This window comes from Zonotrichia leucophrys, chromosome 3 (genome assembly GCF_028769735.1).
Source record: "Zonotrichia leucophrys gambelii isolate GWCS_2022_RI chromosome 3, RI_Zleu_2.0, whole genome shotgun sequence".
Classification (NCBI taxonomy): Eukaryota; Metazoa; Chordata; class Aves; order Passeriformes; family Passerellidae; genus Zonotrichia; species Zonotrichia leucophrys.
Genome location: NC_088172.1, coordinates 85,270,766 through 85,557,130, shown reverse-complemented (window position 1 = coordinate 85,557,130; position 286,365 = coordinate 85,270,766). Strand labels below are relative to the sequence as shown.

The 286,365-nt window shown below is 39.6% G+C and overlaps 3 protein-coding genes across 5 annotated transcripts in view; 1 reads left to right on the top strand and 2 right to left on the bottom strand.

Moving 5' to 3' along the window:
• Window positions 1–44,345, top strand: part of USH2A (usherin) — a 374,998-nt gene extending 330,653 nt beyond the window's left edge. The window contains exons 62-73 of the mRNA XM_064709111.1: window positions 11,968–12,195; window positions 13,034–14,550; window positions 15,526–15,844; window positions 27,451–27,660; window positions 28,841–29,079; window positions 29,667–29,884; window positions 31,840–32,016; window positions 33,672–33,755; window positions 35,193–35,437; window positions 37,044–37,115; window positions 37,595–37,825; window positions 43,974–44,345. Of these exons, the coding sequence (XP_064565181.1) occupies window positions 11,968–12,195; window positions 13,034–14,550; window positions 15,526–15,844; window positions 27,451–27,660; window positions 28,841–29,079; window positions 29,667–29,884; window positions 31,840–32,016; window positions 33,672–33,755; window positions 35,193–35,437; window positions 37,044–37,115; window positions 37,595–37,825; window positions 43,974–44,063 (3,630 nt within the window). The 3' untranslated portion in view covers window positions 44,064–44,345. The remainder of the gene's footprint in view (window positions 1–11,967; window positions 12,196–13,033; window positions 14,551–15,525; window positions 15,845–27,450; window positions 27,661–28,840; window positions 29,080–29,666; window positions 29,885–31,839; window positions 32,017–33,671; window positions 33,756–35,192; window positions 35,438–37,043; window positions 37,116–37,594; window positions 37,826–43,973) is intronic.
• Window positions 44,346–44,833: 488 nt separating this feature from the next.
• KCTD3 (potassium channel tetramerization domain containing 3) lies at window positions 44,834–70,255 on the bottom strand. The gene is made up of 18 exons (XM_064709112.1): window positions 69,890–70,255; window positions 66,331–66,384; window positions 64,935–64,980; window positions 63,959–64,032; window positions 63,468–63,526; window positions 63,196–63,276; window positions 62,497–62,631; window positions 61,541–61,631; window positions 59,276–59,466; window positions 55,326–55,441; window positions 52,054–52,141; window positions 51,814–51,930; window positions 50,666–50,836; window positions 49,325–49,480; window positions 48,258–48,354; window positions 46,801–46,985; window positions 46,557–46,695; window positions 44,834–46,217 (listed from the first exon to the last, which is right to left on the bottom strand). The coding sequence occupies exons 1-18, from the start codon at window positions 69,961–69,963 to the stop codon at window positions 45,635–45,637; spliced, it is 2,457 nt and encodes an 818-aa protein (XP_064565182.1). The 5' UTR covers window positions 69,964–70,255; the 3' UTR covers window positions 44,834–45,634.
• Window positions 70,256–153,046: 82,791 nt separating this feature from the next.
• On the bottom strand, window positions 153,047–285,202 carry KCNK2 (potassium two pore domain channel subfamily K member 2). Of its 3 annotated transcripts, none has more exons than XM_064709108.1 (9): window positions 285,099–285,202; window positions 262,159–262,233; window positions 261,325–261,506; window positions 227,273–227,583; window positions 213,823–213,940; window positions 180,477–180,637; window positions 177,923–178,109; window positions 169,473–169,612; window positions 153,047–155,427 (listed from the first exon to the last, which is right to left on the bottom strand). In XM_064709108.1, the coding sequence occupies exons 3-9, from the start codon at window positions 261,356–261,358 to the stop codon at window positions 155,110–155,112; spliced, it is 1,269 nt and encodes a 422-aa protein (XP_064565178.1). In that variant the 5' UTR covers window positions 261,359–261,506; window positions 262,159–262,233; window positions 285,099–285,202; the 3' UTR covers window positions 153,047–155,109. The 3 variants fall into 3 exon arrangements, with proteins under 3 accessions (XP_064565178.1, XP_064565179.1, XP_064565180.1); XM_064709109.1 differs by lacking the exon at window positions 285,099–285,202 and adding an exon at window positions 274,996–275,013; XM_064709110.1 differs by lacking the exons at window positions 261,325–261,506; window positions 262,159–262,233; window positions 285,099–285,202 and adding an exon at window positions 229,308–230,244.
• Between the last annotated feature and the right edge of the window lie 1,163 nt (window positions 285,203–286,365).

Genomic DNA, 286,365 nt, shown 5'->3' with positions numbered 1-286,365 from the left:
GATGAAGTATTATTCTTGTCATTATGGTATAATAAAATTATTTTTTATTGTTTTCTCTTCAGGGGTTCAAGACAGATGATAATTTAGATTTTCTCTAATACTAGTCTGTGCTAGAAATACTAGACCCATGATGTACCAATAGATCATGAGATTTACACTATAGTTGTAGCTTAAGACAGTGACATATTTAAGTGCGGTGCTTAATGTTACTGGGAAGTCCAGGACTAAAAAGACTGAATTGAGACCCTGAGAGCAAATGGGAAAGAAAACACCACCTTTTTCCACCAGGTAAAAAAATAGTTTGAGTTCTAGTTGCCCTGATGTCAAATACAGTACTGCCTTTGAGCAAAAACAGAGTTGAGAACATGTGACTTTTAAAATAAGATATTTTTTAAACAAAAATTTTCAATAGATTTTTATCATGCTGCAGTTTTTCTCTTTTTTTGGTCCTGCATAGAAGCATCACAACAGCTTGACTTCCTTTTTAAAGAAACCACTGTATTGCTATTTGGTTTGAGGGTATTAATGGCAATTTTAAGCCACTTGAGTAACACTTTGTTCTCGACTAACATGATCTCATACTGAAGATCACGTCCAGCATGCTCTCCTGTGCATGGAAATCAGGAAGACATTTGCTTCAGTATTAACTAAATAGTCATTTGCTTCAGATTAACTAAAGCAAATCCCTGTTCTGGTTGGATGCCCTCTACATTCACCATGTAGTTTTGTTCTTCTGCTTACGAAGACCCTGATCCAGCATCCTTGAAAAGGCAAATGGAAGCTTACATTGATTTAAAAGTCTTTTGAAATTGCTGCAGTTCAACTTCTGAAGCTGTGAATGGTTTCGTGTTGTATTTTAAGAAACAAGAAAGAGCAGACCTGTATGGTCTGTTGCTGTGTGCTGATTGAAAATGCTGTTACTGCCTTTATTTCTCTTCGAGTCTTAAGTGAATTTAAGAAAAAAAAATCACAGCTGTGAATTCTGTGCACTTTGGATGGCACATGTAGGCTAATCTGTCTAATCTGTCATGAGAGAGAGTGTGAAAGGCTTCTCCTACAGGCCATTCAAAACAGAGGTTAAGCTTAAGCATCAGACTTTTCCTTCGGAGAGGCCTCCTTCCTTCTGTGCAGAGTGTAGGGAGGAATTGAGGACAGTAGCTACACAAGGTTTGGGTCAGAATGTAGGAGAGCATTGTGGCTCTTTCCCAGAGTGCCTATCCTCATATTTGGGCACATAATATATTTGCAAGTCTGCCCAAAATGACTAAATTGTAGTAATTTCTCTTCGGATTGCTCATTTATAACATGCATACATGCAGCTAATCAATAGGTGAGACAGTGAAACTGGTGGATTTACAACTTAATATGCTGGAGTCGATAATGGGCTGAAAAGACATTTTCAATTCAGAAATCAGCACAGTATGCTCTTCACTAAGCTTACGTGATCTATTTTAATTCCTCAAGTAACTTAAATATCCAAGAAAAATACAGAATCCAAACTAAACTTGTTATGCTTCAGTTTTCAAGTAATATTTGAGTATTTACATATTTCATCTCTTCCCTAACTGATCCATCTGGCTGGTGAAAGCCACAAGCAGCTCAGACTCTTTTGGCAGGAGCTTTGCACTGAGAAGCCCAACCCACACTAGGAGGGACTAATGAAAGGACATGATGAAAGTCTCTGTTTTATTTAGGCATTAGTGTTTAAAGTGAAGCTTAGGCAGCTGCTTTCCTTGCTCCCACTGCAGCAGACATGGCTGTCTGCCGTTCTGTGTATGTATATGAATTCAGTGTTCACCTGACAGCACAGAAAATGGGAATGGGCAGTCTGCAGACACAGCTTCATATGCTGTGTCAAGGTGAGTTTCTTTCCAAGAGTGTGCCCTGTAAGCTGGAAGTGGAGGGAATTGTACCCATGTGATCCTAGGAGGATCTGGATGTTCATCCATCCACTTTCATTTTGGCTTACTTGGTTTCAAGACTTTAAACCTGGAAGCAGATTCTTTTCCAGTTACTCTGCCAAACTCCATTGCCACTCTTTATTCTTGTCTTCTTTTCAGGCCTCTCCTCAGTGTGGAGTTGATTCTGAGCTTTCATGTGGCAAGACACAGCTGCTAAGGGACATGGAAATACAGAATTTGTTCTTTATTGGACATCCTTATTTTCATCAACAGAGCAGTCCACGGCAGCTGGAGTGGAAAAACAGGATCTGTGTTCCTTTTTACCATCCTTTTCACCATGGAGGCTTTTCAGGCTACTCACTGAGGCTCTCCAGTAGCTCATACAACCACCAGGGGCAGGGATCCCCTGCAGCAATCCCTACTCCAAAACTAGGGGAACATCCCAGAAAGATCTGTAAGGAAAGTCTCAGATCTCTGCTCAACCTCTCAGTATTTTGATGGGAATCTGTGCTTTGCTGAGGAATATGTCCCTGAATGTGCACCTAAATGTGTGTCTGATCAATATCCCTGCTAATATTCAGAAAATAGGTTGAGCTTCCCTCCAGGCACAGGAAAGAGAGAAGTCATCCCTCCCTGCATAAACACTGTGTGCTTCTGGCCTTCTGCTGGTGCCTGCTGTGTACAAAAAGGTGCAGAGCAAGTCCCTTTTTCCTGGTTTATACTGGCATAATTGGACTGCACCTTTCCCAAATGGCTGCCTGCATACTTTACTTTCAGCCAGTCTCTGCTTGGAGTGCAGGTATCTTCATGCAGGAAGTGTAGAGCATTGAGGAAAGGAATGGAAAACCTGGTGAAGAAAAAAAGCCTTTTCAGAGATTGGAGTTTGTACTTTTTGGCCCTTCATTTTTTTAAAATACCCAGTTCATTTTAAGGGTGACTTTTTAAGTTCAGTCACATACTCAGACTACAACTTGGCCTTTATAATGTAGCTCCAAGTAAATTGTTTGTGCTTACCTTTTAATGTCTCTCAGAAGTGATTACATACAGAGCAGGCAACGTTTGAATGAAGAGCTAGGACTGCTCAGTACAGGGCAGAGAAAAAGGAATAAAAAATAGGAAGTAAAACCCTTTTAGTCTCCTTTAAAATGCTGCTTTTATTTCCCATTGTGTTGGCAGAAAACAGGGATTTAAAGCTGTGAATTGCCTGGAGGCTGTGCTATCTTCCTCTACTTAGCAGCAGTTAGAACTGCTCTTTTTTTGCATGTATTGGGTGAGAGAGACAAGGACTCAGAATGATTGAGAAAAGGGAATAAACTAAGCTTGCATTTAACAATATTTTGACACATCTATTGTACCTGTGTAAAATGGGATCTACACCAATAACTATAGTTTCCTGAAGCTGCACACAGGAACACAGGGGGATATCCTGAGACTTAATTAATTAATGTTTGTGTGATATGAGATCCTATGATGAAAAGTCATGTATAACTGCAAAGTCCTGATTTTATGGAGCACAACTGACATTCAGTGGCATTTTCAAGGAAACTGATGTGGGAGTTCACCTGCAATCTGTGTTAAAATTCAAACTGCTCTTGTACAAGTCCCCTTAAAGATTTTCTTCAAACTCTTTTTTTCTCTTTACTTTTCTCTTTTGCTGTTATGGCTGTTTGTGCAAAGGCAAAAACTGAAAATAATTGCTTCCATAGAGGAAAACCAAGGAGCCTTTCCTGCCTGACTTCAATTCACCAAAACTACAGCCAAAGTCTCTTTTTCAAATTTTACAGAAAAGCGAAATTTTGAGATATTGCACGCAGGTAATTTTAAGATCAGGTGGAAAAGGTTTTACAGTGTTTAGAGCTACTTCTCCTCACATTATCATACATTATGTTATTTGGAATGAGATGAAGAAGATCTGTCTCATGGCCCACATATCTGAAGTCAAAAATGTAATAGGGACAATGTGAATTCATGTAAAACAAAACTCAGATGAAACCAAAAGCCACGATATTTGGTCATGAGAAAAGCACATTCTTTCTGCAACAAAGTAAAACTGTGTGCCATACAATACCTTGAGTTGGGAAGTTCATGGACATAAATAACCCATTTTATGGATAACAAAAACATTCATGGTTTCATTACATAGTTTTATAAAGCTTATACCACTCTGGACAGTATTAGGGGAAAAAAAAAAAAAAGAGAGAGACTAAGAAGACTGATGTGGCAGTCCAGATTTTGTTTGTTCTGATTCTGGCCATCAGCCAAAAGATCAAATGGAAAATACGGTTTATGGCATTAGGAAAAAATATAACATTAACCCCCTAATGCTCCATATTAAGGATGTACCCCCTACCATTTGCAGGTTTGAGCCCTTAGGCTCTAGCTGCTGTTTGACAGCAGCAGTGGGTTGTTTTTTTTCTCTTGCCATGTCTACAGACTATGGAGTAAATCCATGAGAGAAACCCCACTCCTAAATGTTAGCAAATAGTGGATGGAAAGTCATTGCTCATCAGGAACACTGCATGTGGTACTTATGTTAAACATGATCTTGGAGTTCAGCTGGATGAGTGCACCTAGTAATGGAGAGGCACAAACTCCAACCAGGCTTTGTGTGCTTGACTTCCCTGCTTTTTACCTTCCCTGAAGATGCGTTTCTGCCCCAGATTATAAAGCTCCACCTGAAAGATGCTTCATTCCTATTCCCCTTGTGATCAAGGCAAATTGCAAGTTCTGCACTCCCTGATGTGTTGATGCAGATTCCCCATTATGTGGTGGGTGAGTTTGGAATGGCACACAAATCTCCCAGCTCAATTCTGTAGGGTTTGACATTGCTTTAATATCCTGCTACACTTTACATGCCATGAAGTCTTTGCTGATGAAGCTGCTCCCTCCTCTCTCAATCCCACCAGCTCTCCACAAAGCACGCCCCACTCAGCCAAAGATCAGGATATACAAGCTATGCACATTTTTCCAAGGGTGACACATAACTGATTTTTGTTGTGATTCAAGTATCTTATGTTATGCTTTATTTTGTCTCAAATAGTACTATTTCCTTTCTTTCAGATGTAGCCCATCCTGTTTTGAAGAGAAGCTTAGTCTAGTTGTTCATGTTCAACATGATTATTGAACTCAAAAGTACCATTTGGGATAAGTAGTGATGTCAGCTTTGAACTGAGTAAACCCAAAGTTTATGGGAAACTGTCCCATCATCTATCCAGTTTATAAAAAGAGCTGCTTCTTTCCTTCTACCTCACTTTCTAGCTGTGTGGAGTAATAAACATGGTTTAAAGTGGAAAAATATGGGGGAAAAATAAGGTGAAAAACTGGTTTATTATACAGTAGGTCTTGTGAGTATTGTTAGAGATAAAATATTAATGTTAGGAAAACATGTTGACATCGTCCTCTAGATGGTGCCTATAGTGGAATGTCATGTCATTGATATTTTGGTTTATTTGATTTATTTAGTCATGCAGAAAGAGAAATCTTTTTTGGGATTTCAATATTTCTTAGTAGAAATTAGACAAATACAGACGGAAATAAATTTTTGAGAAGGTGCCATTCGGTGACGTTTGATGAATTTTAAAGAAATAATTATGAATAAAAAGAGAAAATGAGAGAAAATAAAAAGGAGAGGAGAGGAGAGGAGAGGAGAGGAGAGGAGAGGAGAGGAGAGGAGAGGAGAGGAGAGGAGAGGAGAGGAGAGGAGAGGAGAGGAGAGGAGAGGAGAGGAGAGGAGAGGAGAGGAGAGGAGAGGAGAGGAGAGGAGAGGAAGGAGAGGAGAGGAGAGGAGAGGAGAGGAGAGGAGAGGAGAGGAGAGGAGAGGAGAGGAGAGGAGAGGAGAGGAGAGGAGAATCTCACTAAAATAGCAATGTTGACTTTGCCCAAAGAGGTTTTTTTAAGGTTTTACCATCAAAAGTGCAACATCATTGGTGTTTTAAAAGTGTACTGCTACCCAAAGGCCAACTTGATTTTATTTGATTTCTATTTAATGTGCAATGCATCCTAGTTTTCTTTGTGTTGCTTTGCTTTCAAGTCAGAGCTGGGGATTCAGATGCCTGGTGAGACTGCAGCAGGTCCCAGGTGTGCCAGGAAAGAAAACTGTCTCCTGTGAAAATAGGCAACAACTCCAGCAGACAGATTCAGCTACATGCAATTGCAATGTAGTAATTTTCTATCAGGTATTAATTGCTGTTACTTGCAGGTTATTTTGAATTTAGATTTAAAAAAAACCTGCTGTTTTTAAAGGTTTCTTCCTGGTACAGTCCACAAGCCCATGCCGGACAGTTGGCACAGGAAATGATTCAGTTATGTGGCAAGTGAAACAGGGTGTGCAGATCAGGGTTTTTATTAACAATGCTGCCAGAATGGTGCTGTTAGGAAAGCATGAGAGCACTGGGTCACAGAAGAGAGAAAAGTTGTGTTCTCTGGTGTTGATGGCAAAACTACAGTTTGTCTCAAAAATAAAGCACAAGAATATTCTTAAAGTATAAAAAAATGAAAGCATTTTGCCAGGAATCTCAAGGAAGGAATATTGTTATGATCATGTAATCAATGTTTATGTTTTAATAAGAAGCCATTTTATGTGCTGTACTTTGTGGGCTGACTTTATTCTAATCCATTTTTAAACTAAAATTCCCTATATTTATTTATAGAAAAGCAGACTCAAATATAATGAATTTTTGAATGTCATGTCCTAGCCACTGTAGAAGAAAAGACTGCATTGATCCATCTCAGGGCTGGGAAGGGAAGAGTGTCCTTTCATCCCAACAAAAGACAATTTAGATTAAAATGCCCTGGGCAAAATGTTTAAAAATTATTTCAGGTTTAATAAAGGACTATCTAGATTTATGAACTTAAAAATTTTATTTAAATATTTGTCTAGTTTTATTCTTTGGGTTTTTATTTGCCATAAAAATTATTACCTGTGTACATTTACTGCTATTGAAAGCCTGTTGGATCATATCAAATAATCAAGTCATTATTTAAAATTAAATATAAGTGTTGAAAGGCAATTTTAAGATTCTTAAATGAGATGCAAAGTTCTTAAAATATGAAATTTGAAGAGTGAAATTTACCAAATAAATTTATTGAAAATTCTAAAATTATTTTTTTATACAAATTGGAAGGAAAATAACTAGTGCAACATCAATTTCTTGTAAAAAAAGAAATTCTGGTTACCTGTAGGCAAGATAATTTCTGGTTAAATGAATAACATGTTGGTTTCTGTTTGACTAACCTTTAAGATTTTTCAGTACTACCATGGGAATAATTTATATTCCAGTCCGCACTGCTACAGGAATAGACTCATAGATTACCTGTGTATCCATAAGTTATATCCTTGTGAATCTGAGCATAAGGCTTTAGGAATAGAGTAGATTTTTTAAATGGAAAAGACACAGTGTGCATGATATAAGCCTGAGGAGGAAGGCAGCCCAAAGGACAAGTTAGTGTTTGCATGTGAATTTGAGCTCATGCAATTGTTTAGAGTGAAGGCTGGGGAATAAGAGTGAACATCAGAGTCAAAGCAGAAGTGCTCCCAGTGCTTTGCAGAAAATGGCAGAGTCTAGATTAGACAGGGAGCTGGATAAGACAATAATGACAAAGGTGAGGATAAACTGAGTATCTTTATAAACTCCCAAGCATTCCCCCTTGCTTCTGTCACATGTGGAGGAATCTATTTGACTTCCTTGATGGAGAATTTGGAAATTTTAGTCAGACAATGGTTGGATTGATGTTCTGGCTGTCAGGAGACCATAGTTTTCACTTCCCTTGTCCAGGGGAAGTTCCCCACTCTGCCTCTAGATAAGGGGATGTTCTACTGAACTGCCTTCCCATTGTTGATGTCCAGGGGTTATGCAAGAGCTGGTTTGGATGCCTGTGCCACTACTAGAATTAGCAGTGTGATAGTTTCTGATGCCACTGGTTTAGTGAGAGGCTACAGAAAGAATGGGCTAGCTTTTCATTCAGCTGGTCAAGATACCTGCCAAGCAGAGATTATGGTACAAAGAGAAGATAGGGAGGGAGAAGAAACCAGAGCATAACCTTAACATGACTGGTGATGACTTACTGAGCTTTGATGATTACCCCTGAAGAAGGGACAGATACTCACACTGCCTGTTGGGCAGCTCTTCAGTGGTTCAGAGATCTTCTGATGTGTCTGTCACAGCTTGACCTCATTCCCTGAGACCTAGGCAACTGGGTAAGCTGGCCTGCCTTGAAAGAAGAGGAAAAGCCCAGAGTGACACCCCTGGAAGTGCTGCTTCATCAGATCAATAGATTCAAAGATGACTAGGTTGTGTAGTTGTATGCAGTTTAAACATTTGTGCAGGGAGTCCACCCGTGCAGAGTATTATTGACAGCTACAGATCAATGCCAATTTTTAATCATTTTCAACCTACAAAGACCTCTTGACCCTGTTGCCACCTTAGGGGCACTTCAAGTAGTCAAAAGCAATCACAGTAGGCAGTGTAAAATCATCAGACCCTTGAAGGCTGCACAGCCTTGCCTGTGCCTGGGAGGAGGACCAAGAGGTAGTGAGGAAGGCAGGCACCTTGCATTATGGATGCCACTGCCTTTGAACGGCATGAAAGACTATGCTAATTTGTTTCCAGACTTTAAGTGACTTCTGTGTTCATGAATTAAAAAATAAACAAACAAAAAAGGCAATCTGAAGCAAATCTTGACGAATGCATTATTCATGATTCATGTTCTCTCATTTTATGTTTGGAAAAATGTGCTAAAACAAGGTTTTATTTTAAATAACTTTTATCCTAATTTAGAGTGAGAAGAGTGGAATTAGTGGAGGAGTGTATTTGTTGCTGTTAACAGCTTGGGCTGCCACCGGCAGCATGTGAAGCACTTTACATAGAAAAACCAAGGATCCTGCCTGGAGTCGTGGTGGTGCTGCTGGAGCTGTACCAGGGGAGCAGACCAGGCTACCAAAAGAAAGGATTGTGCCAAAGGCTGGGCTCTGGGCTGCAGGGTGTGACCAGGTCACAGTGGCCTGTCACAACCTCCCTCCTCTGTCAGGTGTCCATCTCTGTAGTGTTTACAAGGAAAGAATGAGAGGGCCACAGAGGAGGAATGTGGGACTGTACACACTTAAATGTTTGCTGGAATATTCTCAATTTAATGACTGATGCTCCACAGTTGGGGACAGGGAAAGGAGGGCATGGGCTTGAAGTCCATTGGATTTCATGGTCAGCCAGACTACGAACATCCTAATGTTCACATTAAAATTTTATTTTGTTGGCTTTCTTTTAATGGTGAATGAAATCTGGACTGTTAGCACTTGTAAACATGGGAAATATGAGTTTATGGTGTTGCAGAGGAAGACTGGGAGAATATTCCAGACAATGATTTTGTTCCTGCGCCTGTTTAAGGCTGTGTCGTTGCCCACTGGGGCCAAAGTTACAGTGCCATCAGTGCAAGGTATATTTTACAATTTATATTTTACCATTCCAGCAGGACAGTATTTCTAGGCTGAAAATGTCATGGGAGGACATAAAGTGATTCTTGAAATGAATCACTGAGTCTGCCATCCATACTCTTTTCAGCATCTGCCTTTGAGCTGAGCAAATTCATGGCTGGCAATGGCAGCAGGGCAGGGGGAGAAAGTGTGGCCCTGTATTCTGGGAGTACGTCCCCTGAGCTTACTTCAAAACCAAACAAAACAAAAATACATGTAAACCGTTTTCTCTTCAAGAAGTATCTGTAGGAGCCAGGGATAAAAGTCATCCCTGGAAGGAATGGTTTAGCAGTCTCCAGAGAACATGATGAACTGCAGGCAAGGAAATCCCTCCATCCTTGTTTCATTTCAAAGTGTAGTGAGGATTGTAAATAATTAAATCTTGGGGTTTAGTGGGAAAATGGTAGAGAATGATGAAAAATATGCCAGTTTTCTGTTTAAAGATAGAAATCTAGTGTTTTGTAGCATTGCTGTCACAAAAACCCACCCAATGATGCAGCTCATTAAAAAGCAGAGCAATTGCTTTTTGTCTGATGTTTTTAATAATGTGTTTGTACCTTCAGAGAGCCTCTGTGTAGCAGTTCAGGGGCAGTAATTTAATGCTGTGTGCTCCCTTCCTCCCATCCCCACCCCCGAACCATGGAATGTAAATTTTAGGCTTTTAAAAGTTCTGTTTTGAAAACCTAATAGATAACTGTCCTCATAAAAACTATTAATACAGACTACATCCAATTGTAAAGCTAATTTTAATCATGTTTTGTGCCAACATAATTTCTGATGCCAGATTTTTATGCTAAGCATGAGCCTCGATTTAAACGTGGTTCTTTAACCTGCAGTTCATAATTTTGCAGTCGGCTGTATAGGTTTTTTGGCTATGGCAGTTTAAACGCTTCCACTTTCAAGGATCTAAGCCATAAATGTTTATTAAAAGAATCTATAATGAAATCAGGTTTGTTATTTTTTTAATGGCTGCCTTGAGTATGTTGGATGACTGAACGCACGTTGTTAATCATTAAGTACTCATGTTACAAAAAGTGTTTGATAGTATTGCCATCTAGGGGCTGAATGAAATTCTCCATACCAAAATAAACTGTAATTGAACAGGTGCTGCTATTGACAATATACATATGTTTTTGCTTTATAGCCCACATGCTTTCCATGTTTCTTATGACAAAAGATATCTCTAAATGTCCCACAGCAGCCAGAGGTTTTTTATATATAATCTGTTCGAGGTGATTGCTATTTGCATTTCAGCTTATGCTTTTTTGGCAGTGATGACTGGGAATTCCTAACAAAGAATTATACTTTTTTGCATTATTAATCTTGCTAGTGTTTGCCCTGTTTAACAGAAAAAAGGAATCATTTATCAGAAAAGTATGTTTATAATCTGTACTTGTGGCATCTTCAGATTTAATATTCATAATGGTCATTCAAATGCTGTGCTATATTTATCTAAAAGACTAACTCATTGTTTTGAGGAAATAACTATTTAAATATTTATGATCTAACTTTTAATATTTTAAAAAAAGAAATTAATATTTCTTTAAAATTTGTTTCTGATTCTGATAGCTTAACAAATGTTTAAATATTAAACAATTGGAAGTGTTAGCATTTAGCAACTTAATATGACTTACTGACACAGGGAAATTGACTCCAGCTCTTTCTATCACATGAAGGCAACTGAATTCCTGCACTGCCTTTCTTGTGGTCTATATAATTCATGCTAAAGTACAGCTGAAAAAGAGATTAAATATATCAGTGATCAGCTGAACTCCTTTTTTCTTTGTTCCTCTGATCCGACACGTCTGCACAGTCTCCTACTGGAACATGTTACTCCTGTTCTTTGTTGGTTGCTGTGCCTTTTGTGACTGTTCAGAGTAATTCCATGCCTGTTTTGCCTTCCTGCCTAGGTCAGATTTTGGGCTGAGTCTCTCCTTGACCGAGCAGTGTCAGGTCTGTGTCAGAAGCTCTTTGGGGTGAGCTGGGATGCCAGTGGCCCCTCCTGGCCATGGATGATGCCCATCAGGCTGCTTCCCCACCATGCCCCTCTGCTGAGCTGTGCCCTGGTGTGGCAGCAGGTCAGCCCCAGTCCTTGCAGCCCTGGCTGAGCCCAGTGGGATTCACAAATGGTTTATCCAGATTGCCATGGTCTGAGTAGCTAGAGCAGGCCACCATGCCTATGAAATGTCCCATGTACGCACAAGACATGTAAGATTTCTGTGGAGGCAGGCATCACTCATGTACCACAGATTTCTCAATGCTTGAGTCCAGCTCCAGCAAGCTTCATCCTCACTGACCATGCTCAGACACGTGCTGAATGAACTGTAAGTTGTGTCCTAGCTGAGATTCAGACTGTGGAGGACTCCCAAGGACTTCACTACAAAGGCTCCATCATAATCATATATAATTTTTTTAACTGTAAGAATTTTTTTTTGAGGCTCAGTCATAAAATACCACCAGAAGAAATCCTAGTAACCAGATGGGGTATTGTGCAAAGCAGTCAGAAGTGACCCAGAGCTGAGGCCTCATTTTCCAAGTGACATAAACCACAGATGCTGATTACTTTTTTAACTAACTCAAACATCTGTATTCTTGCTTCAGGGAACAAAGCATCAGGCTCATTTATTTGGATTGAAACCTTTCACAACATATCATATTCATGTCGTAGCTGTAAACAACGCCGGGCAGGTTTCAAGCCCCTGGACATCTGTGCGCACTTTGGAAGCTTCACCCAGTGGCCTGAGCAACTTCACTGTGGAAAAGAAAGAAAATGGCAGGGCTCTGCTGCTAAAATGGTCAGAGCCCTCCCAACCCAATGGTGTGATTAAGGTAATTTCATCTTGAAAGTTCGCTTTTGCTGGATTAAAAAACAGAAGGGAAAAGCTGAATATCAAATTAAAACATTTTTTGCTGAAAAAGACTCGATCTAGTGCATTATAGTTTAAAAAAAGATGGAAGTCCTATATAACCCCAAGACACTCTGTGAGTTCTCTATGCTTGCCATTATATGAAAATGAATAATAACATTCTTGTGCTACTCTGTGACTGTAAATTTTCATGTACACTGAACCAAATTGTTCACTTAATGCATAGAAAGCTGGACATGAAAGCTTGTAATCTTACTCATCGTGAAATTGGACATGACCAAAATGTGTTTGTAGAAAACCTGTGTTTAATAGAATGTTGTTCTGAAATTTGGGATGTCTTTTAGCTCGATGGTTTCAGCTGAGTGTAAACCTTTACCTGCAAGGTTTGCAACTAGATGGGTTTATTTGGAGGTTTTTCCCTTAAGTGATATTCTTTAGGGCTAGTCTCTGAGAAGCTTTCTGCTGGCCTGTGAGAGCCCTGCAATGAAACTTGATAACAATCAAATAAAATGAAAACTGTCACTAAGTGATTTATTACTGCATTCAAAATGAAAAAAATCATGAAAATTGGATCAAAACATTCCTTTTGTATCCATGATCTGTTTGTGAACTGATTGTTACTAGCAAGAATAAGTTTCTGCATCATTGGTTAATAGCCCTTACACTATTGCAAAGTTTAAGGGTCTCATGTGCTGATTATTGACAAAAAATGTTTTGTTTACCTTCCTTCCTTCCTTCCTTCCTGCCTTCCTGCCTTCCTGCCTTCCTGCCTTTCTTTCTTTTTCTCCCTTAATGGGCAGACCTACAATGTTTTCAGTGATGACCACCTGGAGTACAGTGGTTTATCTCGCCAGTTCCTGTTCCGGCGCCTCGAGCCGTACACGCTGTACACACTCGTGCTGGAGGCATGCAATGCAGCAGGCTGCACTCGCTCTCCACCCCAGCCAGTGTGGACAGATGAAGCTCCCCCAGTGTCCCAGATGGCACCTGTAATCCAGGCAGTGAATGCCACCAATGTCGAACTGAGCTGGCTGCAGCCGATTAATCCGAATGGAAAAATAATTCGCTACGAAGTTATTCACAGACACACAGAAGAGACTGTTGCAGGGCACGGAGCAACAACAGAAGATGAGAAAATTGTTTTCACAGAATATAACACTGAAAGCAATACATTCACCTATAATGATAAAAGTTTACAGCCATGGACAAGGTATGAATACAAAATACGCACCTGGAATGCAGCAGGCTACACTGACAGCTCCTGGACAGTGGCAGAGACTAGTCAAACTGCCCCAAGGGGTCTTGCTGTCCCCACTTTATCCGTGGTCTCAGCCAACCCCCATAAAGTGCTCATATCCTGGACGCCCCCAGCACAGCCCAACGGCATTCTCCAGTCATACAGGCTGCTGAAGAACGATGTGCTCTATCCCTTCAGCTTTGACTCTGCTACTCTCAGCTACGTGGATGAGGACTTGCTGCCCTACACGGTGTACAGCTACGCAGTGGTTGCCTGCACCATGGGGGGCTGCTCCACCAGTGAGCCAGCTGCAATACGGACACTGGAAGCAGCTCCTGCCTTGGTGGAGCCCCCATCTCTGCAGGCTGTCAGTGCCACTCAAATCAGAGCATCCTGGGCACCTCCTCAAATACAAAATGGAGATATCACCAAGTACATATTGAAATTGGGCAATGAAGAGTATTATCCTGGCAACAGTTTGCAAATGCTGGTCTCTAACCTGCAGCCTTACACGCAGTACGATTTTGCATTGGTTGCCTGTACTGCTGGGGGCTGCACCTCTAGCACATCCCAGTCTGTGATGACCATGGAGGCTCCACCATTAAATATGGAAGCTCCCAGGCTGCTGGTCATGGGCTCGGAGTCCATTGAAATCACATGGAAACTCCCAGATAAGCCAAATGGCAAAATCACGAGCTACGACCTAAGGAGGGATGGTGTGCTTGTTTACTCCGGTCTGGAAACTCGGTATCTCGATTTCACCCTGATGCCAGGCATGGAGTACAGCTACACTGTCACAGCAAACAACAGCCAGGGCAGCGTCACCAGTCCCTCAGCTCAGATAAAAACCAACCCCTCTGCTCCATCTGGGATGTTGCCTCCTAGGTTGCAGGCATGGTCTTCCAGTGAGATTTTGGTGGCCTGGGATCCTCCTATCAAAGTAAATGGTGACATTAAAAACTATACAATCTCGCTCCACAAGCCTGGTGAAACAGGAAAGAAGACTTTTGACTTTGATGCTTCTCATGTTTCCTTTCTGAGACGGTCATACATAGTGGCACAGCTACAGCCCTACAGCAGGTAAGTCTGGAAGAACCCAGTTGTTGAATAAATGCTGTGGAGTGGTGCAGCGGGCTGGCAGGCAGCTCAGACATCTTGCTTAAACAGATAGTCAGACCCATGGGATTGTTTGCTAAAAAGTAAATAATAAAACAGGGATTTTTTCCTTTGAATTTATAGTAACACCAACTTTATATCATCTTGATGAAGGACATAGTGTTCACTTAGATTGTAATTTATAGAAGGGATAATTCAGCACTCTGGTATAGACTCCAAAACCTGCAATCTTGTACTGGTGTATCATTCACATGATGTCTGCTATAGAGAATAAATTGGGCTTTAGTTGACAAAATTCAGGGTGGGGAGACCAAAGTCGTGGTCATAGACCATTCACAGGGTAGCTGAGCTGAAATTAATGGACCACGTTTGAACCCTCAAGCTGGAAACAAGTGATTTGTGATTAAGTGAAAGCTAAAACTTAAGAAAGGGTACCAGACTCTCCTACAGAAATGCACTTGATACTGAAGTAATATCTTCCCCACTAATTCTTGATTATTTACCTGACCTTTCCTTATATATTTGTGTAGGCATAATTTGTGTGTGTTACATGGTTGATAAGTTTGTCTACTATTTACATATAACTAATCTAAATCCAAAGAGAGTAATAGAGGAGCTCTGCAGTTCTCAAATGACATCCAAATCATCTCTTACAATGAATCATCATTTTGGTTTATATCATCAAAATCAAAATGATTTTGATCACTTGACTCCTGCAGATGTGTATTACTCTGAAAAAAACCAAGCCACACCCAAATTAAGAAGACAGTGTTCTTCCTCTTTTCCACACAAGGCACAGCACATAACCCATGTGTTAAGGAAAATTGCGTGCCTGTAAAAAATTCCAAAGGAGAAATGAAGAGATCCGCCGGATCTCACGCAGGGTTTGTATTTGTATGTGCAGCGTTTTAATCACCCGCTGCCCTGTGTGTTTCCCAGGTACGAGGTGCAGCTGCAGGCCTGCACGGAGCTGGGCTGTGCCTCCAGCGAGTGGGCATCGGCGCGGACGCTGGAGGCGCCGCCGGCAGCACAGCCAGCCCCTCTCATTGAGGTACACACGGCCCCCGGCTTCCAGTCCACGGCTTCCATCCTCTGGAGCGGCCCCAAGCACCCAAACGGGAAGATTTTGTACTATGAGCTTTACAGGAGGAGAACAGCTCAAGCCCATGTAAATTTAGACCTCTCGCTGGTTTACAATGGTTCCTCAACCTCCTTCAAAGATGACCAGTTGCTGCCTTACACAGAGTACGAATATCAGGTGGGAATTGAAGCTATTTAGCAGCTCTGGTTATGATTTCAGTGCACTTTGGGAACCTTACTTTACACTTGCAATGAACATACACATCTCAATTCCAATGTTCATATCATTGTGAAACCCACATGATTATTGTGAATGTATTTTAAAGAATAGAGAAGCTGGAAATAATTCTATACAAGCAATATATTCATTCAGCATTTGTTTACCTTAGCAGTAGGTGCCCATGTATCTTATATGTTAAATGCTTGTGTCCCATCCAGAGCCTCTGCAAGTCTCTGTTGTGAGAAATTCTAGTTCTTAAAAGGCAGGTTTTTTCCCCTTATTTTTTCTTTCTTTTTCCATCCTCCCCAATCTATTATGAATTAGTTTTTAATTTAGATCTTAGATTAATTTTAGATCTTAGAGCAGTTTACATCCAAACGGACTGTTTTCTCTTTAAATTAGTCATTAGAATGACAAGTACATCTTTTTGGTGGTTCAAAAGGGAATTTGCTGCTGATGGTTGGTGTTCTCATTTTGTTTAATATATACCTGAAACAGTGTATTCCACCTCTTGAGCAAGGTGGAGCAATCTTTCTTTTACAGGTTCATTGGCTTTATAGGATCACAAGATAATTCCGGTTGGAAGGGCTCTCAGGAGGCCATCCAGCCTAAATTTCTGCCCAAAGCAGGGTCAGTAAAGAGGTCAGATGAGGTTTTGCAGGGCTTTATCAAGTTGCATCTTTAAAACCTTTGGGGAGAAGACTGTAACCTTACAGTCTGCTCCACTGCCTGACTGTCATTGCATGAAAGTTTTTTTGTGATGTTCAGTCTGAACCTTTTTTGCTTGAGCTTACACCTATTTTCTCTTCTCCCTTCCAACAAATACCATAGTAAAGAAGCAGGCTCCACCCCCCATTAGCCTGCAGGACAGCTGCAATCAAGTCCTTCCAAGGCCATCTCTTGCCCAGGCTGAACATGACAAGTCCCTCAGCTTCTCTTTACAGGCCCTTTTCCAACCCCCTGATTACCTTGGTGGCCTTCCACTGAACTCATGCTCCCATTTATCAATATCTTTCTGTTATTTGGGGGTCTAAACAAAAGAGACACTAAATAAAGGCAGGTAATCACTTCCTTTAATTGTCTGGCTGTGCTCTTCTGGAACAGCTCAGGATGCTGGCCATCTTTGCTGCCAGATTACTCTGCTGGCTCATGTTCAGCTTTCTGCCTTTAGGTTTTTTGAAGCAGAGGTGCTCCCTAGTTGGTCAGTAATGCTGACCCTATGATGCTGCAAGAAGTTATTCCTCCCCAAAAGCAGGACTTTGCATCTGTCTTGCTGAAATTCCCATTCTCTAGGGCCTCCTGACTGGCAGGTCTGTCCTTCAGCATACCAACTGGTCCCTCCAGTTTGGTGTCATCTGCAGGTTTAATGAGAGCACACTGTATAGATCAGGTTCTTTGGTAGCTCTGCTCCACTGCTATTGCTTTATTCTTTTGAGTAGCCAGAAACCACGGAGAGTTAAACCTAAAAATTTGCTTTATCACATCAGTCTATCCAGCTGCTGCATGCACACGTGTCGTAGACTCATCAAGTCATGCAGTTTGGAAGGGACATCCAGAAGGCATCCAGCCTAACTCCCTGCTTAGGTCCAGATAGACCAGGCTCTCAGGGCTGCGTCCAGCTGAGTTTTGGATGAAGTTCTCTATCCTTGCAGATGCAAGGATGGAGACTGTACGGCTTGTGTCAGCAGAGCTATTGTTAGACCAGATTTCCTTGCTGCTTTAGGCAGGATCTGTGGGGAATGTGAATGCAAGTGCAGATGGGGCTGAGTAGACAGTAAGCATTGGTAGCAGACCCAAACCATACTTGTTAGGAATCTTTCTTAGATGGAGAAAATCTCTCCAGGCTGGATGTTGTAGATATTGGCTATAGGATGTTCTCAGCTGGGCTAACTTTTAATTATCTCAGTCAGAAGCTGTGTTTTGGGAAGTGGATACCACAGAGACTTTTTTCAGCCAACATTTTTAATGACTTATCAGTGACAGATTAAAAAAAAAAAAGAAACTTCTTAATCAGATTCCTGTGCTTTATTGTGCTGTATTCAAGACTTAGCTTTTTATCTTGGTTCTTCTCCATAACTAGGCTGAGCTTTTGATTGGAACTCTAAATAATTTTTGGTTTTTTTCACCAGTGGCCATTTATTTCACCATGAGAAGTTTTTCAATGCATGCATTTTTCTTCCATTTAAGTCACTTGCAGCCGTCCTCTGGGATGTATTCTGAGCTTCTCCATTGTTGACAATTTATATCTTGCCTGTGAGACAAGTTATTCATAAGTATAGGGCTTGGCTTTTGCTATTATGCTGATGAAACCCAGATTTATATTTCACTTAAACTGGATATTGATTCTCCTGTCTCTGTATTTGAGGCTTGTTTGCTGGACATAAAACTTTAAATGCAACTGAATTTCCTCCAGCAGAATGCAGTTAAAATCAAAGTGCTGTGCTGGGACTCTCTCCAGCATTTTTGGAGATATTGAGATTTAGTTCAATGCTCTAATAGCTTCTTTGGACCTGAAATCAGGACTTTTGAATCTGGGCTTTTGGGGAATTTTTTCATTGGGTTTTGTTGGTTTGTTTTGTTGTTTTTTAATTTGTTTTCCTGGAAACTTCAGCTGAATATTAGGTTTTCTAAAACCAGGTGCAGAAGCTGCAGTTCCAGAAATGATGACATGAGTTTAGAAGCTCATGCTGACAGAAGAGACTATGCCCCAAAAATGCTTAGGTCACTGTTCTTCAAGGAAGCACATTTAGACTTGAAAAGGCCAGTTCTGCATATTAGCACCTGCTGGTTTGCAGTGGGGTTTTAAGTGGCATACAGTGCCTATTTCCATACTTCAAACAAAACACTAACATCTTGAAACTCCCTCTGTTGGTCTAGTTGTATGTTTGGATACTTTTATCTTCTAGAGCATCTTTTAGGTATTTGTTGGAATTCTGCTTGATATCCCCAACTCTATTAACCATGTACTACTGTGTGATCTCCTGAAAATCTCCCTGATTAAAAGAAACATTATCACTCATGAGGCCCAATGAGTTTGCAAGTGCAATCCTTTGTTTCCTGGAATATTTCTGAAACAGGAGTGTGTAGGCCCTCCTTGTGAATCATTGGAAGTGGTGTGCAGTGTTACCATACAGCAGCCTATAGAGTCAAACCTATTTTTCTCAGCTAAAGAAAAGCTCTTCTGAGCAGAGGCTTGTGGCATTTAGTGCAAAGCAGAGCTCTCACAGTGTGGTGTGATTTCCATGCAAATGCAGTATCACTCCTCCACAATTACACTTAATTGTGTTCTTAAAACTGCTTCTTTAGATTAATGGCTTAATGTCTTTCTGGTTTAGGACACATCCTTATTTCTATTTGGCAGGCACAAAACATGTAAAAGACAGAAAATTACAATTGTCCCTCTTCAGAAAGGTTTATGGCTCCCTGCAAGGTTTATTCTCCAAGAGGTCTATGCAATGCACCAAGACAGGGCTGCAGTGCTGGAGGTGTCTGCCTCTGACCACTGCAAGAGGCACAGCATCCCTCCTGTGTGTGCAGAGTCCTTCTCACCCTCCTGTTACTGCAGCCACCTGAAGGGTCTAGGAAATACCCTGAGACACACCAGGGGAAATATGTGCTGGGTCCTCTCCAAGAGAAAACAAATGATATTCTGACTTTGGAGGGATAAAGAAAAAAAAAAAAGATGCAAAGTCATGAAGACTAAGGACCAATTACATGGGGTGTGGAATAGGTTGGCCCCATTGGTCATTTTCCAATGCTAGGAAGGACATTTGGTTTACCAGCCTGTCTGTCACATTGTTGGCTGAGCTCCAGCTTGTGTTGATTAGTTACTGACAAACAGGTCAGTGACTTCTGCAGTTTAAAATCAGGTAAAACTGGTTTTCTGGTTGACCAGTGATGGATAGTTCCCCATTTGTAATATCCCTCATAACTGATTCCTCTTCATCTTTAAATGCCCCATTTCTTCCCATCTCTCTGACAGAAAGATGCACTGCAAGACAGTGACATTAAAAAAGTAGTTCTTTCTTCCATTCCCTTCTTGTTATTTTGTTTGTGAGACTGTTTTTTCTTACAAGGTTTCTGTTTCCAGTTAAAGAGAATTTCTCGTACTACATCTGCATTAGACTACCACGCCTGACCTCAGCTTCTGAAGAGTAAAGCAGACATAATTGTTGTTTCACTGATGCTATGATGATACCTACTCTAGATATCCTCTTGCAGAATGAGACACTTCCTTTCCCCTAGTAGAAAAGGGCCATTTGAAACCATGTAATTTTGTTCAATAAGCCCCACCTCAGGCAGTTTGTTTCTCTTGTCAACATAATCTTAAATTCAAGTGTGTTGATGCAATAAAACCTTGATTTTTTTTTCCTTAAATTAAATATGGATATTGGACTGGATTTGTTGGCATCCAGGTTTACTAATGAGTCTCTTACTGTGCCGCTCATGCAGGACCCTTCTCAGTAAATTTTGGTTCCGACATATTCAAAACCATGGCAGGCTATCCTTTAAAAAGACATTAGTGTGAGTACCAGGGGAAAATATACTCCAGGGCTGTAGATATTTCCTTGATATGATTTCCTTGATTGTATCTTTTTATTTATGAGGCATAATTTATGACTGCTGAAAAGCAAACTAAAATGAGTGATGACTAACTGCAGCCAAAGTAATAAATCAGAAGCAAAGAAAGAAGTGGTGATTTTGATCGAATCTATTGAATTAGCTGTTGCCCTTAGCCATTACAGGTATTGGAAAGACCTTTTAATATCTGCTTATCTCTCTCATGGGAACTTGGTAACTATCTCATTATATACCCATAGGAAACAAATTATTTAATTTTCTATCTTTTAGAGTTAAACCTTTTTACATCTCTCATTAATTACTGGCATTATACTATGTTATATGGAATGAGCTTTCTTTAAAATTTGGTAATTTTGTTTAAGTCCCAAAGTTTTTGCCTATTGTCTTTCCCTTTTCCAGAATGGGTTTAGTAGTTCTGTTATTAGCATTTGAGCAGTGGAGATGAATAGCAATGTTAAGAGGCTCTAATTAACACAGTGCTAGAAATGGGGATCTGAAATCTATCTCATTATATGTTTATGACCTCCATAAGGAGAGTAACAATGTTGAAGAGGGAAAAGTATGGGGCAATCTGAGAAGGGGCAATCAGGAAGCATACACGTGATTACTACCTTCTTGTTCCCCTGCTCATGAATGAATGTGATACTTTATTTTACCTTTGCTCTGTCCACCATAAACTGCACCCACTTTTTAAACTTTCTGCTTTGCTAATACCTGCCTGATACTGAAGTGCCCAGATGTGAATACATTATCCTAATGCTGAATGCTAGATTTTGATAGATAAGCTTTGTGCTCTGAGCTCTGCTGACATCACATAAGTAACTCCAAATTGGCCAGCCAGTGCGCTAATCAGTTCACTAAGACTTGTTAAGGATGCTGCAATTGATGGTGAGATGGAGGTTTTTTGGTTTTCTTTGATTTCAACCAGCCAAGACTGTGGTCTCTTCAATTGTCTTGAAAGTTGCTGTTGGAACATAACCAAAAATTGAGGGATATGTTTCTGACTTTGCTGATGTCAGATCTTATACGACCCTATAGTATCTTACTATATTGGAAAATAATTACACTGTAAAAACTGTGCATTTATGTAAATGTAAGGCTAGAAATTGAACAAATCTAAGTCAAGAAATTGAAAGCAAAGTCTCAAAATGGTGCTGGGTCTTTGAGGTCTCCATGAAACAGCTTTAGAAAGAGAGGAGCAGTACAAACAGCTCCGCTACCATTTGTCACTCATGGCAAGCAGTGCCAGCATTGAGTTCTTTTTGGAAAGACGAGCAGTCACAGGTGTGTAGAGTCTTTGCTTACCATAAGAGCAGAGATCCAAGTTGTACCTGACTCTTACACACAGAAGTAGAGTTACATGCACGTGTAAAAGGGCTGGCTTGGTCTGACCTTGTGGTTCCCAGAAACTACAGCCCTCCGTTACCTCCCTACAGCTCTGAGCAGTGCTCAAAGCCAGGGAGAGGTGGTGACTTACTAATGAGACTTTTTCTAAGGCAAAAGGTGTTTTCTGAGTGTCTGAAGGAACTTGGTGCAAGCTGCTGATACATTCTGAGCTGAGATCCTGTCCCATCACAGACACACCTGTGATGGACCATAGACTAAGCACAGTGCAAAATGGCACAAGGCACGGTGCCTGTTGGACATGCAGGGAGCCAGAAGCCACTGCTGGTTGGTATTCAGCTCTTTGGCTTGCTCCCTTGTAAGCAGGAAGGATGGGAAGCATCTGGCCTCTGTGCTATGCACGGTATCCCAGCTCTTGCTGGCCTGGGAAGTCAGGAGCAGCTCAGGACTGCTGCCTTCATTGGGGCGAGCTGCCCTCAGCACCCTTCTGCCTGCTGAGATCTCTGCAGCAAGGGACAGTTTCACCTTCTCCACAGGCTGTTCACTGCCTGAGGGTCCCCTTTGCAGGAGTTTAGTTCAAAACAAAGTTTCCTTGATACAGATAAGGGCCTTCAAGAGTGTTATAGCAGATGAATCTGTGTGGTTCAGGGATGGAAGTCATCTCATGGGCTTCTTCCACTGTCAGCATCTACAGTAATAACATCATTATTCTGTATCTATGCTCAAATGATTTTGATGCCCTTGTTTCTGCCCATATTGCAGAAGCTGTTAGCTCTACTAGGCCTGAACAGGCTCACTGTGGTAACATGACTCTTCTCAGAACGTCCTGTCCTGCTTCTCATAAGTTTTTCCCCTTCTTGCTATGCCAATGAACCTTCAGGTTGTACTGTGATCATTTGGAGCAACTGATCACAGGTTTCTTCCAGGAACAGGGATCTATGAAGGCTCTATTTATGACCAGAAAAACCCAAGCTTAGCTACCTGTAACTGGAATTCTTCAGTTCTCTGAATTTATGCTCTCTAGAGAGTTTTCTCCCATCTCTTCTCTCTCTGGCTCCACTTCAAAGTGCAGTCTGAGCCAGGGGCCAGCAGATTGATAAAACATTAATTAGTAACCTTTGGTAGCTGATTTCAGAGCCCTCTCCTGGTTTTTAGGGACAGTGCAGCCTTTAACAGCAACACATATTTTGGCAGGGTGCTGAGCCATGCACCATGATGTCAGACTTAATTTTTGAGGCAGAATATTCAAAAAGTCAAGATATAAGAAACTTTTCTTGGCTCTCTGCTCTTTGTGTTTTGCCACTTAATACATCCCTAAGATGTGATTGCTTCTTGTTTGCTCCATGTTCCCATGTGGTCTTTCATAATTGTGAGAAGGTAATACTGCTGCCTGTTAGGCTCTTTATATTTCTGTATGAATGTGATTAAATATTTGTGATGCTGATTATACCACAATTTATAAAGATTATTTGTGACCCCAAAAAGCTTTTTACTAAAGCCTAAATATGAAATTTCAGGTTAACCAGACTAGCCAGGCAACATCTTCCATCCATGACTGTTCAGTGGTGACTTCTTGAGTAGCCATTACCTCTGATTTTAAAGACACTGCTCATTGTGGTTTCTGTTGCCATGCTGCCCCATTTTTTTCCTACAAAGAAGTAGCTAAACACCAGCTTTTCCATCTGCAGTCAGTTCTGTGGATTTACTGCCCCAGGTTTCCAAACACTAACCAGGTTTTACTTGGACAGCGATTCTCACAGGGAAATATTTTTATAACCATCCATCCTTTTACAAATGGTTGAGCAGAAGCAAAGGGAGTTAAAGGACTCGAGCTTAGGTCAGTGTAAATCTGGAATTCAGATCCTCAGAAGTCCTGTCTAGCTGTCACAGCTGTCTCAGAAGCTGGCGTTACAGACTCTCAGACACCAAGGGGGTTTCTGCTGGACACATGTCTTGGCAGGGCTGAGTAGCTGGTGTCTGTCTAGAAGGCATGCTCAGACCCTGTCTGTCTGTCAGGCCCACACAAACATGGCCATGACCTTGGCCTTTTTTATCGGAGAGTCGAGCAAAGCATCCCAAGAACAGAGGGGTCATCCACCTGGGCAGCAGGCCTGACTGCCTCTGGTGGAGCATGTGATTGAACCTCAATTACCTGACTCTTGAAGGAGTCCTGTAACCACTTAGCTGCAGTATGGAAGAGGATGAGCACAGATTCACAGAATCTCCTATGGAAGGGAACCCACAAGCATCATTGAGTCCAACTCCTGGCCCTGCACAGGTCACCCCAAGAGTCTGGCTTGGCGTTGTGACCACTTTCCTGGACAGCCTATTCCAGTGCCCAGCCACCCTCTGGGTGAAGAACCTTTCCTGATATCCAACCTAAAGCTCCCCTGACACCACTTTGTTCCCTTGGGTAACATCACTGGTCACCAGAAGGCAGATATTGGTGCCTGCCCTTTTGCTGCCCCTCACAAGGAAGCTGCAGGCCGCAGTTAGGCGTCCCCTCAGTCTCTTCGGAGCTGCACTGGGTTGGGATTGTTCTTACAAAATTATTATTAAAGCCCCAGGCCACACTAATGACCCCAGACCTGGCAATGGGGTGACAATAAACTGCTGTGTGTGAGGACAGCACCATCAGCTCAGGAAGGGTGCTTGGAGGGGTGCTCAAGTACAAGAGGCCTTGTCACATTGTTCTCAGCTAAAAAGGAGATGAAAATGCATCAGAAGCCAGGTAAGGAGTATCTGCATGTCACTGTCACCCCCTGCTCACCCAAGCAGGACATTCCTTCCTCAGCTGGGCTCCCAACCCATAACTGTGGTGTCTGATACAGGCCGCTGCAGGGGTGAGGAGGGAAGGCAGCAGTGCTTTTCCAACAACATTGCTGTTGCTTTTCTGGTTTCAGCCCTTTCCCAGGCTCAAGGGAATCAGAGACTTGTATGCACATCATGTTTCCATTATTCTGTGCACAGTTTTCAGGGAAGGATGTGTCTTTGTCTCTATTTAAGCAATTCAAAGCTGCTGGCATCCAGTAATGAATGCAGCTGTGGAAGCAGAAGTCAGTACTGGGACAAGAGATGGCATCCCCACTGTCATTATCCTACTTTTCTCTCTTTCCCAGAGGTGACTGTTCTGACAGTAGAAACATTCAGGAATTCCAAGCCTTCTGTTTTGTCTTTTACTTCCTCCGAAATGCACATCAGTCCTGCACAAAATACAAGACCAAACAAGATAATGGGGAACAGAGTATCCCAGGGTCAGGGGGACCCCTCTCTGCTATAAATCTCCTAGTTCTGTGGCACAAGAGGACCACACACTGCTTGAGATGGGGAAGAAATCCTCACTCTGTTCAGTGACCATGGCCATTTCTGGCTCCTGGCCCTTTCCTAGTAATAGGAAGAGGCTCCTTGGGGACGTGATCATGGCACCAAGCCTGAAAGAGTTCAAGAAGCATTTGAACAACACTCTTGGGTACACAGTGTGACTCTTGGGAATGGTCCTGGGCAGGGCCAGGAGTTGGACTCGATAATTCTCGATGTGGATGCCTTCCAGCTCAGCTTATTCTGTGATTCTGTGAATTAAAGCTTCTTTCTGAAAAAGAAGGTGTGGGACCTACAGTAGATGAGGGATTCATGAAGGGAGGAGTCTCCATCCAACCCTCGGTGAAGTGTTTGCTTCCCAAATGAGTTGCATCCCTCTCTCCTCCAAAATTCCTTGGCAATTCCCTTCTGAAGCTGAATTCCTGTGCTACACAGGAAGGCTCTGTTCCTAGCTCATCACCTGCACTCTAGCAGTGGCAGCTTGCTCAGCAGGTCAGGCCCGGCGCTGTTACGCTCCGTGCTCATCAAGGCCACGGCCTGGATGAAACTGGAGCACTGAGCCCAGGTAAGCACTGAGCCAGTGCCACACTCAGAGCTGCTCTTTCCATGTGAGTTTTATTCTTTCCACAAAGAAATATGACCCTTGAAATGAATGACTGTGGGTAAATCTTTGTAGCAGCTGGAACTGAACTGAGATACAGGGTTTGACCTACTGCAGTAAAGTGAACAGTTTGACTTTATGAATAGTTCACAACAGAGATGTATTACTGATTCCACTGAAATGAAAGTGCTTTGGCTGAGCATTTATTGCAGGGCATCATCTCTACTTAGGATGGTTCTGTACGTTACTGATGGAATCAGGCAGGATCTTTGGGTTTGTGATCAGCAGACCACAACCTTCAAAGCCACTTTAGTTGTTTTTATTCCTTCTCCTTCCCCAGGCTCCTTGTAAAGTGTCCTGTGGAAGTTATTATTGCAATCTGGAAGGATTCAGAGTCAATTTTGAACACCTCTTACTTCTAAAACTCCTGTTTTATTTCAAGACCCATAGTCCCACCATTCCCTTCCCCAGGACCAGTGCCCAAAGTAGATCACATAAGAATGTGTTTTACTGTAGTTAGAGCTGTTCAACATGAAAGCTTACTAAGGAATACTTACACTAAAAATCACTCAGACAGTCCTCTTGTATTGCCATTTAGATCTATCATTCTGATTGATCACTATGTGGTTGGCTAATATTGAGTCTAATTTAACCCTATATGCTCATGCATCCATCTATTCTGTCTATTGTTCCTGACATTCTACAAATTACTTACTCATGCAAATGATGACCTAAGGCAACCTTTTATGATATTCGTGTTTAATTATACAAATGCTTTTTGATAAATAAGATTATACATCCTTCCATATGTTTATTCAGTCCTTGATGAAAGCAAAATTTAATTTTCATGCAGATTTGTTGGAGAGTGTGTTTAATAAGTGCTGAGTTTTATGTAGTCTGCAGATCACTCTGGTTTTGGGTAGCTGACAAAATCAGTAGGCATAGTTCACAGAGACATGTGGGTTTTAATCAGGCCTAATTCAAGCTGCTAATTTTTGAAATTTTGGAACTGAAGTCATTGCCTTTGTGCTCATGCAATAAAGCAAATGTTGTTGTGAAAATAAATGAGAGATGCCGAATTAACTACACACTTCAGTGGGCTTTATTTATATTACAAGTTACTGAAAATATTGCCAAATAACTGATACATTAATATTTTTAGGAGAGGGATGTTCCTGTAAAGCTCACTGGTTCTAATGAGTAACTTGAGCTTGGCTTGTGTGATTCAGTCAAGGTGAACGCAATTTTTAAGTGTCACCCAAGGCCAGGCTTCATCAGGGCTACCTGCATACATGAAGAAAATGTGCAGAAGGGAGAAATTGTCAGGACCAGATATGAGTATCTTTGTTCAGATGTCTTTGAAAACACTGTTCTTGTTGATTGCAGCTCCTCCGAGTCCTCTTGGCATGGTGTGACACAGACAGGGGTCGGAATTCAGAGTGTGGGGATCAGGTATGAAGAAGACACAGGAGCACACACTGCCTGACACATGACTTTTGCTTCTTTTCCCTAAGTGTGGCAGTGGGAAATATTCCACCCTTCTGTTAAGAAATTACTGCATCAGCACAGGTGCTGACTGGCCGTCAAGGGGCATTTTCCAGGAGTGCCATTGTGCCATGTTTCACCCAGTGTCAGTGGAGCTGCAGTAGCCCCTCTGGCTAACAGCAGGTGTTCTGTAGGCCCGAGCTCTTTGCTGACAGTTTCTTTGTTGTGTTGCAAGGTGTGGTCAGTGAACTCGGTGGGCCGGACGCCCAGCAGCTGGTCCCGCTGCCGGACAGGCCCAGCCCCTCCCGAGGGCCTGGGAGCTCCCCTCTTCAGCACCGTGGCGTCCACTGTGGCTGTGGTGAACATCAGCCCCCCTCTGAAGCCTAACGGGGTGGTCAGTATCTACAGGCTGTTTTCTAATGGTACCAGAGGGACTGATGTGGTGGTGAGTATTGTCAGCACTTTTTCTGTACTTCACTTGTGTTTACTGGCTTTAACAATTTTGTCATTACAAGCTGCTGCTGTTGGTCACAGACTGCCTTCCTCTCCTGGCCTCCCATGGTTAGCTGCTCTGCACTGCACTGTCCTGTCCGTGAGCTTAAGCTGTCTACTGATGGCACATTACCCATTTATTCCTTCCAGTGCACTTGGCTGTGGCTGTGTCTGATTCAGCCAGCTCATCCCATTGGTGCCTGCATGGCCTTCCTTTTCCATTCCCTCACACCTGCCATGCTGCTGGCTTGGCTCTGCCTCTGCCTCTGCCTCTGGCATCAAGGAGTACCAAGTGCTTCCCTTTGCTTGCTTGACTCTCTTCTTCTTATTTTTTGCTGAACTCTGCTGAATCACATGCTGCCAAATGAGAGCAGATGTTGCCCCTTGTTGGTGTTTTCTGCATATTTTTATTTCTTTGGCTTCAAAAAAGCTATACCAACAAATGACTACAGCAGAAAGGTGAAGTGGCAGTTCCTGTGAGCAGTTTCAGAGCAGGGCACTGATTCCTTTGCCAGAACTGCCAGGTCTCCGTTGCTGAGCTTAGGAAAGTTTCCTAACAGGCTCACCCAGCACAATGTCTGTTTGAATGCAGAAGAGCATCGTGTTGGCTCTTGACTCAGATGCTTCTACCAGAGAGCACATTCTCCTGTCTGGGAGTCACCTGACCCACCAGACACATTGGTGTCATGCTGCCCAGCACTGTTTCTTGCATCCACATGGAGGAAGCTTGTGAGATATGCATGATTATTTGCTAGCACATTTATCATGGAACTATTTTCCACATTAATTTATTTTCTGCTTCAGTACCACTTATCCCAGAGTCTTCCTTTAATGGCTTTCAGCTTCTCTATTGCTGAGAATGACATTTGCAGCTGACATACAGTGGTCACAGCTCAACTAAAGATGTCCTGAGGCCACTGATGGCATGGTCTTTTCCTTTGAAGAGCATCCTTTAACTTCATAATGAGAGAAAAACACAGAGTTCCCATTACACAACAGCTGCATTAGTGTCACACTTAAAGAACATGCAGAATCTTCTGCTTGTCTTCTTCAGGGGTTAATTCACCTCCATAACTCTTATTTAGTACTTGTGCTGCTTGAAGCTGTGACAAGTTCCCTCTTCATTTTCACAGCTGTCAGAAGGGACTGCCACCCAGCAGACAATACACGGGCTAAAGCCTTTCACCACGTACTCCATTGGCGTGGAGGCCTGCACCTGTTTCAACTGCTGCAGCAAAGGGCCCATGGCTGAGTTCACCACGCAGCCGGCTCCGCCCTCGGAGCAGCCTCCGCCGCAGATCCGCACCGTGACCTCCAGGAACGCCTCTTTCCAGTGGAGCGCCCCGCAGTCACCCAATGGCATTGTCACCAGGTAGGAGCTGCCCCCCAGCTGAACTGCGCACCACCTGGGCTGGAGATAGTGCCAGAACAGTGTGAGCTGGAATGCCATGGCTGAGGGCACTGAACAGGTGTGGCAGTCACACTCCTTCCTTGTCATGGTGGTGGTGACATTGCCTGGAGCCTGAACACTTTCTGGGAAGTTTTTACATACAGTGATTGCTTTTCTCCTGAGCAGGATACTGGGGAGGATAAAGGTGAAAAGGATGAGGTGTTGTGAGTGGAGGTGATTGTCAGACAGCTGTGGTTGTGCAATGAAATAGTTGTGAGTTCAGCTGGCAGTGATGAGACAGCTGCAATCTGGAGTTTCTTAGGCAAAAATCCTGACTTGCAGAAGAGGGCAGCAAGGTAACGGGCATCAACAGTGAGTGTGACTTACCACCACAATTGCCCAGTTATCTGAGGGTTAGGACCAAAATCTCCAAGAGAAAAACTGAGATCAGATCTATTTTCTTCTCCAGTAGCCAGACAGACAGCAGTTAGGACAAAATGTGGGATTGGCTTTTATGTTTTAGGGCCCTAAATACAATTCCTTCATCACAATCTCAACTCTGTTCTCAGCTATGAGCTCCACGTGTACATGGCGTGTCCTCTGAACCTACAGCCAGCAGTGAAGGCTTGCAGTCCTGGCCCAACTGAGGTGAAGTACACAGGGAAAGGACAGAGTGCCAATGTGTCCAACCTGGAGCCTTACACAACCTACAACCTGCGAGTTGTGTCCTACAACTCCGTTGGCAGTAGCGCCTCCGAATGGATCGGATTCACAACGGAAAAGGAGCGTGAGTATGAGAAATGCACCACTGACCACTCATGCCTGTTGCTGAGAGCCAAATTACTTCCTCACCTCATCCTCTGAAACCTCTTCTTCCCCATCCCTGGTCACTGCGTCTCTGCTGAACATTCATTGAAATTCTGCTCTGGGGCTTAACTGCTCATTCCTTCAAAAATATTTCTTTGCTCATCATCTGATGTCACATCCTCTATTGTGGGAGCCTGGAAGCCTTTTATTTTACTGAAAATGGGCAGCAAAGCTGCAGAACATAAAATGTTTTAAGTATTACCAGAAGGCTGATGTGTAGTAATAAAAATAATGCTATAAATAATCCCTTGGAAAAGTGGAGATCTTGAAAGAGACTTGGTGATTGTTTTCAGGAACAATCTTCTTGTCCTAATTCATGCCACACTTCAGCTAGGATTCATAAAAGTTTTCCTTGGATACCATCTGAATGACTGTATGCTTGTGAACACTGAAGAATTTGTTGCTGTCCAACCACTGCAGGCAGTGCTTTAAGGCCATGTGGTGGTATGCATGGAAATTAAACATGCAGGACCTGTGCCTACAGGCAGAATAGATTTTGCCATCAAAACTGAATTTGTAGTAGTCTAACATCAGCTTTTATTAAAAAGATCTATAGTGCTATAGCCAGAGTCATTCCATAACAGATGAGATGGGCATTTCATCTCAGTCTGTCAGGTCAGGGCAAAGACAATGTTCACTTTTTATCTCATGTCAGGATTTCAGAATCACCTTTCTAAAAATCCCTTTTGCATCATTTGATAGATCTGCCAAGTACTTACTCAAAATCTGTAATCTGATACATCCTTAGCTGAAAGTTTTAGGTGGAACAGGCCCAGATTTTTTTAATGTTACCACTGAAAAAAAACCCCACACCAAAAACAAAGGAAAAAAAAACACAAAAAGACAACCAGCCAACCAAAAAACAAACAAACAAAAGAAAGATCCCTTATGTCCAAAGCTGTATTTTATTAAATTGCAAGTTAAAAGGCTGGAAAATTATTATGAACTTTTAAATGGAGAAAATTCATAAGGAACTGGTGAGACACATAGAACAAAAGGATTTGAAAGCAATTTTTAATCCCCCACCCGCTAGGTCCAAAGTCCTCTTCTTTCAGTCTTGCTTTTCTTGCCTTGCTGACCTCTTCACACCAGGTTTGCAGAGTCCCTCTGACTGCCTCCTTCCTTGAGTCTCTCTGACTGCTTCCTCTTGCCTCGAAGGCTTGCTTTAGCGACAGTGGGCAATTAGCAGCAAAGTGCAGCTGGACAAGCAGCTTTCTTGTGAGCAAAACAGCAAATACCAAATACGGGGCAGATGGCTTAATGGCAGCACCACAAGAAAGGACCACCTCCAACTTAAATGAAGTTTTTTGTCAGCAAGCTGTTGAGCTCAACTGATGAACTCTTCCTCCCTGTAGTGAGTTCTGGGTTTCTTTTCTGTTTGCCTGCCATATGTTCTCATTTTTCTGAAACCCCATGTTTTCATGTATGCGGACTTGTTTAAAATGATCTCAGCAATTTCTTGGGGCTTACAAAAGAGCCCTCTTCACAGCAGCTCCTACAGCCCAGCCTGCTGCAGTCAGGCTTTCACAACCTCCTCTGTCTCCCTGTCCTCTGCCTTAAGCTGGAACTTAATTTATAGAGTTTTAGTGTCAGTACCACATACACAAAGGCAAAGGGAGGGAGTCCAATATTTGATTTCAGGATATATCTCTGCTTTCTCAGTGCAGAGGCTGGCATGCTACAGCAGCTTTTTCTTTTCTCCTTGTATCTTCCCTAATCATACACATGGATATGAGAGAGAGGGGGAGTGCATGTGACAGAGAGCTTGTAATCTGGAGAATCTCTTTCTCTTCACCGTATAACTCAGTCACCAAATCACTTCTAGCCTATTGGCTAGAAATTCACAGAATTGAGCTCTTTTTCCTTGTTCTGCAGCACCTCGGTACATGGCTCCATTCTCCGTGGTCAGCAATTTATCTGTCATCCACATTGACTGGAGCCGCACCTTCGTGCTGAACGGGCGCCTGAAGGAGTACGCGCTGACGGAGAGTGGGCAGCGCATCTACAGCGGCTTCGACACCGAGCTCTACTTGCCAAGGACATCTGACAAAAGTCAGTTTCCCACAGCTTCCTCTCCAGGAGAGTTTGCTGAGTCTGAAATTAATAGTATTGTATGCTGAACTTTAAAAAAAAATTCTCCATTGCAATCCCAAGATAAGACCAAAGGAGCGTACAGCCACACCAAAAAGTATCTAAAAAAATCTTTAAAAAAAATTCCATAGAGCTGAGCTTTCTCTTTGTCTTGGTTTGGAAAAGACAGGAGTCTACTAAGGAAGGCAGGAACCTCTTCTGAAATGGAGAATGTAAACCCTCCCCACCCCTCCAAATTGCTATAAATTTTAAATTAGGGGCTCTCAGGCAAAAATATTGGAGCAAGAATAACAGTTCTTTAATAGGGAAGAAAAAATAAAAGGATAAAATAAACAATGCAGTGCACTAGAACAACACTGGCAGAGTCAGAACTCAAACCTGACACCCTGTGGGTCAGGGTGTTGGTAGCAGTCCAATTGGATATGTGGCTGCAGCCCTCCTGGAATGTCAGGTATGGCTCTGTTGGAGCAGGGATCCTGTAGAAAAGGGTGTATTCTTCCTCTGAAGGTGCAGTGGAAGAAGAGGCAGCTGCTATTCCTCTGGGGAATCCAGTGGAGAAGCCGTGCTGGTGTTCCAGAACCTCCAGATTATATCTGGGTAGGAATGCTTGGCCCCTCCCTCTGGGTGGAGCATCTCCCAATGGGATGTTACAGTTCTTATCAGTCATGCAGTGACATTCAATAGCCTGTTATCAGCAGATGTCCCCTCCCGAGGGAGGAGTGATTGTGGTCACTCAGAGAGAGAGATAAGGCAAACTGCCCACTTGACAAAAGACAACTGCCATCCAGATGGTAACAGAATACATCTTGCCTTGCAATCTGGAACACTCTTAAACATTACACCTGACTGAGTGAGACTTTTGATTCACAATGACAGTTGTTTTCCCAAATCCTGAAGATGCGTTGCAATTCCATCCTTCAGGGCTACAGTCAGGGAAATGTATAGAAGTCTTCAGTTTCAGGAAAGACTGGAGCTTGAATTTTTATTTGAATCAAATCAAGTCAGTAGCTCTTGGAACCAGCCATGTTTTGAAGTACAGTTTCATTTTAGAAATTTTCAGTCTTTAAAATAAAAGGAAATTATCAACAGAGGGAAAATAGGGGAAGAAAAAGCAGTAAGAAAAATGTTCTCTTTTTTTCTGTTTTGATGACGTTGGAATGTCATATGTCAAAGAATTTTGTAATTTATTTTTTGTCTTACTGATTACTGCAATGGTACTAATGCTTTATTTGTTTTAAATCAAATGTTCTTAATATGTTTGTTTTAGCCATGAATGAAGTATGAGGGATTTAGGGCAAAGTGGTGAAAAAACTGAAAGTTGCCAGAAATATTGGAAAAGGAAGAATTTAGTAGTGAAAGAGGAACATAATTTGTAGCAACATCGTAGTGATGATTGCTTATGATCTGCCATGATTCATAGTTTAGAATTTCAATACCAATGTGTAAAGAATTGTGAAGCTATGATATGGGATTCAGGTGGATTATGATGGGTTATGTGCTATTCCTGCCTTGTTTTTTTAGACCTGGCTGTTTGCTGGTAAATAATGGTGAAAAGCAGCACCTAAATAATTTTTATTTCTGCTGCTGACAGAATTTTCTAATTTTTTTTTGCTCAGCCTTTTTGTTTCAAGTGACCTGCATCACTGATGAAGGGAGTGCCATGACACCAGTCATCAAGTACAACGCTGGAGAGGGAGTTGGTAAATACATGAAGAAATTACCTAGCACCTGTTCATTTGATGGGTTTGTGCTTGAAATTTGGTATTAGTGCAAGCCAGGCAGGATGGCATCTCACTGCAGGAGCTTCCTTAGTGCCTTGTTTATGAGGTATGCAGGTAATGTGCTTTTTTTGGCCATATATGGATTTCTGTTCTTTACATCACAGCATTATTGAGTCCTTTAGGTTGCAAAGGACCTTTAAGATCACTGAGTCCAACTATCATAGAATCATAAAATGGTTGGGTTGGAGCTTCCAGCCCCCTGCCATGCAGGACAACTTCCACTAGACCAGGTTTCTTAAAGCCCCATTCTGCCTGGCCTTGAACACTTCCAGGGGTAGGACAATTCTCATTATTATCTTCAGATTTTCTCCTCAGATATGTAATATTCTTTCTTTTATTTTTACCTAAGTATATTGCTCCAAAATGCTATGCATTTTTCTGCTAAGTTCCTCGTTTGAGCTATTTCTAACTGAATCAATTACCTGGTTTAATTAAGTTCTTTTTTATGTGGCATCTTTTTCAGCCTTTTAAAATAAATCTGCCTTATATTTGCAATTAGTCTTTACTCTGCATTTCCCTTATATCCCTTTTCATGCTTTCACTCCATTATCCTGAAGAATTTCAGGCAAGGCTGCCTTAAAGGCATTATAAAATGTTCCCAGTTGCTCTGCATCCGTCACCTTCCACACTCTGTCCCTTTGTTCTTTTGATTGCTGCTTTTACTAAGAGTCTATTGAAAACTTGAATGGCACTGTGGGCAACTTGCAGAGGAGGCTTGCAAGCAAAGTATTGAAAATTCCTTGGCCAAGAGTTTGGTTGTACATGTAGGATTCCAAATAACCAGGAAATACTGTCACTGAGATTTCTTACGCTTTTGTTGCGTATAAGCAAAGCCATCCAAGTGACTGGTTTGTTTTCTAGCAGGTGGGGGAAAGGACTAGTAAATTTTTTCATGTTGCTTGCATTTGTATTAATGTATTAAAGCCTTCCTCCCTCTCTTTTGTTAACTGCACAGGCCTGTAACTGTACAGTTGTTCTGGAAAGAATGTCCTCTATCTGTACTGCTCTGAAATTACTGTAGTAATTTCCACTCTTCAAGGTTACTTGGAGAACCCTTTTTTCCTCACATTCCACCACCACCACCTCCTTTCGGAAGAGCTGCTGATGCAGTGGTGATTTCCAGCCTAAGCAGCAATGCCAGAGCTTTAAGCAGGGTCTCTTGAGGGCAGTAAGTTTTTTATTGCAGCCCGCTAGCATATTGAACCATTATGCCACCTTGAACATAAGTGCAAATAAGCACATGACGACAAAATTACTTAAATTTCTGCCTAATTTATTAGCGAGGAAAGGGATGGCATATTGTTAAATGCTTCTTGAAATAACTGTCCCTTTCTCCCCTAATCCCTCTTTTTACAGGTCTGATCTTGACAACACCTGGAGAGAAGGACAAAGCAGAGTCCAAACGTGCAAAATTCTACAACGAGTTGTGGTTTGCAGTGCTGATGGTACTTCTAGGTTTGATCCTCTTGGCTATTCTTCTCTCCTTGATTCTTCAGAGGAAGGTCCACAAGCAGCCCTATGCACGAGACAGGCCTCCTTTAGTTCCACTCCAGAAAAGAACATCACCAATGAGTGTGTATTCATCAGGTGAAACCCATCCGGTATGTTTGGAAAAATGCAACCAGTGTATATCCATGATACCTGCCCTGTCAAACACACACACACACACAGACTTTTTCTTCCTCCTTCCAACAGTTTGTTGCACATTTGGTTACCAAATGGAGGCTGTTTAGTGTAGGGAAGGGGCTGTCTGGTCCCATATGTTCCATGTGGGCACACCGAGCAGGGTTACAAGAGCTTAGTCCAAACAGAGCCCTTGGACACCTGGTCTGCAGGCCCTGAAATGCTTCTGATGCCCAAGACAAACTTTGGATCTGGAGTCACAGGAAATGCAAAGCCATTGCTGTCACCTCACGTTAGCTGACATCTGCAGTAGAGCTGAGAAGTCTTTGGCATGCTGTGAGAAAGTAGATGATAAAATGTGCTTTTCAGGGGAACCTTTCATGTGTTCCCAGCTGCCTGCTGTGGATGGCTAACCAGGATCAATCTGACAGTCTTTGTCAGGTATCCAGGAGATATGCCTGCAAAGAACAAGACTTAGGGAGAGGCTTTATTTCTTGCCAGTATCCATCTACCACCCAGCTGGACTGCTCTAGGACAAGCTGCGTGCCAGGAAGGTTTGGAGTAGAGTGAGAGTAATCAGGGAAAAAGCTTGAGAACTTCACAAAATGCATGTGTGTTTTTGCAATGGACCCACAGTGGGGCCATCAGAGTGGTGGGAGGAGGGCTGCTGGGAAGTGATAAAGAGGAAGGCTCTTTTGATCCTGAGAAGTTATAACTCTGAAAAAGAACATATAAAAAACATGTTCTATCATGTAGCAGAGTAGTAGTGCTGTCCTACCCCTTGAAAAAGCAAAACAAAAGGAATATGGCAGTTGTTATGGGATTGAGAATGGGAGCAGCCATGCCTTCCATTTTCATGCTTCTTCCAGGCACAGGCCATGAAATGATTCTTCTTGTCACTTCTCAGCTTCTTTTTCCTGTGAGCACCATCAAGCAGCATAGTGACTCCTGCATCCTTCACGCATTCTGTTCCTTCTTGTCTTGGTGCCAAGACACTGCATCTGTGCCTCAACCAAGAAGCTCTTGGAAACAATGGGATTTCCAGTGTGCCCCTTCTCCTGGCAAAGGCTAAGAGCATAAGAAACTTTTTTTTTTGGTCTCATGGTTTTGATTCCTTTTCCTCTGCAGTCTGTCATCTTGTGTTATTCTTCTTGACTTTAAAATGTCTTTGCTGTTGGCATGCCTGCACAATTCCTTTCCATGTTCCTGCTCTTTCTTTTATTTTCTTTTTTTTTTCTTTATTTTTCTTTATCCAGCAGCTCATGGGCTTAATAGAAAGAAAGATTTTTAGTGCAGCAGTTGAAGGACTGATCTGAGAAGTTAGGATAGAGCTACTATGGAGTGGCAAAATTGCTTATTTTACAATTGTTATTGAGGTCATGGCAAGCAATGCTGGCTACACACACAGTACTTGACCACTTAAAAATTAAATGGTGCCTGGTCTTTGCCAGTTCCCCTGCTCCCCCACATCCTGCTGCACTGCTCTCCCTCACAGAGCTGCAGCTAATTCACACCCTCTGTCAGGTACCCCTACACTGCAGCTTGCCCTGCCCTAATGCTTTCCCTCCCTCTCTTTGCTCTCAGTTTGAAACTATTGCTGACACGTCCGATTCATCAAGCAGCGTCACTCTCAAAAGATACACGACGCACTTTGAGGTAGAGTCCTCAGCTTGCAGAGTGGCCAGACGTGTGGTGTGTCAGATGACCCAAGCATGCACAAAGGCATCTGACACTGCATGTTTCTCCTGGTGGGTGATGATTTTTCCCCTGGTGATGAAAAGATCTGCAAACATCCTCTTGCTGTGCAAGTCTAGACTATCACAAAAATCTTTGGACTTCTGCTTGTTGGTACTTTAAAAAAAATTAGGAAGAAGAAAAGAGAAAAAATGGAGAAAATTCTGGTTTAGCGTTGGTGGGTTTTTTGTTTTGTTGATTTTTTGTTTGTTTGTTTTTAATGATATGATTGTTCTACAGTAGTGAAAGGTCTGGGCTTTTTTTCTTCTTTATAACTGCATGATTTTGAGGCATGGTTTTCTCTGTTCTCTTCCACTCCTGCTTTCATTTTGTTCAGCTAAATTATTTAAAACCATGCCCTTTATTATTTTTTTATTTATTACTTTGTGTCTACCTCACAGGGACTGGCAGATACGAAAATCCCAGGGGCAGGTTCTCCCACGAGCAACCGCAGTTTCCGTCTGGGAGCCGGGGGCAGGAGGCCGAGCCAGGGCCAGTTGAGCCGCACGTACTCCCCCGCCTCTCTGCACCGCAGTGTCAGCCAGCTGCTCAACCTCTACGACAAGAAGACTTTTGATGAATCACCTTGGGATGCCATCCTTCACAACCACCGCACTACTGGCCGTGGCTTGGTAAGGGCTCCTGCCCCCCTGGGATGCTGCTGTGTGTCACCTGCCAGAGATTTGTCTGTTCTGTTGGAATCATGAGACAGTCTAAATGTCATGACTGCCTGGAGATGCCGCCAAAAGGCCTAGAAGGACGTGGCCATAGCTTAGATCCTCAAAATTCTAGAGTTGCAGGTGATCACACACTGCTCTTACAGGATACAAGTGCTCCATGTGAATCTATGGTTTCCGTTGAACTATTAACTCTGTGGTTATCAAGGAAATGTACCTTGAAGAATTCCCTTCAATTTGGTGGGTTTTTTTCTCTCCATGCAATTTAGCAAATGTACATGTCTGAATGGGATGTCTTGGCATCCTTTGCACATTTAGAGCCAGAGGCAGGAGGTTGTGTTCTAGTGACTCCTGTTCTGTTAACTGGGACTCAGGTGCTGATGAGATCTGCTCTCTGTCCTCTGCTCAGTTGCAATGCAGAGATTATGTGAATGCTCAGATCTCCTGGCATGTGTGACAAATTAATTCAAACTCTGCCCACATGGGACTAGAATAAGGTTAGGGGGGCAGGCAAAGTATTTCTCTTTTAATACAGGGCAGAACTAGACAGTGTCATCAACAGGGATCTGAACACACAGATACAGGACATGATTTCCAAGCCAAGGACAGTGATGACCTCCCTTCCTCCTTGTCACCAGGAAACAGGCTTTTTAACTTCCAACTTTCCCTGACCAAATGCATGAGAAGGGCTGCAGTGATCAGTGAGACATGAATTTCCTTCCTAAAAAATATGAAAATTGAGGTTCCTAAAAAGAACCCAGAATGGGAGTGAAGGACCTATGAGGTAGTAACAGAATTAGATGGTTAGTGAGTGCAAGTTAGTGAGTGAGTCTTGTCCAAAATGCAGATGAACTGGAGGATAGTCTGGCACATAAATCCAAGCAGTTTCCTCAGACTTTCACCTTCAGTTCACCAAACACCTGGAAGGGCTGGAACATATGGGCTTACCACAGAACAGGGGTGTTGGTTCAATCACTGTCAAACCCACTTAGACCCCAAGAGCAGGACCAAGGAGGCCAACAAGGTGGTGATAACTGTAGGCAAAATCCCCCTAGGTACAGCTTAACCTCCAGCCTCCACTCTGCAGCTCATGGACTTCCCAATCCAGGGGTACGTGAGTCAGCCTTCCTTTTTTCTCAGAGCTATCAAATCCTTGTGATTTAATTCCCTGGGGACTAACAGCTCACCAGGGTGCCCCTTTGTGTGCTCTCATTAGCCAAAAGAACAGCTCCTGCTGCTCAGAGGGAGCTCTTGCTCCAGCCACTTACCTTGGGCTGACACCAGGACTTGGTTGAGGTTGCAAAACCCCCCATGTGCACATTAGAATGAGTTTAAAAATACAACAGTGAGTCAGGAGTGGCAGAAGCAAGAAAACAAAAATTTTCATTTCCTTTTGGTGGCAGACAATCCTCACAGCATGAGCTCAGCTGCTTTAGCAAGTCAGCAGCTTTTCTGTCCATCAACCTCACATTAGACATGTGGACAAAACTAATACAAAAAATGTATTTGTTTTGGTTTAGGATAAATTTGAGAAAAAAAATTTAAAGAGGATTTTTTAGAAAGTAGATTTAAGTTTTTGGGTTTTTTAATTAGTTTAGGAAAAGATATTTTGGAGAAAAGTGGAAGAATTGTTTGTTTACTAGGTATTTATTAGTATAAAAATGAATAAAAATAATAATAATTTTTTTTGTAGCTTTAAAAGAGATGATAAATTTTGAAAGTTTTTTATTGTTTGTAGTTTGGTTTATTTAGTTTTTTATTATTTTTTGTTTTGGAAATGTGGTTTAGGTTTAGTTGGGTGAGTTAGTGGTTTTTTGGGTGTTTAGTTTAGAGTAGGTTTAAATAGTTTTAAGAAAAGGAAAAAAATTATAATTTAGGAAATTTTTTTATTGAATTAGTTAAAATGTAGTTAAAAGTAAAGGAGAGTTTTGTTTTGTTGTTTGTGCTGTAGATAATATAATTTAGGAGTTGGAATGTGGAAGAGTGAGTGCAGTTTTTGAAAATAAATTGTGTGGGGTATTTTTTGTTTTGTTTTTAGAATTAGTTTAAAAGGTGTAACATTTATTTTTGGGTTAAATAGATGAATGGGATATAATTTAGTATTATAAACTTATTTTAAAATATTTTTTATTTTTATACTGTTAATTATTAAAATTAATATATTTAAAATTTTATAAATATCTATTATATACTATACAGAATATATAGCTATAGATAGATAATGGTAGTAATATTTAGTAAATAGTAATATTTATGTATAATTTTCATTTAATAATTAGATTTTTTTGGGGTATATATGGTATAGGGTTTTTTTTTGTATTAGGTATAATGTGTAATTTGGTTTTTGAGTAATCATAATTTTACTAATGGGTCTGTTTGTATTTGAGGTAGAATTGATTTAAACTTTTTAAAATAAATTTTTGATATGTGTTATTGGGATTTTGATTTTGTTTATTGTATATAGGGGTTTAGATTGGGTAGGTTTGTTTTGTTGGTGAAATTTTGGGTGTTAATTAGATGTTTTTTGTTAATATTTTTAAATTTTAAAATATTTTTATTTAATGCTTTTAAGGTGGTTTTTAATAGTTTAATATATTTTTTAAATTTTGTTTGTAGTTGGTATATGGTAGGGGATATGGTATATTTAATGTTATGGTTTTTAGTTTAGGTGTTGATAAGACTGTTTTTGAAATCAGTTTTGTTCTTTAATTTAATTTTTTAGGGGTATTATATTTTTAATTTACTTTTTTTAAAGGTTTAGGATGGTGTTATGGGTGCAATGTGAGGTATATGGTAGGTCTTTAGTCATTTTGTGGTGGTTTTTATTATTGTTAGTATATAGTGTTTATTGTGGGGTGTTTGGCTTAGTGTGATGGAGTTAATTTGTTAGGATTTTTATATTTATATTTGGATTGTTGTTTATATTGTAGAGGTTTTATTTCTTTGGTTTGTTTGATGGTAGTATATGTTTTATAGATAATTTGAGAAATATTGTTTATGATTAAATTTAGTTTTTGGTTTTGTATTTATTTACAGGTGGTACTTTTTTAGGATTTGAAGTGTTATGGGTTTATTGAGCTAAGAATAATTATTTGTGTTTTTAATTTAAGTTTTTTATTATTTTGTAATTTATTTCTTGTTTTGGTGTTTTTTATTAGTTTGATTTTTGGGGATATGGGTATTTATATGGTGGATTTTTATAGATAGTTTTTTATTTTGGTAGTGATTTTTTTTATTTTTTAGTAGTTTGAATTGGGGTTTTTTAATGTTAATTAGGGTTTCTTTAGTTATTTTTACAGAGTATTGGTTATTACTTATGAATTAGTGAAGAGGTAATGTTTTGGGATTTTTTGATAATGTTTAGGCTTAGTTGAAAGGTTTTCAGTTTAGTAAGTTGGTTTGATTTATTTTTTTTAGTAGCTGTTGTAAGTTCTTGTGTGGAGTTTTATATGGTTGTTTTTAATTTTTGTTTTATTTTTATAATGTGATTAGAATTATTAGCTTTATTTTTATAATGTGATAAGAACTATTATATCAATAAGAATTCACTATTTTTATAATGTGATAGGAATTATTTACACATTTTTAGTAAAAAGAGTGTAAAGTAATTTTTTTGTTGGTGGTTGGTTGGATGGTGTTTTTTTAGTTTGTGTTATTTCTTTTTCATTTTTTTGTTTATGAGATGAAAGTTTTTATATTTAGGTTAAATTGAAATTATTTTTAGAAGTTTAGAGTGATTTAGTGTTTTTAATATGGGAGTGTTGTGTGATGAGTGTAATTTATTTGTTTCATGTGGTATTGGTGATATGGTGGGTAGAGGGAATTTTTGTTTTGAATATTTATTTTAGTATTGGCATTTGGGATGTTGGGATGTTGTATTTTGATGTTGATTATTTTTGAGGTGGCTTGGATCTTTTTATAGGTTGTAAATTTTTTTTTTTTTGAGTGTATTTGGTTTTACATTTTTTGTAATTTTGGTTTTGGAATTTTATTCGTTGATTCTGAGTTTTATTAGGTATTTTTTTGGTAAAGGCTTCAGGATAGATTATGGGTCTTATTTGTAAAGTAGAGCATGTTTTTTATATTTGGTTTTGATTTGATTGGGTTAAGGGTTATTGTATGAGTGGTTTTTTGTTTGATTTGGGTAAAGGCTTGTTGTTTAGGGTTTAATTGGAAAGTAGTTTTTTGTGGGTGATTAGGTAGAGAGGGTTTATAATTTGGTTGTATTCATAAATATGTATTTTTTAAAAGTTTATAGTGTTTAGGAAAGTTTGTGGGTTGTTTTTGTTGGTTGGTGGAAATGTGAGTTTGATGATGTTGGTGGGAATTTGATGTTGTTTATCTTGTTTTTTATTTTTAGGAGCTTGATTTTTTTAAGTTTTTAAATGTTATTTTTTGATGGTGAAATTGTTTTTTTTGAGAACTTGGATGATTTTTAAAATATTTTTTTGATTTATTTATTATATAATGATCTTATTGATGTATTGTGGATGGTTTAGAGTTTTAATTTTTTTTGTGTAGTTTGGATAAGTTTATGGTAGATGGTGGGATTGTGTTTTTATTTTTGGGGTAGTTAGGTGTATTGTATATTTTTTATTGTAAAAATTGTGTTAGGGATAAAATTTATTTTTGGATAAGAGAATAAGTTTAGGGATTAAAAAGGCATTAAACTGTTTTAAAAGTTTAGGGATTAAAAATATATGAAGGTTTTTGTTTTGAGAGATTATGATTTAATGTTATTGATTGCTTTAGTTTATTATAGAGGAAGTATAATTAAAATGTAATTAGTATAGGTTTTTTTATTTTTTGATTATGTGTTAGATGTTAAAAAATGCCTTGGCGATGTTATTACTGGTATAATACTTTGTTGTTTTGGATTTTTTGTTTGTGTTGGAGTTTTAGTTTGGTATGTTTGGTAGGGTAGTGCTTAGCCGTGGAGTTACTTTATTTAAGGTATGATAGTCTACAATAAATTTTTAGGTTTTTAGATTTGTGTATGTTAAATTGGGTTGTTGAAGGGTGAGTGGGTTTTATTGAGTATTTTTTTGGCTTTTAGTTTATGGATTATTTTGTGGATGGGGATTATAGCATTTTGAGCTGTTTTGTACTGTTGGCAGTGCACTGTTGAGGTGGCAACTGGTATTTGTTGCTTTTTATTTTTAGGAGTTTTATTGTAGATGGGTTTTTTGATAGTTTAGGTAAGGTGTTTAATTGCTTAATGCTCTTTGTTTTTATAGCCACTATCTCAAACACTTACTTGAGGTTTTTTGGGTTTTTGAAATACTTACTTTGGAGGAAGTCCATGCCTAAAATGCATGGGGCTTCTGGGCTAATTACAATATGGTGTTTCTTTTATTCATTTTTAGTTAGTCTTATCAGTGCATTGTTTTACATTGCCCTGAACAAACCCAAAACAAGACTCTGCTCCTGTGTTGCTCAGTTACTCTCTTGCAAAAAAACCTCCTGCGATGTTTTTGAGTCAGTTCTTTGTCTTTATTACACACAGTAGCTTAGGAATGGTGGTTTCAAGTTTGGTTTGTCCAGCCTGCAAATCAGTCTAGTCAATAGCTGCAGTGGCCCAGGACACAAACCTGCACTAACACTGCTAGTGCCCTCTTTATGCTGTGGAAATGGTTTATTTCTCTCCTGCTTTCAACTTTCTCCTAATGCAGGAGTGCAAGTGGAAAGTCAGGCACTCCCTTGGAAGCTTGAAGAACAAAATTTTACCTAAATCATATGTGAGGAGGTTGTTACACAAAACAAAAATGTAAACATGTATTTTTTCTTTTCATGGCTCCAAGTTCCCCAGTACACTGTAACAAACACTATATTATTGACCATTCATCAGATATATAGAGTAATTAAAGGGATTGATTGTGAGTTTTTTTAACTTACTGCTTATTGTGAAAATCTAATTGCCATGGATTCAAGTGCTTGAATGCTTTAGGTTCTTATCTTATCCTGGGAGGAAAAGTAGGACATAAGAAACTTATTTATCTATTTTAGAACCAGTTTTAGTGGGGAGGAGGAAAGAGAAATGAAGGAATCACCTTTAGTCTGGTATAGCTTTGGCTGATATTCTTCTCTTTTCCCGTCCTTACAGTATGTAGATGAAGAAGATCTTGTCAATGTCATCAAAGGCTTCAGCACTGTCACCAAAGAGCACACCACATTCACTGACACCCACCTCTGAAGAACAAAACCAGCTTTTCTAGAAAGTGGAAGTGGGTAACTTGCCAAAAGCAGCCTGCATGGCCTTTGCAGGCAGGGATAGGGCTGCTGTTTCCCCACCCCTTGCCCTGAAGGTAATAGATAAAACTGGTTTTTGGGAGGGGACTGGGGAGGGAGGGTAAGTTGGCCTTTTTTTCAACATCCCTTTCACTGTGTAGTAAAATCTGTGAGCTAGCACTGACACCTCAGAAAGGTAAGAGAGTAGTTTGACAATCCCCCAGTCATACAGTAGTAAAAGACTGAAGGTAGAGGCTCCCATCTTTGTCTCTCATCCAGCTTTCCCAGCTGAGGAGGGTTGTAGGGGCAGGGGAGGGAGGGAGGGGGGCAGGGCAGCGTGTTTGGTATGGAAAAGTCTTTTACATGTCCAAAAACCAGCATGTGGCTAAAAGGGGCCTGCATGGCCAAATGTCCATGTTTTCTCCGGGCCTGACAGAGCTCCACCACAAAATTTTGTTCATGTACAGGTGAATAAACAGCACTAAAGGAATTCTTATGAAGTTCTTGTAACCTTTGTGTTCTCTCACTCCCTCTTCCCCTCCCTCTCAGTTCAAGTTAAAAAACCCAACAAAACAGGTCATTAATAAATGCTGAACTCCAAGCATGCTTTTTCATTTGCTGTCACGTCGTTCCTTTCTCCTTATGTATTACTAATCCACAGACAATAAAACTTGTTCACCATTCACAGTAAACTAGGTGCAAACAGCAAGTAGCCAGTGTGACACAGGTATGAAATATCATGTCAAGGCACTTGTAATTGAGAATTATTACACCATGACAGTAAACCTACTCCCATATTCATCTCTGTCCTTTTGCCAGAGAAAGTGACAAGGAAGCCCTCAAGAGACTGCCAGCTGTGTGTATTCTGCCAAGCATATTTTTATGCATTCTCTCAGTCACAATCAGCAAAATCCATCATCTGATACCACACATTTTCAGAAAGTACAAGCAACACTCCTCTGGCAATTTATTTGGACTAAGAGGCAAAATCATATGCTATTTTGGATAGCTTCCTCCTTAACCTGCACAAAACATTTCAGGTATCAGACAGCAGCACAAAGAGCAAGGATCCCATTCATTAAACAAGACTACAGAGGCAGCTCTGTGAATTAGGCAAAATCCACCCAAGACAGCAGCAGTGCTCTAGAGCAACGTGCAGCTGCATCTAAAGGGCATCCTCTGCTCAGCAACCAAGTTTTCCTTTAGCACTGTCCCTCTCCCCAAAACAAAAATAATGACAACATATCACATGCCTGACCACATTTACGCAAGAACACACAACAATATTTTGGACCAAGTACCGTACTACATTTTGGAGCATTACATAAAGCCACACATGGATGTGGACAACCCTTCAAAGCTTTGGCAGCAGCTAGGAACTTTCTCATAACTTTACAAGTTTTATTCTGAACAGAATAAAACAGAATATTTATACGAGAACAAAATCTCACTCAGGAAACAACCCACACCATGTAACATCATGCCTACTACCAGCCAGAGGGCACCTGCACCTTGTTTTAGCCACCAGACACATTTTCACAAGCCATAGTCTTGGCAGGATGAGTCGTTCTTCCGGTGCCGTGGTGAAGCAGCTGTTTTTGTAGGTGATGGAGAAGCTGCACCAGGTAATTCAGGCCCACCTTCAGCAAGGACTGGTGCCGAGGCCAGGAGAGGCACTTTCTTTCTTCCCAGGAAACCAGCTCCTTCAAATCCCATTTTCTTTTTGCTTTCTGCTTTGGTTTCATTCTCTTCTTCTGGTCCTCTTCTTCTGAGATCCAGAGAATTCTCTGGCAGGCGGTGAACCTCTGTACTGCAACACCCGCTGGCATCTGTCACGCCTGTGCCTCGCACTTCAAGTGCTGTTGACTGGACTGCCTTCCTGTCAGCTGCACTGCCCTCAGCTGTCGCCTTCCTGGCCTCTGTCTGGCTTGAATTCCCATTTGCAGCAGCTGCCCTTTCTGTTGGGCTTTTGCTGGATAAGTTAAAAGCCTGGAAGTCCCGGTAGCTGTGAAAGCTCTCTGTCCGCCTTGCTCTTGCCAAGAGGGGGCTTTCTCTGTATGGCCTCACAGAGCCATACGTGGCTGTTTCGTGGATTGTTTCATGGTGCTGCAATTGGAGGCTTCAGAAAACACAAGAAGAGCAGATGTTAGGCTGAGAACAGCAGCCAGTGCTTCTGCACACCATTGCTCCCACCTACCACTGCAATTACCACTACAATAGCAATACACTCATCACAGCCACCACACAAAGGCTTCCAGATCTCTTCAGATTCTCAGAGAATACTTCAGTCTGCATGCATACAAACCAGTAGAAACCAAGGAGTATGTGTGTGCAGTTTAAGCTACTTAGGGCATGAATTCAGAGGCTTAGCTAGAGCCTTCAATTCACCAAACCTGTTTGCCTACCTGAAAAGCAAAACCTTTGGTGTCTGTGGCCGGTGCCACCCTTGGTGACTTACCTGGAATTAGATTCCCGAAGCCGGTTTGGCTGAACAACTGAGGTGGCAGGACTGATGTTGGGTGTGGCACAGCGAGATGTACTCAAGTCACACTGGTCAAGCAGCTTGAGCAGCTCTTCCTCTGTGGGGCCACCAACATCTGCAAGAGAGAGAGCTCTTAGAGGCCAAGTCCATTTACTGCAGTCGGGTACATCTGAGGACACGAAAAAGAACCACACCACAGTCCTGGCATAACACAACTTACCTCTGTCTTCACTCTTATTAACCATGTCCATAGCTGTGGTCAGGTCCCACATCTGGATGCTGCCATTGGAATGTCCAGTGAAGAGGTAGCGGCGTGGCCGGGAGCCCATCCTGCTGGATCCTTCACATTCTCGCACAGTAAACGACGAGATGGTAGTGCAGTCAACTGCCTGGATCTCACAGATCCTACAGGAAGAGAAATCCCAAATTACCTGAACAATTGCACCTGGCAGAATTTGGAAACTGAAGTCAGTGCTGGTCTGAGAAGGCACCAAACTCGCTATCAGAAAAAGACCTTTTCTCCAGATGAAATTCCTTCCCTTCCCCTGCATGACTGGCACACTGCTCAGCTGCAGACAATCCCTTCCCACCCACAGTCCATGTTACTGCTTGTTTATTAGGCAGCCCCCATATGTTCTATGTCTGTTTGCTATTTGCAATGATAAGAAAGCTAAAGCTCTCTCAATAATGACAGAAACCAGCCCCTTCATATGCTAGACACTCTAGGAGAACCTGCAGAAACAGTCCATTTAACCACAACAGTTATACAAAAAGATATACAAAAAAGTCCAAAGATGATATATCTGTAATGTAGATGTTATCTATAAAGATAACTTTTGTCATATCACAATTGCAATTTCAGTTGCGATGGCAGACCTCTATTGCTTTTTTCCCCTTTATTTTAGAAGCTTATGAGGAGTGATGAGAAGAAAAGGACTCCCAAAACTAAGCTGCTTATGCTCTGGGTAGTTTGTTTTACTGGCCCTTTGTAGTGAACTTTTCACCCAAGCAGTGCCAAAATAAGTCATAGTGTTGAGGCATTAATGTTTTCATCCAGATTCAAAGTTATTAGGCAAGATTTGCAAAAATGAAGCATAGAACTGAGATGCATTGTCATTTTCTGATCTCTTGTCATCTTCCTAGCCTAACAGGAAGAAAAGCAGCTGTGGATTTGACATTTTTTTTACTATGTTGGCAGCAATGTTAGTAGAATATTATGAAGTCAAGCCTAAGAGAATAATTGAATAGATGACCTAGAAAACAGGACCTCCATTGTAAAGGCTTTAATATCTTCAAGGCCAAGTGCAAAAAAAGAGAGAAGCCCATTTGTGAGCAGCATAATCCCTGCCACCAGCAATTTCAGTATTAGTTTTGAAATCAAATGTTAGCATGGTACCATGGCTGAGAGTCACATATTCTGTAGAGGCACAGAAATGTTTGTTTTGTGAGCTCCATCATGAAGTGAGTCTCTGATATCAGACTTCTCAAAAAGCCTTTGAGGTTATAGTAATCATTAAGGAACAAGTCTGTTACTGGCACACACACAGAGCTCAGCCAGAGCTGTCAGGCATAGTAGAAGACTGTTATGTGCAACTGCACACACTCAGCATGGAGCAGGGAGACATCACCACCTGAACAGGCCTAGTCTTGACTTTCCCACTTAAAACGTGGATGTACCTTTTCCCAGTTGAAGAAAGCCTTACAAACAGCTTATTTGTAATGGGAACAACTTTTTGGATAAACACCTGCTGGTCATCACGTTCACCAAAGGGTCCTAGAGGAAAAAAAAGGAAAGATCGCTTGTTTGTTCCAGTCCCCTCAACTTTTTCCCCAAACAGTTCTGAAGACCCAGACTCATATGAGTATGACCGCTGCAATTTTAAAGTATCAAGAGCAGGAAGCCAAAGATGACCAGTAGCTAGCAAAAGCCATCCAATGGTTAGCAGTCTCTACAGATCCAAATCAGTTTTTGTTCTTCTAAGGGACACACATTCTTAAGTTTGCTGTGTGTTCCTGGAGGAATTACTATGTTAGCACAAACCCTACATTAGGTCTCTATATTAAAAGTAAGTAATTTGTTATTTCGCAGCTCCTACATGTCTAAAGGCTTAATCAGATTTCTTGCAACTGATCCCAGCCTGTGTTCAGAGGGCACCCTCTTCATCAAAGGTTCATTTCCAAGGCTCAGACCACCAAGGAATCTAAACTACCTGTCTACCCATATTTACCAACACACATTCCTTCAGTATACCTTGCTACAGCAATATGCTAGCACCCTTTGCCTCTGCAGTTGCAAGGCTTCAGTGAACTTTGTCACCACTTCAAAGTCATTTAAGAATTTTTTCCATGCTTTGTTTAACTCCAGCTGAACAGTGAACTAGAATTTGCAGTAGACCAAATGTTTGCTATGCTCATCTGCTTAATACAGTCTCCTGTGCTTTCTCTCATTTTCTAGTTAAATCAGAACTGAAAAATGCTACATCGGTTTGTTCAAGGGAGAGGTATAGTATCTGTGTTCCAAAGACTTTTTTGTCTCTTTTTCTGTCATTCAGAGTAAGTACTCACTCTCTACAGCCTAAATAATAACTCCAAGTGAATTTTACAGATCCTTGCCATCATTTCAAAGGGAGAGCAGTGTATGAGAGCTTACACCCATCATCTTGCATGTTATAGGGCTGAGGGTCTGTTAAACCATTATATGACTAGTGAAGGTACAGGCACAGCACAAACCAGAGACATCCTACCAATGTCATTTCCAGAGCAGTAACTGCCATGACTCTCTGCTTCCTCCAGGGATAAGATTTTGAATGATGCAAGAGGGGTTGAGCCTGGCTGAGTGGAAATCATACCCCGGAACCGAGTCACAGTCCATGTCCGGACATGGTTGTTATCAGCACAAACTAGAAAGGAAAAGATGGGCATTTACAAGGGATGACAAAACATTCAGATAAACTTCTCTAATGATCACCTATATGGATAGTATTTCAAGACTGAGTGATCAACAATTTAGTAAATGTGAGGTCACACAGCATCTCCAGACAATTTTCTAACAGTCTACAAATTCTTGCTGATGTCCTGTTTTCTAATAGTTTTGTTTCTTCACTCAGAAATTCAAAAAACTGAGATAGGTGCAACACCAGACTAAGGTCTGGTCTAGCACCCTACAGCCCCTTTCAGTCCCCTGTGTGCAGGTGCTAGGACAAGATGTCATGACAGCATCCTGGCAGCAGAACCCTCCTCACACAACAGCCCTATTCCCTTGAATTAATTCATTAGCTCAGTTTTGTCCTAGAGGCATGCCCTCTCCTGGTACTGAGGGTTTAGCAGCAACTTGCAGGGGAGCAGATGACCTCTGGGCTGTTTATTTGCAGTATAATCAGATACCATGCTCCTGATCCTTTTTTTAAAATAACGGGATAGCAGCAAGATGTAAACCAGTTCTCTGCCACGCCCTGGCTGCTGGATTCTAGATGAAATAGATTTTTACAAAGGAAGGATTGAGTATGCTCAGGAACGTGTCTTACTTGCATCATCTCTGGAAGTAAGACACGTTCCTAAGCATAAGACCAGGACAAGAAGAATAGCACAACAGACACTGGGAGACTGCAGAGAAAAGAAACAGAGTCAACAACAGAGCCCTTTGAAGTCACAGGAAGGCTTTTTCTAGGGCCCAGGAGGAGATGGTGCATATTTTGCTGCAGACCAGAAAGCTCCTTAAAGGCTGTTAAAAAAAAACCTAGTGCTGAAGGACCTGCACACAAACAATAAAACTTGACATAAATACATTTGTTTACAAGCCCTTTTATTTCTACAAATGGCAACCTTGGAATAAGACACAAATGAAAGAGTGAGTTGTTCTAGTATGTGGTCAAATAAAACTTGGTCCTTTCACCTGCTAAAAGCTTTGAAGGAAGCTTACTTTAAGAAAGAGGATCCAAGCAAATCTAGCCGTTGCCTTATCCCCAGATCTGTCCAACTCATTTCTGTCACATGTGGGAATGATGCAGGTTATAGAGCACAGCATACAAACACTGCATTGCTCAGGAGGAGGGAGAAGCACCAGTACCCATCTGTGCACACGTTACCTGACACGAGGTGTTTCTCTGAGAGCATGATCTTCGTGACAGGGCTTCGATGAACCGTGAAGGTCTGAAAGAGCTGAGGGCCAGACCCGACTGTCTCAGGGTGCTGCACAATCACCCTCACTGCTCCAGAGCTGGTGCCATATGCAATCTCAATCCAATTGCCACTTACACCTACAACAAGCAAGAGCACAGTTGTTCCCCCAGGAATAAAAGCTAGGCTTATTGGGGGCCAGGGAAGGAGACAGCAGAAAACAGTATTTCCAAGCTTCCACAGAAAGAAAGCTATGTTTTTTAAACACTGTTTACTCATTATTTTCCCATAAACACTTTGCCACTAAAATGACCTCAGGTTTGTTTGATTCCATACTACATGCTTCAACAGTGTCTTAACAAAGCTTCTTTTCCCATTCTCTCCTCCCTCGTGAAAGAAGAAATGAATGAAGTCATATAGTCAGATGTTTTGGCACTCCTCACAGTGATATGGTCTATAGGTGCCATGTAACATTTATTTTTCTGCTTTAGTTGGCGGCAAATGGGAAAGCAAAGCAAAACAGAAAGAATTACAATTTAAAAAGTCACAGTGGTATCAATATTATTATGTGAAAGTAACCACTTTCTCCCAGTCAGGGCTCTTTTGAGTTTTACTTTGCTTTGGGTTTTTGTTGTTGCTATTGTTTCTCTTTTTAATTTATAAGATAACTGCACCATAATTAGAAAAGCATCATCAAGATGCATATGGAAATGTTTCTTAGCTTATTGGTTATAAAGTCAGACACAACAGCAGGGTTGTGTCTCTCCTTTGCCCAGTCCAGCACAAACTATTTCAGCAAATACAATTCGTAACCTAAGTGCCTCTCTGGTGCAAAAAGCTTAAAACCTACCAAGATACATTAGGCACAAGCATTAATGTAGGAATACATGTAATTATATGTACCTATTTATACAGGTTACAGGTGTAAGGGAAAACAGCTATGCCTAGTGTTCATCATTCATTTGGAGATGATAAACGAAGAAAAATTCTTTGTTAATGTCAAGGCCTACCTTTAACCCTGCTAAGCATCAAGGAAAAGGAAATAGGAAAAGTCCATTTAGAAAAGAAAAGCACGTTTCTAACAAACTCTCAGTGAAGAGACTGGTAGAATACTGACTTGTTTTGGGTGTGAGGTAGACACTGAGAGCTGTTATAGCATCATTGGAGGGATCATGGTACAATTCTGTCACAAGAAGATCATTGTCTTTCATTCGAAGTGGGAACTTCTGCATGTCTGTGGGGAGGAGACATTTACTCTCATTAGACTGAGTTGTTCTGATGCAACTTAAGTCAACTAAAGAGTGTGACAAAAAACAGTAGCACCTCCTTTTTATTCCACCTTGCTCCCATTTCTTACCTATATAGTAGATAGAACCATTGTTACAGCCCAGCAGCAGGAAAGACCCAGCAGTATCATAGCTTGTGATAGGAACAACATCCTGAACCTAACACAAATAGAAAGGAAAAAAATAATAAATCAAGACTTTATGTTGTTACTTCCTCAGTTTTCAGACATTTTTGGTGTATTTTGTTGAACATCATCTGAATTTGGAACTGGACTTAAGCCCTTGTGCACACATTTGCATGCACAATGGCATTCTTGAAGTATTCCTCTACCAAACTGGATCTGAAATCCTGGAGCTCAGCAGACAAATCAGCACAACTGCTCTGGAAGATCCTTCTCTGCGTGAAGGAACACAGTTTCAAGAGCTGCACCTACACCATGTCTTCAAAAGTAGATTTTTTTTCCCATATGTTAGTGAGTGTGTTTCACTCTTTCTGTCCTCTCCCTTCTTCGTTTCTGGCAAGTCCTTAAGAGATTTTTGGACCAAGGAACTAGATGTTACCACTCTATGCCTTCTTTTATCCCAAGTTTTATCCCTCTGCCAAACTATGGAAATCTCTGCCTCTAGCAGATATATGAGGGGTAAAAATTCTTGTTCCGTTACAGTTTCTCACTTCCAACACACAATGACACCAAGCAAATTGGAAGACAGCCCTGCCATATTTTACCTACTGATCTACAACTGAAGGTAGGGATTACATGTGCCCTTTCTTTACCCTCTAGAATTAAAAGGAGTGCTTATTCCTCCAAGTGGGACAGAGATTTCAAGCAAAGAAAGAGTTTAGCTTCTCCTAGGTCAAGTGTCCTATTTCAAACAATTATTTTTTTGCTTCAGCCCTGAGGAGGAAAAATCCAAAAGCCATTTTATCCAGAGCAGTCAAACATGCACCATGTCATGGTACTTGTTCTGTACTCTATGTTTCACTCAGTTAACTTAATAGACCTTGAATTCTAATTAATGGACATTTCAGCCCAAGTTTTCATTTCTCTATGACCAGCATCAGCCTTCCAATTTCTATAGAGACTTGAAAAATAATTTGCAAAATATTTACAATGAATCAGCCAGATAAAAGCAAAATAAACCAACCAACCAAAAAAACTTCCTCACATCTCAAAGAGCTTGGACTCTATAACAGTACCCATTCCTAACTTAAGGATGGTCTGTAAGCCCCTAGAACATTTTATCTTCTTTCCTTCTGCAGCAGAAAGAATTGCTTAGTGTTCCTAGATAGGAACACTAGAGATGATTCAGCAGCTGCCATCTGCCAAGATGTGAACTTTCATTAGGAAACAACATGAGAGCAATCCTGTACAACAGTCACTGGTAGAGCATGGCCAGTGAGAATCATCACTTAGCCTAGTAGGATTTTCTGTGCCTCTCTACCGCTTTACGTTACCTCTTACTCTATAACACTTTATATTCTGCTTCCTTTAAGCTCTCCTTTGCTAAGAATTCCATTACTAATGTATCTAACACCCACACCCTCCTCCTCCTCCTTTTAGCATGCAACTGAACACTGCCAGAGCAATAAGTATTAGGGAAGCCACCCCAGTAGTCTGGTAAAATCTCCGAGAAGGGAAGAAGATGCAAGAACCAATAAGATGCAGAGATCAGAATTACATCTTCAGGGTGTAATACATCAGAGATCACCACATAAGGAAGAATAGATTTGCACAAATAAAAGTAGAACTTAAAAAGACATCAGCCTGAAAGAAGATGAAGTTGTTGTTCTGAAATGGAGCATCAGCACACTGTTCTACAAAAACCTCTCTCACTGAAGGGAGTATGATTGCATCCTAGTCCAGAGCTGTGGACAACTCATGGAAAGCAGTCAGTTAAATATCAGATATTCTTATTAGGAATTTCAAGATTAACCCTGCCACTTTACATCTTTATGGGGTTCCTCAAGAAAAAATGTGTTCTAAAGGGATATTAAAATCTACAGGAAGACATTTGTGGGTTGGGGGTTTTTTTTACTAGCAAAAGGGCCCAAGATACAGAAAGCACCTTGAAATGGTATTGTTTTGGGTTTTTTGTTTGTTGGTTTGGTTTTGTGTGGGTGGGTTTTGTTAGTTTTGTGTTTGGTAGACTTTGTTTGTTTGTTTAAAAAAGGAGCTATTCTCACCCTCTTGGAAAAAAAAACATCCAAAATGTTTTATAGACAATATAAGCTGGTATATATAGACAATATAGACTGGTATATAAGCCTGTCAAAGATTTCCTACTCTTCAATAAGAAATGCTTTCACCAAAGGAATAGTCAGTCAAACTAAGAAACTATTCAGGTGATCAGAAAGATTTCTCTGGCTCCCCCAGAAACAAAGATGATGAATGGGACAGCAGGTTTTTTTTCTTACGACTTGCTTCTTTAGAAAATCCGGTTAAACACCAGCTTGCCACATAGCATTAAGTTGTTCCTTAACAGAAGATTTCAAAGGCATCAGTAGAACTTTAAATAATGTTTTGTTTGATTCAAGGCCATACTAACCTGTCTGTCTCTGATGCAGAAGCAGAGTTATCCCACACCTATTATCTATGTTATTTGTTACCAGTACTGTCACTTAAGGGTCAAATCAGAACTCAGTCAGCAAACAGTGCAGCAGCCTCAGGCCAGTTTTGCCTCTCGAGATTTGCAAGACACCTTTGGGATTTTCAGTGCATCCAGGTTTTGTGCCATAAAGGTATACATCCAGCTGCATTACAAGTTTTGTTATTTGCATGCTGGACTGTTTCTCAAACTCGTACTGACTCCATGGATCTCTCTATTTAATGTGCATTCTGACAACAGGAATCAGTGCAGCCAGAAGCATCCACACACAAGACAGGCCTCATTAAGTACAGTCATGTATTTCTGTTGACAAAGAGCCTCCTATTGTAAAGCACTTTGAAGATCCCCAGATACCAAAGTGCCTTCTTGTTTTCTTTCAGATGGTCCAGAAATTGCTGTCACACATTGCCACAATTTTATTTCCTATGATGCTAATGAACTTTTTACAAAGTTAGTAATCCACAAAGAAGTTTAAATACACTAGTACTTGACATTTATTACCCCAAACCACACCACATCCTTTCATTTGAAAGCCTAAAAAGCATGCTTCTTAGCAGCACCAAACAAGGCAACATTCTGCTCACAGGCACAATACCCAGGTGATAAACTCCATAACACAAGCTTGGGCTGAAACCCCTGTGATTAGTATTTCCCACACGCTTTTAAATTATTTTATTCTCCTTTTACTAGAGAAGCATTCCAGCTTGTAAAAAGTGATGTGGAACATTGAACAGACCTGCCAGTGCTGAGTCACAGCGTTCCACACTCCAACTTTCCCTGTATGGCTTGTAGCCACCAACTGGTTGCCAATGAAGAAGAGAGCATCTACAGGCACTCCAAGACTGAACACTCCTGAAAAAAAATGAAGAGGCTGTGAAGCTCATCTAAAATAAAGAGAAAAGCACAGTAACAATGGAATCTTTCCATTATTATCAAATCACATTTATTCCACTAGCAAGTAAAGTACAGCCAGAACTGGGTTTGCAGTGTGCTAGGTGAGGCACCATGCATGCAGCAAACTGGGTTCCAATGAATGGTATTGTGATGTCATCTCTGCTAATACCATCATTGTTTGGAAAGGAGAAAAGAGGCAAGAGAAGCTAAAAAGCCCTTATAAAATATACAAACATTTTTCTACGGCCATCAAGTTCTCCAATGGCTTTAAAATAAATTAAAAAACTATATTACAGCAAACAGAAATTTTTGTTGTTTTGTGGGTTTTAATTTAGCTGTGACTATGAAGCATCATTTAAGAAGCAGTAATTTCACAGGTTTTGCAAATTTGTGACATACTAGTTTGCAATTACCTGTTAAAATGTTACAAATTCTTGATGATGGTTTTTTTGGTAAGTCCAGTCAAGTAAAAATATTTTGAAAATGGATTTCAGGAATTAAATAGGACTACAAGGCTTCAGCCTTATTCTTTGGAAAAGATTGAACAACTCAAATGTGACCATATTTGAATACATTCTAATTTCTCTTTCAGTAGAAACACTTGAACTCAGAAAAATAAGCAGCCTGCAGAAGCCTACGTTTTTTTCATTCTGAGATCCATTATTTGGTTGCAGTCCATAAGCAGAGAGTACAGGCTAACAGGCTCTTAAAACTTGAAGCTGTACAGGGAAGAAGTTTCCAATCATCATATACTATTCAAATTTGGAAGATAAAACTTACCAGCAAATAAATGCTGGCCTTCCAAGTAAGGGAAATGTGTCATCAAGAACATTTCACTTAATAAAAATCAGCACAGTGCAGCTCTTGACAGGCATTGATGGCTGTGGTTGTAGTTGACCCTGACATCTGAGGCCTTCCACAAAATTGATCCTTTCTTTAGAGCTTCCAAGTCTCATCATAGATCCCACATGAATAACTTTAACTGAACTGTGAACTTGGATAGCATACCACATTTTGTACTACTTATTGGCCATGCATTTAAAAGTTACAGCATACTCAAAAGGTCTGAGGTAATTTCCAAGTTTGCCAGCTATGAAGTCCAGCAAACTGGCCCTATAATTAACTAGGTTTGTAAATACTTCTAGGCTATGTTTTTCTGCCTAGTAAGTACAAAATACTGGGGATACATTACAACACCAAAGTGTCAAGCTTCACTCACAGATTTCCTATTGCATCTTGCTCACTCTTTATATTATATTACTTCTCACTGATATACGTTAACTGCAGCAGATAGATGCTGTCCAAACAAGAGTATCCAATAGCTGGAAAATTCCTCAACATTATTTAGGAGAAATTCAAATGAACAGACTGTCATTCCCACACAAGAATCAGCCCTCTGTAACATCCAAGAAGGAATCTGAGGAAGTTGTTTTAATTATGGTGCTAAACCATTTTCCAGGGCACGGTACAATCATTCAATGCAGATAAGATTCAGCAGTACAGGGCACATGAAAAAGGCAGTAATAAAAAATCCACAGAAACAACTAGAATTGATTACTCCAGAGAAGGACGAGGTTCAAGGAAATCAAGGAAGACAGCTTGAATGGTCTGGAGGAATTTGAAGTGTCAGTCCTGCTTAGGCTCAACAATCTTGAGACTTGTCCACAGGGGAGACAACACTATGTGTAATGACAGGCTCTTGTCCTAAGGGTCCCTCTCAGTAAAATAGTGCTTACAGCAGCAAGCCAGCAGCAGTGTCTTATGTAAGTAATATGGAAAGGGAAGAAAGCGCTCTGGGAGAGCTCTATCACAGAGCTGCCAGCCCACACAATTTGCTGGGGATGGTGTTGCCAGGCTCCAGCAACTGTTTGGAACAAGTAGTTTCTTTCACAAGATGACAGCAATGCACTGTATCTCTAACACAAACCAGCACTGCAAGCATTTGTCTCCACAAGGAAACAAAACAGCTACGTTCAATTTACAACTATTAAACACAAGCATTTTTTTAAACCAATCAACATGACCTATTATCCAAAAGAACAGCAGTACATTTTGGTCAATGTCAGTCTGACCGGGAATTTCATCCTGCAGGCACTTTCTGTCTGCTTCCCCCCTCCTCCAGCCCCAAGTGGAATTACTCTGTTTCACAGTGTCACTTGAATGCAGTACAGCCTGGTTAGCAAAAGTCCTTGCTTCAGTTTTGCTGCGGTTTTCAGTCATAGGTGAAGCTATCAGAACTTTATGATACTGGCATATTTTAGAGTTTTTATCTGAACTAAAAATCCACTTATGGTTTTTTGTGTCTCTTTGCACTTGATTTTAAAAAAATCCAAGGTGCTGCTTCTTGTATCTTACTGCAAATCCCAAGGTACCACAAGCAGCTAATGAAACCAGAAAATGCAGGAGGAATGTAATGGCAGAGTGCTTAAAGCAATGCCTGTTACAGAAGTACAGCTGTCGCACCAACTCTTCCCTATCCTTAAGATTCAGTCAATGGGAGCCAAGGTAAAGAAAAGTCTTCTCAGATCTGATAATTACTCACTGCATTTATTAGAGATAATTTCATATTCAAGTCTTAGACACACCTTTTGTATTTTTTAAAAAAATACAACGGAATCTCCTTTTCCATTTTGCTGACCATGATTATATATAAGAACTCTAAGAGTCACAAGTAAAAGAGCAGTACACAACTGATACAAGACTTTTGCCTTTCCCCATCTTCAAATGTGACTTAGTGTTTTCACACATTCATGCAGGGAAAAAAAATGCAACATCCATTAACATAGCTGGAAATTGCCGGAGAATCTGTCAAATGAGCTCTTCTTTAAAGGCACATGGGTCAAAACTTGAAATTGGCAATTTTGACTTTAATTTATGGCTACTATTAATTCTCAAGGCTTCAACTCTGGAAATACATCTAATAATAAATTAGCTCAGCATTAAGTTTCAGAGAAAAGTGCTCACATAACCAGACTGCTGTCACACTTTGTTATCAGTATCCAGTGCCAGAGGAAACAGACATTACTGGCATATCAATGGTTATTCAAACACCAGGGATTAGGCTAGAGGAAGTTCCAAATACTGTTCCCTTCAGTGCCTCCCAAATTTGCCCTATATTTGAACAGCAATGACTCAGACAAGCCTTCAGATAATACCAGGGAATATTTACATCAGGAAATGTCTTCTTGCTGTTTCTAAAGCGTACAATTGCGTGTCTTTCAGTGCCAAGGTGCATAGGCAGTAATTCCTGTATGCTTAAAGGAATAGTGTGGGATTTTTTTCCTATTCTGACACCCAAGTTATAAACTCAAGAAATTTTCATCTTCCACACTCCATTTATGAGCCACATTTGACAGAGAACTAAGTATTTTTGTCATCTCTATGCAAAAATGTGGCTTTAATAACACAAAGGAAAGAGCAGAATTACTTTGTAGCTATGGGTTTCCACCTCCAAAGCTTAGTTCCTTTGTGCTACAGCCTAGATTCAAATGCAAGTCTAGGAAAAACTTAAACTATTAATTTGAATTTATACACAAATCTTCAAACAGAACTGTAAGTATTGGTTACTCAGTGCTCTTTTATTCTCTATCTCTGACTTTGAGACAGGATTCCTGGTGCAGAACTGAAGGAAGTTAAAACACTAACAGGTTGCTGCACTATAGCTTGTTTTGTCAATCTGTGAAAGTGAATACTGAACACCAGAAATCACACATACCTCAGAACAAGGTCTCAGACTTCCTTCTAGTTAGACACACACACAAAAGAAAAAACAAACCAGGTAATGATAGGTACCAATTTCACTGCCACTACCACCATCTTGAATGCTCCACAAGATAATGCTACTCTCCGAGGCAACTGCAACCATCTTGTCCTTGTCTCCATGAGGTCCTCCAACCACCTTGGCATTGAGAGCCACCCGCTCAATGGTCCAGTCCAGATAGGGACTGGTGAACACCTGCTGCCACCCAGATGACTCTTTGATTCTGGAAGGGCAAAGGGGAGAACAGGGAGCAGACATCAGAGACTCAGGAACAGATAGCCCAGGCTAATCCTGAACCAGTATGGATGACTCAGTCTTACAGTCTAAGCCACAAACTTCAAGTTCTAGTGAAGAACTACTGTCTACAAGAGCTGCATTTTCCCCCATTTTGAAGTCTGATATTGCATATTATTTCAGTGCTTTGCAGCTACTGGGCTTTTTCTTGATATAAGCACATCTGATGTGAAACTTACAAGATGAAGCCAAAAGCTTGGGTTAACAAACACTAGATAATGACGTTCAGTGTAAGACTTTAGAAGAAAACTCTGTTAATCTCCTTATACATCATGCAAGAAATCAAATCGTGCTTTAGCATAAAACTCTCCTCTCCAGACACATTTTCTATTTATGGTGTACTGTAAGCAGATAATACTGAATTGACTGCAAGCTTTATTTTTAGAGAATAACTTCCCTGTGCATTTTTAAGACTTACATAGTGTAGGCACAATTTATCTTACTTAAATTCAGGCAATAATTTAGATACTTTGCAATGGAGCTAAAGCAGACTAGATCTCTGCAGTCAAGTTATAGAAAATTAAAAGCAAAAAGATATGTGTACTTTTTAGCAGTGTTGCCATTATTTCACTTCAGTGTTTCATCCTGCCTGGAGCTGAAGCATCCACCATGCAACATGCAGAAGTTGTAATGAATAGATTTAAGAGCACAATTGCAGTAACAAGACTTTGAATTCAAGACTTTGAATAACCAAGACATTATTGCAAACCTTATGATCAAATTTTAAGACTTTTTTCATACTTCAAAATTAAAAAAAAAAATCTTTAAGATGCCCTGTGCTTTGATCTAGAAGAACGAAGAAGGGAAAATTCCACCATTGTATTCCTAGAGCTCCTTCAAGTTTTGGAAGACAAAAAGAATACAAGACTGCTACCTTGAGTCTCTGAGAAGAAAAGCAGCACATTAAACTGGCATGTTGACCTGCACCCTCTCTCACCAGCCATTCAAGTCTGACATGGTTCATCAAAAGTATCACTAATGACATAATTTCAATGGCAAAAAGTCTTGTTAAGTAGTTTACCTGGCAGGAAAGAGGCAGAATCTTTCAAAAGGGAGCTAGCAACCAAGGAAAACAGTCAGAGATAAAATCCTAAAAAGGGGACAATTAGCGCAAAACCAATTGCCAATAATTGCCTCTTTCTCTGTCAGAATAAAAAACATTAAGCAGAGCAAGGAATACACATTTAATACAAATTAAAGCCAAAAAGAATTGCAGTGGTGCATGTAAGTTAGATGTGATTAAAGTTACAAAGTTTAAGGAACAGAGTTAATATTCTAGAGAGTGAATAAGCAGCAAATATGGCTTTAGCTTGGCAGTGAGCAGAAAGAAGCTGTTCATATTACAGTCTTCTCCCCTCTTTTTCTGAACAACAGTATGACAGCCATGTTAGATTGGTCTGGGCAACAGTTCTTGTTAAAACATTACTTTCCATTCAAAAGACAGCCATCAATTAAATCAAGACTATGAGATGTGAACTAAAGAGAGCTTCCGTAATGTGGAGGTGCTGCTTATCTTCACCTATCTTAAAAAAAATCAGTTTGCTTTCTAGACATTGACAAAATTTTTCAGCCATCCAAGTGAAGTAGCAAGTGTTTAACACATCTGCTCAGCTAAAAAAAGCTAAAGACAAGGTAGCAAAATTATGTAGCAAAAATTCATTAACTGTTTCAGCTTCCTTGACAGTGTAACATCACAGACTGTTTCCAAACTCACAGCAGGAAAACTTTTAAAATTAATTTTCAACTGAAAGGCCTGCTTTAAAACAGTTGTATCGGAGTCAATTTGCAACTTTTCCAACAGTATCAATACTGACATCAAAGCAAACTTTGAGTTCCTATCAAGCTTTTTATTTTCACCAAAAAACAAGCAGCAACTCATATTTGTAGGATGAGACTGAATGCATTTATCTACTGCTTTTTCAGAGTAAGCATTTTACTTTGCTCTTAGCCAATAATAATGATTTTTTAGCTTCCTGTAAAGTGACAGGCAACTCTATTCCTACCTGTAGCAAACAGCAAAATGGGCATAGGCAGCTACTATCCAATTGTGGTGGCCAGCTACTATTAGGACTTTGCGTGGGTCCACAGGAAATCCTGAAAACAACAAAGCTGAAGTTAGGCAAGTGATGAGTATTAGATGAGCAGAGACATCTCTAACAGGATAGAGTTCTCTGCTAGGATGTGAAACAGAAACTTTGATAATTAAGTTTTCAAGAATCATTTTCAGCAAGATTCTAGTTCGCAGTATTGCTCCTCACAGCCTTGGTATGCTACAGAACTAATGCTTGAGGAATGCACCTTATACCTCCTTTTACCCAGGGCTGCCTGCTTGCAAACCTCTAGCAGCTCACTAAGAATCAGCAATTCATATCCTTTTATATTACATAGATTTGCCTTTAACATAGTGTAGATTTTCCTAACACTGCTATGATTTACAGGATTATGACAGAAATACAGCACTTCTAACAGTATCATTTTGCTTGCAAAGTCAAAAGCTGGAAAATGACAGAATTCAGGTCTGTCTCACTTACAATTTTTCTGTGCAGACTACCTTTACTCTAAAAACTTGACTCTTTCAGGGCAAGTGAGGCACCAAGAACAGGGAAGAGGTAGAAGAGCAGGAATTAGGCCCTGAAAAAAGACCAAAGAGACAGTGGCCACTCTGGTTTTTATTATGGTTTTAGTACAGTATAAGGCATTTGTCTAAGGGCCATGCTAAGGCTGCATGAAGAACTTTGATTTGCCTTTCTCTCAAGCCTTGCACCTGGACTTTGAAGCAGTGAGCCTTCAATGCTGTATAGGGAGTAATCTTTAACTACATATTCAGCAATTTTAACCAGGCAAACACAGAATAACAGATTTAAACCAGATACAGCTACACAGCTACAGCTACAGTTCTTATTTCCCAGAGAGAAGCATCTTTGCAATTTGCTTTGGTTTTAAAACTGACACTCCTCACCTAGTCGGACTGTGCCTTCCCCCGTACCAGCAAGCGTAGGCTGGACACCACCTCCATGCATCTCACTCTCACTCTGACCCGTTCTGATGTCAGTCGGTGGCCCAGTAGTATTATTTATCTTACGGCTGGGAATGCCTATCAAAAAAAAAAAAAGGTTTGTGTTCCTCTTTAAACTTCAGCATTATAACAGATATTATTTCACTTTAGAAATACAGGGTTAACACGTGTGCATTTTGATGAAAATTTAATTTAACTGCTACAAGAAACAGGCAATACTGTAACACTGAAACAGGAAATTATTTTGCTATTTATGTTGACATTCACCATCTAAGGAATTATCTTCAGAAAACTTGTCAATAATTGGCAAGATATCCTTTAGACTTCTGTTTAATACATGAAATGTGTTCATCTCTACAGAGAATTTAAAAAGTCTAACAGGTACTCATGTTGGTAAAGGAAAGCTCAGTAGTGGTGATTTGTCACTGGGCAACAGGACACCCAAGATAACGACATTCAGAAAGAAGAAAGCACCTCATGCTGACGACATTAAACTGAAAGGCTCCTGAAGAACCTCTGCTGTGGCCTACAACCAAACACAGCCTGCCACACCCCCTGCCCAGTATTCTAAACATGCTGTTTGTTACAGCACAGAGATCACAAGTGACAGCAAGCAACATCAGACCATGACTACGAGAATACCTGGAGGAGGTAGGTAGCCATGAAAAAGGACACTGCCACATGATGAGCGTTCCAGTTCTTCACATAGTAGCAATCTTCTCACTAAGGAAGAAACCCAGATATGATCACAGCTTTCACTCCCTTGAAAACATTACATTATCTCAAATATCCTTCCATCTTTAAAAACTTTTACTCTGAAAATCTTCAGGGTCACAACTGCCCAGGATTTGTCAGTAGACAATTACTACAATAATAATTATAAGATGAGCCCAAATTGAGAAAAAAAAAGTTACCTAAAGGAGTGATTCCATAGAATTCAGCTTCATGCCTGAGAACATTAATACTCACTCCCCTACAGAAATAGGAAAAAAACCAAAAACCAACATGAACAAAGTGAGCCAATACTTTGAATATAAATGCCTGCATACAACTGGATATTACAAATCTAAATATCAAGCTACCTAACAGTTTATAGAATTACCACAAAATGCATTCATCATGTTGATGTTTAAGATTTTAAAGTGATTTTAATTTGACTCAATTTTCATTAAAATAAAGATAAAGAAACAATAAAGAAATACACTGCAAGAAGTGGTCCACATTACAAGAATCTACTAACAAAACAGAATGTCACCATTTCTGCTTCCACCACAACATGCATATATTCTAGGCCTGGCCCAACATCTGTGAGGGAGCTGAACCACATACCAGGCACCCAACCAGATGAGCAAGATGAAGTATTCATCACTTGAAGACACACTTTGGATTGAAATGCACTTCTTACCGTAAGTCTAACTCCTTTGTGCGAAGAAAATTTAAAATGGGTGCAAATGCTGCTGGATCTCGATCAATAAATATCTGCAAAGAAAAATTTCTGTCCTTGAGTACTGTTATGGAGCAACCATCAGCTAAAGGGCTATTTTATGCTCAATGTGGGAAAGAGGAGTTGAAGATGAGGAAGTGAGCAGACAAACAAAACTCAAAGTTTTTGAGCATCTTCTTTGTTCTCATTATTCTACTGTTGACTTATTAAACACTCCTATAGGACATCTATACAAACACTGTTGCATATATATATATATATATACACACACATATATATATGTATACATATACACACACAAATAGATGGCACTTAATAAATCTGCCCTTTAGATTCTAGTATCCAGAAACGACAATGGATGCTTTCACTTTCTAGCATGTGTTCAATATGCAGTAACTGTAATAAGATCTCAAGACAGGTTTTGGCTTTTTAAAATTAAATTACCATCAAAACTCTACAATTTTAGCAAAGTACTTGTGTGCCTTACTATCCCTCATCAAGATTACTGTAACTATAGTTTCCTGTTTAGGAATATCATACCACAGACTGAAATGGCAATGGCTACATGTTTTTACCAAGAAAAAAAGTGACATTTCCATGTTGCACTACTCAACTACACATGCAATGCCTGTCTAATGAAAATCACACCTCACTGCAATACAGCAATTGGCATTTGCTCTGTTTAAGAAAAGCAGAGTTGCTGTTTCTGCATTACCTGTATAATGCATAATTAGAAGTATGAACATTTTTCAGTTTCCCTTAGCTTGAAACAAAGATGAGAAGCAAGAACGCCAGAGGTGTCACTCATTTTCAATGAAAGTTTAGCCTGACTCAGGCAGTGTAATTCCATTAGCACCCACAGAGAAAATGCTTTAGGAGAGAACCTAACCAAAAGCATAACACTGAATTAATGAGTTACAGCATGTTAATTACTCACAGCACCAGTTTCATCCTTTAGTGTTGAAATTCTTCCACTCAGCAAACTGAAAAACAGGAAACCTTCATTAGATGTCCCCCAGAAATGTACTGACACAATCATAGGGTAGGAACACTCTGGGTCAGTTAGCTCTCCTTGGTTAGTTTTTGGTAACAGAGTTTATCAGAGCAACAAAACAGCCAGAATGCTGGAGGAGTGAAATATCTCTCCTGGACAAAGGAGAAGTGTATGCACACCTAAGGAAAGTCTCAAAGCTGCATCATAATGACCTTCAGATCTCCAAAGAAAATAGACACAAGCCTGAAAGGATGAAAAATTTTCCCAGGCCCTTAGAGGGCTGTGTAATTTGTTAAAATCTAGTTAAATTGGTAAAAGCTGCTGAAGCAAAAATGATGAGTAAACAGCCCAGTCTGTAAGGACTTACTGGACAAAAGTGGCATGGGTTCATTTTTACACAATTCTACTTCAAAGTTATTCTCCCATCAGATCAAAGTACTTTTTTTCCAGACCCATATAAAACACAATGTCAAAATCTCATTTTACAGGTAAGATGGGCATCAAGACCAACATCTGGATGACAATTATCTGAGATTTTTCAGTATTGGATAACTTTCAGAACAACCTCCTTAGCATATTTGGTGTTGAGACTGAGGAGTAGCATGAGACTTCCTCCTTGTTCCCTTCCTTGCATGCCTCAAAGAAGGTGACATTTCCCTGGCATTTCATTTATCTGAACATTTCAGTAAAAAAGAAAGAGGAAATGCTGCATATGTCAGCTGCTAGGCTTTTATTGGGAAAGACATCTAGAATATAAAAATTAAACGTAAGGAAGAAAAATTGCCAGCATTTAGGTCTTCCTCTGTGGCTTTAGGATTAACTGGGGTGATAGAGGTACAGCAGCTGCAGAACAAAATGCAAACTTGCAGAACTAGTAATGGCACTGATGTAAATAGAGGATGTTCAATAATTCAACAGCTTCTGCATCACAAGTTAAAACCCTCAAAACTCTGAGGTAACTCAGAGTAGAGCAATAACTCAAAAAAACCCCAAACCAAACCAAAAATGTTAAAGGCACTGCTAATGCATATGGCCAGTAAGATCACAATTAGAAACAGAGTCACAGCCAGTGGCATGTCTCTTTCCTGCAGAACTGGAAGTTATTTCCACAATACTTTATCTGAAAATGACAGCTCATCAGCACATAAGCTGCCATGGCTACATTCAAGCAAGAAGATGCCTCTTGGGTAACAGCTTACTTCAAATTAATCTGTCCCATTGCTTGAGATGGGAGAAAAGCACTAATACTATTTACAACATAAACTAAGAACTGAGAACATAATTTTTTTAAATGACTGTTAATTTGTGTTTGCTGAAGACGATGATATATTACAAATACCTGGAAAAAAATGAGTCTGGAATCCACATCAGTGTTTGTCTTGATGTGCTGAACCTATGAAAACAAAGTTACAAGTTCAGAATCAACTTCAAAATTGGAAGCAAGACTGCTTTATCTAAAATTCCTTGATTTGTCCTACAAAGCTAATATCAAACAGGTTTGGGAAGTTTGAGATGTTTAAAATACCTGCAACAAGTCAGAAGTTGCAGATTCTTTGCACAGATTATCCTTAAGCATGAAGCAGGACCATCTGGAGACCACAAAAGTAACATTCCTTATATGTTTGTAACACACTGTCCCAAACATCCTGTATTTCCTGGTTCCCACACTTCAACATTTATGCTTGCAAAAAACCTTCCACAAAACCCAAACACTGCTTCACACACAAAACCCTAACAGTAAAATATATATTTATCATCAGTGTGCTTTATTTGTCAAAAACTGCTCGCTACTCTGGTGCTCTTACTTAGGACTGAAAGGGTGCTACTTTATGCACTGCAAAAGACTACAGTGAGCTTCAATTTAATATTTTATAGGAACATGAATTATTTGCCATTTTGGTATTTGGGCCCCTCTTGGGGAGGAGGGAGGGGCAATAACAATAAAAGTTAAAAGAAAAAAAATTTTGACTCTGAATCATATTGTGAAATAATACAAATGACAATATTACTTATGATGCCAGACAATACTTTACATAATAAATAACTATGGATTATTTTATACTACTTCTGGGTCTGGATTTAACATGAAGGAAGACAACTGAACTGGCAGCTTGGACAATGAGCTCATGCTCTGCATCACTCTCTGGCTGTACATATCCTCTTACTAGTGCTGTGACTAAGAAACCTATGGTGACCTCTTCATTAATGGAAAACAAAAAGGATATGCAAAAGTAAAATTCCATTGCAACTTGCCATTTAGTACAGGATTACAAAATACAAAATATTTTTTGAATGAAAATACTTAGTCATAATTTATATAATTTTCACTGCTAGTATTTTCCAGGTTTATTGGAGGGGGGGAAGTAAACAAACCCCATCCCCATTACTTTATGCCCCAGAAGAGGCAGAAACACAGAGGCTATGTGGAAGTATATAAAACATGGATTGTGCATTTGCTCACTGCAAACATAACAATGGCAAATCTGTTCTTTACAGAAAAGCTACAGTGTCAGTGTTCTAAGCACAAACATGCACAAAGCCTTTTCTGAAAAAAAAGTAAAAAGCACTTCTCTGATATACTTCTAATAGTTTTGCTCAGCTTTTCTTATCGGTAATACAGGTGACTACCTCTGCCTAAGAGGAAGGGATGATTCATTTAGCTCTATTATAGCATGTGAAAACAATGAATTACATTCATTTTATCCAGAGTTAATCCAGATACTGCTTGTTAATATAGGGATTGATGCAGCCTCACCATCATACTCTTTCAATGTTATCAGTGTGTTCAGACAGCCCCAGGATTTCCTGTCTGTAATTTAGCACTATGGTACCAGTTTAGTAAGCAATAGCTCATACTAACATATACTTTAGAACTTTTATTCCATAGGCATTAATCTATGTAAACAACCAGAGTCCTCCTTCCAGATGCAGAAAGAAGCTCAGCTAGCAACATTTACATGCATCAGTGTATTTTCAGCTCCATGCAGCGGTCAGACAGGCCTCTTATAAGGAAAACTAGGCAAACCCAGGGCAAAATCCTCAAAAAACCCTCAGCATATGACAGCTTAAAGTTATTTGAAAGAAAATATAGGCAACTGGAAACAGACGTGACAAGTGAAAGCTACAAAACCATTTTCAAAGTTTATTTTCCTTGTAGGGTTACATTATAACCAGAGGGAGATACAGAGTCAAAATAATTCACCCAAATTGATACAGTAATTTCTGTGAACATTAACTTGCAAGAGACTTTTGTTCGCAGCAAAGGAATTCACTGAAGTTGTGACCAGGAAGTGACGGAGCCATCACACACACGAGAGAAGTCCTGACCGTCCCAGGGAGCAGCGGGGACCTTGTGTCTGAGCATGGAAAAGCTGCTCCACAGTATAACTTGTGTCAGAAATAGAGGGGAGTGCTCATTTCCTCCTCTCATACAATTCTACAAACAACACTAAGAGTTTCAGGTTTCCAGTGGGAGGAATGAGAGCTACTGAAGAGGAGGAGGAAACGTGTACAGTACCCTGCTCTCACCCACTTGCTGTGCACATCTTCCACTCCACTATCAGCTAAGAGTCACCTGCCTTTGCAAACTGAAAAACACGGCTCAGGTGTAGTGCCCAAAGGACATGGGCACTACAAGGGAAGCTGAACTTGCAAAAGACCAAAATTTCTCACACAGGAGTACTACAGTACAGTCTCTCTGTTAAAGGGGGAATATCCATGCACACATTTCCTACAGCTTACATCCAAATGTTGACTAATTTGCCTCATTCTTCCCACCTCTCTGTGTAGGCAAGCCCTCTGAGGGTGTGCATTTCTTTCCTGATTAGTGCCCTTTCCATAATTCTGTCTTCTCTGCAGAAGCATTTAATAAGGAAAGCAGCTTTAAGATTTCACAGGTACTAAAATCCTAAAAGTTAAACTGGCCTGTAATTTCAGATACAGAGTTCACTGAAGAACCTTATGCAGCATAACATGAAATCTGGTCCAAGCCTACATCAAAGTTATCCTGAAAGAATCATTACAGGTGAGTTTCGCCTGTGCAAGTTACAAGGAGTTTCTCTGGGCTGAACCAGGTTCTTAATGTCTTACTAAAGCAGAGAAATTCTGCATGGGTATCTATGGCATTCCGGTTTAAGAAAGGCTGCAGCACACAATTTAGTTAAAAGATCGAGTCCATGCTCTGAGTAATGCAAGAAAATTCTTATAATAGCAGTAGTTCTTCTTACTACTTATAGCTGTCTCCACGTGGTGCACGTTACTTGGGAAAACACATAACTTCAGTTTCCACGAGCTACGGTGATCTGAATGATTTCATGCCTGAGCATTTTGACAGGAATGTTTGCACTGTTTATCACGCAGATCCTGACTACAGCTGTCCCACAATTCTCTGCCTCAGCCTGCCAAAACCTCTACATCTGCCAGCTTCCACACTTCCAGCGTACATTTGAAAACAATACAGCTCTTTATTCTCATTGATGCCAGCGACATCGTATCAGCGATTTTAATATTTTAGTCTTTGAGGCTGCTACACTAGCAGCCTACGCATGTGACAGCAGGGCAAAGCTTCTGTCCCTGAAGAAGCAGGATTCCCGGAGTCTCTAAGGTGTTTGTAGAGCAGGCTGCCCTGGCACCGCGGGCAGACACCGTGCGGAGCTGCCAACCCCGTGTCCGCCTGGGGTACCCCCGGCCCCGCAGAGTGCTGGGGGAAGGCTCATCCCGGCCGTCCCGGGGCAGCACCAGCGCGCAGAGCCCCGCGGGGCAGTCCCAGGTGGGCCGGCACTGACCCCTGCCGGGCCGGGGCGGCCGAACCCCGCCAGGGCCGGGCGGGCCCAGCAGGGCCGCTGGGCGCTGCCCCTCGCTCGCCCCTCGCCCGCCACCGGTCCGGCCCGGCCGCTCACCTGGTGCCGCCCACGTTGAGCTGGATGATCTCCCCGCTCCCGGCGCCGGCGAAGCCGCCGCCGTTCCCCGCCATCTTCCCCACCGCCTGCTCCAGCCGGCGCCCGCCGCCGCCTCCCGCCGGGACCTCGCGGTCGGGGGAAGGAGCCGCGGAGCCCGGCGAAGGCGGCGGGGAAGGAGGCGGCGGGGGATCGCCAAGCGGCGGCCGGAGCAGGGTCGGCGGCCGGGCGGGCTGCGGCCACACGGGCTCCCGGCGCTCAGGCCCGGCCGGGGGCAGAAGAGGCCATGGCAGCAGCGGCGGGTGGAGCGGGCCGGCGCGGGCCCACAGGCCGCGGAGCCGTGTCGGAACGCAGCCGGTGCGGGAGGCGGGGCCGGGCCGGCTGCGGCGGGAGGAGCCGGCAGCGCCCGCGGGCAGACGCGCCCGGAAGGGGCCGGCGGGGCCCGCCCGCCCCGGGAGCCGCGTCACGCCCGGGGCGCGGGAGCCGCGGCAGCGGCGTTGCCGTCTGGTGCGGTTCTAAAGGAACGGGGAGCCGCCAGCGACCCCCGCCTAAAACAGAGAGAAGGGCAACGGGGCTGGTGAAGGATCTGGGAGCGCAAGTCCTGTGAGGAGCAGCTGAGGGAGAGGGAGGTTTAGCCTGGAGAAAAGGAGGCTCAGGGGTGACCTTATGGCTCCGGGCAAGTCCCTGAGTGGAGAGCGCAGCCAGGTGCGGGTCGGTCTCACAACGAGTGACAGGACAAGAGGCCACAGCCTCAGGCTGCAGCAGGGGAAGTTTTGGTTGGACCTTAGGATGAATTCCATCACAGAAAGGGTAATCAGACATTGGAATGGACTGTTCAGGGAGGTGGTGGAGTCACCATCCCCAAAGGTGTTTAAGGAAAGACTGGATCTGGCACTTGGTGCCTTGCTTTAGTTGATGGGGTGGTGCTCAGTCATGAGTTGGACTTTAGAGGTCTTTTCCAGCCTAATTCTGTGAAAGCCATGACTAGAGTGAGGTCTTACTCGGCCTTGCATCCTCCCACCCACAGGCACCCCAGGCCTAGGAGCTCAGGCCCCTGGTAAATGTCAATTCTGTATGAGAGAGGCATGGAAAATGAAAGTTCCTAGAAAACTCAATGAGAAGGCATTGAGCAGACTGTGGAGTTTAGAGCCTGGGTTGCTGCTTGCAATCATTAATCAAATTCATCAATTAAAGGACAAAAATATTAGACAAGTCCACAATGCAGGCTTTTCAGGAAAAAAATCCATCACATCACCACATAAAGAAAAATTGAGGTGGAAATAAATGATGGTGCGGTTAGTAAAGGAAGTCATAAAATCATGGTTTATATTTTGGAGGGCAGGCTTTATGATCAATTCCTACACTCAAACAAGGAAAAGAATAAGCAAACATGAGCCTAAATTTTCAGTGAAATTGCCCTAGACTTGAAAACCCACAGGGGGGATCCAGGCTCTGTTTAAACCTAGTGTTTTTCCGTGGGACTGAATGGAGAGACTTCAAACATGCTCAAAAATCGTGTTTTGAAAACACTGTGAGCCTAGGAGTAAACTGCTTGAAGTTACCTGGCTACTTCCTCACTTGCATACCTTGGAAATTAAAGGTTTGTTCCTCTACTCATTGTAGAACCAAATTGGCAAAGGCTGTGAAGATGCCCTTGTCAGACCCTGAAGTTTTTTGGAGGAATGACTTCTCTTTCACAAGACTCTATGCTGTCATAGAGAAACAACCTGTGCTGGCTGTCTGGAGCTCAGTGTCTCACCAGCATAGTGTGTAAAAGTCAAATATTTCTGTAATGTGTTCTGAATATGTTAGCCCAGCTACCTCTGTGGTGTGTTTTGCCCTACGGCCCAAGAGAAGAGGAAAATTAAAAAGCAGCTGAACGTGTCACCAAGCCCTAGGCCTTCATGCTTTCTGTATTATTTGGAGTCTGCCTGTAGCTTGCATTTCTTCTTGAGCTCAAGAAGAGACATGCTTTCAGATTTCTGCTGAGTTGTCCTCTTCTTTCTTGGAAATTATAATAATAGGAATAATATTCTGGTGTGCTATCAGGCACAGAAGGAGATTGAACTTCTCTTATGTCCTGGTGGAGTCCTCTAACCATTAAAACGCTGGATAAAAGAGTGGGATGGGATATTTCTTTCCTTGTTGTTGAGAGGAAGACTGACACTCCCTACTTCAAGCCCTCATCTTGGCTCCTGAACTATGTTTGGCCTCACAATGTTTAAATACCATGAAATTTTAGTTTTGCTTATTCTTAAATAAAACTTAACCATCACTGACATTTGTCACTCAATTAATGAAAGTCCATCTGGGGAGAAGTAATGCAAGAAAATCAGCTGTGCATTGATGCATTCCCTGAGAGCTGCAGTCCTCCAACGCTTCCACTAGATGCCTCTATTGTTATTAAACTTCCAAAATGTAATTCCTGTTTAGTCTAACCATTCAAGGCATGTTATCAAGACCTTTTCTCTTGATATTGCAGCTCAAGTGCATGATTTGCAATCACTAAAAAATCCCCAAACCCATTTTAAAGCACACATCACATCAGCTTTATGCAATATTAATATACAAAGCAATTGTGGCCTTCTAATTAATTCATAACCCTCTCCCAGCAACCAGACATAGAAGGGTCACACATGGACCCATATGCAAAAAGTAGACATCAGAATAAAATATATGTACTTCTGAGTAATGATTGTACAGTTTTGGAAATAAGGAGGCCCATGCCATGGATTATTGGCTCTGTGGTGGTGCACACTGAAATTCAATTTCTTTAATTGCAATAATTCAAGCTAAGAGTACAAGGAAGGATTTCTTACCCTCTTTTTTCCACTTGGGTGTTAGTGCAGTTTTCTTGTGGAACACCCCGTATCTTGGCTAAGAAGCTAGTTATTCTCTTCAAAAGAAAGCAAATTCTGATGTATAAATTGTATCAAGACACACCTCCCCCAGGGATACCCATGCCCTTAAAGCTCCTTAAAATAAAAGGCTAGGGAGGAATTGATACTCTTTGGCAAATACCTGTTTTGCTTAGTTATTAACTGAGAAGCAGTGTGGCTCCCCAAGAAGCCAAGGGAGATTTGGTAGTAAGTTCCTTCTCTGCCTCCTAAGAAGGTCCATAGAGTGGGAGATTTTCTCACGAAACCTGAGACCTTTGTGACAGGAATCTTGTCTCTATAGCTTCCTGTAAAAAGTCAGTCTTGATTGCTGGTGTTACACAATAACAATGCCAAATAAAAACATTTCTACCATCTGCTCTAAAGGGAGGTGCCTTGGAACCTCCCTAGGAGAGTCACTCTGGAAAATGATGCCATGAGTCATTAGGAACAATGGTTCATGCATGCTCAGTTTTTCCTCAGCTTTGCTTACAATCACTTTTCTTGAAGGCCCCGAAGTTTGAAGGTAATTCACTTAGTAGCTGCATCCAGTAAGGAGTGCTAGAATAACTTTAAATAGGCCACAGGGGAGAGAGGAAGCTCATGGGATTAGGTGGAGTATGCATTTCTTCATTCCTGAACATATGGTTGCTGTTGCAAATTAGGAAACAACCTTTATTTTCAGCGTGCAGATGCAGTGCTGCCCAGTGGGAGGCTCCCTTTGCCGGGAGCAGCTCCACCCCACAGCTGAATAAAAGGGGTGTTAGCAGAAATGTCTATAGAGGCCTCTTTTTTCCCATCTTAAAATAGAATGAAAGGAAGGAGATGATCCAGAATCAGGTCAGAAGCAGCTTCCTAGAAGGGGAAGAAAGGTTCATCAATGTTCTGTAAAGAGCTATGTGAGTGGCTGAATCCCTGGATAATTATTAAAACCTTCATTTTCAGAAAAAAAAATTAAAAAGACTTAATATATTTGTCTTCAGAAATTCTAGGGGAGATTTTTATTTTGGCCCCAGACAGCATTTGTTCTCAGTTACCAAGTGTGGGATGCCCAATACTCCTGCTACACAGCACTACTGAGTTCTGCTCCCCATCTGACTGCCAGGACCACATGCCACTCAACAGCTTTTTGGCATTTGATATGTTCCTCTGCTAAATCAAAAAATAAAAAATAAAATTCAAGTCTACCATCTTTTTGAAAAGTTCCTCTTCTTTATAGTAGTTTACACAAATTTAGTATGCAAGTAAGTGTTAAATTAATCACAACCTAATAATTTTCAGTATATTCTGGTGGGGCTGGGTGAGCTGAGACAGCTCAAGTACGGTAAATTCACAAATGATTTTGCTAGTACATGCAGTGTCCACAGCGTGGGGCTGTTCGCTAGTACATGTCTATTGTGGAAGCCCAGGTGTTTTTGCTTTCAGGGCAGTGGAAGAACACCTCTGCTGCAGATTCTGGTTTGATTTGAAAACCCCTTGAAGTTTGTGAGCAATGGATGCATTTGTGTTGATCATTTAAGTCATTCAGCTTAAGTTTTCTACATTTCTGTATGGAGCTGTCTTCTGTTTATGATCTGGATGTAGTTAGTAATCAATTATCTTCCCCAGGACTGCAATCTATCCTACACAAACAGGGTTAGATTGCAGTAAAGGAGCAGAGCTTCATTTATGTTGGTCTGCTGTGCATTAAGCATCCTGGTTCTTCAGTCTGAGTTTGTAAAAGCCACAGAGAGGATTGAACAACATGAGACTTTCTAAAGAGCAAAACACAAATCTTGAATATATATATGTATCACACATATCTGTGAAAAACTTTGATAAACTGAGTTATGTTGTTCTTTTCATGCTCCTTCTGTCATTTTTCAGCCCATCAAGGTCGATCATGCTCAAGCATTTTAACACTTGTTTTGTGGTTCCTTGTTTCAATTGCAACAGTTGAAGTGTTAGAGACAGACACTTCATATTCTGTATGTGAAGTTGATGCTGGAACACCAAAAAGATTTTTGCCTTCTGTGAGCTAAAAGAACTGCTGTCATTTGATCTAAACTACCAGCAAAATAACTCTATGTAACACCTTCTTCCTCAGTGTGACTCTTACCCCATGTTGGTAATAGATCTGGATGTCCTTCTGAAAGGCTGATGGCAGCCATTGGAATGCAAGCCTCTGCATCAGCAGGTGACCTGTCTAGCATTTAATTACCTCTCCATGTGAAATTCATGCCATCTCTGCAATACCTTCTTGTCCACATTCATTTTACAGCCATCAGATTGCCTCCTAATGAAGAAATGTTGAAGTGGGTGTTCATCTGGGTATTTGGTGGATGATCTACTCACTGCTATTTAAAAACCAAAGTCTCATACCATACACCAGCACAAGGGAGCAAGGGTTTTCAAAATATTTTCTTGTTGTTTGGTTTTCATTGCTGGCTTTGCCTGAAGGAAGAGATACCTGCTAATTCCTAGAAGTCCTTCCAGCTTGATCCTCTGTATACTCATTGAGTTGATGTATACTTAAACCCAGACATCCAGAAAGCTCACCTGTGAGCAAGGTGCCCTGAACTTACCTTGCCTCATTTACTGCAAAGAGTTCAAAACTGTGCTTCTTCCATTTTTACTCACTGGTTTTTTGAAATGACACATATCTGTGTGAACACCTTGGTGAATCTTTTGTAGGTTCAAAGTACAAATTTAAACATCAATACCAATCTATTCTTCATCACCGTTAACATTTTAAATGGTAACACCTATAATGTCAGCATCTTGCCTAAGTGGCTGTCAACCAACACCTGGCAAAACATATGTGAGTGTATGTATATATGTATACACTTCATACACTTCATGCTTCTTTCTAGACGGGTAAGAAAAAGTAATTTTACTAAATATTTTATTTACAATAATTTTAATAGCTAAGTTAGTGTGTGAAATTTTTGGCTCTAGAGTGGAAGACTGCTCTTGCTTGTTCTGCCCAAAATTGTGGGAGGAAGAGAATTTTCTGTACTCCCTGTACATCTCTTCATGAGAACTTTTTAATTATGTTGGCTGCCACCTGCATATTCTGCTTTCCCTTGAGTGAGTGAACAAATATAACTTAATTTCCTTTTTCAAAGGTGTGTTCAGTGACAGGTTCTTTGATTTACATCACTAGCAGAATAAACTTCTGAAAAAAAGCAAATTAAGCCATGCTTATGGTTGTTATACCAAAAAGAGTTTGAGTAGTCATTTGAGCAGAGCAGTGGAGGTGGAGCACACCAATGAGCTCACACAGCAAGACCATCCTTGCTGTTGCAGCATGAGCAGACAGGGAGGTGGACTGACGAGTGGCTGAATAGCCAAGCCCAGGGGATGGCATCAGTGGCATGAAGTCTAGTTGAAGACCAATTCAAAAGATGTTTGGGTATGTCCCAGGGCAACCAGCCATAGCTGGCCCTGAACAGGGGGGCTGGACCAGATGATCTCCAGAGGTCACTTCCAACCTAAATCACTCTGTGATTCTCTGAATATGGCTGTGTATTTTAAGAATGGCTTGGCTTTTCAAACCACAGAGAAGTGTGGTTTCTGAGCTTCCTTTGGTGGCTAGTGGACTTCCTTACCATTCTTTATGACAATGCATCTTCCTAACACACATTTTTAAATAATTTATCTTAAATAATGAGGTTTAGGTAATGTTGAAACTCATAAAACCTTCTATGCAATTAAAATGAGGATGTGACTTTTTCTGTAGTAGCCAGGGCAGGTACAGCATCCCTAATTTTACCTTACCAGATTCTGTTCCTTGCAGGATGATGTTCTCTAGTTGCTTATCATATTGCTGATCTTCAGGCATTTAGGCTGAAATTTTCCAGGGTGTGTTTCTTCCATGGTCTGTGTTTGGAAACTAAGAACACTGGAAATTTTTCTGGTTATCTAAAATAGGGAGGCAAGATCTCATTTTAGAGAAGCTAACAATTCTTGGGTTTACTTGAAATATTTGAGCATGACTTCAAATTTGGCAAGATAATCTTCTTATAATATGAGGGAATATTATCTAATGAACAGCCACTGAAATTTGGCCAAGGTAAAAACCTAAATCCAAGCTGTTCAAAAACCACCCTAAACTTCTAAAGCATACTCTGAGAAAGATCACTTGGAAAGACTTGTCAAATTTAAAAACATCCTTTGCACATTATTATTGGACCAATAGGTATTTTAATGCATTTTAAACAAATTTTCATTCATGAAGCAGCTATCCCTTTCTTCCTCCTGAAATAAAGTATAATTAAGAGTCTTCCAGGGAGGAAATGGGAAGCAGTGATAATGCCTATACATGCAGGTAGAGAGAACCTTCATCCCCAGCTGCTTCTTCCAAACTGGCCTGGGTGGTGCATAAGTAGAAAGACCCAGAGTAAAAAGGGGGGGAAGCCAAACTTTTGCAGGTCACCTGGAAGACTATTGACAATTTTACCTTTCCTTTATGTGTTCTCCCTATTCTCACCTTCACTGATGATGATTTCCGATGGTGGGGTGATTTTGTTGTGCAATGTGATTTCCTTTGTCTCTCGCATCTCAGAGTTGCATGGCAGAAACCTCTGTTATTTTGGAATGGTTCATCAGCAGTATGTCAGACAACTAGAATGTAAAATACAAAATCCACTTCTAACAATATATAAAATAAAAGGCAAAACTGCATTATTTTCACACCTTGCCAGAACAATTTTTTCTTACCACAGAAGCAATTAGTGTTGCATCATCTTTCTTTTCATATTACAGTCACAGTGCTTGACTCAGGAAAGGTAATTTTCTGCTTTCTGTGTTACCATTACATACACACATGAAGTCGTATTCATGGAAAAAAAAAATCTAATTTTGAATAAAACTTCTGAAATCTCTTGAGAAGTTAGAAATGAATAATAAAGAAACCATTCAGGGCTTCTTGAAATGGACTCGTTGCAATGAAGATTGCCAATGTTTTTTTCTTTTCATGTTTCTGGAAAAAATAAATCCCTAGAAATGCTGCAAAGATAAAAAGAGTCTTCCATAGTGTATCTCAACTTTGCACAGAAGAACGAAGACTTCTGTTCAAAAATCTATTAAAACATTATCTTAGCTAATATTACTAGAGGGACAAAAATATTAACTATGGAAGGTTTTTCATTACACAGAAGTCTCCAGCCATGGCTCAGACAGAGACCATTACTGTCATTTCACATTTATATCAATTAGTGTTCTATCCTTACCTTGCACACTGCTTTTCAACTTGTCATCAGATATTGAAATAGAAATGTGGAAGATTTCCTTGGGGGTATGGTTTAGGGAGGCAGAGAAAGTAATTTAGAGAAGATGTTTGAGGGAATGAGTTGTGAAAGAGTGGAAGCCACATTTGAGAGAAAGTATAATAGTTAATATTGAAAGCTCCATGGTTTAAGTCAGTATTAAAAACAAAACAACTGAGAGGATCTCTCAAACTTTGGTGACAGCAACAAGAATACAAAGACACAAATTAACAAATAGAAGAAAAGATGACTGTCCTCATTTGCAGTCAATGACCCAAGTAAACAGAAGAAAATGCATCTGAAATATAACAAAAAATATAACATTCTTTTTAATGTTAGATTAATATAGCCTGCTTTTATACAAAATTAGCCATGCATGTGCATGATGAAAATGCCCATAGTTACACTACATGTTTATTATATCCAAAATATCACCTCATGGTACTGAAGAAATACATAATTCTGTTCAATAGATTTCTGATACAGGATTTCTGAATTCTTCTATGATAGATTTAGACATTGGAAATCATTGGACTGGCTTGAAAGGGACTCACTTTAAACAGGTGGGAACCTTGCTGTTTCTAATTTGGCTTGAAAATATCTTCATCTGAAAATCCAAATATTTAGTTATGCAAATTGGTATGTTATTTTCAAAATCATTACCATAAAGTCCAATATCCTTTAGCAGTGCCCCAATTCAGAGTTAATAAAATTCCTGCAATGGATTTTTCAGCCCCAGGTTGGCAGAGAAATGCTTTATAATTACAGGTTACAAGCTGGTGGATGGTGACTTCATGAGTCACACAAAAGGATAATGAGACATTTCTTTTATAAAATGCATTTAACGAGTAATGTTTTTACTTATTCCTTCCTCATTTAAATGGATACTTTAGCTTTATTTCTCTGATTTCCTACATCTCCAGAAAAATGCTTCACATACTACAATATACATGCCAGTTTATGAATCATGGGCTTTTCTGATTTTTGTTAAATTGTCAGTTTAATAACATAAGATGTGAAAAGACAGTCAACACTATATCAGATAAAATGCCAGTAGCAGCTTACTGGGAATAATAGCAGCAGTGTGATTTCACTCTAAACTTCTTCATAGAACTGTGTTCCTTAGTGCCATTCAGTAATCTATTCCTGTTTAAATTAAATTCATGCCTGATATGGAAAATATTTAAATTTAAAATGCTTTAATGTAATCATATATAAATAAATTATACATAAACTATATCTTCACCTAATATTATCTGTATTTTTGTCTATTTTTTTCATTCTTAATTCAGAGGATTAAGAAATGTACTTTTGTTTTCAAACAGCTGGGATGACATTTCTGGTTTGTAAATCTTCAAACTGATCAATTAAGCACTTAATATATTACCATATTTATAATATCAGAAACACTATATTTTAAACAACAACAAAAAATGTTCATTGCATTTCTCCAGGCTTGCACCTCTCCATTTGCCCCATGCTAGCCTATTTGTCAGACCACCTCTTTTCTCCAGCCACCCATACAGCACTGGCTTCCCTCTCAGTCAGCAACTACTCCAAACCTCTTACTGGCATATGCCACACACACAAACATTCAAGTTACTGTTTCTCTTGGCCACCAGGTTGTGTTCCAGAGAAAGAATCCAGTTTCCTACCAATAAAATAATAATTTCTTGTCTATTCAGGATCACAGAGCTGAACTGGGAGCCCAAACTGGAGAAGAGGAATACTTAAGTTTGATCTGGATTTAATGTCATGGTTACAGTGGGCTTGCTAACAGCACAGTGCATGTGCTTTAATAATTTTCAGGCTTTCTTAAAGACCACAGTATCTCCTTGTCACCCTGCTGATGACAATGGTCATTGTCATGGTCCTTCTTTACATCCAGGCTGTAGTGACCACAGTTAAACAACAAAAATGTGTCTTCCTAAAGCTTGTCACTGACTGGATATCTTATGCCTGGAAGCACAACCATACTTTATCCTATGTAAAGTAAATGTGCTGGTTTGGGTTTTTTTTCTTCATGTCTAATTCCTGTGGAGCTTCCTTTCCCATGAGTTATATAATTTAGTGGCTTCAGGTTTTTTCCTCTCTTTCAGTCAAGCCCAATGAAATGCATGCCAATTATTAAGGGAAGATGTAAAATGCTTCATCCTGTGTGTGGCAAATGCATGATAAATTGCTTCATGATAGAAGCAATATAACCCCTGAGATATTGTTTGTTTTTTAGTAAAGATCTGAACTTGATGGCTACTTAAAATACATTGTTTTAATTTCATTAACAATATTTTGTGGTGATGAATCATCTTACAGAAAACTCACAGCTATTTCTCATTGTGTTAAAGTCTCTTAAAAATGAAAAGAAACATAAAATTGGGAATTTTTTTAAACCACAGGACATTAAAGCTTTTACAGATTTAGTAATATGTGAAAAAGGAAATTTATAATATGTTTAAGTTTTTATATATTTATAGTAATATTTTTCTTTATTGAAAATACAGCAAAAAAAGTGAAAGCTACCTAACAATATTGAAATGCTGCATACTTGCTGAATACTGACATTACTTAAACCAAATCTTTTAAATTCATCATTGACTTTTTTTACACCATGACCAATATATTGTTATGTAAGAGCTACTCTGTTCGAATTAAAAAGGATATATACATAAAAACAAAAAGGATGATCAACTTAAACCAGTCGAAAAATAAACCTATTTTAATGGACCAGCTGTAACATGAAAATAGGCAGCATTTATGATCCATCTAAATGGATATGGAGAGAAAGATTAAGTATTCATCTGAGAGCCATCTGACATTGAGGTGGGTTTTCTTTTTAGTCCCTAGGAAAAAAATTAAATCTAATGGAAAGTAAAAGCTCTACATGCTTTGAATGCACATTTTGGAAACCTGGAAAACAAAAGTGTTTAAGTCAAGAGGGTGATAAAAGAGGATATGGGGAGTTGAGTGCACTTTTCTTCTATCTCATTAGTTATATTGAGACTAGTCAAAAACTGAATAACAGTTTTGCTTAAATTCTGTGATTTTCAGGGGCTTTGAGCATTTGGCTATAGCATTAACTGTAACATTTTTAATGTACTTCACTCTAAATAATAAAATATTAATACTGTTCTTTCCTTCTTTTAAAAAGGAGAAAATGTCCTCATTAAGACATTGTATAAGACTGTAAACAAAATTATTGTTTGTTGGGTTTCCAAGAAAACTGCATACATTCTATTTAAATTGGTTTTTCTATCTACTTTTCAGGCATTTACCCTATTATTCTCTCATTAAACTGACAAATCATAAAGCTGTTTTCAAAGTTTAAAAAGGACTATTTTGCTTCTGTTTATATGGCATTTCATATCATTCTCCCTTAAAAAAATTAATTAAAAGTGCTTGAGAATTGGTACTTTAATATCCTGAGACCATGGAAACGAAGTCTCTATAGGAGTATCTGAAGGAAAAGATAGCTTCTCATTCTTTTTCTGTATATAGATTAATATTTCCAGATTCCTAACACTGCTCCTTATCTAAGTCTTCATCAGGTGCCTGTAGTGATTTATGTAAACATATTGCAGGTAGCAAGAGATATTACAGAGTTATGTATTCAAACAAAAAAAAAGCCCCCCACAACTAAACCCCAGAGACTGATAAGAATACAATAAATGTAAATTTCAGGGGGTTTCCTTATTATTAGGTAGTATTTAGCCTATAATCTTAAATGCTTTTTTAAGGTATGTGTAATCCTAAAGGGATGATCATGCTTGCTTCTCTCTGATGCCCTTCAAGTGCAAATCCAAAGAGATGCCAATTTTCAGCTAACCTTTAATTTACAAACCTTTCTTCAAAGTTCACCAGAAAGTGAGATCCTTTCATGAGCATAATCCAGAGTAAATGAGAAAGCATTTTACAATAAGGGATACTCAACTGTGCTTGTCCTGGAGATTAGTGCAAATCATAGAACTAGACAGTTCTAATTCACTCAGCTTGTGATTCCTCCTTTTCTTTCTCTTGTAGTGAAAGTCAGCTGTGATTCTTTATAAAATGTTAGGACAGTCTTAGAGAAGCCTCCCTTTATAGTTCTGGTGGCCAACAAGCAGTGAAATGCCCCCTCCATGAGGAGGAGCAGAGAAACAGATCTCCTCTTTCAGTTTTTTCACTACTGAGGAAAAATTATTGGCTTTGACTTCCAAATATTGCCAAAGTTTATGTTCTTATACTAGCAATGATTAGACCTTTGGGCCATCAGCCTCAAACTGAGGGAGAAGCAAGCAGTTTAAGGTATTCCCCCTAAAAAATAGGGAAGAAACTCTACATTCTATTTCACTGGTTTAGGATATTAATAAATTTGGAATATTCAAAGATGTGTTTCCCCAGAAAGTGCTCTTTAAAAGCAAAAACATAAAACATTATGTTTCTTTAAAAAAAATAAAAGTCAGCTTGTAGGATTGAGCTCTCCAGGATCGATTAAGGTATCTATTCACAGGGAAAACTTTCCCCACTATTATCTATCCAGCATGGATTGTGGTTTACCTTTTAAAGGTCCAAAAACTACCACTGTAAATCAAGCAAGGGTCACAGTATTTGATTTCTGTTAGAACAGCTCTTCAAGCTCAATGCAGATAGAAAGCAAAATGTGGACAAAAAGACTGTAGTATTTCTATATGGATTCAGAGATAATACTATTTAAAGCATTGTATAAAAATAACCCTGTGTTTTAGAAGTGTTGGTCCCCATTCCCTACCTTTGCTTCAAGTAAACCATAACTTCAAACTTTGAATTTCATGCAACTTAGGATAAAATGTCTGAATCGTTTACCTCTGAGTCACCTGAGTATCAGTATTACTGAAAGTGATGCTGAACACATACCCCTGAGAGCGCCCCACTGAGTTTTAAAATAGTCTTTTACTTGTCCAACAATTGATTGAGTTTTCAGATCTTTTCTAGGGTTTTTAAATGAGTTAAAAGCATGGCCCTTTCCTACCATTCTTTTCTTTTAGAAGTATTACTGTGTATCCTCCATAATGTTGATCCTAAGCAGGACAAACAATAACACAAAAAACATTAATAAAACCATAACCAAGCTTTATGAGAACATGTATTTAGTAATGGGGTAACCTCAAGAGAAACCACATGTATTCTGAAACACTGACAAGGAAATGGTAACCTGTAATGATCTTACACATCAAAGTTCTATTTGTATTTACTATCCCAGCATCTATAGGCAGGATGTCCTTTATACTCAATAGTCACAGCTCCATCGGCATTTAGATTAACAGCCTTGAGAAAAGGCCCTGAAGCTAAAGCATTTTTGATTTAGACTGTTACTCTTTGGAAGCACAATCAATTTTATTCCTCCATATAGACACCTACTCCGAGTTCTTATGGCCAAAATGATTAATTTTAAACCTCCTTTATGTAACATAAAATTCAGTAGAAAACTTCTGTGTTTGCTAAATTTTAGAGGCTTGCATTAATCGAACAAAACATGAACAAAAATATCCTTTTTTTTCGTTGCTATAAGACAAAAACTTGCTAATTTTAAACTCATTAACAATTTGGGGGTTTTGTTCTGTTCAGATGAGCACACAAACTTCTGGAGAAAATAATTATGAAAGCAAAATATTTTTGGCTTTGGGAAGGATTTTATGAAGAAATAAATCCTTTGAAGTCTGCTGGTCATGGGCATTATAAAAGATGCTAAGAGAAACAGAGTACAGACAGACCTCTTGAAACAAAATGGTATAAAATAGCTGTGCTGCCAGGCCCCATCAGCAGGTTGCTACTGAGTCACTAAAACCACTGCTGTAATGTTGTGTGTTTCTTGGCACTCTTCTAGCCACATGATGAGGTCAGTTTGTAAAAACTGATTTGATTATTGGCTCAAAATAGTAAAGACCCAGCTGGACCATACCTTGCTTTTCATTCTGGGCTGTCCATGCCATGCTACATGGGTAAAGATCAGGAAGAAACCTATGTGGGAAGAGAGGCCATTAGAGAGCAGAATCACTATAGAAGGTGGAAGTTGTACAACATCTTTTTTGTCTAGGAGAGGCTGGAAAATGTCCAGAGAAGGCAATGAAGCTGTTGAAGGGTCTGGAGTTCAAGTCCTGTGAGGAATGAGGGAGCTGGGGATGTTCAGCCTGGAGAAAAGGAGGCTCAGGGCTGACCTCTGATTGATCACTCCCTACAACTCCCTGAAAGGAGGCTGTATCCAGATGGGGATCTTTCTCTTCTCCCAGGAAACAAGCAATGGCCTCAGGCTGCACCAGGGGAGGTTTAGATTGGATAAAGTGTTGGCAAGCACTGAAACTGGCAGAAGTTGTTGAGACACCATCCCTGGAGGCATTTAAAAGATATGCAGGTGTTGTACTTAGGGACATGGTTTAGTGGCGGACTTGAGTGTTAGGTTAATGGTTGGACATGATGATCCTAAAGGTCTTTTCCAACCTAATGATTCTACAAGAAAATGTTCCAAAAGTGTTTTACCTGTTCTGAAGTTTCACAAGTTCTGTTTTACAGTTTTTCCTGCACCAAATTACCATTCCCTTGTTTCTCAGAGTCAAGTGCTGCTAAATTCCCAGAATTAGTTTAGCTTCTGTGCTATTGTTCTCAATGTTAGACATGTATTTTTGCTTTGGTTGCAGGAACTTGCAACTTGTAGAAACTTTCTTAAATTGTCTGTTCAACTACAGAATATTTAAAATTTGCCTTTAGCAAAGATATAAATTAGGGCAGTGATACTTGATTACTCACATAAGTACTGTAACAGTTGAATATTGACTTTGGGTGAATAACTTCAAAAGCAATATTGTTGTCCCAGGCAACTGGAGCCGAAGGTCTCTTTAACATTTGTATCCTTGGCTTATGGAAATAATTTCAGAAAACTTTTGTTCAGTGCTCTCCTTGGAAAGATGGAACAGGAAACACCATCTGTTCTGAACAAACACAGGCAATTCATATACTGCCTTCTCACATAGTTGAATAACCATTTAAACAAAACATTCCCCTTTTGAAAGCCTTAATCACATATCTATGCACTTCTAACTAGAGTGTAAATTACTTACAATAAATTCAAATATGCTGAATCAAATATCAAATCCACCATAGCCAAAATTAGTGATGCATTTGTAAGATTAATCCTGTTACTTCAGGGATACCTGTACTCAAAGTGTTTTGGCCCAGCCTTGATATCTGAAAATGCAAAGTGGCAAGTAATATCAGGGGGAAAAACCCAACCACTCTAATGCTTAATAATTTGGGATCTTTTTTTAGTTAAAATATTTATTTCTAATGTACATTTAGAATAATTTCTGCACTTTTCTATGTTCCTAACTTTCACAAGGACCTCAATGTAGTATTATAATACATTTATATTTTTAATTAAAATAGGAGAAAAAAGCAGCCCATGCAGAGAAGACCCCAAAATATAGTACAGCTTCACAGCTCTTGGTGTTGAAGCAGTATAAAATTCTAGTAATCAACATTATACCTGTCTGTGCTGCAGCTTAAACAAAGCTGAAAGTTAAGGACAAAAATGTGAAAAGAAAAAGGAAAGCATACCAGCATAGTATAGATTATGATGAGAGAATAGCCATTCTCTTATCCAAAGGGATTCATGACTTAGATCATTAAAATAATATCAATTTTTCAACATTATAAAATTTATGAAGTATATATACAAGGGCATTTAAAACAAAAATCTTATAATTTTATAAGCAAGAAATAAAGTTTCCTCTAGGTCTTTTACAACACAGGCTTGAAAAGAGCAAGATGACAGTGACATTTGAGTGCACTGTGCATTGCCTTTTACTGTGTCAGATTTATTGAAAGGTGAAGTAAGTAAAAGATTGGAAAATTCCAATAACCAACAGAAAGCAGAAGAATAAGAAGAATCTCATGTAATCTACTTCTCACTTCAGAGTTGTTTTCAGAAAAGAGCTGACAAGAGTGAAACTTCTGCATGGTGTCTGTAAATCCAAGCCATAAGGAACCAGATCAAATTTTTCTTAATTAGCAAAAATCCTTCACCAGAAATGCCAACTGTTCATATCCCCGTCAAGAATATTCTGTTACACAATCAAAGGAAGCATTTTATTAAACACAGAGCAGTCAAAGTTTGTACTTTGTTTCAGTTTCTAAATTTGAGATTGTAACCAATATGTATTAAAACAGATTGATAACCAAGACAAAATCACACTAAGGAAAAGTAGAAGTTTTATTTTAAATTGTTGTTAAACTATGAAAACATGATTGAATCGACTGTTGCTTTAATATCTAAAGCTCAGACCTTTCTGATATATAATGCAGCTCTTCTTTATACTGAGTGCTCACTATTAATGATGTCTGTCACATAAAATGCTAGATTTATAGATCAGTATAGATAGATATTAATAATTCATCTGTTAGGAAAACAAGGATGTAACAACGAGTGGTTTTATTGAGTACATCATACAGCATTAGAAACCATAAGACAAAAACAGATTCCTGTTCTGTGACAGGATAAGGTATCATTGTCAGCACAGATACTACCCTGCCTGCATACTTTGCCCTGAATGATTGCTTTGAAATAAATTTATTATTTTCAATAGCTGTATATCAGTAGCTAGAAAACACATCATTGCAAGTGTCATGCCAGCTGTGAAGCAAATTGTGGCAGGTGCAGGAGGGCAGCCAATGCCATGAGCTACACAATGCCTCTTGATGACAAACAGTTGTCTCTTCAGTGCTAAAAAGGTGGAATGCTCCTACATCCATGCTGTTCAGAAGGTCAGGTATATTTAGTCTCACATTCAATCTTGTCCAGACATTCTGGATCCTCAAATCGGTGGTGGAAGTTTGTGAAAAATATTTTTATATGTGTATAAATGGGGAATGTCTTGAAAATCCTTACTGGGGTGAGTAGCTCTTATTTATGAAGGACACCATGGAAATCCAGTCCTCTGTTAATTGTAGACTGAGTTTGTATGTGGCATACAGAAAAATGCTCTTTTGCTTTAAGTTGTTTCCTAGTTTTACAATGCTGGCACAGAATGGCAAAATTGCAGGAGAAAAACCTGCTGGTTATAAACTCCTGACTACAGCTTATGGAGGAAGACAAGGAACATTGTGACAAAGCACAAAACTTAACTGAGGAAAATAAAGCAAAACGGTAAAGCACAAAAGGGTATTAAAGCTAAATTAATATAAACACCTCACCCTGAGGTCTTATTTCGTCAGCAAACCATGGATCACAGTAGTGCACACTAAAACATGCCAGCTATGTTTTATTATTTTGTTTTCCATCCCTTCATGTAATTTAAAACATACATCACAACGGCATTGTAATGCAGCCATATATCAAAGAAATAACTTTAAAACATTCTGCCTTCTTCCATCTCTTTCTGGAGAGAGATTATTGTGGAAAGAGGGGAGAAACTTATAACATACATTTCTTCTCCCAAGGAGCAGCAGAAGCAGGGCTGCTCCATGATGGAGGATGAGGCAGGAGTGAGGGTGACCCTAGCAGGGCAGTGTCCTCACCAGCCCCATGGGTGTACTGTCCCACCGGGGCTCAGCTGGACAAACAAAGCCGTGTGCTGCACACCCAGGCACATCCAGGGATGAATCAAATCCAGGGATCATTCAGGGAGCCCAGGCACCCTAGGACTCAGCCAGCCAGAGGCAGCAGGACTCAAAACAAGTGTAGCAATGGCCTTAACCAAGAGACAGGTCAGCAGCTCAGGGCTGGGCTCAGGCAGAGGTGCTGGAGCCCATGGGCTCCAGGAGTGAAGGGTCCCTAACAATAAATTCTGATAGGCATCAAAATAAGCATCAACCAAACATGCAGTCACAAGTGGCATGATGGAGAGGCCCCAAAGCTTCAGAATCTTGCTGAACAAAATGGCTTTTATTGAAGTATTGCTCTAGATTAAGTGTGTCCCCAGCTCTGTGTGGTCAATTAATTCAGGACATCCTAGATTGGCTGACCTGTGGTGTGTGGCAGGTGAGGTCTCTGAAAAGAGCCTCCACACTGAATGTGCAGAGTGAGAGCACCAGTCCTGTGGTGGAGGTCTTAGAGATTTGTTCTAAGAATGGAAAACGCTATCTCCACTGAGATGGAGAAGGTATAACAACAAAACTAATTGAAAAACAGTGCAGAGAAGTCTGATGCCTTTTTTGTTCAAAATCTGTGCCTTCAGTGACATGGATATTGCAGCACAGGCATTTCCAAAGTGCAAAAACAACTCTCAATTTGCTCTTGCACAGACCTCTAAAAGGTACATTCTTTCCATGAGTATGTTAACTTTCAAGGTATTAATCTCAATTTATATGAATATGAAGACTGATAAGTTTAGGTCCTTAAATTTAATTTTCAGTTGTCTTGAGATTACTTATGATTAATTCCTGTTTCAATCTAAGTAAGCCCAGTATTGCACAAGCACATGCAATTAAATATGCAGGGCGCAGTGAGAGCTTCTTTGGCAGAGTGATAACTAACACAGAACAGCACTTGAGCTTTTTATAAGATCCAGTGACACTCCAGCTCCCATTAATATGGTGACCATAACATTAACAGAGAACCAATCACTAATGTCTATTTTCTCCTCTGTGAAGCTGACAAATAGAACAAATTTGCCTTTTCCAGATGCCATCATTTTGCTACTAAACATGATGACCAAAAAATTTCTCATGAACGTGAACCTAGTTTGATTTTGTCCAATATTATTTGTGTGTAAACACCATAGATATTTGACTAATGCAAATATGTGTACAACAGTGCAAATGCATAATTTCTACATTATAAAACCACAGTGATGCTCTTTATCTTACATAAAAATTTCTGACTTGCTTACGACCTGAAAATGCCTTGGCTTTATCCTTTAGACAAGGTGAAGTATAAATTGTACTTCTTGTGCTGTCATTTCACATCTGAGGCTTTTCTCTTCCATTATCACTTTTGTTGTAGCTCTTCACCCACTTTTTTGAAGATATTATGAGCAGTATGGTGGGAGGAATGTTACATAAATGATTCAGGTGACACTTTGTACTAACTAGATGTCACGTTTTTTCAAAGTTGCCTTTTGGGTAGAAGATACTCAGAGAACTGCTGATCTGTTAAACTATCAGGTTTATCCTACTGTAAAAAAAAAGAGAGATTTTAAAAAATTATGAAAAGCTTCAGCTCTATCCTGAAAGCTGTATCAGTCTTGATGACTGGAGTACAGGATTTACTGAATGTGGTTGAATCTGATTGCTAATGAATGGTCTTTTGACTCATCAAAGAAATCTTGGTTCTTTCTTGTGACACCAGTGCAAAACAATAATTAAAAGCTAAATACAAAATTAGCATGTAGATGAAACTGCCTTTTTTTTTTTTTAAGACATGGTCTGCTCAATACAGACTTGCTGCCACAGCACAGCTATGACAAGAACTGAATTTCTCCTCAATGCTTTTCTAAGTCTTCTGTAAACATGTAAAGGGCTTCTGGCCAAATTCTCCAACATCCCTGCCTACTTTCTTCCTTAGAAATCAATGAGAATGAGGTGCTCAAATACCTTTCATTTAAAGTATTGTCTTTGGGAAAAGAAGTGTAAAACCAAATAAAAATTAAAGCAAATTACAGCAAAAGAGAATGACACTTGAAACATGAATATTTAAATGAAAGTCAAGATTCTACTTAGATACAACACATAAAGCTGACTATATTCTTAAAGACTTCTGTCAGTGAATTCTGGTAGGAAATAATGAGATTACAAAATGAAACAATAATGCTACAGTAATAAATAACTTACCCTGTATTGAATACCCAGTCAAGTCTTGATCATCCCACACAGATTGCTGGGTTGCTCTTTGGTTCATTCTGGCTTGAGTTTATGGGCAAGATTTGGGCCATCCAAACCTATGGGTACCTTTTGATTTTTGAATCATGAGTTGCAATCTGCTGCAGCTTTGTGATTACAGAGAAAATGAGTTATTCATACATGATCAACTTCTTCTTTCTTGATGGTAATGAGGAAACACCTATCAATTCGAACATAAACAGGAAATTAGGAACCAAAGTAATGACTCTTTTGCTAGCAAACATTTTCCTTTCCAATTACACAGGCAAATGAAGGATTACCTCTTAAAGGAATATAAAAGCATAAAAGCATAGGCAATATTTCTATAGAAGTATATAAATAAAAGCTCTAATAAAAATAAAATATGTAGTTTAAAACACCTGAGATTTTATTTTTACATTCAAAACCTTCCTTCCCTCCAAATGAGTTAACTCCTAAATGGTTCAAGTCCCCATGTCAAAGATACATGCATTCTTACATATTTTGGAGCCAGATTCCTCAACAAGTTACATTATAAAAATTTTCATTCAAAAGGGGATGAGGAGTAAAACTTAAACATTTATTCATCTGAGCCAAGTAAGAATATGCCTATAAATACAATGAAGAGCATACATTAATATTTGATGATCTAACTTTGTTACATTTAGTAACTATTTTCCAGCAAGATGAAACCGCTGTTGCAATAAGGCAGCTGCAGAATGCAAAGGAAGGAGAAAGAAGAGGCGCAAATCTCTGTTTGCAGTAGAAGAATGAAATGCTGTGTCTCTTCTGAAGTGCCTCCACCATGGGCAGCTTCAGCAGATACTGAAGGCATGGGACTGCTGTTTTTGGTGACTTTAGCACATTCAGAAAGAGCTCTTATTTTCATGTATTCATCTGTCCATCCAAAAAGGCATTATTTTTACAAGAAGATATTCTGAAACATCTGCTTGAGCCTACAGGACTGTCAGTAGTTGTCAATCACTGACTATTTTTAACAATTTTGCACTCATTGCTGGGTCCTGAATTTCTGTCTGAGCTTTTTCCTTTTAAAGTAGCCATTCCACCAAAAAGATCTCATGCAATGTAGCATAAATGGTGAATTCATAACTCAAAACATGAGAACATACTCTCCAAATATCACAATTAATAAAATGAAAGTAATGTTTCTTTTTTATTGTGGCTGTTATTAGATTTATATCTACATAAATTCAGAAAATGGGAAACAGTTCTTTATGAATTTACCATGAGCTTTTCAGTGTGAGTGAAGATTTGTAACAAAAAAAACCCCAACATTATTCAAGATATTTGGGGAATCTAGAGGGAGTCTTTCATTATATATGAAGTGTTTTCAGTGTCATAACAAATGCATGCCCCACACCCTCAAAATGAAATGACCTGAGCTCCAGCAGAATAAATAAAACTTGTTTAGAAAAGAATAGGGAGCTGAATAGCAGAAATTTCTCCTTCCCTGACAGCTTTCCCCATTTTAGCACTCCAGTCTAGAATATAATTTTTAGAAGCAATGAAACTAAACTTGACAGAAGCTTAGACTGTGAAAAGTTATAAATAATTTGAACCAATCTAGGAGTTTGCATGCTCATAATTTTTATCACACTTCCATCCTCAAAAATATCATTATACTAGCTACTCTGTATTAAAGTACTTCATCAGTTGAAGAAGCTGAGTTTAAGTAATATGTATGACATTCATGAGAAGCCATCTGGCTTTTGTAACATCAAGGCAGGATGCCTTTTTGCTGCCTGATCTTCTGAGTGACAGCCCATGTCCTCCTGGCTTCTCAGGGTATCTGCTGGATGTTATTTTAGATCCCGACTCTTCAATCCTCCCCTTCCCAGTTCCAAGCGATTCTTAGTGTTTTTGAGTATACTGCCACAGAAATTATCTTTCAAAACTCTATATTTCCTTATTCTCTCTCACAGCTCTAGTGAAGGGACACCTGCTACAGCAGACATTTCTTACGCTTTGAAATGAAAAGGCTTGAGGAGAGGAAACACCAAACCTGGGGGCACAGCAGGGATTTACACCCAGCCAGGCCAGAATTTGCCATGAACAGCACACCTAAGAGCCACCATGCACACAAAAATCACATCTGTGCTGGCCACTGAGGAGCAGGGATCAGTGCACAGCTGCACAGATTGAAAGCAATGGAAGAAGGCAGGAAAGATAACATTTCTGGTGTGGCTTTGAAGTCCTCTACTCACCAAAAATTATCTGAATTCTTCAGGAATTTTTTCTCATAACACCACATTGAGGCAAGAACAAAAAATCTGTACTTCTGGTTGAAAGCTCACATCTCACCCTTGAGGCTGCTGACCACTACACACACAACCAAGGATCAGATGTCATCTGACATGATATTATGACTATTGTGATGGATTCTACCTTTGGGACAGCAGGAATGAGCGTACCTACTGCACTGGGCAGGGTTAAGAATCCCTTCCTTCCAGTCTGCTACCTTGGCATAGCCAACTCCACCAGATAGCAGCACAAGCCTGGAAATCTCCTTGGCTTTAGCTTACACTCCTTTTAAACCTGCTTGCTATGTCTACACAGACATGCCTTTTAGGAATTGAACACAAAGTCTGTTTTGGCTTGGGGATAAAGAAATTTATGTCTGCATCCATAGCTGGTCATGGGTTAAACTGCCCAAATGTCAGCTGACAACATACATTATCAGTGTGCAAAAAAGTGCTCCCACTTTTCTCTCCACAGTGTGCTGGTCTGTAAAAATTCCAGTAGAATTTAAACATATACCAGATATTTTGATAAGATACATCCTTAGAAAATAATGAAGGATTGCTGGCATTACTGCAGAGGGTGGATTCACACTGTGAGAATTTGTTATTTACAAGTATTTTTACTTTTACTTGCCTCTGGGCTTCAGGAAGGAGAAGGGGAACTGAGGGGGAATTGTAGCCAAGAGGACATGCTGTTTGCAAGCCTTTATTGTCTCTGAAAAATGTATTAAATACTTTGCTTGATAAGTTTCTCCCAGGCACGGAATTACAACAAATGAAAAATGCAATTAATCCTGCCTTTGCCTCCTCCTTCCTTCACCTTTCTTTCTTGGCATTTAGGAAAAGCACATGAACTGAAGCTAATTTTGGTCTTCAGATCTCGCCCAGTAGTTTCAGAATGTCAAAACAAGACTTTATGTTTAGACACAAGAACAAAGATTAAGGGTTTGTCCATGAACTTTCACTTAGGGTGGACTGGAATCCTTGTCTCTTTATCCTGGGTGGGGAGGGGGGGTTACACTTGGGAAAATATAGGGACTCAAAAAATTGTAACTCTGGCCATGCTGCCTCTTGTCCCACAGGGTAAATTAGCTACAGCAGCCACTCCACAGCCTTTCTGCGCCTCTCGCCAAGCCCATACTGAAAGCCAAACTCCTATTTCATGCATTAGAAATCAAGTATTGTCACAAGAAATGCAGACAGGTGAACTGATGGTTTTGATCCTCTTACAGGGGACCCAGTTCCTAATAAAATACTTGCTTTGGACAGGAGATTTAAAAAAAGAAATCCACTTCCAGACCTACAGAATGCATCATCAGTACTTACTTTGCTAAGACCCTCTCTACAATTTTCAGCAATTGACTAGGCTTTAGACATGATGGAAAATGATGGAATTAAGGAATATTACTGTGGTGAGTGCTTCTCTGTAAACCAATTTATACGAATTGAGAAGTGACAGGCCCTTCAATAACTTTTGAAATTTCTATTTACTATCACTTCTCTTCCTCCTGACTCCACACACAGAACTAGACTGGTGCAACTTAAGACTTTATATTTTATTGAAAATAGTTTTATAAATTTTTCAACTATATAGATGGGGAATACCACAGAACACCATGTACCTAAGTTATGAAAATTAAAGGGCCTTTGGTCACTTTTTACTGTAGGTTTCATTATTTAATATTTCAGTTCCAGAAAGAAATATCCTATTTTGCAATATCCATATTTTTTTCTCTCCTCTAGAATCTTCCAGCTTGATAAAAACAAGAACTGAAAAATATGTTTTCAACTATTGGAGTACTTATGTTATTTTCTAAAAAACCCAAACCCAAAAAAACAAAAAAACCAAAACAAAACCCAAAAATAAAACAAACAAAAAAAAACCCCCAAACACACAAAAGAAATCACAACAACAAAAAAGAAAAGTTAACCCAGCAAACCAAACCTAACCAAAACAGAAAAGATAAAAACCCAACTAAATACCAACTAACCAAACCCATATAATAGTAAATTTCTACATTTCCCCACCAATTTAAATAATTATTATTTTAAGCACTCTCTTGGTAGGTACATATTACAGACATACGGCCCAGCAATGATGCATTGGAATTATGGGGAGAACTCTGGCATCTCCACGCTACCTGAAACTCTCAACTTTGCCCTTGCTCTAACTTCAAACCCTCACAAACACTCTTGGCCTTGGCTTATCTCAGAACATCCAGCCCTGGTGCCCATGAGCAGCTCCTGAGGGAAATCCTTCTGTCACCCAAGCATTCTTTGGCAGCCCCTAGCGCAGCCCAGCTCCCACAGCAGCCTGGGCCATCCCTGCACCCCAGGCACAGCACAGCCCAAGCTCTAGGCTGTGTCAGAGGCTTTGCCAAGGCCACACCTAGGGCACAAACAAGGCCTCAGTGAGCAAACCTTGCAGCTTTCTCTCTTTCAGCAGCCCCAAGTGCTCAGTGTCTCTTGGACAGCCTTGCCCCAGGACCCACAGCAGTGACAAGCAGAGGCCAGTGTCAGGGGAGAGCTCTTACAGGAGCCTGTGCTCTCCTCTGCCAGGCTCCTTCCAGCCCCACACCGAAGCTCTTGACTTTGCAGTAACCCAATTATTTCCTCAGAAACAGGGGCTAGGCTTTGACCAAGCCTTAGCCAAGGAGCAGCACTGTGGTCTGCGCCAACAAGCTGTCTGAGGAGCATGGTTTTTGCAGTCCACAGCTATAGTCGGAGTCATGAGTAAAATCTATGTATTGTATAAGTGGCCTTGCCCCGATCCTAGTTGTTCTAGATGGGCTGCAGCTGTGATGTCCTTAATTGGGTGGCAGCTGCGGCTAATGAAGATAACTGGGATAAAAGGGGGTGGGCTGGCTGGTTAGGGGGAGTTTTGGAGGAGCCCTTACAAAGAAGGAGGAAGATCACTGCTGTGAAGAGCTGTATGTGAGAAAACCACCCAGAAGGTATGGGACTCTAGAAATATGATAACAACAATAAGGGAACAACACACAGTGTCCTTTGGCGTTCCTGTTAATCCAGCACCACTTGGAGCTCTAGGTTTGCTCTCTCTCCCTGCCTTAACCCTGATCCTGTGCTTCAGCAGTGTCTCCCTGAAATTCTCATCCATGGACCAAGTTCTAAGAGGAGCAGGAGTGGTGCTTGTGAAAGCAGTGGTGTTTGTTTTCATTAACAATATGTTTCATTTAATGCACAGTGCTATAGATAAGTTATAACTGCATATTTTTAATCTAGGAAACTACCCTGGAAGAATATTTTAGCAGGTTTTTTTTTTTTTCTGGAGTGGCTTAAATTACAGGAGCTGCTTTGCCTTGGGGATGCTAATATTTCATACTTGTATTAAAATATGGATAAGGTGAAATAGTATTTCATTGTTAAAACTGTATTTAATTTAGATTAAATTTAATAATTGGTGGAAAATGTTAATTATTCTCATTTTATGTGTGGTTGCTTTATGGCATATTAATATACCAGAAGTACATCTACAGCCTACAACTGAAATCTAAGGTCATACAAATACAAAATTACATAAAGAATTTACACTATGAAATAGATGTAGAAAAGAATCCCTGTTACACTTATTTCTCTAGTGGGGAAAGTAAGCAAAAAATATCAAAGTCAGAGCTTAAAAAAGGAGAGGTAGGTGTCTAAACAGGGCCTGAAGCAAATTTTGCACAAAGCTGGAGTTACTGTCCTGCAGTCTCCAGTCCACCTGGATATCTAACCCAGAATCATTCTGATCCTGCTGTTCCAGATATCTGGCCATAAAATATCCTTAACACCTAAAAGTTTTTCTTTCAGACACACAAAGAAGAATCATACTTTTAAGAGTCCTGTGGTGCCAGATGATCACTGCATGTCCAAATTAAGGCACAGAAAGTAGAAACCCCTCATGAAGAAAACAGCCTTCAAGCTCCCATCTGGTCATTCATTAGGCATTAGACCCTGCTCAAAGGACCACTCTTTTACTCTGTCCCATGGATAATAGAACAGAATTGAATTTCTGGCACCTTCCACACACTGAAGTGCTATTCTTCTTTCAAATCTGTTCCAAGGCTTGATGTTAGTAATGAAATTACTCTTTCAAGGCTGATTTAAATATACAATTCTGAGGCTGAGCTGCCAACATTTGATCGCCTTCGGAAATAAAGGTTTTATGCAGAAGTTTTTGTGTGATTTGCTGTAATTATTGTCAGCAGAAAATGCCACAGATGTCTCAGTGTTACATGTTTGGAAAAGAATTGTTGGAGAAAGAAAGTTTGGGATGAAGCTGTACACAGATCCAAAAGGTTTTTAGCAAAGTTATAGACTTGAGACTATAAAAATATGTTCTTGAGAAGGGTTTATTCTTTTGAAATTTGTGTAGGAGACAATAGACAAGTTCTTTGTAGCAGGCATCAAGGCAAATAAGGGGATGACAGTCTTCTGCTCTTCTCTTTCCCACCATGAGGACACCTTTGTTAAAGAAAGTATTACTCCCTCAGTTCTGGTTCTTTTTTCTTTTTTAACACAAAGGCTGACATGCCTAATACAAAAGACATGTTTCTCCAGATTAAATTATCAGTGCTCTGCCTCTATCCTCTTGTTTGCTAGTGCAGCTTTTGATGCCCTGTGGTCAGGGTCAGAGCCATCCAAACCCCCAGCTCTCTGCTCAGATCTCAGTTCTGCTTGTGAGATCTTGGCAAGGCTTGGTTTTCTGCCATGAAGTAGAAGATGCACAAAATAGGATCTGACAGATCAATGTGTTTGGAGCTCAAAGTAATACACAGAGCTTGAAACAAACTATTTGTTTGTTTGAAAGAAAAGATTGTTATAGAAATTGTTAAAATGCACATTTCTGAATAAAACTCTATCTGGCATTGTTTAGTTGCAGTCAAAATTTCCCCATTAAGTGAGGAACATGCTTCACTTAATCAGCAATAAAATCTTCCAAAACCATGGTCCCCACAAGGAACATGCATGCTTCATTTTGTGACATCAGAGAACTTTATTTAGGACTAAAACATTACTGCTGGTGAGCCCACATGCAGGCTTTTAACCAAGGAGAGATAAAGCCAGCAGCCACTAAGCTTTGTAAGGATCACTACACTCAGCCAAATCATCGATGAAATGTCAAACCACGATGCAGGTCAGACCTGTGACTGGGTGCTCCCTCTTGGTTTTATTCCTTTCTGGAGAAGGGAGGTTGTGGTGACAAAAACAGCAAATGGGGCAGAAAAGAAGGGTCAATATTGGATCTGCATATACAAAACAAAAAGGAAGGCAATATTAGCAAAAGAAGTCAGTAATGAAAAGCAGAAGGAGCAGTCATTTCCTGATAGGCAAGTGGTATTTTAAGTGGTGGAAGATACATTTTACTTAAGTGATTTCTTTTGATTAGTTTAGGTGGTTACTGAGCATCCTGACTTTTAAAAAATAATGGTTTTGTTGCTTAATTGTCTTAATGAACCACGCAGGGACCCAAATACTGAGCTCAAAGGTGCTGGTCCAACCTGAGGGTGAGGGAATCAGGTGTTGACAGCTTCAGCTCATTTCAAACCCTTGCAGGAACTGGTAATGGAGGACAGTCTCCAGAGATGTTTCAGCACATGGTCCTAAAGAAATCTAGTGAGAATGTTGGTGCCTGTTATGTATTTTTATATGTTGAGTTCTAAGTGACTCAGTGTCCTGGTTGTGGAGGTGTGGGAGAAGCTTAGTGTGGTGCAGGTGCATCTAAATTGTTATTCCATCCCACCCACAGCACCACTGGGGGCTGTGGTTTTGGGATAAAGCTAAGGAAACCACACAAAAAAAATTTGGGGTGGGGAAAATTCAGAGGTAACCACAACTTGGCATTGAAAAAAAGAACCCTTTTCTCCTTTTCTTCACCCACCAGAAAAATTCTCTGAAAATTTTCAATTTTATCATAAAATGCATGCCTTATGAAATAGTTTTTTCTTCCTTTCTCCAATAAAATGTTAGTATTCAATTTTCAGCATATAAATTCTCAAAGAAAATTTTGAATGCCTATTTTTCTATTAGACAAAATGTGTCACTTTCCATTTGGATAATTCACTTGGGCATATCAGAATGATGGAGGAAAAGAGAAACTGTCTTATATGTGGATAACAAAGGGGAAGAGAGAATAGCTATAGATGCAAAAATTTGGAGTCATGTAAATCATCAGGAATTTGGATTGTTACATAAACTGACAATATATGCTTTCTCTTGGCATAGATAATCATTAATTGTTATTATTCATGCAAGATGAAAAGTCTGCAATAGAGTTGGTGCATGATACCAGCCGTGGGATTTTTTTCCACACTTAGCCAGTCAATACATCTTATCTGTTAAGCCAATCTTGACCATGATATTATCAAAATATATGAAAATTCTTTGAAATATAATGTTTTAGAACTAAAGTGGCACAGGAAATTGAAGGATGCTTATGTGAAACAAGAAAATTGCATCAGGGGATCTTCATAAACTATATATTTGAGCCATTATTCATATCTTCTGAGAAACAAGATTGTCTTGCTTGCTCAATCTAACTGGCCTTCTCCAATACTATTGGATATGCCATATATTTAAGGCAGAGATACAAATTTTGATACACTAATACTGATAAAACTAATTTATATTCCCATTTCCTCCATCAGCCCCTCCAAAAATAAAGAAGATAATTCTCATCCTCTATCTGCCTTTTCATCCTCTCTGCTCAGCTGCAGTAATGGAGCTAATCCTCATGTCTGCATTGGGGCAGGGATTTTGAATTGGCAGTTAATTCCTACTCTTTAAGTCAATTTATGGTTGGTTTCCTATTATTCTACATATCATGTGAGAGATGCCTATCAAGATTAAAGTCTTACTTTTTCTGGTTTACCTCATTATACTGGTGCTATGGCATCTGCATTTTTGCCGGAGCATCATGAAAAGACAGGATTAAATTGCATATTATAAAGAGAGAAATTACAGAAAATTTGTAAATGAACTCTAAAGCACTCAAGAAAGGATGCTGCTTAGTATTATTCATGAGAAGATCAGTTTCTCTGCCAGAAGGATGCCTCATTCTTAGCCCATTCTCAGAACTCATTTTGTCTAAAGGTTGCTATTATACCCTTGCATAGTAAATACAACATTCCTATGTGACTGAAAAGCATAATATCAATTCCTATAAAAATAAGCAGTCAATTTGAAAGAAATATTAACTCAAGATTTGCAGCATTTCCATTTCAGAAGTATTTTAGATTTTCTGGAAAAACGTCAGAAACATATTTCTGTGTTTTTACAGATCTACTTTATTCAATGCATTTTTGCTGAGGTATTGGCAAAGCAGCAGCCTGATTTTAGGCCAGGCTGGTCCAGAGAATGTTCCCAGTCTTGTATCTAAATCCCCTAAACCACAATCTCCCTCTGCAGGACAATCCTACATCTTACAGAGCCAAATTCATATTTATAAATAAACAGGAGTTTTAGAGGGTTTGCATACAGTGAAGATGACATAATCAATCAAGATTTAAATCCAAGCAGTAACACAGTTACCATGAATCTAAAACTGGCAGAAATTTGCAAATGAGTTTTTTAAAAGAAATTTTAAAAATCAATAATCATCTAGTGGACCTGAGAGAAGCTTATTTTTGCTTTACAGCAGATGTATAAACCATTCTGCTCATTACAAAGAAGTTAATCTTATTCTATTAGGTGGTAAGTGGGGTGTTAAAATTTATGTCAAAATATGCAGCAGCGTTCTATCTTTGAAACACAAGCCAAATTTACTCTGATTTAAGCTAATGCACATCCCTGAAAATCCATTGGCTGCAAATAAGGCTAGAACTTGGCTTAGCACATTCCCTCTGCATTGATTACAATTTTTATTGGTTAATTTCTTCCATTTTTTTAATAGTGTTTGACTATTATTGCTACAGTTGTTGACTTCAAAGTCCCAGAGAGTAAAATTATTTGTTTACTCCAGACTTCCTTCTGCCTGTTATCCTAACAATGTCTGTTAACTTTTATTGATTAGTGAGACACTAGTAACTGGGTCTGCTAAAATAGCACAGGGAGCTTGGATTCTCCTGTTTCTCTTTCCAGAGTGTTGCACACCCCCAGAAATTTTTACTCAGTTCGTGATCTCTTTCCTTTAATTTTACCAGAGATTTTTGTGTCACCTCTACTTATATTAATAACCTACTGAAAATTAGAAAATATAGTAAACCCTCATCCCAGAAAACCCTAACCCAATACAGCACCTGACACCAAGAGCCAAATCCGTGAGCAGCCTTAGGCCACCAGCTGGCCTTTCTTATGACCACCTTCACCTTGGTCTTCCTCCCAACCAACTTCTCATGGTTTATTGGAGCTCAGGCCCCAGAACTGTGCTGTAGGTGACCCACACCTGGCCTTGTCCTTCGCTGTCCTGACTTGCTGACTGGATTTCCTGGATTAACCTCAAGCCCTATGTTGTGTGTCCAGCCCCATCTCCTGTTGCCCCTGATTGACTTCCAACAATGGAGTTATTTTGCCCACCATAACTGGAACCCTTAATTGACCCTAAGAGCAACCCATCCAGGTCCCCTGATCTTTTGGGACTGCCCTCTTGTGCCCCCCTTGGCTCCCACATCATTCTCTCTCTTGAAGCTCTTGCTGACGTTTGGTATCCTTACATCTAAATCTTGAGCTTTGACCCAGGAACTGGGCCCTTAAAGGAGAGCATTTACAGAGGGCAGCATGTTTGGGTAGAAGCTATCCCATGCTGACCACAGGGAATTATTAGGAAAAGTGACATAGAAAACTGGTAGGTACTCCTGTAGTTCTTACTGCTTATGCCATGTAGGAGGCAAACTGGGACAGATCAGAGTCATCCCAGGCCATTATTTTGTCTCCTTCGGTGCCAAAAAATAGATGTTCAGAAAAACATTCCAAAACCAGCACATATCAAAAGATTCCTTCTTTCTTCTGCAAGTATACAGGTGTAGAAACATCTGAGATAAGGATACATCAAGTTTCTGCATATAATCACCCCAAGTGGACATGCCCTCTGTAACCTTTTGAATCCATTTATAGGGTAGATCTCTACAACATCCCACAGTAATGAGTGCCACTATGACATTCTCCATAGTGTGGAAAAGTGCATCCCTTCATGGCAGGCCCATTGCATGGATATTTTCTGCTTCTTGCACCAGCAGATCAGAAACCAAAACTCAAGCGAAGCCACAAGAAAACTCAAGGCAAAGCAGATCAAGGGGAAAAAAGAAGCAGCAAGCACAGGTGGCAATTCTCAAGCTGCAAAGTAGACAAACAGCATAATGTGTGTCCTCTTCCACTTTTTATATCTGAGACAACCTGACAACGCCTTCCAGAAAATAAACTGCACACAGCTCCTGAGCCTAAATAAGCCACAGCTCTGGGCACGTGCAGGCCCAAGCCCCTTGTTTTTTTCCTTTTCGGCTGAATCCAAGTGACAAGAGTTCAAATCTGGATGTGCTTTATTTGGGCACGAGGTAAACACTGGAGCCAGGGAGGGTTCCTGGGTGAAGTCAGCATAAATGCAAGGCATGCCTTCCCACGGAGCACGCTTTTTTGTCAGAGCAGTAAAACAACAAACAGCGCCGCGAGAAATAACAAGAAATAAAATACTTTGTGTTCTAATCTACCACAAATGTTTATCTAGCAAATACATAGTTCAAGTGCCTGAACTATCCAGATTGATTTAATTTTTTTTTTTTTAAATCTGCTGTGCTGACCATGTTCTGGGTGGAGGGGGGGTGGGGGCAGGTTTATTACAATCCCTGGCACGTCGCTTCCCTGGCTGCACAGCAGAGCTTTCAAAGAGAGCTCTAAAGACCCTGCTTCACTGGGAGGAGCAGCCTGCTCACAGTGCCCAGGCTGCAGAGCTCACATCACGAAGCAAACAGGAGCGCCTGTCCTTCATGCAGGGCTTTAGTATTTATTTCTTTGGAGGTCTAGTCACGAAGGTTGCTGGAAAATGCTCACTCTGATGAAAAATATTTTCCCTGTTCAGCCATTTTCACTTCAGTTCACAGTCACGATGTGACAGGCTCAGTTAGCTTTAGAGAGTAGCTGGTGGCATTTCAGCAACTGCTGGCTGTCAGTCCACGCTCACCTATTGACACCTGCTTGCAGATTTACTTTGAAGTGAGCAGACAGGTTAAAATGACTATCAAACAGAAATCAAAAATTCTGCACTCTTAATTATCAGGTTTTTCAGTGAAGACTTCTCAAGGGTGCGAACAATATTTCTTCTTTAATCTAAAATATACCATTTTTTTCTCTAATCTGAAGAATAGTCTCCCTGATGCTAAATGTCATTTAGCACATTAGTAATGGATTTTATCTGCACATATCTCATGTTTAACTATTTTTCTCTTAGTAAATATTACCTAGTTAGCCAGAAGCCTTGAAGACAGTCTGTCGTCAAAAAATGCTTTACTAAAACCAATGGAATATAAACGATTATAAAAGTATGAAGACATACTTCTCCCCACTTACAGCAAATTTTTTAGTTAAATAATTAATTCAAAAATACATTTGCCTCCATTTCCTCTTAAAAACTTAGCTATTTTCCCTTACAGGAGGAGAACTAAATCCTTCATAATAACCCTGTGAATTGCTTACTCAGAATGCTGATGTTTTTATGTTCTGCATTTTATAGGCCAAATTCCTGCTTTAGCTCTCTGTTCCTGTGGCATTCTGTACAGTCAGGGCTGTTGAATTATTTCAAGTCTGCAAGGAATAATAATGTCTTGGATTAGTGTTCTGCTGATATTTAACCTTAAAGGCTGTGTTTCTGAGAAAACACTGATATCATCCTCCTCCCCCTCAATACAGGGTGCTTCTTTTATTGGCATAACAAAGCAGTAGAAGATAAAACAACAGACAAAATCTGCAGTTTTTATATCTGACTTCTCTGCCTCAGCTCTGATTTCACCCACACAAGTCTACTGTCAGCACTATTTTGTCCTCTGATAAGGCCTAACAGCACCCAGTTTTTTCCTACAGACTTGGGAAAAAAAAAAACAGACTGTTGATTCAGTGTATATTATTATTTAAATGTTTTTGTCACTAAAAAAAAAGAAGCCATAGAAAATGGTAGCTTATAGTTTTATCAATTTTTTAAAATTCTACTTGCCATTTTCTTCAGAGGTCAACAACATAAACTAAAACACCTTAACGTATTTCATCATTGTAATCTCCAGATCAACAGGTAAGCCAGAATGATTTTATTTATTTCTCTGCTAGATTAAAAAGGCAACATCCTACCTTGAAATGCTAAAAGTTATGCAATAAATCAAAGACCAAAATTATAATAATCGTAATTCAACTTCTCTGAAGATGAGAGGCATGAGCTGTCTGAAGTTCCTGACTGAAAGAATGGGATTCCTCTGTAACTTTGTGCTGTAGTGCAAGCACAGATGGCAAATAACTACCACACAGCTGCTCCCTCACCTCCCCTCACCCCCATGTAGGATGTGAAGAAGAATTGGGGGAAAAAAAGGTAAACAAGGTAAAAGAACAACTAAATTATGGAAATAAACTAAAATAAACTCCTACTCATAGCAACAACAACATGAATAACTGCAATGACAGGAGACAGAGAGAGGGAGAGAATTCACCCCAAGACAAACAAGTGATGCACAGCACAGTTGTGCACACAACTCCCCCCAGTTTAGATACTGGGCACGATGCTCTGTGGTTTGGAATATCCCTTTGTTCAGATCAAACAGATTTAGATCAGCTGTCCTGGCTGTGTGCCCTCCCAGCTTCTTGTGCACCTCTGCACTGGCAGAGCATGGGAAACTGAAAGGCCCTTGACACAGAGCAAGCACTACTCAGCAAGAACCAAAACATCAGGGTGTTATCAACACTGTTCTCATACTAAATCCAAAACACAGCAATGTACCAGCTTCTAAGAGCAAAATTGTCCCAGCTAAAATCAGGACACCTAGTTTAATGCAATTCTAAATCTGGTCTTTCTCTGATTTTGCCCTATCTGAATGGTTTTATTTATGCTGAGAGTCCACTTATATGTGAAATGAAGCAGCCTTATTACAAATAAGTCTCAGTTTCAGCAGCCTTTGAGAGACAAAATCGTGTATCAGCCATAACCCAGGTATGTCTGCAGAGCCATCAGGAAACATCCATCTGCATTCAGTTCAAACACACACCTCCATGAAGGACTTTATTTGCAGGGCTTCAGACCCCCATGCATGTTTATTCTTGGCCATTCCTGAAACCATTTCCCGGAATGTCCAAAAGATCACAGTAATTTGCTAATCCTGGCAGAAATTTGCACCCAGAGAGCTCCACAGGGTCCTGAATTTTAATACTGATGTCTATCTGCAGTACCAGCAGGCACTCAGGAAAGCCTATGGAATCTGCAAAGCTCCTGATTTTTTTTTTTGGCCAACTTTGTCAGATTTACATATTAGCGTAGCAATTCTTGAGATAAAAAGTTTGCATGTACCACTCAACTGGTAGTAAAAACAGGGCAGATGGCCTGATGGACTTTGGAGCATCTCATGCTCAGGAGACACAGATTTGATGCTACAAGCATCAAACTGGATTCTACATGCAGGACAAGCACTCTGGCCTGGAGTATTTTCTAGTAGTCCTAAAGAATTAAAGCTGGATACACACTTGAAGAGAACAAAGGATTTTCTTCACGTTAACAGCTGAAAATAAGAAAAGTGTTCTAGAGCTGAAGAGCTGGTAAATCTGCCATAAGTTATGGGTTTCACCTCACTCAAGACAAGCACAGAAGCCACACCATTAAATCCTTATGATAAGTCATAATTTAGGCTAGTTTCTGCATGTTGGCTCTTAGCAGATGCTATAAAACTTTCAAATACTAGCTAGCATGAAAGTTAATTTCAAGAATAATCCATGTTGAACAAGTTATTTTCATTGGTTGTTTTATCTTCGCATTTCATCAGCTGAGATAGCTAAGACATGCAAAGTAATACAGCCTCCGTTTCTAGAGACCTGAAAATTCCAATAATGTTTAAACTGCAGCCCCTAAATGATAAAATTATGGAATGGTTTGTGTTGGGAGGAACCTTAAAGATCATCTAGATCCAAGCCCCCTGGCATGGGCAGGAGCACCTTTCACCAGATTCAAAGCTTCATCCAGACTGGTCTTGAACCAGGGACGTTTCTATGGGCACCACCATTTCTATGGGCAACCTGTTCCTGTGCCTCCCCACCCTTCTCTACATCTAAACCTACTCTAGTCCAGTTTGAAGCCATTCCCCCTGGTCCTGTCACTGCATGCCCTTACAGAAAGTCCCTCTCCAGCTCAGTTGTAGCCCCCTTTAGGCACTGGAAGGTGCTGTAAGGTGTCCCCAGAGCCTTCACTTCTCCAGGCTCGGGAGTCTCAGCCTGTCTCCATAGGAGAGGTGCTCCAGTTCTTGCATCGTGAAGACCAGGTAATATCACAGAGGAATTAATCTTAGATCAGAAGTATCAGCCCTTTGAGGCGTCATGAAAGAGAAGTGTTGAATTTTGACAGAACTCTGCAAGCACTGGAGAGGCAGAGCTGCTCTCCAGGCAGGTGTTTGAGCTGCCCAGCTCTAGGGCACCCCAGGCTCACAGTGCTCCCTGCCATGTCAGTCTCCCATCACTGACCACCTCAGATTTGTTTTTCAGCATAAACACCACCAAAATCAGATCTCCTGATCTGAGCAGCAAAACTGGAGTTCTGCTAATTCTTCCTTTTCACATTTGTACATTTTCTGTGAGAATGTATGTAAAGCAACATTAAAAGTGTAGATATTTTCTTTTATGTTTTAGAATGGATCAGAGTCCATCAAAATAAAGTCTATTTCCTCATGTTTTGTTAGAACTTCAATAAATTTTCATTAGTTCAATATCACTTCGATATGTCTGAAATGCCAAAAAACCCAAGATATTTGCAAATTGTCAGGGTAATCGAGATTATTATTAAAGATTATGGGGGGTTTATGTAAACTATGTTTTATCACCTCAAAAAGATGATATGTATGTCTTCTGAATCTCCCAGATTTATAGAATAAGGTGATTAGAGCTGCCTAGATTCCAGACTAGTGAGAGGCTGGGAACTGAATCACAGAGAAAAAACACACATTGTGCATTGACAGCTATTCACGATTGTTGTTATTTCCAGCTGGAAATAACTCTTGAAAAATCAGCATAGCATTCCCTTATAGGAATTGTTTGTGCCCAAATTATATTTGATCACACAGACCAAAGAAGAGCAGATTTTTGTTTCTTTTCTCAGGCATTGAACACAAATAAGTGTTGATGAATAGTTTTGTTTGTATTCCTAATAAATCTATACTTCAGGGCTGAAAAAAAATGCTGCAAACCACATTATATGGACACAAATGAAATAAAAATGCAGAGGGGTGACAGAAATAAATTCTTTGCTGTAAGAATTTAAATATTCATTGGAAAGAGAAAGCAACAGATTTACCTTGTGTGCTTGTCCAGCTGTGGGTTCCCCAGGACACTGGATGGAGGGTGACAGAAAGGGCCACCAAGACAGGCTGGGGCCTCTGGGGCTCCAGAAGAGTCTGCAGGAGTTGGGTTTTATTTATACAAGGTGAATCATCTCCACAAGAAGAGAGACAGTGTATGTTTGGATTTTCATGCTGTGCCCCAGCTTCTGCCTAAACTCTTGTTTCTGTCCTCTAGAACCAGCTGCACTTTTTCCAGCCAGGTCTCTGAGGCACCCACCTGGCTTCAGATAGAAAAATCCAGGCACAATCCTTTATTGCATTTCCACCTGAAAATAATTAAAAGCTCAAGGGTGTTTTAATAAGAATGTGCATTTTTTAGGCCCTCAGAGACAGCCTTAATTAGTCTGATCTTTTGCAGACACTTTCAGTTAAAGCAAATTGAGCAACAACATCGTCTTAGCTTGCAGTTCACGCTAAGATTTTTCTATAGCTTCAGCAGATACAAAACTCAGCCCACAAACTTATCCTCATAGTCAGCACAATCTGTTTGCAAGGGTCTGGGTTTGCTAAACTGTTTCCACTTCAGTTAAAATATAAATCAATTTAAAAAAACAAAACAAACAAACAAAAGACCCAACTAAAACAGTGCTAAACTCAGGGTCTGTTCACAGAATGGAACAAAATGCTGTTTTAAATATCCTGGATCTAGATCTAAACAAGCTTACACACTTACATACACGACCATACTGTCACACAGAGCTGCTGCACCCTCCTCAAAAGTAACAGAGCTGAAAGTGGCACAGTTTGTGCCTTGGAGCTTTTCTCAATATACAGCACCTTCCCAGCACATTTTACCAAACGCTTTAACTGCAGAAAGTCATCTGCTACAACCATGTCAAGGGCACTGCCACACTTCAGACTCCTTCAGATTTCCTAAGCAGAGTTCCAGGAGGACCTTGGGAACAGATGGCACCATGGCATCTAAAGAAGTGTTAAAAACAAGCAAAAACCTTCTCAACAATCTTTGCTTGGCTCTTAGGGGTGTCTGGGGAGACAGCTTGATCTTGGCCCTAAATCAGTTTAACCATGAACATATAAGCAAAAATGTAGCATGTGGTGCCACAAGAATGTGGGAACACCTTTTCTTGTTTTATCTGCGGTGGGCCTGCAGTAGTTCACAAAAAGTGAGCTGAATGTTGGATCAAGAGGAGAATGTTCCTCATGCACAACCATTCTCCCCCTACCTCCAAACAGGACCAGCTGTAAACAGAGGATTAGAATAATAAAAATATATTAAAACAGAGTAATCTAGTGTAGTTCCAATGAGAAAAGCTAATTTTTTGGACACAATATTCCTATGTTGTTGCTACTTCCAAAATAATTTCATCTAACACTAGGTTTGGGATTGGTTTATCTACAAGTAACCCATAAAGCAGGGGTTTGCATAATTTTCTTGAGCCCTCTTAAAGTCTTCTACAGGATGAACACTCATGCAGAAGGTAGTGCTAGGGCAATTCACATGTGAAAAACCTTTCCAGGCCAAATTTAAGATCAAAAATCTCCCCTTTTTTCATGGTTCCTGTATTAACAACTACCCGGGGACTTATTTCCTGGCTGACACAAGATGCATTTTGCATGTTGTAGAGTTTAGCACATGTTAAGCTGGAAATTCCAATTTCTAAAGAAATAGCAAAAATGAAAAGCAGTTCTTAACTCACAAAGCCACTGGGGAGACTTTTTGGTTTTGCAAGCTAATGTCTTTCAGCACCCAGACTCTTGTGCGTGTGCACGCACTTCCCAATACATAATTTGTTTTTTGAAGAAAAAAGAAAAGAAGAAGAAAACCCCAAAATTTCTGCTTTCTTCCCTTATTTTGCATCTGTGCAATGTACAAGCCACAGCCATGATCAGCATCACACTGTACTATGAACGGCACTAATGGAATGAAAAATATTTTCTCTACCTTAAATAATTCATAATTTAAGCTTGTAGGGCAAATGATAGTGAATGTTGGAGTATCTGGCTAGACAAAAACATAAACAACTGCAAATATGTTCAGTTCCAAATCATCTTATGTTTTCACTCATTCCTCATTTGATGAGAAAAACACTCCTGTTGCCATCGCTGAGAACCCTTAACTAAATGAGGAGAGAGTTAATTTGCCTTCCCTCAAATCCCATACAGCTTGTGAACAAAATCAGGGCCATTTGTCTTGCTTGTCTCTCATGTCTGCCTGCTTTTCAAGGCTCTTTGCCTCTTTCCACCAGCTTTCCTGTTAGAAGGAACTTTTCTTTAGGCTCTAGAAACCAGTTTAACTAATTTTCACAGAAAATAAGTTGTTTATGTGCACCAAATCATAATCGGCTCTATAATAAGAGGCAAGGTAGAAAATACTCCAGGAGACTAGGAAATAACTTGGAGTGAGTGATGGAGGAGAAAGGGCCCTTTATACAAAATAAAAAAAAATAAATAAATAAAAGGAAAAAAGGGGAGACAAAATGAGGTCAATGAGAAGTCAAGACTTGCTAGGAAACAATGGTGTAAATATGCCTTCGTGCAACGTGTCAAGGGAAAACAAAGAGCTGCAGAGCAGGGGAGCTAATGAAGGCAGCTTTCTTATTGATTTCTGCCTCCTGCTTGCTGTCTTAGCTACAAGTTCTGACTGAACCTATCACTACCAGGGGGGTTTTTGTGAGGTCTCTCCTGTCTGGACTCCCTAATGAAGCAGGAGCTCCAACTAAGCAGTGAGAGAACCACAGTTAGTCTGCATCTTTATCTGCCCACCTGTTTTCATGGGCCTCAGAGAAACCTTACTATTAAATTGTACTGAAAGTAACTGATGTACTGAAATTGCAACGGAATTGTACTGAAAGAAGCTAAAAAAGCTTCTCAGAAAGGAATGGAGGCACAGAGAAGCCTATCAGTCCTGCACAGCATGGTTAAGGCATAGATAAGCCTCCTACCTCTCAGAGTGGGGAAGATAAAAAAGAAAAAGGAAAGGAAAGAAAAAACCCTCAAGACTGGTAGAATAAAAATAACACAACATCAAATGAATTAGGTCATCTCATCATATCATGTAGAAAAGCACCCAGAATTTTTTAAATGCACAGACATCCTCTGCTGCCCTGTGTCACACTTCACATCCCTTTGCTTCTGCCCCTGGTTATACCCATCAGGACTTCACTGCAGGATTCCCTAAGATCATATAACAGTTTGCTTCTGGTGGCAATATGAGCTATCAAGCCTAAGCATTTGCTATGTAGATTATTTGAACTAAGCATTTTTACACAAATAAGCATTTTGTCTTCTTTAAAACATAGCATGGTAAATCAATAAGTGCACAATGTTATTACATTATAACAGCAGAAGGTATATGTAGAGCACTGTCTGGACTCTATTAGAAAGTTTAAATTGTCATATACTGGACATTATTAAAAGGATCTACTTGCAAAGAGTCCTTCTGCTAATATGCTGAATTAAACAGCCCTGTGAACTGGCATTAGTCCTGTACCAGAAGCAGCACTTTTTTGCAAGCAGGAGTCTCCCCTCAACCCCCTTCTGCTGTCCCTGCCTCCTGCCACACTGCTTGCTCTAACCATGGTAGAAATGACAGGGACAAGAAACATACACACATTCCCCTACATTTTATTTTAAAGGTACTGCTTTCTTTGTGTTTTGTCCTTTGCAATCACATAAATCTATCTCCTTGCACTGCTACAGTATATATGCCTCTGCTTAGCCTGGGAAAGACATTCTGGATTTCCTGCTCTCCAAGGGAAGGACAGAGCAAGCCAGCTGCCAGACTCCTGCAGGGACAGCAGTGTTTATTTTGACACCATACTGGAGCAGCAGACACAGGGATGAGCTAATGCACACTCACTATTTCTGTCCATCCCACCTAAAATAAAGAAGGACAGGCTGGCAGCTGCCCTCGGGATGTGCCCTGGTAAGCTCTGCAGTGCAAGGGGGTCAGCAGCAAGCTGGAGGCACCCCAGCATTGAAGAGACCTGGCACAGCTGCTGCCAGCATGCAGGAAAGCACCACCTCTCCAAATGTTCACTGCGATCAGAAACAGCCACACACAGAAATTCCTGAGTCAGAATAATGGAGTTCAAATAACTCAGAGTTTGTTTAGTTTTGTGGGGATTTTTGTTCAGTTTTTTTTCCTTTTTTGAAGGACTTTGATCTAGCACCTCAACCTCTCTCCACTCTATACCACCTTGAAGTTCTGTCATCTCCCCTTTGCCAAATGGACAGCTGAACAGTAGCACAGAAGGATCTTCAGAAGAGGCAATTTCTTCTCAGATTGTTTATGGATCTTTATTGAGACTTTCTCAAACATATGCTACGAGAAGAATATGCAGACTAGCATTCTAGCAACACAGCTGATGCATTTGAGGCAGAAAAGAAATATGTGGAAAATGTGAAATCAGCCCTGCAGCAGATCCATTCATAGAGAAGATTTTTTTTCCAGATTAAATAAATTTTAAAGTTATTATGTAACAAATATCTGAAATGCAGTGTGTTACCACTCAATTTTTGCAGCCAACTACCTGGCTCCCGTGCTTGGGTTTAGGGGTAAGAATTTAGGCATTTTGTTTCAGGGTCAAGAGGACGAGCTGGGAACTGGTTTATAGCACTAAGCAACAGCCCTGTGTCTGCTTGCCCCAGCTGGTTCTCTCCTCTGGCACAGGCTTACAAGCATGTTTGAGAAGCTATTCAAGCTTCAAACTCTGTACAATCATTGCTGGGGAAAGCTGTTTGTCACCTCCTTTACTGTGAGTTGTAAGCAAGTTGGTAGCATAAAGCACCTAGACAATTTTGAGTAGTTACAGACTCTGATCTCTGGCTCCTTTCCCAAGACATGTATCAGTCACAATATTTTGTATAAGCTTGTAGTGATTTTTTTCCACAACCTGTCAAATTCAGTCTCTGTAAGAACAAAATCAGGAGAACGAAGAGATCGCCTTCTTTTGTTTTCAATTTAAGATAGTGCTGCATGATGGACACCTCATTTACATTGCTGCCCATTGGCAAATTGTTATTACACTATTTAGACAAAATTGTCTTTTTGGCAGCTGTTCATTAGTGGTAACTGCATTATGAACAAAATAATTTGGTTTAGAGCTTCTCATTTTATTTTTGAAGGAATTAAGGAACAGAAATGGTTCCAAATGAATCAGAGTATGGATACCTAATTAGCAGTAATCGAAGTTCAGCAGATTATCCAGTACTTCTTTGTCAGTAACCAAGAGTGTGAGGCCTCCTGGTAGCACACAAGGTGCTTACATCTATCAAAGCCATGCAAGGCAGCTTCACCACCTGTCTGCTGCCTGGTCCTTTTCTCATTCCTTGCTCACAGGAAACAACATCCAACACAACCACAGAGCTGCCAGCTTTATGGACTGAGCAGAAAGGAAGGGGGTGAGAGCCCTCTGACTCTCCCCTCTGCCACAAATCATCAGTGGAAACTGCCTTCAGCAGCCTGGGGCTGCTCATTCTGTGGGCAGACTCTGCAGCATGTCCTACCCTCACCTTCTTCTGCCTCTGCCATTCCCAGCCCGCCAGGAAGTCCTGGTCTGCAGCTGTGGTCACCAAAAGGTGCTGCCAGGCATGTAGGCAGGCCCTTACTGCTGCCCTTCCACCCTTCTTAAATATGAAATAGGATGGACTTATCCAGCTTTTACCTTCTGGAGAGGGAAATGCAGCAACCAGAGAAAACCTCACCTTACCCAAAAAAGCGACCAAACAAAACCTCACTTCTCCATTTACATCGAGGCCTCATGTCACCATCATGGTTTCAGGAACTCACAGTACTAAAGGCTGGATTTTCCCCTGGATACTTTCCACACATCTCTCAGGAACTCTTTTTTCCCTCTTTTCATCCACTTTTGACCAACAGTTCTCAGTAACCAGCTGAGGGAAACTTCTTTGGGAGGTTTGTTTTAGTTTTATTTTTTATATTAGTTTTTTCTTTTATTTTTTTTGTTTTCCAGAGCTGCTTGCCTTGGTGACAAAGTGCTAGATTTTGTCACACCTGATTTAAATCTCCATCAATTTCTCTTGCACTTGTTTGGACAAAGTTTCCCCACTAGTGTTTTCAGTTTTCTAGACTAGCCCAAGCTATATCTAACCACTTTGAACTTCTGTCTAAAAAGTCCATGGCCCAAATTAAAGTAAAAGTAATTAAAATAAAAGTAAATTTTACCATAGAGAAGGTAGAAGCTGACAGAGTGGCAAATTTATATTAGACATTGTATTAGACAGAGCTGCAATGCCAAAGGGGACTATTTGTAAAAGTATGATAAATTCTTGCCTCCAGGATGATCGATAGGTAAAAATATTGTTTTAGCATACTGTTTCTAATCTAGGACATCTGAAAGGGGGCATTATTAATGACATCTCTTGTGGTTCATTACTTCTGCAAGGAACAAAATTACTTTGTAATTTAAAGACAAGAAGATTCAGCACATATAGTGTAAGCCTGTTTAAAATGATAAATCTTATACATCTGCTCACACAGGAGCACAGTTTCAGTCAATGAAGGGCTTTCTGCAGCTCTGTCCCTACAGTAAAGCTGAACATTCCTTAACTAAAAAAACCCTGATATATTGTGTGTGTATGTACCACATGTGCTTCTTTCACAGAATATATAGAAATGTGGGATAATAAAGGGTCCTCTGTAAATCATCTGGTCCAACCCCTGCTCCCCAGGGTTTCCTCCAGAGTTTGATTAGATTGCTTAGATCCTCAAACACACAAGTTCTGAGCATGTCCAGGTTCTGAGTCTCCTTGCCCTGCTCCCCGACTTTGTGTCATTGGTGAGCTTGTGAAAGCTGGCTCTGTCCCATCATCTAGAAACAAAGACAATGCACATTACTGCTGCTTCTGCTAAAACCTAGAGTATCACTTGTATCCAGGCAACAGCTGCAGACCATTCCTTCTGAAGCCCAGCAATCCAGCCATTTGTCACTGGCCTGGTTGTTCACCCATCCAGTCTGAGTACACTGAAACCATGGGAGATCATGCTGGAAGCGGGATTAAGGTGGAGCTTTGCCCACTGCTTCCACCTCATCCACTGGAACAGACACTTCATGGTAGAAGGCATTGGGGTTTGACAAGCAACATTTTCCTTAGCAAATCCACAGAGGTTGTTCCCATACATATTCTCCCTTAAAGAAAGGAGAGTTTGCTCTGTGATCTTCCCAGGGATCAGCTGATAGTTCCACAGTTTTTCCTTCCTCCTCTTTTTTTGAACAAGGCTGTTCTTTTCCAGTGATGGGAAACCTCTCCTGACTGCTACAACCCATCTGGGACAATGGCAGTGGCCTCACAGTGACATTGCCCATTTCCCATGGGCTTTTCCCCACTTGTGCATTCTGCCTGCTCCCATGGCACTGAGTGTGGCCACTGCCTCAGTGCTCCCTGCCTGACCTTCCTGTCCTGCATCCCTCACCCAGCACTGCCCCTGGCAAAGGGAGCAGAAAGAACAGGGCACAGACAAAAGCAGGGAGGATCCTTTCTGTCCCCTTTTATGTCTCCCATGTGATCCAGCAGCAGGGCCACCCACACAGAGCAGTTTCACATGCCCCAAATGATCAGGCATGTCAATGTAAGGATATAATCTCGTGGTGTTGGGCATCCTCCAGCAGATTTCTGCTGACTGGCTGCAGCAGCTTGCTCACTAAATCACAGGGCCCCATAAAGCACAGGGAACAGTGCAGCCCCTGCCTCTGTTTGCCAGTGCTGCACAAGAAATCCCAAAAACTTCAATGAAATATAGGCTTGAAGTGTAGCTTTATATAATATTTCATTTTGAGTGAAAGGAAAGATGATTTTTTTTTTCTCATTTTGATGTGATTTCTTCATAATTTGGAACTCACACTTTTGATGGAAGTCTTAAGGTCTAGATGACTAAAAACAACTGCAATCACAGATTACACAGAGGTCAGAATCTATCAAAAATTGGAGTGATAGAGCATGGAACAATTTTACTGCTAATTTTTACCACTTACTGATACTTATTGCAGACTTTCATCTCAATGGAGTGCAAACACTACATTTGCAAAAGATACTAGTACTTTGTATGCAATAGTATGTCTTTCTTGGAGACGCTTGTGGATTTAAAGACAAAAATAATGAAAATCACTTTGAACAGGTAATCTGGCACAACTCTTCTTTGTACCCAGTTTATACTAGCCTGCTTTACAATACACAAAATTTGTGCAAAATTATTTCATAAATTAATCAATTTTTTTCTGCAGATAAAGAGACACTAAGTAAGTGTCTAAATCATTACATAATTTGGACTTTGCCTTAGTAGAGAGGTTTAGGAGAAATCTGCTGCTGAATGGGAGCTATCAAGAAGGCAGAACTCCACTTGGTGGCACGAAGAGAAAGAATGAGAGGCAATTTTTGAACAGTGCAGCAAGAGAAATTCCAGGTGGACATAAGAAGAAAAGGTTTTGGTTCAGCCTTGAAACAAAGTGCCTTATGGAGACTGAGAATGCCCATCCTTGCAGACAACCATTTAAAGTTTATGGTTGTCTCTTGAGGACCATTTTATGGACAGTATTGTTGTCTGCTCTATCTTTTCCTCAGCTCTGAGATACTGCATTCTTGAACCTGGACCTGTATAAAACTTCAAGGGGCACCATCACATCCAAATGGAATTTCACTCTAAATTATCCCCTGTTATCTGGGGAGAGATAGAAGCATCCATTTGCAAACTGAGCAAATGAAACACTGGAATTTGAAGGAGATTGATGTCAAGAGACATTCAAGGAGAGCCTGTCTGACTCCCTTTAGGGTGGTGTTATCTTTCTGTGCTGAGGGAAAGCGCTCTTTGCTTTCTCAACGGGAAAGTTCCCGGGAGTGAGACAATAAAAACATTTATATCAGTGTTATGCTTAAAAATCTGAATTTAAGCATATGAGTGTTAACCGGACTGATCCTCATTTACACTTGGACCCCACTTTTATTTCACTCTCAAATAAAGATGATCAAGCATTAAGAGTTGGAATTTATACATTTTTGATACATACTGGTACAGAAGGCCAGAAAAGGCCAAATGAGGTATTCAGAACATCCCTTCCCTCTCACAGTACCTCTGCCAGGATTAATCAGACTTTGGCCCTCTAAACATAGAATAGCAGCTAGCCTAAGGCTCAGGAAAGGGGCTAATTCTTCCTTTTACTGAGATTGCAACTTGGTCAGTGCTTTAAATTGTATTGCTCTTCTTTTGCCTTCCATTTGGAATAGCTAAACTGAAAAGACACCACTCATCCATATTCCATGCTTCAAGGTTCTCCCAGCAATCAGGAGGATCGAAACTTGAAAGCAGCAAATTTAAGGACATGGCTAAGGGTCCTGGATTTATTGCATTAAAACGCTCACATCCTGCATGTTCTATTACCTCTTGTGCTGTCATTACTGCTATTTTCAGGTTGTAGGGGTTTGGGGATTTTTTGGTTGTATTTTAATTATAGTTAGTCTCCTCCCTTCAAATAAATTATCATTATGTCTTGAAGTTCCTTCTAGCACATGGTCAGCCTCTCACACATCATTTTCTGTGAGACAAAATGCATCAACAATGCAAATTGCTGCTGACAATTTATGGACAAACTTGCCTCTAAAGATCTTACTCCTTTTTCTTTTAAACCTGTGAGAAAGAAGACTAATTAATCACTGTGGATAAAAAAGTCCTTTTCATTTCCAGGAAAGAATTAAAGAACAAGTGAAATATACTTTTCACCTTGTGCCTCAGCCTGGTACAGGCTTCTCCCAGTTTGATTTTATTCAGCCTCCCTGGTAAGAGAACTGCTAAAACCTTTCTGTTGTTTGTCAAAGGTACAGTCACTCACTAAAAACTGGCTAAATATCAGCTTGTTTCCTATGTATCTGTACAATAGGAAGTCCCAATACTATCCTAATTACACATTTGTAAACACAGAATAGAAGTTTAAATAAACAGAAGTACCTTCTGTGTTCCATCGGTAACAATGCAGATCCAACATCTGTTGTTGGATCCACAGCTTCTTAATCAGTACATGTAACTTAAGAGCAACAATCCACAAATACCACAGCATATATCAAAGTAAAAAATCCTACTTCAGATAAAAGTGAACTCCAAATCAGAAATAACACACATTATTAACAGTAACATCCCATTTTCCCCCAAATTGCTTCTGCTCTGACCTGTTTCCTTAGTTTTGTCTTGGAGTGGTCTGGATTTGATTTCAAGGATTACAAAAGCAACATAATTTTATTTTATTCTCATCCAAATTTCAAAAATTTCATTATGTTTTTGTTCTCCTTCATGCTTAATGTGAGGAGGATTTTTTCTGAAGAATGTCTGTACATTTTAATCTGCCCACATATGCCATCATATTCACCAGGTTTTTCTGGAGGACACGTTAATACAAAATTGCTTTAAAACTATCCTCCAGATACAATCTCTGCTTTGTTTTTGCATTGTCTTGTCCTGCTGGTGCACGACAACATCACAAAGTTTGTACTCTTTGCCCTCTCTCAAAAAAGTGAGCCTTTGTCCTGAATTCATCAGGTGTTACTGAGGGATGCAATGGTGCCCTGAAACTGCAGAATATTTGTAAGATTTTAGTGCCACCTTCAAGATCTGAACAGAGCAGTGTTCCCTGACTTGGACTTCCCATCTCTCTCCTTTCCCAACACAGGTTGTGTGTGGTTGAGATTTGGAGATGGAGCAATACATCTCACCACACAAGGCAGCAGAACAGCACTGGGTCCTCCCATCCCACCCTGAGGCTGATATCAAGCCAGGAAAATGTGCAAAACCACAGGATGACCCGAAAGATGAATATTTGCCACCAAAATACAGAGGAAGATAATAGATATTTATAATATTACTGCCTTAACTTCAGGCTCTAAGGTGTGTTTTTAAGCCATCCACAGTGAAATGTGAGCAATACAAAGCCTTACGGATGGGTTATGGAAGTTTACCCTCTACTAGTGACTGACTCATGAATTTTTCTCCTGCAAAAGAATGGGAAGTCTTGTATTTCACCTAGGGTTTCTGTTTCCCTTTTAAAACTGCACACCAACTCAGCTGCACAAGTCTCCTTTTATTTTCCACATCAAGAACCTGGGAATATACACAAATGCCTTCCTGCCTCCAGAAACCTTCTTTCACTGAAGAAAAAGGCATGTTCTACATATTCCTGAAGCAGGAATTCTCTGTGAATTTTGTCTGCAGATTATCGATCCTCCAGATATCCTTCAGAGGCTCCAAAGTTTCCTGCTTTCAGCCTCCAGAGATGTAAACCAGATGAGATCTTCAGACTGCCTTGCAGCACCATCTTAAAAGCACCCAATGGTTTCTAGTTATAATGTGAAAGTCAGGCTGCTTACTGAAAATTAGCACAAAATTTTGGCTCATAAAATGCATATAAAATCCAAAGAAACCACTTTCATCTCTGAGATTCTTCCAACAGAAATGTACTTGTTCCTGTTGAATAACCTAATTTTGAAAACTGCAGTGTATGGCCTTTTAATATAGTTCTCTACCCAGCACTTATAAATGAAACATATTCCATTATTGGTTTTGAGGCAGTCTGGTGAATGAATCACTGTGATTGACTGCAAAACCTGCAATAGCCTCAGAAAGGTGAGGATTTCACTTGATATGCTGCAAGTAAATGGAATATTCTTGATTATACTGTGGTACACTTGGGGACACTTTCATGGCCTATGTATCACTGCTGGTTATCACACTGAAAGACTGATTTCTTTTCTGGTAACTCCTTCCTAAACTCATAGAAACTGGGCCAGAACATTGATTTGGGGGGTAAGAATTTAAATAAATTTAAATTCCATGTGATTACACTCTTTTATGCATGTAAAAGTAGAAATTTTGCTGCTGACTTAGAGCAAAGAGTTCATTATTTCAGATATTTCTAAGGAAAAGGTCTCATGTGGAGCTGGGGGCTTTGTCTGTGCTGACAGCCCCCTTTATACTTGATTGTTGGCACCAATTCTGTTCCCTTAGCACAATATGAAATATGAAAACACTTGGAAGCTAAGCAGCTAAGCCCAAGTAGTTCTCAGGGTTTGCTAAATCAAAAAGTAGAACTGTGCTGTTTTCATGGTAACAATACATGCACAGTATCTCAAGAACAGATGGGATTGCAAGGTGCCATCTGGGGACATTGTCCCTATTCTGGGACATTTACTGTGGAAGTTACAAATGGTCACCTTTTGGGCCAAGGATAGATGCTATGAATCCATCAATGGATGTTATTATGCTGACCATGGGTCATGTTTAATATTTAATAAGTGCACTACAATCTACCCTGGGCCACAGGACTCATCCAACAATTGTTATGATTTACCTTTTATTAATTGTAAAGAACTGCCAACACAACTGTGGCCAAGCATTAAGTGATGCATATATTGGTGCAAGGAGAGTAGTTAAGAAAATGAGATTTGTGTTGGAACCCACATGAAAAATTAGAGGTTGAGAAGTAATCAAGTTTATTATGTTATCAGCAATATACCCACACCATAATTTTATCAGCTACAACATTGTCAGCTGACTGCTCTTAGAGAGGTGCTGAGCATCCTTTAATTATAAGATTCATTATTTATTGCTACAAAGACTACAAGCATGCTTTATCATAGTTGTGTTTGTTTCCTACCCGAGTTAAGACCCAGGTTTCTTAAATGTTATGAAAAGGTGCCTGCATATCATGACTACAAAAAACCACATTTATATGGTTACAAAACAAAAACAATGCCAAAATAGAATACTCAAGGTTTAGGTGGATTTTAACTCAAGAAAACTTGGGTGGTTTCTCTCTCCAAAGGCTCAGTGAGATCACTGAGTTAAAAAGGAAGTGACTAAAAAGGTTCTGAACTTGTATGAATGTATTTTCATTGCTCTTATGTCCTGTGCAGCTTCAATTCTGCATTGCAGATGTCCAATTAAATTAACACTGGATACACCACTTTCCCAGGAATGCAGAATTGCTTGATCACCTATGAGCTTTTCTTACTGCTTTTACAGACAGCAGCGTGAGACATTAATAAACACCAGATAGCCAACACCAAAAAAGCCCAACTTGCCAACAGGGAATGTAATTGTCCTGATATATCCAAACTGACCCACTGGCACTTCTGCTGTTTCCATACCAGGTGTTCCGGATGTCTAAACTGGATTAGTATGGACTGCCAATTACAAAATGGGAAAAAACCCCATCTGTTTATGAGCTCTCAATGCCCAGGTGCAACTCTTAGAGTGAAATACTCCTACATTTTTCTACTTTATCACTGAGGACCTTGATAATGGTCTACAAGTCCCTTCCTGTTTGGAAAATTTCTGATAAAGCATTCATGTCCTGGACCCTACAAGCTAAAGACCAGAGTGTCATTGATTACATTTCCTCCCAGTAAAGTAAGTGAGTGTTGGGAAAACTCATTTTCCACTGAGCTCTCTCCCAAGCAGTAACAGCAGTTTTAAGCCTTAAAAGTACTGAGGCAAGCAGGCAGTTCAATGATGGGATGCAGTTAAAAAGTTTTCCTGGGGTCCTCTTGGAGATCGTTACACACAAACGTGGCAGACTGAGTCCCACAGGATTCCACAGCAGGTGCATCTACACTGATCCATCCACATTGTAAACATGTAATGTATTGGCATTATCCAGCACATTTAAGGAAAAGAACTGATGAAATAGCTAGGCAATAGCTCTCAAAAATAGCACACAGGAAACATGTTTCAAAGAAGCAGGATCTCACAAAGACAGGCCACGTCAGGAGAGTATGAAATTAATATTTCCCTAATCAGGCTTATCCTCTTTTCAAGCATAAAAGAAAATTTTAGGCCCAAAATAAACAAAAAATTTGGAAAGGAGTTAATTTTAAGCAAAGAAATAAGTCTCACTGAACATTTAGTATTAAGCAAGTGATTATGTTCATTGCTACATCCATACGTTTTGACCAATCAATAGATTCATACTTTAACTGTTTCAGAGTTTTTTCATTATTAATACAGGACTAAATAACCTGATTTTGAGTGAGAAAAAACTTACTTCCTGTTCATACACAGAAATACTTTCAAGTATTCTTGGTCCTTCAAAATGCTCAAGGTCTGGCATAGAACCATGTGTCAAAAATATGTCCCTATCTTATACTCAATCAAAATTTGAACCTGTTTAGCTAGGGGATGGTCTATTGTTAGCAATCCGTTTTCCCTTTTTCTTTAACCTGAGACAGAGCTCCTGGCAAGTTGGATTTATTTTTTTTTTATTATTGCCTACAAGACAAAAAGGTCGGAAAATGAATAAAGAGATTGGCTTCTTGGAAAAATTCTTCGCAGGGCTTATTGAGAGAGCATTAAACTAGATTTGAAGGGGGTTGGGAATGTAACCATGGCAGAGACAAGTAACCAGACCTGACAGAGATAAATTGTGCAAAGGGGAGAATCATAGTGACCACCCAAGCAGCAAAAGGAGACTTTAGAGAGGACACCTTCAGTGAGCACAAGTATCCAAAGCCACATGGCAGGACCATGGGACACTCCTTTGCAATCCTACTGGGAAACACAAAGAGTCAAATGCTTCTGTGAAATTCCTGTACACCAGCACGTGTGGTATGTGGAACAAACAGGAGGAACAGGAGATCTGTTTGCAGTCACTGGGCTTTGACCTCGGGGCGATTACGGAGCTGTGCCAGGACAGCTCCCGTGACTGGAATGATGTCACACATCCCTGAGGAGGGACAGACCAGGAACACACAGAGGTGGATTTGTCCTTTACGTGAGGCAACACTTGGAGTGTGCTGAGCTCTGTCTGAGGGTGGGTGATGAGTGAGGCGAGAGCTTAGGGGTCAGGACAAAAGAGCTGGCTGGAAAGGGTGACACTGGTGTGGGTGTTTGCTCCCCGCCACCCAAGCACATGGAGGAAGCTATGCTGTGTGAGAACTTCTACAGGCAACTAGAAACAGCCTCAGTCACAGACCCTGGTTCTTGTGGGGAAATTTCACTACCCTGACGTCCACTGGAAAAGCACAAACAGCCCAGGGCATTAATGGAAAGCACTGATGGAAGGATCCCACAAGGAATGGTCTGCTCCTTGACTTCATATTAACAAACACTGAGGGCATTGTTGGAGATGTGGAGGTTGGGGGAGTCCTTGGCTGTAGTGACCATGAGGTCATGGAGATCTGTATTGGGTGAGGAGGAAGGAGGGTAACGAGACTGTAACCATGGATTTCAGGACAGCTAACTTAGGCTGTTCAGGAATCTTTGTGGAGTAATCCCATGGGAAAAAGTCCTTCATAGAAGAAAGAGAGTTGGTTGATATTCAAGGATCACTTGCTTCAGAATCAGGAAAGATGCATCCTGATGAGCAAGAAATTGTGTAAAGGGGGCAAGAGACGTAGATGGATAAATAAAGAACTCCTGTTGTTAATCAAGGGCAAGAATTTCCACTCACCAGATCAGTCTGAATATAGAAACCCCTAAGGGAAAAGGAGAAATTCTTAGAAATTTTATCACAAGCACTTTATTAATTTGCCATCTGTGTAGAAGACCAGAACAAGCCTAAGACTTCCATGAAGCCACAGCCTCAGAAAATAATTCCAACTTGAAACAAGACTGACACTTTTATGTATGAATACCATAAATTCTAAAGTTATTTTAAAATTTTAAATCACTGAAGCTGCCCATTTAAAGATAAGGTGGGAGAATTAGGACTTCTCAGAGTTGGTCCTTGGTCTCTGAAGCCTGTGGCTCAGGTCCCTGTTGCCTAGGACCCATCTGCTCAGATGGCTTTCAGAGCCAATGGGAAGAGCTTGCTCAGCACCACTTATCCCACCCAGCATCTCTCTGTCAATCACAGCCCAAAGAACTTGGGCCCTCAGGACAGTAGAACAAACTTTTAACCAAATACACAAGCCAGGATGTGATTCCTGACTTCTGCAGCCTTATAACTGGCAAATAATATTTTAATAATTTTCATTATGATTTAGTCTGCCCAAAAAAAAAGAATTTAAATGCTTGCCTGCTCTCTGCTTCAATTTTCAGAACACGAAATGCTCTGCTATGACAGAAACTTTATTCATGTAAAGAAATAACATTAAAAAAAAAGAAAACCCACAACAACTCAAAAAACGCCCTTTGAACTTAAATATTTCACCCATTTAAGTAGCTCCTTATTGAGGAAAAGCTTCCTATGAATGGACTTTTGATTCAATTTTGAAAAATGCATCAGAAAACTGAAAGCAAACAATAATTTTCCTTCTGTCACCAAAATTGTTTACTTTCAAGCTGCATTACTGTCTCCTGCTTCATTTAATAATTTTACCCCTCCACTTTTTACCAATGGAAACATAATTTCTTCATCTTTCTAGAAGAATAACAAATAATTTTCCTTGCCCTTTCTAGTCAGCTTGTCCTATATTCTTGTGGCATATTTTCCAAACCTGTTCTAACCTGCCCAAACACACTTTGTACTGTATTTTCAATCCTCAATTATCACTCTATAAAAACCTAGCAAGTTCCCACAATTAGACCTGTCACACTAATTGATTAATTAATTAATTTTCTATTGCACAAGAGCCAGTTGAAGTATTCAAATAATGAGAAGGAAAGCTTGAGTATCTCTTCCTTGTAGTAACAATTCATTGAAATAAGTGTCCTGTTTTTTAACAACAAATTGAAAGCTGAATAGCTTCAAAGATATCCTTGGGGGTTTTTTTATATTTTTCTCCATAGTGAATGATATGCTAATCCTTGTCCAATAAGTTTTTCCCAAATATTCACTTTTTGTTGTGAATAATCTACTGAAGACAGTGTTGCTCCTTATGGAGAGTAGCAAGTGTTATTTACTTTGGATATGCATCTGAGAATCTGGTCTGAATTCAATTATTTCTGGATCTCTGACTTGTTTGATATCTCATGCAAAGATTGTTTATCAACTAAACTCAGTGGCTACATCCCATACCAGTGGAAGCTGGTAATATGGAGGAGGGAGAAAACACCTTGAATCGTTCACAGGTGATGATCACAACAGCCATATATGAACATGGGAAACAGGGGGACACAAGCAAACACGTGGAAGTCACAAACAGGGGTGGATTTGTGAGTGCCAGGAAGATCCCTAGATCTATGCTCTCCATGTTCTTGAGCGCATGCCAAAAACAAAACAAGATTGTTTTTTTAGTTAATTCCCTGAACTTGAAATAAGAATGTTTTGGGCTCTAATTCCTGCTGCATACAAGATTTGGACCAATGTTTTTTCCATTGCTCTTCACTTTAATTTCTTTCATTGAATGAATGTCATAGTTTGTCAGCCTCAGTTCAGATTATATATTCTCCCTGCATTTACAAGATGGTCTTTCACAGCATGCTTCTGTGACTTCAGCCTGTTTCTTCAGAGCCAGCAATGCATGAGATGTTGCCAAGTGTTAGCTGAATTTCACTGTCATCCCTGTGATCTTTTGTACTTGCTGTTTCACACAGGGTTTGCAGAGGAATCTCAGTTCTCTCTCAAAGACTGTTCTATCTTGCATTGCTATGGAGGAACAATCAAAGGATTAGAAAGCTAAAAAAGAAAGACTGAATATTGAATGTTTTTCTCATTTAATGATTTATGAGTCAACACAAAGGTGTTCAGCAGGTAGACACTACTGTCACCACCATCATCATCTTCTCTCCTTGGCCACCAGAGGCTGCCAACCAGCCAGCACATAAACAGAGGGGCTCAGGACCACGATGTGCACAGCCAAGGTGGGGACCTTTCACACTTCCCACAGTGAGATACAACGATGTGTGAGTATGATTGAGGATCCCCAAGGGTTTCCTCTGCCCCTTTTCATGCATTGCCCCTGCAGCCTTCAAGTCATGCAGCTCTACTCATAAAACACCCATAATCGCCCTTAGGCAACTTGTTCTTTTGGAAATAATTGAGATAAGAATAACAGGAAATTGGTAGATATTGGCAATTAAGACATTTATTGTAATTGATTGTATAGCATGCCTTATGTTATTACAAGGTTTAATAATCAGAAGCCCATAACTAAGTAATCTCTGGCTGTGGAGAACCATGACCAATATGTGCCATAAAAATAGGAGCATCTGTAGTCATTGATGTTCTCTGATCTTCTAAATGCGTGCTGGAAATTACATTAACCAAGATAACAGAAAGGGAAATGTCTTGTTTCAGAAATAGTATGAACATAATCAGATTTGAGAAACCAAATGATTTTAGTAACATGGGGCACTGTGCACTGAGAGCAGAGAAATGGGTTTGTGAATTGTAGTTTGCTACTCAGTAAATGACAGAAAATAAGCCACAGAGACTTCATCCTTCACTGTTAGCATGTTTGCTGTTTTTGACAATTCAATAAAAATTCTGTATTCTCAGGTACCACACATATGAAATATGAAATGGGGAGACTGCTCAGAGTAACTCCAGAGCAGCTACTTGCAATCTAAAGTTACTTTGGAGGAAAGAACTTAATGAAAATAAGTCAAGTCAGTGAAAGTCTGCTCCAGGAGTCATGCCTTCCCAATCAAGTAACTGTGTTCCTGCACTGTTCATATGTGAATCCTTTGTGTATTTTAAGTGGTCTTTTCCCAGCTGTGGTTTTGTGTGTTGTGTGTGTCCCCACACATCACTGCAACCTATGCCTGTCAATAAGCACCTCCTGCCTATCATTTAAATAAACATCAAGCTTTCTGGGGCAGAAAAACTCTTTTTAGTCGATGTTTAAAAAGCTCCTAATGCAGCAAAGATCTGATCCAGAACTGGTTCATGTAGGTAATGTGGCATTTAAGATAATTAGCAATAAAAAAAATACTTCACAAACACTGAATCTATAATTCAGTTGCAGTAGAAGGAATCAACTCTTTTTACTTAAAGGTAGATCAGTCATAGCAACTAAAACTTGGAACTCCAAGCCCCAGGATAACTATGGATTGTAATGATGTTATAGATTAAAGACAGAAGGAAAACCCTTTTCTATACTGGAACACTCTGCTTGGAAGTAAGAAGCAATGGCCCACCACAGGGATAGGATGCAGGATAAAATGGATCTTGAGTATTCTGACTACAAAATTACATATAAGCAAAAGATTGCAACATGAACACAATTATAAGAGAAGACCAGGACATGCCCAGTAATGCTAAATATCCATGCCTTATGTTTTCACATCAGTCTAGTTTTGTCAAATATAGTTCTTACTAATTCCTTGTCCTTTCTATTTAATAAAGCATTGGTCTAATGTTCATGCCACTGAACTATATTTTCTTTTCCCAAGAAACTCATTAATTTATAAGCCACGGTTTGGATCCTTAGCTGCTTGGAAGATTAACAACTATACACTCTTGTGTATTATTCATAAGTATGTTAAAATAATTGCCATATTAGAAAATTTGAATTCATCTGGAAGTTTATATAGTACTAATTTTACATTAGGCTGTTAAAAGATAGTCTCAAAGATCTTTTAGAACAAAAGATGCTAAAATGATATTTGAGATAATTTTCTAGCATAAAATGATAGAGACATTTAGTCTATCAATTATAACTTTGATATTATTAAATAAGACTCCCTCTGAGTTAGATGAAATTAGTAGAGATATAGAATCAGGCTTTAGACTTGGAGCCAGGAATTGCAGCATACCATTATGTTCATGGCACAGGAAGAAAAAAAAAGCCATTTCTGCAGCAATGGACTGCTCCTGCTCTCCAGCTAAAATATTTACAGACTATTTAGCAAAGAAGCTCTTGATTAAGGTGGAATGTAGTTTAATATACTTTGCATTCCATTACCACACTTCACAGATTTTCTCAATTCAGTAAGACCTTTTACTGAGGGATTTTAGACAATAAATCCAGGGATTTGTATTTCTGTGGGGGTATGTATTTTTAGCTACTTATTACAAGGTAACTTTTTATTTTGTGTTTAAAACTGAAACCCTGTGACAAATGGCCCTTCAAAAGATTATCTGGTTGAGAGACACTTAACACCCCCATGTGCTGATGTTTCACTGAGCAGGCTTTCAAAACATCTTTTAAATTACATATTTTTCAACAAGCTGATTTTTATGAAGGAACAGCTGTTGAGTAAAGAGAACAATGAGTAACAGAAACAATGTGAAAATGTGGGAAAACTGGCAGCATGCAAAACTAAACACACTTTGGTGAATGCCACCATACCTCAAGGGACCCATGTGTTTGTAAACAAATGGGTACAACCTCTCTTTGTTATTTATGCATCAAAATGTAGTTTCTCTGGATCCTGCTCAAGTCATTTCAGGTCAAAGTTTCAGCAGAAAAAGAATCAGAGAGATTCCAGCACAGTTTTCTGCTGGATTTGTTACCTGGTTCAACTCGTCCAACTTGATCATTAAGGAAAGCTCAGGTCCACAGAAAAGCACATGGATTGTGCATAGGGAGAGCTGCTCTGAGGTCAGTTTGTGAAATCTCAGTCCATTTCAAAGGCTGCTGAAGTCTACAGACAACTTTGTCATAATTTTATATATAAGATCAGAGCATCATGTTCACAGAGCATCAACAGGTAACTTGCAAAGTAGTCACTCTACATTTCTCTAGGTGTATGTGAACAAAATTCCCTCTGCAGTTACAGAAAGGGGGCACAATAAATAGTTTGAATGGGTTTTAGCTCCCCTCTATTAGTATTTTTAAATTCTAGCACTGCAAGTCCAAAAGGGTGGGAGGTTTATTGACTGGTTTGGTGGGGGTGTATGATTTGGCGGTTTGGGAAAGGGGAAGTGTTTGACTGTTTGTGGCAGTTTTGGTTGGGGTTTTTTGTGATTCCAACTTGCCTTGAAGATTTTTAACACTAAATGAAATGACAGGATGGTGAAATCCATTAGGGAAGAGCATCTGCTCAACCAGTTTTCCTCACCATTCCCATTGCCACGTGAGCAGCCTGTTGTTTCCCACCATGGGTAACTGAGCAAGGGCAAACTGATTTAAGGAACAGCAGCCATTTCTACAGACAGTCCATAACACACCTCAGACATCTTTTCCTCAAAGCCACTTTGTGTCTCAGGTTGTGCAAGACTTTTTGGGTGCCAGAAGCCCCTCTGGGCAGGAAAAGAGGGTAGGGCACATGTTTGCTACACTGGAGCTACAGAGGGAAAAGTTCCATCTCCTCCCTCACCTTGCCCAGGCACAGTCACCATGCCAGGCAAGGAGCAGGTCACCGTTTGGGGAGGGAGATTTAAAGACAATCCGCATTCCTGGCTCATTACTAATGTCATGGCAAGGGAAGAGGGAAGGTGAAGCTTGTCAACCTTAATTAATGCTTGTTTTAAAAGCACTTTACCTTCCTTGCCTGGTGTGTGCTTTGCAAAAGCCAAGAGCTGTTGTTGTTATTAACAACTTACAATATAAACACACCTGGCCTGATTTTCCTCTGCCACACAAAAGACTTCATGCTTGTTTAGGTCCCAGCTGGGATGGAACAAGGAGGCTTTCTGTGGTCAGTGCTAGGGGAGAGACTGAGAGGTGCCATACAAGAACCTCCAGAGGAAAAACCAGCAGGAGTATAAAAAATTATCTTGGATAAGTGCTCCATTTCTTGAAGGCTGAGCATAGAATCAAAACAACATCAATTGTATAAACCTTTGCTTCTGTTAGCTTCTTACTTGGTTGAGTGAAAAATTGTCTTGTTTGGAAAATTATTTTTTCACAAAGGCTTTTTTCCTTTTTACTGTGTCAAACTGCTTATGATACAGCTAGAGCTAGGGAGACATCAAAGAAACTCTGCTGAGATGCTTTGATCAGGAAAAAAAAATGAACCACAAAAAAAATAAATAGGAAAGAAAAGAGACAGGGCTCATCAGCTTGGATCCTCAAACACTTTTCTGTAAAGCATTAAGAAATTTGGAGAGAAAAAAAATCTCCACCAAACCCTATCCTGTTCTCAGATCAGTCCCAGAGGTTATAAGCTTTAATGTTCTGCAGGTCACAGGAGGCTCTTTAGTTTGTCCTTGATTCTTTCAAGTAGCTGGAAATGAAAACATGGTGCAGAAACTGTGGCTTCAATTAGACAAAATACAAAAAAAATAAAAAAAGGTTAATAGCTCTTCCTTGCTAATGAGGAAAAAAAATAAGTGCTCTGGAAGAACAGCACCCCACCCTGCCAGCTGACGTCAATAGAGCAATCACACACATCTCAATATCATAAGCCAGGGTAGCTCACAAACACATTTTACACCTTTTTCCTTTACTGCCTGGCTCCTTCAGAATGAAGCTAAATCTGTCCCTTTTCTAAGTTTTTAATGTTTTCCTCTCATCTTTTTAGCACTTCAGAAAAAAACAAATCAGCTAAGAAAGAAAGTTACTGGTTCCTTCATTTTCCACCCTTCTCCTCTAATTTGCAAATTACAGCAAGGAACCAAACCAGCTACCTCTGAAATCACTGTTATTCTGACCAGTATGCCTTAATAGCAGAGAAGCTTTCCCTGGAGAGATGATATTAATTTTGGAGAGGATATGGTTGAGGGAGTTTAAACATCAGTTTCAGTCCTCATTCTGCTTAACATGATTTGTTGTGTGTGCAGGTGTTTATGTAAAGCACCTCGGCCTTTACTTGGTGCTTTTTTACACAACTCAGTTTATTGTTTGAAGAGCAGGAGGAGATCAGCATTAAAACCAAAATCAAACCCAACAAACAAGCAATCAGAGAAGCTGTAGAACTGGGAAGAATATTAAATTATCCTTATACATTTAGACCAGATTTTAATACCACAACAGCTTTAACTCCTGAGTTAATACAATGAACAAGGATCATGCCAGCTTGGATCTAGGGATGGTCAGCATCCATATCCACAGGATAAGAGAACATAAAAGCAAGGCTGGTGCAATGAATGACTACTGAAGCTCCTTATGAAACATCTAAATATTCTGGTCTGCAGCAAATACCTTGAAAATATCCCTCCACTATACAATAGAACTCAGAAAAGGACCAAGAATGTGAGCATATTTGTGGGGGGTTTTAGTGATTATTACTGTAGCCCCAAGTAATCAAATCTCTTTCAGTAAAAAGATATTACTTGTCCTACATTTAATGAGAGAGTGCTGGATTCAGTTCTATTGCCCTTCTACATGTGCAAGAAGAAGTCTTTTCCTCTCATCAACACCTGGGAAGAAATAGTCTATTTGCTTGGGCACAATTTTGCTTAGAGTTACTTGTAATGTAAATAATATATCAGTTACTCTTACAGACTATTATTACTTAAAATATAATTTAAAGTGTACAGAATACAGTGATACCTTCCAACAGTAGCTCACAGTCAGCATTTCACACATCAGTGTAGGGTGAAGGGCAATTTCATACCAAGTGGGAAACGGAGCCATCCCTACCTACCTTGAGAGTTCCTCAAAGATATGTCTTGAATGAGCCAGGTCTGGTTTTTGGAAGGCAATAGCTTCAAGCCCAGCCCCACAGCAAGGCCTGGCTCCCCTCCAGCACCACCACTGCTGCTGTCTTCTCTGGTGACCAGAGACAGAAGTGAGGGATCAAAAAATGATTTACTAATGAGGCAAAATAATAGCAATTTCCTCATCTGAGATTTAACTAAAATAAAACAAACAAACAATTTCTCAGAGCATTATATATTTTAACTTCTTCAAACAATTTTTTCCAGTCTTTAGCACTGTAGGTTTTTTTCACAAGCCTCCTAACTCAAATTGCTCATGGAATTGCATAGCTCTAGCTGTTATAATGGAAAGTGTCAGAAAACCTTCCTAAGGTCCTTCTTTTGGTTAGTTATGACTTTGCAAAGCCCTAATCAGTCTATGGATTTTGTGTCAAGGAGGCAGATTCCCTAGATCCTGTTAATAGTACCTTGGATAATCGTTTGTTTGCAGGTAATTAGTCCAGACTTGCTGGCCCTTGACAGCCACCATGTTTATAAACCTTGCTGAGTGTAGAGTGACCATGGAGGGACCTTCCTGTTGAGGAGCTCACACATTCATTAGGATAAAAACAAAGCTGAGCATGCCCTAACCCTTTACAACCCCTCCATGTGTTCTTCCCAGAGCAGTGAAATGTTTGTGCAGGTTTCAGGCTTCTTAAATTAATTTTCACTGTGCCTTGTCATATAGACGTGCAATGAAAAACAAAAGTAGGAAAACTGCTTCTGTGGAAAGCTCCAAGCTCACAGCTTTCCAAGAAAATTTATTCATCTCCATCTCCTCCCTTGTGCCATCCAGAAGGGATTGTAAACACAGCAGCTCAGACTCCCAAATGACACAATTTACAGCACTTTTAATTGCTAAGGCTTTGAGGAAAAAGCCTTTTGCCCACAGAACTCAGGCCCTCATTTTGTACCACTTGCACCAAAAATCAGTTGTTGAGATTGGCACTTTCACAAATGAACATGAAATTCTAGCATTACAGCTGCTCATTCAAGAGGCACCATTTCAGAAATGTTAGTACACCACTATTAGTAATAACCTCCTTCAGGACATATCCCTTGCTTTTTATTCTTTTGCATAAGAAAGGTGGAGGGTTTCCAATTTCAAACATTTCAAAGTTTATAGGCACCACTGCTCTGATGGTTCCTTTTTGGATGGCCAATAGCTACACTGGTATAGTGACTACTGACAATGCCTTTTAGCTTATTAGAAAAGTAGGAACTGAATGGTAAGAAACCTGCTCCTAAGGGTAGCTTTCTTTGAGGAAGGAACATTTAATTTCCAATTTAATCTCAGATAGAATAACTGGAGCACTTCTATTGCTCCCTTTTCACCACTGTATGTGGCAGAAAAAGAGGACAATTATTAGGCATTCTATTCCAGGAAAAATTCTGAAGCGAGTTGCTTGAAATTACACCTTAACTTTTTACCCCTAGGGGTAAGATTACCACCATGGGTAGAATATCTACATATATGTGGGTGTAAAATTCTGTAAATGAGTTTTAAAAATAAATCTGCTTTCAGAAATAATTAACCCTCCTTCATCATTCTTTCTTTTCTGGGTTAGAAGAAAAAAAAAAAGAAAATGTTTTAGCTACCCTCAAGTAAAGGTATGGGGTTATGCTGGTGGTATTCTTATGTTTTGATCTCAACAGAATGTCAGCAAACCTCAAAAAAATTAAAATTTCAAGAACTGAACCTTATAGAAGACAGTAGGTTCATGAAGCCCTGGAGAGCTGCACATTGTTCATATGCTAAAAAAGGCAAGAACAGAATGCCTTTTAGTAAATCCTTAATTGTTGAAGAACAACATGATATAAACAAAATAAATAAATACAAATCTGCAGCTTTATTTATGTCTTTCCTATCTAAACATGGTGTGTTTAGTTCCTCAGATGACAACCAGCAGAAGTTATGGTTGACTGCAAAAGAACTAGGCCTACTGGTTTGCAATGAGCAGTCAGCAACTAAGTCAGTAAATTGTCTGGAGGGCTTTTGGCAATTCAACAAGGGAAATAACCAGCCTGATTAAGTGGTCATCCCTGAAGGACCTCGAGAAATACTAATTTAGCAAAAAATCAGCCTGAAACAACCCAGGCCCAACATCAGAAATGCTTTAATTAGAAGCAGTTATTCAGCCTTTAAAAAATGTTTTGTATTTCAAGAAAAGCTCTAGAACTACATCTGAAACACATTTTCCTATTTGTATTGTTTCAAAATTCAGCAGAATTCAAATTTAAATCCAGACACATCCAGGTAAGTTCTCTATCTAAACAAAGCATTACCTTTTCCCACAGAGCAACTGTAAAGGATTAGAATTTTAACTGTGTGAAGGGGAGAGAATTATTCTCTTCTTGAGCAAAGTAGAACATCTTATGTTTTATTTCTATGTACATTACATTAGTATTATATGCTTTATTATAACTATGTAATGTATTGCATGTTGTGCATATACTGTATTATTTAAAAAACCCTACATCACAGTTATAACATATGGTATAGGTAAAATTTGCACCCAAGTCAATTTGATGGGTAATTCAAAATAAGCCTCTCCTCTCCAACATTTAAAAAGAAAACCATGTAACTTTAGATTAGTACAGTTAAGAGGTATACTCTATCTGATATAATAAATACAGGCCAAATAATTGGCATTGTCTTCCTGAGAAGAGTTTTCCCCTGTTTCCTTTCAGATTCTTTTCCCTCTGTGATGAAGAGCACAAGACTTTTTAAAGTCCTTACTTCAAAATACACAATAAATCCTCAAAAACTTTATTTCTTTATAGTACTTCCATATAAGTTTAATAGTGTAGTCTCATTTACTGTTAGATAAACCTTGATCTAATTTTAGAGAATTGCTGGAAAACTTCTATCTTCACATGCACACCTGAAGGTGAAGCCCTTTTATGACACAGATCCTTCAATGAGGTCCACAGTGCACAAATGGCCTTAGCCAGCTCAGATACCAAAATCCTCTGATTCCTAACAGGGTGGGACACTTGCTTCTTCCTCTTGTCACCTTCATCTCAAATCTCAGATGGGCAGACTCTTGACATTATGTATCTGGTACAAATTCTCTAAATTTGTACCACAAACAGCAATTGAAAATACAATTCCCCACAAAATTAAACCCTCGCTAACTAAACGTCAATTTTCATAAATAAACAGCTAAAAGTACACTTGCTTAAAATTATTTCTAGAAAGAGCTAAATCGTGTATCTAGGATCCATACCACTGATTTAGAAAGTTTAGATCATCTACCACTCCAAAAAATGGCTAGAATAATTGGATTTCTTTGAAAGGCAAATAGGATATTTCCTTACTTGAAGAAAAATGAGACGATGCCCAGTTTACTTGAAATTTATCTCCAGGACACACACTTCTAGAATTCAAACTAATTTTTTAACAGACAGATATAAGTTATTCTGCTGCCTACTTACGAAAGCCAATAGAAAAAATAAGTCACTTATAAAATTGTCAATACCCACTTTAATTTAGACTTCAACTGATGAATAAAAGGCCTGCATATCCTTGGAGAATACAGCTCTTAACATTACCAATTACAAATATAAAAATAAAAACCCAAATTTAAATTGTACCGCTTTTCCCTAAAATTAAATTAAAAGCAGAATTAGACACTGAATTGGTAAATCCAATGACATAAAGTCCCTAAATTTACTCAGAGATGATCGTTAGGAGGCAGCAAATTATTTCCCATCTCAATAGCAACAGAAATGTTCTCCAAACTTATATTTTAATTGTCAGGGAAAATATCCAAAGCAAAAAGGAAAAAAAATGCAAGCATCAAAACTCTCTTAACCTTTCTAGAAGGCCACATATGTTGAGGGCTTTACCCTAGATTAGAACAGACATGCCACCCGTGCCACAGAGAAAAGCCCATACTCTCAGATGAACTTCTACCTCTTTGGTTCAAAGGATAATATCTTGGCATTAATCAGGGAAATGCAAAAGCATAACCAGTCAACAACAACAAAACCCCATTGTCACTTCAGCATGATTTTCAAATAAGACAAGTTTGGCTGCCTTAGACCAAGCTGTAGAAGGGCAGCTCTGTCTGCAGCACAAGGTGAACGTTGGTATTCTTTGCTACTACAACATCAAACCAAACCCAGCTACGAAGGGATGGGGTGCTGCCACTTTGAAGATAGAACCACGAAAACATATTAAGAAATATTGGTCATTAAAAATGAAACAAAAAATCCAAATTTTAATTGTTTGACAACAGAATTTGTTTTCTATTGCAAGATCTTTTGTGTTGTTTCACAAAACCTCAGGTTTTGCAAGGAAAGGATGTATTTTTAGGCTGGCTATGCCCAAAAGCACAGGGAACATGATTCAACTCTCACTAACTACCCAGGCTCCCTTTCAGATCAAAGAGGTGCCTACATACAAATATTACCATCCCCTCCTGGAAGGAGTTGAAGATTCAAAGAATAAAAAGCAAGTTTGAAGAATACCTTTATTTTCTACCCTGACAGAATACTGATACTCAGAGAGATGAAAAGCCTCATTTTATCCAGAGGGCAAGAATAGCACAGACAGGTGCTGGAAGCTTCCTGTCTTGTCCTGCCTCCTCAGAAAATACTGAAACAGCAAACAACTTTGAAAAAAATCCACATTGTTTATTAATTCCAATGGATTTCAACTTCATCTTCTCCCCACTCAAATGAATCTTGAGTGCCCAAAATAACATTCCAAATAATGATGATGTTGATAAAAATAATGGATCCTCCCTTTCCAAAGTACTATAGCAGTAAATCATAGAACAGTACTCCTATTCCCAAACCCCAATATCTTTGTCTTTCCTGTCTCAAAGATCTCTTCTCAGTAAGGGACTAACAAGGGTAGACACAGGATTTATGGTCAATCACATCATTAAGTGAAATTTTGGTGGTAATTTCAGAGGTATGAAACTTTTGCTTGAAATGTTTGATATCCTCAGATCAGCTATACTAAACCTAAAGAATTTTCTGCATTGTCCTTAATTTTTAAGAAGTCTTCTCTTCAGGTAAGGAAGACTGAGAAAAGTAGTATAACAGTTAAATGTATGTAATCAGTGTTCTGTATTCCAGTACTTCTGTATTCAGAAATGTTTCATTGTTTTAGAAAGCAGCTCCAAGCACTAAGGGAGGCGATAAGGTTTGACTGTCTCTCCAGTCACTTGCTTCAGCTTCAGTGGGTATCCCATGAACAGATTTGCTCTCTCATCTAGCTTCAAAAGTTTCTCTGACAGCTGCAAATGATATCCAGAGGCCAAGCAGATTTCATAGAGCCAAGAGCCTTCACCACAAAAAAGAAAAATGACCAGTATATCTAGATATTTTCACATCATTCAGAAACAACAAAATTAAGACAAGGTAAAGATAGAAGCAACTGTTTATGACCTTAGTTTGGATTTCACGTCATCTAATTTATGACGGTAGGACAAAATGATCAGATATCTCTCTAGTTAGTGTCCCATCTAAGCATTTGTCATTTCCAACTGAGGAAAGTGGGTGAATAAAGGTATAACTTGCAAGAAAATAGACTGCTGCTTTTCAAGAGTCCTTTTCTGGTACTGGTTGTCCTAAAAGTAGCTCCAAATGAAGGTGCAGATTTCTCAGAGGCATTGCAGATTTCCAAAAGCTGATGTAAAGCTCACAGACCTGAAAGATGTCTGGCACCTATTGACATGTGACCCACATAATTCATAATAGATTTTATCAGCCCTTTTGAATGCTCAGAAATGCATTATGTAACTGATCTCACGTTTAATTCCTACCAACTTGTCTGCCTAAGCTAATAAAGACAAAAATTGGAAACCAGACTCAGCATGCCAGGACAGCAGCGAGCAGAGTAGGTTTTCAGTTTTCATCATTACCTGTAGTGAGTGCAACAGGATAATTATTCCAGAACATAAGAGTGTCACTGAGATTTGGATGAAACTCTGCCAAGCTTCAGGTTATGCAAATGAATAATTAGCTGGATATAGTTTAGAAAATGAAGAGACCATAGGGTATGTTTTTTACTAAAAGCTTCAGTATTTCAGTCTTTTATACCTTCCTTACTATTGGCAGAAATAGAACTATATAGAGCTGCATTTAGGGATACTGTCTGCTGAAAATCCAACGAGTACAATTACCCTCTTAGGTGGTTCAGTTACACTGAATTCTAGTTACTGTGAGAGTCTGTGCAAAGCAGACACACTTCACACAGCTGCAGCTCCTTTTGGAGCTGTACTGTTATTGAGACCATATGGCCATTTTGCTGGTGGTGTTTCCTCTTTTATTCTCTTCTCTCGACAAATATTATATCTTTAAATGTGCTAACATCCTTCAGAGCTGGCCTGAACACTGCTGTATTTTTATCCTGAGATGCTAACACTTATACATAATCAAAAACCAAGGGAAAAGTGTGCAGGTGTTCAAAATCCACCCCTCTTTTTCTTCATTAACATCAAGATTACAGCACAATTTGAAAATAAACAACAATCTTTTTTACAATGCACGTTTTAGTGCTAGAGCCTGTTGCTTGGAATCCCAAAATTGTTAACTGCCAGAGCCACCAAATTCAAAAATTCAGTTTTATTGTTTAACCTGACCCTGTTGAAGGATTTGCCAATCAGGCTGTGCAAGTAATATGCAGAAATTAAATTCCAAAACTAAGCTCTGTATGACCACACAGTCTAAAAATATTTAACTACCTGATAAAGGGTTGGGGGCAAAGCAGCCCTATGGATATCAGAAAGCTGAAAATGGGGGTTTCCTCAGGTCATTGCTACAGAGGACAGAACCAACATACAGTTTAATTTCTCTACAGAGTGCAGCTCTGCATAGCCTATTCTAAACAATCTTGATCTAATTTTGAAGTCCTGTTTGCCAGTAGTTTGACTACATATTAAACCTAATATATGTCTCCTGCCTTCTGCTGGGATAGAGTTAATTTTCTCCTTAGTAGCTGGAGCAGTGCTGTGTTTTGGATTTAGGATGAGAATAATGCTGGTAACACCCTGATGGTTTAGTTGTTGCTGAGTAATGCTAAAAAAGAATTCCCAAAATACTTTAGAAATAGTCTAAATCAAGGCATTTTCAGTTCCCCATGCCTTGCCAGCAGCCCAAACTCGCCAAGGGGATATTCCATTCCACAGAGTGTCACACTGAGGTGGTGCATCCTTCTTCCCAAGCCTACAGCACTTTAGGAGCCCTGGCAGGCCTTGGCTGAACCATCTGGGCACTGAAGTGCCCCTTTCCCAGAGCAGCTGGGCAGCAAGGCATCCCTGCCCATCACAGGGAGCTCCTGCAGGATACAGACAGTGCAGGAAACAGCCCTGGCCATAACACGAACATCAGCTGCCTGACCAAGGTGGGGAACAAAGGATAATCAGTCATCCCCTGACAGCCTTGGGACATTCCCAAATCACAGCCCAGGTGAAAAAGGACCATTGTTTCCAGTAGTTCCCAACTTGGGATATGGAAGGATGGAAACTTACTGATGACTAAAGCTAATCATCTCAAGATCTCGTTAACAGCAGTCCCAAATGAGGCCCGTGGAGCTCTCCTGGACTGCAGCTGGCTGTGCCAGCACCTCCCCTGCCTGGAGCACCTCTCAGAGCCCGGGAGCCCTCAGGTCTGCCACACTCAAAGCACCACCACTGACAGCAAGGCAGAGGCTGACACCCCTGCCACACAGAGACTGCTCCAAGTGCAGCCCATGCCTGGTGAGAAGCCCCAAGGGATTGGATGTGAGTATTCCCTGAGCCCTAGGGGAGTTTTGGATAGGTGCCTTTATATTTATATAGATGTATACACACCTCCCTGCCTAGGATTTGCTTATGGTATGAGTGCTGTTATTGTGAATCTATAATGAAGTCATGGTTATAACTGTAGCAAATACTATAGAATTGTTTTTTAAATGTCAAATTTGCTGATGATTAAGTGCTGATAAACCCTTTTGCACCCTTATCTTTTGGTACCCATATTCTTTGCACCCTTTCCCTCTGGCATCCCCAGTCCTTGTGTAAATCATTCCAAATCGATTCTGATTCCATTTTCTTATGTGTCCTTCCTCTATGTAGTAAATAATAGAGTGAGCCTGGCCATGGATTCATAAATTCATATTAGAATCTGCTTTTTGCCAATACTTTTGATGGTGATTCTTTAAAGAGTCTAACTACTCATCTGAGAGACAGTCCCAGTATATAAACAGGAGGGAGCTGGCCAGGAGCCATTGATTACTGTTTGGGGGCAGGCTGGGCATCAATCAGGGTGAGCAACTGGGTCATGCCCCACTTTTTTCTCTTGAGTTTTATTACTCTCTTTATCTCCTTTTCATTATTATTACTATATTTTACTTTATTTCAATCATTAAGCTTTTCTAACCTCAACCCATTAGTTTTACCTTTTTTCCCTTATTCTCCTCCCCATCCCACCAGGGGCACAGGAGTGAGCAAGTGGCCACATGGTAGTTAGTTGCTGGCTGGGAGTAGACCACAGGACTAAGAAATAGAAATACATATATAATATATAATCAAGAAAATTGCCTGAAGGAGTATTGTAGGCTAAGAAAAACTAGCCAAAATCAACAATAACAAAAACCCTCAGATCTTTTAAAATTTACCAGAGAAAGACAAACACTTATTAAGTGTAAAAATATTTTTGAAATATTTGCATATTTCTGGTAAGAAGTCTAGTTTAAGATGCTTTTGATTAAATGCAGAAAAGATTTTGGCATTTGACAGTGGCTCAGTGTTGCAGTCAAGAATTTTACATCTGCCCTGGAATGGTCCTCTCTGGAATGAGAGGAAAAGACCATGCCACAAAAACCAGCAAAATTTACTGCTCAAGGGTTTTCCTGGTAAGGGGAAAGAATGATGTAGAAATGAATAAAAATTAGAATAAAAAAGAAGACAAAAGGAAAAAAAGGGAAAAAGAAAAAGAGGTGGAGAAAAAGAAAACATGGCAGTGAGGGTGGGGAAGTGCTTGTTTTATTGTTTAGCTGTCATGGAAAAGAATGCCACATGCCTCCTGTTGTTAGGATCTTTCACCAAGGAGTCATCTGTGTTGTCATCTTGCCAGCACAGTCGCAACACCAGAACCTCATTTCTCAATTTTACTTTTGGGAACAGCAACCTGGCAGCAGCATCCTTCTTTATGGGTACAGGCCATTCTTTTAGTCCTTGGTCTGATGCCTCTTCCAGCACTTTCAGAGACATGCTTCAATTCTTATTTCATTCATGCAAAAATGCAAAATTTCTTAGAAATCTCTACAGTCAGAGCTTAGAACATGGTCAGACAACCAGGGAGTAGTGACCCTAGAAATATTTTGCAGGTTGACATAAATGTGAAGTTGCCAGTGGGTGACACACACAGAAAACAAATTCCCAGACTCTCCAACGGCATTCCCACAACTCCTGGCTGCCTCTGCTCATGACAGGGATGAAGGTGGACAAGCTCAGCCATACACATGCACAGAGGGAGGCTCTCAGGGAGAGATCTGCCTGGGGCCAGGGGAGAGCATTTGCAGCTTCCAAAGCAACCACAAACTACAGTGAAGTCAGTACAAAGAGGGCACCAGAGTGGAAGCAGACTGAGGCAGGACAGAATAAAGGGAGGAGGAAGTGTCTACTCCTCCCAAATGCAGAAAGGAAGATATTATAATCAAGCACACGCGTCTGGCAGATGCAAACCAGAACCTAGCAATGTTTGCTTTTTAATCCATTTCTCTGCAGGAAAAGTAAACAAAACATTTCTAACTCTATTTGCCCACAGTATCTCAGCTGACATTGGATGGCCGTGTGGCCATCCAAAAGCCATTCCAGACACTGTGGTCTCCTGCACATGGCTGTGTCCTACTGCCACAGCTTGGCATCAATGTCAATAAACAGTCAATTCAAAGCCAGGACTGGAATCTTCATGCCAACATGAAAGTGAGAGCTGGAGCGCTCTGAGTGAGGAGGGAACACAGCCTTCCCCAGAGGGATGTGGGACAGAACCAGGGGATTAGACCAACACAGAAGGACAAAGTGATAAACAACAGTTGTTTGGGAGGAAATTTCAAAACTAAATCTATATATTTGTTTATTACAACCAGGTATTGGGTTTTCAAGGCTGGGTTTTGGTAGCAGACTGGCTTCTGTGAGAAGCTTCTGAGAGCTTGCCTTGTGCCCCATTAAGCCAGCCAGCTCCAAGATGGACACATCACTGGCCAAGACCAAGCCCATCAGCAATGGCAGTGGCACATTGGGGATTATATGTTTAGGAAGGGAGGGGAGAAAACCTGTGCAACACCAACTGCAGCTGGAGAGAGGAGTGAGAATAAATGAGAGGAACAGACCTGCCAACCCTGAGGTCAGGGAAGGAAGGGGAGGAGGTGCTTCAGGCACCAGAGCAGAGATTCTGGTGATGAAGGCCGCAGTGAGGCAGCTGTGACCCTGGGCCCATGAAGGTCCATGGAGGAGGAGACCTCTATCCTGCCTATGCAGGAATCCCACTCTGGAGCAGGTGGATGCCTGAAAGAAGGCTGTAACCCCAATAGAAAACCTGTTTTAAAGCAGGTTTTCTAGCAGGATTCATGACTCCATGGGAGACCCACAGAGGCCCAGCCTGCTCCTGAAGGACTGGGCCCTGTGGAAGGGACCCACACTGGAGCAGTTCACAGAGAACTGTAGCCTGTGGGAATGACACATGCTGGAGAAGTTTGAGGAGGGCAGTCTCTGGTGGAGCAGGGGAAGGGTGGGAGGAGCACTCAGTACTCCCCTGAGGAGGAAAGGGCAACAGAGACGGGTGATGAACTGATCACAACCCTCATTCCCCAGGGACCTGCTGGGGAGAAGGTAGAGAAAATCAGGAGTAAGGTTGAGGCCAGTAAGAAGGGAGGGAGGTGTGGGATGAAAGTGTTTTAAGACTTATCTTTTATTTCTCATTTATCCTGCTCCAATTTGGTTGGGAATAAATTACATGACTTTTCCCTTGAGTCTGTTTTGTCTGGGACAGTAATTGCAGACTGATCCCTCCCTGCCCTTCTTTATCTTGACCCACAAGGCTTTCAACATTCATTCTCTCCAGCTTAGGAGGAGCACAATGGAGTGAATTTGGTAGGCACTGGGCATCCAGCCAGAGCCAGCCCAATGCAGCCCAAAAAGGGAGGCTTACGGTGTGGGGTTTTTTTTGAGAACCAGAGCAACAAAGCCAACTAATATTTTTGTTGTTTGTAGTGATTTTCCCTGAATTATCCCAGTATTGTTTCTGTATACCCAAACTTAGCGTCACATTTTTCAGAACCACATTTAGCTTTTCCTAGTTTGATAAATTCACTGGACAGCCCTACAATTTTATTGATTTAGAAAACTAACACACACACACAAAACACATTAAAAAATCTCCCCTGAAAACCCAAAATATGCAAACAGAGACACAAAAATAAGACTGGGAATAATGATATATTTTTAGGTATCATTTTTCACACTGCATCAGATTGATGAATTTGGACCAAAGACAAAAGAGAATAGAAAACAAAGGGCCATAGAGGGAACTTACAGAAAAGCCAACTCGCACAGGACTTCCTCCTCTAGGAAAATGGACTAAAATGTGGACTGGCTTGACTCCTCTTCTGAGACCCAGCAGTAGTACCCACTGATAATTACTTTGTTATTGTAATTATATCTGGCAAAACCCCACATTCATTAAGTAACCTTCAGCAATAAACTTGAAAAAGCATTTTTTTCAGCAAGCTATCAACATAAAAACCATGAAGAACAGTAGCAGGCAACTCATCTGATTTTGCACAGCACATTTTCTTTCCCCCTAAGCATTTGATTAATATGCTGCTTCTGCTCAATTTCTTTCTCTCTGCAGCAGGGTTGCTGCTGGATTCCCTACCATCTAGTTTACTTAATATCTTTGGGACATTTCCTATAGCTCTCCAGGAATGCCATAATTGTAGGAAGAATATTAACTTGTCACCACCAGTCATAATATTTTCTGCAGCAGGCATCATTAACTTGGCTCAAGTACAAAGACTTAACAAAATTCTCATTTCTAGGTTGGGAGAAAAGCAGCAACATGGTGTGTTAGAAAATATTAGTTTCTTGAGTTGTGGAGCAGTGAAGCACCCCACCACCTGTTCCTCAATTCCCTGCCTGGATACAGCTCACCTCTGCAGAGGCCCCTCTACTTGGCAGCCACATAAACCTACAGTCCCTCCAGTCATGGGCAGTCTTAGTGGGAAGCAAAACAGCAGCAAACCCTCATCCATCTATTTAAAATAAAACCAAGCAAGCAAGCAAGCAAACAGGAAAACCAAAGCAAAACAGCAATATTCAAGACAGACTTCTTCCCCTTTCTCCAACATGGCCTGAAGTCAGTCCCCACTCAAAATAGGAGCAAGTGACCACACACAACCCTCCTCTCTAGCTTTAGCTCACTCACCACACTTTGTTGGGATGCACCAGTGGTGATCCAAAGACATTTCAAATCCTCACACTTCCCTGCACAGGCTCAGGCTCTCCATGCAACCCAGTGACCAAGAGACCTCACCACCAGAGATACACTCACCCCTGGATATCACCTCTACCACCACAATCAGTTCCAGCACCACAAACATCTGCACCAGCTGGTGCCACGTCCCCCACCACAGCTGCCAGAGCAGAGGCTGTTGAGGCCTAAACCACGCCTTGCTGCAGGCCCCAGTTCCACCATGATTACCAGAAGACTTGGGTCAATCCTTTCCATTCTGGAGAACGGTAATTTTGGGATTAGGCTGTTTTCCAGCTGCAGCCTGACTCCTTAGGCCGGTACCCAGGGATGTCTCTCAGGATGGAGACTCTCCCAATCTCTGTTCTGAGAGCTGGTTAACTCTGCATCCCTTCAACTTTACACGGGCAGTGAGTCAGCAATGGGTCTCAGCTGTGAGGGACTCACTACCTTGCACCTGAGCTGCAGGCCCTCCAACCTCTCAGCTCCATCCTTTGCCATCTTCCACTTGGGTTTCAAGCAGGAGAAGTAAATCATCCACTCCAGCTAATGAAGTTCAATCTCCCAGACAGCTCCAGGGTAAGAGCTATTGTGTAAAAAGAGACAGTAGCAAAACCCACTTCAGCCTTCTTTGGCTGCACAGTAAAAAGTCCTGCCAAGTGCTCTGAGGGGGCAAAAACCTCAGCAACACATGAGTTCAAGGACTGTGAAGAAGCATGTCCCAGCATCCTCAGACACATCTTGAATATAAGGCTTCCTCCTGCTTTTTTGGCATCTCTGTTGTTTAAACCAGCAAGCTAGACATGAGGATTAAATGGGGAGCTAAAGGAGATGGCAATTTAGCAAACCCTGATGTTTCTTATCCAAGGCAGGAGAGCTGAGTTGCTGCTCAGGCCCCCCCTCACTGCCACATCCCCACATCATCAACCCAGTCACGTTTAGCCTGGCTGATTGTGGGCAGGCTGAGGGCACCAAGCTTAGCCCCCATCTGATGATCTGAGACATTCTCTTGACTGCTTTGTTGCTCTAGGGCCTCAATGATATGCACAAGGTTCTGGGTCCCTATCTGGGGACCAAATGATGGAAAATTAGGTTCTGTATTTACTATTTTTAGGTACATAAATTCTTTATTGGACCTAAATCTCAGAGCTATACTGAATGAAGGCATCAATTATTAAGTCTCGCTTCAGTAATTAGTCTTTCATGTTAGCTGAAAAGCTTAGCATTCCCTCATTTGATCAGAGGTCTCTGTCTCTGTCACTTCAGATTTATTTATGTCAAGCTTGATCTTTTAAACTTGAGGACTTATGAATTGTAATGAAAATGTTCTTTTAATATAATAAAAGTGAGGGCTAAAAGTTATTCTAATATATGCTAATTAACTGTATATTTTATTCCACAAAAAACCCCAAACCAGTAGTTGACAGGTGCTGTTACATACTGTAAGAATTCAGCTGCACAGAGGTCACTCAAAAATGGGGCAAGACTAAATAGATCAGTGCCACCACATGATATTCCAGCCTCATCTCTCATGCTTGTCATCTCCATGTGACTTGCAAAGTAAAATTTAGGCATACTGTGTCCTTTCCTTTATGAGTCTTAGATACATAAAGATTACCACAGAAAATGTTTTCTCAGGGTAGGTGTTTTATTTTTTTCTTTTAGTCAAGTGATACCATGACCTTTTTTTCCCTCTATGGGCCTGAAGGCTTTGATAACATTTTCAGGTGGTGTGAGGAGTGACATTGGAAAAGGATGAAGATAAAGCTGAGTTCCTCCCCTTCATCCGCTTTCTTTTCCTAGCTTAATTTATTTAAAAAAGAAAAAAAACCATAAACAAAACCCTCATCTGTCAGCCCATCTATGCTGCTACATATGGAATAAACCAAGAGTGACAAAGATAGGACAAGCACTCCCTTGGGTGGAAAAAGCATCTTTAGGTGGTTTGGCTGCTCTGCAGAATGAAGAACCTCAAAAGAGCATTGAGTCAGCTCAGGACACTCCCTGTCACTCATTCAGAAATCTGCCAGCTGGACCAGCCAATCTTCCAGAAGCTCAGGAGATTGGAGGTGCCACAGGAAGGTGACTCTTCTGCTCCCAGCCTGAATTTATGTTTGTCACTGTGATACACAGGGTGCATCTTTCCAGTGCAGAGCCAGCAGAAGAGGTCTGAAGGGAAAGGAGGTTGCACAGCTTAGGACAGCTCCAGTTCAGTGTCCCCCATCACCACAGGGATGCTGCCCACAGCAGCGTTGGCCCTTCTGCCACTCAGCCGCAGGGACAGTGAGCTGAGGTGGCTGCAGGTCCCCCACCCACCTGAAAGTGACTTGGGTTTGTAGATTTGATTGCCAAGCTGAATGAGCATTTGGGCAGATTAGTGATGTCATTACACTTAATTGCACTGGTATTAAGCTCCCACTCACTGCATAAATTGTTCTTTTGCAATTATTAAGCCTTGTTGTTAGTTTAGAGCAAAGCCTTTCCTGCAATGTCCTCACTCTCCCATTTTTTTCTGAGGACAATATCTCTCTGTGGGTTATTGGAGCAGAAGCAGTTGTGATATTTATATGCAAGGCTCAACTGCACAAACAAGTAAGAAGAAACTGCAAGAAAAGACTTTTGTTGGTATTGGCCTTATTCAGAAACTACACAATAGCATAATTTCAAAAACAGGATCAAAGAAAATGGTTGGAAAGACATTTTAACAACACTTCTCATCCAAATTTTAGAACCCTGGAGAGGCATACAGCATTGAAATTCTCTCCACAATCATTGTGTTCCTATTTTTTGCCCAATCCTTCCATTCCTTTGGGTAGTAACCACCCTGTTTTACCCTACCCCAGGAGGAGACTGGGGGACAGAGTTAGTCAGAGAGGTATAGAAATGAGACTGTGGCCTCATATTCTGCTCAGATGCAAAGGCACCCATTTAAATAAACTGCGTCCTGTGAGAAGACTCTCATGTTGCCTTTAGTGACAGCTTATTTGACATGAAAAACAGGGCTCTCCTCCTGGGTTCTTGGAGGCAATGCTCAAAGCAAGACTCTCCTTTTATATTTTCTCTTGTACATTTTTTTTATTTCATGTACCTGCCAATGGACTCAGATTTTTCACCCCTGAAGCACTCTACCAATCTGGCTACCTCATGTATCAAAGCAGATTCATGTCCAGCATTTAGCTGAAATTTGGCAGCACAGCTTTTACTAAATTAATAATTGCTGTCATCTCCCATGAAAGGGAATATGGAGACAACCATTGCTCCAGCCTAAAGCATGGATCCACAGTCTATTCCTCTTCATGCACTTTTCAGGAGTCTGTACTCAAAGGTTTGCCTATTCTGAAGAAAAATTAGGATATTTAATGAGTGCTAACCACTTCCAGGCTAACACTAGGAAGTTGCAGTGAGCCAGGAGCTCTCCCTGGGGGAAAAGTCCAAACCCCAAGTGCTGGTTTTAATTTTACATGCCTGTCATCATGATGACTAGACAGATGTTTAGAGTGCTCTCAAATAAACCTTACAAACAAAATTTACGTACTTATCTGTAGCTCCCATACTTCTCACTACTATTTATTTATTACATAGGCACAAATCTTTCCCAGTAAACTGCATAAGTTAAGAATTATAGCATCATCCTAATTCCATGAACACAAAACAATTTTTTAATATCCTCATTCAAAAATATTTCTTCTATAAGCAACCATTTTCCCTTTTTTAGAGTCACCCTGCACTTCACTAGATGTCCAAGGCAATAAACAAACCAAGGAATCAAGGGAATGTGAGAAGCTCCTGGGAGTCTGCATGGTGGGGGTACTCAAGAGAGTACTCAAGTGTCTCAAGAGAGAAATGAGACACTTTGGTATCTATGAAAAGATAACAACTGTATCACCACATCATGAATCTGCATTTCCACAGCCATGAACAAAGAACGTCTTTGGGCAGGCCACAGAGTGGAGCAGAGAGCAAAGAGATGACTCTTGTCTCCAAATCCCAGGACAAGAAAAGGATTCAGAGATGTGGAATATCTCAGCACAATAGAAACAAAACAAAATGAGTGACCACAACAAATTTGCTCTGGGCATGCCAGCAGCCATAAAGGACTCTTTCTTTTTACCACTGGAAAAGGGAATTTTTTAGAGATTGAAGAAAAGGGGATAAAATGCTTGCAGAGAGTTTTTCTCAAGCACAAAGGGAAGAATGTGCTGGAACTCAGATCAGGTCAGTTGGTTGGACTGTGCTGCTAACAGCACACACAGAAGTGGGTTCCATCCCCACATGAAACACCCACTTAAGAGATGACCTTGATGGTCCTTGTGGGTCCCTTCCAAGTCAGAAAATTCTGTCATTCTATACTCTGCAACAATAAAAAGAAAACAAAAAAACAAATCTGGAATGCTTTCCATGTTAGGTTTTTTGTTTGGTTGGTTGTTTTTTGTTTTGTTTTGGTTTTTTTAAAGAGACATCCCAATGAAATTGTTACCTATGCTAAAAAAAGTCAGCCTTTCTGCTCCCTGAGTAAGCTCCAAACTGGAATGGAGTATACAAACCTAGCTTTCTAATTCCTCTCTGACTGCTCAAAACCACAAAAAATGTAAAATAAAACAGGGAAAGGGGAAAGACGGAAAAAGTCACATTAGAGTGGGGGGATATTGAGGAAAGAGAGTGGAAAATAGAGTGGAAAATATTGAGAAAAGAATGAATTTGTCATTGTTGGACTTTTTTGGTTTTGGGTTTTGTTGTTCAAGGATTTTTGTAAGGAATTTTTAGGCTAGTGATTTTTAATTCTAGTTTTCATCATTATCTTTAAGATAAAGGAATACAAAGTCAGGTGTAAATGACCTGACTTTAGAGTACCCTGATTTTTCATGCCAGTTTGTAATAATCCCTTATTTCAGGTATAGCTCAAATACAGACAGACCATCAAAAGCCCCCAAGATAATAACTGTCTCCAAAAAATTGCTATTATTTCTTTGAAATCAATTTTAGTTTCTTTATTTCTGAGTTAGTGGAGGCTTACAGACAGTTTCAAACCCAAGCTATATATCTGCAGAGATGAGACAGCACTTCAGTTGTCAAGGTATGTCTCTCACACAGCTCCCAAATAGCTCAGGTGGAGAAAAGGACACTTGAGAACTTGATATAATCACCAGAGCTGTCCCCATTGTTCAGGTTAGTACCCCCTGTCTTCCTCTTCTTCTAACTGGCTTCAAAAAAGGGTTTTTGCTGCTAAATTACCAAACTGACAGGCAGACAAGCTGGGAGAGGTAGGAGAGCAGCTCTATCCTTGTTGCATGCAATTCCAACAGCTCCCTGAGGTACTGCAGGGCATGGCAGCCCCATGCTGATCTGCATGTGATCGTATCATGTCATGGTCTCCACAATAACATACTTTTTTTTTTATATCTGCCGTATTAATTGGGAAAACACTAGTCAGATGCTTATTCTTTCTTAAGCATTTCTCACACAAATACCTCTTTTTCACCTACCCGGGAGAATTTTTTAACTTCTAATAGGACCAAAATGTGCAAACCAGAGGCAAACAGCACATAAATTTGCTTCAACGAGTTACATTTAATATGCTAGATGCCACATTAAAATGTATGAAGTCTTTTAACTCTAGCCCACAGACAAACAGAAACAAGAAAAATAAAGAAAGGAAAATATCCTGCCTTATCTTTGTAGCTAGTAGAGCATTTCTGCACTCTCCTTTTTCTGTGCAAGAAAGTGTCTTTGGATTTGTAACAGAAAGGAAGAAAGGTTTATGGTGTGCTCTGTAGTTAAAGGCTTTACATGTTCTCCATTGTAATCCTTTACTCTTGGAGCAGGCAGCTCTGTTAAAGGACAGTAAATATAGAGCAATGTGCAAATGCAGCCCTTCTATACTGACAATAAAAGTTTATTTTCTAAACCTGATTCCATGATCACGAACCAGCAGCTTGAATTTGGAGGAATGTTTTAATTTCTAACTCATAAGGAATGGTTTTCTGGTAGTTTCTGCCTACACAAGCAGAAACCACTTCCAGTGCTAATGCTGTGCTAGTCTTGCTCAGAGACAAGCCAAGCTCAAAAGCAGCATGCAGCTGCAGGGATGAAACAAAACTGCAGCCTCTGCTCTGATCTTGGTAGAGCAAATAGGAATCCATTTTTCCAAAAGCATTTCTCTAGATAAAACAGTTTTAAGGACTTCTTCACGTTAGCAAAAGTGAAATTGGCCCAGTGTTCAGGTGTGTCCTGGCTCTTTCCAAAGGACAAGAAGTTATTCCTACAACAGCCCAACCCATCTCTTCTTACTCCACCTGTGCTGCACAAGCAAGAGAAAGTGAAGCTGCCCCACCACTGCCAGCCAAGATGCACCCATGAAGGTACAGTGGGTACAGTGCCTCTACAGCTGGGGCAGTTTCAGAGCTTGCAAAGAGGAAAAGCACAGTGACATAATGCAGGCTACACTCTGACTCTGCTGACAGTCCCTGAGGACACAGACAAATGAAAAGGTCTTTGTGTCTGTACCACCTCCACTCCATGAAGTACAATGGTATGTGACACGTTACTCCCACTTTCACTTCTCACAGCAGAGAGTAATTTTTTATGCTTCTTTTTGCTACAAGCCACTGTGGTATTCTCTATTAAAAAAGCATTCGGACTTTGTGACTGATCAGTCCGCAGTTCAGAAGGGCCCAGCCTGCAGCTCTTGGGCTATTATGCTGTCCAAATGTGCAACATGATGCCTTCAAATCTGTAAATTCCTTCTCTTCTGTTACAGAACAAGCAAGGTGACAAATGGTTCTGGATGCCAATACATTACAGAGAATTATATGCTAACTACAACTGGGATAGTTAAAGCATAACCTCTCTTTATCACATTTCATACCAGAACTAGTGGGCTTTGCATGCTTGAGTGCATGAATACTGAATACTGTAATTTTGCAGAAAAAGCAAAATCCACACAAAACAGAAGCAGACCTGTCACTGGTATAAAAGTCAAAATCAGCAGTACAGTGATGTATTCTCTCATGTTCCCATAAGAAAGTTTTCAATATATATGTTCACTTTTGTAGTCACTCAGCAAGGTTAGTCTCAGTATCCCCTGAGCCAAACAGGACTAAAATACATCTTTCACAGCAAATGTATTGCTTCAGCAAAATTTCTCAGAACACTCTGTTTAATTTGAAGGATCAAATTAATAGTGAAAGAAAAAGAAATGGAGCCAACACTAAACTGCTGCTTAAGGAATCATTTCAGGTTGTTGATTATCTTCTGAAGAATATTGTTATTTGTTGCTGAAGACAAATAGTACATTCCCATCAGGATCTCTATTATACATGTGTTATATGCCTTTCTCTGGAGGATGAAGATCTGGCTGCATATAATTAGTCTTGAGAATTAGCTACTATTAACAACTGAATTAACACAGTCTTCTAAAGCACTTTCTCACTAAGTACTTCTGTTTTCCAAAGTCAAACTAGAGAGGTCTATATAAACACTCTTGTGACATTCCCAGAAAAATCAGTGCACCCAGGGAATTTAATGAATGCTACTACTAATAATTAGTAACAGTACAGGCAGAACAGAATATCTTAGTTTGTAACCACTAGGAGTTCTCAACCAGCAGCCCAGTCATAGTGTATTGATCACAAACCATGGAGATGAGTTGCTTTCTTTGTAATTATCTGTCTCCAGCAACTATGGTAGGAAAACAGCTAATATTCAGAAATAACTAAAACAGGCAATCAATAAGATATTATTTATTACATCACCAGTGATGATAGACTGTTATAATTCATAAAAAGTTGTGAAGTTTATTGATTTTCTAAGATACTGACTGAAAATTGAGCTATATTTTCAAATCACTGATTTTACATGAAAGTATAGTCATTATACCAAAATGGGTTTTTTAGACAATTTAAGATGCAACATCAATACATATTAAAGGCACAAATATATCTGGGTCCAGAACAAAAGCTGCATGTGCTGCTATATCAGTTGTTATGCATGAAGGAGACTTCTTGTTCTACAATAAGTAATGTACTTGTTTACAAAGCCTATTCAATATATTCCTCTGGAAGTTCATAAAAGCATGATAAACAATGGTCTAAAATTGAAAAACTCAAGTTTTCCAAGTGCAATAAAACTCTACCTATCGATTCTCACAAAGGCTTTTTACAATTGTAACAATAATTTGGCAAAGCAGAGAATGCTTGCTCAAATGAAAAAGCTGACATTTTTAATTTCCATGTAGCTCAACAGCTTGTTATTTCCAATAACACTAAATCAGCATCTTGTCTACTTTTCCCAAAAGGGGCACTTTATTCACTATAAGGTTACATTGTTCATTTAAATCTGCAGAGCAACAGAAATAAAAAAAAATTAGTGATGAAATAATTAACTGTGGAAGTCATGCAAAATGTGTATTTCTCCATATGTATAAAATCCTTTCAAACAGTACTGCAGGGTAGGAAAGAAAAGTTAATTATCACAGAACTGTATGACAGGAATTTATTAGAAGCATTACTGCTGTATTTCAGCACTGCAGGTAGTTTCTCTGTCAGGAAAATCTCCTTCCCAAGAATTAGGTATAAATGTACATCCACTTTTGATGTGCATGTAGATTTGACTTTGCTTTTGAAAGTAGAGCAGCCTCCTTTCTTCTTCTGCAGGGTGTGTTGTGCTGCTCTTTAGAGGTCATTGGTGTAGGAATAATGCTGGAGGAGGAAGAACTCCAAACAAATGTTCAGATCTCCCATCTGCCATCCTGGTCTCACAGTGTGACCTAAGGAAGGTCCACTTCAGGTCAAGGGTGGGAACTTTAGAGGTTTAGCCTTTCTATGGGTTTCTGTTATCCCCAAGCTTTCCTTCCAGGGAATCAGGAAGAGATGGAGAGAGAGAGAGCCATGGCTGGGATGCTCATGAGATTCTGCAAACTTATGGGTCTGATCCTTCCACGCTTTTCACTACTCTGACAGTGGCACCTCAAGGCTCCCAAAATATTAGAAAAAGGGGGAGAGGCAGCTTGGGGCTACAAAGCACATGGAGGGGATGCCAAAAAAAGTTGTTGCTTGGTACTCAAGCAAGAATGGGGCATGGTACAAATTCTCTGCAGCTTGATCTCCCTGGCTCTCATGCAGGGCTACCCAAAAATTGAGGGTTTCATCAACATAGATACTTTATCAGGTACAGCACATCAAAAAATACAAAGGAAAAAATTACAAGATTATCACAGCCAACAGTAAACAATACAGATCACCTCCAGCTACCACTTCAAGAGATTTCAAATTGTTTTTTTAATGAAGTGTTTACTGTAATACTGAGAAATAAATTGTTCTGTTAGGTGGCACATGTGTCTTTATAGATTCGTATGTGCCACAATTTGTCTCTCATCCAGAAGATATTTTTCCAATGACTTTTTTGGGGTTTTTTTCAGTATTAAAGAAAACAGCCCCTTACCATTTTCACAAGCTTGCTTAAGTACCAAGCATATTAGCAGTCTGAAATGTTTCCATGTATGGGTGACAGAAAAGAAGGTACAAATGGATCCTAATTCATGCTTAGGTAGCTCCATATTTGGAAGGGAAAATAAGCTTTGCAAAAGTTCCTGAGGCAAGAAAGACAGAGATTTTAATACAAAAATCTGCTCTTATGGGAATAAAGAGAAAAATCTTTGAGTTCATCAAGTATTATAAATTAACTGAGCCATCCTCAGACTTTGTGGTCTATCACTGTATGTGGAGAGGGAAGAAATGATTTTCCAATAACTTTAATGGCACTGGACATGTTAGGATCATGATAACTCTACCTATCTATACCATCTGGACTGTGGTACCTTTTCTCCTTCAATTATTAAACTTCCAAATAAAGGATTTTATTTATTTATGCTTTGTTCCCTATAGGTAAATCAATTTTGATAAGGGAGGATAATTTAGATCTGTTACACAAGTGAAACAATAAATATATATAAATTAACAGGGATTTTTTTTCCCAGAGATCATATTCAGAAGTCAAAGCAAATAAAACCTGAATGGGTTTAAGTATCCATGCTTGTATCTCAAACATTGCCACAGGATCTCCAAAAAATATGGTCTTTTCAGCAGGTCCTGAGACTCTTTAAAAGAAAGAAACCACAAAGCACAGTACTTCCATAGGCTGGTAACTGGAAACAAGCTGGTTAGAGGTTGGTAATAGGAAACAAGGCTTTAACCTAAGATATCCCAGGGAATCAAGGACAGTAACATTGAACATTAACTGTCCCTTTCTGCAAAATCAGTTCCAAAAGGCACTAAAACACACTCCCCACACATCAGATTGAAACAATAAAAAAAACCCCAGTCTTCCTCACTTACCACCAGGCTGATGTGGGCTCTCATTCCCTTGGCCAAGAGCTAATTAAAGAGGCCTCTGGAAAATATTGACTGTAGAGAAAACTGCTGCAGTTGAAGGCCTGCTGTCCTTAGAGGTGCTTGTTCACACCCTGTGCAGAAAGGCACCAGCAGCCACAGCAGAGCCAGCAGCACCGAGGGGCAGAGCCCCCTGCGCCTCCCCCAGGGCACGGATGGAGCAACCGCCAGGAGCTCTGGAGCACATGACGGAAGAAAAGGAATCCTGATGAGTTGTTGAAACAAAATAGCAAGAGACACAACTTGAAGTATGGCAACCAAAGAGCATATTTTTTAATATCAAGGAAAAAAAAATAGTAATTTCTGTGCTGGGTAAGTCAAGCCTTTATTGCTAAACCAGCTTAAATTAAAGCAGGTGGCAAACTGCTATACTCTGTAACCAATAAAAGCATAAAAATCAGTTTCACAATTTATTCCTTAGCATTCCAGTTGTAGCAAGCAGGAGATTCAGGAAAAGTTATTTTAATTAAAAACTTTATTTTTCATTACAATTCACAGTTTATACATGGCAAGAGGAACCCTTGCCATGTGGACATTCAGAACACTGTGCTGGGGAGACAAGGGTCTTTGTTATAAGAGCATTGCTCGGTGCTGTGTCATGGAACTTTCTTAGTTTTAAAAGCGTACTCTCTGTAAATGTTAATTGACTGATATTTACACTGAATGTACATATTAACTTATATTTATTAGAAAACAAGCTAAGCATCCAAAAAACATGAACATTCATATCTTGTATGTTATCTAATGGTCAGAGATGCTGTAAGATTTGCCACTTGAATCATGCCCAATCAGCAAAGTCCCATTCTTTTTTAATTTACAGAGCCTAAATTTTTCTTTAAGGCCTGTTCTATTCACTTTATGTACAGCCAGGTTACAATAGACTAAACATAAGGAAAAAAATGCAAAATTATCCATTCCATCCTGCATTTCTTCTGAATCTCATGTACAACCTATAAGCAAAACAGAAGGTACAAAATTAATGTGTTTTCTTAAAACCAAAAAAGAAAACCCACAGTCTGGTTTAGAGCTGCTTCTTGTCAGCCTATCCTGTCTGAACAATCATCGGTATTCAGATTGTGCTATTTATCAGCTCTTCTTCATGCCTGCATTGATATTCAGAGCCATTTCTATTTGAAATGTAGAAAGTCACAGTGATACCAGTTTCAATTGCATTCCCACGTTAGCCACAGCTCTGGCACAGGCAGCCCACGTGACATTCAGGAAAGCACTCCACCAGGATTCCTGGGTAAAATATCATGGAGCCTCTGGGGTGACTTGGCTTAAAAAGGAAATTAAGAATCCTTTTCATACCAAATATCTGGCAGAAGGTTTATGTTTATTAAAAATAGCTGTATTCTTCTGCATTGTTTTTTTGGATGTGATTATTAGAACACAGCAATTTAAAGCCTCCCCCTGCCTCTCATCAAAGCAGTAATTTTTACTTGCTCTTGTCATCTACCAAATAATTTAGTGATAGATAAGCTGCAGATTTTTTTGGTACATCTGATGCAGAGAAAAACAACTGCTGAACACTGCTTGGAAAACTAAGACCTGAAAAGGGTCGGCAAATCCTACAAGTCAGCATGAACAAGTATCAGCTGGACCTGAGTAAAACAAAATGCTTCTGGGGGACAGGTTTGCAACTTTTGAGACTGCAGTGCCTTTAAATTTGGAGCTAACAACATCAATTGATGATTGTTGAGTTTTGGCATTCATTCATGCTGGTTGGTATCTTCACAACAGACACCTTTGAAACACCACCATTTCAAGAAGAACAAAAGGCTTAAATGAAATACACTTCTCATGCAAAAAACCCAAACAAACAAAAGTCGTACAAGAACTGTAGAGGTTCTGGTTCTTCAAAAGATAAGGCACTGACCAAAATTTCTTAGGTAAAAGGCTGCATAAGAATTTCTTGCCATTTACAAATGTGTTGTAGTCCAGAAATTGTCCATTCCTAGGCTCAGTAAGGTAGACCCTGAAATTTTAAGGACTGATCCCTCAAAGCTACATTGTTACCATAAACAAGTGAGATTCATTCGTGAGGCCATATGGCACATTAGAAGTGAAAAACAGTCTGGGCAGATAAAGGCAGAAAACATTGCTTGTTCCAGCATCTTTTGGAAACAGCAGTGCCATTCATCTATGTGTCTCTGAAGAGATGCGATGGTAACTCGGGACTGGAGTTTTTCTGTGGAACTCATGCACACATATAAAATGCTGCTAGCACTGGTCATCGACAGGGTGGAAAAAAAAGGTGTATGGCTAGTCTAAGCCAAGAGCTTCCCACGGGCTGGGATCCAAAGTCATGGCTACTTAATGTTCTCGATCACGGCTATCTCTTCTGCTGCACAGTGCGGCGTCAAACCATTCATGTAAATGCTGTCCGTCTTTGTCAGAGCTGGCAAGAGGTCCTTCTCGCTGGTCAGGTGGTTCACTGACAGTGTTCTCTTGCAGGGGGTCAGGTCTTGGTTGTGGTTGACAGCAAGTTCTGCAGAGAGCTTCCTTTTGATGGAGGTGGCCCGCTGGAACTTGTCGTAGATCTCCACGCTCAGGCGCCTCCGAGTCTCCTTGAACTCGGCGGTGACATTGGCTGTCCACTCTGCAGCGTGGGCTCTGAACTCCCCGACCTGCAGCAAAAAGCAGCAATAAAAAGGAAGCATTATGGCACCAAGGACTTCAGACACTGTTTATCTTCAGGAGCATGGAGAGAGTGCTGGACTGCCAAAGAGCTGCCGCTGCCACTGGCACAAATTTCTTATGCCAAAGATTCATTCTTTTATTGACAGCAGCTAAAGAAGAAATGTTGCACTAGTAAGAGTTAACAACAGTTCCAAAACACAAAAACCTTCTCTGCTGATTTTTTTTTATTATTGTTATTATAGGCAGTCAGCAATACAGGGAAGCTGCAGAGGCTTGACAGCTGCACAATACCCAGCTGGTCAGGGGATGCTGAAATCCCAGCAATCCAGGCTGTGTTATGTATTGTTACTAGGGTGAGGGGTTATTTATGAGCACTTTCACTGTCTCTGGAAAGATCCTTGGGAGACTTGGCTAAGAATTTTCTAAATTTAGACAGAAAAGCTTTTTCAAAGGAAACCATTGTCTGTTTGCATCCTCTTTCCTGTACTTGCTCAAAGATAGCACCAACACAGCAACAGCTAAAAGTCACCTCAGTGGCATGTCTGCTTCCCAGCCTGAATCCCAAATCATCCTTATGTGTCCTCAGATATGGAATAAGGTAGACTAAGCAGATCTAGTCTGAGGTAAACTGTGGCCTGTCATTTATTTGTTATTTATATTTTTGCACTTGTATTTCAGTCAAACCACTGTTACATTAAATAAGTTATGTAGGTAACTAAAGGAGACCCCTTTGTTGAGATAATCTCATTGTAACTCCAAAGGAAATAGATTGTTTCTCTTTAAATCTCTTCTCCCTCAACAGTTTAATATTGGGAAGGTACAGCACAGGGAATATAGACTACTTCATATAATTCCAAAAGTGAAGCATTCCAGGATGCTTTGACCCACATAAATAGTCTAATTAGTATTGTTCAGTCCAGAATTTCAATCACTGGCAAGCAAACTTTGACTTGGTAAGCACAGAAATGAAAAAATAATTTACACAGAGAAATATAGGGGGCAAACCATTAGAGAAAAAGCCACAAGGTTATTCATTATTTGCAGTGCAGTGGAAAACAGGAATATGATGAAGGCAAAAATTAATCAGCTCATCCAGGAGTGACAGAGTTTCAGGAAAACTTTCCCCCCTCCAGAAACAAAACAAGATGATCTCTTTACCCAAGGGTCATTTTATTACATTCATCTCTACTTCAGTGAATTGCGCAGATGACAAACGTGGACAAAGGTCTGTTTTCTAAAACAAGGGTATTCATCTGCAATACACAGAGGACTCACCTAGCTGAATGATTATTAGTATTTAATTTCTGCAGCTAGGATCAGACACATTAAACTTCAGATCTGAAAATAATGAAATCTGCAATGCTGAAACATCTCAGCTGCTCCAATATTTTACTTGTAGCAAACAAGTAATAAAAATATGATAAATACTATCAGTGCACACCCTGGGGCAGTTTTTTCCTTTTCCTAAGCCTTACTAAAGGCAGGGTACCCAGGTCCTGGAGAATGACTCTGTCTAGGGGAGCAAAGAGCCAGTACACAGGTTTCCTTTTTGTTATATATATATATATATATATACACACACACCCCTCACTAGTTGTGTAAGCATTTAACAGACTAGGTTTTTGCTCAGGGACACATCTGCCATTGCATGTATGTGGTCACATTCAAGAGATGTTATCAGGATTTCAAATTAATATTTCAATTTTTTTTCTTTTTAAGTCCCCATGTAATTTCATATTTGTCCAGGAGAGAAAATCAACTGGCCTTGCTTCTGAAGAAAGCAAGTTTATGTGATAAACTCTAGGATAGGCTCAGGATGTTCCTGATGATGAACCTGTCTTGCACAGGGCAAACTGTTCTTGGGCATTCAAGTTTTTCAGCAGAATCTTAAAATTGTAGTTGTTGGGATATCTGATGTCTGAATTCTAGTGAGATTTCTTTGGGGAAGCAAGTTTATGCAGCCAGGTGAAGAGCATCAATAAATGTGCCTTTGGAGATAGGCTCATTCCAATGAAGGTGGTGTGGAACACTAGCAGGGTGGACACAATTCTACCTGCCCATACACCAAAGCTGTGATGTTGGTTTATATCAAAATTGTAGGAGAAAAATACACATTGAAACATGCTGTTATTAATACTATTGCTAAGTAGAATCAAGATGCATTAGTATGCATAGATGCACAGTAGAAAAACAGAGAGAATTGGAACACATTAAGAAGTAGGAGTTTAGCGTTGTTTGAAATATGCATGCCCCAAATCACTGCTTTTGGCCCCTACTTTTTATGTGAACTGAAATGCATTCAATTACCTCTTTGAAACAAAACTCCCCATTCCATAGCACTTACAGACTCAAGCAAGGTTGTAAGAAAAGGATTATAAGAAAAGAAATGTGTCATTTTAACTACCAGTGAACATTAGTAACTTGCTTATATAATTTGATCCCTCCTTGATCCATAGGGACATATCTGTAATGTGTTCAGGTTCTTTCTTTCCTTAGGTTATGACATTTTAACACACTGCATTACAGCTCCTCTTCATCTGGGCTCTGACAACCAAAACACGTCTCATGCAGAGCAACTGAAATGCCAGTTGCCTGTGCTGCTGAAAAGAAATTAAATTCTTGGCATACTTACATACTGTAACAAAAATTTACTTTTCTCCAGATCTCTTGCCTCATTACAGCACAGCTCTGTAGACTCTGCAGCTGTCATAGTTGGGGGCAGTGTGACATGAGGACAAGGCCTCTTAGTCACAGAAATTATTGACAACTACATACTTAACATAAGGCTGAATGTCACAGAATATTTCAGAAGCAATAGGAAAAACATGTCACAGTGATAACACCTGACTCAGCCATACAAGAAGCAGCACTAATTTGGTGATGCTTCTCACTTTAACCTTCAGGGAAGAGAAATGCTACTAGTAATGGGGACATGGTCCCCATCCCAGCTCCTGAATTGACTTCCTCCACATCAAAATCCAAATTAGACTGCAAGGTGTTAGACATATTTCACAAGGAGTATCAACCTAGCTACGCTGAACATCAACAGCAAGTAACTGCATTATGTATTTAAGAAGCAGGAAGCAGCACCCTGCTGCCTTATGATTTCAGGGAAGACAGGTCTCAATAACAAGTTCTCGAGAGTTATGGTATATAGTAACACAACTAAGTATTCCACACAGCGCACTTCACCACGAAACAAACCCAAAAAAATTTAAAAATAAAAAGACACCAAAAAACCAAAACAACCCCCAAAACCCAACACCCACAACTTTTCCAACAAAGAAACACCATTGACCCAATTCCTTGCCCAGCCCAGGTCACCTGGCCTCCAGTTAACACTGCCAGGGTATCCCATATGATCTGCACCATATCCAACAACCCTATGAGGATGTCTCAAATACCACAGGTCATCTGCAGTAACACCTCCAAATGTCTGTGCCAATTTATGTGTCTATCTGTGGTGGAGATGGCACATTTACTCGTTTAGGATATAATGAGAAACTGCCTCTGAACCGTTTGTGGAGAGTGTTCTAATCATTCTTGTTAAAGTCACTACTGGGTTTGTAGTGGAAAACAAGCAGACATCAGTGAAGTACTGCATGAACTTCCTGAATGGCCAGTTCCCAGGCTGCAGAATCACCAATATAACTGCAAGACAGATATACTGAATTTGACAGAACTAGAAAAAAAAACACCGACATTAAGCCACCACTCCTTCACCTACTCCTGCCAAAATCCATCTAAATGAATAATGTCCTAGAACTGGCTCTCAGTCAATATTTCTAGTAGGGTCAAAAGTTCCTATGCAGTTCCATTGCCACTGTGTTTTAGCTTTCTGTCCAGCCAAGCTCTGCACTTGGGTAAAGGCCAACAGCATAAACCAGAATGTAAAAATGTCCAAGGGGATGCTACTGTTGAAACTAAAAAAACATTTGAACATACTGAAGCACCTGCTTCGTCCTTCAGTACATTTGCTCTAATTCCTTATACTTGTCAAGAGTTTGAGAATCTTTCTGGACACTCACAAAATTATCCAAGTACTAATGCATGCAAAACTTCCCACCATTCAAGAAAACCACTCATCCTATTAAGTGTCTGGAAAGCACAAGCCATGTAGCCATATACAAGAAATCTGTACTTTGAATTATGCCACATCTGTGCTCTAGCAGGAAAACAAACAATCAAAAGTATCATTAAGGACATCCTTAAGTAGACCAAGACAAATGCACTTGCCTAACTTAACTTTGTCTTAGTTTTGCTCCTCTGTCACAGGGATATTCTTGAAAAACCCCAAAATCACAGTAAAATCAGTTAATCTACTTCTGCTTACAGAGGGGGAAGAAATATATCCTGCTTGGATGGAGCTCAGATATATGACATGAAAGCTATGATATACTCAGGAGGACGTATACCACTGAGTAGAAAATAAGAAAAAAATAGCATTATATATATGTCATGCAAGAAAATGAAAACATATATTTCAAAGTAATGTGTGCAGCTTTTTCTGTCATAGCTGAGCATTATGTTGTTTCCCTTTGGCATACAGGGCTCATACATTTTATGATGAGCATGTTAGTGCAAGCCAAAAAATTGAATTTAAAAGGCAAGTAGATGAGCTGCAGGTACCCATTTGACTACATTTTAGGGTGAAAAACAGGTGCCCTTCCTTACAGATATTCCTAATGGTCTACATGTTGCCCAGTATATAATTTCTCGCATTTTTTCCTTATGCATTCTCCAAATTTTCATAGCTTCATTTTTCCTCTCCAGTGTACTTTATCCTGCTACTTAAAAATAACACATCCAATTAACCTCTCTATGATATGCTACTCAGACAAAACTAGAAAGTGCATTACATGTCAAATTATGCAGGCAGCAGATTCCAGAGCATAACACTTTGTCTTAGCTCTCAGGAAATTCAGCCAGTGTTTGCAGAAATTGTTCACAAAGCTCCTTTAAAAAATGTAGGTACAGAGAGGGGTGATGGGTTTAATAACTCAGCTGCTGGATGGGTTTATCCCTGAGTGCATCAGAGGAGTTTCCTACCTGCCATCTCACTTTTCTGCAGTTCTGGGCAGGCATATGCTGCCTTTTCCCATGCAAGTTGCTGCTTGACATAAATTTCTATTCACCACCTCAGTTTCTATAGGCTAGAGAAGACCAGAGTGCAGAAGAGAAAAAGACAAGCTTCACAAAAAATTTTAGTAAAACCTGTGCATTTGCTGCACATGAAGGAAATCTCATTTATATTCCACCTAAAATTCCCAACCCAATGATCTGGCTGTCAGTATTCCTGCTATTACAGTGTTATTAGCACCTATCCAAAATACCTGTGGAGAGGTGTTTAGAGAAGAGTGTGCTCTACTTGTCTTTAAAGGTAAACAGCCACCAAATGCAAGAAATACCACAGGCATTATTATGAGATACCTATGCTGAGCTTTGCCAGGTCCACCATGTTCTATGAAGAACCTCCCTCTTCCATGCCTTCATCCTGTCAGGACCTTGGTTCTGTGGCAGGCAGCCCTCCTTCACCAGGTTTTCAAGGTACCAGACCTTGATTTCAAGATGAATGGCACACATGAAGCAGTAAGTGATGCCTTTTTTGGTTCCACTCACTGGTATACACATCCCTCTGTTTTTCAGATAAATATCGGAGGGGAAAAGACTCTCTTTGTGGAATTGTCATCTTCTGGGGTAAGGCTTCAGTTAGATAGACAATTGTATTTTTGTAGCCATGGTGGTCAGAAATTTTTGGGAATAATGTTCTCCTGATAGAAACTGGATTGTTGAGTCCCATAATAAGCAATGTTGTGAGTTCATTCTGGTGAGCAATGATTGTTTGGTTTCACCCACATAACTTCCATGAACACATCTGATGTCTTGGATGAAATAAACCACATTCTCCAATGGGAATGCAGAGACCCCATGAATTTTGATTATTTTATTTGTGAAGGAACGTTTATGGAGGCAGCTGTGGGAATATGTTTTGTGGAGATGTAACAGATGGCAGATGCAAGAAATGGCCTTTTCCTCTATCACAGTTTGATTCAACAAAATAAAAACAGCCTATAAAGTCATGCCTACAAAACAGAAGCAGATATACCAAGAGTCACCACAGTTATTTTTTTTCACCTTTTGTTTTTTCCATAAATATGAAGACTGCCATGCTAGGTATTTCCTCAGAGCTATTATTGAATATTGCCCATCAGATATGTCTTTTTATAGATCTGCACGTGTGTAGTCTCAGTAGTGTAGACAAGTTATGGGCCTGATTATTTCACTCTCTGTTGTTCTATTATTAACTTCCAATGATAAAGATTTAAAAAAAAATGTTGAAATTTTCCTTTAAAAATCAGTTCTATTTAGTGGTTTCAGCTGCCTCAGAGAGCCATCCAACCCCTCTTTCAACCTGGTGAGAGTGAATGCCATGCACCTGTATTAGCCACAAGAAACCACTTAGGTTTGCATAAAGCTCTACCAGCTGAGCCTGAGGTGGTGCAGGGGAACAGTGTGTCTCCTCTGCCTGTGCTATACAGCCAATGACTTGGCTGCAGCCAGGAATAGCAAACATTTTAAGAACTGTACCAGAAGTATAATGAAACCCAAGCCACAGGCAGTTGAAAGACTGCCTAAACTTTCTCCCAGAGGAAAGAGACAACAATTGTTTCATAAACTCACTGGACTTTTTTTAGCTTATAACGATATGCTAAAAAAGAACAAATATAAAAAAGGACTTTTAATTTCTACTTGGTAATAAGGAATGAATATATTTATTAGTTGGTCAAGTCCCAGAAAGAACTGTTTATTTCTTGACTTTCTAGTGTCAATATCTGGAGTGATATTTGTGTGAAATATTAAAGCTCCACTTTGGCTGTTCAGCACTAGTATTACAACTGCACCTATCCCTTGTGAAAGGCAGTACTCTGTAGCTTTTTTGGCCCCTTTTATCTGCAATTGCAGAGCATTTTCCTCATTTACCTACTTGCAAGGGCATTCTGCTGAACTTGCTTTGTCTGGGAACTCATCCTCAAGACAGCTATCAGATTCATACACTCAGCATTAGTAACATTCTGGAGTATTCTCCTAACAATATCCAAGCACTGAGATTATCCTAAAAGAAAAAACAAGTAAGGTTTTCAGGAATATTAATCATGAAGATATCAGTGATATTTAACCTGGAATATTTTCAGCCCACAGTAAAGTAAACTACAGATATATTTTTTGCTGTAACAAAGGATCAATTACATCTTATCTCCAAAAATTAAGATTTCTCAAGGTAGATCATCATAAAATACATTCTGGGAATCTTCATGGGTAATTAACTCCAAGAAATGCCATTGTTATAACTGATCTCTCTTTTATCAATTTCTCTTATTATGAAGCATAAGTCTCTTGCTGTCGTTTAATTTTGGCAAATTCAATAGCTCTTGCCTTCACTCCCTTGCTGCATGCAGCCTTCACTGCAGTAATTCTTCACTGGCAGTGTCTCCATGCCCTGGGCCATGCTGCTCCTCATGGAAGTGTCCTTGGCAGCACATCTCCTGCAATTAGCACCCCAGCAGGACCTGGTACTCAATATGCAGTAACAAAACAGCAGTCTCTAAATGCCTGGGATGCCCAGCTAAGAGGCATGATGCAAATATAAATATAACCACAGCAAAACTGTGGAGATGTTATCTGTGTGTGTGCTGAATCTGAAGCGAAGCAAGCATCACATGTCCAAAGTACACAAAACTATGAGGAAAGATCTCAAAAAAGTGTCAAAAGCCATCAGCTGTTTAGTTTTCCTGGAATGATCAGAACAAGATGTTCCTTCCTATCCATTGTTGCACACATTGCCACAGCAGACTTTTAAAAGACTGATCAATATAGGAACTCAGTATTACAGACTGTTGCTAGGGCAGGTTCAGGAACATCACCAAGATAACCTAAACTCATAGAAAGGAAGAGAACAAATTGCTTTCAGAACCAGACCAGTCATTTCCATCTCCTCCTTACACTAAAACCACTCTTTATGCATCCCTGAGACTCTGGGCTGCTAGAGAGAGACTGTACTCCCACCTTTTATTTTGGGTTTGTTTTGGTTGAATTTTTTGTCCTGTTGCTAGTCAAATTTGACAGGACACATGCAGTTCTTTTGACTGTAGAAAGATATTATATTTCTCTCCATCTCATAGAAATCATTGAAAACAATCACCTTTTCAAACACGGCTGTTCCTTCCCAAATAGTCTTTTCTGCACATCTTGGATGTACTGGAAAAAAACCAACACTTAATGCAAGACAGATTTCTCTTCAAGTGCTTCCTTTGCCATTTTTGCAGCTCTCTGCATTCTTCCTGAAGTTTAGACCAAAAATCTAGTGGCTGTTTTCCAGTATACCAGTGTATACCATTTCCAGAATATACCTTTTAACAACATCTGCAGCAGTACCACCACTTTCCTACAGAAACTTGATTAATCCCTGCTTGCACATCTTAGAATTGTTACCTTTATTAATCACTACCTTGCAAAATTACTTTGCACACCATGGCTTTGACACTGCATTTGTCTCCCATAAATATTTCCAATTCTGTGCTTTCTGGGAACAGACTTCCATCACATCAGCCTGACCAATTCAGTGAACTTGTGGATATAGCATTTGCAAAACTGCTGCAGTTTGGTTTGGTTTTTTGGGTTTTGGGTTTTTGTTTTGTTGGGATTTATTTTGAGGGCTTTTTATGTTTTTGCCTATTTTTCTTTTATGTTTTGGATTGTTTGTCTGTTTTCTTTTGCCAAGAGGTGGGAGGGTTGGTTGGTTGGCTGGGGGGATGGATATATGAAAAGTCCAAACAGTTGTTTTCTTCAACAGAAGCTGACTCATCTCACTTGAATAAATGTAAAATGGACCAGCAAGTGACACTGATCACTAGGCTAAAGAGTTGTTCTCTACCATCTTCATATCTAAGTGAACAGATTTTGTTTCTTGAAACAGGGAGGGCCAGGTCAAGAGTTCATTGAACAACTGAACACCTTCTTCCTCCTCTTTGGTCATACATCTCACTACTCATCATCTGAGGACAGCCTGTTTGCCTGAGGGTGAAAACCCTTCAAAACTGTTTCTCACTTGAGTCCACTAATTATTTTCATTTTTTCATGCATACAAGCCTACATCTAGGATCTTTCTTTGGGGGTATGAGAAATGAGCTCAAGTTGTCTTTCTCCTGGGTCCCTTATGCTGGGTGAGCACCTTCAGCCTAAAGCTAATAAAAAGGCAAGAAATAATATAGGGAGTGCAATAACCTCCACAGCATCATCATGACAAGTCTAATTCTGTTTTGACAGACTTGAGTGACAGCTCTGTCACTGGTGCCAAGAAGATTAAACTGAATGATGAGTCAGATGAGTCAAATTTGTTGAATTTGTTTATAAATATCAAATATAGCAGCTGCCTCTTGAATTTCCACAAGAAGTGAATGTTCTACTTCTCATAAAATTTTAGGCTTGGTCTTTAAAGCTGGCTGCATGTTGCTCAATTCAAAAGACATATAGGCAGCATGCAAAAATCATTTGTCCAAACTGAGCTGATATCTAACATACGTCTGTCACCTGGACTCCTGATACACAGTAAAGGGAAGAGGCTCCTCCAGGATCTATAGCCCAAATGCCTAAGATTGTTGGTTGGGTAGGCATTTTTTGCTGAAAATTCTGGAATTCAGAAGCTCTGCATACAGAAGTAGAAGAAAAAATATGACAAGAGAAAAAATCCTGCTGAAAATTTACCTTTCAGAGACTAAAATCAGAAGACTTTAAAAGTGCTCTGAGTAATCAGAGTGTAGAGAATAATGAAGAGGAGGGAGTTTAAGGCAAGCTAGTATAGCTGAGGCTGAACTTCAGAGACAGATCGCCTACTTAAGATTACAGCTCACAGCATGTTCCAGTGACTTTCTGACATTTCATCTATCTTACTGTATGAGCTGCTTCCAGATCTATCCTTCTAAAACTCCCACTTCTGTCTCTACTTGTCTTTCACTTCCCTCCCCATTTGATGCATTCAAAGTTCTCCAGAGTGTTTCAGGAGACAAAAGCCACCAGAGCAGCTGACTGACATACTGGTTATCTGGATTTAAATAACAAAATATAGCAGTTCTGTGCATTAGTGCAGTTCTGATCAGATTTATTTTTTTGTCTCAGATCCACTTGCATATGGCAAACTTTCCTGGTAGTATATTGAAAAAACTATAGATGTTTTATTTTGTTGAAACAGTGAAATGCATTATTACCTCGAAGTCTTATGTAAACTGCTTCTAATAACACCACTACATTAAAATATAAGAAGAGAACTACAGATTTTAGGTGATAACTATTAACAGCATGGTTCCTCCCTGGAACAAGGAGGACTTCCCTTCATGTCCTAAATATACTGATATTTATTGATACTTTTTACTTTAGACTAAAGTAAAAGACAAAAAAGAGATTACATCTGCCTACCAAAAGAGATATACCTTTGATGATATCTAGTTTTGGTTGTTGGAGGGAAGTAAAGAACAACACTTGCAACCTCTCTGTCTCACTCTGGACTCAAGTAACATTCTCTAGATTTTGCTGCTTAAACTGCTGAAACCTGCCCAATTGATCACTACAGAATGATCTGCTCCTTCCTGTATCTAAAGCATGTTACTGTTTTCTAGGAAAGCAGAATATAAGTCCTATAGAAAACCTTGTTTATTTGTTCATACCCATAACAATCCCTATAATTTTCAGGGAAGTTTTCAGCATCCCATTTCCTAGGAAATACATTAAACTGCTTCAGCTTTCAGAGTGCACTGATCACAGTTCTGTAGATTTTTTCATGGACTCTCGTATCATCAATAGGTTTTAATATATAGCATTGTTTCCCACTTCAAAGGCTACTTTTAGGTATAAGGGGCTATTTCCCCTAGGACTGACAGTTTAAAAATACACTCCACACTTTGGACTAGGTTTTTTCATTGCACACATGGATATTGGAACTCTAGAGAAATTCCTCTGCTGTAATCTGCATCCATAGAAGCTGGAACAGCCTACTGAAAATTTAGGTTTAACTGGAAAAAAGACAAGACATTCAGTCTCATCTGGCTTCTGCTGGCAGAGAAGAGAGTTGATAACTGCATTTCCACTAAACTCCTTCAGCATCCTCACTCAGATTTTCCCAGGAAGATAGCAATAATGGGCTAAGCAGTTTTTATCATACAATGAAACCTGTAGAAAAGTGCATATTTGTAAAATGTATATAGCAAATCTTATAACAAAATGCAATATATTTATATTACTTTCTTCCTACAAAGCATCATCAGGATAGAAGATGGAATAATTTTTTGTACTTTCTAACTACTACACAAGGTATATCATAATTCAATTCTCTCTGGCCCCTGTCATTGTTAAAACGATTGAATTTTAAAATACTAAAGCATTTTATTCCTGCTATGAATTCTCACACATGCCTGGGCAATGGCTTAAGAAGTAGGGAGGGAGATTTCTGACCATCAGAGATATGATTAACTGAACAAATGGCACCAATTATGTTATCTCTGTCTTTAATCTAACCTAACACACATGAGACTCGTATACAGAATTCCCAATACCTGCTCCAGCAAGAGAACTCAGATATATCTGAAGAATGAAGCTTTCCTTGCTGTAGACAAAATGAATGTGCTTGTTTAGGCTATAAAGGTGAGAAAGAATGAAAAGATGGACTAGGTTACACATTCCCAGTGCCTGAGAAAAGAAAGCTCAGCACTGCACCACACAACCTGGCAAAGAGTTTTCCCTGATAAAAATAGGAATGCTTTTGATGTGTTAGAGGTATTCTTGGGTTTCTTCAATTTATGTGTCTTTAAATCCTTTCCAGAATTAGTCTATATTGAAATAGCTTCACAGAGAGCTACAAATTTCAAACATTCTTAATATATTAATACTATTATAAGATTAAAACCTCTGAGTGTTATATAGTCAACTATTTAGTCAAGATACTAAGATCCCTGGATAAGATGCTGTCTGGATAGCAGAAAAGAATATGAGAAAACTGAGGTTAAAGATCAGATTAATTCTAGGAAGTAGTGTGAAGAACTAAAATACAGCAAAAACAAGACTGGAGAATATTTTTGCATAGTCTGAAGTCATAGTGCCTCAGTCCCATAATTTTTTTTCCAAAACAACCAGGCACAAGTAACCCAGGGAAACTGAAGACAACTTAGGAAATGCCCCAAGCTGACAAGAGTTAGACACCAGGAGACTGCCCAGAGGAAACAGCACTGTTAGAGTCATGGAATATCCTGAGTTCAAAGGGACCCACAAGGATAATTGAAATCCAATTCTTGGTCCTGCACAAAGATTCCAAGGTGTGCCTGAGAGCACTGCCCAAATGCTCTGTGAACTCTGGCAGCCTTGGTGCTGTGACCTCTTCCCTGGGGAGCCTGTGCCAGTGCTCTACTCCTTCCTATCGCACAGGGGAAAATGGGCGAGACCAACCTAATTCTGAATTTCAATAATAAAATACAGCCATGCAGGTTACTGGCATTTGAGGGGATGCACTGGTTCCCTGCAGCCAGAGCCAGCCATGTATGGCTGGCTGTTAAAGGCAGCCTCAGTGCTTTTCTAGAAAACAGAACTGTGATCCTGTCAGCTGTTGAGAACACTCAGACGAAACCTGCTGCTCCCCAAATGTGGAGGACAATAGTAAAGCTCATTGTGGAAGGGAAGTCATAAATACCCTTTCAAATGTACAGCATGTGGCAAAAGATGGCACTCTTGAACTGAAACTGTTTGAATAAACATTGTCCTCTGCATCAGGGCTAAGTGGCTGTGAATTGCCTGCTAAGAGTGCACTTAGAGCAGACCTGTCACCGTGCTGTCTCTAACCATGAGCACAGCAAGGGCAATGGAAAAGGGCTTCCCACCCCACATTCCTTACAAAGCCAGCTTAGTCCTGCCCAGGATCCCAGCTCCCACCCTCCTGCCTGCTGCCCTGCTCCTGCTCAGAAGGTGCCAGGCACCCTGAGGGACTGCAGCCACTGAAAGCAAGGAGGGGAAAGCCACCCTTCAGCAAAGGCTTTGGGAGCTCCAGGATTGCCAGGAATACATCCAGGCATTGATGCCATGCCCTGCAGCTAGGAAAACTATTCAAAACAATGTAAGTAGCAGGCCACTGCACAGTAGCCAACATATTCATTCCATCAAAAACAAATTAGAGTTTTTATGTTTGAGTAGCATAAATCAACTGAAGCGTGCAAGAGAACTCAAGCTAAATTAGAGGGAAATAATATGTTACTTCAAACAAAATTAATTTCTGAGACTTCCAGTAAAACCTGAACTATGCACGCTACAATTGAAGGAAATTTTATTTACACTCAAACATTTTCAAAACCAGGACATTTTCTTAAATGACAAAACTTCAGGTAAAACGTTGTATCATTGGGATTATAAATACAAGTGAAAGAGAGAAAACAAGTGAAATTTACAAATGAAAACATATTTCAATTGAAAGCAATATACTTGACTACAAATATTGAATCATTATGTGGAAGATATCGTAAAATATACCTAGGGATAGTTAAACAATTCATTCTAATGCCTTGCATGATATAAAAAATTTATTTTCTTACCACTATAGAGCATGGTATCTCACATATAACCACTTAAGTACTTTCTTTACATACCTGCATCACTTATAGAAACAAAACAGAATTATTTTTACCTGAAAAATTAAGGTCTACATTCTATTATCTAGAACAGTAGTTTAGGACTTTTTCCACAAAAATCAAGTGCAACTATTCATATACACTTAATTTAATAATACATTTAATCTCATCTTCATTGCAGACATATGAAAATAAAACACTGTGTTTAAATTGACTGCTACCTAGTTTCCTGCAGTTTGAGTTGCAGCATTGCAGTTCATACACAAACAGCTTTGACCTATGCACCCTGAGAGCAAAAGCAGCTGTAAGCTCACCTGGCTTGTATTCAAAATTTTTAAAAAGGAATATTTCTTCCCTTTTCAAAACATTCTTACCTCTTCCTTTGTCTTTTTTGATATGACCCTTAACCAGTCTCCAATCATGCTGAGGACAGCTGCAAAGTAAGCCAGCCCAACAAGGATCCAGAACCACACCACTGGTTTGTAAAAATCTAGATATTCAATGTCTGATCCCCCTGAAAAACAATACAGTAAAAATTAATTCACACTTAATAGCTACAGATGCAAAGATGTTTTTAAATTAATTTTCCTAGGAAAAAAAAGTAAAGTTTCTTACATGTTCTGTATTTTTACCCATGCAAAATATTTTTTTTTAATTTGAACAAATTATATAAATTAGCTCACTCTTAAAAGTAACATCTAGAGTTTGCAAATTTTAGACAAAGATTGTTAATTCGTAATAACTATTGAATGAACACAAACTGATTCAACTTCTGATACACTATCATTGAAGATAGAGGTCACTGAAGACGGCTTGAATGACATGACTTGCCACCTGCTCCAAAAAATGGTGCTGTACCAGAGTTTTAAGTATTGTTCCAAAGAATGCAATGTGCTCATATCCTGAGAAATCTGTTTTTGCAAGACCTTTAAAACATCTCAATACTTATATAAAACCTTTAGCCTCAGTAAAGAAAGAGCAGCACCTGCATTAACAAGTGTCCCTGGTGGGTAGGCATGATTATCTTCTCCATTCTGCAGAAGGAAACCAGAGTGCAGGGACTTGAGCTGAACTCATCATATCACCCCTGCCCCCATCTTCCCCTCCCCAAAAACAAAGTTGGATAAAAGAAGTGTGCTGAAGGCAAGTTTTTTGAATCCCACTGCCAGTGGGATTAGCACCAGTCACTTCTTTTCAGTGTTACAGTATAAAAAAGTATAAATTTCAGAGGTGTCTGTAATAGAGCTTTCAGGTATAATACAGCTATAAGGAACAGATGTCTTATTTCCACACAAAGATAAGTTATGTTCATCCAGGGCTCCTGACAACACCAAATGACTCATATTGCACATCTTGCCATGCAATAAAACAGAAGCCATAAACTTGTAATTTAGCTGTGTTACAACAAATAAAAGCAGACTTCTAGTTTGGGCTGCTGCAAGAAGTTTGATGGGTGTATCTGCCCATAATTGAGGAGACTTTGCAGTAAAACCTTCTCAGGCACATTAAAGTAGCCTGTGCAGGTACATAGTACTTTGTTTTATGTATCTGCAGCCTATACTGAAGCAAATCAAAGGAAAATTGCCCCCAAAATATCAAGCACCTTGTTGTGGTACTGAGATTGACTCTCATAGAGAATAATGTTTTTATTTAGCTTTATTATGACTGAGATTACATGCAAATAACAAAGAATTTTAGATGACTAGCTTTATATGGACCCTCCCAGACAGAAATTTTATTTTCATGTCAATGGCACCTTTTCATAAAAAAAAAAAAAAATTTAAAAAGCATTGAGGTGCAATGGTTTGATCAGCTATCCAAGAGATGAATCCACATTGCGAAAGTGGATATTCCCTGATGCCTTTGTAGTCCCAAGCAGAGGTACAAGACAGGGCTCTGTTTAGAACAGAAGACATCCAGCCACCAAAGGGGCTGAGTTTGTCACAGCACAAGACAAACAAAACACCAAATCATTTGTTAACAACATCCATCTCATGTCAATCTAGTAAAAGAGTATTTTAGGAATGATTCACCCAAAATTCACTGTAATTCAAAAAATGGTTAATTACCACTATGTCTTTGTTACAGTAATGGACCACTCTTGTTGGTTCATCCTTTTCAGCTGTTCAAACAATGCAAAGAAAAGTATCATAGAAAGCACTCCTATGGTTGGCTTTTCATTTTTGGCATATTATTTTTATAAACTGAAACCAGAACCTAACTCTGCCAGTCTGCAGGAAGCACTTCCTTCACAGTTTATAATTATCTTATTTACAGCAAAGTTAATCACTGGGGCAAGAGTTAGGACAAATTAATGTCCAACCAAGTTTTCTGTGCTGTCTGGCCAGGAGATGGCTCCATCTAGCCATGCCCAAAGAAGCTCAGCTCTCCTGAAGCTGAAGGGACATCAGGTATCCAAAGAAATACTCTAGGATAAGGCTTCGAAGCTAGAACCTTTATTAGCTGTTGAGCTTCTGAATTTCAAGGACTCCTTGGATGATTTTGCAATTTAATCAAATGTCAAGGGACAGAGACAGACATACCTGAGGATGTTTGTCCTGACATAGCTGTCTCTTGTGATGCCCAAACTGCCATAATGAAGTTACCTGGGAATGTCCTTAAACAGGATTTCATAGAGAAATGTGATCACAACTCAACTGCACTGAATTTAAACTACAAGAATTCATTAACTACCAAATTCACTTAAATGGATATGAATGCATTTGGGTACGAGTATGCATAGCTAAATGTACTTTTACTGAGGTATATGAGATAATCTAATGATTTTATGGGCAACATCATAAAAAGCATCAACATGATACACTATCATGTTTCTTTTGCAAAGCAAATTGGTTCATGCAGCCCTCTAGGAAGCAAAATGCTGACAAGGCAGAAGATGAAGTTTGTTGCTTATTTGGCAAACCCAAAGCTTTTCCCAGCTTTCTTCAGCCTCCACCCAAAATTGGTTAAAACCACAATGAAGAAGAAATCAAGCAGTCTCATCTCACTGCTGTAATCTATTACCAAGAGCAGCCACAGTTTACTGCCAAGGTGTTTTCTGGTAAAGACTTGATCTAAAGTTGCTTGAAGACTATGAGAAAAACAGTTTTCCCATCCATCAACATCACAGGCCACTGTATTGCTGCTGCCATCATTCTCACATCTGCCAAATAAATTTTATTTGGGATTTTCAACACTTTGGAAAACATAAGTTGTTCTATGGCTCAAACATATTCCTTACTAAGGTCAAGAACTCTGTTTCAGTGAAGAAAGGCATTAGTGAATATCTCAGGCATGCCTTAGGACAGATTCTGGGTCTCAGATAAGAGATCAGGGTTACAAGTATATACTTTTTTACTTATTTATTTATGTAAAACAAGCCCTTTGAAAGTAAATAATTGTCTTCATTGTTGCCACTCATTTTTTCCCATTCTTTCTACAGCAACTGGCTCAAAATAGAAACATGTAATTATTTCTATAAAGTTGGTTGGCTTTGCATTTTTAGTTCAAAATTAGAAGGAGGGAATAGAAAGTGCTGTCAATATTGACTATCTTAGTTCCATACCAGCAAAAAATTTCTGGGTTATTCAAAAGTTGGCATTGCAAACAAGGAAATATCTATAATTTTTCATCAGCAGTAAAAATTACTCTGGATATAGAAAAATTATATAATCCAGTTTTAATTTCAGAGTAACAAATAGCTGTCAACCATCCCCGTTGGGACAAACCTGACAAACATGTTTAATGCAGAGATGCAATTTGTCCCACTCCAAAGACACATGGAGGTTCAGCCCTGCAGCTTGAAAGGAATTACCTCTGAGGACTGCAAAAAAAAGGGGGGACAGAGAAAGACTAGCTCATGTGGCAATGTGGAAATGCAGAAGGCTGGGGCCAAGACAGTATTGCACTGTCAGAGATGGAATGTAAGTGGGCCAGAGAAGCCACTTGATGCCACTCAGTGGAAAATGGAGAGCTACTTCAGAAAACAAAGCACAGCTCTAAAACGCTCCTGACACGCTGTCCTGCACAGACATCAGGCAAGTCAGAGCTCCATCTTCAGCTAAAGCACAGCTCACAGCAGAGAGCCCCTATCACAGACACCGAGTCCCGAGGGGGCAAAGAGCTCCTCCAAACACCAAACAGGGACTCAGAGTCTCTGGGAGGGCACAGGGCTCTCGTCCAGCATGCTGGGCACGCCCCTGGCTCAGCACGGCAGCAATTCCTCTCTGCTGGTGCGTGGTACCACACGGTGCCAGCAGAGCAGCTGGGCTGCTCTGACCACCGGGTCAAGTGCCCCAGTTCGGTGCCATTCCATGAGACTGAAATACCTCATTTCTCTCCAAACCGGCTCTCAGGCCAAGCAACACAGTGCAGAGCCAAGTATGTGTATCACAGTGGCTATACAGCAGAGTTGATTACAGAATGAAACAGCAGTAAGTTAAAAATCAGGTTTTAAACATGGAAAATAAACCAAGCCAGAAAAAAAAAAAAAAAAAAAAACCAAAAAAAAACTCCCACAAAAGCAACAAGAGTTGGAATACATTTTTAAAGTAACTTTTTCAGAATTCTGTGATCTGTTTCACCAAACCAGTTGAGACAATCCTATATCATCATTATGCTCCACTGTGAAACAGACTACTGATATGTTATTTATATTTTTGCCTTCTACTTAATTTAGTCAAGTCTGGGACATGTCACCTCATTTAGATTTGAAACCTGTTAGATTAATGCCATTAGAAATATTTGAATATACTTTCCAAACTGCACTGCAAGTTAAAGAATTTATCTGTACATGTGAACAATATATTGTCAATTATACAGATATATTCATGTGCCTCAGTGCAAACCTTAGTGCCCAGAAATATATTTCATTTTACTGAAATCATGACACATTAAACATGAGAAGATTTCTTTTTCTCTTTCACAAGATATTAATAGTTTTGGTTGTGTTTTCTTCTGTCATGTTAAAGCCAATGTTTTCTCTTGAAAACCAGAAAAGGGATGTTTGACTATGTCCTGATATTCATAAGGCAGTGCAGGCTGTAGTACAGTTTTTCTTCTTTTTTGCAAAAAGCTACAATAAATTTCTTCAAATAAAAAAAAAAAATGATTTCTCTCCCTCCAAAAAAATGAAACAATTCTAAAAATTTGAAAAATCAAGTAATTTCATAAGACAGAGAAGCAGTCAATTTTTTTGGAATACTGTTCATATATTTTCCTGAACATGAATTGCAAGGGCTTTTCATCTTATCCTTCCTTGCATGCACAGGAATGATCAGTCTATTATATTTTCCTTAAGGCTTTTCTTGCTGATGGAAACCCCAGCTGAAGTTTCCACAGGCTCCAAATAACTCCTTAGACTCTGACTAACAAAGGGAACATTTCCTCATTCTGGTTTCTGCAAATAGAGTACATGGTCTGCAGGACAAAAAAGAAAGTTCTAAAGAAAATCCTGGAGAACTAAAAGAATTTCTAATATGACAGCCTGTACTACAGTCAGTGATACCATTACATTCCTGAATCCTGTGTTCAGCTCTTGGTTCCCTCTTGGTACAGCTGTTGAGTAACACTCTGTTCTTTACTTCCTGAAAGTTCTTCAGGGCTTTTTTACAGCTCTTACAGCAGTGGCACCAGAAAGCAGAAAGTTTCATGTCAGTGAAAAATGATGGGTATTTCAGAAATTTTTCCCCACACACCAACACAAATGTTAACACAACCACGGGATTACGTGGGGCTTGTAAAATTATGGGTTTTTTCCTCTGAGATGGCAGTTCCCAGAAAAAAATACTTTAAAGTTTTCAAATACATAGGATTTTCAGGGTTTTAAGGAAACTTTATGGGCCAAAACCGACACACATACATGGATTATCATGTGGGCCTCCAGAGTGCTAAAAGAATTATCCATTTGACTTTTATTGCAAGAAGTACACTCTGATATAATTGCCAGTCAGACCATCACTGCCACCATTATGCTTTAAATTTGACTATAATGCTAACTGGAAGAAGGTAATTTTCATTGTAAATATTGTTTAAGGAAAAAAAGTCAGAAAAACAAATAAATTAATGCCAGTGCGAGGAGTTTTTCAAAATATCTGCACCTAGGCATTAAACAGACTGAAGCATCATTCCTTCTGATGGTTTTTCCTCACCATGGCAAACCAGAACCAAGACCAGCATGCTCTAGAACCACAATATTCTATCATGACCACCTCTTTTACAGCCTTATACAGAATTACAGGTCTTAACTCTTCATGTTTCTCCCTTGTTTGTGACACTCAGTTTTCCTAACCTTCAAGGAGAGCTCTCCAGACAAAGCCTACCACAAAAATTTCAGTGGCCCTTACTGTCCACTCTGTATTTATGACCTACCTAAAAGAGAAACAAACAAACAAACCAAAAAATCATTAAGAAAATGTACTGATTTGTTGGGGTGCAAAAAATTCTACCTACTTCCTCAAAATTAATAAGCTTAGCTCTTGGGACAAATTCTATCAGCTCTATTGAGAATTGCAATGTCAGTTCCCCTCAAATAGTTTTTTACTTACACCAATGACTGAAAACTTCAACAATGCAAAGCTCAGTGAATTAATACCTTACCTCTTTTTCAAAATTTTTATTTAACTGGCCAATTATGTACTGCAAAGAAAACAAATTTTTGAAAAATCCATCAAGTCACTGGTCAAAACCAGAGTATTTTAGTTCACCCAAAGATATTATTGACTTCATCCCTGTCAGAATACAGTCCCATGGGAATGTTAACCTCCCAGCTGTGATGGAGACAGCCACTTAACCCTGCTCTCTTGAGCATGTTCCCTGCAAGTACAAATCCCATTGCCCCTTTAGGTCAATAACATATTGCAGTTCAAATGCAAGTCTTATGCATGTGGCTCAAAGAAACTAGACAACATTTCTGATGCTTTGAAATAATGGGTACAGTAGGATTTGAAATTAAATAAAGAACATCTTTCAAGTGAACCATAAAAGGCCATCAGCTATAGAACAATACAATTCAAGGACATTCTGTAGAAAGAGAAAGTGTTTCCTGGTAGAATTAAAAAGCAGACAATGTAGGAAAAAAATTATGATATCAAATGGTCTGCAAATAGAAAAGTCTATGGAAATTTATAATGGGAGTAATGATGAATGTACTCAGTGTTCTAGCTAGAGCCAAGTGGGCCATTTCACATAATGCTTTACAGTAAATATAACCAGGCCTTTATACACTATCATTTTTATTCCCTGTCATACACATACCCTTTAGGAATGAAAGTCTAAAACACCCAGATTCTTGACTTAGAAACAGCATAAATTTTTTATTTCATTTCATCCTACTTGTTATCTGACCAGAATCACAAATTCTGAAGACAAAATGAAAATAAGAAAAAGAATACAGGAAAGAAAACGGAAGGCAGAAGTCAAGATACATACAAAGACATTTGGAAACATCATGAATAACTATGTAAAAGTCAAAAGAAATTTGATTTGCTATTTTACTGTTCAGTTCTATAATTTACAAGAGTCTTTGGCAAGTTGGCAAGCAGTCTAAAAATGCCGGCTGCCTGAGTAGCTTAGTATCTTCAACAACAACTAATTTTACCCCCATTTTTCCCACATCATTTATAAATATGTCAAGCAGTTCCAACACTGTAGAGGTCCTTGTTGGACCTTACCAACGTGAAAAACCTCTGCCAGTGACAAGACCCTTTTCTGCCATCAAGGCAAAACTTCAGGCACATCTACAAGAGGAGTTACCCAACCTGAGAGCCTCAGCTTGGCACACCTGGACTCACACAACAGCCACGGGCTCACACAAGGCACAGGAGGAGCCCAGAGCCTGGGAGTGTCTACCAAAAACAATTCCCTCCAGCAGAGTCTCTCACTGAGAGCAGAGCAGCACAAAAGGCCTTGTGAGCCACCTCTGCCTTGCACTGAGTTCAGAGGTGGGGAGAGGCATTTCATGAGAGAAATGAGGGTTCTGTATCAGCAGAAGCATCAGATGAGGCCAAGGAAAGCAAGTCTTAGGTTTGGAGAACAAAGCTCTGAGTTCCTCATCCTCACCTCTACACATCACTGACTTGGATCAGTGTGCACAAACAGCATATACTTACACAAATCTAAGAGATGAACTAACACTACTGACATCTTTTCAAGAAAAAAGTTAACACATAGAACTGGCCCAGACTTTTTTTTTAGCTCAGTATATCAAAGTTATTTACAACTAATTCAGCTTAATGGAACCATAAGAATTGGACATGTTATCTACAGGTGGTGCTAAAACTTCTCCTGACATTACAAAAAACACATGGGCAAATGTGTACTGACAAAGAATCACAGAGTAGGATGCAGCAGATCCTACAGAACATGGGCATTTCAATGGCAGAAAGAGAGCTCTGGAATATTTTGAAAGTAAGGGATGCACACAAAACTTTTATCACTTCACAGGGTAAGGCATTTCAAACAAGTCCAGCTGAAAAATGTATTCAGATTAAAATGCTCTGTTAGTTCTTGCACTTTGCAACCTGTAAGAAAAATAAAACAAAACCCTGACCTGAATGATAGTCGACTTAATTTTTAATAGGATAGGAAGAGAAAAAATACAGTAGGCAGAGAAATGCACCATAAATTTCACTGTCCCACCTCCTGTCTCTACGCTGCCACATCAACCAAAACAAGGACAGGCCCCATCACATGAATGAAGAAGGATAAAACTGGGAGAGGAGTACGACAAGAGAGTTACATCTGTCCCAAAACTAAGAAAAAAAATGCAGAATAAATATCACTGTACAAAACATTATAAGACAAAGAGTTATGAAAAAACTCTTACCTGCAACATAGTCACCAAATCCAATGGTAGTTAAAGTGATGACCACAAAGTAAATTGCATCTAACGTGTTCCAGCCTTCTATGTGCTTGAAGATAACTGCAGGAAGGGCAACAAACAGCACGCAGCCAAACAGAATGAATATTATTGTTGAAATGATGCGAATCTTTGTCTGACTCACATTCCATTTCTGGAAAGGAAATGGGAAAGAGAGGAAACCCATTGATAATAAAACTGCACCCATGCACATCAGCAGCCATCACCCCCCAGTGTGCACTACACAGCTTTAGAGGACTGTATTATAATTCTCAAACAAACAGGAAAACTCGAGCAGGATTTTATTCTGAAAAGGGTTTCAAAGCAAGTGTGACTATCCTAGGAAACATTTGCCAGCAGTAAATGCAGAGCAGGGCTGGACTCTTCATGGGTAGCATTCAGAAATACCAACAGCTGATGATGTATAAGTTTTGAGGGCTGTCTAGACATTTGAGTGAGTTACAACTAGTGCATGCACCTGCAATTTCTCTCATTTTGTACATCCACTAAATAAGGTGAATTTTAATCATACAGTTCTCTGCAATCAGATAATCAGCTAAACCATATCCTACAAAGCAGAGCTGGAGGGGATGTAAGAGAGCTATACCTGTCCAAGGACAAAATAAACCTGCCTAAGCCACTGCAAATACATTATTGGCCAGGCAACCTGTGATCATACTCTTGTCGCCTGATAATTTTCCTAATTCTTAACCTACATCTCAACTCCTTCTGTTTAAGTGTACTGTTTATGGTCCACTCCAAGACAAATACAGAAATTGTTAATTTTCTCTTTCCAGCAAACTTTCACGGGTGTTCTCTTTCTAAACCAAATTTATTTATTTATTTCCTTTTCCTCCCCTTCCTAATTTTCTTGCATTCCCTTGGCACCAGCAAACTAGGCCATGTTTCATTAAGTGTTGTATTCAAAAGTAGATACGAAAAAATAGTACAAAATGGAATGGAATGAGCCTTTCTTATGCTTTGCCTATTTTCCATGGCAGGATGACATTAACCCATGTTAGCGTGTAAACTTCTAGAGTCCACAGAACATTTCCATAAAATTGCACCTAGACAGCTGTTTCCTGATATGCAGCTGCATATTTTATTATTCCTTCATGCATTACTTTGAATTTGTCCTGCTTAAATTTAATCCTATCTAGTCAGACTGCTTTTCAAAAATTTTAAGATCATTTTGATCCTCCAAGTTTTAGTTGTCTCTCCAGCTTGAGACCATCTGCAGATTTAATGAACCACATCATTTAGCTGTGATGTATGCTATTAACATTTTTCTAAACTGCACTTCAGCTAGAACAGACCCCTGCAAAATTCCATTTTGCATGCCCAGCCAGTTTGACATCTTTCATCCATCCAATGCATGTCAGTTCAACCTAAAAGACGGGATTATACAAGAAACTTCCACAGAAATCGACTGAAAATGAAATCATGTTGTTAACAATGGATGTTTTCTTGTTTTTAAGTTTCAGTGGGAACTGTGTTTACTATCATCATGACCAAGGTCAAGCTTTTGTAACCCAAAACAGAGTAATAGCTTGTGTTATGGCAAAATAACACAAGGTGTTACACCTGCTCTGACCCCTCAGCATCTCCCAGTTCTTTAGGCAAGTTAATAAACAGAATTAGAGAGTGTCCCAGACTGCAACATCAAGATCAATGTTTTCACTCAGATATTGCCAAAAGAGGGAATGATACTGCTTTTTATCTTGGGGCATTCTTCTTGTAGGGATACACCCAGAATTAAAAAAAGGAAAATCATTATCTCTACAAGAAAATTGATCTCAGAACTTCTATACCTTTAAGAAAAAAAAAAAATCAGCTATGAAAACCCAGAAATTATAAAATGTTCTTATGGAATGTTCTTGCCTTTTTCAGACAAATCTCAATGGAAATCTATGTTATCCACCAGTACCTTGTCTGGACACGAACTGATGTTTCAAAGCCAAAAATGCCTTTTCTTAAAAAGCTTTCAAGCTTGTGTTTGCCTGTTACATAAGACTTCTTAGCACAGGCCCAGTTTGCTCTGCATCAAAAACAAAGCCATGTCAGACCTTCTCCATAGAGAAAAGGTGTCCTGCATGCAAAGGTAGGGCTTGGTGGTGAAAACCAGTCCTAACACCTGCAGTGCTGAGGCAAACAGCTAAAAACTTGGTTACTAAGCATGCATTGCTTCAAAAATCTCAGTGAATACATTTCCTATCACAATCTAGATAAAAACCTTTAAGGGTAAGCATCACAGCAGGCTTATGAGTAACAAGGAAAGAGCAAAACCAAAATTATTTGGGAATTGTTCCTCTTCCCAGCCATAACAATAGTAGGGAATGTGTCTTCACCCAATTCTCAGAGGTGTTGATTAGCAAGTTCAGACTGTGCCAAGTCCTTCCTACCTTTTCCTGCCCATCTGATTGCAACAATGAGCTATACCTTGTTTTTCAGACTTTTCAATTCACCTGTGAGATTCAGAACAAGCAGCAAAAGAATAAAATGAGGCAGTCAGCATACTCACAACAAAGGTATCTTCTACTTTGGCAATTCCTTTTCCAAAGATTGTCCCTAGTTGATCTCCAACACCAGCCAACAGAAAACCAAACAGAGGAATTCCCAATAAGGCATAGATGATACAGAATATCTTTCCACCTTGTGTGCGTGGGGAGATGTTTCCAAAGCCTAAATTGCAAACAACTTGAGATGTTTAATAGGTTACAAATTATACATTATAAGTTTTAAAAGAACTGTGGAACAGAGCAGTTAAAAACAGGCTAGCCAGGTGAACCATATGACACAGCAAACATTGAGAGAAATTAAATTAGAATGTACTGTTGTACAATCCTCTTGGAGCTACTCTCTTATCATCTACTACATGTAGTGAATAGCAATTAATTGATCTATGCCTTAGACTGCCAGAATGTGCTGCAGCACCTGTAAATTACACAGGTTTAAACACAACACAGCACCTGTAAGCAACATCATTTTCCTTCACATGTGCCAAGCTTCAAAGTGAAGCGGCTTTTAAAAAGCCCAAACCACTTGGATGAGCAAAGCAGGGATTTCAACCATAAATGGGACTGCCTAGATTCTTCGTTATTAAAGGTTTTAGTTCCTTCAAACAAAGCTTAGAGATACAGCTCATGGCGCTGTCCATTTGAAAGTGGAAATCATTTGGTCTTCAGAGGCTTACGTAAAAGAGCATCCCAAATTCCTGTGATGGCTCCATTGCTGCTGGTCCACTCAGAAGAGAGAAAGTGAAACACAAAGAGCACAGGGGGCAGCACCTGTGGAATGCCCTCAGTACATCTCCCAGGATCAGTATTTAATGATTTGGACAAGGTCACACAGGCAGAACCCTACAAAAAAGTTTCAAGAACTCAAGTCCTGGGTTTTAATTCAAACGTTTTTCTCCTCCAAAGGATCAGTCATGTTTTGAGGGAGCAGTAGCAGTAACACCCCAGAATTTCTGACATTATTTCACTTTTTAGCAGAACAACATGCCCTTCAAAGGAGGCAAAAGGGAAAACTTGACATAAAAAGGCTTATCTTCAGAAATCAGACAAAAGCTTCTTTTAACATTACCTTCTTGTTAGAAAAATAACTTGCAAATAAAAAGCAAAGTAGTTAGGCATGTAGTTGAGAAATTTGTCTTAATGTCTTAAATTTTTCATAAGAAAAACATCATAGGCACAGAAATCCCCCAAAGAAAATCCATTTTTCTGGAAACAATCTGAACAATTTTATTTTTAAAGTAGCTTAACATTTTTTTCACAACCTGACAAAATTCCTGCAATATAGACTGCATTTAATGAATGCCTTAACTATTGTATTTAAATAGTATTTTTATTTAAGGATTCTGAGCATGATGGTAGATTTCCTTTATGAAACTTATTATCTTAATTTCTGATTCTGTTCTCATGTAGGTAAGCTACACCAAAGCTCTGTTGCTAAAACTACTTTTTCCCTTCAGAACACCCAAGACAAAATGTCCCTCACTTAACTTGGAATGAGTTGCCCAGAGAAGCTGTGGGTGCCCCATCCCTGGAAGAGTTCAAGGCCAGGTTGGATGGAGCTCTGAGCAATGTGGTTTAGTGTAAGTTGTCCCTGCCCATGGCAGGGAAGCAAGAACTGGATGATCTTTTGAGATCCCTTCCAACCCAGGCCATTTTATGATTCATTACCATAAAACTAAATGACAATGGAAATATATTTTACTCCTAGATAATTCTCTTTCAGACTGCACTTCTGTAAACAACAAATGCAATATTGATAGAATTCGGTCAGACATAAGAAAGTTGATATTTAAATTTTCCCTAAATCTTGGCTCATAAACCTCAAAAAAAGGAAAAAAAAAAAGGAACAAAATCACAGGAAATACCAATTACAGGTTGCAGAGTCCTACAATCTTGTAAATGTTCCCTGCACCAATATATGAGAGAAAGCCTGACTCAAAAAACTGGGAAAAAGTCACAGCAACTTAGAGCAACCCAATATGCTTCCTTAAACCAGAGTCAGAGTTAAAATTATAATTCAGGAAATTTCAGCTCCACTGAGTTCACTCTGTCCCTTCGTGCACAAAGAAGTAAAGTTTTAAAATAAAATTAGCTCATCACCAATCAAAAAGGGACAAGCAGATCCAAGCTACTCTGTTTTCATAAACATGCCTGTTTATGCATCAACAGAAGCTTGAATTGTTCCAGGTTATAATTCCTGGGAGGTCTTAATGCAATTCAGAATCAGGGGTCTGGATGCACCAGATTTAGAAAACTCATGCTAGGGGATTTGGCAGTCACGTTTTATTTACTTCTCTACAAAAGCAATGTCTTGCAATGGTGACAAAACACCAGCCCAGTGGAGCACATGCCAAGCAGGCAGTTTTGCTTGGCTGGCCCCATAACACAAGCAGGCACTCTGTGAGCATCCCCGAGCTCTCACAGAGGCTGCTGCTGTGCAGCATGCTTCTCATCTGCTGCTAATTGGTGTGAGGACACCACGTTCACATTCAGCTCTGGGTGCTCTCCCTAAATCAGACTTATGTCTTCCTTGAAGGAAGGATGCTAGTTCACGTTTATGCTCAAACTCATGTTTTTTACCTTAAAAACTGCCAAATGCTTTTCTTCCATAAACAGAAAAGGTATTGTGTGATTATTGTATGATTCAATCACACATTACTGGATAAAATAGCACTCCACCAGGTAGCAGTTCATTTCTGCCCAGATGCTCACTGAGCATTACACAAACCATGGGTAGGGTACATACTTTAGTGACCTGATCTACCAAGGGGTTTCCATCACACATTAATCACATTTCCTACTGTGTCATGTTTTATAACAGTCTGCTGCTGTACACCACAGCCTACTTTGAGAGTTACACAAGTTGTCCTTAAATCCTACTCTCAGCTTCTCCAGTGAAAACCTAATCCATTATTTATACAACAGGAGAGAAAATGTATTTATATTTCATACGGTTGATGTAATTCCCAAGGGGTTTCTGTCAGAAGAAAAGTATTATTTCTTTCTTTAAATAATTATTATAAAGACAAAAAAAGAAGAATTCTGTTGCTAGGTAAAAACCAAGGAAACCTTCATTTTGGCTGGGAGAAGAGAACGTGGCCATAGGAATTCTGCTGCATATCCCTGAGTACCACAGAGCTCCTGCATGGGGAGGGCAGGAATGTCTGGCCCCAGTAGCAATGCAGTAGCTCCCTGGCATATTTCACTTCAGAGTTCCCCTCTCCACTCACGAGGCAGGCCTTGGGGAATCAGCCACATGACAACACAGTCTGCTGGCTCCTCCCTGCCCCAGAGCTCCTTCCTTGGATGGGATGGGACAGGACATGCCCATTGCACAGGCAGCCTCAGTGCCCTGCTTATTCTGCACATTCTCAGTCCTGTGCTGCTCATCCCTTCCCCTGTTTCTGAGGGGAAATTCCTAGAACTGGTCCATTCCCCACTTCAACCCAATATACTTGGGTTTGATTGTGGAAATTAACAAGTTGCTGGATTTAAACTTCTAAATTCATTGGAAAGCTTCTCTCAAAGCTTTTCATCAATGCTATCTGCCATGAGCAGTACAGAGTACAAAATTTAACTTGCTAAATGGGATCTGTTTCATCCAAAATGCTGTCAGCATCATTTTCAGACTGTCCTTCCCCAATGTACCCTCCCCACTTTGCTTTCATAACCAGGAGGATGATTTGCCTCCTCATTTCACCAAATCCCTTTCATGTCCTGCTAAATTCTCAGTATGCTTTTAATGAACAAAGGACTTGTCTCTGACAAGCAACTGTGGACAAGAAATGCATTTTACAAAGAGCTTCCAGCAACCCTTGAGTCAATTCTGATTCTTTGATTCTATGTGAATTAAGAATAAAAGCCCATTGTAAGTAGATTGTAACTAATTGCTCCACTCAAAAAAGTAACATATTCCAGGGCTTCAGCTCAAAACTCCTAGGAGTCCCTGAGATTCAAATCAGGTTCAAAGGAAATCTGTATCCCTTTGGTCAGCTATAGAGGTGGAAGCACGGGTATGAAAAATGAAAAGAATTTTTAAGAAACCAAAAAACAAAAAAATCCAAAGAAATATTTTTTAGGATTCTTTACTTTCATATAGTCTTTTTGACATATTTCTGGGAGAATGAAAGCATCTGTGACTTTCCCATGAGAAGCAGATTCGCTGTTAGGCAGATATAAGTAACTTTAATAACTCTATATTTCCGCTTTTGAACAGAACAATGTTTGAAGTTTCACATTTTGGTTGAGTCTTCCCCCATGACAAACAATATGACATGGCAAATATGAAAAAGCTTGAAATGCTATGAATTCTCATACAATTGACATGATACTATTGTTTAGATGGCAAGCATCCTTGTATTCAAACCTTCATAAAAAGGAAAACTGAAAACTAATTTAAATTTTTTTTCTGTTTTAACAAGAGAGAGCAATTCTTTTGCTTTCTAGTCAACCTATATCTTCAGAAAACTCTTGTGGATACACATTTTCAAAGTGGAGTTAGAAATACAGAGACTGCAAATGAGCATGATTTTTACATAAAATACCTAGACAAAGCAGGGCATCTACTGAAACTATCTAGCTATTAAGTAATTTCTCATGTGAGAGATTATAGGTGCTTTTGAGAATTCTAAGACTAGATTTTACTTGCTAAATTGACTGGAAGAGAGTGCTACCACCTATGAATCATTTATTTCAAGTACCTCAGGTAAAATTGAAAGTTCTGGGGAAGTTCTGAAACATTTTCTTTCCATACAAGGAAATGCAAATTCAAGTACAAGAAAATGTTTTCTCCATGTTTATGGCAAACCTCAGATTAAACAAAACATCATTCATGAGATATCAAAAAGAAATAAAGTTTAAATTATCCCAAGTTAATGCTGTATATTTTAAGGTATGAGAAACTACTCCCAGCAGTAGGTTTGGATATGCAGTCCATTGATGGAAGAGCTCAATACTGAGGATAAATGATTTGGTGAACAGGCACACTCTTAATTACACAAAAGTGGATTACAGAAAGTTGATACTGAGGTTTCATAGAGTCAGAGCAAAGGCAGAGCTGCTGGCTGCTGACTCCCAGGAGGCTGGAGCAGGGGAAGCAGTGCCATGGCCTTGGCCTCAGCCACCAAACTCTGCCAGTGGTGCTTCCATGGTTCGCATCCAGCCTGACCACCCCGCTCAATTACAGTGACTGCCCTTCCCAAAGGGCACACGTGGGGTTTGATACTGAGTGTCAAATTGATTTTAAGAGATCAAAGGATGCTTTTTCCAGGCCCTGAGGAGCTATCCGGTAAAATCTTTATAAAAGGTACCTCATTGAGTTTCTAGAAGATAAAATGCTTTTTTCCCTTTGGGTCAGCACTTGGGCTCAGGAGATTAGCATTAAATACATCCCTGCCCAACAGTGCCAAAGCAGACATATGCACTTAATCACAGATGAATGAGATATTCCTTTTAGAATAAATAAAGGTCTAGACATAATCATTAAACAACAAGACAATATTTGTACCCATACTGACTATGGGGAAATCCCCCATACACTGCAGAAATAGCAAAACTTGTGTTCATTTCATGGAAAACAATCCCCATTTTTACACTGCTCCCCTTTTCCTTTCCTTCTCTTCACTCTTTCCTACACTTCCAGTGTGACATGTTTGTGTATGCCTGTGCTATATATTTGCATATTTACAAGCACACATTTCATGAGGTTTTATGGCTTTGGATAGTACAAGTATAAGGGCTTTTCCAGTTCTCCATGTGACTTCCCTCCCAACATTGCAAAGTAGGTAGAAAATTCCTATTCCCCTTTTTACAGGTAGGTAACTGAAGCACAGAAGGAAGGAAAGTCCAAAATTCTCTATATAATTTAGGTCCATAACTCACACCAAATCAGTGGCTGAGCACTATGAATTACACTGACCTTTAATTAGTGAAAGTTTGTCATTTGAAGCCCTCAAAGACCCTCAGGCTTGCTCAAGCTAGAGATACACAGAGATAGGTGCTGCCAATATCTAAAAGCTCTGGGCTTCCCTCCTGTCAGGGCCAACACATGTGCATGCACACACATTCCTGACCATAGAGCAAGAGAATTGGAAGGTTGAACAAGTACAAGGATTACTTTAAAATCTAAACCCCAAATGAATTGAATACAAATACTTTTGCTTTGCAAGTACATTTCTGTGCTATATATACACATGGATTCTTTCACTCATGAACATACTGTGTTTTACAGCCCTTGCTCACAAGCTGCTGCCTGTGGAATCCCATCATGAATATGCAGATAGCACTCCTCCTTCAAGTTAATTCATCAATTGTGTGTACAGAAAATAATTTAACTTTTCAATTTAAGAAATTCCTGCATGAATCCTCCTGATGGAAGAGCCCTGTGCAATAACAGAGATGAAGTTCTCTCTATTTTCAACCATGGTCTGCTAAGAAATCAAAAATCTTTGCTTTACAGAAGTTTGGTGTAATTTATTCATAGAATTGTTTAGGATGGGAAAGACCTTTTAAGACTGAGTCCAACCATTAAGCTAACACCACCAAGCCCACCATTGACCCATGTCCCTAGGTGCCACTTCTACACACCATTTATATGCCTCCAGGGTTGGTGACTCAACCACTTCACTCACCCACTCCAGCTTCTAGAAGCCAATTCTCACAGTTTTAGTCAGGGATTTGGGAACCATGTTGTCACAAATTGCTGCTGTTTATTGAGTGTTTGGTATTCTCTGGATCCCAAACTACAAGATTCTGATTTTTAGCTCTAGCCCATAATTCTGTGTCACAAAACTGCAAATAGATTATTTAGAGGGTGTTGATGTTCAGTCTTAAAAATAAAATACATTAAAAATACTGATTTTTAATTTGTCTGAAAAAAAAAGACATTACCAATACTTCTCTTATAACTAGGAATAATAACAGGAAAGCCTAGACTGACATTAATAAAGTGTGCAATATTCAAGAACTGACAAGACAGAGGTTGATCTCCTTTCAGAGGTTTCTTTTCATCTGTGTTCTGTGGGAGCACTAATCAAATCAATAAAACTTCTTGTAAAAGAACAGGCTATAAATATTCATAGAAAGTAAGTTTCCTTCAAGTCAAAGTGCTGTACTGGAGAGGTGAAGGAGTATTCCAAGAAAGGTCTCTGTATGGATATGGCAGTATTCAATAGCTCACACTGAGTTGCTAAGGCAATTTCTAAAGGAACTGGGTAATGATTATTAAAATATTCTTAGAAGCTTAAACATCAACTCAGATGGCTCTGCCTCCCAGCACAGATTCTGCATTTCATGCAGCTGTCACTTTGCCCAGTAAACAGTATCTACAGCTCATCAGTAGTAGAACTTCTGTGCTTTTTTCAGTTATTTCCTTTTTGTTGTTGTTGTTATTGTTTGCATTAATTTTTACCTCTAATTCTTATTCTAACAAAATTGAAACTGCTCCAAAAACCAGAATTCCCACATGCTTATCTCTGAGTGAGATAGCTTCATGGGAGCAGGATGCCAGGCTAACGCAGCTAGCAAAAACATGATGCACTTTAAAGTGAAAAGTTTATATTCCACCCTTTCATGAAACTTTTACTAGCCACATATGCTTATTAAGTGTAAACACATATCAAATATGACAAAGCAACATTCATTCTGCAAAAAAAACTTCATTAGCAATATACTGATGTGTAGATAAAATACATTGTTCCAGATGATCCATAGAAATAAAAATGGTCAATTTTACATGTAGTGACAAAAACAACCTGATATCACAACTTTAATGGAAATCTGAAATAACTTTTTTTTAGCGTTTGATGGCTTCTTACAATCGTTTTGTTTCCTAGAAACAAGTTTGCATTTTTGTTTACAAATAAATCAATTCTCAGTGGGTGCTGGGTAAAACAGGCTCTTGCTGGCCTCTCCATCCTAGGGACAAGGCAATCCATACGTTTTCCTGCACTACAGAAAACCACCCTGCCTGCACATGTTTCTATCTTCCCTACCAGAAATAAAATGTTGTAGAAGCACTGACAAATTAAGCTATGCCAGACTTAGAGCAATGAACTCTGAACACACCTTGGGGTCAGCGAAGTCACAGACTTAAAACAAGAACTGCAAATCCCATAATCCTGCACTCAGCAGCCTTGGATCAGACCATGACAAGCTCATACAAGTGATCAAAATGACTGCAGGTAACAGACCTGTAAGGTAAACTACAATCCTCTTTCTGGTTTTAAACTTCTCACACACCCTGTTTCACTTCAAGAGGCCTTTCCCCAAGTCAGTGTTCAAAAATGCAATTATTTTACTTCATCAGTTTTTTCTTCCTGTATCTATCCTTCCTTATAAGCTACACATATACAGCCCATGTATCCAGGGAAATCCTGGCAAAAACAGCAGTCCAGGGCAGATGGGCAGCAGTGACAGAAATACCTGTATATAGATAGAGATATCTATATCAGGATAGAAAATTTCCCCATTTGTACATATTTAAATACAGACTTGTTTAATATTTATAAGAAAAATAATAAGAAAGAGAATATGTCTTCAAGAGAAAATATATACACACACATTGTTTTGTGCATAATGTCAAATAACTGAGTATTTTATTACTACTAGTAAAAATGCTTCTCTATGCAGTCCTACCAGCATATTATAAAACAAAAAATGTTACGGTTAAAAAAGAAGGAATATTACCAAGTTTCTAAAATAAAAGGCTCTGAAGATTTTTATTAATATTATTATTTTCTTAAAAAAGAAAATTAATATTTTGCCAGTGAGGTTCATCAGGTGCATGAAGGTGTGAAGTAGCCTCTTATTCCTTGTTATTCTCTTTTTTCTCCTCCAATAATCTTTGGAATTAAGACTAATATAGAATCTTACTAACAGAAAAAAATGAAGCACCATGCATAAGTAACTTCCTCTGAATTTCCCCTTTGACTTCCAACTACTTATATGTTACATGCCTGATTCAGCAAAGCAAGTGACATGTTTAACTTTAAAAATGTTTAAATTTATCTCTATTGAGGTTAAATAACTGAGCATGAGCATACTAATTGTTTTAGCATATACATCTGCAAAAATGAACAAGCACATCAAAAGAAATTCTGAGCAGATTTTCAACTGATTTTTCAACATTGCCATGACAGAAATCACACTGTCACCAGCTCTTTAATTTCACAGAATTCCACAACATGTAACAAAAGATTTTTGATAAAATGTCATTATCCAAGCAATTCAAGAAAGTGCAATTACAAGACTGCAGAAATATTCCGAGGAACAAGAATTAATTTCTGCTTCCAGAGCTTTCAGTTTTCAGTGACTTTAAACGATGCAGGTGTGTGGGATTTTCCTCTGCAGAGGAGGATGAGCCCTCTGTGCCTCACCAGCACCCCAGCAATGCCTTTTTCACTGAAATGGTCTTGCCATGCCTCTTCCTTGCCTCCATCCAGACACTTAGTGAGCTGCCATTGCAGACATTCTCACTGATTCTTTGGCTAAGAGCAGTCTAAAGATAGGGATCTATAGAAAAGAAGTTTCTTATAAAAGTTTATGATTCTAAACAGGAGTTCCTAACAGAGAAGCAATTGAACGTAAAATTTTCTCTGTGCATGTTGTGAAGCCATTTAAATTATTATTGTCAGGCAGTGCAAAATAAATTCCAAATGTTTTTGCTTTTAGTACACTGAAGTATTTTGTTTATATTCCCTGCTTGCTTTTGAAAAAAGCCAGTATGATTTACAGGAATTTCAGCACATAGCAAAATTGTGAGTAATTATTACCTTCACACCTTTTTTAAAAGTATATAGGCTGTGATTTTTCTTTTACAAAGCAAGTGGAATCTTTAGAAGTCTCTAATCACCTCACCTGCACATATGAAAGTAGTTCAAATGGGGACAGAATGCTTCATGAGACAGAGAAGAAGACTTTCAGCTAAATATCTCATATTTATAAAATCTTGTATTCCAGTTTATGAGGGAAAGAAACACTAAAACAAAAATCTATAAAAGTTGCCTACATGTAAAGATACTTCCCAAGCATTATTCCACTTCTTTTCCTACCCTCCAAAGCCCTCAGCTGGAATATAAATAGGTAAGCTATTGTGGACTGAGCCATCTGCCTCTACAAGCACAGCTCTGGGGCTTGTTTGGACTATGGGATATGTATTCACCCTCCTCTAGACCAGTGTGGAGTATGGTCTCAGACCAATCACACCAACCTAGAGTAATAAAAAATAAAAGAAATATTGAGCAAAGGGAAATCAAAAGGCAAACAACTGGAGCATCTGACCTCAGATCACCAGCTCACATATTTAATGATTCTCACCGTCATGGCTGTGAGGCACAAAGTACAGCCTACCTCTTCCCTGGTCTTCCCAAAAGACCCCCAGGTATTCCCCCAACCCCAGCTTTAGATCCCAGTGCAGACTACCAGCCTTCTGTCCTATTTAAATCTAAATTCCTTGAGGGCATTTCATACCATGCAAAGTCTGAGAGCACACCTGAGAGCAAATGATGACCCAGGGAAGACACCAGAAACAAAAATGGATGAAGGTTTGATCTAGCTCCTACTTTGAATAAATAGTTCTGCCAATTTGAAATCACAAAAGCTCCATTTACATTTTTCTGTCTCTCCTTAAGCGTCAGTACATGTTCTGAAAGCCACAGCTCCCTTTTCATCAAAAGCACAATATCTCTTTGAACTGAAAAACAAGTTAAACATTTTCTTGAATATACAATAATATTGTTTCTCTTGCCCTAAAACATGAAAGGACATATGGAGATATGGACAGCACAGCAATTATTCAAGCTAAGGACAATAAATCTTAATGACTTTTAAATAGAATTGTCCCTGCACTGAGAAGACACATTAATTAAAGCATACCCTGTGCTCTTTTTCAGCCTTTTAAGGTGGATTAAAAAAGGTAAGAACAGTAATACTTATATATATTCTAAGAAGAGCATTAATAGCATTTTCAGCAGATAGCATATATTGATGTTAATTTTTCTATGGTTATTATCACACTCTGAAATGTGTTTCAGAAAATAACATCTGCCAATTAGACCCACTGAAGGTCACTACTACTCTATTACCACCAGAATTAAAAAATAGTAGATCAGGCTCATCCTTAATTATAGGGGAAGCTTTATCAACATTTTAGCTACTGTGAATTCCATATAGGGTCAGTTTGGAAACGAAAATGCATAGAATTTAACATTTCCCATTATATATTTCAGGAAAAAAAATCTATATAGAAAAAGAAATCTGTGCTCATTTTCTTTAAATGCATTTGTATTTTCACTCAGAAACTATTTGCCAGAAAAAAAATTTAGATGTCATCTTCTCCCTCCAAATATTCTCATTTATTTAGGAACGTGTGATCCTGAAAATCTACATAAGCAAGAATCTCTATACTAAAGGGTATCTAAGAAGTCAAATGCTGAAAATTAGTTCCTTCAATTTTTTGGGCAAATAGCAACAGCTGATTTTGCAGAAGCCTTCTTAACAACTGCAATATATACTTCCCCAATATTACTTGCTCTATACTCAGCTTGAACAAGGAAGTTAGAGTTACTATCTAGTGTCCAAATATGAGAATAAAATTGTCTCCTATTTTAAATATGACTCCTAAATGGAATTAGCATGGAAAGATATTACTCAAAATATTTTGCAACTCCAGCTGCTTTTGCTTATGGGATCTCACTTTCCTCAAGCAGCCAGAATGGAACCTAACTGGTGTAACTGGGAAAAATTGTTACTGTTTTAAAAATATCCCACCCAATGCCTACATACATTTATTTATGCTGCAATTGTCTGATTCCACTGGAGACTATTCACCAAGAGAATATCATAATCCTCAGATTATAAGAATTAATTTTCCAGCAAGGAATTAAGATATCAAACTGAAGCCTAAAAATTTTTAGCTCACTTTAACCAGGACTTTTTTGGGGGGACCAGAAATATTTGTGAAAACATTTTGTCAGTTAGTTAGGTGTATCTTGCAGCTTAATCTGTCAACACAAAAACGGGGCGGGGGGGGGAATATTTGTTGCCATTTTGCATTTTCAGTATGGCTCTGTGACTCTTGGCAGGAAAAGAGCCATCAAATGAATTATTTATGTTTACACACCAACAGATGGAAGCTAAATGACCAAGCAATATGTGCTGGCAGCCCAGAAAGCCAACCATATCCTGGGCTGCATCAAAAGAAGTGTGACCAGCACCAGCGTGATCCTCCTCCTCTACTCTGCTCTGGTGAGACCTCACCTGGAGCGCTGCATCCAGCTGGGGGTCCCCAAAAGGGGGATGTGAAAGTGCTGGTGCAAGGCTAAGGAGGCCATGGTCAGAGGGCTGGAGCACCTCAAAAATGTAAACAGGCTGAGAGAACTGGGAGTGTTCAGCCTGGAGAAGAGAAGGCCTGAGGAGACCTTACAGCACCTTCTGGTACCTAAAGGGGGCTACAAGAGAGCTGAGAGGGACCTTTTACAAGGGCTTGCAGGAATGGGAGAAGGGAGAATGGGTTTAGGCTAACAGAGGGCAGGTTTAGATTGGGTATTAGGAAGATGTTTTTTGCAGTGAGGGTGGTGAGGCACTGGAACAGGTTGTCCAGAGAAGCTGTGGATACCCATCCTTGGAAGTGTTCAAGGCCAGGGTGGATGGGGCTTTGAGCAACCTGGGCTAGTGGACCATGTCCCTGCCCATGGTGGTGGTGTTGGAAGGAATCAGATGATCTTTAAGGTCCTCTCCAACCCAGGCCATTCTATGAGTCTATAAATTACATGTCTATTCATACTCCCAAACTGGGATTCAGTGCAAATCTTCTGATTCCTTTCTTTAAGTGATCATGAACAAACATTATGGTGTTTATCATCTCACATTTTAAATTTTGCCACACCAAAATCAAAATATCTTTATGCTCTCAGCTGGCTACCAAGACATTAATCAAACCCCTACTGCATCCTAGGTATTTAAGTTAGAATAATTTAAGCATTTAAGAATTTAACAATTTTTTTCCCCAAAATAAGACCGAAAAACTACTGTCCTCTGTATCTGTAGTCCAACATATGCTAGCCCCAGTCAAAAGGAAGAATTCCTGGGACCTAAAGGTTTTCCAAAAACCTGTAGTTTCTAAAATCATTCTAAAGTAGTGTTTTTGTATTCAAATCATAACAAAAGAAAGGAAACAAAGAGGATAACATCCCACACTATAAGAATTATAAATGCATGAATGGCCATAACACTTATTCCAGCAGGGACTGCTGGTAATTTGGGTTCCTTGATACCTGAACCCTAGAGCACTACATACATTAAAATTATGAACAATCAGACTAGAAATATTTTCTCTAAACAATTCTACTCTAATTTAATTTATACATAGTTCTACAATTTAGAAGAATCAATACAGATAAAAAGTTTGGAACCTAAATAAATCCTTAATGAAATGCCTACACATGGATAAAATATCTACAGATGGAACATATTCTCAAAAGAAGTACTATTCTCAAATTCATCCTTCAGCAGAATAAAATGGGTAAGGATGCCTTCTAGAGGAAGGCACGCAGGTAAAGCTGAATGATCCAGAGCTGCCTCTAATTGAAATAGCCATTAAGAGAACAAGTAGACATAGGACTTGGATACAACCACACTCAGGAAACAGAGAGGACATGAAAAGATTCTACATAATAGTATCATATTCTTTTCATGTCTTCAATTATACTAATGTAGCATCCACACACAAAAATTAATTAGGTGCAACAGATGTGCCTCTCCTTGTTACTTGTGTCAAGAAAATTGCTTGAGAAATTAGCTCAAGCTAAATCAAAGTGTTCCAGAAATACAGTAACAGTAGCTCTTATGAATTCATATTGCTGCATTTATCAAAGCAAACAAGAAATGTCCTTCCAAAAGGATAGTAAGACTAAGTTTTGAGCACTCTTTCCCTGAGTATTCACTTATACAGGTTACAAATACATGCACACTATAATGAAAACAGACCAAATCATGAGTCTCCATAAAAAGAGTCAGTCTTCTATCTGTTGAAGTGAAAAAGAGGAATCAAATTTAAAGATCAGAATCTTCAATGGTATATAAAACTCCTCAAAAAACCACCAACATGTACTGGACACACTTCTGAAAGTGAAATTTCAGGTTGCCTGTGTTGATGAGATGCCTCAGAAGTGGGGAAAGACAATATGTTGATGATGAAGCACAAACGACCTTCCCTATCTTGAGAAGACTTTTGCCAATTAAAATGTAAATCAGCTACCAGAATAATATAACAATTTTCAACAAATATCTCTAAAAAATTATCTGCCTTTGAGGTTAAATATATTTCCCAGTAAGTATTGACCAAAAAAAAAAGTAAAAAAATTTAAATTATATATTTTTCTCTTTCTAAATAGGCAATGCTTCTTCCAATTCAAGCAAAGAACACAGTGACCTGAAAATAAGTGTGTGCAGTTCTAGAGAGGGAGTAACTGGCTCTATATACCAAAATTATTTCCCTGCACATCTTTAAAAAGGCTACTGGATATGACTAAGCCACTTGATGCTACCTCCTCTATCCTGAACAATAGCCTCCAGATGCTCATTTTCATATATCAGTAGAACTGGAGGGGAAAAAAATATATATCATAACTGTGATACTGTGATGTCTGCAGTGGAGAAATACAGAGGCCGGAATTGAGCTTTCCATGGAGCCCTCTTCAGCTGAAAACTCCACGGTGTGCCTCAGCTGTATTGCTCAGCCCTGTGCTCATAAAGCCTTGGTACACACTGCAGAGTCCTAACAAACATCCAGGGCACTGCCAGTCTTCCCTGCTGCTTCCCACTGCTAACCATCATTTTGGTCAACTGAGAATCTACAGATTACCACACAATTTAGATTAGGAAATGCAGGTTTCCACATAAAAATATCCCCATACCCAAAGTTTTCTCTGTTGAGTACATAATCTTTGCACATGGTAGCATTTAGCCAACAAAAAATTAATTTCTTACTTGGCATCAATATTCTTGGATGCAGGCTTGCCTGTAACAATGGTGCAAGACTAGGAGAAACTTTGCTCTCAAACCAGCTTGAGAGAAGGAACTTCAAATCAATTTTTTAGGATGGAACTAAAAGCTACACACTTCTTTAAGCAGCTCATGTTTCCCTTTTACTATCACTCATTTTAAAATCCTAGCACTCTTAAGCAGACTCAAGAACAAATATCACCCTGCAAAGTTAATGTCATGCATATGAAAAATACAGACCTTGAAACTGAATGTATACCCTGGCCTTTGGATTGTCATGTAATAAAATTAAGAATATAAATTATAACACAACTTCTTCCTGTAAGAGCTCCCTGATGAACAAAATCAGCTATTCAAAATTTCTCCAGGTTCTTTGTTTCAAAAAGTAAGCCAGATATGCTGCTAACTCAATTCCTCTTCTTCAGGGAAGCCACAAGTGGTGTCCTTCTGCCCCACTGCATTTCTCAGCTGGTACAAAGGCTACATCTGCTCACTCACCATCCTCAGATGTTACTCCCCACAACTGCTTCTGGCATCAGCTACCAGCTACCCCTGTGCTGCTCATTATCTGCTATAAAATGGATGAGGAATTGCATCTTTTATAGAAGTGACGTGAGATGTCCCAGCTGAAGAGCCTTGAAACCTCAGAACATGATGAGCAAGAAAAAAAAGACAGAAAATTCTTTTTCACCTACAGTTGCTGAGTTAATTTTCTTTTATTTTCTCCCACACTTCTTTCATAACACCCCCTGCAGAGAAGTCTGACAAACTCTTGAACCCCACAGAATTTAGCTCCAATAAAACCTCTCCGACCAAAACCAAGACCAGGATCCAGTGCTCAGCCAGAGGCACTGACCACAGTATGAAACCTCAGCAAAGTTGCTAAGACATTCTCTTCTAGAAGATAAATAGATTTAGTTTTTCTACCAGAGATTAGACCTGCATAAACTACATCCTGGCTAGGCCTCCCAAGACTCTTGAAAAATCCCTCAGAGACGTTGCATAACACTTCACTGTTCTCAAAGGGACCGATGACATGCATCCAAGATCACTGTGCTATCACTCAAACTACAAATCAGAAACTAAAGCTCACCTGTCAGCCAAGAGCTACAGAAGGACAAAACTGCAGAGCATAAAGTGCTTTCACCCTCCCACCACTCAGGGAAATAGCACGGTAAAGAGAAGACCAAAATGGCACCACGTCAACACTGCAAGTCACAGGTCAGCACTGGTGCAGACATTTGGCTGTGAAATCATCAGTCACCCCAGTTCAGACTGGAACTTCATGCACCAGAGGTTTCAAATCAGTCTCTACTTATATATACACCAGCTGAGGGGATAATTTTTGTCTTTGCATCCCAGAGACAAATACATTCAATGGACTTTATACAGCCACTACCAAAGTGTATCAGGTGAATGTAAACTAACACATAAAACATCATCCAGAACATGATCTTAGGCATGAAATGCATGTAAGAGAGCTCTGATTTTTCACAGCTGTTCAGCCTCTCTCCTGTTTGCAGGAGAGCAACCAATTTGAAGAGAAATTTCTGTTTGAACAGAAGCTGTTAACATTCATTTGTCTGGAGGTGGCTACAGTAAGTGACCATTAAAAGGTAAAGCCATAGATTTCTTGGAGAGATGCCAACACATACATATATTTAAAAGACCTTAATGCAAACACATATGTATAAGCATATGTTTGTACCTTTAAATATATATTACTTGTGCCATCAGGAAAAAAAGAATTTTGTTGTACACAGATTGCATCCTACTGTTCTTCCCATGGCATAGCTGAGCCATCTGATTGTAGCCAAATACCAAAAGTCTTCATATTCTTACATACAAAGACATTTTCTGAAGGTCTTTCACTGTTCCATTTAAGTTGTTCTAATTCCTCATTAACTCTGAGGAAGCTCTGGGTTGGATTTGAAAACTCCCTAAGAGACATTGCATTGGACTTGAAATCTTTCTACATGAAAGGACAGATTGTCAGAGAATACTTTAACAGCATCAAAATAAAACAATGAAAATCTAAAGTATAAACAACAGAAAGCTAGAGTGGCATAGATTTGAAGAAATTAAGAATATATATATCCAAGAAACCTAGAAGTAGTTTCAATTTACTCTCGACCCTGGTGGTATTCCCCAGATTGAAGGAAAAAAAATGATACTATTTTTTCCAGTCTATTTGAATTAATTTGTATTAATATTCCCAGAGTGCCTCACAGCAAGAACAAAATGCCATGACTACAGAAAGCCTTGAGAAGCATATGTCTCTACCATAGATCAAAACAGGACAGTGAAAAACTCTGGGGTTAGGCATCACTGAACTCATAAATACTGAATCCAGGTATATTTCCATGCACATGTTGTCTTCTAGACTCAAAATCATCCCTTTTCCACAGGAGTCCTCCAAGGCTGTGACTCACAGAGAACTCCCTCATGCCTCTCAAACCAGGCATACACACAGATGTTTGTAGGCTCAGGACCCAGCATTTTAACTACACCACATGTCACACAGGCATTATTTTTAAATTTCCATGGTTAGCTATGATTCTTTCTGACTCATGTTTAGATTTACTAGCTGCATGTATCAATACTGTCAGATGTTAAAGCTGTTTTTCTCTCTGGAATGTTTAGATTATAATTCCTCTAGAAATCTCTTTCTGATTTAATATCGAGCTATATTTAATGATAGTGCCATATGCAACGCATTATGTGACAGATTTACTACTAGGCGCTTACCACTGGACCAGCCCAAAAAGTAGGTGATAAAAGTGATAAAATGAAGCATCCCCAGATGGTGGCCCTGCTGTGTCCAGGTTCCCTCCTCATTCAGATGTAGGCTGCAGCCTTCCCTGGTAAGGTGGTTCTGTGGTCATTTTTCCAGGAAAATTCAGAGGAGGGGCAGACAGAAAAGGCAGGTGTAGCTGAACCAACATAAAAATGATGTTATCAAAAGATGGGGAGAGGAGGAAAGAGGCTGGGATAAGCAGCCAGCACAGGATGATGAACACCCATTTGGGCTTCCAGATAACTCAGAGGAGCATCCCACTTTTGTACATGCATCCTCTTTACAATTTCTCCAGAAGCCGTACACCAGGCAGAGGCACAGCACCCCCAGAGACAGAACTCACTTTGCACTACTCTGTGTCCAGTGGTCCCTTGTCAGTGAAGCATTCACCATCCCAGCTGCTTTCTCAGCTTCCCTTGTTACGAATTTTTGGTGTTAATTAATAAGCAGATCTCTGGGGGAGCATTTTCAGGGAGGGCTGCAGTTGAAGTTTCCATCATCTCTGTGTGACTACTTAGCAACACGCTGTTCTAGCAGGCATCTGGCAATCCTTCACGTCTTCCAACAGCTTTCAGTACTGCCTTCCTCTGGCCCATCATTAAACAGGTGCTTTAAGTAGATCACAAAAAATTATCTTTTGGAAAACCTTGAACTCACTGGAGGGGGAGAATGAAGCATTTCAATCTCTGCTTCCAGTGAATGAACCATCTTACAAACACAGGAGTTGTGAGAGACAGGGACAATGCTATGACATATTTGTCACTCTTCTGAAACACAGCACAGCACGTGTCCTCAGCAGAGACATGCTGCCCACTGCTGCAAGCACCTCTGCTGGCAGGGAGCACACCATGCCTGGCACTGACAGGCCACTTCCATGGTGCATAACTTTTTATATCCATATCCATGCACATGCATTCAGATGTCTGTCAAACGTAGGGTTTACAGAGCACCGCAGTGTAAAGCCTCCCACTCCCACCAACTCATGAGGGGTTGGTTTCTCTAAAAGTCAGATACAACATTTCTCAATGCTAATGAGAGCTGAATATGGCTCTCATCCTGCCATCAACATCTAATTCTAGTTCTAGGGGAATGTCTCTGCATTTCTTTGATTCCCACCTCTGTTGCTCTCTCAAGGCTGCAGAGCACAGGACAGGACTTGTTCAGCCAGACGGAGCCTGGACAGGGGATATGTCTAAAATGAAACCAAAGTACTACAAAATATGGTCTTGACTGACAAGTAATTATGAATGCTTCATTAGCCATCATATCTCCAAATTAATTTATTCTTAATCTGATCTCTTATTTTCAGCAAATTACAGAAAGGATGATTGCTTTTAATTAGTGTCCATGAGTAACCACTCAGAGAAGTATTAGACAATTAATATATAATGTTGAGGTGCTCTAAATATTAAATATAAAACATGGTGGGAGAAAAAAAATGAGTAGCACAGATGGATCTTTACACTTCCACTGTCAGTTCTGTACTTGCTATTTTTATGATGATGCAGTATCATGTCATTATGGAAATCTGATTTTAAAAATTAAGTGAGAACAATACATCTTTTAAAATGTTTTGTTGTAAGAGTGGAGGCATAAGCCTCTCAATACCTGCAAGATGGTTCAAACAATTCTTAGGGTGCCCTCTTATTATCAGGATGGTAGAAGAACATAAGTGGAGTAAAATGATAGGAGAGCAAAGTGTCTTTGAGTAGAACATTGGATACAATTAGAAAAACAACAGTATTTTGTGTAAATTAGGCCTTCCTCAGCCAAGCCCAAAAAGCTTATCTTTTCTTCCAGCTGTTTTGAGTGGCTGTAGTAAAAGATAGTCCTTTTCTACAAATCATACCTCTTCTGACAAAATAATCACCTGTTAGTGAATTCAAGTCATATTACAGCCATTTTTCTCAATCATAATTTGCTATGGTTTTTATCAGTATGTAGCAAGACTTGCTCTTAAAAGAACAAATCCCTAAAAAACACATTCTTCCAAACTCTTAATACATCACAGAGTAATAGTGATCTCACCCTACTGCAATCTACTCCTGCATACAACCATTCCCACACTTATGAACTACCTTCACTGGACTCATCTGAAAAGTCTTTTAATTTTATAGATAATTTTAAAAATTAATTTTAAATTAATGTTTTAAATTACCAATTTCTTTCCTGCCTATCTCTCCTTCGCTATTGTTGCCATTGATCTCCAAAGATGTTTTAAACTCTGTAAATCTCTCTCTGTATAGGATTGAATATTCTCCATGTTAAATTATCATGCAGGTTCATCAAGCTCACTACCACTGGGGCAGAATACAACATAAAATACAGACCACATTCCTTGGTTTCTGCAGCACACTGATGATCTTTAATACAAAAAACCCTTCTGCACCAAGCTCCAGAGAAACTGACAGTGTGCGCTTAGACATAAAAGCAATTAAGCTTTCTCACCACAGCAGTGGGGTACTCTATGCAAACATTGGTCCCTCCTAAAATAATTCAAAGAAAAGTAAAATAAAGAAGAAAAAGTTGATATCTTACTCTGTACACTAACCCAAACCCAGCAGGGATGCCAGCATTTTTTTCCTGTGAGACCTACCAAAACCACTCTGCATCTTCAGAGTTACCTGCGAATCTACGTATTTAACGAGACACTAGCAATGAAATCTTTAATCCTTGCATTTCAGTATCTTCCCTCCCATCTGACAACTATCTTGATCTTAATATTCTACTTGCAGCAATTGCTCAGTTATAACATGTGTGCACTTCTGATAGCACTGACTCATTTCTTCTCTAATTACTGCTGCAGAACCACACTGGCTACTGCTCCTTTTACCCCAGTCATAGCTACAGCACAGCTTGAAAATGGCAAGATAAAACCACACACCAAAGGGTACCAAATAACAACCTCTCCAAGTCTTCACTGACCTAGAGTGGACAAAGGGTCTATGGGTTAACTCAACAATCAAATCTACCTTTCATATTTGTCTGTATTTGTGAAAATTCTGAACAATTTAACAACAATGACTAATTAGCAGTCAGAAGTTCAGACAAGTGCATGAAATGCTCTCAAGTACAGATTTGAAAGCTATTGACTAAGGTGAAAAGTATATTCACCAGAAGTCATTACAAATTTATAGAAGGCTCTTCACACAGATGATCTACAAATCATCTCATAGCAAAATAAGGCATTTTAGGCAAGTGCAAACCTAAATTACATTTTTATCTAGCCTAAGAAAACATCACTTCAGGGCTCAGATGAAGCTCAATAAATCCCATAAGGAGACAAAAATTAAAAATTTCTCAGTCTGGATGATCTATAATGGAGCAGTGCATCAGATAATGGATTCTTGTTCTGGCAAGAACATTTTCTCTGGCCAGTTTTTAACTAGACAGTAGACAGATATATGGTCAGAGAAGTTCTTTCTCAGGGTGTTGAATTTGACTTTCCAATTGTGCTGTCCAAAGCATGGAGCAAAGTTAACAGTCCCCAGTACATGTTCTTTCATATCTATCATCCTTTCTTCCAACAGGAAAAAACCACAGCAATACAGAGAGGAAAAAGTTTCTTGGCCTTCACAAGGCTCCCTGCCACGACTCTTGGTGCCCTAACATGTGCCAAACTCCAAGAGATTTATTTTCATGCACCCATTTCTAAAAGCAGCAACTATGGCTGTTCAACAAGCACAAATGATGGGCTTTTTGCAAATAATCTGTGCTTTTCTGACCAGAGGGGATTTATCAATCTGTGGTGCAATAAATGCATGAATTGGTATCTGCAGGCCAGTCTGAAGAGAAGAAACAGTTTAAGCCAGCAATGATGCTGGCAGATTTCTAAAAGCATTTGATGATTTCAGCATATTCCAGTCAAGAACTGGAACAGGCCACCCAGGGGAATTACTGTCCCTGGAAGTGTTTAAAAAACACATAAATGTGGCACTTGAGGACACGGTTTAGTTGGTTAACAGTTGAACTGCATTTCTTCCAACCTTAACGGTTCTATAATTATATGATTCTATATTTATGTCCAAACCTAAGACTATATTCAGAGTGCCAACAGAACTTTAGAGTGAGTGCCAAAAACGTATAATCAAAGTCCTTTTAAAGCAATCAAAATAAAGGGAGTTTTTGCCTATAGAGGATGTTGCCTACTTAAAAATTGAAATGAGAAGCTTTAATAGCCCCTGACATTACTTCATCTTATTTAACTAAAAGATTATAGAGTAAGAATGAAAGATTTGCCACTACAGTAGAAAAAAAGTTCTAGTCTTTCTAAGTCAGTTTGCTGTGGATTTTTTGAAATAGTATTGAAATATCACAAAAATAGATTATGTAAATTAACAGTAGTACAGCTCCTTAATCTGAGAGAACTTTGATGCCAAAATATTTTTTTTGTAGAGCTAGGAGATAAAAATTAGCAGTTTTAACTGTAAAATCTAGATACCTCTCTAACACATCATCAGTTAAACTAAGCAACCCAGACACTTGGGATGCTTCACTCTGTTGTTACCTTTATGACCCAAAATAATTGCTTCCAAGAGTTTGTTATCAAAATAAACAAGACAGAAAACAACAGCACAGACACCAGCACAGCAGATGGCAAGCACCATGCATCACACAGCAAGAAAGCCAAAGTCATCCATCCATCCATGTTTTCCCCAGGACCAGTTTGGTGCCACACTCTCCAAAGAATTCAGCTAAACTGATCAAGTCCCCACTGATACATGATCCAATAACATGACTTCAGAATCAAAGTCTGCAAAATTCACAGGTGAATGAATAATCCTCACTATGGCTAATGATGGTGGCTGAGAAGTTAAAAAAGACAACTAAAATATACTGAATTTGGAAAAGTAGAAAAGTGGAGAATTTACTTCCTATGCAGCCTCTTCAGGCAGAAGTTTTCACAGGTTGACAAAATGCTAACAAACACTAAAACCAACCTGATCCTTCAAGTATCTATCTTTACCAAAAAAAAAATCCTTCCTGAACTAAAATAAACTCCACAACTAATGCCAGTGACAGAAGATTTTATTTGTTAGGCCCACAAGTAACAAGTGTTGTCTATCGATTCTGGAGAGGTATTTAATTCAGATTATAAGTCTGGAGAAAGGAAATGAGATGAAAAATCTGTACAGCAACATGGGATGACAGCAAGGAAGCAATTATTCAGAAGTCACAGTTGGAGCCTGGCTATGAGAAACAAGGAAGATCTAAGCCAACATATCGAGTTATTCCTTTTGGTTACAACCTCAGAAATCCTCATGACATTCTAGCAGGTACAAAACACCACCAGCGTTTTCAAATCAGATCATCTTTAACCAGATATAGGTTTAAAACTGGATACGAGAACTTAAACCACACATTTTATAAAGAATACCAAGTTCTGGGGAATGGAAACAGTGCTTACATTCAAAGCATTAAATGCTACCTCAGCATAGCTGGATTTTGTAAAGCATTTAAGTTTTCAAGATTGCAGTTCTTTTTCCTGCTAAACACTTTTGTTATTATCCCTCGAAATACTAGAGTGATACTCCCATACCCACAGTATCTGAGCATATTTAATTACTGATTTCAGATAGACAACTGGTTTTGAGAAAGGATCCCTGCAGGTAAGACAGACTCACTGAAAACGTGAACCAATTTCTGTCCAGGGAGACATGAACTTACACAGTTTGTCTTGTTGCTGTGAAGCAACCACAGCCAAGATGTCCAAATCAAGTAGTGCCTTGTCTTTAATTACATTTGTCTTTCTCCCTGCTCTGCTTACTGGTTCAGCAAAACTCATCAGAATCCCACACAAGCGCAGGAAAGGGAGGAAATCACACTTCCAGTGAGGCCATGAAGGAGCAACAATCTGCAGATTTGTCCCCACAGAACCAAAAATCGAAACACTTAAGATACTAATTTCTTACAAACAAAGTATTTCTAACTGCATTTAAAAAAAAGCAACCAAACAAAAACAAATTAAAAAAAAACCCTCAGAAACTGTCTCACCTAGAAGAGGATGATTTTCACAAAGTACATTTTCTAGAAGGACAAAGATGTTGTTCTCCCCAGTCCTGCTGTGCAAGCCCAGACTAAAATTTTAATCAGTAATACTCAATATAGGAACACCTTGAGCAAGAGAATAACTCATCATATGTTTTACAGGCTAATAGCTGTACTACCACACAATTTATTTGCTTTCAGCTGGTATGGAGCAGACAATTATCCTCCCTTTAGCTTACACCACATTTTTTCACACCTGGAAAAGCATCTATACATTGGTAAAGCTCAGCATGACCAGAAGGTATGTAAGCACATACAGGACTTTTCTGCACCATCACCTAAATTATGCATCCCTCAAGTCTTCCCTGCTACCTAGCTTACTTTTAATTTGCAATTAACATGCCTTCTGTAACCATCTGCTGCTGCCAAATGAAAAATTGGAGTCATCAGACTGTAATGTTATACTGAACAATTATATTTGCACTAGCAGTTCAAATCAGATAAATCAAAATGTATCAATTTTTATCCTCTTTATCTTCTGATATATCTGTATATATAATGCCTGTTGTTGCAGAAATCAACTTTTACTCTTGAAAAATATGGATTTTTAACACACACTGAGATGCAAACTACAATTTTGCTTGCAGTCATACAACTCATACAGCTCTTGCAAAACGATCACACCAGAGGGGGAGATTCTCCAAAGCACAAGAGGATTCAACACAGACAAAAATCACTGAAAAAATGTTAATGGATTTTGTTAATTTCCCCTTTGCCTGCTGTATTTCTACCCAGCTTCCCTTCTAGTTTTCAAGGTTTTTTTTTAATGGAATCAAGCTGATGGCAGTAATGAGAAATCTATAAAGTATAGAGAGCTCTCATTGTATAAAAAGGAAACACTTTCATGAAATGCTAATGGATATTCCTATTTGCTGTAGTGATACTTGAACGATATTTTACTCCATAATGCTGTTGGCACAAGGCAGCAGATTTTATACTGGGGGCAGTTCAAGAAATCTTTCAGGTCTTTTACATTATCAGTACTACATCCTTTCTATATTCTTGGGAGGGGGGAAAAAAGGTTATCTTCCTGAATCATTGAAACAGAATCAGCTGGTAACCCTGACCAGCTGTTGGGAATGGTACAGCCAAGTTTGCATGAAAACATTTGGGTGAATACAGGTTAAATGGTCAACCCAGCCCCTTCCTTAAGCACATCTTAGCTCTCCAGTTCAGCACACCACTGGAATATCCAGGCCCAGCCGTGCCCCATGAGCACCAGTGCCCACCCTGCTGTGACCAGCCAGCATGCCAAGGGACATTCCTGGCACTGGGGAATTGTACAGGTGATGTGTACATCAACCAAAGCCTCAACACAACACAAGCAACCTTCTTCAGATCTTAGTTCCCAGGGAGATAAACCACCTCATCCTACACTCAGATTGACACAATAGGCAAACAGTATGATTTATATTAGGCAGGTACTCACCTGGTATAAAAAGCACATGCAATTCAGCCACATCTGCAAAAACTGCTCAACATGCAGAACCATGCTAGAAGTACCTAAAATGTGTCTACTTTCTATGGAGTAGGCAGAAATTCCAGCTGATAGTGAACTTTGCTTTCAGGACAACTTACATGCCCCCATGCTAGTCTTATGTCATGAGTCCCCACCCCAAAAAAAAAAAAAAAAAAAAAAAAAAAAAACCCAAAAAACCCCAATAAACTAAAAAACAAACTAACAAATCTGTGATGGATTACAGCTGCCTTTCCCTCTTTAAAAGCCACTTCTGCTCAGCAGCTCAACTACACAAACTGGAAACAGATGTGAATGAAGCAGCACATAAAGATAAACATCTTAACATGGTCAAAAGTTACCAACAGACCATCCTGAGGGGACACACACTGTGAACAGGTGTTTTTATTTTGGCCTCTAAACCTTACCCACTCAATGACCCTGGTGTAGAGGCAAAGCACAAAACATTCTCTTTTTTTCAGTGTTTTCCAAAATGCTGTGCCACTGTTTGCTTATAGGATTTGAGGTTCTCATGGTTGGTTGCACCACTCCTTATTCAATTACAAAAATAAACAAAAAGGGAGCAGGAAATAATGCCATTCATCCTAGCATTCTGCACACAGTGTAACCCTACTTGGCAATTTTTCCTTGCATCCTTTCCTTTATTGATAGCAACAAGCTTTTGTAACCTGGGAATGGAAATGGACATGATCAGGAGGCTCAGAAACCCTTTTCTAATCAGCCAGTGATGAGAAATCTGAATAAAGAGAACAAAATTCAATTTCATTAGTACACTGGAATTAACAGAGCAAGCTGTGAAAACTTCACTGCTCATTTGCAGTGTGAATTGGGGACTGTCACAACTGACAAATTGACATTTTCGCTCCACAACATGACTTGAAGTTCTAAGCAGAACTGCTTTAAGCATAGCCTGTTGTTTAGGAAATTACCAAAGGCTATGGAGTGATGGAAAGCTGCAAACCTGGCAATTTATTTTAACACAACTATTTTCAGGTTTTGAGGGAAAAAAATAAAAAAAGGAAGATAAAAGCTCAAAAAGTGCAAGTACATCAAACTGCAAAAATGGTACGTCTGCCTTCTTGCTTGGCAAGATCCAGCAATAAATAGACACCACACCAAAACAAAACTGTCAGTGCTGCCTAGCAGGAAGCTTATCAAAGACATTTAAAAGGCTTTTTTTATGAAAAACTTATTTTAATGAAGTCACATCAGCGTAGAAGAACATTCCAGGTGGTCAGAAAAAATATTCTAGATCATAGATGTACTCAGAAATTCAGTGTTACAAGCAAAGAAAGTAGTTAGCAGAGTTCTGAATCTAAATTCTGAAAGAATAAAAATTTGTAAAGAGAAAGATCAAGCCAACAAATATAATGTAATGTCACTGATGCCACCACCTTCCCTAAAGACAGCAACACTTCATACCATCCACTGCCTAATTTCTTGTCCAGAATTCATTACTGAACAGATAAAAAAACCTCCCTTGTACATTCATAACTAAGAGGCTACATCACCCTCACCTGTTCTAATATAGCTGATAACTTAAATAACAATATCACCAGAAACATCAACCCTGAATATGGCCCACAGGACATGCGAGTGCTTGCAATTTACCATATGCCTGCACATCAGATTCCTGTGCATCAAACCAGGGCTGGTAGGGGGGGAAAAAAAGTCCCTTCTCTGTGTAATTAAAGCTGTGTGTCATTCCATAAACTTGCACTTTTTCAATTTCAGAGCTACCCTTGGCAATTTTGAGTATTTCCTTAGTCCCAGTCATTTTGGTCGGTGAGGCTCAATTTGTTTTCTGTGATTTGCTCATTCAATTTAATTCAATTTTTCTGATACACAAGCCCTCAATGTCTCTAACTGAGCTCTTCATCTAATATAATTTCCTTTCAGCTCTTCAACATCGTCCTTTCTCCACCACTGTCCCAGGTTCCCTAGCTCTCAGCAGTCTCATCCTAATTATTGCTCCTGTATCTTGTACAGCCCACGTATTATTTCTTTGGCATTCAAGTCAGATAAGCCCTCTTTCCCACTGCCTGAGCAAATGCAGGAGAAAATTGAGGGCATGGTGGTAATACACTTTCAACTCACTCTTCCTGGGAGAAATAATTACAGAGGAAATCTTGTTTAGTCACTACTGCCCTGGGAGAGAGTACGCTCAGTTCAGATGAAATATTTGGAGGATTGTGTTGCCAAACCCTAACAGGTCTCTCCAGAGCACAATTGAAGCACTATTTGTCAACAGCCAATAACTGGGTCAAATTCAGACACCTCTTCAAAAGTGCAACAAAAGAAGCAAAGGAAATAAATTAGAATGGAGCAAAGAGAGATTAAAACCCTAATTTAGTGCCAACAATTATTAAGGACAGCAGCACAGGGACAGGAAGGTAAGCACAACACTAACCTGGAGGAAAGAATGAGTTCTGAAGAGATCTCAGGGGGATTTTTTCTAAACCTAAAAATTCTTTCTGTTGACATCTTATCAGATGAGATATACATGTTTAACACTCTTTGAGAGTCAACGTGGCTCTCAGGAGAGCAGCAGGAGTTTTCAGTGGAGTCCTCTGCAGAGCAAGAGAGGGAAGGAGCATTTCCACTTCATTCCCCAGTGACCTCTGTAGCATGTCTCTTACTACCACATTTTCACAGACCATAAATTTTAACCACTTTTTTTTCCTGCATTGCTCTGCAGTTGGTCTTATCAGCTGGTTATACTCAGCTTTGCCACACACAAACTCCTGAAGAAGCTGTGTGAAGTCTGGACCTGTGCAGCCAGCCTATCAGTAGAGGCTGAGATCCTCCATCTGGCCTTGATGAAGATTATTTCTAGTAGAAGAGCCCTGAAAGAAACAGGTCCTTGGAAGCCCTCAAATGTCCATCAAGAGTTAAGCTCATTTAAGTAATGGACACAAATGCAGATTTAATTACTGATATGATGGAGAAAAGTCAGATATAGGAATATTTTTAAGGCAAATGTATTTATATTTTTTAAATTTCAGGAGTTTTTCTCCCATCCCCTCCTCAATTACCTCAGCATTTCACTTTCTTTTGCTTGCTTCTTCTCTCTTCCCTTACAATTACATTAACAGAAATCCAAATATTTACACTCTGATAAGCTGCAATCTTGTAAAATGAAGCTTTTATGCTCATCCTCAAAATCCTTGTTTCTTCTTTGGTGGCACAAACAAATAAAAAAAGTAACATGTTCAAAGATAAGCATGTGATGTTTCTTACTTTTCTGAACTAGGAGAACAAATTTTTCAATGTCATTTGCACATTTTTAGCTTTATGATTATCTGACATAATAGAATTGTTCATATTATGAACAATATTTGTCTTTTTGTAACGTCAAAAGTGTTTTGTATATTTTAGTTGTCAGCACATTATTCTGTTACCTTGTATTTCAAACATGCAGTGGAATGGTGCCAGAAGGGACAGTTTTAGCAGCAGGATTTTATTATTGTTTCAAATCAAAAAGCAATGTAATAAGACTTTCTAAAATACCCTGCCTTCACAAGCAAATCTTTTGTCCAGCCAGTGGGAAAATGACAGAAGGATTGGTTCCTTAAAGTGAAATTGCATTTGAAGCTACATAACTAATTGCAGCTTTAAAAATGACAAATCAGGTTGAAATTTCTAGTCAAAAACATAAATCTATTTTTCAGTATCTTAGCTGCTTGCTATTCACATCTGTTCCCTAAAATGTAAATATTTACAAATTTATTTTCTATTTCTTTTTGTCGTTTGTTTTGGTTTGTTTGTTTTTTGGTTTGGTGGGGGTTTTTTTTGGTTGTTTTTTTTTTGTATTCATATTCTTTCGTACACTTTAATATTGGTTCTTACACTTTTGGACCCCAAAAGCCCAGGTTCCCATAGCTAACTTCATGACCCTAAATTAAAGACATTAGCCATAAGTAAACTTCTCAAGAGGTTCAGTTTCCAGGGAACATGAGATGTTGGGTTCAAAAGTCAAGGGCTGGCGGCAACAAAAGTTGCCAGGACATTTGAAAAGGACAAGAAGAAATGATGTGCTCTTCCTTTCTGGATTTGTTGGAGGCAGTTTTTGGCAACAGTTGGATTTGGCCATCCATGGGGCTGTGATGCATCCCCGACTGCTCAGGCACTAAGGGAGCTCTGTTTGGAAGGATGCGCTCCGGCAAACCACAGCTACCAGCAAGGCTGCTGGCACTGCCACCGTGCTCTCGGCTGCCGTCCAAGGCACTCCGTCTTCCAGCAGCCTGAATGAACACTCTTCCCATATGCCTACCTTGCAGTGCTTGAAAAAATCATGACTGGAATAAGGCTGTCTGGAATAAGAGTGGAAATAATGCAGCTCTTTTAGATGAAGATCCATAGCAGGCTAGCAGAGGTTCTCACGATGCAGTTTCTTGTATTACAGAGGACACTGTAATTTTTTATGTGTTGACACACCAGACATTTGGGAAAACAACTTGCTGAGCTCAAGGCCTTGACATGTCTTCTTTGTTTTTTCATTTTACTGGACTCAGGTCTCAAGCTTCAAAATGACAGGTCTGGTTTTTTTACCCTGCTGCCAATATAAAACTTTCCCCACCCTTAAAACATAAACCTGGGGGAAATTGGGGTGTGTACAGGTTGTGTCTGTATGCCCATTTTTAAGTTCAGCTACCTATTGAAGGAAATGAACCAGAGGCTACAAACCATGCACAGTACCAGCAATGAACTCAGAACGAAAAGACGGGCAAAAAAAAAAAAAAAAAAAAAGGCATACAGGTTATTTTCCCTTCCTCCTCAGCACTATCTCCAGCTTTATGATTAAGTTACCATTTTTCTTGCTTTTCTCCTCAACCCTCTTTTTTCTTTTCTTTGGTCATGTGGTCTTGGAGAAGGACTGACTGGATAATGACATTTTCAGGTAGACAAAAAGAGGTTCTTTTGTACTTTGCAGCATGCACAGTATCCCAGGGAACAATGCAACAATATTTTTCATAGATAATTTCATATTCCTATTTACCTCTGTTACCCTTTTCCCTCTAAGAGACAGTCTGAAACCATTCCATATGCACAGACTAATAATCATGCAATTTCACATCTCTTTGTTGAGATGAGGTATATTTGTTCTGGAAACATATTCACAAGCAAAAACACCCAACTAAGCCAGCCAAAGATATAACCCTTCCTGAAACAAGTTCTGTGCTGCATCACAGCAGTAAATGCAAAGCTAAAACCAAGGACCTGTTCTAAAGAAAGCCTTGTGAAACTGTTTGATTAAGACTGTCAACTAAATCCACTTTTTGGAAAAGATCTAGTAGCAGTATCACATCATATTCTATTCAACCTCATTTTGCTAATTTTATATTAGGCACTGCAACACTTACTGAATTGCATGAAGGATTATAACAGATTTCAAAAAATGCTACATAAATACTAAGCCACGTTTTCTGAACTGTTGCCTCTGTTTGTGTGCGCTGGCTTTGGAACTCTAGAGACATAATGGAACCTTTCAGAAACCTACAGCAGATCCAGAAGATGGTTTTAGTCTGCTCCAGCAGCCACAGATAGCCAATATTTTTCATGTCAGTGTTCACTACAGGGATACAACAAGAACAGTAACTGCAAAGCAGTTATTTATTGCTTAGGCAGATGCTAAAGGCTTTATTTATTATCCTCTCCCCAGAAACCAAATATTTGTGGGATGCAAGTGCTACTGCCAGTAAGGAAAGGCTTTGCTTTCATTAAAGGAAGGTTTGAGAAATTCTATTCATAGACTACTGGTTCCATTTGAATGTCTTAGATTCTTACATATCACCAGGAAGAGTGTGGGCTAAGTGATATGGTAAAATTAATAGTAATACGTGGTGTGGAAAGCTACAAAATCTGCTGCAACAGAACCTGCTGGAAAGCCATCATTGTCTCTAAATGCTAGTAATCCCTTTTCTCATCTGAAAGTACTTCTTAAGGTACACAGACTAAAGCATGTAATATTTACAAATTTTATTCATATTTATCAAATGTCTTTCACAAATTATTTCTGTAAAGTCATTCTATGAATTTACACAGTCCTGTCTTTGTCCACAGAGAATATCTGTAGTGTTTGTCTGAAACCTATGGCAGCTCTCTGGAGATGCTCATAAACCACATTTTGATTCTCTTGAGAAATCAAGGTATTATTACCATATGCCTTCTAGCTGGAAGGAATGCCTTCATTTTCAAAAAGTTACTCATATACTCAAAGGTACTGTTCTGAACACAAAATCACTTGCTGGCACAAAATAACCCAAAGATTAAGGGAAAGCACACCCAGCTGTTCTGCTCACCACCTTTTCCCAGGTAATTCACTTTTCCAAGTGCTTTCCACCCCAGCACCACCTCCTGTCACACCACGAGCCCTGGGAGCCACGGGAGAGGGGGGTCACAGCATAAAGACAACACCAATACACTGCAGCTTCCATATAATCCTGCTTCCCTTGGATCCTGAGAAAAGCTCAAAAGTACCATTGGCTGGGAGCTTCCCACCAGAAACGGGAAGAAACCATGATGAAAGAAACCCAGCCACTCCAAAGCCGAAATATTTTATGGGAGACCTTTTTCCCCCCATTTTTGTTCCTCAGGCTGCTATCACAAAACTTGAAACAAATATTTATTGTTGCCCAGTTTGACCTGCTTCTGTCAACTCTGGTCTGCAGAAACGACCTGAAATATTAATTTTCAAATGTATTTCCTATTGGGATATCTTTCCTCTTGGGAACAGTGGATCACAGGCCTGGATGCCTTTGCAGATCTCTGCTCTCTTCCAAGCTGGACTTACACATGGCTTGGTAGAATCAGGTCAGTAAATTAAATCAGAAAACATTTTGATTTAGAAAATCCTTAGTTTTACTTAGAAAAAAAGATGGTGAGACAAAATGTTCCAATGCTTTAAAATAATTTTTGAACTTTTAATTCCTTGAACACCTTTCATATGTTAACTTTTATCCTTATTAGGAAGTGAAACAACTATTCTGCATTTTCTATAGGACCAGGGATGCTCACAACATAAAGTTTAGTGCTGCCCAAAGAGGATAACATAAGATTGATCACAAGCCTGTCCTTTTAAAGTTCTTGCTCTTTTTGGTTATAACCTTTAATTTCAATTAGATTATTCAATACTTGAGGGTTTTTATCACCATGAGGAGGTGCTACTATAAAATCAGGAAGTTTTCTGCAAATCAAGGAAGTAAGAATTTCTCTGGTTTCACTAAACTTGTGTTTCAGTTACTCTAGGTGTGGAAAAATATCACATAGGCACAATATTCATACAAATAAATATAGACATATTTATACTCAAACACAAAATACGGTATTTATGCACTTCTACATAAAGAAAGAAAAAAAGTGCAGACAACACTTGAAAAGAACATCCTCTTCCACCACAATATGCATATAAATATTATGTAGTGATAATTATTGTGAAGATGCTACAATTCCTTATATATTACTCTCGATTTTTTTCTCATGATTTCATCTCCAAATTTCCATCTATCTTTGTGAATACCCTTCTGTGAGCTATATTAATTTTTTTAACTCCATACCATGTGTACAATAGTCAAAGGGAAGAAACTGAAATACCAAACACTGTTTCATTTTACACCTGCTCAGAGGGACAGTGACTCTTTCAGAATTTAGATAAAATAAAAACATCAAATGGGAGAACACAGGCTTTTAATTCCATACATCTCAGTCATGGTTTAATGCACATGTGCTTTAAATCATGCCCTATTTAACACTTGTGACTGTACAGTTGACCAAACTTTCCCCAGAAAATATTTCCACAACCTCTTCCATTTACTTGAGAGAAATGTACAGCAACATTTTTTTTCTACAGAAAAATCACTCAGCTAGGGCTCCTTTACAGACAGCTATTATTTCTGCCCCTGCAGCTAGAAAATAACTCTCTACTTAAAACAGAAGATTTGGAAGATTTACCATTAACAGATACATGCACACACTGGAAATCAAGAGTTTCAGCTCATTGAATATAAAAAGATAATAAGCTGTGTCCTACCTATGGTGGTAATAACAGTGCCAGCAAAGAAGAAGGAACTTCCCAAGTCCCAGTGACTGTTCTGAGCAGATGTGTTTCCTAAAGGTATGATTCCTGCATTTATTGCTGCCACTACTTGCTGCAAGTTTAAAAAGATTTTGTCAATATTCATGAAACAATTGTATTCATATATATATATATATATATTATACAATAAATTGATTAAATAATTTATTTGATGCAAGCACTAAACCAGAAAAGGATCTCTGTTGCTTTACTCGAGCTTTCTGACTCCATCAGGCTACAATTTATTCTTCAGCAACCACCCCAGGCAATTCAGAAGAGCTGTAAAGTCCAGACCATTGGGGAGAATGCAAAATCTGTGATATTTCTATCTTAGTTAGAAGACAAACACAATTATTTTTGCTGCTGTAACTATTTGGTGAAGAAAAGCATGCATTAGACAAAATTTATAATGAGAGATTCCCACAATGTTCCTGTGGTGTGTTAGGCTAGCAAATGGACTTCTTAAAAACAATCATTTTAAGAAATCAAGAAAAAATGCCCATGCATTATTCTGTATCAAATAATTCCAAAGAATGAAACACTCTTACAAAACAGACATTTCAATAATTAAAGCAATCACACATACAATTATACAACTTTCACTATAGCAGCAAAAATTCAGTCAAATATCAAACATGTATCTCTATGCAACTATATATTTCAGAAATGTTGTTCTTGAAAAATTCAGTCCTAACTAATAAAATCAACGAGCTTGCCACTAGTGACATCTACATAGTCTCAAGAAATTGGACTTTTCTTCTTTCAGCAGTATCAACTACTTTAAATTCTTACTACAAAACGTATTCCTGTTTTGTTATATCACAATTGCAGATATACACTGGTATTTGAGTTAAAGAAAAAGTATTTTTAAAATTGTGATAAATATTTTTAAAAGTATATGTTTTCATTTAATTCTCAAACTTTAAAACTGGATTTATTTCTAATTATTACACTTGTGATAATTGGTGTCTAACAAAAGAAAAACAGAGGAAGCAATATCACAAAGTGAAAATGAGCATTTCAACTGACTAGTAGTTCCTGCTTGGCAAGATTTACAACAATAATTAGGTACACAAATATATTCAGTGATATGAAAGACCAGAGCCATCTTCCCTTCAGGCAGTCTGCTGCAGAGGAACAGTGTTGTACAGTGGTAAGAATTTTTTCAGTTCCAGAATACATTGATTATTTGGAAATTAAAACATTTCTGTTACTCAACTGTCCCCACAGAAGTTACTTGATCTGGACAGAGATTATGAAGTAACAATGTGGGATTAACTAGGACATCTATTTTTTATTATGGGACTTAAATCCAACATGAAATCCAGCTTAAACCCAACATTTCCAGTTTACCCCTTTCAAAGCTCAGATGCACAAAAGGAACCATTCTGATCCCACTGCTGCACCTCTGCAGCCACAGGGATCCTCCTGCCAAACCTAAACCATTTCCACCATCCAGGGTTGTCAACAGAAAACCAGCTGGGGTATCTTTACACAAACTTTCAACTTCTTTGTTTAAACTTTTCTTTTTTAAATAACAGAGGGACAGACACCAAAGAAGTGGAATTTTCAGTCCTACTGAGGAAGGAGTAAGCATGGGGAAAGTGAGGGGAATGAGAGTTTAATTCTCCTTTGTGTTGGAAGGATAAATCTTCCACATTAGTGCATGATGTCCAGCTTGGCAGGAGCAAATGCAGCAGCACTGACACTGACAGGTGTTTCCATCCATGTGGGAAGGGACACACCAGACTAAGAGGCATGAGAAAACCATCAGCTGAATTGATTTTATAATTTACACAACACAGATATTCCTTTGATTTACAAGGAAGGGTGAATCAGTGTGCTGTGCTGCACAGGGCTCACTGAGGGCTGTTACATTTCAGGGCACTAAGAGCTGCCATCACAAATCCTGGTACCTGCACATGGGAGCACCCTCCAGTGAGGACATTCTATCATATAGCACTGGATCAATGTCAATTTTGGAACCATTCTTCTTTCATTACCGTTTCTTGTACTGGATGAAGGTGCTCCCAGAGCAATGCACCTGTTCAGACAGTCCAGCAAGACCAAGTTTTATACAAATCCAGATGTAAAATGGATTTGTAAAATTCAGGGCTTTTACCATCACTGCACATTTTTAAAGCCATATGTACCTCAAGGCCTTTTATATTAAAGGTGTTCCAATCTAAACTGCTCAACAACCCACTACAGTTATGCATTTCCTGACTTCATCTACCACACCTACATTTTTCCTGGAAAAAAAAAATACAGCTTAACCCAAAAGTGCCCAAGGCACAACAGATGGCTACAAAAGACAATTAGCCACTATTATTATGTCTCTGATTTTATCCAACTGCTAATCAGAAAAATAATCAGGGCTGCTTTCAGAGATGCTTCCTTTTCATACAGCCTCCTAAGTTCTGACTATGCACACTTTTAGGGACTTTCTGAGTAGGAGGCTGCATCTGCATCGTGGTGTTCAGATTGGCTTGGGTGAATTGCTTTGTCATTTATTTATCTAATTGCTTTTGGAGCTCACTTGATTTTTGGGAGCCAAGTAGTTCTGTGGCAGTAAGATCTTCAAAATTACTTGTGGATCATTTAAAGCATATTTCCCGTTTGAGAGTTTGTATGTACTTCAAATTAATTTTTTAACTTCTTATGTTATGAGGAACACTTGAATAGCAATTTCTGATTTGTTTCCTTCAAGAAATTAATGATCTTACAGACCACTCAGCTTCCTCTTTCTTTCCAAACTGAAAACTCTTTCTTATTAAATAATATATTCACCTATGTAAACAAACCTGTTGTACATCCTATATAATTTAAGAAGAAAATAATATATATAAGTTTTTTAAATAAGTTTTTTTTTTACTGCCAGTATTTCTCATTGACTTTCTGTGTACATTTACTGATTCACATTTGTAAATTTGTCGATTGTTTTCAGCATAGTTTTAGTCACAAAGGGCCAGATGATGCCTTCATCATCACTGGGCTGTTGTTTCCAAACACACAATGTTATGCTTTCTTCTGGGCTGTGACCATGCTTGGAGAAGCTAGACTAGACACCAACAAAGCTGCTGCATTTCATTCCTTCAGTCATCTGTGAGAATGTTCCTGACTAACAGGGGCAAGAGGTGGCCAAGGTTACTGGTCTGCTGAGGTCAACACGGCTGTCTCATAAAGTCTTGAATGTTGCCTGCAGCTTTTTCAGGAAGGATGGCTGCATTTTCAGTTCTTTGGATCAGAGGATGACTTTTCTTCTTAGTCTGGCCAGCAATCGTAAGAAGATCATCATCTAAGACTATTCCCAAGAAAAATTTAAGAAGAAAATAATATATTGCATAACTCGTAACACTGAAAACCTGGGCTCCACTAACTTCACTAAGGGACAGGATCTCAGCCTTAGCCTTCAAATAACAGGCTTGTTATTCACTCAGATCTGTCTAACACCTTAACTCATGATCCTTCAGCCTATTTTTTGACTGATGTCTTACTACTACTGCAAACTTCATTTGTCATGAGTTTTCCTTCCTTCCTTCCTTCCTTCCTTCCTTCCTTCCTTCCTTCCTTCCTTCCTTCCCTCCTTCCTTCCTTCCTTCCTTCCTTCCTTCCTTCCTTCCTTCCTTCCTTCCTTCCTTCCTTCCTTCCTTCCTTCCTTCCTTCCTTCCTTCCTTCCTTCCTTCCTTCCTTCCTTCCTTCCTTCCTTCCTTCCCTAATTTCTTGATACCTTTGGCTTCTCCTAACTGAAACACTAGTGACAGTAACTCTGTGCATTTTGAATCTAAAAGCAGAATCATGGGAACTCTATAATCTGTTCAGTCATCATATGCTGCAGCCTTTAAACATTATGTGTGATTTCAACATGGGAACTTTTTGACTTCTAAAAATTATTTTCCATTATTAAAGTTAAATGACCTCCTCAGTGGCAATTTTTCTACTATTTTTTCCATATGTAAAATAAATTGTTTTAAAAATCAGTCTTGTTTCAACACTACAGAATTGGTCAGCATTAGAACAGGAATGTGGACAGATTAAATTCATAAATTATGCAGACTATTTCACTTGTCTTACAATCTTCCAGAGTCTTTGCCTAGTACTTGTTTCATATGAGGTGAGTGAGGACTGAGCAGAGGGTGGGTCACCCAGCACATGGCACCCAATCAAGGCCTCTATGCACAATGATTTTTAAAATTACAGTATATAAGTTACACTTACAGTAATGTGTTTTTCTTCTTTAATTATCTTTATAATGGTGAAAAAAATCAGGCCCTTTTTCTTGATAGTGAAGAGAGTCGAGATAAAATTTTGACACATTTTAAAATTTTAGAAAATTCCCATTTTTGAGTTAGGTGAATTCTTAGGCTTCCCCTGTACTGTATCTTAGGATAGACATGAAGTGTGTCTGAGATCAAGTCCTCACTTGCACTACACCCACACATCCCAGCTAGCTGGCTTTGCAGCCACTTTTGGGAACAAGCTTTAGCAGAGTATCAGAGAAAAGAGGCAGAGATGATGGAGCCCAGAGTGGACAGGCCGGGCATGAGCAGAGCTCCAAAAGCACATTAACATTATTTTCACACAACGCATTTTTTGCTTGAAATCAGAACACGGGGAAAAGGAGCATGAGAACACAAATCACATTTTAATTCAATGTCAGTATTTCATTTCCTATATAATTTAGAAACACTTTCTAATAAATACATTGTGCAGCTTTGTGTTATTCCTGTGGTCATGCAGGCATCTCTCTGTAGAGGCCATGCTGAACTTTACTTTGCAGATTAAGACATAGAATACTGTGGCTTTTCTTCTGTCAAAACAAGAGATAAAGCAGTCTTTTGAACAGCACAGTCATTTTCTGAGAACAGAAGACAATTCTAGGTCAGGGATTTCATCTTCTGGTGCTCTGACCCTGCAAGGAGTCAATGGCATTGACTGAGAAAAGGCAGCCTGCTGGCCAGAGAGCCACATCCACTAAGTGGATGCAGAGACACAGGAAAATAGGGAGAGTTTATAAAGTATGAAGGCTGGCCTCTGGTAGTCAACTGTTGTCTCACATGGAAATCAGGCAGAAATAAGTATGTGTCAAACCAGTCACTTCAAAGCTCATCTCCTTGTTCCACACCAGGCTCTGAATACATGTTTTTGTACCATCTTCCAGTCACTTCACTTCTATGAAATGATGTAACACAACAGTTCATTACTCTCAGCTCTCCTACTTAAGATTAAAATAGAATCACCTCAAATTATGCTCCTGATGAGATCCAGAGTGTGCTTTCTTTCGTTACCCAGCTTGTCAGGAGTTAGCTTGAGCTTCCTGGCAGTCATTTGACAAGTGGTGTCAAAAAAGTCAGATGTGCCTCAAAGTTTCTGAAAACCATTTCTCAGCCTGGATTTCTTCCTCCACTGCTACAGTTCTGCTGCCGTTTGACAAGGGCACTCTCCCTTTACAGTGTAAAGATACACCTCATATGGCCCAGCTACTGCACAAGCCCTGTGTTTTTATTTCAGCTTTGGTTTACAAGGCATGGAAATCCTAGTTCTCAGTTCAAAGGCACACCAGGATGCTTTTAACACTTAACAAACAACTCTTCAGCCTCAAAACACATGGTTTTGGGCCTTGATGTTGAAAGAGATTGCAATAATATTAGTATTATAATTCTGTGACTCCTTGTTTTTCTTTTCAGTTTGTATAACATAGAAGTGTGTTCTACACTGGGGACTAGTACCCCACATACTGAAGTACTGAAGGATTCTTTTCAATCTCTTTCACAGCTGCTTAAACTAAAAACATGCAGAAACATAATGAACAACATTTCTATTACAAATATGCATCACAAACCCCCTGGATTTCTATGTGTATAAATTCTCTGTGTGTACATACACACATATATATGCATGTATCTACACATGCACGTTCAGAGAAGAAGGTTTTTCTTTGCTCCTAGATATTACAGACTGGAAGAATTATGCAAACAGCTGTTCTGCAGAACTGACTTACTAATGAGTCATATCTGCCACCCTTTCTAAGACAAAAGCTGGCATTCAGATGCAATCAGGCTAAGCTAAGTTCTGGGTCCATAAAACTGTTCATCTGAAGGAAATGGAATCTTTACGGGTCTCAACACCGGAAACAGCAATAAAAGTTTGAGACCAATCAGCTTGAACAAAGAAGTGACAAGGGCAGTTAGAATTTATTTGTTATTCTCCTCCCAAATAATGCTTGAGAAGGATAAAAACCGCTTGAAAAAATCCTTTTGGCTTAGCTGTCCTGTCCATGGAGAAAATTCTCCCGGGTAAGAGAAAGTTTGGCCAAAAAAAAAAATCCCTCCTTCCAGGAGCTGAGTACAGAGCCAGAAGAGGGAGAAGAGCAGAAGTGCACACAGTCCAGGGGCTGCTGCAACCCATCCACACCCAGCCACAGCAGGTGGGTGTCTGTGTGAAGCACAGCTCTGGCTAAGGGTGTGGTCAAAGGTCTTTCACAGAAATCTTTCATTTAATAAATATTTCTCTGCTCTGGAGATTCAGGCAGAACTGAAGGGGGGAGGGGTTCAAAGTGCATTTGAACATTTATTTCTGACAGAGTGAAGCAGAAAGGAGACACAGACACAGCAAGAGAAAAAGAGACACAGGATGTAATCAGTTAGGACTGCCAGGACACCCAGAGTACATAAAGCCCAAGTGCTCTGATGGGCAGACATCTTACCAAGGACAGACACATGCACAACAACTCAAACTACAGCTCCTGTGCCCTGTGCTTTAACTGCTTTGGAAGTCCTTCATTCCTTCTTTCATTGCTGTGAAAACATCAACAGGCAGCTCTGCCACTGATATTTGCAATTTGTCATTAGCTTCATAACTGAAATGCAGATGGCACATTAAAAAAACTGATGCAATCTTATTTTGGATCCTCAGATAAATAAATAAAATAGAATGCAGCCTCAATTTCTTCTATGCTGGTCTATCTGTCTTTTCAAGGCTTTGAGTTTTACAAAGCATAAGTGCTGCTTCCAGGCTAGGATCATGACATGGGATAGTTTCTGCTTTCTTTTGGAGAGTCTAGAAGGAATTGCAAAAGGAGAGACTAAGAATATTAAGGGTTTAAACTGATACATTCAAATTATCTCAAAAGTTCCTGCTGAGAGTACTTGTAAGCTACAGCTCACAGGACTGAAAACATCTACAAATGCTGTGATTCAAAGAATTAACAAAATTTGTTTCAAGCTTAATAGATTTAGTTAATAAATGTTAATCTTGTCTAAGTAAATGTAGTATTTGTCTGAAAACGAGATCTTTGCATCTCTGTGTTTTCCTATCTTAAAAAATTATACAGCATACTCAAATACCCTATAATCTCTTGAAGAAAAAGGATTTACACTTCTTTATTTTAACAGTTTTCTATATAATCAGGGCTCAAAGAGCTTATCTGACTGAAATTAAATATATACCTGAAAAAACTATTTTCAGGCAAATATAATTTTCTTGTGGCTACATTGCAAATTGTAAAGAAGCCTGTGAAAGAGAGAGAATCATCAGTTACTGATGGAGGTGCAACTTAATGTAGTTACCTACCTTCAGCTATAAAAATGGAAACACAGCAAATGCACACTTTAAAGTAAAATATTTTTACAAGAAATTAATCACAGAAGAAGCCATGATGGCTTTCTGGTGATGCCAGTTTGAAGAAAGAAACACTGCTCCCATGTCATTCATAATTATGTCATGCTTCCCTCGAGAGAGATAAAGAGGCAAAAAAAGCATTTGTCCTCAAGGGAGATTTTTTTAAAAAATCCCATTTTTGGTCTCATTCATAATCTAAGAGATGAATGGAAAGAAAAGGGGCAGTGCAGCTGACACAAATGTGAGATGAAAACAGGAATGGCACACAACTCAGGATCCCTGCACGGAGAGCTGCTCTCCCCATGTCAGCCACAAGCCTGCACAGAACCCAGGGAGATCAGATTGTGGGATCCACGTCAGTTCAGCTCATCCTGGTGGCTCACTAATTCTTTTGGTTTGTTTGTTTATTTTAAATGCAAGCACATTTTTGTGGGCATTCAGTTTTCAGAAGAAGCCACGTGCTCTGAAAGGGGCTGGATTTAAAACTCTACAAAAGTATGACTGCTGAGACAGCTTGGTGCAGCACCCTGCAAACTTGTTCAGATTTCAAAATGAAGGTTTTATAAGACAAGAATTACCACACATAGCACTTGGAACACATTAAAAGATTGTGCTTTTTAGTGTAAGACTATTTTTTCCACTTGTTAGGGTTTCAGAATAAATATATTTGAAGGATATTTCTGCTAAAGGAACAGGAAATTAACAATATTCTATTATTAACTTATGTTCCATTGTACCTTTACTTGAAAACACTTTATTAATTTTCAGAATTAACTCACTAAAATAATTATAATAATTCACACCAGGTTGCTGGGACATTTTAGTTATATAAAATAATAGAACTAAAATTTTTCTTATTTCTATTTTTTGTATGCAAAAATAATGCATTAAACAACTTGCTTGGATATTAAAAGGAATTTTTTTTCCATTTTGGTTTAAAAAGGTCAATGTGAACAAATAACTACTGAGATCTATATAATTAGGTGGTATTTACATAAAAAGTTCTTCTCTTTTTTTTTCCTAATAATCTTTCTCTTTGGCAGGGGGACAAACAGTTGCTTCTAGTTGCCAAGACATCCCACAACTCAAAATATTGGCCACATCCCTATGTCCTAAGCACAACATGAGTTCTGGGCAAGGAGAAAGGAAATTGACAGTTTTTTCATGCACCTTATTTCCTCCATAGGATCTTTGGGATCCTCTAGAAAGAATGAGGTGTATGAAATGACAGTAATGACAATTTGATGACATTGCTGAGTATCAAATTCAGTCAGGCCCAACCTGTTTCCAGAGACAAACCCAGGAGATGAAGGAAGACACAAGTGTCTCATGCATGAGGACATGAGTGCCACCAGAACATAACCTAAGGTGTCTTTACCATTTGCTACCATTCACAGGGGCATAAACATAGCAGGATTTTTTTCAACATTATTGGCATTACATTTTGTGCATCTGAGTTTGGAGGATTTCTCTAACATTTTAAATGCTTAGTGGCAAGCTTGCTATAGGAAACAGTCAACAAACTAAAGAAAAATAGAAGTAGATTGAAATAATTAGATACAAGAGCTCCAGTTAGAGAATTATTTAATTCTTTAATGCTTATTGTTATTTGTGTGTATAGCCGGATTACTCCCAGGTTTCTATCAGCTTCTATCAACAAAAAGCTCAGTGGAGAGAGAAAAATTGTTGGGTGCAAGACATAAAAAATCTTTAGTGTAAATGAAGATCAGGTTTATATACTTCATCACACATTCATTAAGTCCACACAGTCTAAACTACATTTACTCTTTTATTCTGTCATCTCACAGTCCCTTTGCATTGCATGGCAGGGCCAATTTGAGAGCAGGCACAGGCAGAGAAACCAAACCACCATTCATGATGAATTGTAGAGAACTCTTCTCCAAAGGAAGAAAATGTAGGAAAGAACCTGGTCACATTCCTTTCTGCTGTTTTATAATATATTAGATATCACAAATAACCAATCCAATGCTTTCTCATCTGTTACCAAATGAGATCCTTGCAAGACCTTCCAACTGCAACTTTTTTAAAGCGAAGTCTAACATCAAACCATGCACAGCTTGCTGCTCTGTTGTATTCTCATTACTCACCCAGGTAGTGTTTGTACTTTTACAAGCCTCCCTCCTGGGGTATTTCTCTAGTTGTAAATTTAGATATACCACCCCTGAGTGCTGTGCACTGCCCACCTCAGCACCACTGGGGACAGCATCCAGTGATCCACTTAATGCTGTTGTTAATGCTGGCTTCAGGCTACAGCAAAAGGAGCTGGAATTGCCTGGAAAAACTGGTCTCTTGGGTGTACAGATATGCTCTGCATGACTTGTGCACATTTTTAATATGGTACTAAATGGAAGTGCTCACAAAATATCACGTTATGTACCCGGATATACCTCTCAAGGTCATGCATTGCTGTTGTTTATTTCAGGTATATTCTGTGACAGTGAGGCAACAACTGAAGTGCTTTAGACTGAAAGATTTGCAATGCTGGACCACGGAAGTTGAGACAGAAGTCATAAAGATCATGCGGTTTTTTGGGGGTTTTGGGGTTTTTTTTGTCAGCACAGGAATAAAGCTGCTGGATGGGGCTGAAAAGTTATGAGGAAAACACAGGTCCTTTTTCTGAGGCAGCTGAATTTACCTCACTGCCATCCTCAAAGCACTCTATTCCAATACCTTTGCACATTTTCTAGGCTGCATAGCAGCTCTCTGTTGCCCCATATTTTACATCTATATAAAAATATGATGTCTGTAAAAGTATAATTCTCACCTAGTACACCCAGAGGAGCCACACAATCAATGTGACAATACAAAGTTTCAGGAATTCAAAACCCAGGGAATAAACCTGTGCCTGCTGAAAAGTTGGCAACAGTATATATTGTTGTAGCAGGACAGGTTCTGGGGATTGGTGAGATAAATAAGGAAGGGAAAAATCCCTATCCTGTATGTATATATAGAAACACACAACACTGTTTTAAACAGCTTTGTGACAAAAGGAAGATTTTAGCCAAGGTCCTGGAAACTCCACAGCTCCTGGGTGCTGGAAACTGGACTGTCATTCCACTTGTGCTTTTTTTTTTTTTTAGCTGAATTTGTTGTCTCCAACTAGTGTCTCTGATGTGCTCACCTGAATAAGCTACCACATATTGCACTGCCTGTGGGCAGTTTTTGGGTAGTCAAGTCTGCTTCAGAGTAAGGATTAAACTCCAGAGCAGAAGTTTGTGAAGATTGAAAAAGCCTGGTATGACAAGCACCTTCAGCAATGACTAGCATGAAAGAGCCAAAACAGTATCTGGATTCCCAGAACACAAAGTTCAAGAAGAAAAGTTGCAATTAATTTCATTATAGTTCGACTCAAGGTAAATTCTTGATTAAAGAAGCCATTACAGTCTGTAAGCTCTGTAATTTTCTTCACACAAACTAATCATTCCAGCTCCCTTCTGCTCTAGTACCTATTAATTTTCGGTTTTATAGCTTTCAGTGAATTCTTAAATAACATTTACTTTTTCCTTGCACGCACTATTTGTTTTTATTCATACAGACATCCAACAAAATCTGAAGAAACACTGCATTATATTGTAATAGCAGTCAGGCACAATCCCAGTGAGACAAAAAGTATTTCACTAATTTAGTTTTTGTGGCAAAGTGGCAACTAGGGGAAGAAATATAAGCCCAGTGAGTAAGATAGTAGCCTAGACCTGGAAAAATGAATTTGAGACTCTCTTTTACCATTGCTTTTCCATTTTACTTTGGGAAAGCAGAATTTCCCAACCCTTAATGTTATTCACTTGATGCTATTGACTCACACTTTGCATAAAGCAAGGCACCCAAAGATGCTCCCTGTGCCCCAGTTCTGCTCCTGTGGAAGGAATGGAACTGCACATTCCTACCTCCACATCATGGTGCTCTTTACAGAGAAGCAGAGGGGATCAAAGGCAAATTAAGTTTTCCATTGACCCCAACAGCAAGCAGAGCAAACTCTTTCCACAATTCTCTCTCATCCATGTGCTGTGGGAGGCTGTGTCACCTCCCCATGCTTCACACGCCTGTGTTTTTCTGGTTGTGGCAAGATCATTAGTGGAGATGGAAGCTGATGCTGATATGGTTATCTGTTCTCTGATGGTTGCACTGAAACTCATTTATTTTACACAGAACATCAAATGGGCGTTGAATGCTGATTAAGTGGTTTTTTATTATCAATCTGTGCTTCTGGGCAGAGAATCATAAATGCTAAAATATCTAAGTACTCCTGAGCAAACTTCAACAGTTTTTGCCTTAAGGTCCATCTCACAGATGATGTAAGATAATATTGCTTCAAAATTTCTTTTTTTATCTTCACAAGTACAGTATCTGACCTAAAAATTTCATAGGAGGATATTTATAGTAGCTACAAGAGTTATTTTTCATCAGAATGTGCTTGTGTATTTCTCTGAAAGATTATCTTACATTCTGCTGGTCAAACCACTGGAACACAGTTATTACCCAGCATCTAAATCACTATGAGCAGCATCTCCTCAGGCATGCCTCGCTGGACTCGTGGAGAGAGGAGCTGTCTGACAGGCATTTTAAGGGTAGCAGTTTTGGAATATGTTTTAGCAACAAGGCAGGGGAGAAATCACAAAATACAAGACATTTTCCCAGCTTACCTTTAAAATTCAGAAGTAGTGTACCATAAAAATAACTCAGCACATCAGAACTCTACATTTAAAACTGAAAAAAGAAAACATGTCCATTCTAATGCTCAATGCAGATTGGTCTGGAGAGGTAAAACCAGCTTCTAAACTCACAGCCATACCTGCTGACAACAACACTTCCAGAATTTTTTTCTGCCCATGCATCTGGCATGCTCCATAGTTCCTGCTTGCCATAGTCTGGGTGCCCAACACCCTCTCCTGCTTTCCCTGTCCCATTCTTGGGCTCTGCAGACTCAGATAGCCCCATGGACACTGCTAAGGAAGGAGTCAATCCTTGCCAACTCTTGACTGTTCACTCGAGTCTCCCATTTCATTGTCCCATGCCAGAACTGATGTGATTTGGCAGCCCTCTGCTATTCCCTCCTGTGCCACTGGATATTCATAAGAACATGGGAGTTAAGTTGGAAGGGGATTGATAAGGCTCCAGATCTAGTTCTGCGCTACTGCAAATAAATATCTCCCATGGTTCTGAGGCAGAGGACCTGCAAGGGTAAAGTCATGTTAATAGGAACACACCAATGTACATCATTTGTGGATGTGCCTTTAAGAAGCAGAGAAATTTGAGATTTAAGATCAAAGTAGGAAGTCCATGGTGCTTTCCTGTACTTAAAACAAAATCAATATAAAGAAACATACAGCTGGAAGGAACGCTAGCTTGATAAAATCACAGTAAATTAGGAGTCCTTCAAGGCAATGGATGGTGTAGCTTCTTCCTCAGAATTAGGCACTTCAAATATTGACAGAACTTGTAAAGCACAATCAATATACCAATTCCTTTGTGAACTATTAATTATATATATTGCTGATGAATAATCATTTAATTAGCATAATGGGAGGCTTCAGTGAAAAGGCCCTCTACCAAGCATACTGGACCTAAAAATAGCTATTGCTAATTTTTTTTCAATCACGATGCTTTGCATGAAAATGCAAATGCTCAGCTTCTGGTCTAACACTTGTTACATCGCTCGGCCAATACAGAGCACTGCCTATAAAGGTTTTGCCCCTTATCACTGCAGCACTGCCATGTATCATTTGTTCCTCTAAGGCAAGGTGATGAGGGGTTTGGTATGGATTACCTGAATCAGTTCATCAAGCTCTGTTGCATTCACACAGGAATGCTGAGATACAAACGTCTGCTTCTGAATCACAATGGTGGTTCTCTGGGAGGTCTCATGAGGCTGCTCCAGGGCTTTAAATACTGTTGCTCCAATTATTAAATACACGACTACCACCAGAAAAATTGTTGAGACTGTCTTCCATTTCATAACATTAATGGCTGAATCGTTTTCCTCCCGTGAAGCGAGCACGGTAGGCTTGGTGGAAAATGATAATCTTGGTTTGGAGTTCTGAGTGGCCGATTTGGGATCCAGCAAGTCAGGTGCCGCCACTGGCAAAAACAGAAAAAGAAAGTTAATGTTTACAGTGCCACTCAGATTTCACTAACTAAACTTCTTGTCAAGAGATTACACAAATTCTGTTGCTTCTAAATGGAATTCTTAAACTGCTTCATCTTTCTTTTAATCCCATAACACCTTACAACTCAGATCTTACTCAGATCTGTTGCTCTGAGTAGTAGTGTCCATCTTACATGTATAAGCACATTTGGAACATTTTCTATGTCTGTCCCCATATGATATGGAATCATTTCCAAAAGCATACTTCCCCTACATCCTTGCATTACATTAAATTACTCTAAGGTAGTATTTTGCTGCAGAGATTTTTTATGTCCACTGCTCTCTCAAGCACTGCTGAGCAGTCTTCCAGCTGTGTTCTACCTCAGCACTACAGAAGTATCAGGAAAATACAAAACTGCATCTCTTTCAGCTATTTTATCCTATGCTCCAACAAATGCTCTTGGAGAACAGCTGTGTGATCACTTCTAAACTCCCCAGACACAATCTTAAAAATAAGACATTGCTCATCATACTGGTCTTAACAGGCTAATTGTTTATTGATTACACCTTTCAGAAAACAGCAGCACAACACATGTGTGCTTACTGGAAGAGTCGTGCATTTGTTACAGCAGGTACTTCTATTTACAGCTACAAAAACCCCACCGGGTTAGGAAAAGAGTGGCTGAGTGTGTTAATCAAGTACTTGGATAACTCATGTGACTACCAGTAACTACATGGGCACTAAAAAAAAATCCTCCACATCAAGTCCAGATAAAGGTCTCCTGCAGGAAGATGGTCACGGCAAGTAACCACACAAGCTATATTTAAATTGTTTTGAATGACCAGGACGTTTTAAATGGCCACGACAGCTCTTCCAGCCGCTGGTGGGAAAAGCTCAGATCTAAATCGAGAGGAAAGTCTCCCACAGGACGGCGGAGAAGGGATGCGTCCCTGCAGGGAAGGCGGTGGTACTTGGCAGAGTCGCCGGCCGGGCACCCGCCGGGCTCGGGCACACGCCGCTGCTCCGGGAGAAGGGCTCGGGGGCAGAGCGGCAGCCCCGGGGGGCCGGGCCGGGACGCGGAGCATCCCTGGCATCTCGCGGGGTGGGCGCCGGGCGCTCCAGGCGCGCCGCGGTCACGCCTCCCACGGCTCCGGCCCCCGCCCCACGGGCACCGGCGGCTGGGGCACGGCCCCCCCGTCCCGCACCTTGCCGGGGGAGCCCCTTTCCCGCCGCCGCCTCCTCTCCTGCGGCAGCCCCCGAGCCCTCCCGATCCCCAGGGCCGGTGCCGGGGAGCGCTCTCGGCGCGGCCGGGGCCGCCGAGCCCGCCCGGAGCAGCGCCGACCCGCCGCGGCCGCCGGCGGCGAACAAAGGAGCGGGCACCGGGCACCGCCGCTCCGCCGCCCCCGCCCCGCGGCCGGTGCAACGCGCCGGGGCCGCCGCCGCCCCCGCGGGGTGCAGCCCCGGTAGCCCCCGCGGAGCCGCCGCCAGCTGGGATGCTCCGCCGCGGGGAGCGGCGCGGGGGCGAGGCGGCCCGCGGCGGAGCCGGGGCGCGGCGGGAGCGGGGCCGGGAAGGGAGGGGAGAGGAGCCAGGCAAGGTACAAAGGAGCCCCGGGCCGCCGCGGGGAGCATCCCGCTGTCCGGTGCGGGGGAAGCAGGGGCGCATGCAGCATCCGCAGGGCTGGGAGCGGGGAGGCACGCCATTGTGCTCGTACTCACTTCTTATTTACCGACCCGGTGCCCTCTCCTCGCTCCACGGGCAGGCATTTTTTCTATGCTTGGATAGATACAGTTAGAGCAAATTCAAAACAAAAATTGAAAAAAAAAAAAAAAAGGAAAAGAAAAGAAAGGCAGGAGCAGACCGATAGGAAGAGGCTGATGGATGGGTCTGGAGGAGAGGGAGCGGCAGGGGCGGGCGGGCTGGCAACGCGGATCCCGCCGGCTCTCCCCGGCCCCGCGGCGTGCGAGGTGCCTCACGTCGCGCATCGCGCATCGCACATCGCGGCGCTCCGTGTGTGCGAGTGCGTGCGAGTGTGTCCGTGTGTGCCTGAGCGCCCGTGTGTGTGTGTGTGTGTGTGTGTGTGTGCGTGTCCGTGCGCGCTCCGGTGCGCCGGGCGTGCGGAGCAGCCCGAGCCCGGCGGTGCCTTTTGTGGGGCGGCGAGCAGCCGCACCGCTGCTCGCCCCCCCCGCCCTTCCGCGCCCCTTCCGCGCCCCCCGCCGGCGGGGGGGCAGCTCCGCGCCCCTCCCGGCCCGCCGGGGCTGCGCGCCCTCCGCCCCGCCGCCCGCTGGGCAGATGCTGCTGGGCGCCCGGGGGAAGGTGGAAGGGGAGCCCGGGGAGGCAGAGCGGTACCTGCTCTTCTCTCCAGGAGAGCAAGGTCTCGCCTGGAAACAAGCGAGGAGAGGGGAGGGACAGAGGGAGGAGGAGAAGGCACCGGCCAACCCCGCCGGCGAGGCTGGACCTGCCGGCGGTCCCCGCTCCGGCCCCACAACCCGGTCGCCTCGCCCGAGACTCCCCGTGAACTTTTGAACTGTCCGAAATGTCACCGAATTAGCAGGAGAGCGGGGACAAGCGGGGACACCTCGGCCCTCGCCGGGGAACGGCGCGGGGCTGAAGGGCCAGGCGGTTCCGTCCTCCCCGGCTCGGCCTGATGTTAACCCGGTGCTCGGCAGCCCGGGTGTGCTGCTGCAAGGAGTTAACTAGGTGGGATCTGGGAGGCAGGGATGCTAGCTCCTCTCCTATCGCACGCGCCGCCTGCGCACCGCCTTCTTCCATTTCTGTCTGATAGATACATCAGAAATGCTGCTTCAACTGTGCTTTCTGCCACTAAAAAGCCTGAAATTATCCTTGCTCTCTTTGCCGTGGGCTAACTCCCCTATTTGCCAGTCATCTGGCACCTGTGACACTATCCATGGGTCAGTTGTTCACACTGAGGTGAAGAGCATGAAGACAAATCCTAGAAGAGGATTTACCAAGAGAAACCAAAAACTGCTCCCACAGCCACTGTCTAAAAAGCCTAAAAAATTACCTTAACAAATGGGTATAAGTCTCAAGCATTTAAAGCCAGAGGCTGTATCTGTAAAATGGCCAAAGACAGTCATACATCGGGTGTTTAATGGGCTATAATCCCACTTAAATCAGCAGCACCATCAGCAAACACTTTAGAAGTCACTTATTTTAACGCTTCTCCATATCAATGTGACATAATACAAATGAGTGTAATATTGAGTTCCTCAGGACTCCCATTTCAGCAACATCAATCACACCACTCTCACGCTGCATGTCCACAAGTCTCCAGAAGATGCAGCACAGGGCAGGAAGCTGTCCCTGCTATTTCAGAGCGAGCTGTAGCTCATTGCTGCCCATCCCTGGGAACCATCAGAGCACTTGTCGAGTATGGAGAGCCTCTGGGCCCAATCCAACAGCCCCTTGCAAGCAGATCTTCAGTCACAGGGTTGGCTTCATCAACATAGACCTAATACTCAAACATAAGATAAATGTCTGCTTCTGACTGCTGATACTCCCTCATTCAAGGAATTCTCAAAGATGTAAGATTCTCACACCTGAATATTTTTAATATAAAATACTGTCCCCCCAAAAAAAATAATATTTTCTCCTTTCTTTCCAGCAGATTTCTTAATCATTAGCCTATGTAAACACTGGCTGTTCCTATCTCATGGAAAAGAGTAATTTCGCAGGATTTCTTTGAACATCCTATGGAAAAACAGGCGTGAACATTTTCCTCCATGCTGACCTGTGTCTCCATAAAATACTGTGGAAAATACTACATGCCTTTCTTTAGCAATCTAAATATTTGGAATGAGATTTTGTTTTTCTTTGAGTGAAGGAGTTATTATTAAAAGCTTTAAAAGGCTCATATTTATTGCCTACAAATTGAAATCCATGGGAAGCTTTCCAATAGCTTCGGGAGGGTTTGGAGCAGGCCTTAAATTTAGTGATTCCACCCAATGGGAAGAAACCATTTTGAGATCTGCTCCAGGAATGACTGCATTGGTGCCTTAACCTTAAGACCTGAGGAGCTATCTCTGGGGAAGAAGTTATTTCCATTAATTACCTAGTAAACATCTCCAATGTCTAGTTTCAGCTGGCTGATATTTTCCACCTATTGTGATCCCAGATGCAATCCTCAGCTGGATCCTCATCTCACACTTACTTTGAGTGGACTTGAGCTGTCCATTCTCATTTCTAGCAGGGATATAAACGCTCCACATACAGCATCGATCTTCAAATTCAGCAAGAAAACCAGTAATTCTTTTTGTAGTCTACAATAAAAACCATTGTGTACAGCAACTCCTATTTTCTGGAGGCCTTTTACAGCACTAGCCTTTACTCTATGGAGTGGTGCCCATCAATATTTTTTTTTGCAATGTACACCACACATTGTTTGAACATTGTGTGTGACCACTTTGCCCTCAAATTTGGAACTGACATTCGACCAGCTTGACGCATCAGGCCTGAGCTTTGCTAAACAAACACACTTAAATGCAGTGCTGACAAAACTTCCCACTAACCAACACAGACAAAATTTAATAATAAAAGGGGCTAAAACACAGAGCTCCAGCCTTGCAAGCAAATGGATTTGCTGCTGAGCCAAGGACATTTATCTGAACAAAGTGGGAAAAAATTTTCTAAGATTAAGTGTAAGCAGGTTTGTGTATTTCATGCTAACATGAGAAAAACTCACAATGTACAGGACTGTCAAATGCTGTCTAAAAATGTACTGGCATAATTTGGGATGACCACAATACTCACAGACGGTGGGTACTGGAAGCTGCTCAACTCTTTGAAATGTTAAAAGTAGGCTCAGCCAAGAGAGACAGGCATGCAGCATGCAGAGGAAGTTGAAGTTGCATGATAAACACAGCAATCCCATATTCATGGAAATAACAGCTGCAGATGACCTAAACATAGCTTTGATAGGACACAAGATCACTTGCAGAGAAACAGTTATTCCAGAGAAGTATTACCCTATAAAGACCAATTTGAAAGTCTCAAGTAAAAGGTACTCTTACCTGTCAGTAACACTTTCTTTTCCTCTTCCTAATTCAGGAGCTATCCCCTCCCTGGGAGGTCATGAAGAACACTTGCTTTGCACCCAGAACAAGAGGCTTCTGCTAAGCCCCCACCTCTGTGAGCAATAAATGCTCTTCTCCTTTAAGCAGCTGTGTAATGGGAGGCACCACAGGTTCCAGCCTTCCTCAATCTTATTTAGCTGCTGAGAATTTCTATACTCCCAAGGGACTTCTACAACAAGGGTTCCAGTGAGGGCATTTGCCTCGCTGATTTCAACAGCAGCTTATTCATGTGGGCACCTGTTTGATTGGCCACAGGGAACCTGTGCCTCTGATCAAACAGTGGATTGCTATAGGCTTTGGGACCTCCTGAACACAGCATCCTCTCTTCCTCATCACATACTAGCAGGAAACCTCTGCCTCTCTTCAGAATTTGGCCAAACTGTACATCCAGTTGAAGTCAAGGACAAACCTCTGTTACTGCTAGGTTTCATTACCAGAAAGCTTTGCAGAAACACTACTGGACTTACATAGTAAGTTAATTTTAAGGTTCATTTTACTTATTCAGCAGAACTTACAAATTACTTGTCTCTTGACTTCTTTGGAGACATTAAAAGATCTCTGTCAGTTCTTTATGGATAATTATGACATTTAAGGCCATGCCATGCCACTGTATTTCACCATAAACAATTAGCTGTATCCTGCTATGGGAATTTAAACTAAATGAGGGATTAATGGCACACAGCCTGCTTCTCTGTGGAGCAAAGGAGAAGGCAGACCATGTTCTTCACAGGCAGCAAGGATGCCAGGCTGCTTGAGTGACTATGCTGAAAACACACCCTCCCAGCACTGGGGAGAAGGCAATAGGCAGGAGACACTTGCAGCTGAGTGGCACTCAGCCCTCCTCTGCCTCTGAAAATGGTAAAGCCATAAAACAGACATATTGAAAAATATGTGATCTCATCTAATTCACATTTTGAAATGAGTTAAGCATACATAGGGCAACTAGAATATGTACTGCAAATCACAGAATCATAGAATGTTAAGTGTTGGCAGCGACCCTAAAGACCATCTGGTCCCAACCCACCTGCCATGGGCAGGGACACCTCCTACTAGACCAGGTTGCTCAAAGCTGTATCCAACCTGGCCTTGAACAGCTCCAGGGTTTGGCATCCACAACTTCTCTGGGCCACCTGTTCCAGTGCCTCACTACCCCCAGAGTAAAGGATTTCTTCCTAATATCTAAACTAAAATTCCCCTCTTTCTAAGTTATACCCATTCCCTCTTGTCCTGTCACTGCAGTTCCTGACAAAGAGTCCCTCTCCTGCTTCCCTGTAGGGCCCCTCAGATAATGGAAGGTTGCTATGAGCTCTCTGTGCAGCCTTCTCTTCTCTGAGCTGAACAGCCCCAAATTTTTCAGCCTGTCTTTGTAGGGCAGGTTCTCCAGTCCTGTTTTCAACTTCATTACCTCTCTGGACTTGCTCCAGCTGTTCTATGTCCTTCTTATGTTGGGGTCTCCAGATCTGGATGCAGCACTGCAGGTGAGGACTCACCAGAGCAGAGTAGAGGGGGAGAATCACCTCCTTTGACCTGCTGGCCATGTTCCCTTGGATGCAGCCCAGGGTTTGGTTGGCTTTCTGGGCTGTGATGCACATTTCCAGCTCATGTTGCATGACACCTCCTGAGCATGTCAGGGTCCCTCTGGATGGCATCCCTTCCCTCCAGCGTGTCGACTGCACCACCCAATATTAATGAGTTCTACCTCACTAACAAGTTATTACACCTACAGGAGTGTCTGTCCTACAGTGTGACAAATTATTTATTCAGCAGAAAAGCCATTGTTTCTCACCTCATCAATTACTAGAAAAAATGTTTACATGTGCTCATCTATTTTTATACAGATGAGTTGTCAGTCTTAATTATGTTCTAATTCTTTCCATTGCTAGCAAGCCTTATCTATCTATCCACTTGCAGCAAGAGGGAAGTTGTTTCAGAACTTGTAAAGCACTGACTGTTGTAATTAATATTGTGAATGTGTATTTTTCTTTACTGACTTGCAAATCTCCCAGTGGGTTTCCTCCCGGCCTGTGTCGTATTATCAGACCTAATGGGATTTATTTATCACATGTTCTGCCACTGTTTTTTTTTCATATTTGTTTCGACAAATCTATTATGCTTGGAGTGCTTCAGAAGCAATGATTATAACTAACTTTCAGTGCCATTTTCATCAATGATAAATGGGAATTGCCGTATGTCACCATTATTATGGATTATTTATGCACAGAAAAATCTTACGACTGCTTTGAATTACTGATGTCCTTGATGGACAGCTAGTAGTGCCTTGGGATGATTATAAAATGCTTTTCTGTAATCACCAAAATGTTCTGCAAAATTACTGGTTTGTAATTTGTTTTCCATTTTTGCCATTGTGGTCTCTTCAAATAAGGAGACTGACAATGGGAATATCTAGATTTCATATCTGTCTGTCCACACCCAATAGTACCAACCACGCAACTGATTTTCATGGTGCTACTGGATGAGATGAGATGGAAACCTAATCTTCATATTGTCTTTGCAGACTGGAAAAGAGCAGGGAATATTTTGAAAGAAAAAAACATATGTATGACTGCACACCTCAGGCCTGATGAGAATTGCCAAAGTTTGTGCTGACTCTAAAGGGGATTTTCCTTGAGTCAGTAAGCTTACTTTTAAATCATGCCTTGAGGAGAGGAGGACTTTTTGTATTTGTAAAGTACTATAGTCCACATTTTAGGGAACTCTAGAATTAGTGGCACAGAGTTATGACACAGCAATCTGAAAATAAAATAAAATACAGACAGGGGACACTGGAAATCACCTAAAATAGCATTAGTGCTTTTCTTTTCGAGTAATTCACAAATCAAATTTGGAAGAAACAAAACAAAACAGACAAAGAGAAAACAAGAGAAAATAGCCTTGGCAATACTAAATAAGTATCATGCAGGGCTAATGAAAGAACTTGCTAGCAGAAATAAAGAATACAAATGAGGTGATGAAAAAGGAGAACATTAGGTATCTATGTTTTAAAACCACCAGACTCTACTCTATCTGGCTTTAGCCATAAAAGCATAAAAGTGTAATGAAATCCATGAATTATTTTCAAATATGCACAAGAGAATATTTTTTGGCAAACTCTATGTTCAGCTACATAGAGGTATGTCTGGAAAGGATGCTACAGTTTTTTAAAGAAAGATAACTTTTGGTAGTCTTTTCTTTTTTTTTTTTTTTTTTTTTTAATTCAGTAGATTGTTCTAGTGCGTGTTCTTTCTCCTGTGAAAAAGATGTCACTAACAACATACAGGCAGAAAGCTGGGTGAGCAGAGCCCAGTTCTCATAAGGTATTTGGGCAGCAAGAAACATAAATTCCTGCCATTCAGATGCATCATGCATTGGCATTGCTCAGCACTTCCATCCTTGAAGGCACTTCCTTCTATTTTCTTTAAAGTGTGATCTTGAACTTGAGGGCTTAGTGGTTTAATCTTTGACTGGCAGTTATGGACTGTGTTGGCAGGAGAACAGTCTACTCATGCTCACCTCTTCAGCTTTGAAGTGGCTTCTAATCCACGTACTTTTGCTGGAAGAAAGGTGTTTCTACTGTGTCCTGCCACTGATGTTAAGCATGCAAAGAAACTCAGCCATGGGCTTGTACAGTCTTATGTTTTATTTTCTCTTGGTAGAGGGAACATTAAAAGTTGGACTCTGGCTCCAAGGAAAATATAGGTAGAAAATACAGGGCAAGACTGGCCCATATTTTCCTCTTTGCACAGCAAATATAAATATACCCCAGATGTAATACCCCAGGCACCAAACAGAACCAGATGCGCTTAGGGCTTGGCCTGGTGAGAAAGTTATTTTGTATGATCCCTTCACATAAAACAGCTAAAATTAATATTATGAAATTTCCATTACATTTTAGCAGCCTGGACATAAAAGCTGTTCTATTTCTAAAATTCTCAGCAGATTAATATTTTTGTAATCATTTGCCCAAAAAGATTAATTGCCTCATCACAAAAAAGGGTGAGTAAAATTGTAAAAAAATCCTTATGTTAGTGTAAAATGTACTCTTCAATAAAAATAATTATTTTTCTAAATTATTTATATTGGCAACAAAAACAGCGCAAGTGACCCCCTATAACAATTTATATAAACTTTCTGTGATTTTGTGTGTGTTGTGTATTAAAAATGGGAGTATACCAAATTAATGAGCATGATTGCCAGGGAAAAGTTAATAGAAAATCCATAAAGAAACCAATTTCTGAAATTATTGCTTTCTTAGCTTTTCATGTTCTCTCCCATAACAGCTTCGGATATTAAGGGGATTATGACTCAAAAAATTTACCTAAGGCTTTATCCAGTAAGAGTATCTCAATGAAAGACATACAACAAAAGCAGTGAGTAAAGAAGCCTCAGGCTGACTATTTGCACCAGATTCTTAGGGACTTATTGGCAATTTCTTTATTTTAGAGAGAAGATCTGGTGATTTTTACTAACTCATAAAAATTGCCTAGAATATTTTGAAAAGTGAGCTCTGATCACAATATTACAACTAGTAAAGTAGATTTGTGGGGAAAAAAACCCCATCCCTTATTCCTAACTTGCAGGGTCACAGGGAGCAGGTCCTTCATCCTGCTAGCAAATCCATAAAAATACATACAATCCACACGTGATGGATTTCGGATATATCTGCTGTACCTCAGAGGAGAACCCCACACAAGGAGCTGTGTGGGAATTCAGAGGCAGTTCCTGCATGGAAAGGATTGCGCAACATAACAAAAAAAGTATTTCCAGCTTCTGATGGCAGGGCAGGAATGATCTTCCCAGCAGCACACTCAAACTGGGAGCCCTGACTCCTCAGCATGGCAAACTCCCTTAATTATGGTACTTCCATTGCATGTAAGTGTTGCCTCCAGCCCTGGAGTTAGCTTTTTGTCAGCTGCTTTGGGAGGTTTTATGTCATTTTGCAGGTGAAAGATGTAACATCTGATGTGGACAGAGGTGTCTAGAAGCAAAATAGCGATCCCTGAAGAAAGCAATTTATTTTCATTTCTGTGTGGCTCAGTTTTCACCACTGGTGTTCTTGAACAAGCTTTCTGCTTCTGGACACAAACACACTTCCCACCATGCTGCTCAGCATTATGCCCAATTCTTATGCCCAATTGATCCAGAAAATAGCTCTTCACTTGGCTTGTTTGGAAGGCAAGCAGAACAAACTATATGCAAACAGTAGATATGGTTACTGCTTTCTTTGAAAACACACAGAAGAGAAGTCTCCAGATTTTACATAATAGTGCAGTGATTGCAAGACTTTCTCAGGATAAGCAAAAAGAACTCTAATTATTTCTTCTGCATAAAGGCATTTCTTCTGCATGAAGGCATTTAAATCCACATCTTTAACCTTCCTGTACAGAGCCTATCATTCCAGTGTTCAAGTAAGCCCAGTTCAAGCAAGTCACACTCAGAGATCACTGATCCTAGTGCTTTACTGGACTCCAGAGCACTGCCCTGTGATTTTATCTGATCTCTAGGAAATATTACTGAGCTATATTTGTTGTGTTCACTTACATGTTTGTGCACAAGAGGTTTTACACTTGAGTTTTATAAATAGCAATACACTCACATGGGCGCTTAGCAAGTTTCACCTCCCTTGCCATCAGCAGAAAGAATTTTACTGAAAACAGGTAAATGACCTGTTTACCTGTTTGCTTACTTACATCAGCAAGTACTGAGCTTATCAGGATGTTTTGCCTTCCTATTGCATAAAGAGTTTCTTCAGAGTCAATTAGCTGCTGACTTCCAGCTGAGCTACAGTGTCACAGAAAGGCACTCCAAAGGCATCTTTACAGAGCAGACACTAACCTGTATCAGGCAAGATGCAAGAGAACTGGATCCCAGCACCAGAGAGCTGTGGCAAGTATTTTGGAAATTATTTTGGCTCAAGTCCCTTCTAGCTACATGGGAAAGACAAACCACTTTGAAGCTTAGCTAGAATAAGATGTACCTACAACATGTTTTATTGTTTCATTTCTCTTACCTCTCTCCAGAAATACTCACTGATAATTTTTTTAATAATAACATTTTAGCACAATGAATTAGTTTTCTTTTTGGCTGAAGGCTAGATAGAGAAAAAACAGATTTCAGGACGGCTGACAAACCTGAAGCAGCCGTGTCCTTGGTATGTGGCAAATCCTTCAGTGTATATCAGTCTATTTGTACATTTCCAAGCACTCCAAATATCTCCTCTAGCTCATAAGATTCAGTTTGATAACCAGAAAAAAAAAAAGATTCCAGGTAAGAGGTTAGTCCTGCACTATTAATGTTAATCTGAACCTTCCCAGCAGGCATCAGGAATAAGGAGATGGCATAAAACTTGGGGGAACGCCCTAGATTTACAACAATCCCATAGTCCAGCAGGAATTAAAGAACTCTAATGTAATCCCAGTTCTTCCTATAGGATTAAAGATTCATGAGGTATGAAATGGACAGAGGGAGAAAGAGAGAAAATATTCCTACCTTAGTGATTATGCATTTCCTTAGCAGAAGAATTCATGAGTTCCTGCCCCAAGGACTGTTTATGTATTTTAAACAATGACAGTTTTAGTAAAAAATCAAAGAACAGGAACAAATTACATCTGATCATTTCTACAGATATTAACACTGCTAGTCATTATCAGTCCAAGTCAGCAAACACTAGGTTGACATTGTCTGCTTTCACATTCTTTACCAAGTTTTCTTGTTTGGCATGCAAGAAGGCAAACCATCAAGGATGCTGCAACACACAGAAAATTCCTGCTAACTCAGTTCAAACAGAGTAATTAACAGAATTAATCAATTTCAATTGAATGAGATCAAAGAAATCTCCTATCAGTTGACTGTTTAGAATAACTCAAGGAAGATTAATTTCTATCCTAGTGTTCTCTTGATCCCAATAGGTTGTTGATGACAGGAGAGTAGAAAGCAAGCTTTTTATCATCAATCACTTTTGTTATTGCTTGGCTACCTGCTGTGTACAAGGATCCACACATTTTTCTATTTTTAAACAAGAAAGCAACCTGTCAATAAGTGCTGAACCGCTTGCCATTCAAAATGACCACTTAGGGAAGAACCTAAGCATAGTGGCTGCTGTGCAGAATATTTAACAGGAAGCTATATATGGAAAAACACGACTTAGACTTCAAGAGTCCAAGCCAGCTGTGTTTCTCTCAAAGTAAGTAACACTGAAGCTGCATGTAACAATTACTGATGTCTTAACTGCAATGCATGCTCAATATACCACTTACACATACAAGACATCTGTTTTACCTAGATATTTATCTACATGTAACTGCACTTACACCCGAGCTATAAGCTCTAGTTTTTACTTATAGAGAATATATAATGTCAGGCTGGAGGGTCACCAGCTTGTGAAAAGAATTACATGGTCTAGTTGCCTTCAATAAGGGAGGACAAGGGTAACTGACCCTGTCTTTCTTCCAGTCCAGACTCACATCTCATCAGTTACTGTGTATTGATGCAGCATGTTTTATTTACATCACTAAAATAAAATCAGCCATCATTATCTCTCTCTTATGGTCATTATCTCTTGTGATTTCACTTCAGCTCTTCTGGGCTTCGGGCTTAGTCAACACAGTAATTTAAGAGTCACCATGCTCTGCACTGATGCATTTAGTTTTAGTTAAACGCAGCAGATGCAGACCAAAGTTCCTGAGTTCCTGTGTGCCCTGTGTGGGGAAAGTCAGTCACCCACAAGAGGAACTCACAGTGGTCTTCCAGGAGCTGCTAGCAGCTAGGCACCGAGCAACACCAAGGAAAGGAAGGCACTAAACCCTGTCAGGCTTTGGGATTTAAGGGAGGAAGTGTCCACACCTCAGATTCCAGGTGTTGTTTTGGTGGGCTTTTTTTAAGTGCTTAACAAGGACAGAGTAAAAAATGGAAAGAAATGGAGGAAAAAGGGAGAGAACAAAATCACCACTTAGTGCAAGTCAGTGGCTGAAATATCCACTCAGGAGACAGGAGAGGAGATCTACGCTCACCTCCCTGTGAACATTCTAATCAGCAAGCCATTGGGTGGAGTATTCTTAAGCCCCAAATATTTAGCAAGCTGCTTATGATTTCAGCAATGAAGCATTTTCTATTGACACCCATGTCCTAACAGGCCAAAACCATACACTTCTATTCCATTTTCATGTGTACCTTACTCAGGCGAGTTCCCATCGACTTCAAAGGAAGCCTGGAAAGCTGGAGCAGTCGTTTCTCACATTCTGAGTGTCAGAGCCTGTGCTGAGGCTGCCCTGCATGCCTTGGCACGCCCCAGGGTCCTGCTGCACAGATCCTGCAGACCAACGCCCAGCTGCAGCGTGCTGTGGCTCATCTTCCAGCTGGGCCTGGGCTTCCCTTGCCATGGGAGCTGGGTCCGCAGGATTCAGGGACAAAGCATGGGTGCACCCCTGGGTCTTGCCCCAGTACAGCAGTGCCAGTCAGCCTGCACCTGCTTCTGAGCATCAGGAAACGGGAAGCACTCACACACACCATGGCACAGGAGTAGCCTGCCCACTGAAGAAGTTTCCATGGATGTTCAGCAAAGAACAGGTCTTAGAAAATACTCACTGCGGGAAAGTACAAAAAGCAAACACTAATATAAACTGTGCCTGAAAAAAGTGTATGCATCTTGGGTTTGGATAAAGCAGAACTATGACAGAAACCATTTACCCGTCATTTTTAAAATCAGTGTATGAATCAAGCCAAAACACAGTCACATATTAAATTAGAATGCCAATTATTCAAAGTGAGTTATTAATTTATTCCTTAATATAAGTTTTCTCCCTAGTACAGACTACCAAGTTTAGGTAGTAAGATGTGTGCACTGGCCTCATTACAATAGAATATATATGCTAAACATTGTGAAGTGGTCTCTGTTTCAGTAATTCTTTGAGGTGAAAAAGTACTGTTATGTCCATTTTTATCAAGGGGATCTGGAAAACAGCGACTTGAGAGCACTATATAAGGAATTTCCTTTGACAGCCTGGGGTTTATCTCTTTGTGTGTAAATGTTCTCTCATTTCAGTTCTCTGAGAGAACTGAGCCATTTTTTTCCTTTGCAACAGACATTTGTTTCTAATATCTCCAAAACATATAAAGGATATCATCATCATGGATAGAAAATTTCTTTCATCATGCACATCTTTAAATATTTACAATTTCCATTCTACATTTTTCTCAGTGTTCTTTTGCAACCATAATGACAATTTTAATTTTCTTTTTTGTCTGTGTGTATGTGAAATTTCCCTCCTAATTTTTCCTTTGCTGCCTATATCGCAATTTATTTCAGAGTTTTCTAATCTGTTTTTCTTTCTATCTCCAGATTCCTCTGGCTTTCTAGCTTATACATTCTCCCTAGGAGAAGAAGCACCACACATATTTCAGCTTCTATCTTTCTCAATAAGTAAAATTCTGTTTTCACGGCCTTGAAATTACATTTAGTTTGTATACAGCTGTTATTGAACTGACTTTGTCACTGTACAACCTGGGCATTTTTCTCTGTATCCAAATTGATTCAAAGTTTCATATTGATCTGAGTATCAATATCCAGTTTGTAAGCAACAATACCACTCATGTTCAAGGGCATATTTCAGTCATCTTATATAGAGCTCAGTCTAAGCAATCTCCATGGGAAAAGCTTCTTTGCTGTGCAGAATACTTTTACTTATTTTCCTTTTAGGTACAGCTTCCCATAGATAGCTTTGTTTCTTGCAAAATAGTAGCTTGATCAAAGGCTGGGCATTGCTTTGTTCCCATTTGTTCTGACAAGTTGAAACTTTCACATTACTTCTTAGAAATTTGCTCCATATGAGAAGTTAATCGTTGAAGAGGTTTTTAATTATTTTGTCAACCCTTTTTTTTAACTAAGATTTGTCAGCTTTATCTTCTGTAGCATCACCTGTTTTCTTTCCAAAACTTGCATTCTCATGGAAAAGTGTTCTCCAGACTGGCACTACTAACACAGCTGCTTCTAAATGTGAGTCAGAATCTCATTCCATATTTCTCTCTCAATTTTGATCATCCTACTACAATCTGATCTCTAAATTAGGATCCCATAAACAGCAAAATTCAGGGGTTTTTTTACAATATTAAATAAGTTTCTCTTTGGGGTATTTCACTTGCAATTAATCCTCTCAGAGTTTCATTCTTTCAAAGAGTGTGATTCTCCTGACATGTTTTTTTATCACAAACTGGTAATTAGACTGCTCTTCTTTAATTGTAGGTTATTAAATTAGATCCACTGTCTCTGGCCTGAGGTTAATGGAAAAAGAAGAGTAGCTAGCTTTTTCCCACCTCACTCTTTAGAAACTTTTCTTTTTGAAGGGCAAAAACCACTTCTTTAATCCCTGTCTGATCAATCTCATAAAAAACCCAGAGGCAATAGCTATAGTCATTACTTGCTATTCCAACTCCTTCATCCCTCACATTTTCTTTTGCTGTTCTGACACCAAATGTATGTTATTTTTCCTGCTTCTTCTTCAGATACCATAGCGTGCTCTTAGTCATAATTACTGCAAGTGCCTGGGTTGGATCTTATAACCCTGATGAACCTTTCTAGTGGTTAACAGGTAAACTAACAAATATTTAGCAGAATATTTAACACTGGAGCTTGGAAGAAATGGAAGCTGATGCTTCTCTTTTTCCTCTTGGTGTTGATCTGTTCTGGTTCAAAGCAACACATTGCGCAGGGAATGTTACACTTCTGACTTAGACTATTCAGGGTCTAGCTGAGTTTAAATCCTTGCTTCAGCCTGAGTCGAAGATAATCTTTGTGGCTACAGGTGGCAGGAAAGAAATTTTTACAGGCAGTCAGTCTCCAATAAGTGGATGGGGAGACTCAGTACATTGTGAATAGAACCCAAAGTGGCCAGCTCCCTGAGCAAAAAGCCACCAGACATCACACATTTGTGGTACTGATCCTTTCAGACGACCTACAAATAGCACTGCCCATGTGGGCCACTGTGTCCTGGTTCCTGATCCTCGTGTTGCCACTGTATAAATACAAAGATATGCCACATAATAATCTCAGCCCTTGTAGCCTGATTTAACCAATTTTATTAGAGGTTCTGTTAAATCCACCCTTTTGCTCATACTGATTATTTTTGTTAGTATCAACAGTACATAGGAGGTGAGGTTTGGCCAGCAAGTGCTTTCAGGGCTGTGTGCCAGCCCTGGTGAAGTGTCAGAGGGAAAATGCACTTAATTCTAATCATTTGTGATCCACAAAAATTAATCCAAAGAGGAACAGTAAAGGTTTCTAGATGAATCATGTCAAAAGAAACTGGAAGAGCTCAGCTCACTTAGTCTGGCAAAATGAACGCTGAGAAGGCTTTGATTGCTGTGTGTAGATCAATCAAAGAGTCTTTTTTGAGCTAAGGAACCATGTTGGCAACAAAACTGGAATTTATTCTGTGAATAAATTTTGGCTGGGAATCACAAAAAAGCAAGAGAAGAGCCAACTTTTGGAGCAATCTCTCAATAAGGAGGATTAGAATGAAAACTTAACATTGTAAAATAGAGGGTGGCCAATTTATAGGAAAAATATTTATCTGACGTGCTGCCTGCAAAAACAGGAGTTTGGTCTCAGAGGCTCAGGGGAAAGATGGTCAACGTTCTTGAACCCATAAATCACATTCCCTGGTCATCACAGAACCACACAGACGTCAGAGAGCCGTGGGGAGAGACATAGCTCAGCAAGCCCCAGATCTTTTAGTGTTCCCTGGTGGGTTTGGGCTGGATGGCCCCTGTTCCCCAGCAGCCTCCAAACCAATGCAGCCCAAGGCCACACGAGAGCTGTAACCCCAGCAAAGGAGTTCATCTGGCATGCAGCTCAAAAAAACCCCTAAGTCCTTCATCCCAAACCCTGCCAGCCACACATAGAGATGTAACATTCTTGCAGCCCACAGCTCTCAGGTACCAGACTGTCTCTTCTCCAGACTGAGAAGAAAAATCATCTGGAAGAATATTTTTTGGAGTAAGATTTTGTTATAATTACTTGTTCTCTGATCTTCTGCAATTTTAGCAACAGTAACATTAAGAACTACAGTGAAGACTGAACATTTTTATGCTAAATTATTATCATCAGGGTTAAATGCTGTACTGATAATTTAAGAAGATTTGAGCTTTAAGATGCAATAACAGTGTCCTGAACTGCATGTTCTACCAAAGCTGAAACACTCACAGCAAGTAAGTGTCAAGGCCAAGGGTATGTGCCATTTATTAATAGAAGATGAAGCTATTGCTGAATTTAAAAGTAGCCTCAAGTTACTAGTATAATTAAAAACCGTGATTAAATATTAAGATGAATGAAATAATTTAAATTGTGAGCTGTCAAAGTGCCAAGTAAATAATTTAAAGACAGATTTAAAATACAGTGGGAACACCCTTTTTCTGCTTTTGCTACTTCTTCATATTACTAAACATTTTTACCCTTTCTAATCTCATCCTCACATTCTTCTCTGCTATTTGCATATGTTAGCAAGGTTACTTTCTGCTACAATATATTTCTGTTTATAGTATGTGCTTGTAAACTACAGAAGAGGTTGTGCTTTGTCCTATGTGAAAATGGAAAAAAAAAATCATTGGGAATAGAAGGAAAACCCTTTCTGGGGCAGCCACAGGGGACAAAATAGATGTTTATGGATGGAGCAAGGAAAATAAATCAGGAAAGTGGGTATGGGCTGACTGCAAGTTGCTTGGTTATCTAAATATTTTCTTTTCAGGACTTTTCCATCTTCATTTTCTCTGCTGTTAAGAGTTATTTTTCTCACTTTGGATAAATAATGCCATTTTCTTCTTTCATCAAAGGGCATCAGAGGCCAATGCTGATGCAGAGGGTAAAAAAAGGAAGGCAACTGCTGGCACTAAAGTAAGAAGGAAGTGTGTGCACTGACTGCACAGGTAGTCAGGTGGTCAGAAGATGGATTACTGCAGGTCAGGGCCCTCACCTGGAATATTGAGCAGTCAGGAGACAGTTTTACTCTGCTTGATCCAGCACCTTAGCTGGCCTGGCAGTATCAAGTCTTGCCCTATTATCTCCAAGGTGGAGCTGAAGTGTAGGATGTGTTTCTGTGAGCAAAGTTTTTTTCCTTGAAGAACTGGCTTCTGCCATCAAAGACATTTTAATACACCTCAAAAAAACTTCTCACCATCTCCAACTCAAGGCAGCAAAGAATAGAAGCAGAGCCTTGTTCCCACTCTGCCAGATGTTCATTCCTGATGCCTTGCTCAGTCTGCCACCAACCTGGATGAGGGCATTGATCTTTCATGAGTGTCGTGAATCCCTAGGTGCTGTCTCTGCAGAGATGCAAATAGACACCCATAGCTAAAGTACAGGGTATAATTGCATCCATGCAGAAAAACTGTGCATGGCTAAGGCTCTCTGAAAGATTGAATATGCTCAGTAAAAGCAAAGTTCCCATCCCATCGTTTTTCCCACAGATTATAGGAAACAGATTTCTGATGCCCATTTTAATGTTAGCTTAAAAGTGCACAGTGCCCAATAGATCAGTAAATACATTTTTGAGAAAGCAAAACAGAGGTTCCCAGATAAAAGCCTACCTAGCTGTAGTATTTTGAAAGAATATTTGAGAGTTAAGCAAAGAAAACAATAGACTTTTCCCCCCCATTCATAACCTGTGCAAGGAAGGTTAAGTTCTTCTCTGCTGAAGAGCTGGTGATTTTTTGCCTGGAGATCTGTCATAGAGGCTGCTTTGCAACACTCTCCAGTCATACAGCTGGAGGCATCCACAGTTCTGTCTGCTTATACCTTTGAATACACTTGAGTTTTTGTGGAGAAGCTGTTCTCCACCCACACCTCAACCCAGAATTTCTGGAGAGTTTTTTCTAGGAATCCCAAATACTTCAGCAAAGCTTGTTGAAGAGAACATTTCCCAGATATAGAAGCATTTTCCTTTCCTGTCACTATATCTCTATTGAGAGACATTTTAGAACCACCTGTTTTAAATACAATCTTTTAAGCCACCCTACTCCATGCCTTTATTCTTGTGAAGGGGATGTTCTCGTCCTTGCACAAGGGTTCAGCTTTCTGTGGAAGCAGTAGCATCTGTAACTTATAGAAGACTTCTATACAGGACTTCATTCCTCATCTGTGTGCCTTCTTTTTACCACACAATAGCAGTCTGGGTGAGCTTTTCATGGGGCTGTCCCCTTCAGCTGGATACTCATCTCAGTTGAATAGAAACTTGAATTAGATTCTTGAATACAAGTATCCCAGCCTCCTTACAGGCTGCATAAAGGCAAGATTAATGGAATGAAGCACATAAAAGACCAAAGATGTGTATTTTGCAAAGTGGATAACATATGGTTTCTTCTCACTGAGGATTTTACTTATGCTAAAACAGTTTTTTCTTCTTATTCATATAAAGAATAGGGTTTTCAGATGCATTTTTTAATATATCATGTATAGTTGATGAATACCAGAAATGTACTGATTGCTACAAATTCCTTTTTCCTTAAATTAATCTTTTATTACCTTTGGCAAAAAGGCAGAGGTTATTTATCACCTTCTTTTGGATTTTAAATATCAGGCTGTAATCATTCAGCAAAAGGACCAATGCTCTTGCAGCAGTTGTAAGCAAGATTCCCAGAACACTTGCCATACAGGCAAATGGCATCATGTGCAGAGCCCAGAACTGTCTTGTTAAGCATCTGCAGTGAAATACTGGTTTCACTGAGCTTCAGCACTGATCTCAAGTGCGTTTTACAATTAATTTTACTATTGTATCATACACTTTGGCAAAGGCAATAATTCTGCCCCACCTTGAAAAGGATAAATATTTCTCCTTTGGTTTTGTGGCCTTTATCTCACAGGCTGAGAGTGGCCTTTTCTCAGTAACTCACAGAACCACTGTAAAGCCACAGTTGTCCCTTCAGGTAGCAACTTCACAGGCTCAAAAAGGACTCAACTACAAGCAGCACATACAAAGAACAATGGAAGCAGTAGCATGTGATATCTCCTGAATGTCCTGCCCTTGTTTGCTGACAGTATGAAGATACCCAATTGTGGCAAAACTGTGAGAATTCTTATCATTCTTCACCATATTATTTCTATATATACTCCTTTCCACTTCAGATTATATATGCAATTGTGGGGTTTTTATACTCTTCATGACTAATGGCTTTCAAAATTCCTTAAAATTATTACAACGACATTTGAAAGTAGTCAATGTCTTATCTGAAGCACCAGAGCATCCTACAAAAGGCCTCAGAAAAGTTTAGTAGTTGTAGAATTCACTTCATAGAATCATAGAATAGTTTGCATTGGAAGGGACCTTAAAGACCACATAGTTCCAAGCCCCCTGCCATGGGCAGGACACCTTCCACTAGACCAGGCTGCTCAGAGCCCCATCCAGCCTGGCCTTGAACACTTCCAGGGACAGGGCATCCACAGCTTCTCTGGGCAGCCTGTTCCAAAGCCTCACCACCTGCGCGGGGGCGTGAACGGCCCTGGAATCCAGCTATCTGGTGAGGGGCGAAGGCCAGGGCCCCTGCGCATCTGAAAACAGCCCCCCTCGGCGGCTTTGGCCTCAGGCTGAGCTGGCTGATAGCTCGGAGCAGCGCGGTGAGAGACGAATTAGGAGGCGACCACTTGCTGGGGGTAAACTGTCGGTTTATTACAGAAGAACCAACAAAGAGGGGAAAACACCCAGCAAATGGCCCCGAACAAGGGGCAGGAGAGGGTTTTAAGGGAAAAGGGGGGAAGAAGGCAGGGAAACCCGGCTATCCAATAGAAATACATATTTGGAGGTACGAAACATAACTGATATACTAAAGTAACCAACTGTTATAAATCATAGGAGGGGCTCCGGGGCTACAGCCAACCATACCTCCCAGAGAAAAGAAAATTCTCGAAACCTGGGAGGAGAAAAAGAGTGATTGACTGACCCCAAGGAGGAAACAACTTTCACTTTATAAGAGAAACCAAGGGAGGAGCAGTTTCATTTCCATAGCAACATAACTGGCAGGGTAGCAGCAGGAAGTAATACAGAAAATGGGGGGAGCAAACTAACGAACTTAAGAACACACCACAGCATCTCCCCGTTTCTTATCAAATAAAATTAAAATTTTCTATGCAACTCAAAAGGAAGGTGCATTAGTTTGCAGCAGGTATTCATTAGTTTGCAGCAGTTCTTCAAAGATTTTTAGTTTAAATCGGCCCGATTCCAATTTAATTGGGATCTGTATGCATGAGAAATCACAGCCTGCAAGCTCTCTGATCCTCGATCTTGCTTTGAGAATCAGTTCTGCTATCAACTCCTGTGGCCGTGTCATTCTTTTGGACCTATGGTGGCTCAGAAAGACCCACTCTATAATTAAGAGCTTGTCTCCTAATCCTTGGTCCTTCAGACTAACATCCCATTGATGTATTATGCCATGAAGGTGTGGCAATTTTCCCAGTATAATAAATTTGAAAGGCAGGCCCGGATGGTATCGGTGGGCCTGCCTGGCCGAAATATCCTTTTGTATTTTCTCCAGAGCTACCTGTGCCTCTGGGGCTAATCCCCGGGGTTTGGCAAGCTGCGAGTTGTGGCAGATGGATGTAACGCACATTCCATTTTTTGGCCGATTGTGTTACGTCCACGTCTCAGTGGATACTTTCTCCGGGGCGATCTATGCTTCTGCCCACACAGGTGAAAGGGCAGCGGATGTTCAGAGGCATCTGCTCCAGGCATTCGCTGTCTTGGGCATCCCTAAGACCTTAAAAACAGACAACGGCCCTGCGTATGTTTCCAAGGAGCTGCAAAGCTTTCTGCAGCAATGGGGAATAGTGCATAAAACCGGCATCCCCTATTCCCCGACAGGCCAAGCCATGGTGGAAAGAGCTCACCAGAGCCTTAAGAAGGTCCTATCCCGGCAACTACCGACGATGAAGGCAGAGACCCCACGTTAGGCGCCACACTGTGCGGGGGCGTGAACGGCCCTGGAATCCGGCTATCTAGTGAGGAGCGAAGGCCAGGGCCCCTGCGCATCAGAAAACAGCCCCCCTCGGCGGCTTTGGCCTCAGGCTGAGCTGGCTGATAGCTCGGAGCAGCGCGGTGAGAGACGAATTAGGAGGCGACCACTTGCAAGTAGTAACCAACTGTTATAAATCATAGGAGGGGCTCCGGAGCTACAGCCAACCATACCTCCCAGAGAAAAGAAAATTCTCGAAACCTAAGAAGAGAAAAAGAGTGATTGACTGACCCCAAAGAAGAAACAACTTTCACTTTATAAGAGAAACCAAAAGAGGAGCAGTTTCATTTCCATAGCAACATAACTAGCAGAGTAGCAGCAAGAAGTAATACAGAAAATAGGAAGAGCAAACTAACGAACTTAAGAACACACCACAGCAACCACCCTCATAGTAAAGAATTTCTTCCTATCATCTAATCTAAACCTATTCTCTCTCAGTTTGAAGCCATTCCCCCCTCTCCTGTCTCTACATACTGCTGTAAAAAGACTGTCCATCTTTCTCGTGGGTGCCCTTCAGGTGCAGGTTGTAATGAGGTCACTCCAAAGCCTTTTCCAGGCTGAAAAAACCAAGTTCTCTCAGACTTTCCTTGCAGGTGCCCCATCCCTCTTATCATCTTGGCGGCCTCCTCTGGACTTGCTCCAACAGGAAGGTCCACGTCCTTCCTGTGCTGGGGACCCCAGAGCTGGGTGCAACACTCCAGGTGGGGTCTCAGCTGAGAGTAGTTGAGGGACAGAATCACCTCTCTAAATCTGCAAACTCTATTTTGTTCTTTGTAATAGCCAAAGTTACTCTGGAAGTACATCTTTACAAAAATTTTGTAATATAAATTAATAGTGATTTTCAAAATATTGCACTCAGCTCCAGTGTTTCATTTCTGCCTGCCTAGACTTCTTCAGAAGCAAATACTTATTCTGGGAGAAATCAGACTACATACACAAGGCTCAGCCAGTAACATGCACGTTACAGATGGACCCTGCTGATCTGCCTGCCTTTCTTCTGGAGAGCTGGCCAGAGGCAGTTTGGACAGCTGTGGTGTTGCAATAAGCAAATATAATCTCATACAAATATGTGACCATGAGTTCAGGGCTCTGCCTTGTTCACATGAAAGGAACACTGGAGTGACAGCAGATCTGTCCTGCCCCATGGATGGGTTCACAGGTACAAGCAGTTGCCAGTCTCTCATTGACTCATGAGAGCTCTCCCAAAGGGGGTGAAGATTCAACCCTCAGAGCTATTGAGGCTGCACAACCTCAAGCCATGTGTTTATGGCTGGGGATATGATCTGAGCTCTTGTCTTCTGTGTGACAAAGATCAACCTGCACAACCTCTGCTACAGTCCCTGCATCCCTCCTGCCACTTCAGGAGTGGTTCTACCTTCCCTGAATGTATCCTTGTCAACCAAGGAACGGGGGCAGAACAAGATTTTGAAGGGATCCTGCAGCAGCCTCCAGAGAGTTCTTTAGAGGTAGAGTTACAAGCCTAAGGAAACCAAGTGTGCTTTCCGACCCAACACTTGCTTTACCATTCTACCAACTTTCCCTTGTGTACATGAGTGCTCACATTATGATAAATTGTTTTGTGAGCAAATATAAAGCAAATGGGAGGTGGGAAAATTGAAAAATCTATTTGAGGGAATAATTGCAATATTAGCAAGACAAAATCATTATGTAGGCACGTCTCCCAGTGAGGAGTTTTTGTTTTGTACGTGTATTTGTTCAGAGTGGGAACAAATGAAGGAGATATTAGAGCAGACGAAATCTAAAACTCAACCAACCAAGAATCCAACACACATCTAAAGCCAAGTCAGTGGGAATTTTGCCTTATTCATGAATGCTATAGTTCCAAGCATCCCTAATGATAACCTTCTTAATTTTATAAATCATACTACAACCCATATAGTCTATATCTCTGGTCATGCAATGTGGTTTCTATTTAGATATAAGTTATTAATTTCACCAGCTTGCAAGAGATTTGACCTTTCACTTGTCTTTCTCTATTAGCTACCAACAACCTTTTAGACAGTGATACATTTCTGGTTTGGAGCATCATGAAAATGAAAAGAGAACAACACAACAGCAAGCATTTTTCAGTGACATAAAGGATAATAAAACTGGAGATTTGGTGATTACTGTGCAACTCAATGAATTTTCAAACAATCAGTTCAGCTAGCAACACTCCATTATTCAAATAATTGTTAAGAAAAATTTTTTTTTTCTGGTATTAACAGACAGTTTATAATATGATACAGCATATATTACTTCAAATCTGTGAGGGAGAGAATGAGACAAAATAATATTTCTCTTTAATAACCTACACATACCATTTTTTTAGTATAAACATACAAGATTAACATATGAGCTTCCCTAAGTTGTTTTACAGCTGATCTATTTGCGTCCAATACATTGTCCCAGTACAACAACAACAACTAAAACTACCAATTTATTTTGTGGAAAAAATGTTGTTCTTCTCTGGGCTTCTCTTCTCACCACATGCCATCAGTAAAAAACATTATATTTTAATCTGAATTCTGATTCCAAAGTAAATAAAATACTTTCCTAGTTTAGCCATCAAGCTTTTAAATAAGTGACTGTTTTAACTTGTGAAGAGTCCAAGATTAGGACAAAAACTTAATCGAGATGAAAAGAGATGTTAGGATATATTTGGGGCTTTTAAATTGCTTCATAGCCAAGCTCAAAATTAAATGGAAATTATGGGGGTTTTGTTACATGTAACCAGCAATAGGCATTCTTCATCTGACAGAGTCAGGTTAATGTTTAAACAAGTTGTGTGGGATCTACTGATGTCCCAGCAAATCCCTTTATCAAGGACATTCCAAATGATAATAGTCTTTAATTAGACCCCAAACCCAAACCTCCAGGTTTTGATAACATTTTATTAACATATATCTAATTTCCAGGCATCAGAATCATTTTGGGTATCGTTTCAAAACACAAATTCCCTGTAGCAATGAAACCAACCTTTGATTCTTTGTGACAAATTTTAGCACATTTCAAAGGAGTTTCCATTAGTTGGAAAGTGATGTTTGTGGGTCTATAAATGCATTAAATAATTTGTTTAAAATCAAAACTTAAAGTATCCTATTTTTTACTGAAAACAGGCAGAGCATATGAACCAACTTTACACGGACACAGTTTTACTGTTTACACTCTCTGGCACTAGAGATTTACCAGCCCTGTGGCCTCACATTTGAACACATAGACAACACACTTCTAGAGCACAGCCCTACACAGAGAACACATTTCCAGAGCACAGTTTCCTGCCTGCTGGAAGCAGACTTCAAAGCAGACTTTTGCCATTATCACTTGCTTGTAGATCCGTTTCCTAAGCCAGACTTGAAGATGTGACTCCACACTTAAAAGAAGAAAGCTGCCTGGAAATTCAACTTTGTGGCCACAAAATGTGAAGTTGTCTGCTACAAAAGGACTATTCTTTCAGGAAAATAAAGGAGCTCTGCAGTCTTAGCTTTAAATCAAGGAAAAAAGAGGTACTCCATGTACCTTGGTATTTATTATGTATGCTAGGTAGGGGTAAAAACATCTTCCTTTTAATTCAACATTAGTTATAGCATTTTAGACATTGTGGAGCAAAGGAGCGATGTTCTTTTTCTTTTAAAAACATATTGGGGATTTTTTTAAACTTACTTTAACTTGAAATTTGCAAAATTTGATGTTTCAAGCTCACTAGTTGGCAATTCAATGTTTTTTTCTGTTTCGTGCATCCTGAGTTCTCTTTTAATTTCATATTTTTTCTGAAGTAAATGTAGTCATGAAAATGGATTTCTGCTTGAAACATTATTGACTGGCAAAGGAATTTTGCTTTTATGTGTAAGAACAGCCTGTCTTTATTGTTCTGAGTCCAGATACTGGCAGGATGTGTGTTGAAGCATATTTTAGACTGCAATTATTAAAACTTCTTTCAGTGTTAAATAGAACACATGAGTCTTTTTTAAAAAAATAAAATAAAAACCATTGATTACTTAGATTGCAGTGTCCCTGCTATGCAATGGATTTATTTCAAGACTTAAAATATAGTTTTCCTTTCGGAATGCTGGTTTCACTAAACCTTAATAAAGAAAAAAAGCTTACTGTTAATGATGCTCTGTAAATTATCAGCATTTCAGCAAAAAAGATTAAAGTAAAGATCCAGAAAAATATTAAAGTAAAAAATTCAGACTTTTTCTGCCAGAATTTTCTCCTATTTTATTGAAGTGGGATTGATTTACTTTAAGCACAGAAAGTATACAGGAGTCAAAAGTTAGAGAGTTGTACAAAGGTCAGTTTGGTGCAGTTTGACAGAGGCAGGAGTTGAAGAGCTCCCTGCAGAAAGCTGTCTCTTTTTGACAGCACAGATTAGTTTGCTTAGATAAGCACTCCATTCTTCTCTCTTTTTCTCCAGAGCATACAGACTGAGCACTAGGTGTCACAGCCTTGTCACCACTGGTCTGGGCCACCCACCTTGTGGAAAGAGCCAGAAATAAGTGTGTTTTGGGTCAAACCTTGTGGCAGGAAAGATGTAATGGGAGGAGGGGGTCCCACAGAGGTGGTGTGCCCTGCCCTGAGACTGCTCATCTTGAGAACCTTGCTCAGTCCATCCCCCCTCAACTCACTTCCTAGAGGAGGGCTCTAGGCTGGCTTTGTACATGTGAGTAAAATGCATGAATTATCTGGCCTGCATACGAGGTGTGCAAAAGAAAGGGGATTGGACCCCCTTGCTCTCTTTCATTTCTGCCTCACACCCCCAGCTCTGGACCATTCGCATGGCAAGATCAACATTGGATCTAAGGACTGCTGATATTCTTTGTTCTTTCTCCCTTTTCTTTTTTTCTCTCCTCCTTTGCTTTTCCTGAGCCACACTTTGCCTGTCATGTTCTACCCCATGCTCCATACTCAAGTTTGTTGTGGGAGTGGGGAGATTGTGGCAGCATGTTGTGGCAGCGAGCCAGGACCTTTGAGAAGGTTGCTGTGGGACTGGAGAGCTTATTGAAATGTACTGTACAAAATCCAAGGGCTTGTGGAAGTCTACTGTAGAATTTAAGAGCTAGTGAGCCAACAGCTTTTATGTCTACACATGGGCTGGGTGCTGGAGTTATGGTGACTGCACAACAAAGTACAAGAGCTCCCAGGCACATGGTCCAATGTCTTTGTTCAGCCTGCTGAGAATTTATAAGGAACATGACAGGCACTGCTGGTGCATTGGGACACCTTGTTCCCACCACCAGAACCCCTTGCTTTACACTGTATCCTCACACACCTGCAGGGCAGCACTTTGTCTATCTCAGCTACAGTCATTTATGGAGAACAGAGCATCCACTTAGTCCACTCAGTCCTGCTCATACCATTTGAAACAATAAACAGTGGCCAAAAAAAGCCAAACTCCATCTCCTTCCAAAGCACTGGACCTGAAACTGAACACTGAAGGTGGGCTGGTGTCCCACAACTGTTACCATTGTATTGGAATATGAATCCCAATATTACCAGTTAGATTGTGCCTGGGCCAGTCTGAGCCTCGCTGCTAAGCCAGAGGCAGCTTCTGTGGAACTTCACCCCAGAGACACCTTTAGCTTGCCGGTGGTTTCAGCTGGGCACCAAACAAGTCCAGGCTTGTTAGGGACTCCGTTTACCTTAGGAAGAGGCTTCAGGCAAAGGTGCAGAGAAAAAAAAGGAGGGATTCTGCCAGAGGGTTATATGCAGTGGTTTATTCCATGGTTACAGAGGTTTGAACCTTGGGAAAAGCTCCAACAGAATTCCAAGCACATAGCCTGCTTCACCTTTTAAGCTCAGGGGGAGGGGAGGGGACAGGTGAGCCACCAACCAGGTGGGAGGGGCGGGGTCTCATGGGACGAGGGACACCTAGACAGGCCAATGACCTCTGGGCCTGAGGGGCATCCTTTGAATTTGACCAACCACACGACACCTTTGCTGGAATGTTAAGCCTGATTGACAGGACTCACTCAGCAAGGGGGCGAGGGGGGAAGGGAGGGTTTTGGCACACCTGGGAAGGGACCCAGGACCCGGAAGTCTAAAACAGGACATTACAACACACTTCAACACCATTGATTTTGGTTCAGGAGAGTGCTAAATGCAGCAATGCTTTTGAAGGCCAAAACTCAAAAGTCACAGGCAATTTTTAATCAGTATTTATTCTGAAAAATCACATTGGACAATTTCACCCAAAGATTTTGGATTGTTTATATCAACAAGAAACAGATCCTTCCCAAACTTTTTGGGTTTTATTAGCCAACATGAGCTGGCAGAACAGTTCAGAAAAGAGTTCTTAGCTCCTGCCCTAAAATCTTGGGGCTATGAAAGAGGAAGCAGAAAAAAAAACCAAGCAAAACTGTGCTGTGGAAACCTGGACTACAGTTTATTACATTGCACCTTGAACATGCATTTTATCTTTACAGGAAATACTGCAGCAATAAAAATATCCCTCTCCCAGCTCACTCTGACCTCCCTTTAGAAAGATAGGCTCTCTTTGAGTAAGTAAGAAAATTATAGATGGACAACTCTATGCATTAACAGTAATGTTTCATGTAGACAGTATTGTCTCAAAACTTGAAAGTGCTTAAAAGTGGTCACAACTACTTTAAATAATGTACTTCTTTTTCCTCTCCAACAGTGAAAAATAAAGAAGGATGTAATAAATAAAACAGTGGAAGGAAGCCAAAAATGTATTTGTCTTCATGTTATTTTGTGGCTTACCACATCATACTGAAGACTTCAGCATTATACTGTGTTGAATGTTATGTCAATTTGCCTGCCACCTGAGAGTGGTTCCTTTCTCTTCCAAAAGTGGATATAGGAAGTAAATCCACTCTTTTAATTGCAGATTAGTTTAGATGGGAAGTGGTTATACAAACAAGAATGTTAAACTACCATCTATTTTGTTTATGTCAATCATATTAAAATAAAAGTATGAAAAGTCTGCTTAATCTCAACATGATGCCTCTCAAATCCTCAAACATGCTTTGTCAGTAGTGCAGATCTTTTTGACTTCATACTTGACAAGTACTGGGAATTACTTTCCATCTGTTTTTTTTGCTCAATCTTTTCCAAATCCTGATACATTATCTTCTTCGAGACATTTTTCAGCTCTCCCTTGTTCCTGCACCTGGTATACTTCCAAATTCAAGATCTTGACCAAGTGGAATTCTCATCAAGGTCCAGGAGAAACATCAAACACACATAGTAAGCATACATAAATTTAAATAATCTTTGAAAACTAAGTACAACTGCAGGGGCTGACAAATGCATGGCTGTATGTATTGATGCAGCTCCTTAACTAATCTAGAAAACTAGAAGGGTTGAAGGCAAATGAAACAAAAGCTACAGGAATAAAACATCATTCATTTGGCTGGAGCATGATCTAAAATGTTCTAAAAAAATATTTGCAAGGTGAAAAATTAGAATGCCCGTTCTGGGGCAGTCTTTTACTCTTTCTCCTCCACTTTACAACATAGTACCTATTTCTAAAGCATTTGGAAGTACCAGAAATGTTTTTTTCTTCCATTCTCCTAAAAGACTTTTACCTCAGCTTCTCCAACATCCTCAGAGAAAAACGTTGAGTTGCATATTGTGCTGTTAGACTGTTTATGATTTTTCCTTATTTCTATTCTTGCTTCATGTTTCTCATTTTAGAATATGTCTTTTCTGGAAACAACTATCATGAAAATACCAAAAAATCATCAATAATCCTAAGGATATACACATATTAAACGTTCATTACACACAACCTTCAAATCCTATCTGATCCCATTGGCTTGTTTGCATTATGCTTTCTTTTTAGTGTTTAAAGGGTTTTATGGTATTTACTCCCACATTCCTATGGTGCAGCAACTTTCTTTTGAGATATATTCCAATATTTTCTAATAGATTTAGTTCCACACATAAGATAAAGGTTCGTGTTCCACTAATCCAAGCTCCTATATGAAACTTCCATTTCAGAGAAGACAGAGGTGCTACTTCCTTCCCTTTACTTTTGAAAAATACTTTTTGGTTTTGAACATTAAGTTGGTGCAATTTCTCCCAATAGGCGAATTTACATTCACACATTCTATAAAATGCAGATTGCATAATACAGCATGATGGCTCTATTCCATTATGCTTCATTACTAGGTTGGAAATTACTCACACAGCATGTTTTTCTCTTTAGTACTCTACCATTCTAAATTATGGCTGCACTGTAGGTTACTCTATCTAGTAAATAAACACAATTCCTGCCTGGCACCCTACTAACAGTGAGCAACACATTCCTTCCCAGGTGGTCCTGGGGCCCTACTTGAATTCTAGCTATGTAATTACATTCAACCTGCCTGAGGGTCTCCTTTAGGCTTTGCAAATGTATTCTTCATTTGTCATGATTTTATAGCTGTGCCTCAAGCAGTGGAACAGCTACACTTGCATACTACAGCAATCTTGGTACTTCAGTATAACTTACCTCAGCTGTTTTCCATGCTTTCTAGAATCATGGGGGAAAAAAACTGATCATAGGAAAAAACTGTTTTCAGTATTTAAAAAGGAACGACTGAGTGCATTATCTTCCTAAAGAAGTAAAACTGCTCATTCTTCAGCTTTAATGTTCATGATTAACAAATTATCTTAAGCCTCTGACATTGCTTGAGAAAGCAGGGTTAAACTAAATCTAGAGAAAAGTACATAATCACTGATAACTCAGTGGAGGAAAGGAAGTGTAATAAGGAGAAATCACCAGCAGGCTGGGACCTTTTAATCAGTAACTCCAAACTGAATATCCATCTCTGTGGTACACACATTAACGCAGTAAAATTAGTCTAAGGTTACAGTTCTATTATTTCAAGGACAAGTGACCCTTCAGTTAAGAGGGTTAATTATTTTGGAAGGCATCACTTCAGCATGACTAAACATCCAAAAGAAAGAAAAAATCTAGTTCACTTGCAAAAGTTTTGAACAGCAGACAGTTATGCAAAAGAAGACACAAACTCTGCAATCATCAGAACTGCATCAGAAAATAGAGTTCTGTTGCACAGCACTAAGGGTTCCACTGTGAAGGTACTAAACTCTTTATGCCCAATCCAAGACTATTTGTTACTCCAGATTGTGTTTACCCTTGTGTGAGGACTGAAGACAAGCAGGAGGAGAAAATTCCTGCTTACAAAAAAACCCCACTTACATTACACTGGAAGAAGCAGACATCTTCTAAATTTTTGGGGAGGGAAAAAGGCAAAAAAAAAATCCTTAGAAAAGTAAGGGAAATATTCTGAACCCACCTCCTTCTTCTAGTAGCTCATAAGACTAATCTCTAATTCAGAAACTACAGTACAAATTACTGTCCCTTATCTGACAAATCTGCAAACAGGTTTTCCTGTTTCATGTGGTCTAAGCACTGAAGCATTGATTCTTTCTAAGATTTTGACTGAGATTTCCTCAGGGCCTGAGAAAACTTTGCGGTCCAAACTTACATACCTGCTGATAATTCCCACATAAAAACACAGATTTCCAATATCTGCCTGCAATAGTAACTATTCAATATTAAGGCATTTAAATGAAAGCATTGTTTAAAGTGTCATTTTCTAGAAAAAGATCACTCTATCAGTTTCCTAATTTCCAAGCTTCAAATTAATCATCACACTGCTACGTGTAACATACACACAGTGTATATTTGTGATCAGGGTAAAGTTACAGATCTCTCCAGCTTCTCAAGTAAGCACTCAAGAACAATATATTGGATAACTGGTCTAATTTTCCTAAATACCATGCAGATATAGGAAACATAAAATAAATACACAAGGGTTGTGACAAAAAAGACCTTCCCACAAAACTGACACTTCAAAGGAAACCCATCAACAAAAATAGGACACACCTATTTAGAATGGCTATGTATGTCATTCCAGCATTTCCTAAAATTTAATTCTTAATCAGTTATCTAGTTCTGCATTCTAGTTCACCATGTAAAGATAGTTCAACATCTACTCAACAATTACTGAGATGAAACTGGGTATTGGGAAATAGCCAAAAACATGCCAAAATTCTTCCATTTGAAACCCTTAAAATCAGGGAAGAAAAGCAAAGAAATAGACAGAAGGGAAACAGAAGAACTGAAATATTTTAAAAACCAAACAGAAACAACATGAAAATAAGAAAAGCCAAAGGGATGACGTGAAGGCCAAGAATGTGTACCAAAGCTTGACCAATTCATCCACATTGAAATCAGAGGACAGAGTTAAAGAAACACTCCAAAAAGGACATAGTGTCATTCAAAAAGGAAACTGAAAAATACAGAAAATTTGAAACTGTGTAACTACAACCAGTGGTTCAGGGATGAAATGTGGTGCAGCGAGAAGGACCAAAACTTGCCAAAATTAATCCAGCTGAAATCCCTAAATTCTGGAAAGAAAGGGAAACAGCAACAGATGCAAAACAAAAGAATTGAAATAAAAAAAAAAAAAAAAAAACACAAAAAAAAAAACCAACCAAAGAAAGATAGGACAGTAGGACAGATAAACAGAAAAAGCCAATGGGAAGACCTGAAGTGTAGGAATACAGACCAAAGCTTGCCCAATTGATCCTCATTGAAATTGCAAGATTTCATCCCCACTCCAGAAAGAAAAGTCTTCCTCTTCTTTCCTTTTCAGGGAAGGAAATCTTGAAATCAAGAAACAGAGTTGAACAAACGCTCCTGAAAAAATATATGGTCATTCAAAAATAAAATTGAAAAAGCCTGAAAACTTGACATGGAGTGCCTACAACCAATGGCACAGAGATGAAATGTGGTGAAGTGAGAAGGACCAAAACTTGCTAAAATGATTCCCATTGAAATCCCTAAAATCTGGGAAGAAAGGGAAATAAAGACAAAGAAGACAAACCAGAAGACTTGAAACTTGAAAATAAAAAAGAGAATAAAAGCTTGGAGGAAAAGCTTTTATTATTATGAAAAGTTTTATTATTATAAAAACAGGAAAAGCCAATGGAATGACCTGAAATGCAGGAGTATGGACCAAAGCTTGCCCAATTGATCCTCATCGAAATCACAAGATTTCATTCCCTTTTCTGGAAGGAAGAATTTTCTTTCCTTTTCAGGGAATGAAATCTTGAAATGGGAAGACAGAGATGAATAAGCACTTCAGAAAGGTGATATGGTAATTCAAAAATAAAATTGCAACACCCTGAAAATTGAAGTGGTGTGACTACAACTAAGGGTACTGAGATGAAATGTGGTGAAGTGAGAAGGACCAAAACTTGTCAAAATCACTCAAATTGAAATCCCTAAAATATGGGAAGGAATGGAAACAACAAGACAGATGTTAAACAGAAGAATTGAGGCTTCAAAAAAAAAAAGAAAAAAACCAATAGGACAGATAAACTGGAAAAGGGCCAAAGGGATGACCTGAAGTGCAGGACTATAGACCAAAGCTTGCCCAATTGATCCTCATTTCCTCATTGAAATTGCTGGATTTCATTCCCTTTCGTGAAAGGAAATTCTTCCTTTCAGGTAAGGGAATGAAATCTTGAAATCAAGGACAGAGTTGAACAAACACTCCAGAAAGAATATATGGTCATTAAAAAAATTAAGGTGAAGTCCAGAAAATCTGTAATGGAGACTGATTAGAACTGTTAAAGCTTAACTAAACAATGTGTTTGTCTTTATAGCAGCACTTACAGTAAAAGTTATGTCTTGCTTGTGGGTTCCTCATTTGGTGATGCAATATTCCGGAGTCACCATGCTTTTGTTCTAAGATAAAGCATTTTCTTTATTACTGTGTTTAAGAAGTCTTCTAAACAAGTCATCTCTTCATAACATATTCTCTTTTGAAGCACATTTATTGCCTCTCTCTGTATTTTCTGTCCAAAATAGTAAATGTACAAATAAAGGAAAAGGGGTAAGTTAGTAATTAAGACACATGGCATTTATATAAGGTTGTAAATTTTCATAGTACTTTACAGATGGCCATTGATACAACATGTTAGGAAGTGCCTACAGACCTGAACAAAAATTACTTGGGTCTCAAATAATTGTATCTGAAATGTTCCAGAAGGTTTGAAAGAACATACCTTCATTAAATTACTAAATGAAAACTAGCATTCCCAATAATTCTTCCTTTCTTAAGCATCATTCACATGAACCATATGCAGCATTCAGTCTAATTGTTGCTAAAGGTCCCCAGGATGTCAGGTGTGACTCCAAGTAGAAAATCTGTTTCATTGTTTACTGAAGGAAGATGGGCATTGCTACAATTCCTTTTCTTATTTATGATTTTCCTAAGGAGCATTCACAAAATAGGCTGTTAAGCATCTTTTCTCAACAGTATCAATAGTTACTGATCAGGACACTTATAGGAGTTAGTGTCCTTTTAAAAAGGGAGTAACAATCTTTAGAATTTGGTTTCCTTTTTTTTTTTAATTTGTCTTTTCCATCCCCTCCCATGTCCTGCAATATTACGAATATGTCAGAAACACATTTTGAAAAAGGATCCTGATTCATATAGGTCCTTACCTTCAGTTGTCCCCAGACTTGCCAATTTCAGATGTCATTAATTTCAGGCGTATTTCTTATATTCTCATTGAATTCCTTAAAAGAAAATGTGTTGCAATTATTCCACATTCTAGAAAAGCATAACACAGAGCAGTCTTACATAGAAAATCTGGTCTGTTAGTCACAATATTTGTGAAAATATAATTACCACTAGAGTCACGTAAAAAAGCAGACAAAGAATAGCATTTTAAGTAATATGATAATATGGCAGTCATATAGCCTTATTCTTAAACTTCTCACACATTATTTTAAATACTTGAAGATGTCATGAGGGATTAAGAGAATGACTGTAATCACCTTTCCCTCTCTCTCTTAAACATGCTATATAATCCATTTATAAATATATGCAGGCACAAGCAAAGGAATATCTTCATCAGCAAAAGAAAGTCTAGCTTGACCTCTGGGATTCTAAAATGTAGCCAAACAACTATGCATGCTTCATTTTCAAGCCACTTTTTAATATCCAAGTCTTTTTGGCCAAGAGATGAACTCAAAATAATACAATCAGAAAACAACAGCACCTGTTTCTGAAGGCTGCATCACAGAGAACTCATTCCCACTCCTATTCAATGAAAAATGAACTTTTTCTCATAAATTCCACAGCTTGCTAATCTGGACCCAGACTCCAGAAACAGAACCACAAGCAATAGAATTAAAACATTGTGCTCATGCACAGTCATATGATGTCATTCCTTAAGGTTTTCATAGAACTTCTTAATAGAGAGAAGCACCAAGTGTGAGTCTCTGTGGTAGATACTGCAATCATTTCACACACCTAATTTCACAACTTTCCACCTATTAGGAGCTCTGAAGTCAGGCAAACATTGTAGAGCACCAGAGTTTTGTTTTTTATATTTGATTGTTCTTTGTTGTATCTTTTTTGCAGTTAAACGTTGGAAGTATGAGTTGTAGTTGACAAAGACCAAACCAAACAGGAACACAGTAGTATTTTTTGTTGACTTTGAAACTTTGTTCTTACCAAGAGCCAGATAGCTATGGTGGAGATGGACATGCAAATTCAAGGAAAATCTGCCTTGCAGCGAGACTTATCTGTCTGTTGTTACTAATCACTAGTGTAAGAACTTTAAATTAGAGAATAAATTTCTACTTTTAGGCATTTATAGTATAGGATCTCATCTACTCTGTAAGTAACTCAACTGTTCTGATAGACAATACTCCTCTGCTCCCATTTAATTTGAAGTGATACAAATCTTTTGATCCACCCTTCAGTCTCTCTGTGAAAATAAACCTGTTTGTGCTACCACCTAAGAATCAACCAAAATCAGTAACACAGAAAACCAAGCCCAAGGAATTTTGGGTAAAAAAACAAACAAAAAATTCTTAGAACCGCAAGAACCACTAAAGGTGGTCAAAGCCAGCCTAAAAGCATAAATGATCATTACAGATTTTCCAAATAACATGTGTTTCTGCTCTGATTCTGTTTTGATTGTTTGGCCTTTTTTTTTCTGCAGGCAAACTCATTTGTCTGGGGTGCAGGTTTATGAAAATGCTTTCAGATGATCGATTCTCTTTACTGAAGCTATTTTTGATCATTTGGTTATTACAGAAGCACACAAATTGCCTGGTGTCATTCCTGCTAAATTGTGTATCTCAGTTCTGTGAGCAACTGCCACAATTCCCTGTAAATCATGTGTGCCTGCACTTGGGGACTGACAATAATTAGGAAAGTATGAATTACATTCACTTCATATGAGACAGTTAATGAAAATCTTCACGTGTAAATCTAGAGTAGGAGAAGAGTTAGACTCTATGAATAAGAGACTAATTGACGAGTTTTCTCGGAATTCCTAAGGGAATGGGATCTCTGCTGGGCTTTCCACTGAGAATTAGGGCAGATGAAATTATCTTTTCTTTGATTAAATACTGCAGATCTCATTCATAGTCTAAGACTATGCAGCCATAACTCGGAAATCAAGTCTCTTCATGATCTTCAATTTTAGTAATTTGCATCTTCTAGAAACAGAAAAAAATATTGCAGCTAGTAATATATCCTATATTAATTTCAATCTTGTCCTTACAGTCTATTTCCTCCCTTTCTTTTCCCTACTCTTTTCTCTCCAACCCTGTCACCAAAAACATTTTTTCAGGATCTTTTTAATCTCATCTGTAGAATACACTTAGATGGTCCAGAAGATTTTCACCTCAGACAGAGAAAATTAGGTTTAGAAAACACACAAAAATTGGTTCCTTAAGTTTATCTGCTTTATAAAAAGACTTTTGCCCTTTTTTTGTATTTTTTCTGCAATTTTGTCCATATATCTATATTTTTTTCCAGTGGCAATTGCAATTTGAAGCTGTGAATATATTCCCCCTACAGTCCAAATTATGCATTTCAGTAGAGTTCGAGAACATTCTTGACCCCTCAAAATCACTTTACCTGTCTCTCTTTTTCCATCAAAAACTCCATGAATGAATTCCAAGTTCCTCTTGGCAGAATTCCAGCACATGAAAACACACAGTTTTGACTGGTAGACCACAACCACACACAATGCATACACACAACAACCTAGGCTTTGGAGCACAGCAGCAGAATACACCTCACTGCCACAGCATATGTCACAGTCAAGACAGCTGCAATACACACAGCATCATCATACAATTTCAGAAAGCATCAACCAATACAGAGCCCAAGTGAAAGTAATGGTCCTCTCACTAGTCCTAAACACATTCATAGTCTTAACCCTAGCAACCCTCTCCACCCCAATCCTATCCAACAACCTCAAGAACACCCCCAACACAATTACAAACAAAACACAGTGAAAACCTCCTTCTTAATCAGCCTAATTCCAATAGCAATCTACATCCACTCTGAAACAGAAAGCCTCACCTTCTGAGAATGAAAACTCATTATAAACTTCAAAATCCCTATCAGCCTAAAAACAGACTTCTACTCCCTTACCCGCTTCCCCATTGCACGGTTTGTATCATGAGCTATCCTACAATTTGCAACATGATGTATGACCTCAGACACCTACATTACAAAATTTTTCACCTACCTACAAAATAATACCACACCAGAAGGCTGTAAGCATCCACTCTCTTCCTTTTTTAGCCCAGCCTTTTACACCCCTCATGCTCATGCATTGCACCTGTGTGCCCTCTGTTCCCTTGGGTGGTTAGTCAGCACACATGGGCACTCCAGGTCTCATTGTTTCAATGCTGCTCACCTGCTGCTCACAGCTGGAGCCCAGTAGGAAAGAGGTTCAGCTGCAGTCCCACTCCCAATGACCACAAACTGTGTGCCTACACCCAACCTTGGAACTGACCCCAGAACCATTTTCTCTAATGTCCCAGAGAAGCTTTTACTGTGCTGTATCAGCTAATAGAAGACAGAAAGCATTCAAAGTTTCTGCCTTCTACCATGATGTATAAACCTGTTGACCTATTGTAACAAAACCAATTGCTCAAATTGCCCTTCTCTGAAGAAGGTAGTAAAAGACTTTACTGCTGACAAAGTTCAGTGAAGTTCAAATGCTTTCCTCACACCTAAGCTATGGAAAACTTATCAAAAAAGACAGAGGAAACACTTGAATGTCCCACAAGACAATTCACACCATCCATTTACTAAAACTACTAAGCTAAAGATATCCACTTCATCATCTGGAGTAACTGGCCTCAGTGCCTGGTATCTGAGAAAATGGGCCAATTCCAAACATAGCCCAGAATCAAAGCCAGTGCACAGAGACACCTGAGCACATGGGAAAGTTGCTCCCTCAAAGTTTCATCTCATGAGCACATTTAGTTCTTGTCAAGGGGATGAAAACTCAATAATCAGACCTCAACATCTTCCTAAACATCATCATCTTCCTCTCTCTCTGGTACCTGAAGTTAGGTCCTTTCCTCTTGACCAAAACCAGCTGAGTTTCAGGACTTGCAGGTGTTGATTTTAACAAAACTCACAGTTTGTATGACTCACATACTGCCTTACAGTAATCAGCTTTCAGTGAGCTGTTGTTTGCTGCCTCTTAGCTTCTAGCTATTACCTCTCCCATCAGCCACAATGCCTGAAAATTGTCCCACAGGTAGGCTGTAAACCTGCTAACCCTTGAAATGTGCAAGTTTAGCATTTCAGCAAGCAAGCCCTAAATAAGAGTGGGTAAATAAACCAGGAGTGCACTCTTTTATTGAATCTGTGACTGTCTTCATTGAAATGACAAATGCTTTCCTTATTTAAATAAAGACATTAGCCCTGTGAAGATACAACTTTCCTAAAAGTGTATTGTTTTATATATTCGTACCAGATAAGCCATTTATAGGGATAAACTGCACTAGTCAAAGAGTGACATTATTATGTCATGAATAAAATATTCAAAGGAAGTATTTTTCTTATAAAATCTTATGAGATGAATGGAATTCCTTTAGAAATCAATTACAAAGAGCATTTTAGAAAATTCCCACATACAACTCTTTAGAGTTGGAAATGTAAATTAATTTTCTAAATAAAAATTTGTCCTCTGCCAAAGACATATGGACCCTAAATAACCAGTCCTCTATATACAGGTTCTCTAATAATGCTTCTGTATACAATTTCATTTCACTGAGGAAATACTGACTGTATTCTACTATAGAAATACAAATAATCGGACAAAATAAGGTACTTTGACTGTGCCAGACCTGGAAGAATTAAGGTTAAAAACTGCTCCTGCATAATCCTTCAGTCCCTCATTTACACTGCAATTACAGAAAAGTCATGCAATGCCTACAAAATTCTGATCTACTGAAACTGTTGGAGGATAAGGGTTTGAACCTATGCACCTTCAGTAGCACCCCAGGTAAAACTGTAGTATCAGCACCATTTATTTCATGTATAATTAAAGTATGTGCAATGATGATTTTGTTTTCATCTAAGGAATAAGGAACAGATCCACAGGAACAAATTGTGGATTTTAGATGCAAAATCATATTTTTAAAGGCATAGACATCTATATGACCTGTTGGCACAAAAGTATTATTAAACAATAGGAATTTTTGTGTTTTCATATTACACATGATACTGACCCAAAGCCACAGCTGCAGTGAAAGCAAAAGGTGATGAACCCAAAATAAAGAGAAATTTATTTTCACTCAGTGTGACAATAATTTAAAAGATCCAAATGACTGCAAGTATTTATGTGATTATTTTTTATGTAGAACTAGATCCAGATTTATGTACTTGTCATGAAAGGTGCAGAAGAAATTAATATCATCTTAATAAAATTTCTCTTTCTTAATTTAAATATTTATTCATATTTAAGGTTATAAATCATGCAAAACATGTAAGAAAGATACAGTTCAAAAGATGGATATGGAAACAAAGCACAAGAATGAATATGAGGAAATAGCATTAGAATACAATAACAGAATCAGAAAAACTAAGAAACAAAATGAGTTTTAAAAGCAATGATTGATACTAAAAAAAAAAGCAACCAAGGGGAGGTTCAATTAATACTTCAGAATTCAGTGAAAAACAAAGGAAAATACAGACTGATTACTCCACAAGGGAAAAAGGAAACAACAGATGACTCAGAAAGGTTGAAGTCTAACGAAATAAGGAAAACTGTACAATTAACATCATCCTACTCACCTTACTAAGCTGGAGGTCCCCCCAAGAATAAGACACCCCATGTCTCCATGGAAAAAAATTATGTACCCGTGAGGTAAGTTAATGGCAGTCACCAGATTGCTGGTAAATTAATATTTATGCTTTGGCCATTAAAGTCTGGGAAGGAAAAATGAACTATTTCAGCCATTTTGCATGGAACAGTGTGGCATGAGAATGTATTTGGCTTTTAGGGGAAAGGATAGGAGTATGACAACTTCTGTTTCTAAGAAAAGCACTCTCATCATGAATGCTATTGCAGCAGCCTTAGATATGGCCTCAGCCAACAGTTAGGAGAAGGAATGAGTGCTCATGGAAAAGCTGCCAATTTGGAGGAGAGAATGGAATACGAAAAAAGAAATCTGGGTAACCAACAATCCAATTCTGCCCTGTTTTAATCTGGCACAGCTTTCAACTATTTACTGCATTCTTTTTTTTTCTTGTAAGATCATCCTCTTCCAAAGAAGAGAGAAACAGCCTTCCCTTAAGCAGATGATCTCTTCATACATGCTCACAAACTCCCAATTTCAGCCCAGCCAAGGATAGATTTTGAAAGCTGGATTGTGTTCCTGCTGGATGAACAGAATCAGATGGATGCTGTCTGCAGCTAGATCTGCAGTTACTTGCTATGCCCAGAAGATCTGTGGAGCCAGGATTAATTTGAAGACTGTGAGACTGTATCACTAGAAAGAGACAGCATAAATCCATATCCCTAGCATGAAAATGGAGTTATTTACTGTCAGTTTTCAGAAACTGACTAAAACTTTGTTTCAATTATATGAGAGTACATTTCAGTTATAGAAAAATGGGTGCTTGTGTATATTTGAGGCAGATGGATGGCTGCTCTGTCTTAGAAAAACAGAGCTCCATGTGAGAAAAACAATACCCCATAAGATAATATTTAAATATTTATACATAAAATAGGTGATGCCAGACAGTCAAACATTTCACACATGTCGTTTGCATTCAATTAAGCTGTTGTGTTGGATGATGGCAATGTGACATTAGGAAATTGTAATGAGCCCTTCTGATGAGTCTGACTGCAATCCAAGTAGCATCTTTGGAGCAAGACTGGCTTCCTAAGTTGTTCACATCCCCACCACCCACTCAGAACTTCTGGTATAAGTCTCAAATCTACATTGCTATAGTAGAGAGGTGAAAAATCTTACCAAGAAACATCAACACATAAATGGGTTGAACCAGGAGCCTGTCTAATAGCTATATTTCTCTTTCAGTGCTGCTGGGCAGTGTATTCCAGATGGTGGGGGTGCTTTGAACATCTCCCTTTGCCTTCATCTGAAGGAAGGCAAAAGCTCCATGGTCCTTTGAAAAGGTCAGTATTAGTAATTCTCTCGGTAACAGCATTAAGAAAATCCAAGCCTGCAGGTTGCCTATTAAATACAATAATTATATTAATGGACATCCATTACAGATGTACCTCATCCTTTCTAACGATTTCATAACCACGAGGAACAAAATGATTTCTATTTCCCATGGAGTACATATGTCAGATTTAATGGTCTGAAAGATGAATAAGTACTGAGCTGCTAAATCCAAACTAGCATCCATGAAAATCAAAGTGTTCTCCATTGCACTGAAACAAAGGCATTACATATTTTCAGGTCATGATGTGAAACATAATATAATCTTCTGACCAGCAGGCAAAAGGAGTAGACAGAAATATTTCCAGCCATTTCTATACAAAGCATAGAGAATCACAGCTAAAAAGTGAATCAGTTTAAATCTGTACCCAAACTATTCCAAAGGACAACGGACTCCAAAGTTGCTGTACTCCATTACAAGAAATTGTATTGTTCTTCCATGGACTTACAGATATTTGGGTTCTACATGTACAGTTGAAAGCATGCATTTCGTCCTGCAGCAATACAGGGGCATGCTGCTAACTGGTGTGCTTGAGGAAAGGAATTTACTCTTTGCCAATTCACCAGGTGAGGGAAGAGTCATACCAAAAATGGATCCTGTTCCTACTTCCTCCTGTAGTGTTAGTTCCACAGTCGAGAAAAAGTCTTACAGGGATACAGAGGTGTTCTCCCACTCCTGTGACAAATAAATTTACATTTCAAGGCCAGCAACAATCATACTAGATAGGGGAAAAAATACAGGCTAGGATGAATACAGGAGAGGACTCTCCACTGTGTGGACTGTAGCAACTTGAAAAAGCAAGCCAAAGACAGGAACAGGGAAACTGCAGAAGCTTTCACACCTTTTGTTCCTCCCAAATCCTTTATAAGCTAAGGTGGTTTCAACTGTCCCAGGGAAAGCTGAGGAATAAGTCAACAGGGCAATGTAAGTAACCAAATTCTATTTCCTTACCACCACTTATAATCATGACAAGGAGCAGTTAACCCAATTCCAGTCTTAGCCTCAACCATTAACTTTTGCAACAGAAATAAATTTTCCTTCCCACATTGCTGGAAATCTTTGCAGCAGCTCTGTCACAACACAAGTGGCAAGAGAAAAACTGTTTGACAACCTTGTTTAGCCTATATCTTCCCTGTGATGTGGGAATTATATCTCTGTGACCTTTCTTCTCACCAACCTGTCATTTTACATGTTGTTTCTGCATTTCATCTGAATGTTGCCAGTTACCAGAAGAAAAAAAACAAATCATCAGACATATCCCTAAATCCAGCTGAAGGCACTAAATGTAACAGTGTGATAAAATGATACCAATTACATTACATTAAAAATCCAAGCACCTAAAAGCATGAAAATGAATAATTAAGAACATCAAACTGCTGCCCATGATATCACCACATTATACCTATTTCAACATAACACCATTAACTGTCACACCTTGATTGTTTTAAAAATGTATAATTTTGTTTTCTTGATGTCATAGCTAAAAGTGTTCACTGAAAAGAGTGGGTTCTGGGTGGAATGTACATAGAAACGGGGAAAAAAGAAGGAAACATTACTTAGCTGTTAGAAATAAGTTGTATTGAGTACTGCACCTTGGCTTCTACTAATGGGGGATGACAGACATGAGGTACGTCAACTCACACAGATAATGCCATGGAGGTCTAGCAGAACCAGAAGCCTGAAATGCAAAGACAACCAGATGCAGGATGGTCATTTAGTCCAGGCATAGGACTGCTATAGAACAGCTTCTCCAGGAAAGACATTCTAAACTTGCAAATTACTATCCCCACCCCTAAATCTCAACATTTTCCACCAAGTTTATATTGCATCTACAAAGTCCGGCCATGCTTTTGAAAGGGGGAATGAATAATCTGTTATTATTTTACACGAGGTTATTCAAAATAGAAAACCTTATCTGACCTCTTTAATGTAAGAATGTCATATTTCAATCATGCCAACCTGAATTTTTTGGCATAAAACTTATATAAAGGAGTTTGAATAAGCATTCATACAAATTTTTGCAATTCAACAATTGCAGTTATCTTTGTATTCTCTTTCTTTAAACCAACAAAACATTCCATAGAGCTGAACATGGAAAACACATTTCAAAACTGTGTTCACAGCTCTGAATTTCACATTCTCATGTGCAGGAACTGGGACCTAATCTGAAACCAGTCTCTTTTACAAGTCCATGGGAACTGTGCCATTGACTTCACCCATGTTAGATCACCTACGTTCCTATTTAACTCAGAGACTAAAACATCAGGGCTGAATTTTGCAGGTTTGCTCTTGCACAACATTTTTTATTTGTTGCTGTTTAAGCAGAACTCCTTGCAGTACTTGAGAGACTGCTCATGTTATTTGAACCATTATCCTAAAGGGAGACAAGAAGAGCTTTCAAAGGAGGCAGGTAGTAGCTGGAAAAATACATGAGAGATGAAACCTGAAGATGGATTTCACAAGCTGAAAGAGAATAGATCATACTGAATTATTCATCCAGCTCCAAACATTGATTAAATCCATAGCTGGTGGCTGAGGGCTCAAGCCAACACAGATTTACAACTGAACAAAATTTCGTACCAGAAATAGTTCCATCAGTAGTGTTGCAGAGCAAGCTGCAGATTTTCCTTCTCTCATTTCTGAGATTCATGCAGTTAAGATCTTATTATCATGCTTATATAAGAGAGGGGGAGAAGAGGACTTACATTTTTCTAACTTGTAGTTCAAAGACAATAGATGCCTCTTTGCTTTACAAGAAGAGACTCTTCTATAACATTATTTTGGTGTGATAACAGAAGTATATAAGATCAGGCAGTACATGGAGCTGGCTTTAAAAGAATGTTAGCTATTGATTAAGGAATATGGATAATTCATTTAAATTCTTGAAGCTGTGACAGAAACAGACAGAAGTTTCTTTCTGTCTTTAAACTGGCAACATCTGAGTAGTGCCTATTTGCAAGTGTAAAGTGTTAGGTCATGGCCATTGTGAAAGCAGAATATCTGACCTGATCAGTCAATAGTCAAAAATTATTCAGAAAGTCATATGTTCCTACAACCTCTAAAACTCATAGAAAGACATGAGTGTTTCACAAGGAGGCTTGATAAAATCAGACTACTGTCATGGTCTGTTCTGAATGCACAAGGCAGACCACTGCTGGTGTACCAAGCAGAAATTCAATCATATCAGATGGTTCTCAAGATATACAGCTTGTTGTTTGTGTTCTGCCTATGGAGAGTTTTGTTAAGAGAAGCCAAGTACTGATGAAATGCTATGGCTTTGCAGGCTCTCTTTTTCCTGATGACTATTTATTCTGAAGTTTTAACCGTCAAACTGGAGGAGTAGGAGGCAACAGAATGCCCTGCAAAGTGCCATGATTTCTGTACCAGTAGAGTGCATGCATACATGTAATTCATACTGAAATTACATTTGTCATCTACACTTTCCTGTGTTGTTTAGGCCACAAAAGCAAACAAAGACGAGTCATTTTTGTTTTTATTTTTTGATTTTTTCAAGAGAGTAATTAGAAAATGTCAGAGTTGAGTTGTGCATAATGCTTTCAAAGGATTCTCTAAGTCAGTTCTCCTCCTATTTCATTTGGTTTTCTATTGGCAGAATTATGTTTGCTTGAATGGAATCACTCTTGATCTAGTCAAGTGTGAGAACAAAACAATTTAATTCCTTTTTTTTTCCAAATCAGCATTGTTGTGATACTCCCAGTTCTTTCAACACATCTATGATCTTCAAAAAATATCACGGTACAAAAGCTAGTCTTCTTTAATCTGCTCTATCTTGGTCAAATTCCAAGCTTCATGTCATTTTTTGTTGCTAATATTACCTCATTTCAAAATAAGTCTTTGTACATTTTTTCAGCTCAAAACTTTCCTTAATATAATTGCTATAATTGTACTTTAACTACAGCACTTGAATGGTTGAGAAAAACATCTTATTAAATCTATAATAAAGTAGGGACTGAACAATTATATGCTGGAAGGGGAAAAAAGCCACCAGCAACTGCACATGACAAAGGTTGCAAAGTGCCTTGATGATCTGACTGTGGCTCTCTGATTGATGAACAGCAGTAGATATGCATGAAAGAGTGTGGGTGCCTCAAGCGTGTCTCTGCCTTCAGAGAAGCCAGGGAAAAGGAAAAACAAAGCGCTTTGCAGAAACCCACTCTCTTGCCTGGACTGATATGCATACAAAATAAAGAATATGCATTAAACATGAGTGAGTGGAATGCAGGAAGTATATGTCCTCATATATACTCGGTTTCATCATATTCATCCAAATTAATCCCCTGCGCTATTTCTGTGCAGCCATTTAACACAGAAAAAATGTGGCTTGCTCTTGACTTGTGCTCTGACATGAAGCAAACCAGTGACAATAACTATGAAAAACTAGGAGATACAGTCCCTTAATCACCTGAGAGGTGGCAGTGTCAGGTGAAAGGGTATCCAGCCACTCTGCCAGAACTGAGCAGGGAGTTCTCCACAAATAGCAGAAAACATTCAGTGCCAATGGCAGAAGGCACCAATCACCTATCTGCAACTCTATGGCATTGCTGGGGCAAGTACGTCACCTTTTCCTGGACTCCAGGGGACAGACAGACATCAATCCCACACTACTCCAGCTGCCACAAATGTGGAAAAAAATTAATAAGAATTCAGCAGGAAAGGAAAGCTTTGAGAATCTGCAGAACATAAGAACCACAGTAAAACACTTCTCCTCTCTATTTGTAATATCTGTATACACCAGTGTCTAGACTGGAAAACACTTCCACAGAGCATTCCCCAGGAACAACATTAGCATCTGCACTTTCTAGAAGAGTAGCACAGTCTTTGCAGCTGGTGTTTTCTTAAGGGCTGCATGACAAACATGAGCACAATTTTTGACCAGTATAAGAAGGGGATGTGAAAAACAACAGTACACAGATTTTTAAGGTTCAGGGAAATAAAATGTTACAGAATTATGGAGGGTGGGTGGGGAGCAGAGTTTTGGTTGTTTGTTTTTCTTGGTAACTAGTAAAATCAGATGAGGGAGAATTTATATTTGAACTCTTTTGTACTAAACTTTTAAAGAAAGTACCCACTGACTTTTTACCTACATTCTGCTTTTTCATAGCAGTGTCATCACAATGAAATTCTTCTATAGAGGACTTCATTTTACCCTCTGTTATAGTGATAATTCTCCCAGTTTTCTCTCCTGCAAAAATTCTGAGAAGAAATCATAATTTTCAGCAACACATAATTGCTTTCTACAGTTACAACTATGGGTCATACTAATTACATGATGCTTTAATGACCAAAGTCCACTGACTGGAAAACAAAATTCACCAGACAAAAATCCACTTTTGTGCTGGTAAACAAATAATTACATCCAGTGTCTGTAACTAAATCAATACTAATCCTTGCTACTATATTACACAGAAATGTCTACAAGTAATTCCTGTGTCTTAAAATGTAAACTTTCTGGTAACTCAAGGAAATGGAGGATAAGACTTCACAACTGTTATATGTTAGCAATCCAAGACCTATTTTTGACAGTTTTTTAATCAATATCTTTCCACTACTGTGTCCTTCTGAAATTATACATAGATCCCTGTGAAAAAAACCCACATTGAATATTTGCTCTTTAGGATTTTCCCATTTGCAAAGCTGTATAGAAGACTCCTTTCCTTTTTAGCCCAGGCTGTTTCAGTGTTTTATTTTTATCTGACCCAAATATCCCAAAACCTAAAAGTAGCTGTTTTTATCAATGCACATTCATTAAGAAGCATGACACAAAAATAAACAACATACTTTCTGTTGCATCCTACCTTAAAACTCAAGAGGCAAAGCAACTTTTAGACCATCACAATTTGGTGGACAACTCTCGTTCTCATGCATTCTGTAGTCCTTAGTTCTTTCAGTATGACCTGGAAGATGTTCCCATAGGAAGTTATCCTAGAGCAAGTCAATTGTCATCTAAGGACTTACACCTGGAGCGTGGCCCTTTTGTGCATGGATACAGCTCAAGGAGGAGATCAGCAGTTACAGTGCAGCTCTGTCATCCAAGAAGCTCTTCTTCCTACAGGGAGATCTAAGGTATCTTGACTTGGGCATGTAGAAATCTAGAAACTGATTAAAATTCTGGAATATTCTGACAACAGCTGTTTTAAGCAGAAGTTACCAGATGGTAATATTTGTGTGGGTACCACGTCATCTGGCAAGGAACAAGCTAATGATGCACAAAATGCTTTGATGCACAGCCTTCAAGCAGTAAACTTAAAGTGATATGAGGCCATACAAGGACTCATCCACACTGCTCTGCAATTCTGCATGATACAAACAATTTTTTGTCAATACAAGTGCACAGGTAAGGAGTCACAAAGTTATTTGGCACATAATGGTTGTTGGTATTAAAAAGAGCATCGTTCCTCAAAATGACTAATATTTGTGAGCATCTATAGAGATTTGCAGGAAGCTATAGAATATATTTTAGATGTATGCAGTTGGGATGGTGGGTGTTTGGAACATAAAAATCCAGTAGTCACATGGAGATTAAAGCACAGGCCTCTTTCAGTCACATTTTGGAAATGGAACACAATGACAGCCTAAAACCCCAAACCTACTGAGCCTGTCAAGTTTAAGGAAAACCACTGTAAAACTCAGGAAATACTACTTATGTGGGAAAATCTTTAACACAGACAAGACTAGAGCTGTTCCCTGCAAATAACAACTTTGTATTTCAAGGCAGCTGGTTTCAGAGCTATCTGCTCCATGTATATGTATAAAAGGCTCTGATTCAACTTCTTTGATATGAATTACATGATTGATAACAGAAAAATGACAGAAAGAGTAAGTGGATTTCTTGCATTGGTCTTGCAAGGAAGTGTGAAGACTCTGAAGGCTCAAGGCATCAATTTCCTGGGGTATTTATTTATTGAAAAAATCCATGGAGCATTGTTCATGCAGAAGTAAAAGTATCAATATCCATTTAACCAGGTGCTATTTCAAGAAATACATGGTTGTGCTCTGCATCTCAATTCTTACTCCAGAGTTCACACATCCTATTTGTAACCAACCCAGCTATGGAAAATGCAAAACTAAAAATAGGCCTTCACACACACCTTGATTTCACTCTTTCATTGAATCCTTGAGTACTTGCACTACAAAAATGAGAACCTTTTTAAAGTATATACTTTTACAAATCAGGGCTCAGCTGGAATCTCTCTGAAAATCATGTTGAACAGGTAGCCTGCTGATTTAAATTACAGTGTTGAAACCTTTACAAAAGAACACAAAATAATACTGAGTGATTAGTTCAACATTCTTGTGTGCTTGAAAGCTCTGAATCTGGGAATTTTGTTTGTTTGACTGAAAAAATGTATCTGGCTTGCTCTGAAATAATTTATTTCTCAGAAAATACATTTTTCATAAAAGATGAGATGTCTTCTGACATAAACAAAGCTTGACCAAGGTCAGATAAATTATGGTCTATAAATTATTATAAAGCACAAATATGTTACTCATTACTATTTTTACTTCTCTTAGGTAAGACTCCCTTAGGTATGCATATGCTGCACAATCAACTCTTTAAAATAAACTAGAGTGAAATTCACTATAGATGGTCTAAGTCTGTTACTGGTCTATGACTCTGGTGGTTATCCTTTGTTCCTCTATCTTGCTATTTAGGACTTCTGAGAAAGCAATTAGAGTGATAATTTTTGTCCTTAGAAATTTAAGACAGAATAATCACATCAAATCATATAAAATTGTTTGTGTATTTTCTTATTTGTTCTGTTGGACGATTTCTCCAGGACAACTATTATGTTCAATATCCTCAGTATATTAGCATCCTGCAGTAATGTATTTAGGTTGGGCATGTTTATTATATTTATTAACCAAAGGACAAAAATAACAGAATGAGATGTAATAGAACACATGCATCTTCTGTGCAGTTAGCAAGCAATGTATTTAATTGTTTCTCATTCATAATTGTTGATTTAACTGGAAGTCAACAACAGATTCTAAAGTCAATACTATTTACTTAGTACAGACCAAATTCTGTTCCAGAGGTTTGAGCAAACCTGAATTTTCAAGTACTACCATAGCCCTATAAATTTCTGTAGCAACAGTGAGGAATTCCCACTAAAATGTATCTAGATGTCTGCACTGGGAGGAGAGATATACCCTGCACAGACTGTGTCCATCAGCAAGGCCATGGTGACATAACGTTCTGCCTACCTCTTGTGTGGGGCTCTGGCATGTTAAGAAACCTGGACCATGTTCTCTCTTCATTCTCCCAACAGCTGAGGTTTGAGAAAAACTCTTGTGCAAGAGTGTAAAGCCAGAATCCAACCATGCTGTTTGGAATGAGCTGGGGAGCAGACAAGAGCAAGCAAGAGCTACAAATCCCCCAAAATGCCAATGGCACAAGGCCAGGGGCTCAGGACCAGGCTACAAGTACCTGAGGCCACCCCTGCTGTTCCCCTCTCCTGAAGTGAAGCCATCAGGTCAAGGATGTGGAAGAGTGGCATACAGTATTGCCTATTCCCATAAGCAGAGGGGAACTGGTGCAACTTCCAATAACCTCCATTTCCACCCAGACTAATGAGACAGGCAGCTCAGCACCTGAGCACCTCTCTGAGAATTGACACACATATACACACAGAACAGATTACCAGAACAGCATAAACAAAAATCATCTCACTTGGCAGACCCTCACAGATTTATCACACCTTTTATCTCACAGACTTATCTGTCATCATTTTACCATGACTTACTTCATCAACACTTCTTCTTTCTCCAGAGCTGGGTCTTAACCAAAAATTTCACATGCAGCTGTGAAATCCCTACATTTTCAGATTAAGAGATATGCCAGAAATTTTATTTTCCCATAGCCAGGAAATTATTCTTATAAAACAATAGTTCTCTCTAGTCCAAATAGAGTAAGTGGGTGCAGGCTTGATTCTTCTGCCTGCAATTGTACAATTATGCTTTTCTTATGATGTTTATTTGTCATCATTTCACTTTGATCACTGAAGTACTCAGCTGATGGAACCACTGCCTTTCTTTTTGAATTGTGGATAATGAGCAATGAAAGTAGAGAAAATCTGCATCTGACAAAATGCTGGAATTTGGATACATGATAAAATATCTCAAATGCTAAAGGACCTTATGGGTTAAATAGCTGTTTTGTCTCCTGAATCATCACAGGACTAAAAGTGCTACATGGAGCTGGAATTGGAGACAACACAAAGAGTCATTTAGAACAGGCATTGCAGTCTTCAAATACAATGTAGATGAAAACTGTAGAAACTCTGGAGGTCATTCTACTGTCATGAAAACAAATTGCAAAATTGTTGCAAGGGAGAGGGAGCAGGAGCCAGATATCTGATAGGTTATTAAATACTGAGCCCTATTTAAAAGTATGTAATTTCTTCAATACTCAGTCTTCAATGCAATTTGTCATATACAATCTGTTTAACCTTCATAATACAAGAATTGTTTCTACATTTTGAAAATACAGTAACTACAGGGGAATTTGCAGTCCTCCAGAAAAAGTAGGGTAACTGTGCCTCAGGAGCTACCTCATTTTTTTCTGGCTATGAGTAAGTGTCAGTATCAGGATTTAGAAACAGAATTTCTTGGCTTTTCTTCGCAGGACAATATCCAAAACGCTGTGTCACTTTCTATGTTGCATGAAAACAGACTTAAAATAACACCAGCATTTTCCACCTTGTACTATGTATATCCCTTAATTTTAAAAACATTTCGTGTAACTATCCAAGCTCAACAAAACCCATGATCTGAATCTGAACACACCAAGTATAGAACTCCCCAAGGTCACACCCTCACTAGCTTTTTTACACCTGCACTACACTGCCTGCAAAAATAGTTACCCTATAGGCTGACTTCTGGAGAAATTCCCACTTTGGCAGATCCATTGTTGTTAGGATACAACAATATCAAAGCCATATAAGGCTTGCCAACTGTTTGATCATCACTTCACACCCTGTGGGCAGAAAACAAGTACAATTAATGCAGCTCAATCCCTTAAGTCAAAAGTGCAGAGATCCAAGAATATCATATTTTTTCTAATAGTGATTCTGTCTTCAACTCACAGCACTGCAACATGAATTGAATACAGAGTAGACATAATGCCCTAGTAAATATTCTAGATTAACATTTCAATTACTTTTACTACCTTTGTAACAAAGACAAGATTAACAAAATCATTGCAGGATTAAGTAGTTACTGTCTAATGTTTCCAGTCTTATTATGATTTGTTCAAACCCATTACATGTACTTACATATGGCAAGAGAAACCTATCTTTGTTCAAAACTAACATATTTTAACATGGAGCACTCCTAGTGATGCACAGGTCTGAACAGAACCAGCAACTGAATAGAACAGAGGCAGTTTGGTCCTAAAAGACATTTAACAAATAGGATTTTCATGTCAATCTGGGCCTGCCACTTTTAAATGATACCTCTTAACCCTCTGCAAGAATGGAAAAATGGTGTTGGATGCTTCCTAGGTTTTTTTGACACGTGTGTCTTCAGGAGAACACAACCATGTCAATCATATTTCTTCCAGCATACTAAAATAAAAACATGATCCTCATTGAGTCTATAAAGATATTCACAGGGTTTTTTATTTTACTTATCTCTGTTATCCAGTACAAGCGCAACTTCAGCATGAAGCTGCTATGAACAATTTAGACTGATAAGTCTCCTTTAGATTACTTTTTTATGCTCTCTTTACACCAGCAAGTTGTGTTTAAACTCGTCTTTCAAATTAGTATATTCCGTGTATTGTTTAAAAGCTGTGATTCTAATAATTTTGTCCACTTCAAGATCCTTTTATAGCTTCCTGTATAGGTAGGCAGGATTTAGCACAAAGGAGTGTCCAAATATAGATGGTTGTGTTTAGCACAGTGTTTGTTACCACATTAATTTCCTGCATTCCTGTTCCAACATGAATATAATTTCCCAGTGCAGAGAAACCTCAGTTGTAGACAGCTCAGAGATGAGCCTCAGGCCAGGAGTACTCTGGAAGAGAAAAGTTATTCTGTCCTTGGAGACGCGTGCCATTTCTGGAATGAAGGCTGATTTGTCAGCATAGAAACAAGGATGTCAAGTATACTTCTTGGAGCAGGCATACCTGAAATTTTCCCAGGGACAGCAAAGATTACATTTTCCCTGATACCAGTACTGGAATTATATATTTTCAGAAGCAAGGGAATGAGGAGTGACCACACTTTGTAAAATGACCCATTTTTTTCCTTCCTACTATCACCAAACATTTCCAGACCCTTTTCCCGGCTCTTGTCAGGTTGATCACTCTCTTTATCTCCCTATTTAAACTCGTGATCAAGGAATGAATGTTTTATTACTGTCACGAAGGAGTGGTTACACAGGGAGTAAAGAAGTGAACACAAATGCAGGAAAGAAGGTACGTAGGTAGGTTTGGGCTTGGTTCCCTATCTACACAATAGTCCCTAAAGATTAATGGCACTGCAGCATTTCATAGCACATATTGCCTTGTGTACAGTTAAATCATTTTTTTAATTTGGAAACTTAACATTCAGCAAGAATGCTGGCTGGCAGTACACAGCAGCTCCTCCATCCAAGGAAGAATTCACATCTCCAAGAAGGACATATTCCTTCTGCTGTCAGTGAGCCATTTTCTACTTTGTGCCAAAGTGTCTGCAGAAGTCTGTCAGTCAAGACAAAACACATAGACTCAAAAACTTGGCCATGCCATTCCTCACAGTTTGCTACAGACCCGAATGCAAGCCAGACAGCATCTGTGGAGGATACAGGAGGAAAGGTGACCTGCAGTTCACCAGCGGGTGTGAACAGATAGGAGAGATGTATTGATTCTGCTATTCTGGGTACATCTCACCCCAACACCCACGTTCACACACATCCATACGAAACATTGCTGAAACCCCCAACACAATGTGGTGCATTCCATCCTTTGCACATTCATTCAGGACACTCCAAGAATGATGCCTATCCATCCTGCTTGCACAGCATCCCATGCGGGACTGTCCCTCTCTCATACTGCCATTGCTACAGTTCCAGCCTGTCCTCAGCCCCTGTGCAGATATCTCTGTATCATTGCAATTGCCCCAAGGCAGCCGTTCTTACCTTCACATCTTGCACCAGGGTCCTCACCAGCAGCAGCTGACACAGATCCTGTGACTCATGGTCACAAGCCTATGTGTATCCTATGTAGTGCTGGTCAGGTTGGGAAGGAGCTTTGGTTGGAAACAGAAGAGCGAAGAGACAAAGATGGATGTACCATTCATCTCTCAAATATGACTGGAGGTACATGTTGCTGCAACAGATTTACAAGTAGACCAACACTTTTTTTCCAATTTGTTTTCAGTGCTCAGAGTTATTTTTGGCCAAGAATGCTATTCTTTGAGTGTCTGAGCTCCTCTGGAGGCTTCTTCTTCCTGTGAACCGTGGACTGGTTCACTGAGCAGCCTCCAAGTCCTGTGTGGTAAGCTATCAGTTCCAAGAAGAATGAGTCAAGTGTTTGCCCACATGAAATTCATTCCCTGTTATTTTAGGAAGAAGAAGAGAGGCTCATAACTCATTCTCATCATTGCTGGGAAGCAGTCACCAGGTCTCTTGCACAATGCATTGAACTGTGCTTTCATAGTGATTTAGGCAATATAATGTTACAGCCAAGGTAACACATGACATGGCAATGCCATGGAATGTGCCCTTGTAACAAATATTAAATATTTCAGCAGATATCCCTGCATTTCAACAAGGATCATCCATCTACATCCAGATTGAGATCTGTTAAAAATATTATAAAACAAATTCATCTAATTATTTTTAAACTTGTTAATGAAATAATTGCATTACTAACAATGACAGTAATAATTTGAATTCTTACTAATACCATAAATTAAGTCTCATGCACGTCCATCAGCAGTTATATTGTTTTTCCTTTGAATGTGAAGGGCTTGGAATCACTGGATCATGAGTTTTATTTTGGAAAAATGAAGCTCAGTCTGCAAACCTATATTTGATCTTGCTTTTTTTTTTAAACAGACTGAATCTGTGTTCATCTTTCCTTTCACTGTGCAGATGCATCTTCTGCAGCAAACGCAGAAAAGCAATACTCAGCAGAGTCTCAGGTGAAGAGATTAACTCCTCCACTCCAAGCCTAACTTGACACATGGCCTCAAGACACTCTCCTTCATCAGACTGAACATTTCTATCTTGAGTGTCACTCCAGACACAGAATTCCTGCAGTGCTCCATATGGCTCATGGATGGGTTCATCCAGGCTGAGGAACTTCATCACTGTAGTGCCTAATTAGCTCCATGACTTCAGGACCTATAGAATCAACCAGCCCTACCCACAAAATCCATATCACGATCTGAAGGTACTGATGGTGTACCCTCAAACAGGCTGAGAGAATAGACTTCTTGCACCATTCCCAAATCCTGCCTTCTCTCATGGTGCTGAATTCAGCTATGGAGTTTTCTTTGAAGGCTCAAGGCACAGTGTCTGCTCTACAGATGCTTGACGAACCAGTAAAAATCACAGAATAAAATGCTGTGCAAAACCAGAGTGGCAAGTGGTCACTGTAGCTGAGATGGAAATTAAATTTACTTTTAAATCTTCTCTGTCAACAGATTATTTAAGGCTTGCCTTTATTTTTATCCTTCCTGCTGGTTTGAGTTTCTGGATCATTAATGCAGATTAATGATAAATATACTAGTAAGATAGACTTCCTCCCAGTGGTTGGAAACATGTATTTTAGAAACTTGTTCCTCTACCAGTTTATTTCAGTGAGAATTCAGGTTTCCAAGAAACAAATCAGGCTATTTATATATTAAATGAGAAGCAGTAAGGATAGATTTTACTTTTTAAATTTCAGCAAAACCAAGAGTAACTTACAACTGTGTCATTAAAATGTAGTCTGGAGAAAAATGAGCAGATGTAAGTGCATTTCTAAGTACCCATCAGCTGAGCTTGGTGGTGAGTGAGAATGCAGATTTTTTTTAAAATTCCATATTAAAAAAAAACAGATGCTGGAAAAATCTCAGCAGCATCTTAATTCTGCAGTCTTTATGGTGTGCTTGGCATTGCAATATGCACAATCTTTCCTGATGTTCACAGGGTAATGTAAGTATTGACATTAGTAATTTCTCTAAAGAAGTAAGACCTGTGCTTTAGGGAGCCCCTTAAGAGAATGGTCTCCTCCCTGAGTGATAATTGAATATGGCAGCTACAATCAATAAATACTTTTCAATTCTAATAATTTGAATCTCACATTGACTCAAACGTGACCCTTTGCTAATGTGACCACTTTGCAATGTGAGAGAGGTATGTTGGTTAAACTCATGTGACTGCAGCTTCCTGGAAAGAAAGTTTAGAATAATAAAGCCACAGGCAACTGCAGAGCAAACTCCAAACATATCACAGTACACCCAGCTTTTAACAGTATCCACTGAAAGAAACACAGAGAGAAAGAAAGCAGAGAAACAAAGGATAACATTAATTCATATGAAAATCCCAGATGGATTAAGACTGCTGAAGGTTGGGATTATACAGTTATATCTGATAGTTATGGTTCTGAAAATTAGGTTCTAAAGCCTCTAAGGAGATTTTGCAGCACCACTTCATTTGAAGTCTTAGCCTTGATGGCTTTTTTTTTCTCCAGGATTGTTCTCCATGTTTGGATTAGTCCTATCCACCGAGATGGTCACTAACAAATGCAGTAAAACAGATAGAAAAGCTCTTCAGACCTCTTTTGGGGATTCAGCAAGAGGGAGACTGGCATAGATTGGTTTACAATTTAAAATGGAATGACATCACACTTTTGCCTTCCCTACCAATTCTTTTGGATATACAACCTGCAAGTAGGGAAAAATTCTGTGGTGTTGATCTGCTTGTGCTTTTAAGATAGAAGATGGGGGGAGAGGGAAGAAGATGGGAGGGAAGGAGGGAGGGAAGGACAGAGGGAGAAAGGGCAAGCTGGTTAATGTTTTTCTTTCAGCTTGTTTTCTATGAGTCACACCACTAAGTATTTGCATTAGCAGGTCTCCTGCTGCTGCTACATCATTCAGCTGTTTGTTTAGTTGCTGTGCCTCTTGAAAAGTCCAGCAACACCAAATTTTTATATATCCTTCTTGTACTTTATTAATGAATTAAATCTTTAAGAAACAAAATGTTCCCATCACTGTTCTTCTACCTGTAGAAGTAGCAGTCCCTCCAGTCTCAGTGCTATTACTCACTCAAATAAAAGGTTACAGAACCAGACCAATATTTATTATTACTTATTTTATGTTGTCTCCTGACCAAATTGTATCAGAAAAACTGAAAATAACAACATAACTGACATGTCACAACAATCAAGTTTAAAGTTCAAAGCTTCTTATTCCCACTTGTGAATTAAAATAAAAAAGTTGCTTAATTTTAAATGTTTGCAAACCCAAACACTGAGTATAACTTGACCAAATCACTTTGAAAGAGTTATATTTCTTTCTTTAGGTATGAGACAAACATTGTCCAAAAACATATCAAATCAGAAGTTATTTAAAGTAAGACTGAGACTGCCTTATTCTTGCAAAATCGGGTCTTCAAAAAACTCTTGTTACTGAGTTTAACAAAAGTAAGGCTTTGAGCAAAACTCTTTCATGGTCAGGATGCAGAGAAGCTGCTAAGTCTAATTAAAGAAAAGGAAGAACTGCAGACAGCTTATTTTCTCTTTATGAGGATAAACAGCAATTTGCTGTTTGATGATCTTTCTCTCTTGCAGCATTCTGAATTTCTTTAATAGTTTTCTTTCAAGTAACCTTTTTTTTCATTTTCAAGAGTGCTAGCATAAGATATGCCAATTAGATACAAGCCACAGACCTGCTCTACATGAAAAGGCAATAAAAGCACACAAACATACCTGTTCACAGAGAAAGGTAGCTCAGACAAGAGATCCACTCTATGATTGAGACGGGGTCTCAAGAGGAGCGCTTGTAAAGGAAGCTCTTCAAAACAGCTCTGTATCTTCTACATAAGATGTTTGTTTTGGTTTTCCTCCTCTTTAATCAAAACAATGACTGGTGGGAGAAAAGCAGGTGTTTTAAGCCTTGTCTTGGTTGTAAAAGAAACAGCACATTAAGAGAAACTTTTCTTCATTGCAGGCATGTGATCTACGCAACTTTCTCCTGGTTCAACCCCAAACGGCGAGTGTGGATAGATGGTGTCTTCTTACTTGTGACATCTGTTCCCTGTGTGAATCCAGACATGCGTGTCCTGACTTCAATAACAAAAATGCTTTTTTTCTAGCTACTTGACATTCTTGCTACACCAACATAACTGAGAGAGTATGAGCTATAGCTCTTGTCTATCTTCAACAGAACTATAGGATAATTAAAGGACTACTCAGTTATTTCTATGCAAATTAACTGCCTAGGTGAAATTTAAAACATAGCTTGCTCTTCAGAACGTTTCTGACTTGTAGTGATCTGCTAGAAGACAAGAAGTTAGCATATAAAAATGTTTAGTTGCCCAATTTAATTAATCTGGAGACTTCTACATAGAGAGTATGTCTCCCACTTGCCACATGGGCATTGTTTTTGAAGTTACTGAAAACACTGAACAATTTTTTGAAGCTGGAAGTTTAACCTCTCTGCTGTACAACTACTGCTTCCTTCTAGATCCATTCTCAGCCTATATGCCACTTGGGCTGAAGATGGCTTTCTGAGAGGGGACTTCTAAGATGCTCTGGAACACTAGGTAGGTCACTCTCTACATAAAAATTGGCAAGGCGCGGCAACAATTTATGTACTACAACTTACACTCTTTTCTGGAGCACGTTATTGATGTTTAAACTTCTTCAGGTATACACAAGGGGCATCAATGATCAGTATGTTCTACTCAGAGTGCCCTTCCTCATCTCTTATTCTATAGTGGGTGAAACCCACAGGCTAAAACAAAGCTGCTCCTCTGAAGGGGGTCAGGCACAATCAGTAAGAGTTAATTAAAATACTCCTTAGGTTGAAGTGCTAAAACACTATCTGGGCTCTAAAAATGCTTGATTTTATCCCTGTTAACAATTCTATGAAGAATTTTCTTCAAATTTACATGAGCCTATGCTTTCCTTCAGTATAAAGTTTTTGCCTAATCGTATGACCTGTATTCTTCCACTGAGGTTTCTTCGGTTCCAG

What these genes read in the sequence shown, in the direction of transcription:
- KCTD3 (XM_064709112.1), bottom strand. Translation starts at nt 69,963, where the DNA reads ATGGCGGGGAACGGCGGCGGCTTCGCCGGCGCCGGGAGCGGGGAGATC. An exon ending in CTACCTCACACCCAAAACAA is followed by an intron (nt 50,837 to 51,813) that starts GTCAGTATTCTA and finishes TGCTTGTTGTAG; the next exon opens with GTGTAAGTGGCAATTGGATT. An exon ending in CTTTCTTCAACTGGGAAAAG is followed by an intron (nt 46,986 to 48,257) that starts GTACATCCACGT and finishes CTCTTCCTGTAG; the next exon opens with GATCTGTGAGATCCAGGCAG.
- KCNK2 (XM_064709108.1), bottom strand. Translation starts at nt 261,358, where the DNA reads ATGAGGAACCCACAAGCAAGACATAACTTTTACT. An exon ending in ATTTGGTGACTATGTTGCAG is followed by an intron (nt 169,613 to 177,922) that starts GTAAGAGTTTTT and finishes ATTGTTTTTCAG; the next exon opens with GGGGATCAGACATTGAATAT. An exon ending in CAAAAAAGACAAAGGAAGAG is followed by an intron (nt 155,428 to 169,472) that starts GTAAGAATGTTT and finishes TTTTTGCTGCAG; the next exon opens with GTCGGGGAGTTCAGAGCCCA.